General features: G+C 53.6%; 17 protein-coding genes across 88 annotated transcripts in view; 8 read left to right on the top strand and 9 right to left on the bottom strand.

Annotated features, from left to right (window-relative positions):
• SLC26A8 (solute carrier family 26 member 8) overlaps positions 1-20,899 on the top strand; it is a 21,139-nt gene extending 240 nt beyond the window's left edge. The window contains exons 1-21 of one of the 26 annotated variants that reach the window (XM_054804211.1): positions 444-587; positions 705-938; positions 2,559-2,804; positions 5,265-5,404; positions 5,984-6,100; positions 6,582-6,757; positions 7,260-7,424; positions 8,133-8,282; positions 8,517-8,599; positions 8,945-9,092; positions 10,034-10,147; positions 10,939-11,016; positions 12,237-12,332; positions 12,851-12,957; positions 14,405-14,474; positions 15,339-15,431; positions 15,520-15,654; positions 16,855-17,205; positions 18,585-18,639; positions 18,767-18,945; positions 20,102-20,899. In XM_054804211.1, coding sequence (XP_054660186.1) covers positions 862-938; positions 2,559-2,804; positions 5,265-5,404; positions 5,984-6,100; positions 6,582-6,757; positions 7,260-7,424; positions 8,133-8,282; positions 8,517-8,599; positions 8,945-9,092; positions 10,034-10,147; positions 10,939-11,016; positions 12,237-12,332; positions 12,851-12,957; positions 14,405-14,474; positions 15,339-15,431; positions 15,520-15,654; positions 16,855-17,205; positions 18,585-18,639; positions 18,767-18,945; positions 20,102-20,317 — 2,796 coding nt within the window. In that variant the 5' untranslated portion in view covers positions 444-587; positions 705-861 and the 3' untranslated portion in view covers positions 20,318-20,899. The other 25 variants (XM_054804231.1, XM_054804210.1, XM_054804232.1 and 22 more) reach the window with 25 other exon arrangements.
• Positions 20,900-24,269: 3,370 nt separating this feature from the next.
• SRPK1 (SRSF protein kinase 1) lies at positions 24,270-51,661 on the top strand. 2 transcript variants are annotated; one of them, XM_054804235.1, is made up of 16 exons: positions 24,270-24,546; positions 24,665-24,725; positions 36,435-36,553; positions 38,331-38,439; positions 38,846-38,933; positions 39,150-39,237; positions 40,744-40,850; positions 41,522-41,687; positions 42,374-42,399; positions 42,848-43,061; positions 43,318-43,746; positions 45,192-45,292; positions 46,190-46,297; positions 47,658-47,727; positions 48,159-48,251; positions 49,161-51,661. In XM_054804235.1, exons 1-16 carry the CDS (start codon positions 24,285-24,287, stop codon positions 49,343-49,345), a joined length of 2,226 nt encoding a protein of 741 aa, XP_054660210.1. In that variant the 5' UTR covers positions 24,270-24,284; the 3' UTR covers positions 49,346-51,661. The 2 variants fall into 2 exon arrangements, with proteins under 2 accessions (XP_054660210.1, XP_054660211.1); XM_054804236.1 differs by lacking the exon at positions 24,270-24,546 and adding an exon at positions 32,875-33,032.
• Positions 51,662-52,534: 873 nt separating this feature from the next.
• On the bottom strand, positions 52,535-58,174 carry LHFPL5 (LHFPL tetraspan subfamily member 5). The gene is made up of 4 exons (XM_054804247.1): positions 56,100-58,174; positions 53,382-53,618; positions 53,145-53,177; positions 52,535-52,875 (listed from the first exon to the last, which is right to left on the bottom strand). Exons 1-3 carry the CDS (start codon positions 56,509-56,511, stop codon positions 53,161-53,163), a joined length of 666 nt encoding a protein of 221 aa, XP_054660222.1. The 5' UTR covers positions 56,512-58,174; the 3' UTR covers positions 52,535-52,875; positions 53,145-53,160.
• A 148-nt stretch (positions 58,175-58,322) lies between these two features.
• On the top strand, positions 58,323-59,634 carry CLPS (colipase). Its single transcript, XM_054804248.1, has 3 exons — positions 58,323-58,554; positions 59,170-59,292; positions 59,373-59,634. The coding sequence occupies exons 1-3, from the start codon at positions 58,459-58,461 to the stop codon at positions 59,505-59,507; spliced, it is 354 nt and encodes a 117-aa protein (XP_054660223.1). The 5' UTR covers positions 58,323-58,458; the 3' UTR covers positions 59,508-59,634.
• Positions 59,635-68,416: 8,782 nt separating this feature from the next.
• Positions 68,417-93,801, top strand: FKBP5 (FKBP prolyl isomerase 5). 8 transcript variants are annotated; one of them, XM_054804198.1, is made up of 13 exons: positions 68,452-68,475; positions 74,393-74,491; positions 75,236-75,330; positions 80,069-80,197; positions 81,199-81,343; positions 81,584-81,726; positions 82,610-82,724; positions 87,734-87,890; positions 88,411-88,501; positions 89,400-89,483; positions 90,036-90,221; positions 92,035-92,274; positions 93,409-93,801. In XM_054804198.1, the coding sequence occupies exons 4-13, from the start codon at positions 80,093-80,095 to the stop codon at positions 93,514-93,516; spliced, it is 1,374 nt and encodes a 457-aa protein (XP_054660173.1). In that variant the 5' UTR covers positions 68,452-68,475; positions 74,393-74,491; positions 75,236-75,330; positions 80,069-80,092; the 3' UTR covers positions 93,517-93,801. The 8 variants fall into 8 exon arrangements, with proteins under 8 accessions (XP_054660175.1, XP_054660177.1, XP_054660174.1 ...); XM_054804204.1 differs by having other exon boundaries at positions 92,035-92,330; positions 93,409-93,546; XM_054804200.1 differs by lacking the exon at positions 74,393-74,491 and having other exon boundaries at positions 68,417-68,475.
• A 2,772-nt stretch (positions 93,802-96,573) lies between these two features.
• TULP1 (TUB like protein 1) lies at positions 96,574-107,376 on the top strand. 4 transcript variants are annotated; one of them, XM_054803833.1, is made up of 14 exons: positions 96,574-96,692; positions 97,112-97,239; positions 98,743-98,878; positions 99,008-99,142; positions 99,770-99,895; positions 100,050-100,259; positions 100,374-100,508; positions 100,717-100,808; positions 101,051-101,224; positions 101,634-101,746; positions 102,257-102,365; positions 102,571-102,669; positions 102,964-103,135; positions 103,979-107,376. In XM_054803833.1, exons 3-14 carry the CDS (start codon positions 98,788-98,790, stop codon positions 104,110-104,112), a joined length of 1,590 nt encoding a protein of 529 aa, XP_054659808.1. In that variant the 5' UTR covers positions 96,574-96,692; positions 97,112-97,239; positions 98,743-98,787; the 3' UTR covers positions 104,113-107,376. The 4 variants fall into 4 exon arrangements, with proteins under 4 accessions (XP_054659808.1, XP_054659809.1, XP_054659807.1 ...); XM_054803832.1 differs by having other exon boundaries at positions 96,645-96,692; positions 97,194-97,239; positions 100,146-100,259; XM_054803831.1 differs by having other exon boundaries at positions 96,645-96,692; positions 97,194-97,239.
• A 2,238-nt stretch (positions 107,377-109,614) lies between these two features.
• TEAD3 (TEA domain transcription factor 3) lies at positions 109,615-135,538 on the top strand. Of its 5 annotated transcripts, XM_054804032.1 has the most exons (14): positions 109,615-109,802; positions 121,680-121,933; positions 125,117-125,181; positions 127,103-127,165; positions 127,297-127,359; positions 129,948-129,959; positions 130,283-130,420; positions 130,650-130,693; positions 130,804-130,865; positions 131,221-131,354; positions 131,454-131,627; positions 131,803-131,943; positions 132,179-132,331; positions 132,821-135,538. In XM_054804032.1, exons 2-14 carry the CDS (start codon positions 121,798-121,800, stop codon positions 132,932-132,934), a joined length of 1,299 nt encoding a protein of 432 aa, XP_054660007.1. In that variant the 5' UTR covers positions 109,615-109,802; positions 121,680-121,797; the 3' UTR covers positions 132,935-135,538. The 5 variants fall into 5 exon arrangements, with proteins under 5 accessions (XP_054660007.1, XP_054660009.1, XP_054660008.1 ...); XM_054804034.1 differs by lacking the exon at positions 127,297-127,359 and having other exon boundaries at positions 109,617-109,802; XM_054804033.1 differs by lacking the exon at positions 127,103-127,165 and having other exon boundaries at positions 109,618-109,802.
• Positions 135,539-136,998: 1,460 nt separating this feature from the next.
• Positions 136,999-141,536, top strand: SMPD2 (sphingomyelin phosphodiesterase 2). 3 transcript variants are annotated; one of them, XM_054803827.1, is made up of 11 exons: positions 136,999-137,070; positions 138,028-138,132; positions 138,582-138,678; positions 138,800-138,876; positions 139,148-139,241; positions 139,328-139,417; positions 139,733-139,815; positions 140,028-140,160; positions 140,234-140,338; positions 140,420-140,576; positions 140,787-141,536. In XM_054803827.1, the coding sequence occupies exons 2-11, from the start codon at positions 138,083-138,085 to the stop codon at positions 141,128-141,130; spliced, it is 1,230 nt and encodes a 409-aa protein (XP_054659802.1). In that variant the 5' UTR covers positions 136,999-137,070; positions 138,028-138,082; the 3' UTR covers positions 141,131-141,536. The 3 variants fall into 3 exon arrangements, with proteins under 3 accessions (XP_054659802.1, XP_054659805.1, XP_054659803.1); XM_054803828.1 differs by having other exon boundaries at positions 137,011-137,070; positions 138,057-138,132; XM_054803830.1 differs by lacking the exons at positions 138,582-138,678; positions 138,800-138,876.
• MICAL1 (microtubule associated monooxygenase, calponin and LIM domain containing 1) lies at positions 141,515-155,285 on the bottom strand. Of its 5 annotated transcripts, none has more exons than XM_054803812.1 (26): positions 155,161-155,285; positions 150,995-151,203; positions 150,640-150,918; positions 149,629-149,836; positions 149,406-149,522; positions 149,108-149,206; positions 148,874-149,029; positions 148,556-148,656; positions 147,994-148,251; positions 147,431-147,546; positions 147,215-147,341; positions 146,880-146,952; positions 146,241-146,391; positions 145,980-146,167; positions 145,758-145,867; positions 145,622-145,672; positions 145,447-145,524; positions 144,932-145,100; positions 144,761-144,843; positions 144,206-144,650; positions 144,012-144,085; positions 143,752-143,850; positions 143,534-143,627; positions 143,352-143,451; positions 143,188-143,261; positions 141,515-143,084 (listed from the first exon to the last, which is right to left on the bottom strand). In XM_054803812.1, exons 3-26 carry the CDS (start codon positions 150,898-150,900, stop codon positions 142,954-142,956), a joined length of 3,363 nt encoding a protein of 1,120 aa, XP_054659787.1. In that variant the 5' UTR covers positions 150,901-150,918; positions 150,995-151,203; positions 155,161-155,285; the 3' UTR covers positions 141,515-142,953. The 5 variants fall into 5 exon arrangements, with proteins under 5 accessions (XP_054659787.1, XP_054659788.1, XP_054659789.1 ...); XM_054803813.1 differs by lacking the exon at positions 150,995-151,203 and adding an exon at positions 151,204-151,331 and having other exon boundaries at positions 155,161-155,251; XM_054803814.1 differs by lacking the exon at positions 155,161-155,285 and having other exon boundaries at positions 146,241-146,388; positions 150,995-151,245.
• Positions 155,286-156,834: 1,549 nt separating this feature from the next.
• LOC129196401 (inositol 1,4,5-triphosphate receptor associated 2-like) lies at positions 156,835-164,388 on the bottom strand. Of its 5 annotated transcripts, none has more exons than XM_054803822.1 (15): positions 164,229-164,388; positions 162,805-162,959; positions 161,836-161,882; positions 161,332-161,408; positions 161,110-161,173; positions 160,760-160,835; positions 160,495-160,522; positions 159,708-159,848; positions 159,465-159,596; positions 159,033-159,180; positions 158,494-158,546; positions 157,832-157,882; positions 157,635-157,750; positions 157,437-157,550; positions 156,835-157,101 (listed from the first exon to the last, which is right to left on the bottom strand). In XM_054803822.1, exons 2-15 carry the CDS (start codon positions 162,924-162,926, stop codon positions 156,942-156,944), a joined length of 1,329 nt encoding a protein of 442 aa, XP_054659797.1. In that variant the 5' UTR covers positions 162,927-162,959; positions 164,229-164,388; the 3' UTR covers positions 156,835-156,941. The 5 variants fall into 5 exon arrangements, with proteins under 5 accessions (XP_054659797.1, XP_054659798.1, XP_054659799.1 ...); XM_054803823.1 differs by lacking the exon at positions 164,229-164,388 and adding an exon at positions 163,039-163,117; XM_054803824.1 differs by lacking the exon at positions 164,229-164,388 and adding an exon at positions 163,039-163,117 and having other exon boundaries at positions 157,635-157,717.
• A 5,181-nt stretch (positions 164,389-169,569) lies between these two features.
• Positions 169,570-175,226, bottom strand: FANCE (FA complementation group E). Of its 4 annotated transcripts, none has more exons than XM_054803820.1 (12): positions 175,021-175,226; positions 174,626-174,874; positions 173,698-174,331; positions 173,572-173,616; positions 173,215-173,274; positions 172,982-173,125; positions 172,781-172,904; positions 172,192-172,267; positions 171,994-172,060; positions 171,767-171,892; positions 171,544-171,638; positions 169,570-171,362 (listed from the first exon to the last, which is right to left on the bottom strand). In XM_054803820.1, exons 2-12 carry the CDS (start codon positions 174,847-174,849, stop codon positions 171,359-171,361), a joined length of 1,599 nt encoding a protein of 532 aa, XP_054659795.1. In that variant the 5' UTR covers positions 174,850-174,874; positions 175,021-175,226; the 3' UTR covers positions 169,570-171,358. The 4 variants fall into 4 exon arrangements, with proteins under 4 accessions (XP_054659795.1, XP_054659792.1, XP_054659793.1 ...); XM_054803817.1 differs by having other exon boundaries at positions 169,570-170,515; XM_054803818.1 differs by having other exon boundaries at positions 169,570-170,515; positions 174,626-175,226.
• Positions 175,227-176,358: 1,132 nt separating this feature from the next.
• LOC129196277 (E3 ubiquitin-protein ligase makorin-2-like) lies at positions 176,359-179,005 on the bottom strand. Its single transcript, XM_054803471.1, has 8 exons — positions 178,935-179,005; positions 178,233-178,352; positions 177,827-178,122; positions 177,498-177,589; positions 177,164-177,384; positions 176,826-176,936; positions 176,576-176,737; positions 176,359-176,506 (listed from the first exon to the last, which is right to left on the bottom strand). The coding sequence occupies exons 1-8, from the start codon at positions 179,003-179,005 to the stop codon at positions 176,359-176,361; spliced, it is 1,221 nt and encodes a 406-aa protein (XP_054659446.1).
• Positions 179,006-179,687: 682 nt separating this feature from the next.
• On the bottom strand, positions 179,688-200,931 carry PPARD (peroxisome proliferator activated receptor delta). 12 transcript variants are annotated; one of them, XM_054803776.1, is made up of 8 exons: positions 200,868-200,931; positions 196,895-196,983; positions 185,853-186,087; positions 184,985-185,136; positions 184,074-184,212; positions 183,272-183,474; positions 182,479-182,932; positions 179,688-182,080 (listed from the first exon to the last, which is right to left on the bottom strand). In XM_054803776.1, exons 3-8 carry the CDS (start codon positions 185,986-185,988, stop codon positions 181,833-181,835), a joined length of 1,332 nt encoding a protein of 443 aa, XP_054659751.1. In that variant the 5' UTR covers positions 185,989-186,087; positions 196,895-196,983; positions 200,868-200,931; the 3' UTR covers positions 179,688-181,832. The 12 variants fall into 12 exon arrangements, with proteins under 12 accessions (XP_054659751.1, XP_054659755.1, XP_054659754.1 ...); XM_054803780.1 differs by having other exon boundaries at positions 182,479-182,929; XM_054803779.1 differs by having other exon boundaries at positions 200,859-200,930.
• A 2,309-nt stretch (positions 200,932-203,240) lies between these two features.
• Positions 203,241-216,761, bottom strand: DEF6 (DEF6 guanine nucleotide exchange factor). The gene is made up of 11 exons (XM_054804177.1): positions 216,442-216,761; positions 211,207-211,347; positions 209,295-209,480; positions 207,240-207,467; positions 207,012-207,158; positions 206,714-206,822; positions 206,335-206,633; positions 205,850-206,016; positions 205,446-205,644; positions 204,932-205,022; positions 203,241-204,691 (listed from the first exon to the last, which is right to left on the bottom strand). Exons 1-11 carry the CDS (start codon positions 216,697-216,699, stop codon positions 204,480-204,482), a joined length of 2,037 nt encoding a protein of 678 aa, XP_054660152.1. The 5' UTR covers positions 216,700-216,761; the 3' UTR covers positions 203,241-204,479.
• An 853-nt stretch (positions 216,762-217,614) lies between these two features.
• ZNF76 (zinc finger protein 76) lies at positions 217,615-228,948 on the bottom strand. Of its 8 annotated transcripts, none has more exons than XM_054803932.1 (15): positions 228,769-228,948; positions 226,899-227,090; positions 225,505-225,585; positions 224,255-224,332; positions 223,900-224,102; positions 222,998-223,075; positions 222,476-222,595; positions 222,147-222,222; positions 221,670-221,795; positions 221,131-221,310; positions 220,615-220,848; positions 220,068-220,204; positions 219,132-219,284; positions 218,920-219,033; positions 217,615-218,567 (listed from the first exon to the last, which is right to left on the bottom strand). In XM_054803932.1, exons 2-15 carry the CDS (start codon positions 226,969-226,971, stop codon positions 218,463-218,465), a joined length of 1,758 nt encoding a protein of 585 aa, XP_054659907.1. In that variant the 5' UTR covers positions 226,972-227,090; positions 228,769-228,948; the 3' UTR covers positions 217,615-218,462. The 8 variants fall into 8 exon arrangements, with proteins under 8 accessions (XP_054659907.1, XP_054659905.1, XP_054659909.1 ...); XM_054803930.1 differs by lacking the exon at positions 228,769-228,948 and adding an exon at positions 228,362-228,477; XM_054803934.1 differs by lacking the exon at positions 228,769-228,948 and adding an exon at positions 228,362-228,476 and having other exon boundaries at positions 222,476-222,592.
• A 125-nt stretch (positions 228,949-229,073) lies between these two features.
• RPL10A (ribosomal protein L10a) lies at positions 229,074-232,684 on the top strand. Its single transcript, XM_054803927.1, has 6 exons — positions 229,074-229,115; positions 229,334-229,408; positions 229,526-229,606; positions 229,963-230,111; positions 231,040-231,212; positions 232,483-232,684. Exons 1-6 carry the CDS (start codon positions 229,111-229,113, stop codon positions 232,651-232,653), a joined length of 654 nt encoding a protein of 217 aa, XP_054659902.1. The 5' UTR covers positions 229,074-229,110; the 3' UTR covers positions 232,654-232,684.
• A 2,640-nt stretch (positions 232,685-235,324) lies between these two features.
• On the bottom strand, positions 235,325-271,292 carry SCUBE3 (signal peptide, CUB domain and EGF like domain containing 3). The gene is made up of 23 exons (XM_054803785.1): positions 271,092-271,292; positions 261,944-262,066; positions 260,848-260,973; positions 257,835-257,969; positions 254,545-254,670; positions 253,494-253,610; positions 249,760-249,807; positions 245,930-246,046; positions 244,265-244,387; positions 242,350-242,466; positions 241,058-241,180; positions 240,344-240,478; positions 239,921-240,013; positions 239,716-239,832; positions 239,465-239,626; positions 238,985-239,188; positions 238,722-238,883; positions 238,247-238,414; positions 237,993-238,154; positions 237,547-237,744; positions 236,924-237,076; positions 236,655-236,734; positions 235,325-236,474 (listed from the first exon to the last, which is right to left on the bottom strand). The coding sequence occupies exons 1-23, from the start codon at positions 271,192-271,194 to the stop codon at positions 236,325-236,327; spliced, it is 3,042 nt and encodes a 1,013-aa protein (XP_054659760.1). The 5' UTR covers positions 271,195-271,292; the 3' UTR covers positions 235,325-236,324.
• Between the last annotated feature and the right edge of the window lie 233 nt (positions 271,293-271,525).

The following is a 271,525-nucleotide window of genomic DNA, read 5'->3' as shown; positions in this document are numbered from 1 at the left end:
GCGAAGCGAAGGGAAGCGCGGCGGGGGTCGGTCGGCCGTTGACGGGTGGGGCGGCGGTGTGGGGAAGACACTCTCGTCGCAGGTAGGACGGCGCAGGCCGACGCCACAACCACCGCCGCCTCCACCCCACCCGCCCCGCCCCAAGCTGTGCCAGCCCAAGCTGGCCCCGGGCAACGGCCCCACACCCCGCCGCGATCAGCAGAGCCCAATGGCCCGTCACGGCCGTTCTCGCGAGAGCTGAGGCGCCGAGGGCAGAGATGACCCAATATGGATCCGGCACGGCGGCCTCTCGCGAGAATTACCTCGCGGGGAGGGGGCTGAGCCTCTGGGGACTGCAGCGTGGGGCATTTCGTGGGTGGGAGAGTCCCGGTATAAACCTTCTGCGGTGCAAACGGGTCCTTCTAACTCGAGTGGTTCTCCGATTCTGTGAAGTACTGCCCCTCTTTCACCTTGTCATGAGCCCTGCTTGACTTTCCTGTGCAGTTCTCCATAGGGGGTGCTTAAAGGAAAAAAGAAAATGAAAATTGATGAAAAAGCTTATCTAAAGTAGCACTCTGTGGGCCCACGGTAATCTGTCAGGGTCACTGGTGAGTACCAGGCTGCCAAGATGCATCTCAGGCTAAGCGTAGCTCTACTGCTTCTGGAGTCTTAAAAGCTGGTATTAATTGTTGTAAACTTCCTAAGAGCTCTTTGTTCCCTTCCAGGGGCTTCAAGCCAGCAGTGATGGGGGAAGCTAAGCTCGCCCTGCCCAGATTTCCCAGTGTCCTGATCATTCTCTGTGTGTTTGGAGAGTAAACTATTTCTCAAGACTGCAATAGGCCTTGCGGTATCAAAGATGTGTATGTGCTTCCTTTCAAGTACATGCCTAAGACTCAAGTCATTAAGTGCTGCAGGTTAAGCATGTTTTGGAGTGGAGCCCTTGGTGTCTTCACCAGGTAGTAAGTACAGAATGTCACAGAAGATATATGGCGTTAGGGATTTGCATTTAGGGCCACTTAGCTTTTGATCTCGAGCTTGAGATGAGTCTTGTTAGCAGTACTGTGCAAGACAGAAATTTCTGATTGGGATATGGAAGTCTGCTTTTAAAATGTTGGCCTCCCATGTCAAATCTGCTTTTACACAGTGTAACAGAGTGGGACCCTGTCCTCTGTTGCTGTGAGTCATCATTGAAGTCCAAATAACAGGCGTGAGCAGCTGAAAATTTTGACTGCTTGCATCTGAAAAGTAACTATTTCCTGGCATTCTGGGGTTTTTAATGCCTTTAACTTGCAAACTCTAGCTTCTTGTTGGTTTTGCTTGTGTTATTTTGCCTTGAAAGAGCGATTGTGCTCGAAGATGTCACAAACGGCAAAGTCTTCAAAAGCTTGTACTCGATATGAAAAGCTAATGAACAAAATGGCTCTTAAACTCATCTGCAGATGACCTTGATTTATCTTCTCTGTATAAAGAGGGAGAAATTGTGCCCTAGGGATGGAGGGTGTTTGAGACGTGCCTCCTACTAACTCTCTATGGTTTAGAGTGACTGGGGTGTGTGTATGGGTTGGTAGCTGTGTCTCTCAAGACAGTAAATACTGTGCTGGAGTCCGTGATGCTGTATGAGAAGTAGCAGATTTCAGTGATGCAAAGCAATAGACCTATACAGACTGATCCTGCCAGTTCACCAAATGAAATTTTAAGAGAAAACTTAAATCCCAATGATTTTTTTTTTTTGCAAGTTTTTATACTTTAAACATAGACTGCATTCTGAGTAGACTCTCAACTGCTCACTCACATCCTTTTTATGTTTTCTCTTTTCTTTCTTTCTTCTGGCCATAGCCAAAAAAATACGTTCCTACATGTCACTGCCCTTCTTATATGTATTTTAATTTGGTAACCCTGGATTGGAAATTTTTTTTTCTGCCTCAGCTGTTGGTACAAGAATTTTGTCTTAGATCTGCTCTTGCACTGGACCTTTACTTACTTGGTATTCACTTTGGGAACTCACATCTTACCTACTCGGAGTGACAGTGATTGCATTCAGAGCTCCTTCCTGATATTAAAATTCTAAGGAATGGTAGTCAGACATTTTTGGGATTTAAAAACCTGAATGGTATCAGATATCAATTTTATACAGCAAGTTGTGGCATTTGTACAGCCTCAGATTTAGCTGCTCTCTATATGATTCAGACTAAGCCTTTTTCCTCCAGGACTGGAAACAAGGAGGATCCAAACAGTTTCCTCAGCTGTGGTGGGTTTACGGAGAGAGATTGTATTTAGTTCCCTAAACACGGGCCTGCTTTTGGTATCACAAAATGGAGTGGATTGAGACTTGTTGTTCCTACTCTGTAGGAACAAGGCAAGTTCCAGAAGGACCCAGTGTTCCTACAACTGATGTGGCAATTGATTTGTTTGATCCTAAGAGCAGCATGCGTTTCACGGATTTCAGTCTCCAGAGCTTTGCTTATCCCTGCTGTAACTACTGGCTTCACAGGAGTTATGTTGGGGTGGGCTGATCACATATCATATTTTTTATTTTGGTTTTAGTAGATAACTTCAATCAATGATCCTGTTCCTTCCAGTCTCACTGCCAAGAAATTGTGGTCTCCGGCATTTGGTGTTCCTCTGTTTTTGACTGACTGTGATCAGAAGGAAAATACAGCACTAGACAACGATACTGTTGGCAATTACAAGCAACCATCAGCATACAGGGTCCAAAGAGAAATGCAGACTGAGGAGCACTTCCAGGCATACTTTGAAAGAAAACTGTCCTCCACCTTGGGTGGAGCACTACAAATCCCTCGAGAGAACAGACGGCTACAGTGCAGGTGAGGTCTGTGCCAGGAATTTATCACGTGTAAAGAAACTAAGGAGACTCTTCAAGCCCAAGTGTAAAAAAAGGTGCTAACTTTCCCATAGCTGGTAATTAAAATGCTGAACTGCACTGATTGATAAGTGAAGGAGAACGTCCAGTTACACCATCTCCCACCTGAAGTGTGCAAGATCAGCTTAGCACCGCACTATTTGTTATTTGCAATCTGCAGAAGTGTCTGTTCATGTCAGGACTATGATAGTGTGAAGGATATATGCACTGTAAAGTGAAGTTGCCAATAGTTGTAGTTCCTTCCAGTGCTTCCCTAAGCCCAGCTGTCAGACACAGGCTTTCATTTGCTTTTTTTTCTGATTTGTGCCTTTTCATACTTTTATTTCTTAAATTTCAAGAGCTTTTTTCTGTTCCCTGTTAGCTGGGGACATGGAAAGTTGCATAATGCTATGACTGAGATTGAACTGCTCTGGCATTATTTTGGAGCTACGTTCCTGTGTTCTTTGAGGAGAACGGGTGAGGCTAGGGTACTGATAAAGCATCAGTGCTTCCACAGCCTCATTTTCCCATCTGCCAAAATTCTCTTTTGGGCATTATACTGGGAGTAGAAGCGTCTCTTCTGCCAGAGGAGCCCTGCAGGCTCACCAGAAAGTGGTCTTTGTTGGCAGCATAGGAGAATTCCTGATGTTCTTCCAGCAAGGCAAATATAATAAAACATAGGCATCCCGTTCATCAGCTTCTGTTTTAGTTTTGTCTGACTATGAATACTCTGTTTTCTTTCTGAATCTCTCTTTGGATGCAGAGTGGACTGTCAATGGCTATGGCTGTGTCTACTCTACACAGTACTCCTAAGAAAGTAAATACAAAATTTATCATTTATCTGGGCTTTGTTTGAGCATGTATACTGAATGTATACTGAAACTTAAACTGTTGTTTTGAGACCATGGCAGGACTTGAGACTCAAGTCTAGCTATGGGTGAGGTTCCACAAGGTGTGGTGAGCTAATCTAACAGCTTGCTGCTGCCAGAAGGGACAGGACCACACGGGGAAAGGAAAGTAGGGAAGCCAGACCTCTCTCTTACATCAGCTCAGCTATGTGTGGGATTGTAGCCTAAAACTATGGGTCACGTCTAACTTACGCTGCTGTAAAGTAATTTCCTGGTGATAAGCGAAGGCAAATGGAGCCATAGTTTGAGTCGCTATTGTGTTTTCTAGTTTTCATTCACCATGAAGACCTGTCATCAAGATTAATTGCTGTAATAGTGAGATCCTTTAGATTATGCAATAGCCTTCTGTTCCAGCACTGTCTTTTTATATTTTATGTAAAAAAAAAAAAAAGTTAGAAGGAGATTAGATGAGGTTCTGGAGTCAGAGAAACAAAATTACTTGACAGAAAGGGTTGAATTGTGTATAATTATGACATGTGACCATGTTAACAGTCTGTCCACCCAGAAACACCTGGTGCAATAAAATAAGTCTTGCCCAGAGATCAAAGGGAGAGTTCTAAAGTGATAGCTAATATTATTGGAAACTTTATCATTGCACTTGCTGCTTAATAAGAAAATCTCCTTATTCCCTCCCCCAGCTCATCATTTAAGAACTGTGTCTGCCTTGCTTCCTCATACTCTTTTCCCTGTTTCTTTTCCACTTCCCTATCTCATGTGTTTTCTCTGTTCTCCATTTTGTATCCACTTGTCAGCCCAGCGTTAGTCACCTTGGGTAATGATGGAAGGAGGCTCAACTCTGTAAAGTTAACTGGGAGTCAGTCCCCACAGCCACTGTTCAAGGCTGCCAGAAGCCTTGGGCAGACACTACATCATTTATATTTGGTTTGTAAGCAGAAAATCACCAACACTGCCAGGGGATTAAAAAGGGGAAGAAGGAGCACAGGGCCGTGGGGTTAGTCAGAGTTTACATACTGGAAATTCTGATTCAAAAACATAATAGGCAAAAAAAATCATGTAGGTCAAGTCCTGCTTGCATCCTCTTATTAAATAATGTAATACAGGAAACATTGGACTGTTTTTTGGGAGATGGAATAGACTTCCCTATTTCCCCCCCTAGACATAGTGTTTGTATGTTTTTCTTCTACATCAGAATAGGAGGAATCAAAATATCATCTCCTATTTTTTTGCGGTGTTAATGAGGTCAAGTAATTGCTGCATTCAGTGAGCTGGGCTCCGGCTCTGACAGGCTATCATATGAATGGCACACAGAGTATTTGCGATTCATTTGAATGGAATACAAAGGCATGGAGGTGCATATGTAGGATTCATGTTATGTGCCAGTTGGATCTGCAGAAGGCTAAAACGCCTGTGCAGGTTCACAGGATACAGTGTCTGCAGAGGTAACCGTAGGAGCGTGGCTTCTGTGCCCGCAGAGCATGAGGCCATGCTAAACCGTTGCAGAGATAGAGATTGTAAAAGGCATTGCATATAGCTTAGCTTGTCTTGATTCTTTTCAGCTTCTCCTGGGGAAGGTTCAGAAAGATCACACTCAAAGTGTTCCCTGTCCTGAACTGGCTGTTTTCGTATCGGTTCAGAGAATGGATCTTGAGGGATCTACATGCAGGCTTAAGTGTTGGGATGGTTCAGATTCCTCAAGGTAAGAAAGGAGAAAAACACCTCTCTAATTTCCTTTGGTGTATCATGCTTTTAATAATCCATCTCCTGTGTGTGTTTCTGTTCTTTCTGGTGTCACCAGGTTATGTGGGAACATTTAACCTTGCAAGTTCCTTAAATCATTAACCTATTTATTTGCAGGAGAACTTCTTTTCTATAATCAGATGTTACATGGTAGTGTCAAGGACAGGACACTACTCAGAATATAAAATAATAGCAGCATTTTCCTGTATTGCAAACAAAATAGCATGCTCTTTAAACTCCACCTTGCGGAATCAGGTCTGTGGGATACTCACATGCATAATCACCCCACTAATAGGTGGCCTAAATGAAGAGTTGTTCTGGTTCTTTGTCTAATTTCTAGTTAGCAAGAGGCCGTATTGTAAAACAATACTGGCTTTTCTCACTAGCTGGCCTGACGTTATCAGGAATTTTCATAAAAACTGGAATTTCCATAAAGGTGGTCAGGTTTTAATCAGCCTAATTTTACTTAAAAATAGTAACCAAAGATAGAGAGCCTTCCCAATTTGCTTGATTTTAGAGACAGATTTTTGCTTTCCAGGACTTTTAGGAGTTTGGCTGACCAGGTTACCTGTGCCCAATATCAATGGCTTCCTTTCTGCATTCTGCTGCTCGATGACATATGTTATATTTGGGACTTCGCATCATATCTCAGTAGGTGAGGTTTATTTTGTACTGTGAAATGTTCAGACGCTAGATTATTAACATACTGTTTACATGTGAGAAGGCCCTTCACATTATCATAATGAGTGGGTATGTGGAGCTCTGGCCTCTTAGGTGACTTGGCAGTTCTTTCTCTGACTATGTTTTTTCAGCCTTTCTGGCAGGTCATTGTAATGAATCCATTTTTTGCGCTTTACATTAAAATCTTTTTGTTGTGCATCGGACGAACTGAAGACTTCACTCATAAAATGGTGGGAATCTGAAATTTTCAGACAGGACTTTGAAAACTTTAGGTACTTACTCAGAAACAGTAAAAATGATTTATATATGTGGATTATATACATGAATGAAAATAGACTATCTTGTACTGCACAGACTGATGGCAGTTAAAGAGATGGATGTGTGGTTTTAAGATAAGTCTTCGTTGCAACACCTCATGCAGTTCCATTTTCTGTTCTTTGTTCTGTTGGTTCCAGGCTCATTCAGCATCCTAAATGTGGTGGGGACAAACATTCTGAAGACTCTTAATTTCAACCAAACATTGTCCTCTAATGGTTCACTGGAAAACTTCTCAGATTCTACATTTATGAAAGATTATGTGGAGGTCTTGACACTTACCGCTTCGATAACATTTTTGACTGGCATCATTCAGGTAGAAGATGAATCTATTTTATATTTAATGATGTATCCTTATGTGCATTCTTCACACAAATGTAAGAATTGGTACTGCTTGCATATTCTTCCCATGAATACTAAGCTCAGCACATTTGAATACGTATATTGTGCAAAGTGGGACATGAAGGTCTGTCTTCTCCTCTCATGCTGTCTGAAAAAGATATGATAGGTTAAGATTCATGTGTCCACAATTAATATATTAATGCGTGCAGTAAATTATTATCTCTTATGTTGACCAGTTCTGCAATATGTGGACCCTTAGGTAGTCCTGCATAACTGCATGCACTTGCTTGAAACTGCTCCTATTTTGGTTTGGCAGTGTCTTACTTAATTGTGTATAATGAAAATAGCGTATTCAAATAACTATCATCTACCATGTATGACAGTGAAGAGTCATGCTTTTAAAATATGAAAACAAGAAGGGCGGGTTTAGGCTTTGACAATTATATCACATCTCACTTCTACTTTGTTTCATACAGCTGCTGCTAGGCTGCTTCTGCCTGGGGTTCGTGACAACATACGTGCCGAAGACTCTCATTGATGCTTACCTCACTGCAGCAGCATTGCATGTCATTGTATCACAGTTTACCTTTATCTTTGACATCATGCTTGACTTCCATAAGGGCCCCCTGGGCATTTTCTATGTGAGTGAATTCATTATTAGTCAAAGAAATGCATGTTTCTTGGAGGGGAAAGAAAAGAACGGCTTCAGAAATTGAAGGCAATTTCAATCTAAGTCGGTTGCTAAGGGATATTTGTGCAAGTCTCAGCTGTGGTTTACTTCGCCTTCCTGTTGTCTTGAACATTGTATGGAGCTTATTGTGTGACATACAAGAAGAAAAGTCTGTATGCATATTTTTAATTACTTAGGCAGCTCTATAATACATCTGTAGCACACCTATAATTGTAGAGCAAAGGTTAGAGGAAAATGGTACTTTTTTCCTCAATAGACCATCATGGGCAAGCTATTGGACACGCAGTATCTTTATCATATCTGATAAAAAAGCAGCAGATTCCAAGCTAAAGACAAGTTAAAGCTAATTCATCCTAATTTACTGTAGTAACGTCAATCAGACAACTTGAGAGAAAGGTAGTGGAGAAGAGAGCAGAATGATGGTACTAGATCTGAGCTACTTGTGGCAGTATTTTCTCTGCAGATACCAATAGACAAGATAGATTTTTATTCTTTTTAAATACTGGTTTTCTCTTAGCATCTCCCTTCTTCTAACTGACAATACCACTGTAGCAGAAAGGATGAGTTCAGGTGTCAGGGCAACCTATGTCAATCTCATAGAATATAAAAATAGTTGTGGTATCTGCCTCTGATCGTCTCTGTGATGATTCTTTTTCAGAATCTATTTCATTTCTTCCTGGCTCTCCCAAAGGCTAATGCCACCAGCATACTGCTATTTTTGCTTAGCATGGCCGCACTACGAGTCAATACATCTATCATGATAACTTATAAACATAGTCCTATTGCATTTCCTATGGAACTTCTCTTGGTGAGTGATCCCCAAAATGCCATTGCGACAATTGAACTAGCAGAGACTCTAATATACTTTATTTCAAAAAGCATTTCACATATTACTTCAGGATGCTGTTATATTTACACACTGAATCTGTGCTTAAGCCCTTTAAATACTCATACAAGATTAACTGTCTTTAGATGTATTGAGCACAGTTTTAGGAGCAAATGGTGTATAATCTCTGGTATTGCTTCTTGTTTTCTTTCCCAGATTATCACAGTCACCATTATTTCTAATCGCATTCATCTTCACGCTGAATCTAGTAGTGCTGTGGTCAGTATGATTCCTCAGAGGTTAGTTATCTATGCTGTTAATGAGGTTGTACTTTTGAGATATGAAAGAGATGTTCTTGAAATCTGAAGTGGGCTGACTTTTACTGGGAAGTACACCTAGAGGAATAACTCTTCAAGATATTTAATTGCATCGTCATTTCCAAGCATATGCAGAATTCAAAGTACAGTTTTCTTTATTAGATTCAGGTTTTATTAGCACACAGAGGAAGGAATTTGCATTTTTTGTGAGGTAGAAGTCTTAGAGATTGAGAGCATCTCCTGTGGGGTGCTGGACACCTCTGATTTGGAGTTACTGTGGACGGAGCTCAGAACAGATCTAAACTTATCTTTTCTCTGATCCTGTAGGTTTCTGCCTCCTACACCACCAGATTTATCAAACCTGAGCAAGATCATACTGCATGCCTTCTCCCTTGCTATTGTAAGCTATTTCCTTCTTGTTTTTGTTGGGGAGAGGTATGCTTCACCTCACAACTACCATATCGCCAGCAATCAGGTGAGAACAAAACTACACGTACTTCATAGGCCAGGAAGCAAGCTGGACTCGACTTGCAAAGCCACTAACTACCTGACAGTGGTAGAAATGCAAGGACGGAGTGAATACGACAGATGATGGTTTTGTAGCGACTGGTTACCCTTCCCTATGGAAAGTGGGTGTTATAAGCCAATAATTTGAAGGCCAAAACATGGCCGCCTTTGACCAAGAGGCCTTTGTGTATTCCTAGCGATTGGTATGAACTTCACACAAGCGCAGTGCTACAACTGATCCCTGACGACTGTTGCTATCGTGAATCCATGAGACTATAAAAGCATGATAAATTAATAGCTGAAATTGTAAATGGCCAGAGCAGCTGTAGTTCTTCTCTATATGTGGCTGCTCTCCCAGCGTATGGATTCTCTGCCCAGAGTGATTGCTAAAACCGTGTTAGTTGCCAGCGTGCTAGAGTTAGTACGCATTAGGTGTTTTGCACTACTCCATGTTTAGCTGCTTGTGATGGCTTAGGATCTTTACTAGAATGGAACTAAGCCAGTAAGGAAGCTGGCCCGACTTCTCAAAGCCCCCCGGGGATAAATATAAAGGGAATGTCTGTTCCACTCAGTTTTTGTCCAGGTGTACTATGCTGCATACTGAGATTTGCCACATGTTTGCTTGCAAGTCAGTGCTTCATAGCTTTGGGGTTCTACATGGATTTCTTTGAAAGTAGGAACTGAATTTTTGACTCCATCAGATCCTCAGCTGTGAAAACTGTATGCCTTTTAAGAGAGCTCATTTAACCGTAGGAGACCTTGCTTTCCAGAAGGTTTCCTGAGCTTAGCAACACAGATGAGAAACCAGCAAGCGTGAGCAAAAGGAAAGGAATTCCTGATAAGCTACTTCTATGAAGGTAAGGCATTTGTTTGGGGTTTTCTCTGCTTACTTCTGTTTCTGTTTTACAGGAGCTAATCGCTGTGGGGCTATGCAATATTTGCAGCTCATTTTTCAAAAGCTTTGTTGTCAGCTGTGCTATTTCTGGAACTGTTATTCAAGAGAAGACAGGTGGAAGAACACAGGTGAGCTGGGCTGAATTTGTTAAGCTTCCGAACTCTCATCTAAAACCAGTGTATACGGAGTATAGGCTGACATTTAATCTAAACAATTTGTGAGGTGTTAAGTTACGTACCCATGCAACATGAATTTGGATACCTTCTCTGTATGTGTTATAGAATGTATTATACTTCTATGATATTTACAGTACATGATGTGCCATGAAGGAAGCCAGGGTCCTGTGGGGAGAACAGGATATGTTCATGCAGTTTAAAACTGTATTTTAGTGAATATACCCCAAAAGCCAAATGGAAAATTGTTCATGCACCCTTAATTCTGCACTTCTTCCTAACTTTTGAGTACTTGACTTTGTGAACTTTTTTTTTTTTAGAAGGGAAAGAAAGTGAAATATATAATAATAATAATAAAAATATATAATAATGTTTTCATCATACCTCCTAACTGAATGCCTGTACACACTTCACTGCATCATAGAAGTAATTATGTTTAATAAAGAGTTTATTCCAAAGTCTGACTTGCAAGATTACTCAGGTGAAATTATCAAACCAAAATCCTGCATTGTGCTGTTGTGCCTAAAAATAGTCCATTTAGGCCAAATTTATATACACAAAAAACTCTTTCAGCTTGAGTATTCTAGAATTTGTACCATGCATTGCAGCATACCTGTGGCCTTTGTTAATTGTCCCCTGGTTATTTTTGCCAATCGATGGTGTTACGCGAGCCATACCTGCTTATTTAGAGAGGACAAGTAAGGAAATGGTCTGTCAGACCTCTCTAATAAAGTATTTCTGTTCAGCTAGCAGCAGCGATTGGAGCATCTCTGATGCTGGTGATTGCGCTGAAACTAGGACACTTTTTCCAGATGATACCTAACGTAAGTGAACCAGAAGTAGTTATGGCAGCAGTCTACTTACTTTCTAATCATAAAATGAAGATTTTCTAAGCATAATATGAAGATTTTTCTGCAACGGTTACGGGTTATATCATGCTCTAGAGTTAACTGTTTTCAGGGATGGACCAAACCAAAACAATGACTGTAAACTCCTAAAATTCAGCAGGCTAATGCATTAGCTAATAAATACTGCATCTCTGTCCCATCTCTCACTGATCAGTATGAGCTAAAATTCCTTGGCTAAAACTGGACTGAAATTTCACTGCCAGCCTCTATAACTTAAACATTGTATTTCACTTTTGGTCTCACATCTTCCAAGCTTCTGCACACCGGTATAGCAAATTCATGAGTTCCTCTCTTGCATCGGTGTAAGTAGTTCTAGGATGGACGCTTCAAAATCTTTAGTGTAAAGAGGTAAATGAAATCGTTGAAATGGAAATTTGGGGTTAGTGTCTCTGATTCTTGCTTGGACTTTGAGGTTTATTTTAAAACCATATGGACTCCTACCTTCTGTGGATTTTGCAGTGCCAGTGTGCCTATAAACATTTTATTATTGTAGATTATTCAGAGTACTCAGTTTTCCACTTTTCCCTTAAATTTTTATATTGACTTTCTTTTTTTTTCTGTAAGTTTTCTTAGGGAACCACTGACAGAGCATTACTTCCTGATTTTTTCCTGGCCTCTTTGTAAGATAGGAGAATTAATCCCTTTCCCAAAACTAGCTGACAAAACACAATCTAACCATCTACTTCCTTTCAGTCTCCTTTTCTTTGCTAAGCAAGGCTGTTTTCAACAAATGGTGTCAAACAGCTTCCTGAATCTGACAACGAACTACCCATGCTAATTGAAACCATTCTTTGAAACAGCAGCTCTTAATTCTGTAGATAATGTTGGCCTTTCTCCTAGTCCTGCAGGAGGTGTAGGGATTCACTGAACACTGTAACAGAAACTACACGTAGCATTTCAAGAGGAAATCCATTTGTATTGGCAGAAGTGATTGTGAAATCCAAGTAGTTCTATGCTGGTTTCATGTTGGTTTGCAGATCAGAGGAGAACTGTTATCTATAAAAAATATGGAAATAAAGCTAATATAAGATTTTAATTTCAAGCAGTTTGTCTGTCATGGATATCTGTTCCTTAGCATGTTTGTGGTTGCAAACAAAAAATAACAATAATAGATGCTATTTTTCTGATCTGCACAGGGTATGCTGGCTGCTATTGTAGTATTTAACGTGCTCCCCTTTCTTGAAAAATTTCTGGACATCCCCATCCTGTGGAGACGGGATAAGTATCATTTTGTAAGTGACAAAAAAAGCCTTAAAAGGAGAAATAGATGTTTTGGGATGGTGAGTCTTTGCAGTGGTCATTCCCTTAGAAAAGGGATCCTTTGAAGTATCTGCTGAAAGAAGTGTATTTAAATGTCTTCAAACCAATTTGCAATTAATTCTATATGGGGAGAACTGATTATTGTTGTTGCTTCCCAGAGAAGGAAATTGTCTAGCTGCCAGCTGGGGCCACGTTCTCATGTCAACTCTTGTGCAGGATTTCTCATACAAGGAAAGACCCCCAGTATGATGTAGTTTTTCCTAGTAATTGAAGCCCTGTTAAAAAGTTTGGAGATTTGAACTGTGATTTTTGACCCTCGTGACTACTTCCAGGACTGGGTTGGTCTAGATGTGCCAACAAAGCTTTTCATGTATTGCCATTTCTAGCCTTTTTCTTTTTTTTTTGTCTGCAATTTGCAAATGCCAGGGCCAAGTTGGAGGTCATTTTACATCTCTTTGTTGCTCATGTTCTCTCTGTCTATTGTTCAAAGGTTATCTGGCTTGTAACTTTTGCTGCAGTGCTTTGTCTTGGTCTTGAGGTTGGTTTAGCGATCGCCGTGGGATTTACGTTCTTCATAATCACCATTAGGTCACACAGGTACCTGTAACTTTTAAAACAAAACACTAGTTTTTCTTAGAGTTGATGTTTTAGAGATAGTTATACATGTGACAATGAAAAGGCTGTTTCATGTTTGTAAACGCTTCGGTCTGGTCATTCTGGAGTCTCTATAATGCTGTCCCAAGCCAGTAATCTCTTTGAGTTTATGGGCTCTGGATTGGTCCCTTCTGCAGGTGTACCACGCGATTGAAGATTGCTTATTGTGGTGTAGGCATCAGCCAGGACAGGTGATCTGTATACACACTTCTACAAGGATAAAATGAGATATCGTGCCTTTATTTCAACCACATTCCTCAGTCTTCACTGCCATTTACTAAGTTGCTTTATTTTCTCCGTAAACTCAGTTCATCATAGGGGAGGGAGGTTACATCAGGCACACATTACTCAGTTTATTAGCTGATAATCCAAACAGGAAAATCATTCATAAATCCAAGACACACCTCGTGAGATTTACCATGATAGGGAAGCGCTTGCCTGAGTAGACTGAAGCCTCTAGAATAACATGGAAAGAGCTAGGAAATAACTCAGTTGCTGCAAATATCAAATGGCTTGTGATCTGATCCAGAGTGGCTCTGAAAGAATACCTTCAGGAAGAATTTCAGTTGCTGTCTGAAACTCACTGTATTACCTCTCCTCAGAGTTGCGCTCTGGAATTGCGTCGGAATTTAATGAGCATTGTGAAGGGCATTTCTTCGGCCACTGTTCAGTTGAGAATCCCTGTTGTCCATACTACTTTCAGGATATATAACTGCTTATCAATTTCCTGCCAGTGAGAGCTGGCAACACTCAAAAAAGCATGGGAAGTTATCTGCAAACGGAGATTGCTTTGACTAGAGTGTCTTGACAACAATTTTCCATACATCAGGGCCCACTGACTTCCAGTTCTCCAGCAACCAGCCAGTCAGCCACATATTTATTCCACCCATGCCCTGAACTGACCAGAACCTGCCCCAAAACCATGCAGCACCATTAGCAAAGCATGGTACCCAAACCAGGATATTCTCCTTCAAGACAAAACCCTACATTAATGCTACTACACGGCCTCTGGATCAGACCTAAGCTATGTGCCGCCAGCTCTAAGCATGAGTTTCAGCTGCCTCCACCTGTCCATGTAGATGTATCTTTGAGGAGGGCTGTGGGGAGACAGAGAGGGAACATACTTCCAAGCGCAATAACAATAATCCAAGTGTTCCCAGAGCTAGAAATGGGACATTATACATACTTGAGGACACCAGTGTAGCTGAAGGTTGTGTTTGTGTACTGCGCCCCTACTCAAAGAACCCTAATTGTGAGTGAATAACTTTTTGTACTCGCACCCTCTAAGTTACAATTGGTGTAGACAGTGGACAGAAATGGAGATCAAGCTTTTGGGAACAGATGGGTTTTCTCTGTTCTTTGTGAAAACCTAATAAACGTCTTGTTTCAGAATGAAGATGGTGGTGCTGGGACAGATTCCAAACATGAATATTTATAGAAGTTTATCCATCTACAGAGCCGTAAGAAGAAACAAAAACCAAACGTTCCATCTCCGCAATCCAGTTTCTTCCCTTAAATGCCTAGGGGTGACCTTTCAGACTCAGTTCATTTGATTCAAAACTTTGAAAACTGAAGAATGCTTAAGTATGTGTAGTATGAAGTGATGTGGATTCCTAGCTCAGCCTGCTTGGGCCTGTGGAGCTCCTTGTGTCCACTGTGCTGTCTCCACAGTGAAAGCAGCACTGCTGTCACTTCCAGAGCTGTTTGGCTTTTTTTGTTTGTTTGTTTTTTGTTTTTTCTGACCTGCTTTTCTCAGTCTGGTTTTGTCCACTCTACGTATGTTTTCACAATAACAACTGTACATGTGCTAGACTGACTCACCGGTTCTCCTGATGATGGGATAATGGGTAGGGCATGGGCCTCTTGAACACGTTATTTCCAAGACCTGCACCATACGGAATTAGGCAATACAGTAGTAGAGAGCTTTCCCTTTGCCACACGGGTCCATACGTTCTTAATGCTATGCTGATGGATTTGCACAAAATGGAATAATATAAGAACAAGGTTAGTAAGACAAAGATCTAGTGTATGTTTTCTGTAATAAGCATTAAAAATAATTTGGCTTTTTTGGCATTAGAGCACCCAACTGTCATCTGTGATAGATCTGCTTGAGGTGTGTTTTTAATTGCAAGAGAAGCAGGTTAATTTATGGTAGTTAGGTCCATGTTGCCAATGCCACTACAAATATGCAGTGTAGTCATCGATGTGACCAGACAAACTCTGTCCTTAGGGTATGACCTTGCAACTACAACACCGACAGTTAGGAGGGGGGAAAATAGCTCCTGCTAGGTACAACCCTTGCAGATACAACTTTTGTTTTACAGGCAAGGGAGATTGAAGGTATCAAAATCTTCCAGTGCTGTTCTTCCATCTCTTTCGCAAATGTGAATCACTTCAAAACCTATTTGTTACACGAGGTAAATGCCACTTTTTCAGTCAGTGGAAGTTTCTAAGAGCCTGCATTAGGGAGATAAGAACTCTAATAAAACTGCCTTTCTTTTTCAGATGGACGTGAAAGCAGTGCCTCTAGCTGAAAGTGAAGTGAGGGCTTTCGTTTCATTTAGTCTGTCTGACACTTCAGTGGAAAGAAAAGATCTTAAATGCTCTTGTGTCTGTGATCCACCTCTACCACCACCTAGGGTCAGCTTAAAAAGTATATTTATCTAGTCTGTTTGGTTTGCATGCCTGGTTTTATATTACTGAGGACAATGTTCCTAACTTGCCAGTACTGAAAAGGCTGTAAATGTTTATATAAAGCATATATATATTTGCTGCATGAAAATAAGCAAACATTACCACTGTATTTCTTTACACGTACTTTATGTGACAGAGCAATAATAGTTCAGCTTACTGGGTGAATTAACTAGCAGTTGAAGTATTCAACATATCCTCTCCTCAGCTGAAAAAATTAATTTTGTCAGGGGCTTCAGTAGGGATTTTTCTTCTTTTTCCCCATAGAAGTGAGAGGATTCCCTTGCTTTGGGGGAATTTGTCCCACTGCCAATACTGCCAAGTGCAAGTATAAAATACCTCAAAGGTAGCTCCGATTATCGTGGTTAGAGGATTTCTCATCTTTACTATAATTGGCCGCTGTGCATCTTCTAAACTCATATCCCTCTTTATCTGAATTTTCTGAATTGTCTGAGACAATGAAAGGAACTTCAGGGAATGGACTGTCTTCAAAAGATATTTTTCAAGCAATTATATGTGATTTGTAAAAGCCATTGTATGAAAAATGGGTTGAAAGACATGTTGAAAGACATTGGAAAACGTGGCACCAAGGTGCTTAGGAGTGGAAGCGATAGATAATTTAACATCATCTTCTGAAGTACAAAAATGCAGAGAGTGACTTTTCCTTTCTTGCAATATAACAATTAAAAAACACATTTGAAACTATTAAGAAAAATTGATTAAATTTGTCCATTCTGCGACAGCTGCCATACAAGGAAGGAGATGAATCAAAGGTCTGCAGATCTCAGCCAGTAAGGGTCAGCTTACCGTTGCTCAGAAAGGCAATGGCCATGGGCAATCTTTTTTTTCTTCTTTTCTTTTCTGAAAGGTAGAACTAACAAGTCAAGGTGTGGAAGAGTGAGGTACCACTGTACTGTTTGGGGGCTGAAGGCACTCTGCTGACCACATCTGGGGCTTGCCTAAGTCACCTGCTACTTTGCGTACTCTTGTGGCTTGGCCCTATACTTAGTGTTATTTCAAATGTGGTTTTTACCATGAGAGAAGAAATAGGATACAATTTACCGCGCTGTCTTTCTTGCAGCAAATAATTTTCCATCTCCTGGGCCCAATTTTTCCAACCACTGGTGTACTCTCCATTTTCCATCTTAGATACCATATACAGAGAAACTGGTGAAGCAGCATCACGCAGACAGCGATTCCTCGTCGTCTTCAGTTAATTTGGTACATTGGTCAAAGTATGGAGACAAACTCAGCTCTAGGACGTTCTTGGTGGGAGCAGCCAATGCATCCTCAGGCTTTAACACGGGACTTACGACTGAAAAGAAGGAGGGCGAAAGGAGAAGAGGTTGCCTTTCACCAATCTCTCCAATAGATAATTCCTCAGTACAGTTAGATCAGGAGGAACAGCCAATGCATTTGCCATGTCCAGTTCACACCATTATTTTAGACTTCAGCATGGTGCAATTTGTGGATTTGATAGGTTCAGAGTTAATGCGACAGGTAAGGAACCTAACTGCACAGAAATGTGAAGCCTAAATTTTACCCAATGTCTTATGTTTCCTGTTAGCCTAAAATGCCCTGCTACATAACAATCCGCACATCCTAAATCTTTTAAGGGTGCAAGATTTAGCTATCGAGTTTCAGAAATTAATAAATTCCCATAGAATCACTTTTTTTAAAAAATGCCCCACTATCTATGCAAAAGCCTGTCATCCATTGTCATCAGTTCTAGAATCATGTTAACTAAAACCACATTTATAAAAATGTCTGATTTGTTTTTTTCCATTTTGACTGTTTATTTCTTCTAGCTGGACACTTACAAAAAAAAAAAAAAGCTCCTCTTTAAAAGTGTCAGATAAAATACTACCAGCTTTCTTCTCCTAGAGTGATTTTGTTGTTATTGCTGACTGCCTAATTAGCCTTTTCTTTGAAGTATGCCTTGAACTTTTAAATCTTCAAGTGGGGATCCTATCCAATCGATATATATATTTAGCAAAAATAAATTTCATGTAGCTGTGCTTCTCAGAAAGATACAGTTCCAGATGGATTCTCAGTCAGCTCCCTCAAGCTCTGTAGCTCAACTTCATAAGTTTTTTGTTTAATAACAGGTTAGCCTAACACCTGTTGGGAATAACTGTGGACTGAGCTGTTGTTCCTAAAATCCTCGAAGATTTATTTGCCATCCATTGAATGATCCTCCCATTGGGAAAGTGGGATAAAGTCAGAGTTTTCCCAAAGGCCTTCCATATTCTGAAATTCTATGATTCTCTGAAATAAGAGTTTCATTCCCTTAAAAAACAAAAGGAAACAAAAAAACCACAAAAAACCCCACCAAACCCACAACATCAACTACTTTGAGATGTGTTGATTAAAAAGGGTCAGGCATTGAGAAAATGGGGAGAATCTATCCCGTCTGAAACCTGGTTCCTTTAAGTTGATATATCTAAATGTTGAACATGAAAATTGAGACAACCAGAATTACAGGTCACACTTGAAAATACGGGTTCCTATTCTCATTTACACATGGGCATGGCATCTGCGTATGGAGAGATGTTTCAAGTTAGTCTGTTCCTGTGAGAGCTTTTTGTTTAAGTGAAGAAATAACACCGTGTGCTGCGTAGTGAAGCGTAGGGAGAGCCAGCATGGGGTCTGGCTGTGATCTGCCCTGCTTCTGGGGTGAGCATTCATTAAGGTCTTGGACAACTTGGCTGTTCAGTGCCAAACTAAAAAACAGGATTTGAGATGCCAGAAGAAGGGTTTTCTTCAGAGAGAAAATACTACAAGGGAGGTTTTACTTCCTCGTTTATGTGTTACCTTCTAGTGCACGTTTATAATGCAGAACTGCTCTAATGCCTGTATGGAATTAATTCTTTCCACAGATCATCCATATGTTTCAAAATATTGGCATTACAGTCCTTATAGCTGGCTGTCACTGTGAGTATGGTATTTGTTTTCTAGTGCAGACTTATCTGCAAGGATAAGTTTTAAACTTAAGTGAAATGTTTTAGCTGTACTGCTTGGTACGATTTTGCTGCTTTATTTATTTTCCCATTTTTTATAGCCTCTGTGATAGCAGACTTTGAGAAGAATGATTTCTTTGACAGCTGTGTCACCAAAGAAAGGTTCTTTCTAACTCTTCATGATGCTGTGCTGGCTGCTTTGGACAAGCATCAAAAGCCGGATGAGGTAGAACTTACTGCAAAAGAGTCTGCTGAAGAACCACCAGCTGAACAGCAAAAGGTAGAATATTTAGCTTAACATTTAAACCTTCATGTTGTTAAATTATCCTGTCTGTAACTTAACCCGTGTCATGCGGCCGAGGAAATAGGGCAGAGAGGATGCTCTTTTGAAGTCTTGTTTTTCACAGGTACTAGCCTTTCTGTAATGGATAGAGACAAAAAATCAGTAGTCCAATTTGTTTCTCTGAGTCCTGTGTTCCTATTTGGGGAACAGTATCTTTGTGTGCAGGCTGGAAAGGCATCCAGCTGAGTTTTGTTGCAGGGAATGACTTCGTTGCATTTTAAATTATTTCCATTTCTCCGACACAGCAAGGACGCTGCAAGGCAGAGCAAAAGCTCCAAGTTTTTTATTTCCAGAGGTTACTGTACCAGCTCCCTTGGGGCTGACGGGGCAAGTGAAGGACAGCGCTAGCTTGATTTCCTGAAGAACTGAAGTTTACGCACATGCTCTTTCTGTCAGTAGTGTGCAATAATTTTTAAGCTCACTGGCTGTCCCAGCCAGGTTTGAATAGGGCAGACAGTTGCAAGTTCCGGGAAAAGCCCTTGTTCTGAGTAGATTCCAGTAATTGCCCCACCTAGGGAAAAAGCCCGCCTTGGCTAATCATCCTATGCATACTGCCAGGCTGGGGTCATCCTATAGCTGAATGAGGCGAGAAAGAAGGCAAAATCTGCGGGAAAACAGGGTTCTTGAGTTCTGCTGCTCATGGAACAGCTTGTTTAACTCTTACCTTGGCATTGTACAGAATAGTCTAACTGAACTAAATGTTGACCTTCCGAACTCTCTCCCCCATAGAAAAAACTTCAAAAGAATGAAGGTGACTATATATTCGCCCATCTCCCTTTAATGGACATTGGGGGGGGACGGGGGATGGGGACCAGCTACCAGGCAGGAGGTGACAGCGGTTCCCCAGGCGCCTGCTCAGAGATGAGGCTGGGCTGGGTGTGCAGATGGGAGCCACGGCAGCTCGGCGGCATCAGCTTCGACAGTCCCCACTAGCTCGTTTCCTCGGCACCTGGGGGTTTGGACTACCCTGTGCTCCCACACCAGTGCAGCCCTCTCGCTGCTCACATGATGTTGCTTTGGCATGGGAACTGCGTTTGACCCGCTCAACAGACTGCCCACCCTTGGCTTACAGTAACGTTTGTGTCCTTTTCAGGGAGGAAGTTTGCTCTTGAAGAAGAATAAAGATTTTTTCTCTGCAAAAACGTCTGACAACAAACTTCTGCGTGAAGAGCCAATATCAGATACCTCATTCTCAGCCCAAAATAAAGCAGAGCCAAGCTCCCTCCAGCAGTATGATGCTCCACCCCTTCAAATGGATTTCCAGGACCCAGGCTGGGGGAAGAGATGGAAGTATACCAGCAAATCCTGAATTACAAGCGTTGGGGAATTGGGATTTCAGTAGAGAGGAGAAAGGTACAGTTAAGCAACAGCCTTTGATCTTCACTTTATTTTTTCTGTTCCAGAGTTCTTAAAATAGCCTGCCTAATGCCTCCAGTAATTCTGTTGTTCTAAACAAAAAGCAACATTTATGCTTTCAAGCATTTTCAAATAGATACACTGCCAGCAATGCCGAAAGCAGAGAAATTTCAATGTATACGATGATTCCTAGGTTTGTAGCTAATTCTAGCAAATTATTTGCACTTGCTTTCTGGAATTCTGTAGAAGTTTAAATGTCCTAACTTAGCACTTCTTATATATTTATTGCTTGCTAGTAAATGAAATTAATCTGCCATATTTCAACAGATTACATTCAGGCAGTTTCGTTATTTTCATATGTATTTAGAATGTTGTGAAGCCTCAAAGAAAACATTTTATTATTACTCTTCAAAACTCTATGCTGAAGTTGATATTGTCTGCACTAACATAACATGGTGTCTGTCCATTATTTCTTCCTCAGTGCCTTTCTAATCCACCAGAACTAAAGCCCAGTAAATGATATAATATTTTTTTCATGTTTTTGTAGTCCTTTACTGAAATAATGAAGGATGGAGGAATGTATTCACTTTGTTCTGAAGAGCCAGGAAAATTACAGACTTAGATACAGTTAGCACTGGAAAAAAAAATCAACTTAGTTATATTTTCTGTAGATCAACCATAGAGTTTGATGCAGTAATATCAATACAGAGGCGTGAGCTAGGATTCCACTGAAAGCAGAAGCATTTAACTATACCAGCAATACACATCACAAGGGGCTTCATGCCCTCATCTGGTGGATTATCCCATGGCACAAATTGCCCGGTGTGAAGAGCTGCAGGTGAATTAATTTTAGATGGGTGGCCAGCACTGTCTATATATACCATTCAGACCACATTTTAGGGCAAAGCTTGGATTTAAATGATGGATCTTTTGTGTACAGATCCTGTGCTTTGGACTAAATTGGTTAACATGCGAACAGCTCTAACTTTTGCTGCTGGGTATTGCGTGGTTTCTAAAAGGGCAGTAACAGCAAGGTGGCTCCTCTGAATTTTGCTGCTTTTGGCTGCTAAATTTTAGCAATGATACAATGGCTAAAAGGAATATTAATATTAAACTGTCTGTATTCCAGTGAATTCCACTAATCTTTTTTTCATTGGTTCCATTTAAATTCTTACTGCTTCCAAGCAGCTTCTAGAGGGAAGCCACAGTACTGCATGCGTAAACTGCAACAGGAAAGGATTTTAGTGAACATTACTGTGTAGAGTTGCTTACTGTAGACAAAACTGAGTCCTGGAACCCTCATACCTTTTGGATTGAAAGACAGGAAAAACTGAAAGCCTAAATAGTATTGAGTAATTCTTAAACCACATATGCTTCCCTACATTGTTTTGGACAGTGGCTTCACGCCAAGCTCCTCTCAGCTCTGTTCAAAACAGAGTAATACCAAACCCATGAAAACCATAGCCCCGATTTCCAGATTCTGTTGGCTCTCCTACGGCAGCCTTGATTTAAGATGAAATGGCATTCCTAACTGTTGGCACCATCAAAAGTCTCCATTGCAAACTTCAGAGAATTTTTTTTTTTGGCTCGTTCAGCGAAGTGCTGACTCTTTCCTTCCTACCCACAAAACTCTGCAGAGTTGAGCAGCAGAGGACAACTCAGACGTCAGTATGTTTGTATTCAAATTAGGGCCATACATGTTGCAAAACAAATATCTTGCTGAGAGGAAGTCCAGACAATCCTGATCTTTTTCCCTTACAGCTGTGCGGTGCCATAACTCTGCTCCCACATACATACACAAGGCTTCTGTGTTTCGCCAAGCACAAATCCCTGGACATGGGCTGTGAAGTGACAAAGCATGTACTTTACGGCCAAGGACTCCACCTATACCTCTAAAAAGCCACAGGAGTCAGAGTTCAAAGGCCTGTCTGTAATCATGCGTTTGTAGGCAGCTTGACGTTCTCACCTGACCTAGTTGCAACAACTACAGTCGTTTTGTGCACACAGCAACTTTTTAATGTCCTTCCCCAGCTAGTGTGATGCCAGATGTTTTCCTAGCAGGGCATGCTGCAGAAACCAGATCCCAAAATATGCACGTTCCCATTAGAGACGGTGCAAAGTGTATATAATCATCCCCAACCCTGTAGTCGTTTTATTAACATAGTAAAACTGGTGCATAAATGGCTGCAGAAGACATAAAGCAGCTGAGGAACCCCGGGAGTCGTGCAGAGCATGGCAGCAGCAGTTCTTGGGGCCATGCACTGCAGTGTGTCATGCTGTGCAGCAAGCTAGGAGGAAGGACCGGATAAACCAGTTATGTTTGGGCACAGTTCGGGGGCATTTTTTCTACTTTAAAAATTAGTGCCAGCCTGGTTGGGGAAAGTAGAGTGTATCTTGGCCTGGCTCAGCAACCCTTTGAGGGTGCTACCCCAGGCTGCATTTTTCTATCCCCAATGAGAAGAGTCATGGAAGAAACGTGGCAGGAGTGAAGACGCTCAGTAATACCTTGCTTCTGTAGGAGACCTCTGCGTGAGGCTTCTCGTCCCAACTAGGGTGGTAGGTGGTGGTATTCGAGGGAATGTGATACCTGTCTGCATGCTTGCTTTGCTGTCTCACTTTTTGTAAATCTGGCCACATGCCGTCTGTGGTGACCTCACGTGAAGCAAGCCAGCCTAGGCCAGCAGAAGTATGAAACAGAGCCATAGTCACAGCGGGTGTGAGCGCACACCTTGCTAGAGCCAACTGCACAGGTCATTTATTACAAATATGGGATCACAGATAGGCTACCTATAAATTGAGATTATAATAGCTTCTGTGTTCTGTTTATGTTGTGAATTTTTTGAGGTAGGAAGTTGTTGTGCAATGCTTGCAGAGGGAACTCCATTGTGGTTGAGGTCTTTCAGCTCAACGTTACCTTGAACGCAGTAGTTGTGCAAAGGCTGAAATTTGCCCCTCTGTTGCATTACCATCACAAAACCTTGTGCTAGTTTCTCACTTAGAACTCTTCGCAGAACAGACAGATGTACTAAACATCTCACACTTGTAGCGAGTAATAGAGCAACAACTACGAATTAGGAAACGGATTTTTCTGTCTTCCACAATTGCACACACATCCCGCCCCCGCCTTTCCATGAAAATATTTACAACCTGATGCCAAAGGGCCCCGCTCTTGGGCATGCTTTAAAACGCCGTGTCCTAGAAATCAAACCCAGAGCAGACACAGCTCCTGCTTCCGTCGCAGCTCGTGGCCGTGACTCCCTCTGCCGGCTTCCTGGCAGGAAGAGGGGTGAGAAGGCCTGATAGAAACCTGACAGAACATACTGTGTGCTTTAAGAGAGCTGTGAGAAGTTGTTAGGAGTAGTGTTAAGCAAAACTGCCGACAGAACTGGCAGAAGTGCCAAGGTGAATACACAACCACCTTAAAACAGGGTTTTGTTCAGTGCTTGCAGCGAAATGCTTGAGTGGCCCAGTAGCTGAAATGTTTTTTTTTTCTTGGCAATTATTTAATAAGACTCTCTGATCCTAGCAGGCATTTCACTCTGCTCAAGGCACGCGATTTACACATCTTTCCAATGCAAAGCTTTACGCACTGAGAAGCGGGCGAGGTGTGTGGCGGGCCAGTGTGTTCCAGTAACCAGAGGCACACCCCTCCGCCCGAGCTTCCCCCGACGGCATGCGATGGGCAGCTTTGCAGGCCACGAAACTAGTAGCGTCAAATCCCTCGGGAGCATCTGTCCTGATGTCGTGGCGTGTGACTGCGCCTTGGGCTCACCGCTGTTATTCTCCCTGGCAAGGCTTAGGGACAACCAGGGTGGATTCCGGAACGGCCGTCACACACGCGTCCCCGACGTCACAGCCGCGGGGGCTTTCGTCACACGCGCGGCTCTCATCGCCGGCTCCGCGCCTGCGCACCGCCCGCCATGCCGGTGCCGGAGGCGGTGCCGGCGGCCGGGGAGCTCCGCCCCACGGAGGGCGGACGGGGGCGTGGGGGCGTGCCTTCCCCCCACAGCTCGAGCAGTTCCCCCAGCGAAGGCGACACCGAGGCCGTGGGGTGGCGCCCGAGGCTGCCCAAAGTGCGCATGCTCCGGCCGGCGCGGCCCGGCGTGGCGCAGGCAGAGAGCACAGCGCGCAGGCGCGCGGGCCACCCCGTGCTACCGGCTCTGGCGGCCATGGAGCGGAAAGGTGAGCGCTATGCGGACTCCCCTTACTTCCCCCTTCTTCTCCTCCTCCCGGGGCGGCGCGCCCCCCCCCCCCCCCCCCCCCGGCCCGCCGCTCCTCCTCACGCTTCTCTCTCCCTCAGTGCTGGCGCTGCAGGCCCGAAAGAAGCGGACTAAAGCCAAGAAGGACAAGGCCCAGAGGAAGTAAGTGCGGCCTCCGGCTCCCCTCAGGCGGCAGCTCCCGCCACCACCGTGCTCCGGCGTTGCCTCCCGCCGGCTCTTTGTTACCCCGGCCCTCCCCGCGGGGCAGGGGCTGCCGAGGCCTGCGGTGCCCCGAGCCTTGGCGAGAGCCGGGCGCTCTCGGGGCAGAGAGGCGTGCAAGTCCCTCGGGCTAGACGAGTTTTTAACGCGAGTTTAATTGGAGACACGTTTCGCGGCATAGGCAGGGAGCCGGCGCGGCTGGTGGCCCGAGGCGGCGGGTTTTGCCGCCCTGCTCTTTGCCGGGGCTGGTTTTCCCTAGGATTTCACGGTTCCTCGGTGTCCCCCCGTGGTTTGGCGGGGTGTGGGTGGTAGAGCAGAGCGGCCTCGGTGTGTAAGGGGGCTCTCTCCGTTCCTTCTCTCTGCCCCGAAACGGGTTGATGGAGCTGCGGTCCTGCTCACACGCTTCGTTTCGTGCTCCATCTCCCGGCCCCGGGCTGTACCCGGTGGGGCCGTCCCCTCTCCTCTCTGGAGCCTCCTGGGGCTGGCTTTAGGAGCCAGCTTCTCTTGACTCGTGTCGTGTGTCCCCCGCCCCGTCCGTCCACCCTCCCCGCCTTTCTTTTAATCTTGCCATAAGAATGCTGTGATGTCTTGTTTACTTCTTTCTTTAATTTCGATGCTCTCGTGTGGCTTCTCTCCTACCACAGGAATTTCACAAGTCTTTATACGTGGGGAACTTTTGGATGCAGATATAAAAAATAAAAGACGTCGAGTAAATACTAAACAATGGCTCCCACCAGACTGCATTAAGTACTGCATTCAGTGCTGCTCGGGGATTCCTTTCTAGTGAAAGGTGATGTAAATCCTAGAGCCGGTTCTGTGTGCTCAGTAAAATGCTGCTTATTTGCGTAAAATCTTTGGTACCTCATGAGGTTTTATACTTGCCAGTGCCTAGGAACCAACAGTATTTAGTAAGTAAGGCTTTGGGGGTGGGAGTTGGAGGGGGTTTTCTTTAGGAGTGATGCTTCCTTAGTCACTTCCTCAGACAAATCACGGGGATTTAAAAAAAAGCCTACTTTCTGGTTGTCTCTAGCAAAGATTCAGCTGTTTTGAAATGGGGCTTCTGAGGGGTGAAGAGCATTAACTAGACTTGTTGGGAGATGTGCATTATGTTTCCACACTATTTTGTACATGCTCCTGGTATTTCTTGAAGGTAGCATTAGGACAATTTTTTAAGAGTTCTCCTCTTTGTGTAGTATTATCTGTGTCCTAATTTATGAATGAATAATCCATTGTTTTAATTCTATATCTGTTACTTTGTTTTTTCTTGTCCAGCTGCAGACAAACAATACTGACTCTGCTGATAGAGTCCACAGTTGCAGTTGGAAAGACTGATTTCTGTGTAAATTCTGAGGTTGCTGAATGGTAACTTTCAGTGCTGACATGTTTGGGTGTTTTGTTTTTTTTTTTTTTAATCCTTTTTAACCATGTATCCAGATCAGGTTACCTGCACTGCTGGTTAGCTGTTGATTTTGCCACTAAGCTTGATTTGAGTGGAGAACCATACTATTTGTAAAATGCTGTGTTTATCTTCATAAACTACATGCTTCAACTCTGTTTTCTGGTAGTATAGGTTTATTAGATAATGCCTCGGAAATTAAAGAAACTTGCATGTACTTTACGTTGTACAGCAAAAAGAACTCAGTGTCAGCCTCTAACTTTAGGTGCAGTTCTGTGACATTTATGCTATTTAAATACAAAGCTGCTCTACTTAAATTTTCTAAAATGAGCTTAACTGGGTTGTTGCAAGACTTCTTCCATAAAATCTAAACTTGAAACCACATGAAATGCCTGATGTTCCATGGTAGTTGTCTAGATCACACACATGTAACTTTTTCTATATGAAGGGCAGTAAAAAGCTTGAAACAACTGATTTCAAAAGGTTAAGGTTGGTAGGTATTGGGAATTATCTTATTGTGGGTAAGTATAAAAATGCAGAGAATGTTCTGAAAGGATTTAAAGCAATTCAAAATATCTTTCACTTTAGAAATGAGCTACACCTGCTTTAAGTTTTCCTATTAACCCAATCTGGTTAAAAACGGGGAAAAAAACCCAAACCACTTGGAAAGGTTAAAATAATCATAATGGTCTGTGTATAGGACAAAATTGGCAAGTTATTGCTTTTTTTTTCATCACTCAGTAGTTAAAATTGCTGCCATTTAGAGTCAGACAGGACCAGCCTAAACTGGTTATTTACAGAAAACCCTTGTAAATACTAATTACAGTTCAGTGTATAAGATTTTCTTTTTTATGGGAAGGTCAACCAAGTTCTTAATTTCCCATATATTCAGGATGTTCCTATTTCTTCCCATCCTTCCAGCTTTTAAGATAAAACTTTTATTTGATATCAATGAAGGAGTGCATTTATCCTAATGTACTCTTTTTGCAGAAAGAGAGCAAAGTTTCTTGGTGATAGGAAGGTGAGGTACCTCTGTCTTTCCACTCTAGTAAAACTACCCCAAATCTTTTGGTAATCTGGAAGAATCGTTAAACCAGCTGTCTTAAATCTTTGCTTAGGAATCTTCTACTTGCCTAGCCTGTTCATTGGTCCCGTGTCTGCCTTTGTGGAGTTGGAAGAATATTGGGGCTGTGTACCTTTGCCCAGCTCCCATTTCTGTGAGAATTGAGGAGAAGGAAGGACAGGGAGAGTGACAGCTGAATGCATTAGAGGGACAAAAAGCAACCTAGGTACAGAGGGATCCTGAGTTCTAATGTTGAATATCACTGGGTTGCTTTGTGGCCTTGAGTGAGGCATTGATTTCAGTTTGTTCTCGTATCAGCCTTTTCCATCAAAAAGTCAAGGAATTACAATTAAAATTGCTTTAATATAAATTATTTTTAGAAAATGAGAAGCAAGCTTCTACTTGGCCTTTACCTTTAAGAATATGTCAGGAAATACGCGTGTCAAAGCTTTAGTTGCTAATAAAACATGGGGAGTTTGGTATGTAGGCTACTGCAGTGTGTGTTGCTGCCAAAAGATAGCTTTGCTGAAAGCTATCTGGGAAGTACGTGATGTATTAATTTTACCATTTCATGAGATGTGAACATCTTGGGCACTAACAGTCAGTTGATTCCCAAAGGCACTCAAAACCTGTCTTTAAAAAAGGAGCTTGTAGACTTACTAGCTTTTTTTCTTACTGAAACTTTAATAACTTAGACTGTAAACTCTTCAGGTAGCTGTATCTGGTGAGGTGCGTTCAGGTAGTTATTTTTGCCCAGTTGTCAAAAATGCAGAAGACTTTTGCAGTTCTCTGAAGCAGTTACTAATATCTTTGGAGTTCAGCACTGGTAGACAAATGTGTTAGGCCTAATATTTCCCCTGGTCCTTAGGAAGGTGGGGGAGCTGTACAGTGTTTTCCTGGGAACAGTTCTTGTGCTAGCTTTCCTCGTATGACTTCTAGGGACCTGAAAACAGAATTCCTGTGTTATGGTGTTTCATGAGCTGTGCTGGATGGGGATGTCCATGAAGGCAGCAGGAGGAAGGAGTGATGGGTGTCCCAATGGTTTAGCTTTTCATCTGCCCTGAAGCATGTGCTGCTTGCTTTGCAGGTGCCGTAGCACGGACCAGGCCGCATGTGTACATGTAATGACACGGTGCGGTGAGGTAGTGTCAGTTTAGGAAGCCATGCAGGCTAGCGGGAGATTACAGGCTTGATTTTTTTGTTGTTGTTTTCAAAGGCTCCATGTGGTGTTTGGAGGGGAATGTTGCTTTGAGTTAGCTCTAGTGTGGACAGAACGTTCATTCCTGGCTGAAGTGATGCTGGAGCGTGCCATCTACATGCTTTCATGTCAAAGAGATTAATTTCCTATGCTGTAAGACTTTTACTATGTGGACGAATGCCCGATACGTGAGGAAGATCTGGTATTTACTTCAAATCTACGCTTCTATTTGAAAATACAAGCTTCTATTTGAATTAAAATACAAATACAGATGTACTTTACCAGTGGCTCTGGTAATTGGTAATGGAATCGTGTGCTTGTGACTGTTAGACCATAATTGCCAGTAAAATACTGTGGCTTTTTTCTGTCTGCATTGTATGTTGCAAACCCTTAGAAGATCAAACTGTTCTTTGTCCTAGGAAAAAATTATTCTTTAGGTTACTACTGAGATTAAGACCTAGGGTTTAAAAACTAGGCTAAAAACCCAACCAGATTCAAAGCAGTTAGAGACATAGACAAGAAACTGAACAAATACTTCTGTATTATAGCTTATTTTCTCCAAAATGAAGAAAATCAGCTTATTACTAGAATTGGGCTGTGAGCCTGTGTGATGTGTAGATCTCGGGTATTTCATTGCAAGCCCGGATGATAATAACTGTTTCATCAAGTCCAGTGTCTTGCTTCAGCATTTTGTGTTTCAGGAAAAGTTGGCTTACTCATGCACAAAACCAGCAGTTCTGTGTAAGGGATGTTGAACCAATTGTGCCTCAAAGCAGAACCCTTTATTACTGTAGGCATGAATAACTACAAAGGTAGTAGCAGCCGTAAGGTTAGATTACGTGGCTTGTTCTGAAAAATCTGAAGTGCTTTCTTCTGCATGCACTGATGAATTTATTAAATCCTTTCTTACAGGCTCTACTGAGTGGGAGATATTTTTTCACAGGACTTTCAATAGTTCCTCTGGCTCCCTCTACTCCTCAAGTGAGGGCAATGGCAGAGCTGAGTTGGTACAGTATTGCTGTCTTGCTTCCTCTTCCCAAATGCGTGCAGTATTCAGTATTTTCAAGAAGCTCTTTTACAGTTATCTGTAATTTTTTGGCTAGACTCTTGACTTGCATTGAAGCCTCACTTCATTCTTCTTCCTCTCCAACTGAAAAACAATAGAATCGCTATGAAGAGAGATGAGGAAGCGGGTATTTTTTCCATCTATGCACTCCAGGGAGCAGAAAATTCCTAGTAGAGTCTGATAGTTTCCAGTTTGTTATCGCATGTCTGTCTTGTATCACTTTCCTGCTGTCTTTTGAGAAGCCTTGGAGTTCTGACAGCCCTCCCGGGTTCTTCCTCAACTTCCTTATTCAAAACTTTGCCTGGCATCAGGATCCTGGATTATGTTTTCGTCGCTTGTCTTTCATAATTAATACCAGGGCTACATCTTTTGTAAGTATTTTGAACATACGTTTGAGTCAGAATGCGTCGCCCACAGGATTTTTTTATTCAAATACAGAGCTGATTATCCTGTCCTATGACAGGACACAGCTAAAGATCTACTGGTTTCCATGGAAGTCCCTTGATTTGTAATAGCTGGAATAGCAGACGGTTCTCCAAACAGCTTGTCAAGTGCTTGTGTGGGGGAGTGGATATGGGGAGCAAGACACTTGATTGCCTCTGTGCGTTAGTACCGTTCTCACATGAAATTCGTTATTACTTACCGTCAAGCTGAACTCCCACTAATCCACTAAACAAAAGTATGTCTTGGTGCCTCTGAGCACCAGTCTTTCAAAAGTAAATGTTAGACCATCTCTAGTCCTCTTGAGTTCTCAACAATGGTGTTCCGGTGGCTCTGGGGTGGCTGCCCTACAGCAGCAATTGTGGTGGATCTGCCATGCAGGCAGAAAAATGCCAGTTCTTTTAGGAAAAAAAGGGATGGAAGAGTGAATGAATAGCAATAATCACAAAATTATGTGGATTATAGAGATTGCTGGGACTTACAAGTCTGATTTATAATTCCTCCAAGTCCCCTCAAATACTTAAACTTCTTGAGCAGAAAAGCGCATACAAGCAGCAAAGTACTTTTATAATTTCAGACCTGAATGCATACTGAAAGTTTAAGTCTAAACATTACAATATTTATTGAACGCAAGCAGATCTGCCTGTAAGCATGTTGGAGGCTGGCACCAGAAGCAGTCAATCTGACTAGATGTGCCTTAACATGATCTTGCTGTTGCAGGTGCACTGACGGATAGTAATGAGATGCAGTCTGGCAAGCATACTTCCCTTAGAGATGCGCATCCCTTGATGCACGTACGTGAAAATGGGAGAGAGATTTTTAAATCCTGGCTTTTCTCTGTGCCATATGGAGCTTTTTTCCTCTTCCCCAAATGAAAACAAGGAATCCTTAACAGCACTTGAAACGAGATCCCACTGCAGTGGGTGTAGAGTCCTGGAAATCGTTGGCTGGACGGTTAAGGTGGAAAGCAATGCTTCCTTCGGCAAGAGTCCCGGGGTGTGTTATAGTACTCTTATCTGTATCTCCTACGGTATGAGCTGGATTTGTCATTAGTCTTCAGTTCACTGAATTGAATTCTGTTTGGGAATGTTTCATGGGTGTAATTTGAGCTCACAAATGAGGAATGACAGTGTTTATAAAGATTGTGCTGCAGGCGGCTTAAAAATCATTTAGCAAAGCAATTGTCTTTGGTTTTCTACAGACGGGCATTGTCTCTGCAAATATCAAGGGACTGAGAAACAGGTGAAGAGGTAGGAGTAAGGAGAGTATCTTTTTTGTTAGCACACGTAGAAGGATGATAGCTGCGAAAAGCAATTTGGGTTAAACGTATGCTGCATTCCTTTGCTTGAGGGTGGAAAGGTTCTACTTTTGTATTTGTTCAAAGCAGGTAGATAGGTAGCGTGGACAGTATTTCTGTGGATTTGGGGACAAGGAAAATTACTTATTTCCTGTACAAAATAGAGTTTGGAAGAAGTCGCTTTTAATTCTCTTAAATAGGAGACCCAAACACCTTTCTTGAAGTGTTTTGTTATGTAAGCTACCAGGGTGGTGAAAACAAGGTCTGAGTTTTGACGGTGAAGTTGTGTGTGGAGACTTGGCTGTTGTGATGGCTTGACTAGTAATTTATAGATAATGGAAAAGGAGCCTGGGCTGGTGCTGCTCCACAGCACGAAGAATGCTGCCTTTTCATCGCTCTGACACTACTAACAGGCACGACTGTGGTCTCCTATCTTCTTGTCCTCCTGATGCTCTTGGATCTACCCCAGTGCAAATCTGTAAGAACACACATTGTGCAATTGAGGCTTCTTAATTGTTTTTTACCTTATTTTTAGTGCGTGCACCAGATAGGCGATTCTACGGGAAACTGGCAAGAGAATACAAAAGTGTTTTGTTTCCCAACTCTTTGAACACCTTTTGTAAGGAACTGAAATCTTAGTTCTTGCAAATAACCATTACTGTCCTTGCTATGCATTGCAGAGGTGAGCAGAGTTATCGGGTGATAATATTCAGTGAAGGTGGAACAAAATGTTATCTACAGTGGAAAATTTTTCACGTTGTTAGTGCCTCTTCTAATATGAAGAGGTTTGGCAATGCTAACTCGTTAAAAGGATGTTCAAACTTCAGGAACCTTTTAGGGTGAAAATATTTTATATATACAGTCGGATGAATCCAATTCTTCTTTAAACCTCTTGGTTTAAAACTGCAGAGCCAGCTTCAGAGTGTCTTTCACTAATAAACAGCCTCTGTAGCAGGGAAAATCTCTAAATTATTACTTGCTATGTCACGGTGTTGGTGACTTGTTTCCCCTATCGCTTACATAAACCAGCAGGATAAACAGGCACAGGAAATGGCTGGTAATTCTGCATCATCGGAGGACGATGTGAAGTGCCTGCTGCTCTGAAAAATAGTCAGTTCACCTATTTAAAGAAGATTTGACTCCTCCTGCTTCTTTGGTTACTTTTAAGCATAAAGGATAAGTTTTTCTTGTAACTCTGGATGGGGAGGTTTGGAATTACTTCAGAAAATTAATTTTTACTTTGAACGCCCTTTCTCTCCTCTGTGATTGTGCTGCCATTTCTGTATCAAAAGGGTTGGACTGTTGGCAATTACCATGATCCTCATCTTCATCCAAGCTTTGAATCCAGTGGACTAATTCAATAGGCAAATAAAACCGGCTTGTTCAGGAAGATGAAACAAGTATCTAACTGAATTTCTAATTTCATTAGAGGGAAGATTGAGACAGGTAAACATCAAGAGGAGGAGATGAATCTATTTATGCTTAACCCCTAATATGACTGAATTTGCAGGAAGATCAGCTGAGAGCAACCCCCAGCCTTGCTGCAAGGCCCTTTACCTGCAATGCAGTGCTGTGCATCTGCAGCTAGGTGGTGGAGGCAAATCCCTCTTCTCCCTCACTCTCGCACAAAGCTTTGCTGCGTTCTTCGAGAAGAACCAGCCCCTCCGCCTGCCGTTGATGTCCCCCTGCTTCCTGAACAGTGTGGCATCTGATTTTTAATGGCTCTTTCGAAAACTATTGGGCTGTCTTCAGGAATATCTTTATCAATGGGAGGCCGTGCTTCATGCAGGTAGGTTACCCTCTTTTTTTTTTTTTCCAATCTCATGAATTTGCAGTTCTTCAGGCATTCCTGAGAGATTAAGGACTTTTGGAAGGGTCTCTAGATTTGGATTCACACGAATTTCATAAAAGATCTAGCGTTTTGCCTTAGCATTGCTGTTCCACGTTGTTTTCCTTAAGTAAAACATTGCTATATAGTTGTAGAGAGACCCTGCAAATGCAGTTAATCTGATGATTAATTAGCACATTGAGAGTGCAAAAGTAAAAGGTGATCAAGGTGTTCTTAAGTAGAACAGAGGTGGCTATAAAAAAGTACCCTCGAACACTTGATTTTTTTAAAATGTGTAAACTATTAACCATTTTTCATAGGCTCTTTATATATTTTATCTGTATTTTGCAGTATTGCTGACAGCTGTTTCTACTGTCATCTTTAAATACTGTGTATGGATTTTTTTGCTGTCTTTTGCAGCCTTTTGTGCCTTTTAGAGTACTGTCTGTGAGCAAAGCATACAGATGAGGGTTGTGGGTTTGTGTATCAGGGGAGTTTTTTTGTGTTTTAATACATATTCTGCACTGATTAGGTCTCTTAATCCATATCTGCAGTTGACATGGTCACTCTGGGGGAAGGTGGTGGGATGTAAAAATGTCTAATGAATTTTTGCAGAAATGCAAAGGAATGAGACGTGTTTTGGAGTTGGTTTCATAAAGGAAATAGCACTGTAGAAATGTATGTGTCCTGAATATGGCTCGCTATCACATTAGTTGATATAATAGACTATAATATAGAAGTTAAATCCTTTTGGATCCCCAGGACAGACTCAGATGCAGACTACAGGGTGTGTCGTGTACGAGGCTGTCAGCAGCATGATTCGTCAGCCCTTTCTTAGGAGGGGTGCAGAAAGCTTCCAAGAAAATGAGCTTTAGTGCTTCCAGTGACTTCTTCCTTGATGCATGAAATTACTGCTGTTGAAAAGCATTGGGACTGCAGAATGGCATGATGTTTCTGTCTGCATCCGTGGTTCTAAAGATGAATTTTCTTTTGAATCCATTCTAATCCCCTACATCTTGCACAGTTACAGAAGTGAAAAATCTTGAAACAGCATTGGGGAGAATTAATCTTTACACTATGGGTGTGGCTCCCGGGCTTAAATTCTCCTTTTTATCCAAATCTGTGTTCTAGTTCTCTTTACCCTGTCTATAGGATTTGTTACATGTGAGGATTCAGTCTCCCCTTCAACCGTTCTGTCCATGGCCATTTCTTGCCTTTGCTACCTGCTCTGATTTGGGGATAGTCTTTGACACTATTCATAGCTCAGTTATCCCCAAAGGAATGCAGTGGGTTTAAAGCAGCTTTTTGACCTCCAAGACTTTTTTTCTGTAGTTTCCATCTTCCTACCCCCTGACTTGTGACTCACAGGGGAAAAGTCTAAATACTAAATATCTAGGGGCTGGATCAAGCTACAGGGTTGTTAATAAATGTCTCATTAGCCTGACAGGAGTGGAAAGGACTGTCTGACAGTCTGGTTTTATGGTTTAGGACCACTGATCTGTGTTGCTTGTCTGTTCCTGAGTAAAAAAAATCAGCAGGACTTATAGCTCCGATAACTGACTGAAATGTTGGGTGGTTTGGTTGTGCCTGGGATGACCTTTGTAGCTCTTCTTTGCTTTAACGAACTTCAGTTCCAGATTCTAAATGGGTACAAGTTTAGTCATGATCAGATTGGAACGGGTGATTTCTCCCTTTTCATGCTCCATAGATATAAAATGGCTGTGGTTTTAATGTGTAGTAATGTATTTAATGTAAGAAGTCTCACCAGAGCGCATATGGAGTAGGTAAATGCTGAGCATTCATTCTGCTGTATAACTACTCAAAATTGAAATATTAAATTTGTCACATTGAGTAAGATTAGTTAGTGTGGCCATGATGTGATGCACAGGATTCCAACTCATTTATAAGCTGTTTAAAACTGCATCCAAAAGCCCCTATGCATTAGCATATCCACTGGCATAACTAGTGGCTGTCTCAGCAGCTTGGAGCAAAGCTAGTTGAATTTGAAATGGAGTGGTGGAAGGCATCAGTTGTGTCTGCTGCTGCATTGGGACAATAGTTTCAATACAAGAAACTTCTGCTAATTCACACTAACAGGGAAGCTCATTGTAAAGAATGTGATCTCGTGTTTGTATGTCATTGCTGTAAGGAAATTTGTTGCCCACCTAAATCTCATACTTCTAAGAAAAGAAGACTTAATATCCTGCAGTTCTTTGCTATTAAATCTTGCCAGTGCAAATGGACTGTGGGCATTGATTTAATTATAAATGCTTGCTTTGTACAAAAGGATATTGAAGATTAAACTTTGTAGACATTTAACCGTTCCCTGTAATGCTTTGTAAAGTAAATAACTTACCTGTTCTAGTATTATCATTTCATGAGCTGTTTGGCTGTAAGCAGTGCGCTGCTGTGAAGAGGACTTGGGGCACAAGGGAGAGAACAGTATTTTTTAGCTCAGGGAATTCTGAACACCGCTTAAATGCGGTGAGAGCAATGAGGTGGCCCTTGCCAACACGATCTTCACAAGCAGGAACTTAGAGTAGCACATTTGGTGAAAAGTTAAAGCCACAAAATTACTGTGTTATATATGAATGTGGGAGTAGGGGAAAAAATACCACCTCAGTGCTTGATTCAAATCCCTCTGTAGTCACAAGCTCTCAGAAGGGTTTACGGAACATCTGCTCTGCATACACCCACTCTCCATAGTTCAGACAATTGTAACAAACTTTAGACCTTTGGTGAAGAGGCAAACTAGAAGTGCAGTCTACCGCATGAGAAGAGGAGAAATCAAAGGCAGTATTAGAGATTTTAGAGTTCTAAAGTGTTAGAATTAGAAGGATTGTTAAATGTTCATTTGATCTCGAAGGTGAAAGGTACAAAGGGCACAAGTTCTAAAACATTGGTTTACCTTTTTTTTTCCAAAGGAGCAAGAATTAATTGATGTTAGTCTTCAGAGTAATATTGATTGACATTTAAATCTTCAGGTTTTATATGAGGTAACATCTATAAATCTAAATTTGCTTTGAAAAAGTCCTCACTGAATGAAAGACTGAGATGGGGTTCAAAGAGACTAACGTTTTGGTGGGATCACTATTCTTTTAACTTGGTATCTTGTCTGGTCTTTTCTTTGTTCCACTATAAAAGTGAATCTACTGCATTAAGTTGCATTTCTCACTAGTATATGAAAAATTGTTGCTATCTACTTTTATACTAGCTTAGGAGTAAAAGCATTTAAATGTGAAAATAGTTTTTTCTGAAGGCTGAATATTGCATTTCCTCCATTATCAGCAATCCCTCACATGAAATGAAAGCTACTGAACTGAAGAGTAACATGTGTGAGACATGCAGTGTGTTCTCTTTCAGACCCGACACTCAGCATCGAGGTCCTGCTGCTCACTCGGAGAATGATCTTCCAGAGCAAGAAGAGGAAATCCTGGGATCAGATGACGATGAACAAGAGGATCCAAATGATTACTGTAAAGGTGAGAGCTTGCCTGTTTAAGGTGCAGGATTTTCAACATAATCAGTAAATTCTCTTGACTTCCCATCTACTATAGAGAACAAAAATAGACTCCCTATTAAGTGTTTTTTGAAACTGCATGACAATATTTTCCAAGCTAACCTGACATAGAGAAACTATTGTCTGAGATTCCCTCTGTTATCAGTCAAGATTTGAGTTGGAGAGCTGTTTTTAATGCATGTGTTTAAAGCTGTTAGCTTTGCCTCTGTGCCAGAGGGCTTTCAGAATTGGCAAAAGCAAGTAGGCGTTCAATTTCTTTTTGTTTTTTATCAGAAAAAGGAGACTTTGACATCCTTGAAATCAATTTCAAATTCTTCACTGTTTTCTTGTGAAGATCATCTTAGTATCCATGCTTCAGATAACTTTGCAAATACAGTCTTCCGTTGTTTCTCTGAGTAGAAACTAAATACAGAGCAAATGGAAATATCACGGTATATAATTCAGTATCAAAAGGATCAGGCTTTTTTTAACATAGCAAATACTTCAAAAAAAGAACACCGGTAGTACAAATTGAACTGATCAATTAGTTGAAGCTTGAGTGTGTGCCCCCACCTCCAAGTATTTTGTAAGACTACTTCTGTGATGCTATTTATTGTATATATTGAATAAGGCAGAGGGAGAAGCATGTAACAAATGCCATATATGTGTATAAAAAACACAAAGTGGAAAGAGTACAGAGAACTTGAATTGCAATGTTTTTTACACTTCAGTGCTTTACCTCAAAGCATTTGCATTACTTTTAGCGTGCTACCCAAGTATTTGTGGGATTTTTTTTTGTTGTAAAGCAAGTGGGAAGAAGAAAGTTCTTGTGTGAATTAGTAACCGGTGCAGCTGTCACTGTTGTAACTGAAATCTTTAAGTGAAGAAAAAGAACTTCTGCTGCTTGAGCATGAAGTAATCCATGAAGTAATGGATAGCAATTCTGTGTCTTGTTTGTGAACCAATTGAGGAAGATGAATCTTCCTGCCAAAGCGTGCATTTCATGGGTAACATTTGCTGACCACAATTGAATAATAAACGCCTGGAATCTTGGGTGTAAATCCAGGTTCTGGCAAAAATTTATGCCTTAACAATCACAGATTCTTTTCTTTGTTCTGTTTTCTGCCAGTTCCCTTATGTCTTTTGTCTGGCTTTTCACATCTTTGCTCCCATGATGGAATCCTCCTGCATAGTCAGCAGCTTGAGAGATTCTAGGGGTACAGGGAGGAGACTTTCCTATTTTCAGTGGTGATGTTAAATGGCTGAGTGTCTTTCAGTCAGGAAAGCAGTTGGAAGGGGAACTTCGTTGGGATCTTGGGTGCAGTACTCTTTCATGTTATGGGAATAGAGTGTGCAAAAGCAATGCTGATACTTAGCTGTAAGATTCTGTTACTGAACGTCATAAGCTGTGTTTTCCAAAGCTGGTCAACCTAGCAGACTGCAGATGCTTTCACTGAGAAAATAAGCTTTTGTGATGCTGCAGTGATGACCTACGTTGTAAAGGAGGAAAAATCAGTCTTTCTAGTTCAATTATATTAAAACTTTTCCATCAGCTAGAGGGCTGTTCACAGCTCTTCCTCTACTGTACCGTATATTTGTTCTAGCAAGATCCAATTAGAGAAGCATTTGCATTTGTTTATATGATTAAAAATGTAAACACATCAAATAAGTCTGCCTCAAGTTGTGATGCTTGTTCAACATACCTGCTCTTCAGCGCTTGCTTGATCTCTTCATACGTAAACTTCCCACTGTTTTTCTAGGTGGTTATCACCTTGTGAAAATAGGAGATCTATTTAATGGACGATACCATGTGATTCGGAAGCTTGGATGGGGCCACTTCTCCACTGTGTGGCTGGCTTGGGACATCCAGTAAGTCCTTCTGTTCGAGCTAGTGTTTCTAATCACAAACGTGATCAGAAAGCATCTTTTTACTTTTAGATAAAAACACAAAATGTAGCTGTCCAAACAGAAGTTTCTTTTGATATTGTGCATGGAAGAGCGTGGGAGGGAGTCAACAGGACAAACCATGTATGTGGAAGGAGCGCTCTTGTGTTCAGCAGTCTGACCTATTACTTCATTTTATGAGAAATGACTAACATGGATGCTTTATAAAAAGAGACCCCAAGACAATCTTCAGGAGTGCTTAAACCTTATTTTTCCATGTATGCCTTAAATAAGTAGCTCTCTTGTATGCAGAAGAATTAGGATAATCCTGGAGAAATAGTTCTTTGTATGAGCGATAACAATCTCCAATTTACTTACCGTGTGTGCATAGAGGGAGGAGATTTGTGGCAATGAAGGTGGTGAAGAGTGCAGAGCACTACACAGAAACAGCACTGGATGAAATCAAGCTGCTAAAATCGGTGAGTGCCTGAGAGTCGGGTTCATTTTTTTAAAAAAACTTTGTTAATTCATTTTGGGGACTTCACATTAGTCATGTGCTTGATATTTCTGGGTCATCTAGCTGCAAAGAATTTGGATAGGAACCCAACAGTAGTGTAGTAGATCTGACTTCAAAATATATTCTTGCCTAGTAATTACCTCAAGCAATACAAAATTAATCCTCTGTTCCTCTGCAGGTCCGCAACAGTGATCCAAATGATCCAAGTAAAGAGAGAGTTGTTCAGTTGTTAGATGACTTCAAGATTTCAGGAGTTAATGGTTCTCGTATCCTTTTGTGGAATAAAGGCAAAGAATTGCATAAAGATGGGGAGTCCGCTGGGTAGCTGTCATGTCAGGGCTGGTGAGCAATGCCCAGACATCCCTTTCACTGCCGAGGAAACGTGCTGTAGAATTATCTGCCTCAAAACTGCCTTCTAAGCTCAGGTCCAGAATGGTCATTTGGCCTGACATAATAAGTGTAAGTTCTGGAGATGGCACTGCTTAGTCATGCTTTTAACATGAGATGGGGTGGCCGCATCTGACTTGTGAATTAGGGCTGAATGGCTTTAGTGTCCGAGGTACCAACGTGGTAAGAGGGCCTGTCTATCTCAAGCCCTCAGTTTTGCAAGCAGCCCGGTAATAACCTCTTATTTAAGTAAAGCAGTACAAAATGTTAAGATCAGTAATTAAAAATAGCAAACACGTGCAGTCTATAACTTGATAATAAGGTGATTTGCTAGTTAGGGAAGCATCTTACCTTGGACTTTACCAGCATTGTTAGGATGTTTAAAGTGTATTGCTTTGAAAATCCCCTGTAGTTCTGTGAACACCTATAGGCAGTGACTTGTGACAAGTCCTAATAATGCACACTTAAACTTTGAAAGTTGGACTTCAGTGCATGTTTCCGCTTTGCGGTACCTGGAATTTTATTTCAGTGGGAATTACTAGGCTGCTTGAGGGAATTGACCTGTAGGTTATAAATGTTCTAACACTTTTAGGAAACAGTAGCCCCATAACATATTTCCTCTAACTTTTTTCTGGTAGCTAGCACCAAATAAATGTTGACTTGATCTTGTATTTCTTTCACTCTTGTGAAACACATGTATGCTTTCTGCCAGTGTAGAAGAAAAGCAGCCTAATAATCTCGTAGAAGTTTGGCTTCTAAAACAAAGAAGCTAAACATTGTGCAAAGGCACAATGCTGAATGTGTCACTAGAGTGACTGTAGCTGTTGAGATCTTCTAGAGAAAAAGCAGATAATGTGAATTTTGTTGAAGTCCAGGCTTGTCAGAAGTTTGTTTTGCTGGTAAAGAGGCAAGGAAGGGTGGAGAAAGTAACTTAATTGTTCTGAGGATGACTTATGAAATGGAAATTTTACTATCTTTTTGGGTAATGGCGGTACAGAGAGATCTGGCATTGAGTTTTGCCTGGGGCAAGAGCCCAGGCTGTTCCAAAACACGTGTTGTTGGCTTGAAGCTGTCTCAATACTAGCAGGAAATACTAATGCACACTTGGTTGTGTAACTGGCTTCCATGCAAAGCGGGAGATTGCTACTGCTGCATTAGGACCATTGTCCTAACCAACTCCATCCCTCTGTGTTTTAGATAACGACGCTGTTGTGTAGGATGGGATGGTGCTGTTAAGGAAGGCAGCTTCTCTAAACTGTGCCAGAAGGATGAGAGTTCTTTAATATAAAATGCTTAACTGGTATGGATTTCTTTTGATCCTCAGTCCTGGGAATTCAGGGCTCTGCGGGTCAAGATGTCCATCTTTTTCCTTGACTGAGTTCCAGATATCTGTATGGTGTTTGAAGTTCTAGGGCATCATCTCCTGAAGTGGATCATCAAGTCAAATTATCAGGGGCTTCCACTCCCTTGTGTCAAAAAGATCATCAAGCAGGTAAGTTCCAGTTCTGACTGCACTGTTCCCCTCGACCCAGTGAGAACGCTTTCACTGATCTTTCTCAAATCCAAGAAAGCAGAAGTTGAAAATCAGTGGTGTATCTCTGATGCAGCAAAATCATTCTTGGGTTAATATTTCCTTTCTCTACTGCAAAAAACCTGCTACAGCTATTTATTTTCTGACACTTAAATCATGATGGGAGGCTGGCTTTGTTTTTAACCTCTTCTTACCCTAGTAATTCCTCATAAGTGCAAGTATTTTTTTAAAACTCTGTCACAGTAAGTACAGTGCTTAATGATGGGAAGAGCAAGAGAAACCTGTTCTTTCTACTGGATGGTTGCTTAAGAAGAAATGTCTTTGTACATGTGAGGTGGGGTAGAGGGGGGGAAGCATGATTTTATTGTAGGGTATTAAGATTAGATTTTTCAACTGTGGTAAGTTAGGAGGGTAAAGAGACAGCGTTTTAAATTCATAGCTAAAATCTGTATGCAAAGCTGTATTTTCTGGAACTGAGCAGTAATCACTGATCGAATTAGCTCTAATTTGGAGTATTCTCAAACACAGAAGTCCTTGAGGTTCACTGGTCACCCTGGGCAATTTTGCATTTTCACTCTCAATTTGCTCATTCTTTGCTTTTTCTAATGGTTGATTTCCTTTCCTGTCTGCAGGTTCTTCAGGGTCTGGATTACTTGCACACAAAATGTCGAATCATTCATACAGATATTAAACCTGAGAACATTCTTCTGTGCGTTAACGACCAGTATATCCGCAGGCTGGCTGCAGAAGCGACAGAGTGGCAAAGATCTGGAGCTCCCCCACCATCTGGCTCTGCAGGTGCTTTTTTTCCTGAAAATTGGCTGAAAATTGGTGCTATTTCCCCTCTGTGCCTGCAAATCATCACTAATCTCACTAGGGAAAACTTCCTAAATGAGTACAGTGGAACAATAATGCAAGTAACTGTAAACTGTGAAGTCCTAAGTTGGAAACTTAGGTGATCAGGAAGGCAGTTCTTTGTATAAGGAAACTGGAGGGAGGATACATGCATGCTGGCACCTGCTCTTATTTAACACAGCTAAAAGTACTGCAGTGTGTTTTGGAAGGTTCTGTCAGTCATAATCTTACACCACCACTGTTTAGCTGGGCCCATCGTAGCATGGCTTAGCTCAGGAAAGCTCCCTTAACTTTGGTGTTTGAATGTTTTGGTTTGCATTTTCTTTTCAGTAAGATGCACAATGTGTGCAGTAAATGAAGCTGCATGACAAGAAGTTTAGGTCTTTTGATATCAGTCAAGCAGGTCTACTATCTGGAATTTTAATTATGCGCTTACTCATTTAATGTTTTTCTCTTTTTTTATTCTTGCTGTACTTTTGTAGAGAAATGAGCCTTCAAAATAACATTTGCTGATATATTAAAAATGTCGTTAGCAAACCACGTAGGAAAAAGCTTCCCTTTAGATAAGAATGCAGTTGCAGTTTTCAAATACAAACATACTAATTTGCTGATCTTCCTTTCTCTTCCAGTGAGCACTGCACCACAGCCAAAACCAGTAAGTGTAATAGCTCTCATGCATAAGTATCCATCTACTTATAGTATCTATGGCATTGTTTCATAAGGAAGAAGGTGATTTGTCTGTCAGACACAGGCATCAGGTTTAGTGCTGTCTTGGAGAAGTAAGTAGTATGAGCTCATGTATCACCAGAATGAATAGGTCTTTTGGTGATCTCAAGGTCTGTTGTGAAGGTGATTATTGTCTGTGGAGTCTGAGACCCTCATTTGGAGAATAATGTACGCTTCTCAGGACAGAAATGCACTGATAAAAGCCATAGACAACTGCTCCAAAAACCTTAACATCTGCTTTTTATTTGGGAGAACAATCTCCAGAGTTTTCATTCCAGGCTGCTTCCTCGGCTCTGAAATAAATTAAAATTTGATGCATTTTAGATTTATTGAAATATGAAATGCTAAGTGCGATTTCTCTGCTTGCTTCTGTGTAGGCTGACAAAATGTCAAAGAATAAAAAAAAGAAGTTGAAAAAGAAGCAGAAAAGGCAGGCTGAGTTGTTAGAGAAGCGAATGCAAGAGATAGAGGAAATGGAGAAGGAAGCAAGCCCTGGGCAGACACAGCCCGAAGAGGAGGAAGGATCTCAGAGCCCTCTGGAAATGCTCACAAAAGTTAGTCCACCAGAAGAAAACGTCAGCAAAAAGACAGGTATGGACCTAAAGTATTGCTAAAGTAGCACAGTGTTGTCCTTTCACTCATGCTGGCATGAGTAGAGTCAGCACCTTTAGTAGATGTGGCTGTTGTCACTTAACCCATCTAAAGAGGTTAGGAGATTTCCTGTTACAAACTGCACGTGTTCAGTTACATTTTGAGAACTACCTACTTCTGAGGGCTCCCTGAACAAGCCTCAACTTTTACTTTGTTTAGACATACTGTGCTATCTTCTCCTTTTCCTCCCTTCCAGCTGAAGTCGTCGTACAACAGCAATCTATTCTAATGGAAAGCTGTGTGGAAAAATGTGTAACAGAAATCAATTGCAATGGAGTGATACAAATGACGGACTTCCCAGACTCCGGCAATCAAGGGTCTGTGCGACTTGAGGATGACCTTCATAATGCCAATGACTCTGGCGATCGCTCTCGCACACAGAAGAAGGAGAACTTCCATAGTTGTAATTACAGTCAGCGTAACGGTGACTCTGAGAACACGCCTCAAGAAGCAATGTTGGACTCATTCGTGCCCTTAGTTTCAGAAGACTCCATGGTGTGTCAGCCCACATCAAACGAAGAGCGATCGTTCAGTGAGCAGGAGATCAACCATTTGCAAGAAAGCATCCGGACAGAGATACCTTCAGAGGATGAGAATGAGAATAACAACCCGTCAGACAACAAAGGTATAAGAGGAACCCTGTGAGAAAGGGTTCCTTTCTCCTTGATGCGGGAGAGTTGTGTTACAATGCTTCATCAGAGTATTAATAGAAACCTTCATCTTGTAGACCGAAGTGATCAGATCCACCCATTTGAGACTTTTCCTGCCAGGAGTAATTAACCTGACAGTCCTACTCAGAGACATTCGCTGTTTGTAGCTTCCAGTTGTAATTGTACCTTAGTTGTGACTTTCGAATACATAAGTATTCCCACTTTTCAGAAGTACGTATACATTTGTTTTTCAGTGTAGGAACGTTCTCTCCTTTGTATCAGGTGTTGCTTATGTGATTTTCATTAATACTTAGAAATGTAAGTCTACAAATTGTCACTGGCTGTTAAATTATGGGATATGTTCTGTTCGGTGTGTTGTGATAGTTTTGTTCTTAATATGGAGCACAGGTAACTCCGCACAGTTATTTGAGATGAGTAAATGTTTTTCCAGAACTGGAAATGCAGCCTGGCTGAAGCAAAAAAACCCCACTGCCCTCTTTAATGCTTTTGTTTAAATGTGATTGTTTCAAGGCGGGGAAAAAACTGTAAGTCTTGTAGGTTTAGGAGAACATAAGGCACACAATAATGTATGGCAGTTTAAACACATTCCAGGTGTGTGTGTTTAAAAAACTTGATTCAATTGATAACTGTCCTGTTTTGCATCTGAGTCAAGGTCAGGTGAGGTATATCTGCTTGGAGATGGAGGGAGAAACTACCATTTATACTCCTAAAGAAAATTCTGTAGCATTTTCTTGGTACTGCTGGGGAGTTCCGTGGATGGAAAGTAGCAAGTGAAATTTAAAGATTTTGAAACTTGAACTGCACTTAGTTGGATGCCCCTGCTAGATTACTAGGTGTATTTTGCTTCTCACAGCTCTCTCCCAAATTGCTTTGGAGCTACAGCTGGATGTAATTTAGCAACTTAATATTTTTGCTCTCCACTGTGTTGAGGTTTTTCCCAATATATTTTAGCTCTTGTAACGGTCTGTGTTGTGGTAGTGAGTGATGGGTATGTCAAAAAGATGTTATAATATGTGGACTCTCCTTCAAAGATTTAGGAAGACTTAAGGGTTGAGAGGCTTGTTCTGTTCCTGGCAATGTCCTTATTTAAAAAGCTGTCTAGATAGACAGACTCTTTAAGGCTGTGCAAAGAGTGCCGGAAAACAGTCTCTGTTGCATATGCTTGCTTGTGCTTCTGCTTTTTAACACTGGTTGGGTCATAATGGTGGTAGCTATGTTGTTAGCTATGTTGTTCGTAGTGCAGACTGATGCTGATTTTCATGCCTAGGCTTTGGGGAGGGAAAAGTTCTGATCTGTAAGCAAAACCCTTCCTGGGTCGGGAGAGAGTGATAGGATTTGGATGACAGATGGTGACACTGTCCATGTAGCTTTAATCAGCTGTTGTACATGTTGCCTCTAGGAAAATCAACTGCTGGGAATTTCCTTCTTAATCCTCTTGAGCCCAAGAATGCAGATAAGCTCAAAGTGAAGATAGCTGACCTAGGAAATGCCTGCTGGGTGGTAAGTTTACAGTCTTTTCACATTGGCTGTTTAAACCTGCTAATTCATTCCCAGTATGCCAAGATGGAAAAGAATCTGTAAAACAGATTCTGTCTAAGACCTGCTTGTGAAAGTAGTGACAGTTTGAAACTGTGTTGGGGGGGAAAAAGAGGGGGGAGCAGAGACGCAAAGAAAGAAATGGTCCTCCAGTGTAGGATTTTGGCCTGTGTTTTGGGTGCCTCACGGGTCATTGAATTACTTGTAATAGGCCTGTGAACAGTGTCACATATGTGAAACCTCTGAAGGAGTCTGTAGCTCTCCTGGAGAATGAGAAAGTTGCAAACAGTTGCTCTGATGTGCTTGCTCTGTAGTTTATTAGCTTGTCAGACCACTTCAGTGGATTCATGAGCACATGAAAGAGACTCAAATAGTTTTATTCTTTGATGGCTGTGCTGAGCTGCTTTTAAACGTTTGACATTTCAAACAGAAGAAATGTCTATTTTACTTGGCTTCTTAAAGGGCAAAAAACTTTGAGATTCATCTCTCCCATAAGATCCAAACTTAGATTTGCACATCAGGCTTGCAGCATCTGGCAAAGTGGTCTCTTACAGTGGTGTTGCTTATCTTCAAGGTAGGTGAATTGTGGCCTGTCACGATTGGCTAGGAGAGGGTGCAGCTTCTGAAATGGTCTTCTCTTATTCTATCTTTCTTCTTGCTTTCTTCTGAATTGCTGGACTGTTTTACTTAAGGGGAAGTGTCTCATGTAGAGCATTTAAACAGTACTTGTAGGAATATAAGGAAATATTTAATGAGGATGTAAAATTCAGATGAAATGTAATGGGAATGAGCTTTTGATCTTGTTGATTCTCCTCTTCTAAACAGTCTCTAACTGCTTAGTGAAACATTTTTTCTATTTAGCACAAGCACTTCACTGAAGACATCCAGACAAGACAGTACCGATCCTTGGAGGTGTTGATAGGATCGGGGTATAACACCCCTGCTGACATCTGGAGCACGGCGTGTATGGTGAGTAGTGGCATCTGAGGGATTTCAGACCACTTCTGTGGCGCATTCTGGGAAACATGCATGTGCTGTGCCCTCCAGACTGCTGAGTCGCTAGCCAAGCCTGGCAAAAAACCCTCATAGGTGTTCAGCCAACTTCCAGACTCACTGAATACCGTGTTGCCATACCAAAGTTGTTTCTCGGGGGTTTTTTTCGGTTGGGTTTTTTATGCACCACGTGTGGCTTTCCTTTTGAAAGTTAGTTTTGTTGTACAGCACCAGCATGTTTCCAATATGATTGTACTTTGTCATCATGCTTTGTGGAAAACAGAGACAACTATGCAATTCTGAAGACAAAATCTTTTATATAAAGAGCCTTTCTGCTGCGTCCAGCACTATTTCACAGATGTTTCCAGTATAATTTCATATTTTAATCATATACATCTTCTGCATGTTTGGAATCATTTTATAATCCGAGTAATGCTGAGACGAGGCTGAAGCTGTTCATGTAATAGCTGGCAAATGTAGAATATAGTGATTTTAAAAAAAAAAAAAATAGTTACTGTGTGTCTCTTTGGTGTCTCCATTCTGTGTTTTCTACAAATCAAAGCTTGGGGTTTATATTTTAACCTTGGAAAATACTGAAATCATTTTCGTTATATTGGAAAAACAAGCTGTGATTTTGATGGATGTGGTAAAAGACAATGTGGTAGGGTTGTGTTCTCTCTGTAGAACGTGTGGCCAAAATTATATAGCAATTACTCAAGAGTGCCTAATTCAGTAGTTTGACAACAGCAGTCTGCAAAGAAAACTAAAAAATACAGAAGGTCAGAGGTACTGTTTTGAGTAAAAGTGAATACATAAAAGGTAAATGTGTCATGGAATTTAGGAGTGGTGAGTTGAAATAAATGCAAATGTTTTTCTCATTTAAAACATGTTTTTGTATCTACAGGCAGATGTTCAGAGATTAACTGTTTGAAAAATGTCTCTTTGCTATCTGAAATTTGGGGAGAGGGGAGAATCTTTGGAGGGGAAAAAAAACCACAAAACAAAACCCTAGAGGTTGGACATGACATTTTGCAAAATGCTGTTGAGGCAGAAGAGAGGCTAAGCATGTGAAATGCCTTAACTTTGTACAGTTTCACACAAGCATTATGCTGTGATCCAGAACTCATCACAGATATGCCTATGATGTTTTTAATATGGTCCTTAAAATGTTGCAGAGTAATTGCACATCTTAAGGTGGTAATTGTGTACTAGAGTTTTGCAGGTTATTCTTCCCAGTGCTTTGCTTCTGACCTGCAGAGATACGCAGAATCAATCTGCAGCACATCTGTGTGAAGCGTATTGAAGTGATTTAATGTGTTCATTTCTGTTTGTTTAGGCCTTTGAATTAGCAACAGGAGACTATCTGTTTGAGCCTCATTCTGGGGAAGATTACTCACGGGATGAAGGTGTGTTTGTCTTTCCTTATTTCAAAATGAGACATGAAATACAATGGTTGCTTCTTCAGAAGGAGCCTTCTCTTATGAGTTAGTAATGCAAAGGCTCCTTGCAAAAAGATTGTTTACCCGAATCAGCACCAATTGTGCTCGAGCCTCTGCAGTAAAACACTGTGCAATAAAGTCCATGTTCTGGTGTTTCCCATTCCTCTTACCACTGGATTCTCTATCTGGCTTCTCAAACTGATCATGCCTCAAATTGTCCTTACCTCCCCCCCACCCCCCTTGCCACTTCACTGTTGTCGCTTAGTGTAATCTGATTTCAGGTGGATCTCAGAGTAATTTCTAAGGGAGATTCTATCCTTCTATCCCATAGAAGGAAACTGGGGCATAGAGATATCTTGTGTGGCTGTGTTTCATTCTTTTCTTTTGAAAAAATGCAGATCACATTGCATTGATCATAGAACTTCTGGGGAAAATACCTCGCAAGCTTATTCTGGCAGGAAAGTATTCCAAGGAGTTTTTCACCAAAAAAGGTAAAAGGAAACAAAGTAAATGTCACTTATCCCTTCATCCCCTGCCCCAAATACACAGGAGTGCCTTGCTGGGAATACCAATTAACAGATGTGAGCAAAGATGCCTCTTTAAGCCTTTCTTTGTTTTATGAAAGGCTTTCTCAGTAAAACTGCAGCTAAACATAAGGCATTCTTGTCTAACTGCTAAAAGTATCCTACATCCTAGTACTTGACATCTTGGCGTAGATGAATGCAGCAGGTAGAAAAACAGTACTGTAGATATTTATTCAGATTTGATGTGGCTTTATTTAGCTGATCTTTGTCAACTAGAAGTGTTGACTCACCTTTGAAGTCATCTCTACACAACTTTGTTCCATTTCTAGCACACTAGTCACCTAACTAGGGCCTTGCATCCTGAGCCATGTTGCTCAGGACACATTATACCATTATCATAAAGCCCTAAGTACCCCAGAAATGTCCAAGAGTCTCAAGAAGAAGTTTTTGACCTAGTTTAATACTTTTTTTATATAAAACAAACCCTTTTTTTGGTAGGAGTATATTGCTTCCTCAAACAATGTTGCATGTATTCCAAAGTCAACAGCCCAGTGTTTGTCTGTCATGTCAACCAGTATAATTGGTGATTTAATGAAGTTAAACATTATTTGCTTATACTGAATCAGAAATAGCGGGAGGGGAAAAAAGAAGCCTTCAAGGAAGTACATTTCTAGAAAAGTCTTCAAAAGCAGATAGAAAAGGGGTTTTAGTATAACTTATTTCTTCCTTTAGCATGCTCTACCATTTTATACTCCCTATGCCCAACTACTCAGAAGTGTTTCTGAATTCAGTCTGTCTTGTTTAGCTGTTCAGTCTATTTTATTCAACTGCTCTGTTCCCATGTATTGCAGTTAACCTGTCTGTCTTGGTTTTCAGGTGATCTGAAGCACATCACCAAACTGAAACCCTGGGGCCTTTTTGAAGTTCTGGTGGAAAAATACGAGTGGTCCCAAGATGAGGCAGCCGCATTCACAGACTTCTTACTACCTATGTTGGAGCTGATCCCGGAGAAACGAGCTACAGCAGCAGAGTGTCTCAGGCACCCCTGGCTTAACTCATAGAGGCTTCAACCCAATGCCACAGCACTACACTCTGGTTTACAGCATAGCATATGCACACCTAACTGCCCCTTCCCAGCTCCATTTTTTTTTCCCCCCTTGTTCCATTTTCAGTGTGAAGTTCTTCCTTCAAGACTTCCAAGATTTTAGATAAATCTAACCTGTTCTGCTGAGTTTGCTTGTGTGACTCAATGGGGACTCTCCTCAGCCAGTGGGCATCATCTGTGTTTTGCCTTGATTGGGCTTCGCCAAAGACTAATTGACTAGAATATGTTTTCCCTGAGTCTCCTCGCTGTTATGCACTGTGTGTTACAGATATGAGCTCACCTGTGCTCAGATACGTTCCCTTAGCTAAATTTCAATTCTCCTTTCCTTGTGAGGGGGATGTGAAGATCTGAATGCCTGCTTTTATCGCTGACTCGGGAGTCAATTTCCCACTGTTGATCCACTAGCTAGCAACGGGGTGAGAAGTAACAGATGGCACCAGTGTGGTGTTAGTTCCTTGTAGAGCAAAGACCTCAAAATCCTCCATTGTTTTCTAGGTGCCTACTGTATTCTTTCCGGTCACATAACTTTTCTTTAGTTCTAGCTGCTTAAATCTTTTGAAAAGAGCTATTTAAACCTAGGTTTTAGTATCCTTTATTTCCTCCTCCGAAGTGCCCTGCCCCTTTACTTTTTCCTTCCCTGTGCCCAGATAGTCAGAACAGTTTCTGAACTTAGTGACACTTTCTATTTCAATGTGTGTGCCTGTGACTAAAAGGTAATAAGCAAAAGCTGGAACTGTGACTCAACGCACAATCTTCAGCATGCAGATGGATGCGCCCTTTGGCTGCAGAGAGGTAGCCTTGTTGCAGGCAACTCTTCTAACATTTTAGTAAGCTGTAAGGTTTTTTGGGGGGTTTATCTCTTACTGGCACTTTTGCCTTGCTTGAGGTGGTTGCTGTATCGGTGAGAGATTGGCTTTCACTGATGCAGTCTGCTCTCGCTCTTAATTTTTTGACCATTCACTTTTTACCAAGAAAAAGGTGGCAGCATCTGCATCACAGCCATGCCATTGCCCTTGACTTTCAAAATCAACACTTGAAGGCACAGTGTAAAGATTTCTTTTCCTTTAACTTGCTTCAGGTGCTGGCCTTGAGAAATCACTTCCCAGAATGGACTGCCTTTTCTGGGCCATTAGCACAAGGAGAGCTAGCGGAAGTGGAAGAGAACTGACTTTTCCATGTAGATACTGGATTAGAAGCAGTTTCTAATTACCCCAAGTAAAAATGTTCTGTGAAGCTTCTACATAAACTTCTCAGAGGGGGTTGGATATAATGAGTAAATGGGTTAATTTTAATTCAAAGTTAAATCACTGTGGCATTTGATAGTTTTATGGTGGCTTCTTCTAGACTTGCCCATCCTATTGCAGAATCAGTGCATCCTGCTCTACAGCAAGATTTGGCAGCATTGAGACTTGAGGCACTTCCTGACCCTGGACCAAACAGGCCTTTGGATTCACGATGGCTTTCAGAGGATAGCAGTTGCTGCAGGAGCGTACTGGAGGCCACGCAGATGCTATCTGAGACAATTACGTTGCCAAAGCTGCCAAGACCACTGTTATGTGTCACTTCTGTATGTGTGTTTGGAAATCCTGGTTTGTAAGGATCGTTCATTCATAAACCTTGGTGTATTTTAATCCACTTGAAAAGAGTTTCTCCAGTCCAGTGCCTGATTGGGCTTATTAATGCAAATCATGCTGCATGTTCTTTTAGGGGTAGGTCAGGTTCTCTATGCATATAATCTAAAATTAAAGGAAGGTAACATACCAAAAGAGTTTTAAACTGCTGATTTGACTTTTTTCCCCCCTTTCACCTGGAATTTTCCAGTTGTGTGTCACTTCCATATCTGTTACAGAAGGACTGCAGGCAGGACTGGGTTCCACAATACCTACTGTTTACGTACTGTGAAGATACATTGGCAGGGCAAACAATTTCTGTTGTCTTGAAAGCTCACCTGGTTCTGTGTACTTGAGACTGGCTGATTAAAGAACTTTTCCTAGAAAGGGTCTGCACGCTTTGACTCTTGAGTGCTCCTTCCTATCCTTCCCTCTGCCACCCCTGACTGGAGGAGGAGGGTTTTTTTACTGTGATAGCCAAGGCTAGAGCCAAGTTGTGAGTGAAGACCCCCAGAAGCAGCTGTCAGAATTCAGTCTTGTACCATGTGCTCATTCACTTTGGGTTTGTTAAATTTCCAAAATGCCATAAAGTGCTCACACTAAAGGATTTGTACTTGCTTGTCAGTCTAAAACCTGAAGAAAAATACATTTTTATTCTTTCTACTTCAGTGCTTTGTCTTTTTTTCTTTGTGAAAGCTGTGCTATAAGCAGATTATTTAATAACTGAGCCCTGTTGTTCATATGTTCCTTCTGTACGTCTGTTCTTTCTGAGCTAGTGGCCCGTGGATTGAGTTTTCTTTGCTAGTGAGCACTTGGTTTTGATTTCCAGAATGAGATGCAAGGAGATGGCGTCAGTGAAGACTTTGTTGCTTGTATTGTGATCTGTTTTAAAAGGGGGAGAAAAGTAGTCCAGAGCAGGACAACTCTGGAATTTTCCTGTTTTAAAATACGTTTTCCTTCAAGTCTGCTATCTCTGTCTTCCCTAGCAAAGAATCTTAATAAAAGCTTCCCAAACACTTTTTTTTTTTTTTAGAGGGAAACACAAAACTGGAAGGTGCTTGTTAGAACTGAATTGAATCGATGCTGCAGGAACCAACGCATTCCCGCAAGTAGAAATGAAAAGTCATAATACAGGCTAATTTCAGGTTCTGACCAGGTTAAGAGCTGGATGGGATGATGTGCTGCTTTGTCTTCTGCAGAAATGGATACTGCTGCAGCTGGGTGTTGGATGTGATCAGAAAGGATGGCTAAATTGGATTAATCGGGTGGTGCAGCAAGTTGATGCTGACTGGCACCATCTGCTGCAGTTTGCGGGTACTGTTACAGGCCTGTCACACCCCAGCAGATTTGTTACTGGTTTTCCCCCCAGAAAAATACCCTCTTTAAAAGGCGGTGGTTGGTTATTGTCACCCACAGTCAGAAGCTGATTCATGGCTTTGCTAGGAATTGGCTGTGTCATCGGATTTTTCAAGTACAAGGACAACCTGGGACATGGCAGAGGACTTTCCCTGCCCCAAGGAGACTAGCACAAAATCCAAAATGCTAACTTTTTTTTAATGCACAAGTAATTTCCTTGAAAGAAGGCGTACAAACCCCAAAAAGAAGCAAAGTGCCATCCCTCCCCTTTCCCCCAGGTTTGCTGAGGGACTCAAAAAAAAAAAAAAACCCCCAAAAAAAACCCCCAACCAACCTGGATCTAGTTTGGGCTCTTCCCATCAAATAAAACTCCACGAGAGCTGTGAGCAGATAGTGGCCCCTTTTATGAAAAGAACAGCTGTAGAAAATCCACAAAAGTTGGTAAGTTTAAAGCTCCTGGAAAAGTCATTTTAAAGGGCCATGTTTCTTAAAGCTGATGGAAGAAGAGTTGTAGGTGTCCCTGTGAAGAGAAAGAAAAAGCTGTTGCGAAATGGAGTGTGACTTGAAATTTTAAGGTTTGGGGTTTTTTTTAGTCACTTGGCAAGGATTTATGTTCTCCTGGTTTCAGGAGGCAAAGCAAAGACTATTTCCCATTTAACCACAAATAAAACCCATGTGATCACAGTGCCAAAATCTATAGTTGTCAGTCCTTTAGTAATCCTCAACATACAGCAGTGGCACTATGTGTGCTTGGAAGAAACATTAAAAATCACTGTAGGAATTGCTTACGTGGTGATCAGCTCTGTCAATCGTTGCCCTCTTCTGTAATAAAAAAAAAAAAAAGATACATTACTGTGTTAATGGGGTGTAGGAATAACAACACCTCCAGTGTGATGACCATGACAGCTTTCCTGCTTCTCTCACTGGAGGAAGCCACCATCCTACATAACAGCAAACAGCTGAGGGCTGGAAGTGCTCTGCAGCAGGACGGGGGCTTGGAGCTCAGCCCCAGCTGCCTTTACTTACCTTTATTTTCCACTTTAAAATCAGATGGGAGGAGGTTATCCTGCCGATTCCCCAACACAAAGGCCAGGAAGGAGAGTATGAGAGCATCAAGGATGCCAATGATGCAGAGGATGTATGCCCAGCGCACGGTGCAGGCACCCAGTGTGTACTTGTCCGTCTTGTCCCCACACATGCGCTTCACCTCGCTCGAGTCCCAGCCGTCAGGGTAGATCAGGCAGCCGATCATCAGCCCGGTAGCTGTGGGGAGGAGATGTTACAGTGGCTGCCAGTACTGCACATGGAGAAGCACAGCATGGCTGCGTCCAGCTACAAACACAGTGCTACAAACAGATAAAATACTATGGACCAGCTAATTAGGCTTAAATGTTCCCCATGCCCTGTGGTCTCTGCTCCATTCACACTGCTGCAGCCACGGAGGAGCAGGATAGGGCATGCTGCCTTCCCACAAGCTTGGCGTGCTGCTCCCTGTCAAGGGCACACTGCTGCAACATCGCCGCGTTGCCCAGGCAACGTCTCTCTTCTGGCTCTGCACGCATCCCTTGTTGTGTCACTCTAAAGAAGTATTTTCTCCAGACAAAACTGGAATGGGTTTAGTCTGTGCAAGGTGGAGAACCTTGGAAGTGCCTGCCCCTTGCGTAGCTGGCTTTTGGCTTAAGGTTTGCTAAGGTAGAGCTGCTGTCAACGGCAGCTTTGCAGGCAGATTAGTTCTGCTTGTTCAGCTGTGGGGGTTCCAGCCCAGTCGTGAGCCACCAACTCCTCCTACAGCTGCTCTCAATGCCTGACCCCAAGACACAACCTCCACAGCCGATCCAGTGGGGCCCTTGGTATATCGCCTTTCCAGCTTTGCAGTGGGAGTTGCAACAAAGCCAGCACAAGCTGCCGAAGGGCCATCTTCTGCCTAGCAGCCCATGTCCCAAAATCTCAGAAGTGCTTTTTTTTCACCCCACGTATCCCTCGCATTCAGAGAAATTGTTGTATTTGCTGGACAAGAGGAGTGGCCGGGCTTGGTAAGGAGAATAGCTGAGCTCATCTGCAAGGCTATGGGATGTGATTAAGAGGCACTTTGCATCCTCCACTGTTACCTTGGTGCAGAGTGTGGAAGTAACTGGTCTTTTATGTGTTTTTGTGCATACGTGAGGACCTTCTGGGTTCCTTGTGCCAGAAACAACCCCATGGTGGGAGCTCTGGACGAGCAGTCGTTAGTCCCTGCCCTTCGTGGATGTCCATAGCCTCCCGCAGCAGCAAGGTGCTCCCTGCCCCATGCCCATGCCTCTTCTCAGTCACTGGGTGCTTGGTAAACCAGAAAACACTTCTGGGGTGATTGCCTCATGCTTTGCCAAGGGCTTTTCTCCTTGGCTTGAGGACAGGAGAGTGGCAAGGCCAGCAGGCAGCTTCCTAGGTCTGTAGGGAGCATTTCTCTTAATTGAGAAGCAGCTGGTTTCTCCTGTATTTAATTTTTCTTCCATGCAGCTAGTGTAGAGGAGGGGGACAGAGAAATGGGGGAAGCTGGAAGGAAATCACTTCTCCTGTGAAAATGCAGCCTGGTGCAGAGCAAAGGCCAGAAAATGGATCCTCTCATTGCCCGCCCCCTTTTTAAAATAACTCCCAGAAACACAGCAGCATCTGCATTGCCCGGTGGTGGCCCAAAAGCTCCCGAGATCCTGTCTGGTGCAGAGAGGCTGGGTTGTCAGGGATGATTTGGGCTCATCTATGCGGCTGGAGCTGCCTGCACCGGGTTTCTCTCCCCATCTAGCACAAAAACCTTTCCAGCAAAGTCTTTCCCTGCTCTAGCTCCCTAGGAGGCTGAGCTGCCTCAAGCCTCTTATCTAAATCTTTGCGTGAGCTCCCTACTTTAGCTGGGAACTGGAGCAACCCTGATGCCACGACCGTCTTCCCGCAGGGTTTCAGCCGAGGTGTCCGGGGACAGCGAAGGCTGCAGCCACTCCCAGCATGAATGATTCAGGAGCAGCAAACGGCTGGGCTGGGTTTCAGCCGAGGCTTTGAACGCAGGAGCTGGGTTACTGGGTTTCTCAGATGTCTCATTGCATCGGGGGAGGGATGGGGAAGGCTGGAGCTTTGCAGGGATGTGAGGATGTGCGGAAAAGTAGGAAAATGTGGGTGAAGGTACCAAGTCCTACAGTCAGTCCCCTCCTCCTGTTCCACCTCCCCCAAGCTCAGGGAGTTTCCGGTTGCTGCAGGGGGTATCATAGGCAGCAAATAACCCAGCAAACATTACCACAGTCTCCCTAATTAATTCCTGCAGGATCCCTAACACAGCAGGGAACCCTGTGCCCTGGCCCTGTGGCGTTTGGTGCTCTTGGACTGATGCTCTGAGGCTATGACCCTGCTGCACCGCGGGGCTGAGCAGGAGCGATGGCGTTGCGTGACAGCTGGAGGAAAGCTCCCCCAGGTAAGCAGGGACGGGCCGTGGCTGGATGGTTGGTGCCGTGTGGTTTTGCAACAGCACAGAGTGGGGAGCATCACCCATGTGCAGTGAGTCTGCTGGGTCTCGGCTGCTCTGACAGGCTTTACTTACTGCAAATTCCCTATTGGTAACCTGTAAGGGAGAGCAAATGGGGCAAGGATGTTACACTGGTGTCCCTTTCCTGGCCAGCCACCCCCTGGCAGAGTCAAGGTGGGGACAGAGAGGGAAAAGCAGCTCTAGCCGGACCATCAGCAGCCCCTGTCCCCCTGTGCATCTCCCCCAGTCCCACTCACCTGCTGCCAGCTGCATCCAGGCACAGACTTTATAGACAGTGGCTGCATTGCAGAAGAAGAAGAGGCTGAAGCAGAGGATGGAGCCGATGATGAGGAAGGTGGAGATGCCTACAAAGAACATGGCAGTTTTGAAGGCGCTGGAGGGGATGGTGCCGAAGTCAAGGGGGCTGCCCTTGCAGATGAGCTCGCCGGTCAGCGCGTTGCCGATGCAGTAGGAGAAGAGACCGAAGTAGCCAGCCTGCGGCGTGTCAATGCTGTCGCCGATCCAGTATGGCTGGATGAAGGTCACCACCATCAGGATGGAGAAGCAGAGGGTGAAGAGGGCCCAGAGCACCCCCATGGCCCGCGCATTCCTCACGTAGTTGGTGTGGTAGATTCGTGCCGCCTCCTGCGCCGGCAGCAGCTTGGGCATGGCGGGGGCACCGGCACCGCTCCCCGGGGCGCCCGGCGCTGCCCCGCCCCGGCAGAGAGCGGCGGCGGCGGGAGGCTCCGGCGGCGGCGGGCGCTGCGGCTGGACCGCCCCGGGGGGCGGTGGCGCGACATCCCCCCTCTAACGAACCGCGGAGGACCCGGGAGGAGCAGGCGCGACCCCCCCGCCCCGAGCCAGGGTGGGCTCGGGAGGAGCCGGGCGGCGCGGCTCGGGATGCCCCGCCTGGATGCGCTCCGTGCCCCCGGGATCCGCCTCTGGAATGGGCCCTGCACCCCCGGGATGCGCCCTGAGGGTGTGCCCTGTGTCCCCGGGATGCACCCTGAAGACCCCGGGATATGGTCCTGGGATGAGCCCCGTACCCCCAGGATGCACCCTGTACCCCTGCGGATGTGCCCCATAGCCCTGAGATGCTCCTTCAGGATGTGCCCTGTGCCTCCACCATGTGTCCGAGGATGCACCCTGGGATGTGCCCTGTGCCTGTGGGATGAGGATCTGCCCTGGGATGCATCCTGTGCCCTGCTGTGCTCCCTGGGATGCACTTTGTGCATCACTGTGTGCCCCAGGATGTGCCATGTACCCCCAGGATGTGTCTTGCCCCGGAGCACATGCCCCAGGATAGGCCAGGGGCTGTGCCATGACCCCCAGGATCCACCCAGCCTGTGCTGTGTGCCCCAGGATGTCCCCCAAATGCTGCGTCCCCTCGGCTGCTCCCCTCTGCCCTGCCAGGGTTTTCCCCACCGGAGGGGAGTGCATGGGATGCCACAGCTGCTGAGGGCCCCTGGACCGCCCCTGTCAGCTCCAGGGCTGGCTGGGGCTGCAGGCAGGGAGGGGACCGTCCCCGCAGGCCTGCTGCAGAAAGGGAAAGGGCTTATCCTGCAGTCAGGACACCCCAGGATGTCAGCCAGTGCCTGCGGCAGGGCCAGGTCTCTGTGTGGCCCCTACATCCTGCTGCCAGAGCAGTGTGGGCAGCCCCGGAGCCTGCCCCGATGAACTGTGGGCACTTGTGGCCACCTTGGGACCTTTCTCCAGGATTCGTATCTGTCCTGCGTCCTGAGATACGGCAAAGGCTCAGCTGCTGCTGCAGGGCCCAGATGCCACATGCCAACGTGACGGCCACCCAGCAGCTAGCGCCAGCCTCAGTGTCACCCTTGCTGCCACCGAAGGCCAGGGCTGCCTAGATGTTAATCATTGCTGAGAGCAGCTGGGCCAACACGGGTGCGAAAAGCTGTACTGTTCCCAGGGCTGGCTTCCTTTCATCAGCCACATCCCCCAAGCGCTGAAACACAGAGCAAATACCTGGCAGGGCAGGGTGCGGTGGTGGCCCATGGGCTAAGGACCTCGGTGGGCTCTGGAGCACCGAGCAAGGCTGGTAGGACGCTGGCTGGGGAGCGGGCTCACTCCTGCCACACTTTGGGCTTTCTGGAGTGGGTTTCTTGGCATCTGTGATCATAACATTCGAGCGATGGAGGATCTGTGGGTGGGTGCTTTCCCACGGAGCGGAGCTCCTGCTGTGGCGCCAGCTCTTGCTTTGCCTATGAACCCATCAGCAATGCCCAGCAAGGAAGGCATCCTGGAAAAATGCAGGTCCACACTCCCTGGAGCTCAGGGTGAAGGAGAGGGAGGAGGACTGGAAATCCTCCCCAGGAGAATCACAGGAGTGCCGTTCATGTTCGCTTTGGCCAAAGGAGCTGCCAAAGGGCAGGTTGGCATTGCTGGTGTGGGACAGTCATCCGGGGACAGGGCAAGATGTCCCCATTGTGGCACCGCCTGGCAGCACTGGCATTGCTGTTTTCCTGCCCCGGGCAGGGTGTCATGGCGCTGCCCCAATGCCACGAGTTGGGGTGTGATAGGAGCAGCCGCATCAGCTGATGGAGACGCCTGCTATAAAGCGCCTGCTGGCCCCACAGCAGAGGCACGAGCGAGCCCATCATGGCCAACACGCTGCCCCCCTGCCTGCTCCTGGTCCCGCTGCTCCTGGCCCCGGTCCTGCCTGCGTCGCACAAGCGAGGGCTCATCTTCAACTTGGTAAGAGGGACGCTAACCCAGTCCTTGCCACAGTTGGGGGATACTCTGAGTGCTGCAATGGGGTGCACGGTGCATTGGGGTGTTGGAGGGGTCTGTGGTGCTTTGGTGTCTGGCAGCAGCTACATGGGGGTGTCCTGGGGTGTCAGCTGCAGCCACCGAGAGCAGAACTGATTTGCAGCTGAGGAAACTGAGGCAGACAGGGATGACGTGCTGGGTTTTCCAGGGACGTGAGGGATCTCAGAGCCCACAAAAGCAGCTGTGAAAGGGACAGGGGAGCCTATATAAGTGGATGGGATTGAAGCTCTCAGCTGCTTGCAACAGTGAGGACCCCCTCTTTGGGGGGCTTGCAAGGAATGGGGAGGGAGGATGCTTTCCCTGTGGTGTCTCAGCCCTGTTCCCATGAGCCAGGCAGAAAACAGCACTTCAGCAGGTGGTATTTTGGGCCAGACCAAGTAAATGCTGCAGGTCAGGAGGCTCGGGTGGGCTGGAATGGGTGCTGAGCCCCAGCCGAAAGGCAGAGCTGGTGTCTGCCACCCACCCAAACCCCTCAGGCCCATGGCTGGGGGGGGTTAAGGTGGGACAGAGAGGGTGCTCATGCCCTGCCTCGCGGCACAGGACACCGGGGAGCTGTGCCTGCAGAGTGCCCAGTGCAAGAGCGGCTGCTGCCACCGGGACAGCGGCCTGAGCCTGGCACGGTGTGTGCCGAAGGCGGCCGAGTTCCAGGAGTGCTCCCCGAAGGTATGTGCTCCCCTGCTTCCAGGGGGGGATGGGGACAGGGATATGTCCCCTGCACTGCACTGTGCCTTGGTTCCCTGCAGAGCATCTATGGAGTGTACTACAAGTGCCCCTGTGAAAGCGGCTTGACCTGCGACGTTGATAAGACCATTGTGGGCTCCATCACCAACAGTGACTTTGGCATCTGCAAGGACCCCAGGGGCTCCAGGTTGTGGTGAAAGAAGAGACACCTCCAGTGTCCCCCCTGTGCTGCCCCTGCCGCCCTACCTTCCCCTCCCCTCTCCGGACCTGCCCATGCTGCCCTGGCTGCAAGGGGGGGTTCGAGTAAAGAGCATCTTCCGCCGAGCTGCGAGCCGGTGTTTTCACTTGACATGTCCCTCCAATGCAGGACAGGGGCAGCAGGGCCAGGTCCCAGAAAAAGTCACACCAGGAGGCGAAAGGGTCACCGGAGGGGGTGGTTCCTGGCTTCTCCACTGCTGCCCTCACCCTGCGTGTTTCTATCCCCATGGACAGGATGAGCACCAGGTACCCACAACATTGTTCCCCATCACCCTGAGGGGCCGGGCACCCCACAATGGCTCTGCACCATGGGGGGGGGCCACAGGCCATACCTAGCAGCTGAGGATGTTCTGCAGGAAACTTTCCTTCCAGGACAAGCGCGGCTTGAGGATCTGCACCCGCAGAAACACAAGGGATGTGGCTGGGAGGGTGGCACGGCCAGGGGGGTTCCCACCGTGGGGGGGGGACATGGAGGCAGCATGCGGACAGGGCAAGGGATGCTCCAGGGACCCGCTGGCCCCTGCAAGCCTGGCTCCATGGAGCCGCAAAAGGAGAAAATACGGACCTGGATCTTAGTTTTAAACGCGTGGTGGATGGCAAAAGCCTTGAGGGTCTTGGTCTTATGGTGGTGGTCCTGGCAGTTCGATGTCCTCGTGGGTGCAGGATGAAGCCTGGAGGAAGGGGGAGATGGGGATGGGGACAGGGACAGCACCCCCTCTCCTGCAGCAGACACGCTTCCCTGGGCACAGCGAGGGGACATGGGACGGGGACACAGGACAGGGGACACGGAGCACAGGGTCTCTCCCTGGCCTCACCATCTGCGTGGGCCAAACACTGTTCCACAACAGTGGGGAGCACCCCACAGAGGCTGGCATCACCCAGGACATATACTGGGGATAGTGGGAGCCCTGCCTGCCCAGGGCCAGCCTCGCACAGGGCTTTGCATCCTGGGCACTGGCAGGATGTGGCCAACGCCCGGTCTCCAGACGTATCAGGACCAGCAGAGGGCAGCCACAGCGAGCCCACAGCCTGCGACCCCCCTGGCCCTGGGGACCCCCCCCCCCCCCAGCCTAGAAGGGACACCCCAAAGCCAGGGGCAGATCTGCCTCAGGGGGGGCCCTGATATGCACCCAGCCCTGATACCCCTTGAGCCCTGCTTTGGGGGTCATCCCTTCCCTGGAGAAGGGGAGGATATTGGGGAGGGGCAGCCTGAGCCAGCTCCTGGCGTACATGATTGGGAGTTTGAGGTGATCCCAGTTTTGGGGTGTCCCTATGTTGGCAGGAGGAAGGATGGAGCACTGGACAGGTGGGAAGGAAGTGGCTGTGCTGGGGGGGGGCGGGGGGGGGGAATATACATGAACGGTCCCCCCCATCTTGGCCCTATATTTACTGGTGAAGCAGCAGCTTTATTTTGGCAGTTCTTGGCTGGTAAATATTGGCTTAAACCGAAAACCAGACGCCTGACTCACGGCGTCTTAACAAACACAGGAAGGGGCCCCTGGCGCGTATGGGGTGCTGCCAGCCCCAGGGACGGGACGGGGGCCTCTACACCGGGGTGGGGGCACCCTGAACTGGGACGGGCACCCTTGCGCTGGCAGATTTTGTTCAGTGAGGGCCCACCCCACCCCCGGGGGGGGGGGCATCTCCCCCTGCCCCTCCCCCCCCCCAGCTCCAAGGGATGCCTTCGCCCTCCCCCCCCGGGGACCTTACTTCACCCTGGGTGATGGAGGGGTGCAAGCATTGGGGTACCCCTTGCTCCCACCCTGCTTTGCACAGGACACCCCCCCCCGGTTAAAAAGCAACGAGGAGGAGTAAGAGGCCAAAAGGGCATCGGGGGGGGGCACCCCAAAATACCCCCAGTCTCACCCAATCACCACGGTTGCACCTCGCTTTGCACCCCTATCCCCGCTTGCTCACCCATGTGAGCCCCAGTGCCCCCCTTTGCACCGGCGGGGGTTGGCCTGGAAGGTTTTCCCGCCCCCTCCCGCTGCCCCCCCCTCCCGCGCCTGGGCTGTTTTTACCAGGAGGGTACAGGATGTTCTCGCAGAGCCGCGCTCCCTCTCCCCAACCTCCCTCCTCCCTCTCTCTCCGCCCCCCCCCCCCCTTTCCGCCAGCCTTCGGCCTTCACCTCTTCTCCTCCGCGCTGCTTTAACGCTTTTTTTTTTCCCCAACACTGCTTTTTCCACTTGTTCTTCATTTCTTTTTAATTTCTGCAAAGATGCAGTCAAGCTCCTTCTCTGCCCATCCCGGGGTGTCCTTGCCCCCCCAATTCACCACGCCCCCCCCATACCATCACCAGCTGTGGATGCAAGGGGGGGGTCTCCAGTGGGGCCCCCACGATGCCCATCCTTGCAGTCACCCCCAGCAAAGACACATGCGCACACACACACACGCCCCCCGCAAACAGCACCTTCCCAGCCCTGCCAAAAATCCCAAGAAAAAGGGGGGCGGGGGGGGGGGGCGTGCGCGTTTGCTCCTGCAGCCTTTGTCCCATCGGCTCTTGGGCTGCCAGCCCTGGGGGGGGACATAAATGCTTCCTGGGGGAGGGCTGAGCTGCCCCCAACTCCCCCAGAGGAGCCCGGGCAGGGGTCAGCCCCATAGCACCCATCTTGGGGCACTGATTTCGGTGGGGGCAGACCCCAGGCACTGCCCGATTCCTGCCACCCTACCTGATTTGCTGCAGACGAGTGTCATGTAGGGGCCTGATCCTGTGGCAGGGTCTCATGGGGTTTGGCTTGGAGGGTGCTGGGGATGCCTGTGCTTCATGGGAAGCTTGTGCTGCAGGAACATACCCGAGGGGCTGCCCGGAGGAGTCTGGAGGTTCCTGGAGGAATTTGGGGGTTCCCCAGAGGTGTTGGGGATGCCCAGAGGCATCTGGGGCTGCCTGCTTGCTTTTGGGGATGGGTTTTATTTTTCTCCCCATCTAGATGACTTTTTCCCCCAAAGGCAGCATCCTCATTTTGGTCTGAGCACGGCAAGCTGGCAGCTGAGGATTGGTGGCCCCTCTCAGGGTGTGCCTCAGCCAAGGTAGCTTTTGGCTGAAGGTGGCCACTGCATTTGCAGGTCAGGAGCCATGGGGATGATGAACATCCCTGCAGGGTGTGGGACACCCTAGCCAGCACTGGGGGCTCAGGGAACCCCAAATTCCACCAACCTGTGCTGACTGTGGGACCCCTCACCCTGCCCCCACAGCAGTGAAGCCATGGCAGGTCCAAGCTGTGGGGCACAATGGGATGCAGCCCCCCCGCCCCCCCAGCACCCAAGTGCAGCCCCCAGGGACACAGGGGCCGGATTCTGTGACACTCTGATGGGTTTTCCTATATCTAGACTGGGTTTGCGCCATCCTGGGGAGATGGTTTAGGGATGGAGCTGGCGAGAAGCCGTCCTTCATGCTCTCGCTGAAGGAAAAGCAACCTTTCTAGCAACAACAAAAAAAAAGTAATAAAAAAAAAATTCATGAAAAGCTCTGGTTTGTATCTTCTTGCCAAAACCAATTGTTGAAGATTTTTCCCGGCCTCTCTGGCTTTGCCTTTGCATGTGACGGAGGGAACAATGTCAGAAGCTCTCCTGTTTTTCTGCTCTGATGTTTTTCCTGGGGGTTGGACAAGGGGAAGGACCCAGTGAGTGGGCAGGGACAGGCTCCCGGCAAACCACAGCCCCCCAGGCCCTGAAACCTGGTGTGGGGTTCCCTATCCCCCCTTCATCCCTGGGGTTGGCTTTGGGGCTGGGAGCATGACCAAGGATAGGGTCCCTTGAGGACGCTCCTCCAGCCCAGAGCAGCCAGGAAAGCACCCCAGGGCTGAGGACTGCCCAGCTCGTGGCAGTAGTGGAGGCTGTGAGCAGGATGGAGGGATGCAGAGGTGGCCCTGGGGGACATCCGGGAACCCGCTCACCTCCATGAACCCCTCCTGATGCTTTCCAGTGTGGCACAAGCTGAAAAATTCTCTGGCTGAATTATTTGTGCTGCTGGAGGAATTAAATACCACAATACAGGCAGGTGGGGGGGGGGGGAGCCTAACAGGCTGTGTCAGCCCAGGGAGAGCTTGGGGCTGGGTGCTGGGGGGGGGGGGGGGGGGGCGGGGAAGGGATGTTTCTCTCCCCAACTGGGATCTGGCCGTTTTAGCATTAAATTCCCCAAAATGTTGGGGTCTGTCTGGGCTGGGGGAGCAGGCCAACACTGGGGAAATGCAGGGGGTATACTGGGGTATTGTTGAGGGGGATGCTGGGAGATGCTGCTGGGAGATGCTGCTGGGAATGCTGGGGATACGCTATGGGGGCTGCTGGGGGGGGGATGCTGGGGAGATTATAGTGGGGGTGCTGGGGGGGGCAGTTGGGGGGATGCTGGGGGCCATGAGGGGGGTTGATGTCAGGAGTCATGCTGGGGGCTGATGCTGGGGGTTGATACCAGTGTCGTCGCCGTGCCCCACCATCCAGTGGGGACCAAGTGCGGGGGGGGGCCCATCTGCTCCACCGCTCTGGCCAGCAGCAGGGAGGGGGTTTCCTGTCTGCATGCCCTGAGGCAGCGGGCAGCGCTCCCTTGCAGGCAGCCCTCCCTTGCAGGCAGCCCTCCCTTGCGGGCAGCCCTCCCTTGCGGGCAGCCCTCCCTTGCGGGCAGCCCTCCCTTGCGGGCAGCCCTCCCTTGCGGGCAGCCCCTGCCGGCAGGGCTGCAGCTGCCGGCGGGCCCTGCGGAGCGGTTTCTCTGGCAGCGGCGCACACCCACTGCCCCGGCTGCTGACTCAGGCTGTTCCCTGCGCTCCCGCGGCCGGTACATCGTGTCCCCACGCCGGGCGCCTGGCAGCCCGCCCGGCCGCCCGCCCGGTGCTGCTCCACCGCAGGGGTAGGGCCCGGCCTGGGCGGCCTCTCCGGGCTCCTTGGATGTGGCTCACGGGGCTGGCGAAGCTGCAGCTGGGAGCAAAGCCCTGGGACCTGCAGGGTGGGTTTTTTGGGGAATGTAACTGTAGCACTGGCTTGACTTATGCTTGTGCATGTCCCTGCCCGGTGTCCCCCACCCCCACCCCGGGGCTACCCAGGCACCCAACAAGCATTAGGGCATCCAGGGAGGAGCCCCTCAGGGTGTTTTGGGGTGCAGAGCCCTCTGGCTGGAGCATCCCCATAGTACAGCACAGCCTCATGGCTGAGCATCCCTAGGGGTGCTGCACCCTCCACTCCCTCCCTACCACCCCTACACCCTTGCACACACTCCCCCCCACCCCAACACCTCCATCCTGGCAGGGCTGGCGGGGAGCCCTGGCCGCCCCCAGTCACCCGCCTGCCCTGGTGGAGGCTGGTACAGTTCGTTACGTACAGACCGGAATGTACTTTGTGTTAGAAGTGGCCCCAGGCCAGGACGGCAAAGCCGGACTTTATTTATCCTCCCTGCTCTGGCCCCGCTGCATCCTGCAGGGTTAGATCTCTGGCGGGGCTGGGGAAGCCTTGGACCCTGCCTCTCCCCTTGCCACTCATCTCCAGCCCGGGGGGGTGCTGGGATTTTCCCCGTTTTCCCCAGGTGGCAAAATAATCCAGGAAATGATTTGTGCCCTTTCAGCCAGTAAAAACTGTCCCCCAGTGTCTGGGAGGAAGCACTGTGGGGGAGATGGATCCAGCCCTGGCAAAGCCTCTGATTGGAGGTGCCCCCCCACCTGCTTGCATGAGGGTTTTTTTTTGCAACGGGGTCAGTGTTCAGATTGCAACCCAGAAATGTATGGTTTGGAAATGCATGGGGAAAAAGGGCCAACTCTGGCCACACTGGGGGATGGGGCAGGATCAGGCCTGCAATGGAGCTGAGGCTGCTCCAGGGGTCCCCCCCCACGTGCTGGGGATGCCTTGGCCACTTTGCTGGTAAAAATTAATTGCAGGAGCTGTGAGCCAGAGCAAAGTGAAGGGTTTGCAGCTGAAGGAGGGATCGCCCTGGGCTGGATCTGGCTGCTCGCCACCAGCCAGGCCCCATGACGACTCCCTTGGCCTTTCCAGTAGGAAGATTTTGGGGTGGATTTAATGCAGAAAGCAGCTTCCCAGCTGCTTTGCATCCTCTGGGTCAAGCAGCCCCACACCGAGTGGATGGGCTTGCCCTGCTGCTGCCCCACGTCCCCCCGCGTCCCCCCACGTCCCTACCGCCGGTGCAGCTGCACCTACGGCCGGCAGGCAGGACGCTGTGTCCTCCTGTACTCTGATGCCTGTTGTGCAACACCCGGCTGTGCCTCCTGTAAACACCCGGCTCCCCACACTGCCAGGCTCCTGCCATGCTGCACCCCTCTGCTCCGGGTGACAAACCGGCCCTTGGAGAGGTGCATGTGCTGGGGGGGGTGCGGGGGGGGTGGGGTGTGAGGCCACAGCATCACTGGGCTGCAAAAAAGGTGCTTTGCTCTTCAAACTGGGCAAGGGGCAGGTATCTCGGTATGGGGGAAGGATGGATTCGGTCCTCCCGGGAGGGGGGAGCATTCCCTGTGGGTCATCTGTCCGGGGCCATTGATATATGCCGGGGACCATCGATTTGTGCCATCACATGAGAAAACCCATTTCCTCCACTCTCCAACACGATCAAGAGATTCACTGATGTAGCTTTTAAATATGAAGCCGAGGCAGAGGGCTGCCTCTCCTCCCCACGCTCTCAAGTCAGATTAACACTGGTTATTTTTAGCAGAAGACAAGGATGAATAAAAATATCCCCTACTTTAATTTTTTTTTCTTTTTCAGGAACCACTGCTCTTCTATCACACAAGGTACTTGGCGGCCGGCACGAGGAAGGACATTGTCCATGGAGGAGGGTCTCTGGGCTTTGCTCCCCAGTTCCGATGGGGGGCAAAGCTTTCCCCTGGACCCCTGTCCTTTTGGGCCTGGGTGACTGCTGCGTGGCAGGGCCAGGGCTGGGGCAGGACATGTGCGGCCAGCTGGATGGCTAGGGGGAACAAGCAGTGCCCCTGGCAGCCACTCTGAAGCCAGCCAGGATTATTTATGGAGCAGATTTCCTCCAGGTTGTGTTACAGGGATGGGGGGGACAGGGCAGACCCCAGCACTGGAGTGGGGGTTTGGGCATCCCACCACCCAAGAAAGCAGAGTGAGCTGAGGGGGGGGTCCTGGTGCTGGTATCACAGCAATCTGGGAGGTGTCTTTTTTTAAAAAAAAAAACAAACCCAAACAACACTCCAGCACTTTCTTCCCATCTATTTTATTTTTTCTATGCAAACAAACAAATTTACCATTTTTGTGGTGCAAGAGCAAACCAGGCTGGACTCCCTCTGCCGCTGCTGTTGGCCTCATGGGATTTTTCAGGGCTTGGGTGTTTTCTAAGGGGCCTGCATGAAATGAAGCTGCAGAGTTTCCTGGTATTGGAAGCCCACAATATCTCTTTGGAAATGGAAATTTAAAGCTCTCGGAGGTCAGGTGGAAATGTTTAAAACCAAAATGCAAGATTCACCTGGGTTATTTTAGAGAAGGAAAAATTAAACGTTGTGAATTTTTTTTTTTTTTTTCTAAAGTGGGTATTAATTTTAACTCCGTATTTACAATGAGTGCCATCGGTGTCTAAATTACAGCTGGGAAAAATCAAACTCGGCACCAAAGAGCAGACATTTGAGCAAGCATCTACCAGGGCAGCGCTGCCTTAAGTCTAGCCCTGGGGAGTTTATTGGATCAACATGCAGCAATCAGGGCGCAGATTGGGAGCCCTGGGCCCCAGCTCCAACACAAGCCTGGTAAAAACAAACACTTTATAAAAATACTCAGAGATGCCGCATTTTAAATCTGCCCTGTGATCCACCACCCCCCCCCCCCGTGCTGCTGCTGATGAAAAAAAACCCCTTGAAAAATGGAGGGGAAAAAAAGCAAAAATAACCAGGAGTGGATACTTCAGGGTTTTACAGGTAGAGTTTAGCTTTTTTTTGCCCCTCTCAGCTCAGGTGCTGCAATTAACTGAACATGCACAAGCAGTGATCGGCTATTTAATTGCAAATTTATGTTATTTCTAATCTCAGGGGGTATTTTGAGACAGCTCTTAACAAAAACCTTAGCTCCTTCATACTGAACAGGAACGTTTCTGTGTGTCCCAGCAGCCAGTGTGTCCTCCAAACCCATGCTTCCCTGTCCCCGGCTGTGGGAGATTGTTATTCGCTTTCTAGTGCAGCATTTTCCTAACAAACCCAAGGAGGTTGCACAGGTTGGGGTACCCGTGGGATGTTGCACGGGGCTGGTGGATCCTCTGGGGCTGGGGTGCCCTTGAGCAGGGTTGCACAAAAAATGCCCCCCCCCCCCCGCCAGAGACACTGCTAAGGGCTGGGGGAACCCTGGAGCACTGCGTGGGGCCGAGGTGTCCTTGGAGCACTGCGTGGGGCCGGCACACACACACACCCCCCCTCCGCGGCATTGTACTGGGCCGAGCACCTCCCCAGGGCATTCACGGGGCTGACACGCACCCACACGCACCCTGAGAACATTGCACGGGGCCAGGAACCCCCCCACTCCGGGGCATTGCACGGGGCTGGGGCCCCCTCCGGAGCATTCTACAGAGCCAGGCCCCCCTCGGGACATCGCAGTGGGCCAAACATCCCCCCAGGGGCGCTACACAGGGCCGGCTCCCTCGGGGTATCGCGCAGGACCGAGTCACCCCTCCCCGGGTCCTGCCCGACTTCGCCACCGGTGCCCCCGGCAAGTGCGCGGAGCAGGACGGAACGGGCAGTCCAACCCGGCCCACCAGGGGAGGGGAAAACGTTCTCATTTGCATACCGGCGCCACCTGAGCCAATGAGAAGGCGTAGCGGGAGTCGTCGCCGAGACGGGCAGGCGGAACGGCCAATGGAGCGCGGTGGGGGGGCGGGGCGCGGCGCGGCGGCCGGGGAGACTCGGCCGGCGCGGGTGCGCGTTGGCACTCGGAGCCGGGCGGCGGCGGCGGAGCGCGGGGAGGCACCGGTTGCAGGTGGGTCCCTGCGTGGGGCCGCAGTGAGTCCTGCGTGGGACTGGGGGCGTCTGCGTGGGTGCTGCGTGGGCTCGGGGGGACGCTCGGGGGTGCCTTGCGTGAGGTTGGGGGGTCTGGGGTGCCCTGCGTGGAGCTGCGTGGTTCTGCGGGAAGTCTGTGTAGGGCTGGAGGAATACCGGAGGTCTGAGAGGGGTTGGGGACGGGATAGCGTGGGGTAGTACGGAGTTGGAAGGAGGCATGCATGGGGCTGTATGGTGAGCACTGGGGTCTTGCCTAGGGCTGGGGAGTCGTGTGAGGAAGGGGCTGGTGCTCCCTGGTATTACTGCGGTGTGGGATGGGGGTCCCTGCCCTAGTGCGGGGGACGTCCGTGGGGAGTTAATAGAGAGGTACCAGAGTGTTGCTGGGGCTGCTGGGATGCTCTGGAATGGGGACGGGGGACAAGGTGGCATTGGCAGGATGGGGTCCTGCTGGGCAGGGGTCGGGGTCCTGCCGTTTGTGCCATCGACTCCTGTCCTCAGCTATAATGTTTCCTCTAATGCCACCTACCAAAAATACCCTGTAGGGTGTACGCGTAAACGTAGAGTTTCCTTGGCAGTAGGTATAAATGATAGCACAAGGTAAATGTGATTTTTTTTTTTAAGCTTTATATAAATATAAGCTATTTTTCCCTCTTCTCTGGGCACAAAATCTCTTTTAAAGCTTCTGTTTTTAAAATGCACATTTGAGTGAGCTTGCTCTTATCAGGAAAGAGTATTTTACACGATGAGCTATAGGAGTTTGTGGGGGATACATCTATCATCATCGTGTTCCTGGATGGCGGTTTCCGGCCAAGGCTCCAGTGCTGCAGCTGTGTTACTGTCCTTGCTGTGCCATCGTGCTGAGTAAACGGGACTGTGCTGCTGCCGATGTAAAAAAAAAAACAACAAACCAACCAAAAAAACCCAAAAAACCTTGAAAAATGAAAAAAAAAAGGCAAAAACCCCCAACAAATCAGGAGTGGATACTTTAGGGTTTTACAGTTAGAGTTTAAATGTTGTCTCTCCATAACGAGCTATTAAACTTTGGAGGTGTATTTGGGGCATCACTGGGGTTTCAAATCCAGCCTGGAAACTGGGATTACAAGTTAAAACGAAAAAAAAAAATTGAAGGCACAAATCGCTCCTTCCTTTAAAATATGCAGAAGTCCTTCCTGCCCCATGAAGGGTGGGGGAGAAAATCATTAAATCTGTCCGGCAGAGCCTATATCTGGCTTTTATAGGCTGTTTTCCTAGAGGTGTGGCGGGTTTGGGTCGGGAAGCCATGCTGCGACTTGGCGATGCTCAGGTTTTATTTCCAACCTGGTACCCTAGAGATGGGACAGACAGCTGCAGGGGGACACGCAAATGCTACCAAAGCAGAGGGAACGACAGTCACCACTGGCAAGGGGTTAACCAGGAGTGTGAGGCTGGGCAGGAATAATTTTCCAGTGGTGCTGAGAGTTTTGTAGCCCAAAGGTGGGATGTTGGGGTCCATCATTGGGATGCTAGTCCTTGGTGAGATGCTGGTCCTCATCCCCGTGGCGTGATGGGTGATGACAGCAACGTGCGATGCAAGAGGAGAAGGGTGATGGTGTGATGGAGCTGGGTGCTCACGGGAGCCAGAGGTGATGGGGTGCTGGTGGAGGAAGGGGTGGCCAGGGGGAATTTGGGGTGCTGAAGCAGGCAGGGCTTGTGCTGGAGAAGGCGTGCAATGGTGTGAGGGGAAAAAAAGCAGATTTCTAGGGAGTTGATGGAAAAGTTATTTCTTCTGCTAAAACTTGCTGAGAGGGATGATGGCACGTGGTGTCTCTTGTGGTTTTTGGACTTGGAGGATGGAGCGGGACTGGTGCTGGAGCCGGTTCGGGGAGGGGGAAGGCTGGTGTGATGCAGGCTGCTTGCGATGCCCATCCTGCCTGGAGCAGAGGTGTCTGCTGAGATGACAGCTTATGCAATTTTTTTCTTCTTTATTTAAAAAAAAAAAAAAAAAAAGGCAAATAATCATAGCTTCCCAAGGCTGTATTTGCCCAGTGCACACTTGAATTATATTGAGGTCCTTTCCCAGTGCTGTTAGAGCATCTCCCTGCTGGGATGAGCCAGAAAATAAGGACGATTCCGAAGTAAAAATCAAACGCCGTCCTTCAGGAACATCGCTGCTATGTAATTAGGTGTGTTTAAATTACCGGCTTGCAGAAGGAGAAAGTTTGCTGTAAGGCTGGAGATGGCTCCCCGGCCTGACTCAGGAGGAAAAATATTCTGTAAAGTATTTGGAGAATAATTTGTCCTTGGTTATTGATACTTTTATACTATTTAATATTTTATTTTATATTTGCTCTCATATTTATATAAAGTTGTTACAACCCCTTGAGGGAGCTGCGGAGCTTGCACTGATCTCATGCATATCGCAGGGAAAGAATAAATTACTTAGCAAGGGGTTTTTTATTTTAATGCTGTATGTTTGTGGGCATAAAGAAATGGCCACGACTGCTCTAATGTACGAGTCGTTCATGTAACTTCTTTGTCGTGGAGCCAACAAACTTTTTTCATAATCAGTAACTGTGATTAAAATAAGGATTTCTGATTTTGCAAGTGAGTGTTTTGGAAAAAATTAGGAAAATAGTAGTGAAGTAACTGTCAGAAGTGAAGAGGTGGGATGATGAGGGACTGCAATTAAATAATCTTCTGCCTGTGATGCCCTGTCTTCATAAATAGTAGTATTGCTCTTAGAAAATTAACCTCATTAAAAGTATTCCCATTTCAAGTACATCTTGATTTTATGTTATATTTAATCACTTAATTCAATAAAATGAGCTCTCAGAGGCACTGCCTCACAAATAGCATCATCTCTGGGATGCGACCCCTGTCCTGGCAAGGAGCCCTGGCGGGATGCAGGCTCCTTCCCCATCCTCGAACAATGCACACGTGTGCGTGCACACGTGTTCACGTGCACATTTCCACTCCTCTGGGCTGGCAGGGATGAGGGTCACCCAGCAGCGGTGCAGTATGATCCCCAAAGCCACAGCATCTTCGGCAACCTCCCGACTACACCCCCCCCCACCGCCCCGGGGCTGAGCCCCCTGCACCTTGCAGCGTACCCCAGCGATGTCAGCGGCAGTCCCGGTCCCCATCTGTTGGCTTGTCCTCTCCAAAAACAAAATCCTGATTTGGCGCAGAAACAGGCTGACATTTCATAACATGCTGGGAATTGCCATTTGCCCGATATAATTTAGCATTTATAGACCATTGGTGCACATGTGGCTTCAAAAAAGGTCTCAGGCACCGGGTTATTTCTGGGTACGCAGCACTGCCGGTGGCAATGCTGGATGCCAAGTTGGGGATCCCCCTTGGAATTTGGCACCAGGGCTCTCAAGACATTGGTGAGCCCTTGTGTGTGGGGAATAAGTGATTAAATACAGTATTTCCACTGTTGGGGGGTTGCTGTGGTTTAGGGTCACCTGGCTGAAAGTTTGTTGGAGAAACCCCTAAATCTGTTGGAAGCAATGAGATGTTTTTAGAAATTTAAAAAAAAAAAAATCCAAGTTTAATTGTCAGATTTATTCTGGAGAAAAGGCTAAATTAGAACGGAATTGGCGAACAAGGCATTTCTGGTTTATTCCCATTTTGTATTTATTTTAGTTCCCCCAAGCTGTCTCTTAAAACTGAATTTGCTCGGTGTTGGCGTAGCTGCTGCCAGGAGGATGCTCTGAGATGCCCGTGGAGGGATCCAGCTTTACCGGGGTGCACGACACAGGGAGGGAAACTTCATATTTAATAGCCAGAGGTGGATTATTTCTTTCCAGTGTCCCAAAAAGCCTAGCTGGGTCTGTTCTCCCTGGTTGTTTTGACCAGGGGAGAAGACACAATGAAAGGAGTCTGCTCATTTTTGATGAGCAAAAAACCCAGTTAGAGGGTGCCAAGGAGTGGGTAGTGGGATGTCAAGTACTTTCTCACTTTTTAAAGATGGTTTATATAACCTGCTTGGCTATATTATTATATTTTTTCCCTCCAGTTACATAATCATAATTTATGAAAGCATTAGGAAATTGCATTCCCTGCTGTTACGTGAGTGTCTGTATATAATGGCCTCGGAGCTTGCTAGGATGCTGTGCTCAACCCTGCTGCTAGCCATCTACCGAGAAGCTCAGGCAGATGTGGAACAGCTATTTATACACTTACTATTACTATTTTTTATTTTGGGGTTTTTGGGGTTTTTTTACCATCATCTGAGGCTGTGTCAGCCCCTCCAGGAGCGGGATGGGTGCAGGCTGGTGCCTCTCCCTGCTGATGGAGAGCAGAGGCTTTGCTGCCGGCTCCAGCATTCCTGTTTTTTCTAGTATTTTCAAGATGTGCCACTTTTGACAGGGGCTTGTTGTGATTTTTGTGGTGGGAGCAGCTGAAATTCTTGCTGGGGCCAGGGACAGCTTCGAGGGCAGGCAGGATACTAGCCGCAGAGCATCGGTATGTAAAACCCTTGACCACATCTCGTCCCGGGCACCTTCTCCCCTTAGAAGAGCAACAACCCATAAATACGTGTAGCTTTTGCTTTCCCCAGTATATGTTTGTCTTTTGGAATAAAAGGGGGGGAATCCCCCCCCCCCCAATTTCACTGTGTCTCTGGGTACCCATACTGGAGAGGACGAATCATGAGCTGCTGATGGGATGCTCACAAGAGGGTCGAGTCCAAAGGAACTTTATCCCTGTGATTTCTTATTCTGAAGCAACCTGGAAAAAACACCAAGCAAGCATTTGCTCGCTGGTGCCTTGCTAGATAACCAGCAAAAGAGCCAGATTATTTTTAATGGGTTTATATTGTAAATTGGGGGGGAACCAAACCTTTCTGAAAGTCTTTTTCATGTTGCTGGTGTGGGTGCGCTCGCCTTGCTCCCGGGGGATGCAGACAGGCTGAACCCATCTTGCTTTCTGTTGAAATATTTATTCTGGCAGGGAGCAGCAAGCCATCCTGCTCACTTGTTCCTCTCGCTGCAGCTGAAACTTGAGGGCAGCCTCTTACTCAACATATTATTAAAAAAAAAAAAAATTAGTTATGACTTGTATCTTAACTAAAACCACTTCAGAAGCTTAAAAATACTATCTAGGCAAAACGATTAAGCAAGTGTGATGGGAAAGCATACTGTTGTATTTAAGTTAGCTGCGTGCAGTAGTTTCCTCCTCTCTCCCTTCGTTATTCTCTTAATTGCTTAAAAACCTCCCTTAGCTGCTGTAGCACCGATACCCTCTGGTCTTAGGGAGGTGGATCAGGGTAAAGGCATCCACATCGCTCTCCAGGGCATCCCATGCCAGGAGGCAATGCGAGGCCATGGAGCGGGTGGCGGCGAGATGCTCGGGGGGGTTTAGGGGTCTCCGTGGGCAGAAGGAGTTAATCCTGGAGCAGCAACTGGCTGTGGATAAAGGAGACCGGGGCGTTTGCTTCGGTCCCCCATGAGTCACAGTTCACCCTGTACGTGATGAAGGTTCATCAGGGTGCTGAGCAATTAAAGCAGCTCTGTTTGCGTTTTGTTTTTTTGTTTGAATAAAAGTTGCCATGACTGGCCAGCCGGGATGTTAGCTGCTTGCACAACGTGCACGCTAGGAAGTAAATCAATCCATGTGAGTCTTACTCAGCTAGTGGTAACTTAAATGTATGGCTTCCCCATTTATTTTAAAGGAGGGGGGGAAAGTCAAGTGGCCAGGATTTTAAAAAGAAAAAAGTTAATTTTTAATTCAGGCTGTGATGTATGTGAGAAATGGCACTCGATGTCTGGGTGCATCCTTATGTGTTGGGATGGAGCTGAGGATTATGTGGAGCTGCCTTGTCAGGCTCAAGAAGGTCGTATTTTCTTAGAAATCCCAATTTTAATTTATTGCCGACTCAAACGCTGTCTCCCTGGGTCTCTGTTCCGCAGGCTGGCGTTGCAAGTGTCTTAAACACCTTTGTCCGGGGAAAATAGCTGCTCTGGTCTTCCCCTCTTCTGCTGCACGGGGCCAGTTCGCTCAGTAGGCAGGTATTGTATTAGAAAAAATAGTTTTCACGATCAAGGGGGAAGCGAAACAATGGTGGGACGGTGGAGAGAGCCCAGCTGCTGTGCTAATTGGGTTGTTCTTCGTTATCTGTCAGTGGGTGTGCTGGGGATGGAGGTGTGGCCCCGTGCTGCTGCCTGCCTTGAGGGCCGGGATTTGGGGCGATGCCGTCTGAGATTTGGGGCCCTGCATCTTCCCCCTGTGCATTTTAGGCTTGCTGGTTTTTAGCCTGACCCTTGCATTTTAAAGAAACTCCCTCCCATGTTGCAATCTGAAACTTTTAGGGCTGTTGTGGTGCTGTGGAAGTGAAAGCACTTCGTGCTAAGTGGGTCTTAAACCCCAGAGCAGTCAGCTCTTTGTTTTTCCATCCTGCTAATTTTCATCTTGACTCTCAGCGGTGGTCAATAAAAAAATTGGACAGAATATAGCTTCCCCCCCCTTTTTTTAAATATTTTTTTTATTTAAAGCTGATGTTAAGGTGCTAAATGCTGTTCTATGGAAACAGCAAGTCAAAGCACCTTCTGATGCCTGTGGGGAGCAGAGGAGCTCTCACAGGAGATTTTGTCCATGGTCTCTTCACCCCTTTCTGACCATGGTGGAGCGTGGTCTGTGGCTTAAAACCACCATCTCAGTTCTCCCTTCTTCTTAAATGCTGTTTTAGAATAAAGCACATGTGGTTTTTTATTTTATTATTTTATTTTTAATTTTAATTTTCCTCCTCTTACCAGCTATTTGTGTAAAATCCCCACTGTGTCTCTGAGTGGGCACCTTGCCAGACCCCCCTGGACCTTCAAACCTTCTCCAGTGATCGCATGGTGGCAAGGTGAGACCCCTCAAAACCTTCCCCAGCCTTTCTCCCTCCCCCCCTCCTCTTTCCCCTCCTGCGAGCCTCTGGGACGGATCTGCGATGTGAAGTTTCCATTTGGAGCTGGCAAATTCCTGGTATGCCGATTTCTAGGAAACGTGGCTTGGGATCGTGTGCTTGGTGAAACCCTAGCATGTGTGATACCTGTCTGTCCTCAGCCTGGGGTTGGACATCTGCATTCATTCTTCGCTCTGAATTTTCTCCAGGCTGGAAGATAGAAACATCCGTGCAGAGAGGGGATTGTAAAAATAAATGGCTTGTTTTTATGGCATGGATTTCTGTGCAGCGTGTGCTGGTGTTGTATGGCATGCATCCTCCTGGAGCAGCATTTTTGTGGCAAAGATCATTGTTCGAATGGCATGTGCAAAGGGGAAAGGGCTTTGAGATGCTACCGTTGCGTTTCACAGCTCCTTGTTTTTCCACAAGCGTGCGTCTGGCACCGCTTGCAGAGAGCCTGAAAAATGTATGGAGCTCTGAGGATAACAAAGGCAGGGAAGACACCAGCCACTGCACAGCTTAAAAAGGGAAAAAAAAGCCTTTTGTCATACCTGCTTGTAAAAAAATAGACAAAGTGTAGAATGCATTTCTCTGAAGCAACAGCTGAATTACTGTCTGCTTCTATGGGAGTGCTAAAATCAGGGTCAAAGCTGTAGCACTGCCCAGCTGCATCAGGGAGTCCTCTGCCTGGCCACCCTGTGCCTGCTGCGGGCGGTTTAATTGCTCGTGGGCATCGATTGCAGCTTTGTTTGCTCATGAGCATCGATCCCAGTGATACTGCTCTCCATCTGGAGGAGGCCAAAACACTATTTGCAACCGCTCGTGGCAGCGTGCAGGACAGCATTTGGGGAAACAGTGGATTTTAAAGGAGGAAAGGTGTAGCTGTTGTTGCTTTTGAGCAATTCAAGGAGTTTTAATTCATTTAGCAGGGCTGAGAACAGGCGTGCTTTGGTGCCCGTGGGTCAGGATGTGCTAGTCCAAGTGAAGCACACATCGTGCACGTGCAGGAGTCTACTGAACTCACGAGCCTTCTTTTTTGTTCAGCCAGAAGCTCTTTAATGTATTTCATGTTAATTAACACTGTAATAGTTGCACTTGAAGGAGAGATTGTGTCCAGATGTCAAAACCTCTGGATTTTAAAGCTTGTTTATTATAGCTCTTAAATTACAGTTTAAACAGCTATGCTGAATTTTCAGATCATCTAGTAGAGCGGGGACTGATTAAAAGCAAACGAGTGAAAACCCCGAACCCTTTCCTTTACTTCTGAGGAATACCTTTGCCCTTTTGCCAGGCCTGGGGAGGGCGGAGGTGGCAGCTCTGGGTCCCTATGGCTGCAAGGCAGCCCTGCACTGAGCCACGAGCTCACGACTGGTGGCTGGAGGTACAGACCAGGACCCAGTGTTAGGCTCAGAGCTTGAGCAGTGGAGTGTTTTGGGATTTACAGGCTCCCACGAGGGACTTTGCATGAGGACAGGAAGAATCAAGCTGTGCAAAACCACCCCAAACCGTGCAAAACTGCCCCATCATCCACATGCACCTTTTCTGGGGCGTGCTCTGGATTTCTTTAATTGCCTCCTTTTACTTTTATTCTCCGTGCATGGAAATCCCTCCCCTCTTGGTGGCCTTTCAGCAATGCTCTTACGCCTTGCCAGATCACTGCACCTTTTGGTGGAGGAGGACCCCCACCTAGGGGGGGGTTTAACCCTTCCCCACCCTCTCTCCTCCTCCCACCATCTGTATTTACAGCCCAGGGAAACGAAGCAGTGTGGGAGGAGAACGGTTTAACCTGGCTTCATTTACAGACTTACGACATTAAGCTTGTGGGTAACAGCAAGGGGAGAGCGGGGTCTGCTTGGGGTGTCAGAAATACCCAGAGGCTTTTGCACAGTGTAATTAATTCCCTCCCTGTGTCCGGAGCACACGCGGTCCTGCAGCGAGAAGATTCGGGCTCTGACACCTCAGCAAGCTTTCACGGCTCTCGGTGACAGTCCCCAGCTCCCTGGTATTTAAATCTCAGGGAGCAGCAGATTCCTTTTTCCCCTAGAACTGTTTGTTTCAAATTAATTGGGATTTTGGACCCCAGCCAACCTCCTGCTGCTGCTCCAAACCGGAGATAAGTGGGAGCAGCGCAGTCTTTTCTCTAACCTAGTTGGAGCTGTTTTTGCTGGACAGAGAAGTCTCGAACTCTTTCATAATGTGGACCACATCTTAATAGCTGGTCTTGTGGGCTCCATCCCTCCCACCGCTTCTGACGCAGAGCATCTCCCCTCCCGCTCGCCTTGGCCAGTTTCCCTGGATGACTCCACTAATTGCTTACGTAGAAAAATAATGAGAAGGATGCGTATGATATATTTTTAGATGTCTCTTGGTGGGATTTAGCAACCAGCGAGCCGGAGCCAGCACCTCCCCATCCGTCTTCAGCATCCCAGCAGTGGCTGCTTGGTGGACCTCGGGAGGTTCTGCCCCAGGAGGTGGCACTTCTTTTGCAAGCTGCTCCCGTTTCCAGGCTCCTCCTGGTCCTTAAGAAATGGGTTATGGATTCTGTGTCCCAGGTGCTGCACAGGATCTGTGCCAGGACGCCCTGAGCCAGTGCATGGTGCCAGCAGCGTGCCTGTGCCGTGATGGGCACCGCCACCTCCTTGCTCATCTCCCAAGAGGATAGCCATGGTGGTGGCAGGGCAGCATGGACCGTGGTGGCTTGGAGACCATCTCAGCACCTGAATCATAGAATTACAGAATAGTTTGGGTTGGAAGAGACCTTTAAAAGCCGTCTAATCCAACCCCCCTGCCATGAGCAGGGGCATCCTCAACTCGATGAGGTTGCTCAGAGCCCTGTCCAACCTGACTTTGGATGTTTCCAGGGATGGGGCATCTACCACCTCTCTGAGCAACCTGTGCCAGTGTTTCACCACTCTCATTGTAAAAAATTTCTTCCAAAGTAACCGCTGGCATGTTTTCCAATGTATAAATACCTATGAGGCGATGAGTCTCACCGCCAAAGTTGCTTTTTTTTTAGTGTCTTCTTTTAGGTGTTCCCACCTGAAACCTCAGCAGGGCAGGGGAAAGGGATCAGATGCAAAATCTCATTAAATATTACCCAAAAATTGTGATCATTGAACATTGCAGCAAGTAGTTCCCTTATTTTTCTATTTGCTTCTTCCATTGCAGGGCTCTTTGTGTCTCGGTGGCTTCCTGTGCCGGGGGGGGGCCAGACTCCAGCTCTTCCCCTTCCACCCGGGTGCGAGGAGCACAATTCTTCTTGCAGCACGACTTATCTGCCCTTGGAGCTGAAAACATCCTTTCTTCGCTCTTTGTGAATCCCCCGAATGAATGATTTCTTCTGCTGGTTAACGTCAGCTTCCACACCAAAGACTGTGGGAAAGTTTCGCAATTAGAGAGACTTTAATAGATCTGGTTTATGTCTTAAAAAACCCATCGCTTTCTAATTCTCCATCACATGTTTCCTTAATTACGTGTCACGCAGCAGTGCAGCTACCAAAATAGCCTTACGGTCTGAAGGAAATCATCAGGAAATACGTTTTTTAAACTGTAGGCAATTCTCCTTTCCCCAGGCAGCATCAGGAAAAGTCTGCATTTGACAAAAAACATGGCTTTTCTGGCACCTTGTCTGCTTGCATGATGACGTCGGGAGCGTGGTGCTGCAGCAGTTTGCCCCAACCTCCCCCAATTTCTTAAAGTCTTGCTGTGAATTTTCTCTTTATCCACCCGAATAGTTGGGATTCTTTTGATGTTGGATTTGCTTTAGTTTTTGGAGAAGATGCTTGCTGTGTGTTCAGCTCTTTCTGTGCTGGGTGATGCTTTGCTTGCCTGAGACTTGGAGCCTTTGCTCTCTTTTTGGGGTGTTCTTGGTGGGCAACAGAAAGTGAGATTTGCCTGGGGTTGGGGTGCTGCTTTTCAAATAATAGAGTATCTGACAAATAGGTAATTCCTTGTGGAAAATAATCTTGAACTGTATGAAATAACTTAAAAGGCAAATGCTAGCCTAGCACACGTATTTCTAGCACCCGTACCCAAGGGGTGCCCACCTCTGTGTGAGGTCAGGTGAAACTCTGTGGCCATCAGCCCTCTGCTTCTCGCCTTGTGAGCACTTTTGTCTTTCCTGGCTTTGCCGCTGCCCTCAATGTCTGTCGATGTAGGTGCTTCAGTGCTAGTCCTGCGTCAAAATGGATGCTTGGTAGAGCATCACCACAGAAGATGCCAGTGGTGTGGGTGCAGCACCCCAAGATGAGTTTTCATGTTTTGCCTGGTGTCGGGTTGGTTGGCTGGCATGAGTGTTACCCGCTGGTGCGTTTTTGGGTAAAATTTGCTGGGGGAGCCTGCCGGGGCAATGCCAGGGGTGCAGTGTTGACCTAGGGAGGCAGAAGATGAAGGCTGGGGACTTCGGTGAGCATCCCCATCGCTGTGGCCAGACAGAGCATCGGGGCTGTCCCCTATATCCCCTGTCCCCGGGTGGTGAGGACTGCCGGTGTTGCACACCAGGGTTTCCTGTGCCCTGTGGTTCAGCAGAGCCTGGGTGGCCTCTGGGAAGGGATTTTCCGCTCTGCATGCTTGAAATGTGCTCAAAGCTTCCTGCCCTGGCCCGCAGTAGAGCGAGCTGCTTATTTTCTTTAACCCTTTCCTCTTACACCACCTCCTGTGGTCCTGCCGGGCTGATGGGGTGCGCCCTGTGTCTCCCCAGGTCCGGGGCTTATGCAAGGAGACCATGACCACTGATGAGGCCACCAAGAGCGAAGGCGAGGTGCAGGCGGCAGCTCTTGCTGAGCGCGGGGAGGACATCACACCGGCTCGAGACCGAGGGGTCCTGAAGGTGAAGGGGGCTGCCAGGAGGGTCTTGTCTTTCTTTCTGCATTTTGGGGTGCATGGTCATGTTGGTGGGCTGCATCCCCAGCACTTGGGGTCATGTAGTACTTCCAGGGCTGTAGGACTGACTTTTTTTTTTTTTTTTTTTTAAATTTGAAAGGCAAAGGAGATGAGCATCAGTTGGAATAAAGAAGGATGGAGTGGTGTTCGAGACTGATCAGCCTGAATCCATCAATGAATTTCGATGCTATTTTGTTCCTAATCAGTTTATTAGCTGTAAATCCACAAAGCATTTTTGTGTGTGAATCACAGACATTAGAAAGAGCACATTACTGAGGTCATCCTGTCTGCTGCACAACTCCTTTTTGATATTCAGGGCCGTTTCTGGATAGTTCCGCTCCCCAGCGTTTGCTCTTCTCCAGTTGAACAGGACCTTTCCTCTAAGAATAGCATCCTCCCCTGCTCCATCCTCAGCTTGAGAACTGCTTGTTCCAGGCTGTAGCATTAAAAAAAAAAAAAAAAAAAAAAGTGTTGACAAGAAGCGAGTAGTGAAATGACACACCCCTGCGAGTAAAATGCATACAGACAGAAAGTGAGCGTAATTGCATTCGCTTCAGGTTTCGAACCGCAGTGTTTATCCAGACACCTCCGCAAAGTGCAGGCAGGTCTCTGCTCCCAGCCCTGTCCTGCTCTGTCACTGTGGCTCTGGTTTGGGATTTATTTTTAGGGGCTGATGAGAGGACAATTTGAATGACTCCCCCTCGAGCCTTCCTTTGGTTTAGAGCAGCACTAGGATGTATGTGCCTGTGTGTATGTATATATATTTTTATATACATGCATGCGTGTGTATATATATTTTGATATATATGTGTGTGTGCATATATAAAAATGTGTGTGTGTATGTATAAAAATACATACATGTGTGTATGTATCTATCTATATTTCCCTCCATATGCATCCTTAGCTGTCCTATGGCCTCCCTTCTCATGGGTGGTTTCTCTCTCTCAGATCATTAAACGACCCGGGAGCGAAGATGAATCCCCCATGATTGGGGACAAGGTTTATGTCCACTACAAAGGCAAACTGGCCAACGGTAAAAAATTTGACTCCAGCCGTGATCGGAATGAGCCCTTCATCTTCAGCCTGGGCAAGGGTGAGCCAGTCCGGGGCATCCATCCGTGGCAGTGCTCGAGGATGGGATGATCCTGGGGGGGTGGGATGGTCCTGGGAGGGGTGGGACCTTGTTGTAGGACAGATGGATGGTGTCAGCCCTGTCTTAAGTGACTTCTGATGGTGGTTTTTTTGGGGGGGTGCCATCCTCACAGCACCCAGACTGGGTTTTTTTCTGGGCTGCCAGATGGTCCCTCCTGCCTGACATCTGCCTCTCTCCTAGGCCAGGTAATCAAGGCATGGGACATCGGGGTGGCTACCATGAAGAAGGGAGAAATCTGCTACTTGCTCTGCAAACCTGAGTATGCGTATGGCTCTGCTGGCAGCGCTCCCAAAATCCCCTCCAATGCCACCCTTTTTTTTGAGGCAAGTAATGCCATTGAGCCAGTGCGTGAATGAGCTCGCTTGCTCCCTTTCTGCCTTGCCAGCCAGCTCAGAAATAAAAAAAAAGAAAAAAAGCCCAAACCAAACCAACAAAAAACCCAGCTTGGATTCCTGAAACGTGTCCCTCTGCTCCAGGAACTGCTGCCAGGGTTTTCTCAGAAATGTGTTTCTGAGCTGGGAGGCTGGGACTCAAACTCTGGTTGGGGAGAGCTCTGGTGCTGGGGCGGGGGGGGGTGGGTGGGCAGGGAGCGGGCAGATTCCTGGTGTAAAAATGCACATGGGAAGGAGAAAGCGGCTGGGAAATGCCTCCGGGTGCTAAAAACCGATTAGTGCTGCAGGGCAGTAGGAAAGCCAAGGTTTTGGCACAGTGCATTCCCTGTGCAGGGCTCGTCAGGACAAGTTGGTGGGGCGGGAGGAATGGGTCTGTCCTAAATTAAGGCTTAGTCCTTCCAAGTTGAGTGGGGACTAAGCTGTGGGTCGGAGCTGGTCCCGCTGGAAAATGAAGGGGAAACTCCTGCCCACGCTGGTCCCAGGCAGCTTTCACAGCATCTTCCAGCACCAGCCGTGTTACACCCTTACAGGCTTAATAAACTTATTTTTACTGTTACTTTGTGTTACGCTTCAGGTACTGGATGTGTCCCAATTTCTAATAAATTGGGTGTATTATGCTGGGGCTTGGAGCTGGCTTTTATGGGCAACTTCTCATCAGCTGAATGGAGAATTAGCTGGTTTGGCTTTCCAGCTGGAGGATGAACTGCTGCTTTGTGGCTTTTCTGGTGTTTTTCTCCTCTCCTTCCCCCTCCCTGAGCTCTGCCCACCTTTTCTTCTCTTTTCTTTTGTTTTTTGTTTTGTTTTTTTTTTTTAGGTTGAGCTGCTTGACTTCAAAGGCGAGGACTTGTTTGAAGATGGAGGGATAATCCGGAGGATCAAACGGAAGGGAGAAGGTTACTCCAACCCTAATGAAGGTGCTACGGTGGAAAGTGAGTGCCGGTCCCTCGGCGAGGGAGGCTGGGGGGGGGTGAGCCTGCCTGGAGCAGCCCCACTTTCCCTAACAAGGAGCTGCTGGCACTGTATAGGTTGTACGTGGCCATGCATCACAGTGGGATGCAGTTACATCCATCCAGAGCCCGGACAGGATAGAGAGGGACTAGGAGGGCAGCGGTTCAGTGCCTGCCTGGGGATGTTCCTTCGAGCTCTCCTTGGCATGACCCCGGCACTGGCTCTGCCAGAGCTGCTGGCCAGGAGGGTTGACTGGAAAACCTCAAGCCGCGGGAACAGCCAGCTGATGATGGAGCGACCACTTGAATATAGCCTGTGCTCTTGTTTTCTTAGTCATGTCAGCAAATGCATCCCTGTGAGCCCTGGTGCTGCTCAGCCTGCTGCCGGGGGGAGGATGGAGGGAGCAAACCCCCACAGGGTTTTGAGGCTCTGCCATATCCTCAGATTCTTTTGTATCCATCATGCTGTCCAAGCCACTCCAGGATGCACCGGCTGCTGAAACCCCCAGCTCTGCCTTGCCTCGAAAGTATCGGTAGCCGGGATATCCTCCATCGATGGCATCCTTGCTAAGCGTTTTGGGCACTGGTGCAGGCACTTGGCAGTTTCTTTGGCCTCCTTATTCCAACATTGATCAGTCTTTTTGGTGGGTTTTATCGCATTTGCTGCAGAATGGAGCCGTTTCTTTTCCTTCCCCTGTGGCCAGAGGGATGTTGTTGATGGAGGGGGTGAAGGAAATTAATAACAGAGGGTTTGCTGAGGTCGGGATGGTCTCAGCCGATGCTGGAGGATGAGGAGCTTGGGTCCCATCGGCCTCTCCCTGTTCTGGTCACGTTTCTGGAGCAGACGTTTCGCAGGGCTGAATGGAAGAAGCCAGGCTTATTTTTTCTTTCCCAGGAACTACTCAGCCACAGGCACAGAGCTCTCTCCATACGGGAGGCATTTGCTTTCTTTCCTCCCTTTCAGAGCTCCTGTATGCAAAGATTAACTCCCTTTAGGAAAGGAGAAATTGGATCTGAGCTGTGACAGCTCATAAAGTTCACTGCCTTGAATGGCTGGTTCTTCTAACGAGGCTTTTTTTAAGGAAAAATGAGTTTTTGACTCAACCGTCTGCCTCTCCCATAGTGAGCATCATAGCTGGGACCAGCCGCGAGCTGAGCTTCAAGCTGCCTCTGCTACTCCAAAAGTTAAACTAAAAGACTAAATATAATTGAAATCATCACAGATCCAGCATTCCTCTCTATTTTGACTAGGTCTGAGGGTGTTACAGGCAGGGCCGTGCCCAGTGCAGAGGACGGGGAGAGCCCTGGTCCCTCTGTGGTTGTTCCCTTGGCAGCTCGAGGTTCTTTTGAATGTGACGATGCTTTAATGGCTCAGGAGGGGGCTGAGGCAGGGAGAGGGGAGGCACCAGTCAGGAATCATCTCTCTTGAAGGACCTAAGGAGCCAAATAACAAGGCTCCTTGTACGTCTGATGCCCCCCCAAAGTCCAGTGCTGCTTTGCCTATTTGAAACAAAAGCATCCATCAGAGCAAACACTGCGAGTGTGAGCACACGTGTGGTCAGAATAACGGAGATTAATGCTTTCCAAGACAGTCTTGCATAATCAGAGAATCATAGAATGGTTTGGGTTGGAAGGGACCTCAAAGATCATCTAGTTCCAACCCCCCTGCCGCGGGCAGGGACACCCTCCACTAGCCCACGTTCCCCAAAGCCCCATCCAACCTGGCCTTAAACACTTCCAGGGATGGGGCCTCCACAGCCTCCCTGGGCAACCCGTTCCAGTGCCTCACCACCCTCACAGTAAAGAATTTCTTTCTAACATCCAATCTGAATCGACCCTCCTTCAGCTTGAACCCACTCCCCCTTGTCCTGTCACTACACTCCCTGATAAACAGTCCCTCCCCATCTTTCCTGTGGGCCCCTTCAGGTACTGGAAGGCCGCAATTAGATCTCCCTGGAGCCGCCTTTTCTCCAGGCTGAACAACCCCAACTCTCTCAGCCTGTCCTCATGGGAGAGGTGCTCCAGCCCTCTGATCAGCTTCATGGCCTCCTCTGGACTCGCTCCAACAGCTCCATGTCTCTCCTGTACAGGTGACCCCAGAGCTGGACACAGCACTGCAGGGGGGGTCTCACCAGAGCAGAGTAGAGGGGCAGGATCCCCTCCCTCGACCTGCTGGTCACACTTCTTTTGATGCAGCCCAGGACACAGTTGGCTTTCTGGGCTGCAAGCGCACACTGCCGGCTCATGTTGAGCTTTTCATCAATCAACACCCCCAAGTCCTTCTCCTCGGGGCTGCTTTCAACCCATTCCTCAGTCCACCATAACCGGTGTTGCTTGTGCACGCAGAGATTCGGAACGTGGCGCTCATCCCACCGGCAGCCCACCTGCCATGCCAGCTGCAGCCAGCCACTCCTGGGGCATGTGATTCATTTGGACCTATGTATCCCTATACATCCCTATACATCTAGGGGCCGGAGACCCTTAAATATATCCCTGTGAGAGAGGATGAGGAGAAGCAGCACCAGGCAGCCTTGCAGTGAGCATTTTGGGTGCAAATAAACTTTTTAAAAAAAAAAACCAACAAATACAGTGCTATTTATGATGGGCACTGTGCTGGGCATGGAGTAGCCCTGGGGATGGCATGGCAGCCCACCCCCAGGCAAGGCTGTCCCCCTGTGACCTGGGGGAACAGCGATGATGTATCTCAGCCATGTATTTGAGAGGTGCATCGCTGCTGGAATTAGGCTGGAAGAAACCATGTTTCCAGGAGTGAGCATCTCCAGGCTGGAGTTTCGAAAGCTTTTTTATAGGTTTTAAGTTTTACAGAGCCTAATTTGTAGTTCTGGTCCCTAAAACCCGGGCTGCAGTTGAAATCTGGCATTCCAGCTTTTGTTACAACCTTTCCCCCCATGCTCCCCCCCCTTCTCCGTTTTTAATCTGAGTACAAATTGCTGTCAGCACATCAAGTTCGTGTGCCAGCCGCACTCGGTACACTCTGTTCTCAGCTCTTCAAAAACAAAATCGCTGCAGGCACTGAGAGAACAATAAGTCAGGGCTGCAACCAGAGTGATGTTCCTTTGGCGCCTTTTTTTTTTCCCCTGTAATCCAAGAGCAACTGCAGCCAGCTGACCTGCTCCTGGAAACCCGAGCAGAGATTTTTCCCCCCTTTACCCAGTGTATTTTATGTGCAATTAAAATAGAGTGAAACTATCCTTGAATGGAAGGATTGCAGCATTCTCCTTTGCATCCTCTTTTTAAAGTGGGATCTTCCTGTCACTGCCACATCCCACTGGGGACAAGGGCACCTGGGAGAGCGGTAGGGCTGCTTTTGAGGTCAGGGATTATGGAGCCATACTTACTGGAAACATGCAGGGAGATGGCATGGCGCTGTGGGGTTGCTGGGTTACCTGTATTTTAGGCTGAATTTTGCACTTTCCTATGCTTAAGAAAATTGCCGGTTTGGTTTTGGATAGTGCAAAAGCAGAGGTCAGCCCCAGAGGAGCTGGATTTGCCTTTTGTCCTTCTCCTGAGCTGGGTGAGCACGAGCCAGCCTGAGTCTTGTAGTCACTGCACGCCAGTGATGGATGCAGAATGCATTCTGGGGTGCTGGCAAGCACATGAGCATCCTCCGCTCTGCCACGCTTGAGTCCCAGCGTGGCTTTGGTGGCAGGAAGGGTGTGGTGAGGTAGAGCTTGGTGTCCTGCCCCCACAGTGGGGAGAGCATCCTTGCGCTGTGTTACAGCTGGGAATGGGGGTCTCCTGTGGTCTCGCTTAGTCTGTGCATCTCATCCCAGGGACTTTCCATAGGTCCCAGGGCAGGGAAGTGTCCCTGGGGCAGAAACAGGCAGGTTTCCTTCAGCCCAGGCTGCAGCTCCCATACAGAGCCTGGACCCTCTTGGCTGTGTCCAGCACGTCCTCTGCTTGCACTCATGTCCTGCCACCTGGGGTGAGATGCTCAGTGCTCCGCAGTGGCTTGGGTTGCATCCTGCAGCTCTGCACGGTGCTGGAGGGGCTCTGAGAGCAGCCCACGGCCCCAAGGGTTGTTCTCTTTCCAAGCATCCCTCCTCTGCTCCCTTCAGCAGTGCTGTCTCCTCTTTCTGCTTTGCAGCGAGCGAAGATAAAGCTTGTGTCCTTCCAGGCTGCAAAGTCCTTAAGCACAGTTGTGATGCCTATCATGCATTCTTCCTCTTAAAAGCTTTTTTTTTTGTTTGTTTTGGCTTTTTTTAACAGTACCTAGGAGTTCCTTATGAAATTGCTTTTACTTTATACCTGCCTGCGTGTGTATGCCTTGTAACCTGCAAGCAGAGTGCAAAGAACATAAAACTGTCCCCAAAGCCCGGAACATCTTCAGGTTTGAATAAATAAAGAATAATCTTGCTGTGGAAACGCAGCCAGGAGTACCAGGTGGCAAACGTACCAGGTACCCGGTGTCCACTCCGGCTGTGATTCTGCCAGTGTCTGGGGCTGGAACAGCACGGTTATTGGTTGAAGATTAAAAAAAAAAAAAAAAAAAAAAAGTTTTATCTTGTACTTTGCGTTCTTAGAGGCAGGAGAAAATAGCCTTGTTTTTGAGGTAGAAGGCAAGGCGGTATAGCACTGTATAGAAGATTTGTAATCGCCGTGATAAACTCTGTGTGGCGGCGTGCCAGGAGCAATATCCAGTTCCAGTAAGACTTGACTCGTGCAGTTGAGTATGAGGGGAACATATTAGTCACGATGTTTATTGTTGTCTGGTCCTTGGTTAGACGAGATATGCCTGTCTTGCTTTTCAGTAATGTTTCCAAGCCCTCCCCATCCCTCTCTGCTCACCAGGGGCTCCTTAGCTGCCCCCGGCCCCATGTCTTCCCCCTTCCAGGGCTGGAGGCTTTGCTTGATTTTGGGAGACATGCTTTCTAAGATACTTTATTAGATGCTTTATTTGGAACCCACTTTGCCTTGGTTTGGGTGGCTCCGGGTACGATCCTGCCCCGTCCCCTCTCGCCCCCCTGCAGTTCACCTGGAGGGATTCTGTGGTGGCACCAGGTTCGACTGCAAAGACGTGAAGTTTGTCGTGGGCGAAGGGGAGGACCATGACATCCCCATCGGCATCGACAAAGCCCTGGAGAAGATGCAGAGGGGAGAGCACTGTGTTCTCTACCTCGGGCCACGGTAAGGAGCACGCCCGTGGGGATGCTGTGTAGTTTTAAGCTTCCAGCATCCAAGATTGTTTTAACACTTGTGGAAGATGGTGATCCCGAAAACAGGGCTCTCTAGGAGAGCCTTGGGTTAGCAATGCCAGTAGGGATGACAAGAGTGACTGGTGGCATGTAGGCAGGAATCTCGAGATGCTTTAAAAATCAGGAAAAAGGGGTTTATCTTGAGTCCTGTGGCTGAAAGGAAAATGTCTCCTTGGAAATCGCCAGGGCTGGGTCCTTAAACCATGGAGAAACCTGTATAAAAACACCAATTTAATGCATCTGGAGAAGATGATTCCCAATATATGCATTGTATATTGTCAGGTATCTGCTTTTGGAGAACAACATCACCCTGGCCCCAAAATATTCGAAAGCTGCAGGCATGGAGCTGGGTGTGAAACCAGAATTAGCAACCTGGGTCTGTGTTTATGGCCAAACGCTGCTGAAATGAAGATTCCCCTCCCTCCTCTGATAGCCTCTTTCTGCCCTTCCAGGTACGGCTTTGGCGAGGCAGGGAAGCCGAAATACGGCATCCAGGCGAACGCAGAGCTGGTGTACGAGGTTACACTGAAAAGCTTTGAAAAGGTGAGGGCAGAAGTGTGCTGGTCCCTCCCCAGGTTACAGGAATGCCGGTCCCTTTGCAGCGTCCACCCTTTGTCGCTGGTGTGGCTGCAGCCCGGCCCCTGCTGAAGTGGATACGTCACCAAGGATCTCTGTGTTCTTAATTTGTTCTCTGTTGGTTTGTTTTATTTTTCTGGCTGGGGTCCAAGGCTGGTTCTCTTATTTGTTCCTAGCCTTGTTCCTTTTGTACTTCCCCCCTCCTTCTCCCCCCTTTCCTTTCTTCCCCCCACCTTTCTTCCCCCCCCCCCCTTCTTCCCCCCCCCCCTTTTTTTTCCTTTTATTTCATTTTTACCCTGGGCTGCACAGATAAAAGTTGGTGTGTCCGGCCAGCTGGCCCCAAGGAGTTCGGTGGGCACAGCAAACCAGCCGTGCCTGTCAGGAGTTTGGGGATGGGATGCAGGAGATGCCCATGGGATGGGGCAGGTGCTGCTATGCTGCATCCCTTGTTGGGTCCCCTCCCCACCCCATCACCCTGGCTGGGGTGGGAGCAAGATCTACTGCATCCCATCTCTGCTAGAGGATGTCTCTCCCCACCCTCCCCTTCCCTCTTTGGGGTTTATTTTTTGTCGTGGTTTTCCATCCTCGTGGGGTTGCGGTGGACAAACCACCTTGCTCAATGTGAGGTCCCAAACCTGGCGGGGGTTTCTCTGTTGTAAAGGGCTCCAGGTCCGCACCCCCATGTGTGCTCTGGGTGTCTCTTCGTTCCCAGCCCCTCAAATTAAAAAAGCTGCCGGATCCGCCCTGTGTAATACGGCGCTGACGAGCCCTGCTCGTTAACAAGCAATCCTAGAAAGCTGTGTGGTCCTGCTGGTGCGGTGGGTTGCCGTGCTCCGCTGGGATTTCTCCGAGCGTTTCTTTGCAGGCCAAGGAGTCGTGGGAGATGGACACCAAAGAGAAGCTGGAGCAGGCTGCCATCGTCAAGGAGAAAGGCACGATGTACTTCAAGGTTTGTAAACTTGGGGATGGTGGAGGGGGAGCAAGGGAGCTGGAAATAAATTCAGGGTGACTGTCAGATACACAACTTGGCAGTTGTATGTAGAAGCCATCTCCCCACAAAAAGTGCTGGGGAAGGTGACTCCTGCCCTTCCTCTGCCTTTTTCTCACTCCCTGAGTTACCTCCTCCTTTCCCAGCATTGCCTTGCCCGCATGCGCTCCCTGCGGAGCGGGACGGCAGACCGGACTCTTCCCAGGGGTGGATGTGTCCAGGGCTAATGTTGAGAGGTTTTGTAGTTCCCCTTCCCAGGCTGGGGCATCCCAGTGCTCCTCTGCTCTGTACAGAGGAGGAACACAATCTCTGACTTTGCTTTTCAGGGGGACTGCACACCAGCAGCTCCAGCCAAGCCACAGTGTGTTTGTAGATATTCAGCATCTTCCTTCCTTCATTTATTTATTTAACATACTGCGTTAAACTCATAACCTGTTTGTAGGATGTTTCGGGAGCAGACCGAGTGTTGTCGGTGCGGGTTCCTCTAGCCTCTTCTTCTTTACTCCATCCCAGGAAGGCAAATATCTGCAGGCAGTGATTCAGTATGGGAAGATTGTGTCCTGGCTGGAAATGGAGTATGGCTTGTCTGAGAAAGAGTCAAAAGCCTCCGACTCCTTTCTCCTGGCTGCCTTCCTCAACCTGGCCATGTGCTACCTGAAGCTGCGAGAGTATGCCAAAGCCGTCGAGTGCTGCGATAAGGTAGAGGTGCATGAGCCCGGGGGTTGGAGCATCCTCTCTTCTTGCATGTTTTCACTGGGAGTTTGGGGGGTTTTGAATTTCTTTTTGTATAAGAAGCAAATTTTTAAATGGCAGTGGGATGGTGGCATCCCTTCTGCACCTTGGGGGCTCCACAGATGCTGCATCCTTGGAGACTGCAGGAGCAAAAGTGCCTTTTGGTGTTCAAAATCCACCTGGACATGCGCTTACGACAGCTTTACTTCCAAAACCAGATCTATGTGGATGAATGCCGCATAGATCAGCAGCGTTAGGGTGCTGTTTGGGTCTGCCCAGGCAGACTATTGATTCTTTTATAAAAGGCTTAGATTTAAGCATCTTTTATGTGGGAAAGATAGTAAAGTTAGTTGCCTTAATCTAAAAGGTAAATCATCTCTGAGATGCATATGTGGCTTTTACTGAAGGAAAATGATGTCATTGCTAAAGCAGGGAGACAAAAGCACATTTAATCTGTTAGCTCCCTTGCCTCCGAGCTCCCTATGCTCCTCTGGGCTCAGGTTTAGCATTTACACCTGATTTCTTGTCTGTGGGTTTGTCTCCCATCGACTCTGCCACTCTTAGGGGGATTTTGAGCAAGGAGAAATAACTAAACTATCTTAGTGACCTGCCAGTTGCTGATGGAGATGAGTCAATTTTTGTAGAGCAAGATGTAAGTGCTCTGGAGACTTGAAACCACCTTGTCCTAATTTCATAGACTCATAGAATGGTTTGGGTTGGAAGGGACCTCAAAAATCATCTAGTTCCAACCCCCCTGCCGCGGGCAGGGACACCCTCCACTAGCCCATGTTCCCCAAAGCCCCATCCAACCTGGTCTTAAACACTTCCAGAGATGGGGCCTCCACAACCTCTCTGGGCAACCCGTTCCAGTGCCTCACCACCCTCACAGTAAAGAATTTCTTTCTAACATCCAATCTGAATCGACCCTCCTTCAGCTTGAACCCATCCCCCCTTGTCCTGTCACTACACTCCCTGATAAACAGTCCCTCACCATCTTTCCTGTGGGCCCCTTCAGGTACTGGAAGGCCGCAATTAGATCTCCCTGGAGCCGCCTTTTCTCCAGGCTGAACAACCCCAACTCTCTCAGCCTGTCCTCATGGGAGAGGTGCTCCAGCCCTCTGATCAGCTTCATGGCCTCCTCTGGACTCGCTCCAGCAGCTCAATGTCTTTCTTGTGCTGGGGCCCCCAGAGCTGGACGCAGTACTGCAGGTGGGGTCAAAAAAGAGCAGAGTCTCACAAGATCCTGCCCCTGCAGGATCACCTCCCTCGACCTGCTGGTCACACTTCTTTTGATGCAGCCCAGGACACGGTTGGCTTTCTGGACTGCAAGCGCACGCTGCCGGCTCATGTTGAGCTTCTCATCAATTAATACTCCCAAGTCCTTCTCCTCAAGGTTGCTCTCAATCCATTCCTGCCCAGCCTGTAGTCGTGCTTGGGGTTGTGCCAACCCACGTGCAGGACCTTGCACTTGGCCTTGTTGAACTTCATGCGGTTCGCACAGGCCCACCTCTCCAGCCTGTCAAGGTCCCTCTGAATGGCATCCCTTCCCTCCAGCGTGTCGACCGCACCACACAGTTTGGTGTCATCAGCAAACTTGCTGAGGGTGCGCTTGATTCCACTGTCCGTGTTGCCAACAAAGATGTTAAACAGTGCCGGTGCCAGTACTGACCCCTGAGGAACGCCACTCAGGGCGTTTTTCAGCAGATTTAATGAGGCTTCAACCATAGAGGAATCTTTTGGGGGATCCCCAACTTTCTAAAGGGGACCGTTGTGTTTCCAGGCACTAGGACTGGACCAGGACAATGAGAAGGGCTTGTACCGGAGGGGCGAAGCCAGGTTATTGATGAACGAGTTTGAACTGGCAAAATGTGACTTTCAAAAAGTGCTGGAAGTGAATCCACAGAACAAAGCAGCAAAATCCCAGATCTCCGTCTGCCAGAAGAAAACGAAGGAGCACAACGAGCGGGACCGGAGGATCTACGCCAACATGTTCACAAAGTTTGCGGAGAGGGATGCAAAGGTGTGTGTTGGCTGTTTTTGATCACCTAGCAGGCTGTGCTGAAGGATGCTTGACAGGTTTGTGATGAGAAGGGTTAAAACCAATTAAATTATAGATCAAGTTGAGGATGGAGGGATAGAGCCTGCTGCAATGGGGAGAAGTGGTATATTTCTTGGTGTCTCTTATGCAGAGGCTGCCATCAGGTGCTCAGTCATCAGTAAAAGTATTTGCGGTGCGAGCTCCCAAGGGCTGATAACAGGGTTGGCATTTGTACTTAATTTTGCTGTTCCCAGCTAGTGACTGTTGATGACCTCCTGGTCACCAGTAATGTGAAATGTCATCCTGTCTCTGGCAAGGCCAAGGGTATTTTGAGACATGATAGTATGGATTTCCTGGACCTGGTAAGGCAATAGCCTGCTCCTCTACTCATACGAAGAGATCGCTGTCTCGTAACAGGCTCTCATCCAAAATTCCTCTGAACAAAACCCGGTGTACTGTAACAAGAGAGGACACAGCTTTGCAAGCTGTCTGCATGGGTCATTTTTAGTATAATCTCTTCTGAACTGGTGCCTGGAGGTTGAGGCTGTGGAATAAGTGACCAGTACAGACCCTGGGGAGCAGAGTGCCGGGGTAACTGGCTCGGGGTAGGGAGTGGAGCTGGCTGCTGGCACTGTGGTGCGTTAGCTCGTGCAGCTGGCTGTGATGGGGAGAGTGTTGAGCTGAGCTGGAACAGGTGTAAGGCTTTGCCAGACCTCAGTGCTCCTTTTCTGCACCTGCCAGATGGGCTGCACCTATGGCTCAGTCCCATATCTCCACTCTGCTGCTGCTGCCTTATCTCCTTGTCCTTCTCCTCTATGTCCCTGCATCCATCTGTCCAGGCTCGCTCTGTGTCAGTGCCCTGCTCCTGTTGAGGTGGGTCACATCATTCCCAGGGGAATCACATACCTTCCCCAAAAGCTTGCTGAGCTGATGAGGTTTAACCTCTGCCAGCTACTGAGCCAAGAAAACAGGAGCCTCTGATGTAAGCTGCAGTGGTTGATAGGCTGGGGGGGGAGCAAAGGGGGGAATTTTGCCTGCCCAACCCAGGCGTCGCTATCACCTACCTGCTACTTCCTTCTGTTTCCAAGTCTGTGTGCTTCATTTGCTCTTTTGCAGGAAGCAGCTAGCAAAACCGGGGTCGAAAAAGCAGCAGAGAAAGCAGCTTGTGAAAAGGGACTGAAAACTCCAAGTGCTGAAGATGAAGAGGCTGAAGGACATGTATGATGGAGGAGGAGAGGAAGGGAGAGCCTCCTGCCCTTGGCCCACGCAGAGAAAGGTTGCTGCCAGACCTCAGGACTCGCCAGTGTTTTCTTGTAAAGCTTGTTACAGTTTGTGTGATCGTGGAAGCAAAAAGTGCCTCACAAAGAAAAACGAACCCCGTCCCGCTGCCCTGGGTGTGCTTGGGGGCAGAGCGGGAGCGGCGGGATGCCGTGGGACCACCACACATGGAACAAATAGCTTTTAAACGGAGAGAAAGAAAAAAAAAATAAATAAAATTTGAAACTCTTGGCTCTTGGGAGGTTTCCGTAGACAGCTTGTCCCGGCTCCCTTGGCTTTGTGTCGGCTGTCGGCGCAGCATCCCGGGTCCTCCGAGATGAGTTGGGATGTGGGAGATGCTCCTTGTACACTGCAGTGCTCCCTCTGGCTGTATCTGGCACACGACGGTGCGGTGTCACACCAGCACCAGCACCAGGTGCCGCAGTGCCCCCACCAGCCGGAGCGTGGAGGGGAGTGCTACTGGTGGGCTGCCGGAGCCCAGGGCTGCCTCACGGGGACCCAGCGCCCCAGAGCACCCGGCAGCTTGCTCAGCCATGGGTGCTCACTGGGTTGGGGGGGGGGAATTGATTTTCTCTCCTGTTGGCTTCTTGCCTGTGGCCAAAGAGGTTGTGATGTAGAGCCAGGCGTGAGGGTGAGGACCTGCATCAACCTCTGCTGCAGCCCTTCCGTGCAGGGATATAATTTGCCTTTAAAGCACTGGGTTGTTTTTTTTTTTTTTTTGGGGGGGGGGGGATTTTATCTTTTGAAGAACTGGTTTGTATTTCCTTGGAGAGCAAAAGCCTCCTGTCCAGCTCCGCTGCTCACAGGCACTCAATCCACAGCCTGCACCCCATCCCTGTACTCCCATCTTTAAATGGGAGTTTTATTGCTTATTTGGGGTCCATTTAGGGGGTTAAAAAAAAAAAGAGCAGGTTGCCATATTGTGGTTCAGAAAGCAAGTTGACTGGGTGAGAGCTGGTACCATGGGTTTACTGCTCGTCACTGAGCACCTTTCCCGCAGCGCTCGCTGCCATGGCGAGCGGGTAGCCTGGCTGCGCATGGGGTGCATTGTCCCCACACCAGTGCTACTGCCACCTCGGCTGTCATCCCCCTCCATCCTAAAGGGATGCCGTCACTACCGTGTGAGAACAGCTTTCTGGTTGTTATTTTTCCTGTCTGTTCTTTGTAATACCCCTTTTGGAGCTTGAAAATAAACAACTAAAAGAAAAAAAAAAGTGCTTTCTCTCTGGATCCTGCTCAGCAAAGGGGACGGCTAGGGAGAGGATGGGCGTGCTCTCCCTTGGGTGGAGATGCTTCAGATCCAACGAGGGCTTCATTAAGGAATTATTGGTGTCCCCGAGGACAATGCTGCCCCTTTTTATCAGCACCATAGTTCCCTGGAGAGTTGGGGAAGGGCCAGGATGCTGTGCTTTGTAGATGCCTGGCAGGATGATGCTACTTGGGGGGGGGGGGGTCTCAGCTGTTTTTCCAGCTGAGGGTGGGATTGTTATTCTGATGCTTTTTTTGGTTGGTTGGGTTTGTTTTGGTTTTTTTTCTGCAGCACATGCCTTTGGGAGGGGGCTCCCCAGGGGGGCACCTAGGTGGGTGGAGGAGACATTTGTAGCCCCTTGGCCAAGGGTCTTGCCAGGTGATGCTTTGCCCCGCTGCTGAGATGAGCCCAGGGGAGCAGGGGACACACACGGAGCCAGCCTGCAAGCACCAGTGATGCTGTGTGGCTGCTCATCCAGGTCTCTGGTTTTATACCATCCCTGGAGTGTCCCGTAGCCAGCAAAGCATCCCAGTGGGTGCTGCCTGGGGAGGGTGCTGTGAGACCCAGGGGCTCTGTGAAGAATTGGCTTTTTTGGTTGCAGGCAGGGAAAAAAAGTCATTTGGGGGCAGCCCAAGCCACATTTTCCATAGGAAACAACCCCGCTTGCTCTCCAGTAAAAAACCAACTTGCTTTGCAGTTTCTGGGCTTTTCCACTATTTTAAAGCAGATTTTTGGCTTATTTCGGTTTGGTGCTTTTCTCCTCCTTGGAAGACAGATTAAACTCAGGCAGGTGATGAGACATGGTTTAGAGATTGAAGGGAAACCAGGAGGATTTTGTACCAAAGCTGTCAAAACCTTCGCGGTGCTGGCAGGTCCTGGGTGCGCAGTGCTCAAATGCCATCTAGTGGCACTGGGCACGGGGTGGGAAATGGGGTGACGGGGGTTTTGGGGTGTCTATGGTGGGCTGAGCAAGACCGAGGGTCCGGTGGGGTCACTGGGGTCACTTGGCTCATCCAGCTTTGCAACTGGAGAGCATCTGCAGGCAGCTTCAAGAGGGGAATATTAACAGCTAAATATTAAAGTGCTGTTAACAGCAAGGCGAGGCAGAAACAGTCATGTGCAGGGTGTGAAACCTGTCACCCATAGGGTCCTGGAGACATGGGATGGGCTCAGAGCAGGGTGGCCGTCTGTAGGGAAGCCCTTAGCATCACCTGAAAGCCCGGGCTGCTGCCTTCCCCTGCACGGGCTTCCCCTGCACAGCTCATGCAAAACAGCCCAAATCCCATGTTTATATAGCTGAGATGACATTTTTTTAGGCACATCCAGGGAGGGTAACTCTAAACAAGGACAGGCAGCATCCGTCTGCCCACACCAGGTTGGAGCAAGTAGCCCCACCATGCCGGGGACTCCACCCAGTGTGGGGGTAGCCATGCACCCCCAAAAGACACTCAGGGTCTGACTGGCACCCTGTGCCCCCCTGCACTCCCATAAGGCCCCCTTTTCCAGGGATTACCACCCTGCCAGCTGCTTTCCCAGCAAGCCTGGCCGGAAGCTCCTGAAATCCTATTACCGAGTTCTAGAAGAAATAAAAAGTTAATAATCTCCTTCAGCTTCTCTTCCTCCTCCTCCTGCAGCAGGGGCTCACAGAGGCAGCTGAGCTGTGAGGCTGCTTGGACTGCTGCTGCCACGGCTGAGTCCATGGGTCCAGCCCCGGGCTGGTAGGGGCTGCAGCTCCGGCGGGGGGGTCAGCGGCTAGTGCCAGGGAGGAGGGAAGGAGGTAGGGGCAGGGCAGAGGGAGCCATCCTGCTCGACACTGGGCTGGAGCCATGCCGCTGCAGACGGAAATCCTGCGTGAGGTCTGGGCTGCTGACAGGTGAGTGCCAGTGGGCAGGATGCGACCTGTGGGGTGGGTGATGTGCTGGGCATCCCCACCAGGCTCCCATCTCCTCCAGGACCTTTCTCTCCTATTAACAGTCTAATTGCAATTTAATGAGCTGTTTTATCAGTTTTGGGTTGTTTTTTTTTTTGCTCTGGGGGTTGGTGCAATGCTGCTCATTGGCTGGCAGAGAGAAAGAGTGTTTGTTAGGGGGGGTGTCCCCAAATTAACCTTATTGCTGTCACTCTTGGCCAAGGCAGAGCCTGTCCCATGTTCCTTGCTAGAAAGGATGCCGGTGGCTGAGAACCGTCGTCTGAGCTCGATGTGGTCAGGATGGCGGGGAAGCTATTTCCTGAGTCAAATGAAAGGCTGATGTTCCTCCTCCTGCCCCAAAAATTGGCATGCTGCTTGGCCAGAGGGTCTCGCCCACCTCCCTCCCCCCTGCAGGACCTGCAAAGGGCTGAAAGCCCTCAACCCATTGCTTTCTGTGCCCCACAGCCCCAGTGAGGAGCCGGGCAGCCCCCAGCAGCACAAGCCCAAACAGGTGAGAAAAAATCATTCCCACCGCCCCCCTCCCCATCCCTAGTGCCACCATACCTAGTTGTAGGAGAACCCCAAACATTGGCCCCAGACCAAGACTGAATTGGGGCTAGACAGGTTGCTCTGGCAGGGTGCTGCAGCCCCAGAGGGGGCATGATCTTTTGGGGACCCCACCTCCAGAGCAAGTGGGTAGCGGAGATCCCACAGCCTCCCCTGCTCCTTTGTGCATCCTTCCAAACCCCCTCTGCATCACTTCAAAGCACCCCATGAGTTGGGCTTTCAGTTCCTAATTAATACTTTAATTAAGCCTCTCGGTTAAGCTGGCAGCCATGACTCACTTTCCCCGGGCTGTGACCCTGAAGGCCAGACACCCCCCCCACACACACACACACACTGCCCCTTGCTGCTTTTCAGCAGAACCCTTGGGTGCCACCAGGCCTTGGAGTGGTTTCAGCAGCAATTTCATTGAGGATCCAATTTAATCAGCAGCCCCTCCTCAAAGGCCTTTGTTAAGTAATGAAGTGAGCATCTGTCCTCCCCCCCCAGATGCTTAAGGGATTAAAGGATGCGAAGGAGCTTTTTGGTGTGAGCTGATGACATGGAAGAAACCTGCTGGTTCTACTCCCTCCTCCCCCCTCCAAATCCATGGTGCTGGGAGAGGGTGAAGCATCACTGCTTTGGGGGGGGGGGCTGGATCCTCTCCTTGCAAACCACCTTCACCCATCATGCTGGGGAATCCCAGAGGGACAAAACCCCTGTGAGGGGGAAGGTGCTTTGTCAGGTGGTGGGTGCCTTGGTGCAACTAAATTTGCTTAAATCACTTTATGGGGGCCCTGGAGCTGACACCCGCTCCCCAAATATCTCCTGTCCATAGCCAAGTGCTGCCCCAGATGCTCTGTATTTGGTAAATCAGGGTTATTTATAGCTCTGGCTAACTGGGATTAGGTGTGCTGTGCCTAATTCCCCCTGCTCCCACTGACCCCCAGCCCCGCCCCGCCCCTTGCTTTCAATGGGAGCCTTTTGCGTGGGTGGGAGGAGATGGAGATGGAGATGCAGAGCCAGGCTGCCTGCCCATCCTTGTGTCTGCTGTCCTGGCTCAGGTCCCCCAAGACACCCACTGGGACATGAGCCAGTGCCTGGGGTGGTTCCTGGCTGAGGTCCCTATGGCACAGCATGGCTTGTCCCTCTGTGTCAGTGTGGTCCATGATTTCAGGGAAATACTGGCATCATGTCCCTCATCCCAGGGGTTTGCACACAACCATCTGTCCCAGTGCTGACACTCTCCTGTCTGTCTGCTAACACCCCTTTGTGTTTTCCTCCCTCTGCCTTCCCTGGGGGGGCTGCCCCACGGTAAGTCAGTGCATGTACCTGTCCCTAGAGCAGATCCTTGCTCCCACGCGGGGCTGGGGCAAAGCCTGGCCGTATTTTGGAAAGGGAGCTGGTACTGTATGAGCAGGGGTTACCTTCCAAAGGGAAAAGGCATTTAAGGCTGGCACCATCTCCACAGCACCATCCACACGGGCAGAAGCTGAAGAAGAAGCGTCAGGAGCCCATGCTGGAGCCTGAAGCCAAGCCCCGGCAGCTATGGGCAAAGAAGTTGGGTGAGGCAGGGGCTGCGGAGGAGCCCCACGCCCCAGTGCAGGGTAAGGATGGACATTCCCCCCATACACAGCTCCCATGGAAATGCGAGGACATGCTGGTTCCCCCCCCGCCCCCAGCTGCGTCCTGCACCTGCAGTGCTCTCCAATGTGGGTGTTGCTTGAAACATACAGGGGTGAAGAAGCTGAGGAAGAAGAAGGAGGAGACTGACAAGGACCCCTACTCCAAATTCACCAGGGAGCCCCGGAAGAAGAAGGAGAGCCCGGTCCCTCGCTTCCACATGGCCAAGGGCCCCAAGAAGCAGCAAGGTGGGGGGGCAGCACCCACCCCTCTGCAGGCACCCACTTGTGGCACCTTGTGTCCCTGTGCACCATGTCCTCATGCACCACATCCCTGTGCACCATGTCCCACTGGTGCCATCGATGCTCCCAATGTTTGTAGGGGTTCTGTATGCCCCTGGAGGGCTTTTTGGCCAAAACCCAGCTAAGCACCCAGGAGGAAAGCGGATGTGGCAGGGGAGCTGCATGCATGGCGTTGACTGGGGAGTCAGGATTCAGGGGGACACGTTCCCTGGGAAAGTGGCAGTCAGCAGCTGGCTGATGCCTCCAGCTCCCTGGCCATCTTTCTGGAGCAAAAAGATGGGGTGGGCAAAAAGATGGGGCTTCTCCCCCCCCTACTCCGCACCCTGGGGCTGCAGCCGCGAGATGGCAGTGTGACTTTGCATGCTGTGTCTGGCACTGGACACATCCAATGCGCCACTGGCCACCGCGGCTGGGCTGGGCACCCACAGCCCCAGCGCTCTGGCCGTGGTGGGATGGATGCCCACATCAGCTGGTGCTGCTGAGGGAGGTTCCCTGCTTGCAAACCATGGGGCTACAGGTCCCCAGTGCATGAGGTAATTGCTTTGGTGACACTATGGTGTCACCTCTGGGCAGAGCCAGATGAGGACTCAGAGGATGAGGAAGAGGTGGAGAATAAAGACCCACCAAAAAAACTCAAGAAGAAGGTTTCCAAAGAGCCCCCATCGGGTGAGAGCCGGGAGAAGAAGCTGAAGCCAAAGGGTGAGTGCCCAGGGGACAGGGACAGGTCAAGTCTGGTTCTGTTGCCACTTGCATCTGTCCTTGCTGGGACACCTGTGTCCCAATCCCATCGCTGTCCCAGGAGGCTCAGGGGGCTGCAGGGCAATCGCCCCCACCCCGTGCAATCTCCCCCCAGCTCACTCCTTCCTGCTGTCCCCACCATGCCACCTCCCCATCCCTGCCTGTCCCCGTCCCCCTGTCGGGCTGCTCATCGGTTCCTGCGTCCCACCAGGCGACAAGAGCGACCACGACAGCAAAGCCAAATCTGCCAAAAACACCAAGAAGGAACCAATGTCCATGTTCCAGGTGAATGGGGAGAAGAAGGAGAAGAAAAGCAAGAAGAAAGGTATGGGGCAAGTGTGTGTGCGTGGGGATGGCAGCCAGTCCTGCTGTGCCACAGCATCACCCTGATCCAGCAGCACCCGGTGCCACATGACAATGTCCTCCATGTTCCCCCCAGCCACCACAGACAGCGACGAGGAGGACAATTCTGACTCCAGCACCAAACCCATCAGGTCAGAGAAGAAGAAAAACCCAGCGTCCCTCTTCCAGACTGGCGGAACCCCCCCCAAGGAGAAGAAAACCAAAAAGAAAGGTGAGAGCCCAGCACTGATGATGTGCCAGAAAGGTGGTAGGTGCTGGAGGGGCTTGTGGAGGTGTAGGTGAGCCTGGCCATGGAGAGCGGGGTTATGATTGATGGTGTTGCTGTGAATCTATGCCAAGCTCGATTTTGGGGTTCAACAAAGCCAGGGTCTCCCCCCCACACCCCCCCCCCCCGTGCCCCTGCCTCTTCCTGCCTGCAGCTCCTCCCAAAGTGGCTGAGAGTGAGGAGGAGACCCCAGAGACTCCGCAGAAAAACTCCAACAAGAAGGGGAAAGGGAAGAAATCAAAGAAGGTATGAAAAAAACCCCTCAGAGCTGAAGGGGTCCCCTTGGTGGGGGCAGCAGCTCTCCCCCGCCCCGAGTGAGTCAGGGGGGCTGGAGCATCCCTTGGGGAGACCTGCTGCAGCATCATCCCCAAAACCACGGGGGGATGCAAGCAGCAGCCGCAGCCTGGGGGGGGGGGTCAGGAGCTGGGAAAGGAGGGGAGCTTTTGGCAGGTTTGGCTCTGGGGTCACCATCCCCTCTCATGCTGCAGCTGAAGGAGGAGAGGCCCCCATCGCCCATCATTGAGGTGGACAACCTGGAGGAGTTTGTGCTACGGCCAGCGCCACAGGGGGTGACCATCAAGTGCCGAGTGACGCGGGACAAGAAGGGGATGGACCGGGGGCTTTACCCCACCTATTACCTCCACTTGGATAATGACAAGAAGGTGAGCAGGGGTGTGGGGACCCTGGGGCTCTGCACCCATCCTGAGGAGCATGCTCGGGATTTTGGGAGGATGCCAGCCTGCATCCCACTGTGGTGGTGGATCCTAGATGGGGCTGCTCCACTGCCCTGAAATTCCTCTTAGGAAATGCCCCGTGATGATGGTGCCCAGGGTGATGAGAAAACATCAGCCAGAGAGCCATGCTAATGCTGGGCTGGGCTCAGACCCTCCTGCCCCACGGCTCTGCCAGTATTTTGGGGATCATCTTCACTCCATGACTTGCACAAGGTCGCGGCAGTGATCTGTTGGCCCAAGCTTTGTGCAGAGATCACAGCAGGGCAGTGAGCCAGGGACAGCAGTGGCAACGGCAATGGCGGTGCCCTGTCCCCACATGGTCCCACTGCCCACTCAGGTGTTCCTGCTTGCCGGGAGGAAGCGCAAGAAGAGCAAGACCTCCAACTATCTCATCTCCATTGACCCCACCGACCTGTCACGGGGGGGGGAGAACTTCATTGGGAAGCTGAGGTAGGAGCAGAGGTGGCACCCCATTCCTGCAGCACCCCATTCCTGCAGCACCCTGCTCCGTGTCTTGCCAGCTGTCCCAAGTGATGGCTGGGTCAAGCAGGAGGCTAAATTCATTCCTTGCTGCTGGGCCTGACCCTGGGGAGTGTCAGGGGGCCAGGAGGGGAAAACAGGCTCATCTGGTTCCTCCCAGCAGACAGGTCACAGCTAGAAACGGTGCCTGGCAAGTCCTGGCCTGTTGCACCACTGGCAGCTGCGCAGTGATACTGGGGAGTCCCCGTGGTGGCAGCACCTTATAACATCCCAATTTAGGGGACAGGTGCCCTGAAACTGAGCAATTGGTTAAAGGGTGAGAAGGATGGTGTTGGCCAGGGGCTGCACAGGGGTTTTGCAGCTACAGCAAAGCCGGGGCTGTGTCTGGAGGGGGTGGGACAGGGGTGGGGGGGGCTGTGGGGCACGGTCAGAGGGGACTTGGTGGCACCAATCACGGCCACCTCCTGTCCTTGGCTGCAGATCCAACCTGATGGGAACCAAGTTCACAGTGTTTGACAACGGCGTGAACCCTGACAGGGCCAATGCCGACTGGTCGAACGTGCGGCAGGAGCTCTCGGCCGTGGTCTATGTAAGCAGCAGCACAGGGAGCCCCCCTGGAACCCTCAGACAGGTGGTGAGGGGGTCCCCACCTGCACCCCTTCACTGGGCTTCTGCCCTGGGGGTTGCAGAGATGCGGGATGGGCTGGATCCGTCCCTGAGCCCTCGTTTAGCCACCAGCAAGAGGCTGCAGCCTATGGCAGTCACTGGTTTTAGGGACGGGGTTTCTCTTGCAGGAGACCAATGTTTTAGGGTTCAAAGGCCCCCGGAAGATGACAGTCATCATCCCTGGGATGAATGCCGACAATGAGAGGGTGCCTATCCGGCCCCGAAATGTAAGTCTGAGGGCTAAACTGGGAGAAACTCCTTAGGGGCTGGATTTGCTGGGGTTCACCTTGGATTTTACCCATTGCGGGGCATGGAAAGGCTTTCTGGTGTCCCTGAAATTCAAGGCACCTCCCTGAGAGGTGGGAGATGCAGTGTCTGTATCTCTTTCTCCACACTGGATCCCATCTCCCAGCTGGAGAGCTACAGAGCATCCCCCTGGGCACACCACAGGGGGGTGGCAGGGCTTGGGGGGGGGGGTCACCTCAACTCTGTTCTTCCCCCCCCCCCCTCGCCCTCCCCAGGATAACGATGGCCTCCTGATGCGATGGCAGAACAAAAACATGGACAACGTGATCGAGCTGCACAACAAGGCACCGGTGTGGAATGATGAGACCCAGTCCTATGTCCTCAACTTCCATGGCCGGGTCACCCATGCCTCTGTCAAAAACTTCCAGATTGTGCACGGCAGTGACCGTAAGCCGGGGAGGGGATGGGGGGGGGTGATGGTGGGGGAGCACTGCCATCAACTGGCTCCAGCACCCTCTTTTTTTGCTGAGGTTTAGCTTTTTCATGCACAGCTGATTTGGGGACCTGCCTGACTTGGCAGAAGCTGGACAGGGCGTGCAGCGCTGCGCTGGCAGCTGTCTGCTGGCCCTGGGTGCCGGCAGAGGGAGTGCGTGGGTCACCTGTTGCCAGGCAGATTAGGGCAAGGATCAAATCCTGTGGGGTGCTGAGTCCCCCCCATCATACTACAGCCACCCACTCACCCCAGAGCATCACCCCCGGCACACATCCCACGTTGCCGGTGGGCTCACCCTGGGGTGCATCACACCTCGGGGACAGTCCCTCGGGGGTGGCAGCAGCTCTGTCCCCGCGTGAGTGGCCGGACGTGGCCGTTTGTCACCTGTCCAGCGCAGTCAGAAGCCCTCAGCCTCTGGGGTGTTGGGTTACGGGACAGAAAAAACCTCTCGGGGGCCCCTGGTTATTTTTACAGATTTCCTGTCACCCGCCCTCTGGTAGCAGCAGTCCCACGGGGGGGGTGAGTGGGGTCCCTGTCCCTTGGGGAGCTGCAGCCTCCTGGGGAGGGGTGCTGGGGGGACTGAAAGGTGCTGTGGGCCCGTGCTGGACAGTGCAATGGGAAAAATCATGCTTTTTGGTAACATGCACTGTGGTACAGTGCAGCTGGTGCACGAGCCGCAGGCAGAGCTTGGTGGAGGGAGGGATGGCTTCTTTGGGATGCTTCTGCGTGGGTCCCCTGGGAAAAGGGCGGGATGGATGTGCAGGTGACATCCCAGCCACTCACCCCCTCTCCTGCAGCCGACTACATCGTGATGCAGTTTGGGCGTGTGGCAGACGACGCCTTCACCATGGACTACAACTACCCGCTCTGCGCTGTGCAGGCCTTCGCCATCGCTCTCTCCAGCTTCGACGGGAAGCTGGCCTGCGAGTAGCGCCGGTGCCGGGGCTGCCGGAGCTGCCAGGACCATGTGCCAGTGCCTGGTGGATGCTCCTGCATCCCTGTCCTACTCCACTCCCTCTGTTTCCACCTTCTGCCCAGTGAATGCTTGCGATTACAGCCTCTCCTGGGGTGGCTTGAGGTGCACGGTGACTGCAGAGCACTGTGGGACACTCATCCAGCTGTGGTCACCCTCTCCAGGCAAATTGGGGACAGACCGCTGGTCTGGGGCAGACGGCAGAGTCAGGTCCAGAGTATATTTAGCAGATGAGACTGACTGCAATTCCAATCTCATTCCTTTGAGATATTTCTTGAACTTGGATCCTGGAAATTCATCCCCCCACCCCTTTTTTTTTTTTTAGGTTCTGGTTTGTATTTTGTAGCTCAGTCTCTCAGTGAGAGAGGGGTTGGTGGTCTCCTTGGTTTGTGTTCCCTCACCCCCCTATGAGTGTGCACAGAGCCCACACGTGGCCAGGCTCTGCCCAAGCTCCTTGTGAGGGATCCCTTGCCCAGTCTGATGCCCACTGGGCACCAAACCCTTGTTTTGCCCCATTTTGCCCTGGTGCAAGCCCCTGCGCTGTCTTTGCACACCCCAGGCTCTCCACCCATTAGGTCTAACCCTGCTGCCTGGAAGCCTTTGGGGATTTTGGTCCCTAAGGAGCAGCCTGGCACCCAGAGCACTGGCAGCATGTGGGCACGTGCCGAGGGAAGCTGGTGCTGGTGGAGGAAGGCCAGAGGCCATGTGAGGCAGCGTCGGCATTGCCGGCACAGGGCCAGGCTGGGTCAGTACCACCAGGAGGGACCTGGAAGGGAAAACTCTGGGTGCACCAGGAAGCACCGGGGTGACTCACGAGGTGTGGTGCAGCACTGAGTCACACTCAGTGCCCAGACGGGCCCCGCCAAGCCCCCCATGCCCCCGCTGCTCACCAGCAGCTCTGCCGCATCCCTCCAGATCCCACCGAGCTGGTGGTTCCTCAGAGCCCCGCACACCTTGGGTGTCCCTGCTGCTGGGACTGGCCCCACTGGTGCTCCCTGCTCGTGGAGAGGTGGTGGATGGGAGGTGGCACCCCGTGGCACAGACCTGTGGGGTGTCACGGGGGGCTGCAGGGAGTCTTTGAGAAGGGGAAATGCTGGAGAGACGCAGCTCAGGGGGTGCAGGGCAACCCATGCCCCCATTTCCAGCACAAACCCACCTTTCTGGGATGAGGATTTGGCTGCACGCACAGTCACAAATCTGATTAATTCAGTGATTAATTCAGTGAATGAAGGTGCCCCAAAACACTGTCATTGACTTCCCGATAACGCTCCTCTCACCTGCTCAGCTCATGCACTGACCCCAGGGGGGCTGATACAATTTGGAGTCCCCTTCCCAGAACACGTACAGGTCTTTCCCACATCCTGGGGGTGATCCAAGTCCCCTAAGTTAATGCCGTGAGAGGTAGCCGGAGCAAAAAGGCTGAGGGGCAGGACATGGATGAGACAGATGCAGTTGTGAAGAAGGGATGCTTGTCCTCGCTGGGCAGTGTTGCAACGCTGCCGTGGCCCGAGCCCATCCCTGTGAGGGGCTGGGACAGATGACAGTGACAGTGGGACCATGAGCTGCAGCCGGACCGGTGGTGAACATCTGCCCTGGTGGCTTTGCAGATGGAGCTGAGGTTTTCCCATCAGCTGTATGAATCTGGGCTCTGTGATTCATTGGCCGACGCTCATGGTGGGGGCAGATGGAGGTGGACAGCTTGAGGACAACAGGCTGGTGTGGAACATTGTCCCTTATCCACATGGCAAGGTCAGAGACCTTCTTGTGAGCTAAAGGGAGAATCAGCCACCATGGTTCAAGGCCAGCATCCCCTGGCTAGATATGGCCAACAAATGTGGGGAAAGCAAGAGCTTTCTGCCCAAATCCAGCCACAAATCCAACATCTGTTTGAAATCGGGAAAAGCTCAGCTAACAGTTGAACTAACACTTGTCCTCATTTCCTCCAGTGGAAACAGAAAAGTCAAAGTAGGGTGAGAGAGAGGGGTTTGGGTTCCCCAAGCTCTCGCTGGAGCATGAGCTGCTATTATCCCAGCTGCTCCTGGGGGATTTTCTCCCTCACTGCACCCAAAACATCTCCATGTTGCCTGTTGTTGCTTGCAATTCCCTTGGATTCCCAGCCTGCAGCCCACATGGAGCAAAAAAATCTGCCATAGGCATCCAACACGATGCCACCCCATCCCAGAACACGGTTACTGTACCAGCCGCCCACCCCAAATCACTTACACAAACCCTCTAACCCAAACCAACTGTGGCACAAGAAACAAATGAAAACAATTTAATAGGGCGATGGATATTTGGGCCCTTTGTTTGCGCTGGCTGTTAACACCAGAGGAGACAACGAATGGAAGCAGTTGAAATGTGTATCTACTTTGGCCGATGGAAAGTGTGACGGATGCGCCGGCAGACCAATGGCTGAGGATGCTGGGGTGTGCGTGGGTGTGAAAGGAATGCTTGCTGCAAGAAAAGATCAAAAAAAAAAAAAGAGAGAAGGAGGCTTATCAACGGGGTTTGAGCCCAAAGTCTGTGTCTTCCTTGGAGCAAAGGGTTTTCTCAATCCCCAGGGATGATGTTTTCCCCACAGCATGAGACTTTGAGGTTTCTGAAGCTTCCTTTTAGGGGGGTGGTGTTAGGCTTGGTGGTGCAGGGATGGATTTAACCCCACAAAGCACTTGTGCAGCAGCACAAGTATGGCCAGTGGCCGGAGGTAACTGTCAGCAACTTGTCAAGGGAACCTCCTGGGAAATGCATTCTATTTTTGCAAAGATGGTTATAGGGCGAAGGGGAGGAAAAAGAAAAAGATCCCACCTTGGTTCTGAGTGCCACATCCTAGCTAGGACCAATGTCACTGCGGTGCCGTTGGCTCTCACAGGCGGTGGTTGCTGGCATCTCTATCCCACACCGATGAGTGGAAAGATGCTGGTCCAGGGCTGAGCAGGAGGATGGAAGTGGGGGGGCTCTTCTCCGACCACTCGCTTCTCCCTTTGCCCCAGACCCCTGAGGCTTGAGGGGCTCCACGCACCCAACCCCGAACATGGCCTCAGCCCATGGGCTCAACCCTCTTAGGGGAGGCTGTGGGTTATTCCTGTGGGGCTCCAAAAGGCAAATGCTCCATCAGCTGAGCAGCCTGTGGAGTGAGAGGGCTGGCTGCATCCTGGCAGGTACAGGAGGGAAGCCCAACGCTGGGAAACTCCTCGCCTGGCAGTAGAAGGGCCAGAGCTGTTTGGTTCCTGACAAGTGCCATGCCTGGTGGAGAACTTTCCCTCAGCCTTGGGGGCTCTCGCTCCGTGCTTTGAAGTGCTGATACATTAATTAATTAAAGACGTGACCATGACAGAGTGTTTTTCTCTCCCCTTCCCCTTCCTGTGTATTTATTTCGGTGACAATTTTTAGGGGGAAGGCAGACTCGTGGCTGGTAAGCTGGGCTGCGGGTTTGCAGGATGGGCTCTTTCCCGACTCAGTAAGCAACAGGCAGTAATGGGCAAGCCAATATTTTTCAACTGCTTTTAAAAAGGAATCATTTTTTAATTAGTGAATCCATTCTGGAGAAGTGTTGGAGTTTTACAATGTTGTAGCTGTTCTTGGTGTCTTGCCTAGACTTGGATGTTCTGGCCATAAGAAAATATTATTTATGGCATTGCTGCCTGCAGCTCTTTTATATTATAATTTGGGAAAGGAAGTTGCTGTTCCCACCAGTGGACGAAGAATAGCAGAAACAAGGATTACGGACTTCTGAAGGAGGAGAAAAAAAAAAATAAATAAGAGGCAGGACTAAAACAAACCACCGAGCTGGGCTTGAGTCACCGTGCTCCAGAACAAGCTCATCCCGGTACCGCCAGCAGTTGGGTCTGGTACTGTAATCGAGCTGAAGCCTGACCTCTGCATGCCTGGCAGGCCCGGCGCAGCGGTGACCCCCTCGGTACTCCCCTGCGTGGTGTTACATGTGTTCCTAAATGTTTGCAGATCAGGCTTTTATTCATGGGCTAATGCATGCTTGTTTGCTCATGCCTTACTCAGCCTAAACTCCTATTGAACTCAATTAAGCCTGTCATCTCCAGGAGCAGTCAATGTCATTTTTGCCCAAGTAAGGGATGAGTAACGAGTGCTCCGAACAGCCCTTGGAGAATAGCAGCCATTTTGTTGCAGTTTTTGGTCCAGATTTCTTACAAGTTAGCACCAGGCCAAGGGTGGAAGAATGTGATATGGCTTTATTAATCACACACGATTGCTGAATGTGCTGGATGCTTCAGAGATCGTGGCTTTATGGGCTGCAGCGTTGGCTGTCTTGTCCCGAAATGCTTGAATACAACCAAGCTCGGCATGAAAATTAGAAAAATATGTTTCTAGACAGGATGGGATGCAAAGAGCATCCCTTCTTCAAGCAGGGCACCAGGAGGATCCCTCTCCCAGCTTTACCTCTATGGGTTTCGGGTACGCTGGCACAAGTCCTCGGTGCGCGCCAGACCCCATGGCCAGCAGGACCGGGATTTCTGCCGCACATTGCCCGTACTGGGGCCATGGTTCCGAACAGTTGGGCTGGGTTGTGGCCAGGGACTCGCATGTGATCAGCCGGCTGCGGCTTAGCACGTTACCACCCATCGGCTCACTCTGAGGAAATGACCGTGGCCTGGCTCGGTTCCCTTGGGAAATCACAACCGCGTGGGCTGAGATCCCCATCCTGGGTACCATGGAGTGGGGTGGGGGGGTCCAGGACAGACGGGGAATTTGCATGCTGGAGGGGTGTGGGGGGCTGAGGAGGGGCATGAAGGTGTTTGGAGGGGGATGATGTGTGAAGATGGGGATGAGGAGGGGGATGAGGAGAGGGATGAAAGTGGGTGACAGGGCACGAGGGTGCGCAGAGGACAATGAAGGTGTGTGGAAGGGGATGAAGGTGTGCGGGGGGGGGTGAAGGTATGTGGAGAGGGATGAGCACAGGGTGACGAAGGTGAGTATGGGGGAATGAAGCACGGGGGGGTGAGGATGTGCAGAAGGGGATGAGTGTGTGCATGGGGAATCGGCTGGTGACGGACAGGACTGGACAGCAGCACCCTCATGCCCCAGCCCGAGGCTGCAGCCCGGGGCTGCGGGCCGGAGGAGGAGGAAGAAGAGGAGGAGGAGGAGCAGGGTGAGGAAGGCTCCCTGAGGCCGTTCCCAGAGCCCGGGCCGAGCCGGGCTCCAGCGTTGCCTTTTCCACAAAAACCCTCCCGGCGGAGGGGAAGCTCCGCGTTCCGGTGCTCGTCGGGAAGCGCTGCAGCCGCCGCCCCGGGGGCGCGGGCAGGGAGGGAGGGTCGGGCGGGTAGAAGGAGGGAGGGAGGGAGGGAAGGAGGGAAGGAGAGAGGGAAGGAGGGAAGGAGAGAGGGAAGGAAGGAGGGAAGGAGAGAGGGAGGGCCGGCAGGAGGGAGGAGGGCAGCGGGGGAGGGAGGAGGGTCGGGCCGGCCCCGCCGCCTCCTGATTGACTCCCAACTTTCTGCTCCTCCCTTGCATAAACTTTCCCGTCCCTGCGCCTGGCTCCGTGCGCGGACCCGGGAGCCCGCCGCGCTCCCCGCATTCCTGCCGCCCTTCCCGGCCCGGCCCCGGTCCGGTCCCGGTCCCGGTCCCGGTCCCGGTCCCGGCACCCACGGCCGGCCCAGCCCCTCCGGAGCACGGAGCAGGTAAGTGCTCGCCGGGAAGAGATTCCCAACCCCCCTCCCTCCTCCTCCTCCTCCTCCTCCTCCGGCGCCTCCTTCCTCCCGGCCCGCAGCCCTCCGGCTGCACCGAGCCCCGGCGGAGCGTAGGGGTCGGTGGGGTCGCACCAGCCCTCGCCGGTCCCCCCCGTCCCCCGCAGCCCGGTACCTTCCCCCCGGGCCTCCCCCCGGGGCTCCCCCGCCTCTCCCCCCGCGACGGCCCCCGATGGGGTGTGCGAGTAGAAGGGGGCACAGCCGAGGTCTCGCCAGGGTGTCCCCAACCCCTTCCCCATCGGGTTCCCAGGCTCCTACCCCGTCGGGGCTGCGCTGCCCGACACCCCTCCACCCCACCGGACCCTCCGCTGGGTCCTCCCCGCTGCGGCGCATCCCCGGGGTGCGCGGCGGGCGCGGGCTAAAGGGTTACAAAGAGGCCTTGTGTATGGTATAGCCCATACGTCGGGAGCGTGGAGGGCGCGGGCGCCAGGCGTTGTATAAAGCGATAAACCGCCCCGTCTGCCTTCTGGTCCTGGCCGAAGCCCCTCGGGAAACAGCGCGGGGGGCGGGGGGCCGAGGGGGGTGTGGGGGCCACACGCGTGTCACATTACATGTGTGTCACACACATGTAGGGGATGACCATATGCTGACTGTATGCTAAACACTTTGTGCCTCGTCATAGGGGTGCATTGCTAACGAGGCAGCAATTAGGTGTATAATTTTCAGCCGTGTGTCATCTTTATTATTATTATTATTTTATTTTTATACCCTTCTTGGGTTTGGGGTTGTTGTTTTTTTCCCCCCTAACCCCCTTGGAAGGAAAATAAGGCCAAGCCCTCGCAGGGCCGCCCACCTCCGCCTCCCAAAACCACTCAGGCTCTATGCAACACGTTTGGCCTGTGCTGACTGAGAAGAAAAAAAAACCCCATATTTTGGGTAGAAACCAGCTGGAAATGGTACCAGAGACTCTTTGGGGGCAGTGAGCACCCCACAGCCCCTCATTGCTGTTGGGTGGTTGGCATGGGGTGGCAGGGGGAGAGGTGATGGCAGAGGTTTGGGGGGTTTTTGGTGCTTTGCGGGGAGCCAGGGCGAGCTGGGCCGGGGGACTGTCCCACCGGCAAAGCGATAATCTCCGGTGTCAGGCGCGCTGGGGTATTTTGGGCACCGGCGTCCTCTCTCTGCTCCTATCGCTTTACCCCGCGCGGGTACGTGCACGCCGTGAGTCAGGGCTTTGGCACAGCCCAGCCACTCCAGGGGGCCCTGCCAGCAAGGCCGCCCCCCCCCCCCCCGCCCCCGCCATGGTTTTGGGGTGCTCGCAATGATGGGTGGAAAATTGGGGGTCTGCTAGGCTGGTGACCCCCCCCATGCATCCGCTGGCCCTGGGGGCCTCCGTGATTCCAAAGCCCTTCCCTGCACCCGGCTTTCAGGGTGGGTCATCAGGGTGGGTCATTTGCCCCAGGGATGGGAGGAAGAGGGTCCCCAAAGCAGATGGGGGGCGGGTGAGGGCTTGCCAAGGTCACCTGTTGGTAAAGCTGGGAAGAAATGGGTGAGGGGTGGTGGGGCTGGGACCCTGCTGGCAGGGCAGGTGACGGTCACTGCAGCACTGCCCAAGCAACGTTCCCGGCACTTCCCCACCAGAGAGGACTGGCATGAGTGTCCCTTTGGGAGAAGGCACTGGATGTGGCCCTGTTTGGGTTTGCAGGGCCAGCATTCCCATGGGAAGGGGCTGTGGGTGGGTGTAGGGTGAGAAGCTGCCCCTCCCAGCTGGGTGACACAGGGGGACATTCCCATTCCCAGGGGACCTTGGGCACTGAGCTCCCTCCCTGGGGCAGGCATGCGGCTGGCACTGCACTGGCTTTTCTAACAAAAATAACCCTTCAAAAGCGGCGGGCTCTGTGGCAGGCTCCAGCTGCCTTGCATAAGTGGCACCCGGGTATTTTGAGGACCCTCATCCTGACTGGGGTGACTGCGGCATTGAGGCTTAGCTCGGAGCAGGGGGATGCTTCGACCAGGGCATTTTGGGGGGCAAAGGGGCACAGAGATGAACATTCCAGCAGCTGTCCCACCTCTAACATCCCCCTCCTGCAAAGCAAAACCCCCTCCAGCCTCCACATCCATGAATAAAAAGGGAATTGCATCCATTTCCCATGACATAGAGTCACTATTTATCACGATACCAGAAACAGCATCTCCTTTTAATCACTATTTAATCCCCATTTTGACACCACCAAGCGGGTCAGGAGGTGAGTCCCGGTGGCCCTGGCACTGTGCCGAAGGAAGAGGCCTTTTCCTGGTGATGTGTGAGCAGGTCGCGGCTCTGGGGAGGTGTGGGTGGCAGTGGTAGTCAGCTATAATTAATGTATTAAAAAGCGAGTAACCTCGCAGCTCCCGTCAAACATGCAGAGAGCACGAGGCTGGTGGCAGGTGAGCTTGGCGGTGGGAGAGGTGTGGGCATGCAGCTGATGGAAAGGGGGGAAATGGGCAATTTTGGGCTGTTAGCAGGGAAAAAATATGTTTTCCTGCCTTAGTGCTTTTTCTCCCATCTGTGGGAGCAGAGGATGGAGAAGAGAGGAGAACGGGCAGTAAAACCCTAACTAAGGGTGCTGCCAAGATTTGCATGGCAAGAGCCATCCTGGGGCTCTTTGTGGGGCTGGGACCCCACTGTCCGTCAATGGACAGGATGGATGCTGTCCAAAAAATGCCCCATCTCTAGTAGCTTCTCTCTCTTGTTAAATCCTTGATGGCATTTGCAAGGGGCTGGCAGGGCTGCCATGGTGTTTGCACCACCTTGGGCACTGCTGGTGGATGAGATAGAACCAAATACCTTTGATTTTGGGAGCTCCCATCCCTGGGGAATTTGCCGGGTGGCTAGGCTGTGCTCTGAGCTTCTTGGCTGTGTGTCCAAGGCTTTATTTGGGGTTGGTGCCTGGGCTGGGAGCGTGCCGGGGGCCGTGGCAGCCGAGCCCAGGCACCTGCGTGTTGCGGTCGGGGCAGGCACCTGAAGCGTGTGGGCGTTCGCTATTGCCACCGTCACGTGGCGGCTTATGAAATGTTTTTTTGGAGGGAGGGAAGGTAATGATGGGGTGAGCCGGCAGGGCCGTGCCCCGTGCCAACCTGCAGCGGGCACGCGGCAGGAGCGGCTCCCCCCGTGCGATAATGCGTGGCCAGATCCTGTTGCGGGTCTGGACACGCTGCTACAACTCCCGGTGCTTCGGTTTACCCACCTGTGAAATGGGAGCGAGGGGCCCTGACAAGACCTCCTCGTGGTGCCAGACAGCCACTCACCTGCCTGTGGCAGTGGGGAGCAGGGGGTCATGCGGTGCCACGTGCCGTTTTGGGCTCCCTGTGCAGCTCATTGCAGGGTTTTGTGGTAAGCACGTGTGGCTGAGCCCTTTGGAGGCGATAGGCACGCTCCACAGTCTCATCCCTGGGGGTGGCAGCTGGTGATCCTGTGGGGACAGCGTTCACGTAGGGCTCTGCATTGGCACAGCTGACAGGATCCTGCAGGTGAAGGGTCCAGAGAAACACAAGTGTCCAATTGCACGAAGCACGTGCCATCCCAGCAATGCAAATCCCACTGGAGCGTGTCCCCTCACCTGGTCCTGAACGGATGCAATGCTCTGATGTCCCCAGCATCCCCCCTGTTACATGCCATGAGACAGCAGCAGCACTGAAACCCCGTGCCCACTGCACATACCACCGCCACCACCTTCCAGCTGGGCACTGGCTGTGTCACAAGATGCACTAAGTCTCAGCAGACTAAAGCTGACCTGGAGCTTGTCCTTGGCCATCCCTTTACGAGCCAGAGGCACAGAAGGTGGCTTCAGCGCACTTCAGGGCTGCGCTTCACCCTGTAATAAATAATGCCGGGAAACGCTTACTCGCAGGTGGCTTGGGGCTGGCTTGCGAGATGTGAGCAGTGGAGGAGGCTGGTTTATCCCCTTCCCCCTTGCTGCTGGGAGGATCAGTATGGACCCGGAGCATGTGCTGGCAGAGCTTCCTCGGCTGCGGGGGGCGGCCAGGGATGGGACAGCAGAGCTGGAGCTAATTTTAGGAGGGGGGGGGGCAGAGCCTAGCGGGAAGCAGCCGGCCGGAGGGATGCGTCGTGCTATGGTGCCCACAAACATTGAGAGCAAGGACTGGGGGTCCCTCTGTCTGAAGGTGCTGCCGTGGGTCATGAAGGTGACCCCACATCAGCAGCCTGACTTTCCACTGCGGGGAAGCTGTGCCACCGCTGATGCCCCGGCTGCTGGAGGGGCAATGGGTCTGGGGACGCATGCAGGGGCAATGTCCCGGATCCCTGGACACCTGGTTTGCATTACCCAGGACGTGGTTGAGCCCTGCACTGCTCCATGCCTCAGTTTCCCCATGGCCATCTTGCTAACGCCCCCCCCCAGTGGGGTGCAGTGGAGGCAGGAGGGCTGGCCGGGCTCAGGGATCCTTGCCTGGGAGCGCCAAGCCTTATTATTTCCCCACGACTGTCTCCTCCTCACTCCTTGTAAAATTAGATCCAGCTGTTCACAATAGCCACTAACTTCTCTCCGGAAGATGTTCAAAGTTTACAGACGCGGAGCGGCGCGGCGTGCATGGAGGATGGGCTGCCGTTCCCATGCCAGCTCCTCTCCGCCTGCCCTTCCCCCAGAGGCAGCCAGCTCCTGCCTTCCTCCCCCCTGGCTTAGGCAATTCGGGTTTAGGAAAAAGCACACCCGCATGCAGGCACGCAAGCCCCCAACCCAAGCGAGCGTCAGGTTTTTATTAGCAGGAAGATCTAGGCGCTTCGCAGTCCAGGAGCAAAGGTCTGGTGCAAGACCCCGCTTTTTCCCTGCCCAGCTTCTTGCCTACATGCTTGGTGGATGAGTTGGGCAGGGCGCTTGCTTGGTGCTCGCTTGGTGCTCGTTGGCACCTGTGCTCATCTATGGCATGAGTTTGGGCTCCAGCTCTCACACGGGGTGGCCGCTGTGCTCTGCTCACAGCCTTGCCCAGGTGGCATCACAGAGTGGAGGGTCAGGGTCCAGCTCCAATGTTTGGATATCAGTGTGCCAAGAAGGGGGCTAGCGCGCTGTGCCGGGCTCTCCGGCACTCTTGGGCCATGCTTCTTGCTGGAGCTCCTTCTTTTACCAAGAATACTGCCTTCATGTATTTTTAGCAACTTTCCTCCCCGAGGATTCCAGAGCAATTTTTCAATCTGCGGGAGCAGGAGTTGCTGTGCCCATATCCAGCTCTCAGCTCGCACAGGGGCGAGAGGTGCTGGGGGAAGGTGATGCTCTGCCATGGGCACCCAGCACCCTCCTGGTGTGCACAAGAGTTTGCTTGCTGGGCTGATCTGGGGTGGTGGCACACCGTAAAATGGTGCTAAACCGAAATATCCCTTTCTGGGAATAAATCACCAATGCAGTCTGTGTGGAGCAGTGCATACCTGCTAAATGCAACTCCTGCATTAAATGCAGGACCTCAGCTTGGCGCTACCCTGGGCTTTGTGAACCCATCACAGAGGGACATGCCTCCTCACAGGGGTGACAGTGGCCAAGTGACATTGCCGTGTCGTGTTTTGCCCCAGATTCTGGCAGCCAGGGACATCTCCGTGCCTCAGCTGGGCCTGACAGTCCCTCACTGCCTTGTGTCTTGGGTGCCTGGGTGGGGGATCAGCTCTTACACCCCTTCACCTCATTGGGTTTCTCTTCCTGGTGGCTCAGTTGGGAGCACTGGGGTGCTGGCCCTGGGGTCTGGCGGGTGCTGCAGCACAGGCAGCGGGTGCAGCTGCTCCCTGGGCAGGGTTGGGTTTCGCGGGGGCGGAGGCAGCTGGGGGCGGGTGTGAAATGCATTGCAACCTTCCTCCTCCTCCTCCTCCTCCTCCTCCTCCTCGCTTGGCAGCCGGTGTTCCCCGGAAGACTTTTTCCCTGGCCCTGCTGCAATGGCATTAAATGGGGTCAGCAGCACCCAAAACTCCTCCGTGGAGGTATTTCTCCTCCCAGGAGTGTGTCTGAGAGCTGGCAGGGTACCCGGGGCATCTGGCCCACCCAGGCGGTGGGACATCATCCCACTGCAGGCACGGGACTGCCTGGCCCTGGGCTTCCCCAGGGCTTCCCGGTCCCCTTGGGACAATTGGTGCTGGGAGTCCCTGGGGACTCGGGACACAGTGGCCACCCCGAGATCATCTGCAGGGGATGGTCAGTGGGAGACATCCTGGGATGGCCATGTTTTGATGCAGGAGCAAAGCAAATTCAGTGGTCCCCAGTGAGTGCCATGCCCAGTGCTGGCCGTGCCACAGGCCACTGGCGCTGGGGGTGTCACGGGGTGGCCATGGCCCGTCCCCAGCAGGCAACTCTAACCCTGTTGTTTCCATGCAGCTCGTTTCATAATGCAGAGAGCAATTAATGCTGCAAAAGCTTTCTATTTATGCGCTGCTGGGTGAAACACCCTGTCGTGGCTGGGCAGGGCAGCTGTAATTGGGCCAGGGAGGGAAGCTGGGTTATGGTGTCCATCTGTCCCCTGCCTTCAGGTCTTGGACCCGGAGGCTTGAGCAAAACTGGCTCAGGTCCTTCAGCAACTGAAACCCAGCTCTACTGCCCTGCCGGGGCTGGAGGAAGAGGAGGAGATAGAGGGGTTTGTTTGCACTCCCGCAGTTCTGCCATTAGGAGGAAGCATCTCAGGCTGTGCCCTGGGGTTTGCTCGATCCCTTCCCTCCTCCCTGCCCAAATTTTCTCTGGGCAAATCACTCAAGTTCTCCACTCATTCGCCCATGGTCATTCAGGATGGGGGGGCTGAGCATCCCTTGGCCTCACACCGCTGGGTGAGGACCAGCCACATCCCTGCTGGGTGGGGGCTTGGGGCTTTGCTGGGAGCTTGGGGGACCCTTTGGCTGTGGGGGTCCAGCCGAAGCACAGGACACGTGCCTGGGGGAGCCCTGGAAGCGCCATGGACCCTGGTGGGATGCTGCCACGTGGCCTCCTGCGGTTTCCCCGCTCCGATTGCTTCCTGAGCTGCCCGCCAAGCCGGAAGGGACAGGAAGCGATAGAGGGGAGGAAATTAGTCGGGCTGTCTCACGAGGAGCCGGCATGGCACACAGGGGGCTCTGCTACTGCCTGGGTCCCCAACCCATGCCAGAGTTTCCTCTGGGGAGAAGGTGGCCAGTCCTCCCTGGCAGGGAGGTGTAAACCTGGGTGGAAGAGAGAAGGGCAGCTGGCCGCCCTTCCCTTCCTGAGCTGGGGAATCCCTCACCACAGCCCCAGAGCTGTTTGGAAGAGGAGCGCGATGTAAACAAACCTTCCACCGCCCTCTCCTTCGAGCTGGGTCTCACTCGACCACTGCTGCCTGCCCTGACGGTTGTCCCCAGGACGGCTGTGTGCCAACCAGGACGGTGTCCCTTGTGGGATAGGGGCAGAGTCTGGGGCAGGATGTGGGGCAGGCATTCCCGAAGGGTCCCTGGCCGAGTTGCCAGGGATACGGGGTTCCTGCAAAAAGCACTTGGCTATTGCAGGAAAAGTGCTGTAGGGTCACGCTTGGCCAAGCCAAGAGTGTCTGGGTTCTGTGCACAGTGCTGGGGTTGGCAACAGATAGGGCAGCATGTTCCCTGGCGTGTTGTGACCTTGCTGGCGTACCCCAGGGGCCCCAAGGCTTTCGAGTTTGCTTTGAAGGGCTCTCCAGAGCTGGTGGCCGTGTCGACAGTGCAGGCAGCTTTTCTCCCAGCCTGGTTCCCAGCCGTCTTACAGAATGGGCACAAGCAGCAGCAGGCACTCCCCTGCCTGAAACAAGGAGCACATTAATGAAAGCCTCTGCCTGCCTACAAATTGATGCCTGCTGTCAGACCCCCAACGATGTTCTTGCTGAGCCCCGATGTGCCAGGGGGGTGTGGGGAGGAGCTGGGGTGCCCAGGTGCCTTGGCTTTGGGGTTTACTCATTTAGGGTACTGCAATCTGCTGCGTGATGGAGCAGCACCTCTCGGCATCCCCGCAGGAGAGCTATCCCCGAGGACCTCACTGCCGTGGAGCCAGGGCAGCTTCTCAGCACCTCTTCTGAGCTGGCCCCGGTGGGAGGCTGCACGCTCAGCAGCAGGGAGGATGAGAGCTCCTTTCCCCCATCGCCCCTGGGGTGCAGGTGCCACTGGCTATGGTGATGGGGAGGGGGTGATGGTGGCCTTGTGCATCGCCCTGCTGGGGCTTGCGGCAGCGCTTTGCCTGTGCTGGTGCGAGGCTGAGCGCCGCACTATGCCACACCTGCCCGGGCTTGTCGGTGAACTTTTATCCTTTCGCTGTGGGGTCTGAGTGCAGGGGGGGCAGGGAGGAGGGCTGGATTGCCCCAGGGCCCCCACATGGGAAGGCAGCTTGGAGCCGGGATGCAGCCAGACACAACCCTCCCCGCTTTGCAGGGTCTGCTGGCCCCCTCAGTGTCCCCAGCACTGTGGGGGATCATCCTGTGGGGTCTTGGTGCTGCCCCACTGTGGGTTGGGGAAGCCCCAGATAAGGATGGGACCTTGGGGCCGCTCTGCCCCACACCTTGTCCCCCCGGATGGTGTCAGCTGGGGACACACGGTGCTGCAGGCCCCCTCGTGCAGCGGATGCCATGCTCTGCATCTCTGGCAGTTCAGGGGGATGCTGTGGCAATAGCCACATAGCCACCCCCCAACACACCCCACACCCACCCCCCCCCCCCAGTTTGCAAAGGTTGAGGGAGTGGCAGCCCAGGGGCTGCACCCAGGGAGGGGTGACATGAGACCAGCCAGGAGGGCAGGGGTGGCTGAGTCCAGCAAGGAGCATGTCAAGAGGCTTCGGTCCCTGTGCCGTGATACTGGCCAAGGCAGGGCTGGGTGGCACGGTGGGGTGCTCAGCTGGGTGGGTGGTAGACCATCACCCTGCTGCTTTGGGCACACCTGGGTTCTTGGCTGTGCGCCCTGGCGCAGCCGGGACACAGGGATTTGGGGTGGCATGGGGGCTGCCGTGACTCGTCGTGCATTATATGGGGCAATGCTTTTGGAGCTGAGCACGCTGGGGAAGAGGAACACACCATTCCCCCCCAGGTTGGCAGCACGGGACAGGGATGGGGACAGGGTGCTGCCCCTTGCCTGGTGACTTTGCAGGGGCGATGGGTACTTCTGCCCACCTTGCGGCCCCACAACCCTCAGCTCTGAGCAGTGATGTCCCTGTGCTCCCTGATTGCTATCGCGGCTGGTTGTGCTGGTCCCGGCAGCACGCTGCTCCTGACCTCATCACCCGCACCCAGCCCCAACAGGGTGCCCACCACACCACTCTGACCACAGCTGCTGCCTCCAAAACGTTTCCTTCCCCCATCCACCAGAAAATACCCATCTCCCGAGCACCCCTCCTTCTTTGCAACTCTCTTCTTTGCTTTTGCAGAGTTTAAAGAGGCTTCTCATTGCTTTTCCAGGCTTTCCAGCCCCAAGCAGCTCTCGGTGCTTGCAACCCTGCTGCCTGCACAAGCCCCGGGTTTCCCTTGTGCCCCCCACACGTGGTGTCAGGGCCGAGCTCTGTCATCCCGTGCGAACACTGTCCCTGTCTTCTGACGCAGCCTTGGCCTTGTAGGGAGATAAGGGCTGCCCCAGCAGCATCCTCCCCTGCCTGTTCTAGGCACCCATCCCACACCCGCTGGGGGACCTTGCAATGCTACAGCCCCCCCACTCTAGCACCCTTTAAAGCCTTGGGCTGCAGTGTGGCACCCCACAAAGGCAGGGTGCAGAGGGGCAAGTGAACTGGGTGCAGGGACTCTCTCCTGGCCAGGGTGCCAGTGAGCACCCCTGCTCATGGGTGGGCACGGATGGGGGAGCCTCCCCACTGCAGATTGGTGGCCCTGGGGTCCCCAAGCCCCACGGAGATGCCTGGGCTGTGGGAGGGGGCTTCTCCACCTGGTCCCTGGGGATCAGCCAGGAGGCAGGAGCTGGCGACATGTTTTCCAGCAGGTCCGGTCCCCTCCCCGCCCGGAGCAGGTCTGGCTGGCGGTCCATCCGCAGGCCATCCAGCCATGCCGGTTTCTTAATTGCTCCTGTTGTTGGTGTTTTGTAAGGGCTGGGTGGAGCACGGCGCTCGGCTGTGCCTTGCGTCAGCATGGTGCCTTGCACCCTCCCTCCAGGAAATCCAATGTCTTGGCCTGGCCAAAAGCAGGTTCGGCGGAGGAGGAGGAGCTGCTTCCTCACACCTTGGCTGGCCCTGGCATCATCCTCCCTCCTCTCTCTCAAAAAGGCTGGGCTGGGATTTCCCTGCCGGAGGGGGGGGGGAGTGGGGTGGGAGGGGGCTGGGGTTGCTCGGGGGCGCTAGGGAGCTCCTGGGGAGAGGGGGGGCGGATGTGCTGCAGGCAGGGTGTGTGGGCAACTGGCACCCTGCCTGCGTGTGCAGTGCCCGGCACAGGGACGGTGACCCAGGGCACTGGTGATGCTGCTTGTTCCGGGATCCTGCTTGCAGTAATGCGGCCAGCCCTATAGATTTGCTTTCAGCCCTATAGATTTGCTCTCAGCCCTATAGCTTCGTCCTTGGCCCTGTAGCTTTGCTTTTGCTCAGCACCCAGCTGAGGCAGCCGTACACCCAATTGTAGGTGCCGCATTGGGACGCAGCCCTGCTGTGCTCGCTGGGCTGCAGGGGCAAGAGCGGGGAGGGTCCCGCCAGGGCTGTCCCCACGTGCCACCCTTGCCGTCCCTGCCTGGTGCCTGGTCCTGGTGTCCCCCTACCCTCCCATCCCCAACACCCCGCTTGGTTTGGACAATGCATCCCTCCCGGGGGCTGCCCTGTGGAGCACCCCAGCAGCAGGCACAATCGGGGTGCTGTGGGACTTGGGGTGCTGCGGGCCCATCCAGCACTGTTGCCGCCATCCCTCCCTTGGCCGGCTGGCTCGATCCTACAATCCAGTTCTCCTTATTTGGCCACAGTGCTCGGCAAGAGGGGGAGCGGCAGGCGGGGGGGACAGTGGGCAGGGGCGGGTGGCGGGGACCGGAGGGGCTGACATCACATCACAGCAAGGGAGAGAGAGATGGGGGGGGGGGGGGAAGTTTCTTTTTTTATAAAAGAAAAAAAAAAAAAAAAAAAAGGCCTCACAGCACGCTTGAGCCAGCAGGCTGCTGCAGTTCCTTTAAAAGGAGATGTCTGCGCCGGAGACCTTTGTACACTCCCAGCCCGTCCGGGAAGCGCGGCGCAGGAGACACCTCTCCGCTCCCACCGCCAGCAGCTGCCGCCAAACATGTTATTGCAAAACACTGTGCCGAGAGCTGGGCAAAAGGAGGAGGAGGAAGGTTGAAGGCTCCCCAGCATCACCCACCAGCCGGGGAGCACCCGGGGCCCTGGCCGAGTATCCTCGGGGCGGGGGGGGCATCTTCTGGTGCCAGGGGCAGGGCTGCTGGAGGGCTCCGGCCACCTGGTTCCCATTAGTGGGGTCTGGCTTGGAGCCGCCCAGCGTCTCCCTTCAAATCCTGGCTCTGCCTTTGCCAGGCGCAGCAGAGTGGGGATTTTTGAGGCAGGGGAGGCTTTTCAGGGCCAGCTTGCCAGAGGAGGTGGCTGAGTGGCAGTGGGTGCTAGTGAGGGGTCGGGGCTCACAGGCTGCAGGACTGCTGCTGCCCCAGCCCGAGGCGTCACCCGTGGGCACCATGTGCCTGAGCTCCTTGTAGGGATAATGCAGCATCTGAGCTGTTTCATTCCTAAATTTTATTTGAGTGGACCCTACGTGGTTGCTTGTGGCTCTGGAAATCGAGGCTCTGTCCCAAAGGAAAGCCTGTATCTGTCTCTGATGCCCCTCACCAGGATGTTGGTCCAGGCCCCGGGTGCGAGTGGGGACAGGGTTGGCACTGGGGAGAGACCTGGGACCACGCTGTCATTGCAGCCCCATACCCCCGGCAAGGATCTCCAGTTCTAACGGGTGTCCCCTGTGTCCCGGCAGGTTGTCGCGTGTCCGTGGGGGCTCGGGGTCGGAGCCCAGAGCAGCCAGCACCATAGCGTCCAACAGCTGGAACGCCAGCGGCAGCCCCGGGGAGGGGCGGGAAGATGGCCAGGACGGCATGGACAAGAGTCTGGACAATGATGCCGAGGGTGTGTGGAGTCCGGACATTGAACAGAGCTTCCAGGAGGCGCTGGCGATCTACCCCCCCTGCGGCCGGCGGAAAATCATCCTCTCGGATGAGGGCAAGATGTACGGTGAGTGATGGGGGCAAGGACAGAGGTGGCAGGCAGGATGGGGCAGCCAGGGCTGAAGCAAAACCTCCTGCCTAAATCCACACTGGGTCCTCGCCCTCGAGCACCCCCAACCCCGAAAGCAGCTTCTCCAGGTGCATCGTGGAGCTGGACTGGGGAGGTGGCAGTGACCCACGTCCCCTCCCTCTGCGCTGGCTCTCCCTGCTGCTCCCTCCCTCTCTCGGCCCTGCCGGACCGACTGGTTTGGTGAAGCCGTCAGGCAGGGAACGGGTGTGGGCAGGGACTGGGTGCAGAACTGCCGGGCCAGCCCCAGCCCTCCCGCTCCCATGTGCCTCTGCACCACCCCCCAAACCTTCCCCAGCTGGACCCAGCCGCAGGGATCACCTGGTGGGGAGGGCCACCCACCCCCCCGCCCCAGTGCCACTGGCACCCAGCTTGGATTTCGATGAGTTTGTCGGTAGCAGCAGGGCTGGTCAGCCCCAATGGTGCAATGAGTTTGAGAGTGGTCTCAGCCTGGTTCCTGGTGTTTCCCAAAATGCCTCTGTCTTGGTGGCTCTCTGCAACAGGGAGGAAGAAGATGAGAATGGACAATGCAGGCAGGGGGTCATGCTGCCACCAAAGAGTGGTGGAAGGTGCCATGGTGTCCCCATCCCTGCCGGGATAGGGGCTGGCCCCTCCTCCCCTCCACCTCCCATGGTGTCACCCACAGGGCTGGTGACCTCAGAGCTGCGGATGGGTTGTCACATTACTGTCACTCCATGATGATGGAGGGACCAGGGCCAGCACCTCCATCCCCAGCCTCCAAAATACACCTGCCTGGGATGCTGCCATCACTGGCAGTGGCTTGCCTGCCATCAGTGGAGAGGGGCAAAGGGGCCAAGGCTTTGCAGTGAGGACTGTTCCACTGTCCCCATCCCCACGCTGGCTCCCTATGCCACCCTGCTTGCTGGGGCCCCCAACCCAGGCTGTTGGGGCTGGTGGCTGGGGGTGCTTCCCAAGTGGGTGCATTTTTTGGATTTCTCCAGGAATAGCTGAAGTGCCGCCGGGAGCCTGGCCCTGTGCAGCGCGCCGAGCCCCGACCGGTTTTTCCAGCCTTTCGGAGACATCTGGCAGCTGCTTAAAGAGGCAGTGGCCCCCCGCCAGCCTCCTGCCTTTCATCTCCCCCCACCCTCCCCAGCATCTCCCCACCAGGACCCCTGGCCAGAGGTGCCAAGCTTACCAGGACCCCCAGGGCCACCAGCAGCACAGACGATGCCGGCATCTGACATAAAGGTGTGCCGGTGCCGCTGCTCTCAACCACCACCCCTTTTTTGGGGGGGTTCCAGGGGACACCCATGGCCACGCCAGCCCGTGCCCCATTGATGCCAGTGGTGCGGGGGTGGTGAAGGGGCCGGGTGAGGGGCGCGTGCCCTGGGAGCAGGTGGGAGCTGCAGGGGGAGCCGGGCTGGGCACGCTGGCCCCCACTCTTACTCGCTGCCCGCCAGGTTATTTTTAACCCAGCCTGTCCAACTGGTTCATGTGGTGGTGTCAGGGGAGAGGAATTTGGGGAATGTGGTAATTTGGAGGAGGACATGCCCTCTCGGAGGGAATGGCACGGTCCTGGGTGAATCACTGGGGCAGAGATGGGGTGCATGGGCACAGGGACGGTTGCAGGGAGGCTACAAGGTTGCAGCCTGGGGCGGTGGCCGGGACATTGGGCAAGGCAGGAGAGGTGCAGGAGATGCTCAGTGCTGGCCACTGGGTGCTGGGCACTGGGTGCTGGGTTGGCACTGTCCCACCGGGGTGCGTGAAGGCACCTGAATTTATTTCCGATATTTATTTCCCAAGGGCTGGGTAGGGAAGGGAGAGGACAGGACTCGGGAGCGGGATGTGCAAAGGAGGGTGCCGCGGCGCTCGGTGAAGGTGTACCCCAAGCTGGGACTCGGCACTGGGGTCCCCTCTGCCTGCACCCCCTGGGCAGCACCCTACTGCGGGCATCATCTCACCTGGGCTTAAAGGACATGCTTGGGGACCTGGCCCTCACTAGGCAGTAATGAAGCTGCAGAGCTGGTGCAGTCTGGGGGTGGCAGGAGGAATGGGAGCCATGCTCGGTGTGTCAGAGTGGCACTGGGGTGCTGCACTGGCCATGCAAGGGGTGCCCCCATTTCCAGGGGTGCAGGGACCCACAGTGGCCCTGGCTCCCCACCCACCAGCTCCTGCCTGGTGCAGGCACCCCAAAGCGCAGCCGTCCCCTGCGGCACCTGGCCTTGTCTGTCCCCATGTGTCTGTCCCCCCACCAGGAGTGCCCAGTTGCTCCGAGTTGGGAGGGGGCCAGTTGGGATGGAAGAGGGGGACATGTATTTTTTTTTTTAAAGGGAATTTTTTTTTTTTTTTTTAAAGCCGAAACCCGCTCCAAGGGCATTTCGACAAGTTCCAACCGCGACCATCTGGTCCATTAAAATAAATCTGGCGTGCCTGGCCGCCCCCATGTGCGGGGGGTGCGGCGGCAGGGGGGGGCCGGGGCCGGGAGAAGAAAGCTCCCAGCTGCTCTGACGTTTGAACGTAGATTGGCCACAGCTGGCCCCTAAAATGTGGCTCAAAAGCAACTTCTGCTTCAAATTAGACCCAGGACGTTAGGAAATACTGGTGGAAAGGCCAGCATGACTTGCAAACGGGAAGCAGGGTGCCGGGGGGGATCCCTGGGACCCCTGTGGGAAGGGCTGCGGGGAGCAGGTTGATCGGCTTCCCCGTGGGTGCTCCCGCTGGGATGGCTTTTGGGGGTGGTCCGTGGTTGCCCATGTTTGGGGACACTGCTGTGGCATGAGGTTCCTGGTAGCTGCCACCCCTCTCTGAACCCCCCCATGCCTGCCCCATGGTGCTGCCAAACCCATTGGGGTGGGGGCCACAAGGTAGGTCCTGCTGGCCTGGTGGGGGGCTGGCCACCCCCATGTCCCCTTGGGCTGCCCCAACGTCCCCTCGGACCAGACAGCCATCATGGCAGCGCCATCTCCCGGCAGTGCCTCCCTCATTAAGGACCAGCCTCATTAATGACCGGCTTTGTTAAGGACCAGCATCACCAGCCTGGGCTGGGCACATCCCCACCTGGGCTGGGCAGGACAGGGTAGGGGCTGGAGGCACCTTTTGGGCCTGATGCCCCTGCCCCCCTCCCCCATTTCCCTGGGGCTGACCCTTTGGCTCTGCCGGCAGGTCGTAATGAACTGATAGCCCGGTACATCAAGCTGCGGACAGGGAAGACACGGACGAGGAAGCAGGTGAGGCTGTCACTCTGCTTTTTCTTTTAGGAGGGTTTGGGGGGGGGCAGGAAGGGGGTGCCAGGTAAGCCCCGGGAGAGCGGTAGTGCAGCTGTGTCGCCCGTTCTCTGCGTCCCTTCCTGGAGCCACCGTCACTGCCAGCAGGACCCTCAAGCTTCATCTGCAAGCACAAACGCCCTTGGGCTGGTCTATGCCAGCCTGATCTGGGGATGCCCTGAAATTTGGGGTATGGGGACAGGCAGCACCCAGGCCCCCCTGCCTGGCTGGGGTCACCCCACAGGTGGCAGGAGCCCTTGAAATCTCCATCCAAGCAATGTGTGCATCTATGTGCATCTCTCTGCTACTCCACCTGGATCTGAGGACTGTTCCCACCTCTGCCCCTTGCTGGGCTTTATGACACTTGTGCCAGATGCTGCAGTGAAGGCACCCCGAAACCCCTTGGCTGAGAGCAAGCCATCCTCATCCTGGCCGGGGACAGGCTGTGTGCTCTGCAGCGCTGGTCACGGGGAGCCCCGAGGTCCTGCAGAGCCCTCGCCGTGACCTCACTGCCCTGCAAGGTTGGATGCTGGGGCAGGCAGTGGTCAGGCAGGGATGCTGGCAGGGCAGGTAGCACATGACGGTCCCCTTTTGCGTGCACAGCGTGTGCGCAGGGTCACATCCATCCCAGTTGCGAGCCCTCACTGCATTTTCATGCCAGAGACCAAACCTGTCTGAGGACCAGACTGCTGCAGCTCTCGATGTGACATACCTATTTGTCCTGCATCCGGAGGCTCTTTCCTCCCCTCCACAGTGCTGCCTGTCCTGGCAGAGCTGGTGGCCCTGGATGCTGGGGAGCAGATGCATCTCCCACCATGGGGGCACAGAGGGGTTTGGGGCATGTGGACACTTAGGTTTGGACTGTTCTGTGCCATGAGTCCCTGCAAGAGAGGGATGCTGGTCCCCCGGCACTAGGGGGGGACATCCCTCCAGGACCGATGCTGGAGGGAGAGGGACAGGGTCCAGCCACCGTTGTTGTGTTCAGGCCAGCAGTGAGCAGTGCTTTATTTTTGGCTTAAAGCCTTAACTGAACTCCCTGGGCCCCCCCTCCATGGGGGGAAGGATGCAGCGCTGGGCAAAAGCGATACTCTGGGAGGACTTGGAAAAGGCACAGGGGAGCGTGCATGTGGCATTGTCCCCTCTGTGCAGTTGTGTCTTGGACAGCCTGGGGTCCCTCCTTGGACAGCCTGGCACTGGTGTGAGGAGCTCACTAAAATCAGTGCCAGTGCCTGGTGGGTGCAGGGACCTCCACCCTGCCTGGGGCTTGGGGCAGGCACCCCAGCCACGCTGCACCTTTCCTGCCTGGACATCAGCCCCTTTTCTTTGGATCCTGCCCATCTCAGGGTCTGGACACAACCCCACCCCCCACTTCTCACCTTTCCCACCTGCAAAATCAGCAGGAGCCCTGGGGAAATGAGCCGGTCCCTTCTGAGTCTCCTTTGGGACCAGCAGTCCTGCTGCAGCCCCACCTGAGGTAACCCAGGGGCACCCCAAACCAGCCGGGCCGTATCCTCAGCGCTGTGTGCAAGCAGTAGATCATTGCGCTCACAGGGGCCAAGGGGCGTCTGTCTGCCCAGGAAGTCCCAGGAGATGGTAAATGTGGACCCCCCCCCAACTGCAGCAGCTTCACCCCAAGGAGCTTCACCCCAGCCGGTGGGGGGGGGGGGGCCACAAACCAGCATCAATCAGCGCAGCGCCGGGGTCCCCCCCAATTTTCCTCCCTCCAGCTCACGGCAGGCAGAGGACCCTCACCATCTCCAGGACCATCACCCCGGAACCCCTTGCACTCCCCCCTCTTCCCCGGGGACAACATCCCACCTTGCACAGGGGAACACATCTTCACGCTCTCTGTATTTTCCTTTCTGAACGGCGTGGCGGGCGCTAGGTGTCCAGCCACATACAGGTTCTAGCTCGGAAGAAGGTGCGGGAGTACCAGGTTGGCATCAAGGTACGTTGGCGCCCTTGCCCAGGTGTCCGTGGCGGTGTCTCTGTGAGCATGGGCAGCCCCTCTCCTTCCTTTTCCTTTCCTCTGGTTGACGGCTCTGCTGTTCCCCCTCTCCTTCTGCTCTCTCTCTGCAGGTCTCTAGCCACTTGCAGGTTCTTGCCCGACGGAAATCTCGTGAGATTCAGTCCAAGCTGAAGGTACGCGTTTCTCCCCCCGCCCCGCCTGGCCCCCCCGCCTGCTGATGACTAACGCACTCGGCTCTGCGGTGTGCTGCTTGCTTTCTTTTATACCTCTCTTTTATGGTGGTTTTTTTTCTTCCCCCTCCCTCGGCTCCTGGTACCGGATGGCTTTTAGTGGCATCATTATGGGATGTCCAAAGAGAAGTGCAAGGGGGGGGGGCTGCAGCTTGGAGGCTGGGTAGGGACACCAGAGCCCTTCCCTCTCCCCCAGGAAGGTTGAATTTGGGTGCCAAATCCCCTCCTTTTGCCCAGGCAAAGACTCCGCCATGGGGAAATGGGGGTTTAAACCCTCATCCAGTGATGCACAAGGGCCGTCCCCTCTTTTGGGCCATCAGGGGTTCTCCCAGGAGGGGAAGGACACCCCCATAGCAGCCAGCAAGGTAAAGTGAGGTTCAAGTAAGGGGTGCAAAGGGGGCGTGCACACATGCGCACGCACACCCCCCCCCCCAGCTGAGATCTGGCCCCACTCATGACAGGTGCTGGTGGGACATGGGCAGAAGCAGAGCCCCTGCAGGCTGCCAGCCCGATGGCTTTGATGCACCAGGGTCTGAGTACGGCCCAGGTGGCATCTCAGGGATGTGGGTGGCAGTGGGTCCAGATGGGGCCATGCTGCCAGGGAGGGCGCACGGTGGTCCCAGGGAGGGGGCATGGTAGTGCCGGGGCAGCCCGTGGTTCCAGGGGCCAAGGGAGCCGACTGAGGAAAAACTGGATCATCCTCTCTTCTCTGGTTGGCTTTTCTTTCCTTCCTTCCTTCCTCCTAACTGGAGCCCAACTAACCCTTCCGTAACTGTTCCCACCGAGCTTTGTGGCGGTGGTGGGGAAGGTGATGATGGGGGGTGTGGGCAGAACTGGGGGCATTGCCGAAGGACCGAGCCCTTCTTGGGTCAGACCCACTCGGTGCAAGGTGGGGGACAGAGCGGTCCCCACTGCACGACCACCCATTGGGGACAGCCAGCTCCAAGCTGGACTTTGCAGCCTGGGATGCTCCTGAGTTAATCCCTTGCACTGCCACCCTGGGGAGCATCTCCTTGGGCAGGCTCCAGGGGGGACCTGCTGCCTGGCCGAGGCTGTGGGAGCCCAGAAGAATTTTCAGTCCCCTGCCATGACCTCCCAAAAGCATCACCAGCTCCCTGGGTCCCAGTCCTGGGTGCTGTGTCCAAGCCGCTGGCACTGAGGCTAGCAGCAGAGGACAGTGTCAGAGCTGGCACTGGCATTTTGGTCCCCAAAGCTTTAAGGAGCTCCAGCTCACACTACCCAGGAGCCCACCAAACTGTGCCCTCCAAAGCCAGGGACCCCAGTGCCCCATGAGCAGGGTGCCATGAGGGTGCCCATGCCCCCTCAGGTTTGCTGGGAGAAGCCAGGAGAGGGCACCCAAAACAACGTTGGGACACTCCTCTGGGCTTGGACATCTTAAACCTAGCTCCCAACCCCAAGTGGGGCAGCCGGGGGGGGGCAGGGGGCAGCAGGGTTAGCAACAGCCTTTCCCCCCCCGCCCCCCCCCCAAAAAAAAAAAGGCTTTTCTTGCTGCACAGCGCAGGACAAGAGGGAGTCAGAGGCAAGAGTGACCTGGGGGTGGAGGCTGGTGTCCGTGGCTGTGATCTCCATCCCAGGCCATGCTGCCTGCAGGCATCCAGCAGGGAACAGCCAGGGCAGAGATCTCCCTAAGCGATATGCTGTGGATGCAAAACGTCCCTTCCCAGCCATACTTGGAGGCAAAGCCTGGCACAGGCAGCCCTCTGCCCTCACCCAGAGCTTGTCCTGTTGAATGGAAACTCCCTTCCGTGAGCAACATATATATTTTTAAGCTGCAGTCACATGCGTGTTACGGCTGCCCAACATGTGGCTGCATGCCCACACTCCTGCCCTGTCCCAGGTGAAAGAGAATAAATGAAGCGATTGATCCCCGAGGAAGATTCAGAGGGAAAACAGGGTGTGCGGTGGGACCAGCACACCCGCGTCCTGGTGATGCGGCTGGAGGAGCAGCCCTGGGGCAAGACCTTGGAGCCCTCTGCGCCTGCCCCAGAGGTGCTGCGACCTCTGGAGCAAAAGGGAGAAGGAAAAATAATTGGTCTCCTATATAAATGCACAAGGCGTACAGGAGTTTGTGCCCCAGCTCTTCCATGTGGTTCCTGTAAGGGAGTTGGTGCCGACGTCCCGGGGCAGCTGGGTGCAGGTGCCCTTTGCCTGGCAGGGCAGGAGCCGGGCGACTCTTCCTCTCTGTGCCCAGGCTGCAAGTGTTGGGGACTGCTGAGGAGGTTGTAAAGGATATTAAAAAGTCAACAAAGGTGCAGGCCTGGCTCGCCACAGTGACCTCCTAAAATAGTAGGGGGCTTTGGCATCCTGTTTCTGGTGGGATTAAGCCTGGGCATTTGTGCCTACCATGTGCATCCCCTGGTGACCAGCCTGGTCGAGGGGTTTGCTGCCTAAATTGGGCTGTGGTGATGAGCCGTGGTGGGGGATACACAACTTGGAGGGGTGCACACTGCCTGCAGGCTCCCACGGTGCTCTAACCTGTTTTTTTTTTTTTCTCTTTCTTTTGCGGACAGGCCATGAACTTGGTAAGTTGAGCTTGAATTTGTGGTGCCTCTTGTTCCCCATTGCCTTTCACCCCCTTCCGTGGAGGGGCTAAACCCTTCGTGTCCCCCAGGGGAGCAGGAACACCTTCCAGACCCAGCAACTCCTGCCCAGGGGAACATTTGCAAGCTTAAAGCATTAATTAACATGGGTGAATTTGGGGAGGGGGAGGCATATACCCACCCTGGCCCCTTGGCCTGGCTACATGACAAGCTCTGTGCTTTGAAAAACCTGCCAGGCATGGTCAGATTGGGGGAGGGCCTTAGTCTGCCTGTGTAACCTCTATCTCCCTCCTGTCCCCTCCCAGGACCAGGTCTCGAAGGATAAGGCTCTGCAGAGCATGGCTTCCATGTCCTCCGCGCAGATCGTGTCGGCCAGCGTCCTGCAGAACAAGCTCAGCCCCCCGCCTCCTCTTCCTCAGGCCGTCTTCTCTGCTGCCCCCAGGGTGAGGACAGCCCCATGCCCCTTGTATAGGGACACCCTGGGGTGGAGGGGGACACAGATCCCCATGCCTGAGCTGCACAGGTGACAGTGGGGGTATGTTTGATGTCCCCTTGGCCATGGTGGCAATGCAAGGAGGGCTTTGGGGGGCTCCTTGCGGTTTGCAGTAGGTGAGGAGGGGAATTTGGGGGGTGGTCAGAAGCCGCTGACTCTTCCCTGTGCTGTTCCCCCAGTTTTGGAGTGGGCCTATCCCAGGACAGCCTGGACCCTCTCAGGAGTAAGTACGAGACCCCCCTCCACTGTCCGGCGCCAGGCAGGACCCCCTCCTTGGCAAGGGCCTGGGGTGACCCGGGCCTCATTAACCTAACGATGCTCTTTGCTTTCCAGCATTAAACCATTTGCACAACCAGCTTACCCCATCCAGCCACCCATGCCTCCATCACTAGCCAGTAAGTGCTGACCTTGCCCCCTTGCAGGGCTTCCTGTGCACCCCTGCTAGGTCCTATTTGTCACCTGTCCTGTGCCACCCACCTGTGGTCCAGTCCCCTGCCCTGCCGGGGGAAAACCTTGGTCTAAACCCGGCCAAAAGTCCCAAGGTGAGTGGGACCCTGCTGTGTCCTCCCCTGTCCCTTTCCACCCAGGAGCTTGACTGGCATATCCCTTGTTTTGGCCACCCCATGGGAAAACCCTCGTGCTGGGAGATATGGGAGGGTGGGGGGTGCAGTAAGGACAGAAGTGTTGTGGTGGTGCAGGGGGGGCTCCCTCTGGCTCACGGCTGCCCCTTGTTCCCGGTGCCCTTCCCAGGTTATGAGCCCTTGGCTCCGCTCCCACCAGCCGCCTCGGCCGTGCCCGTCTGGCAGGACCGCACCATTGCCTCCGCCAAGCTCCGGCTCCTTGAATACTCCGCCTTCATGGAGGTGCCACGGGATGCCGAAACGGTAACGGTCCCCTTCGTGTCCCCACCACCCATGGGGTGAAAGCATCTTGCTTTCATCTGACCTCTCTTTTTTAATTTCCCCGCCCCCCGGTCCTTACAGTACAGCAAACACCTCTTTGTGCACATCGGTCAGACAAACCCCTCATACAGCGATCCGCTGCTGGAGGCCGTGGACATCCGCCAGATCTATGACAAGTTCCCTGAGAAGAAAGGTGGCCTCAAGGAGCTCTATGAGCGTGGGCCACAGAACTCCTTCTTCCTCGTCAAATTTTGGGTACGGTGCTGGGAGGAGGAGGATGGGGAGGGTTGTCCTTGAACCACAGGCTTATTGCAGGTTGGGCACCCCGCCAATGGAGCAGGAGCATCCTGAGCAGCTCCATAAGCAGGTGTCTCCCGTCCCCATTGCGAGCTGGGCGTGATGGACCCTCTCCCCACTCTCATCTCTCCAGGCGGATCTGAACAGCACAATCCAGGACGGGCCGGGGACTTTCTACGGTGTCAGCAGCCAGTACAGCAGTGCAGAGAACATGACCATCACAGTCTCCACCAAGGTGTGCTCCTTTGGGAAGCAGGTCGTGGAGAAGGTGGAGGTGAGTCCCGTGCCCTGCTGCATTGGGAAGGGGTTGGTATTGGGTCTGCTGTGGGTCTGGGGATGGATAAAGCCCCAGGGCTGGGTGTAGGACATGCGGGTGCATGCCTGTCCCATGGGTGGAGTGGAGAGGACATCTCCACCATGTCCCACTTGGCCACCACCTGCTCATGCCCACGTCCGCCACAGTGTTTCAGCTGTCATGGGGCAGCTGCTCACTCTGCTGTTCCCTGCAGACAGAGTACGCACGGCTGGAGAATGGCCGGTTTGTCTACCGCATCCACCGGTCTCCCATGTGTGAGTACATGATCAACTTCATCCACAAACTCAAGCACCTCCCAGAGAAGTACATGATGAACAGCGTCCTGGAGAATTTCACCATCCTGCAGGTATCTCCCTTCCTTTTCCGGGGAGCGTTTCCCACCAGGAGCTTTGTGCCCATGCTTGCGTTTCCCCTACCATCACTGCTGTGTGATGCCCAGCCCTGGGGCACCCAGCCTTGGCATTGCACATACACTGGCTGTGCCTGAGCCCATGCAACCCCCCCCAAAAAAATGGGGTAGCAGATTTTTTTGTGGTGCAATTAAAATGGCTGTACCTGAGCCCATGCAAACCCCTGAATTACAGGTAGCAAATCTTGATGGTGCAAATAAAGCGACTGTGCCTGAGCCTGTGTAAGTCTCCCAAATAATTGGTAGCAAATTTTTGGTGGTGCAATTAAAGTGCCTATGCCTGAGTCTGTGCAATCCTCTGAATTACAGGGAGCAAATCTTGATAGTGTAAATAAAGTGGCTGTGCCTGTGCCCATGCAACCCCCAAATAACAGCATCTCCTCATTGGCACAGTCCCCTCCTAACGTGCTCTCTGCTCTGCCGCAGGTTGTTACGAATAGGGATACCCAGGAAACCTTGCTCTGCATAGCCTTCGTTTTCGAGGTCTCCACCAGTGAGCATGGCGCCCAGCACCACGTGTACAAGTTGGTCAAGGACTAGGGGCCCTCGGGGACGGGCAGGGGCACAAGGGGTGCACAGGGGAGGGAGGGGGCCATGTAGAAAATCCACCTGTGCCTGTTGCCTCCTGAGAAGTCATTTGAAGAGAGGAGGAGGAGGAAGAAAAACAATAGCCAAAAAAGACTGACTTGTGATCGCAGATGTTTTCTACTTAGGAACAGTTTCTTTTTTTTTTTTAAATAAATTTAAAAAAAAAAAGAAGAATGGGAAAGGAAGCATAGGGAAAAAGGAAACCTGCGTCCGGCGCTGGATGGGGAGAGACTGGCCTTTGGTGTCACCGATGAAGGCCAGGAGCCTGCTATGCCACCACCAGCAGCAGGACGTTGGAGTGGAGGATGACCCCTCCTTTTGCCTTCCCCCTTGCTTGGATGAAGTCCCTGTCCTGAGGGGAGAGAAACGAGCATGGATGGGCTGGAGGACATGGCATCACGCCAGGTCTGGGCCAAAACCGACTGGCATGGCAGCGGCTGCGGCATTGGTACTGCCCGGCAGAGCCCGGTGCAGTGGGTGGCGGCGGGGACATGGGGATAGACGTGCTGAGGTGGGAACAGGTAGGAGCATGGCAGGGTGGTGGAGGGGGATGCTGCTGCGTCCCCAGGGACCAGCACCTGGGATGCTCCTCTGCCTGGGACACTGGGAGTTGGCAGCACTGAAAGCAGGAAGGCATCAATGATGCAAACCATTTTTTTTATGGCTCTTTTTTCCCCTTTTTTAAATTAAAGTGCTTTTTGATACTTTTAAAAAAGACACCATGCTTGTAATCAGGATTATGCCCCGCTGCAGTGTATGGGACCTGCCCCCCGCCACCCACCCCACGCTGGTGACTGGAGGAGGTGACGCAGAGAGTTGGAGCTGTGCAGCAAAATTGGCAGGCACGGGGAGCTGGCTTGTGTAGGGATGTCTCCATCACTCGGGTTGCTGCAGCCTGGAGGCTGGTTTTTATGTGGCAGTGGGATCCCCTGAGCTCTGTGTGCTTTCAGGGATTGCATTTGGGGGCGGCTCAGGCTAAACGTACCCCTCTGTAGTCACTTGCTGAAGAGTAATGAGGAGAGAGCAGTGAGGGTGGATTTGCCTGATTTACTTTGCATGTGTACCTTTTTCATCCCCCCCCCTTTTTTGTGTGTTAACTATTCTGGTTTCAGCTGCTCCCCACAGCCGCTCCGGCTGGCTTGCCTGCATCCCATGGGAAGCAGCCAGGGAAGCAGTTCATGCAGGGGGAAGCATGTTGTGCAATGCAGGACCAGGCTGCAAGCGGGCAGAGTTTGGGACAGAGGTGACAAAGAGGGGACAGAGGACAGGAGGGACACCAGGACAAAGAACTAGGTCTGCTTGGAGGTAGTTTTGTGGCTGGTCCTGAGGGTGCAGCTCCAAGGGCAGAGCTCGGGGAGAGCATCCCCAGGGTGCAGGAGGGACGCAGAGAGACAGAGGTTGAGTCTTGTGGCGGTGGCATGGAGCAAGGTGGCAGGAGGCTGGCAAGGGGACAAGGAGCCTGAGAGGGGCAGGTCTGGGTGGGTTTCTCATGCCGGTGGGATAATGAAGGCAGCAGGAGGTGCAGAACCAGGTGCTGCGGGAGGGCAGGAGTGGTTTGAAGGGTGCTGGAGCCCAGGATGGGGGGACAGAGGGGTTTAGGCTTGATGCTGCCGGGTGCGGAGGAGCAGGCTCAACCCCAGGAAAGGACCTTGGCTGCCATCGCAATGCCACATGTCCCACGAGGCACAGGGACTTTGACCTCTCACTGCTGGGAGAAGCCACCCATCCCCGCGGGACAGGGCAGAGCCACCCCAGCCCTGTGCCCGGGCAAGGACTCGGTGGTGGGGCTGGACGGAGGCAGCTGTGGTGAGCTGGGGCGGCTGGAGCAGGGGAGAAAGAGAGAGGGAGAAATCCAGGGAAAGGCATCAGCATCCCATCCCAGGGCTGTGCTGAGGCCACCTGGCTGAGTTCTCATATGTAGCATGTTTCTTTGTTGTTTCGTGGTTCTTTGTCTTTCTTTCATTTCACTCACTGATCTAAAACTCTGGGAATGAAAACAAAACTTCCCCGCCATAAAACACAGGCATGCCCTGCTCCTGGCCCTGCTGGGGGACGAAGCTCTTTGTTAACTGGACCGGTTTGTGCCTCCATCCCTCCCTCCATCCCTGCATCCCTCCATCCCACCTGCACCGAGCCCTGGGGCACCCACCTGCACCCCACGCACAAGGTGCCTGATACCCCCAATGGCCCTGGCCGGTGTTTAGCAACAATCCCAGAGACACCTTCTCAACCCCCCCAGCCCCTCCGTTCTCCTCCGGTGTATTTATGAATTTCACATGAAGTACTGTTTTATTTTTTTAAAGACTTTGTAAAGCTTACCAGGGTTACATTCACCATTTTTAGAGCTGTGTCAGTCCACAATGTTAAAAATCCATTTTTTTATGTATTATATTTTTTGTGTATTTTTTTTTAATCCAGCTGTGATGGGTTGTATCATATATTTGTTGTGTTTACTGTATCTGTCCAACTTCAAAGAGAGGAGACTGTGGAGCTCCGAGAAAACTACGGTCTGCTGAAAAAACACATTAAAATTATTTGTTCATGGGTTGACTCAAATGGTTCTGAAGTTCATATTTTTTTATTTGTTGTGGTTTTCTTTGACAGCCAGGACTACGAGGGCTGCTACAGCCTGTGAAACCCCTTGGTTGGGTAACACTTCTCCTGGGACACCAACTCTGTGCATTTGGATGCCACATCCAGCAGTATTTTGCTGTGGTTTGCATCACTGGTGATGGGTTTGCTTGGGAAAGATGACTGCTGGGTTAGACTACCCCATAGCAAATTCTTCCCTGGACTTCTTCACAGCATTACTGGGTTCAGGGACACATATTTTAGGGGGTCGCATCCTTGCCCACACCAGCATTAGGTGACAGAGGGCTGAGTCTGTCCTACCAGTAAGAAATACCCATCAAAGCCTTGCTCACAGTGCCTTGGCTATTCAATACACCCCACTCTGTCCCAGAACCAGGGGACCCAGAGGACATAGTTTAACACCGATCACACTTCCAGTGCTTCTCCCCTTTCTGCAAGCCAAACCATCGCATTCAGGTGCCGGCAGAGCCCTGGTACCCCAGGCAGTGCCATTACTGCCACTGGCTTTGCACATCCCAGCCACCTCTGGACGCAGTTCTTTTAGCAATGATGTACAAATCCTCCTGCTGCTGTCCCTCCAGACTCAGGATGGCATCACCAAAGGAGTTGGGGGGACCCACAGCCCCGCTTCTCCTGTTAGCACCCCCTCCCCTGCTCTGCACTGCAGGCGGGGTGGTCGTGCATGGCATTAAGGCATCCACCACACTTACTTCTAACCAGGCTCCCTATGGAGCTCATCCAGCCTGGGCCACATGCAGGATCCAAAAAGAATCCGTGACAGCGCAGTCAGGCTCAGTGCCGTCTCGTAGGTACTGAGGACACCACTGCCCCCGGAAGAGGCTGCGGGATGTGTATGCAATGCTGGGGGAGACCTTGGAGGAGAGCTGGCCCCAGTATTGGGTAGCTGCTGCCTTTCCCAGCCCGGGCCCTGGACCGGACCTGCTCCCTCCAGGATAGGCGAAGCAGCAGGAGCGGGGGGGGGGGGGGGGGATGCCATGGGGCCCTGGGGGATGCTCCTAAGGCGACTGGGAGAGGATGTCCCGGCACAAATGGGACATCAGGGAGGATCCCAGGGGCCTCCGAGGAGATGGAGGGAAGGGGCGAGTGTGTGTGTGTGTGCGAGAGAGAGAGGAGAGAGGGAGAGAGAAGGGGAAGAGCTGTGCAAAGCCACCCTTATCCCCGGTATCCCCCACCGTGCACGCGCCCAGGGCCACCTCGCCCCGCCTGCCAACGCACCCCATTACACTCGTCCCCTCCCTATCGCGCCCCACCATTTCCCCCAAGCATTTCCCCATCGCAGCCCATCCCCGTCTCCCTTGATCCTCCTCCGCACCCGGCCCGTTCCCGCCCGTGCCGGGCACCGCCTCCCGGGGCCGCCCCGACCCCTTCCATTCCCTTCCCTTTCCCTTTCCCTTTCCCTTTCCCCTTCCGCTCCGCAGCGCTGCTTGCCGGGACGTGTAGTCCCGTGGTCCCGCGCCGCTCCCGGCCCGCACCAGGTCTGCTCCCGCTCCGCTCCGCGCCCCGCCGCGGTCCCCGCCGATCGCTCCGTGCCCCGCTCCGCGCCCTGCCCCCCCCCCCCCCCCCGCTCCGCCTGTTGCTCCGCTCCCTCTCCCGGTTCCGCCTGTTGCTCCGCGCTCCCTCTCCCGGTTCCGCCTGTTGCTCCGCGCTCCCGTCCCAGCTCCGCGCCCCTCTGCGCTCCCCGCTGCCCGCCTGGTCCCTCGGGAAGCTGGGGAGAAGGGAAGCACTGCCAGCGGGGTGGGGGGAGGGACCCGGGAGGGCTCAGCCCCGGTAGGAGACGCCGGTATTAGCAGGGCGCAAGGACGGGATGAGCCGCTCGGTAATCCCACTGGGGCAGGCAGAGCCCGGCTGCCCGTCCCCGGCATCCTGGACCCCTGGGTCTGCTCTTTTGCACTTCTAAAATGGACAGTCTCCCCGGGAGAGAGGCGGGGGAGCAGCGGGGCTGGCAGAGCTGCCCCGCAGACAGCGCTGGGGCTGCTCCGGGAGCTGCTGGGTCCTCCGGAGTTTGGGGTCTTCAGAAGGATCCGTGGGCTTCCCAAGAGGGGAAGTGGGTGGTGGGGTGTCCCATGCACATGCCTCGCAGCACTGCTTTGAAACGGGGGTTTAAGTTCATCCAGGAACACGACTTGCTGACAGACAAAGGGTTTGAGCCCTGTACCCCATCCCTGTCCCACCAGTGTCCCCATTCATGGGATGGAGCACTCATGTGATTTGGGCATATGGATCCCTGTTTGGGGGCAAGCTGGGGTTCAGGGATGGGCCTTGTGGGTGGGAGAGGAGAGGATGATGTGGGCCACACCGGAGCACCCTGAGTGCTCCTCCCTCCTGGCCTTTGCCTTGGCTCGGCCCCTCCACCGTGGCAGCTGGGCTCCCCAGCTCTACCCTGCACCGTGCACCAGCTCCCCAGCGCTGTCACCCCAACCGGCTCCCCACAGGAACCCATCTGCCGGGTCTTGCCCCCCAGCCCCTGCAAAGCCCACCTGGTGAGCGATGGAGGGACATCCCACCCTGCAACTCCGCATCTTTGACCTTAACTGCTGGTGAGTCCAGAGTCCACTGGGGCCGCACTGAGCTGCACAGGTTGAGACAGGGATACCTGCATGGGGAGAGGGCCCCCCCCTTGGGGTCACCTTTGTGTCCCCTTTGTTTTGGGGTCACACCATTGTCCAAGCCCCAGAGGGTCACGAGGCGCTTGGCTGCGTAGTTCCCCCCATCCCCTCTGCACCTGCTCCTCCAAAAAAGGGCTTCCCGTTTGCACCCCAACCAGGGATGAGCTGCCTCAATTCTGCAGGCAGCAAAAGCTGTCCCCAGACAGCCTCTCTGCACATTCCTCTTGTTCCCGTGTCCCTGCATGGCCCTCTCTCCCTCCCCTCCCATCTCCCCCGGTCTGCATCCTGCCCATACCAGTAGCGGAGCCCTCTCTCCCCTGTTTTGGGTTCCGGCGTGCCCCGACAGCCCACATCACCCCATTTCCCCCCCTCTTCGGCAGGGCCATCCGCTATCTGAGCAAGCGGCGGCAGGAGCGTGTCCAGCTCATTGGGGACATGCTGCGCCGGGAGCGCTTTGACCTGGTGCTTCTCCAGGAGGTGAGGGCAGCCTGTGAGCAGAACGCACTCGTTCTCAGCCTGTGACCCGTGAGACGAGTGTGCCCATTCTCAGCCCATGAGATGAGGGTGCCTGTTCTCAGCCCGTCCTGCTGTTCTCCAGGTGTGGAGTGAGCAGGACTACAGCAACCTGAAGGTGAAGCTGGGAGGCTGCTACCCCTTCTCCCATTACTTCCGCAGGTGAGAGGGGCTGGGCCAGCCCCTCCCCCCCCCAGGGCTGTCCATGGGGTGGTGGCAGGGCTGTGCCACGTCCTTGGTGTTTGCCATGTGGAGAGACTGGTGCGGGTGCTGTAGGTCACCTCTGTGACCGTGGGAGACCCCATGCCTGGAGAGTGGCATGCTTATGGGAGCACACTGGGACCCAGGTGTCTGGGGAGCCCCCTTGGCTCAGGGCTGGGGGCAGCATAGAAGGGGGTCTGCACTTCCTCACTGTGCTTTTCCCCTCCTGCAGCGGGGTGATCGGCAGCGGCCTCTGCGTCTTCTCCAGGTTCCCCATCCTGGACACCCTCCTCTACCAGTACTCACTGAATGGGTACCCCTACATGGTGAGCGGGGGGGACGACACGGCACTGCAGTGCCTGGCCCCATGGAGCCATACCAGTCCTGACCCGCTCCTCTGCCCTTCTGGCAGCTCCAGCATGGGGACTGGTTCTGTGGCAAGTCCGTTGGCCTCGTCATCACTGAGATCTCTGGGATCGTCTTCAATGTCTATGTCACCCATGTGAGTGCCACAGGGACGGACCTGGCGTGGGGGGGATGATGGGGAGGAGGGGGATGAGTGGCCATACCCCTCCTTCGCTGTGCCCTTACTTTAATCACTGCTCTGCACTGTCTCTCACGGGACTATGCACTGATTTAATGAAATATTGCTCGGGTGAGGCACAGTGACCCACAGCCTGGCTGTGCAGCGGTGTGAGCATCCCAAGCTGACCCCAAAGGGACTGTGTAGAGGGGCTGGGTGGGTTTGCAGGGAGCCTAGGAGTGGGGCAGGCACTGGCATGGAGGTCACGGCCGCTTTGCCCTCCCCTGTTGCCAGCTGCACGCCGAGTACTGCCGGGAGAAGGATGCCTACCTGCCCCACCGCCTGGTGCAGGCCTGGGAGCTGGCGCAGTTCATCCGGTGAGCGGCTGTGGGGTGTCCTACAGGGTCCCCCCCCCACTGCGGGTCCCCAGGATGTGCATGGTCACCCCTGTCCCTGGGGCTTGCACTGCAGAGAGCTCCCAGTTGCACCAATCCCAGCCAAGAGTAAGGCTGGGGAGCACTGGGGAGGTCCCAGTAATCCCAGGCTGGGGCAGGGCGGGGAACGGGGTTAGTCGTCCTTGTCCCCACAGACACACGTCAAAGGCAGCTGACGTGGTGCTGCTGGGAGGGGACCTGAACATGCACCCCGAAGATGTGGGTATCCGGCTGCTGCGCAGCTGGACGGGGCTGCAGGACGCCTTCACTGAGGCCACATGCTTTGAGGTGAGCGACAGGGGGTGAGCGGGGTCCCAGGGTACACCAAGAGCCCCCCATCCACCCGGACACTTGCTATCAGGGCTGTGAGGATGGCTGCACCCTCGTCCCCAACAACTGCTTCACTGTCAAGACAGAGCTGATGCCCTTCCCACTGGGCATCCGCATTGACTACATCCTCTACAAGGTAATGGGGGGACCTTGGCCACTGGCTGCAGGTGGCAGGGAGAGGAGGCACCAGCATGACCCTCCCCATCCCCTCGCCCAGGCTGTCTCCAGCTTCACAGTGAAGTGCGAGGAGTTGAAGACCACCATGGGGACAGCCCCAGGCACGGACATCCCCTTCTCGGACCATGAGGCCGTGATGGCAACGCTGCACATCCAGAGGCAGGGACAGGCTGCTGGTGCCAGCCTCAGCACAGCCGGTAAGGTGGGGGCGTGCTGCCAGGGTCCCCTATGTGCCAAGGACTGATGGAATTGGATGGAATTTTTGGGGATGTTTCCCCTTGCTTAGGGTAGCCCTTTGGGGGGGGCTGCTTGTGGAGGGGTGCATGGACAGGACAGAGTGGCGGGGATGAGGAGAAAAGGGGTGCGGGGGGGGTGTCACCCTGCTGAGCTGCCTCTGTCCCCTGCAGAGCTGACACTGGCGGACGTGGTGACGGAGGCACGGACAGAGGTGGGCGTGGGGCTGCGTGCAGCACAGCGGCAGCGCTACTCCACGGGCAGGATGGCCGTGCTGGCCCTGCTGCTGCTGCTGCTGCAGGCAGTGGCTGCACTGGGCGCGCTGGCAGGGCTGGCGGCTGGGCAGCCCTTCCCAAAGCTCTCCTTCTCCCTGCTGGCCTTCCTCGCCATCGGTGTCCTCCTCCTCGCCACCAGCCTCCACCTCTTCCACACCATCGAGGTGAAGATGCTGCAGGGCACTGAGGAACAGATGCGGATGGTGCTGTGGGCACTGCAGGAGCATCCCAGTGATGGCTGAGCCAGGGCCATGGGTGTCCCACCATGTTACCCCAGCCCCATCCTGGCCCCTTTTGGTCCCTTTTTCTAGTTGACGTCTGGTTTTAGGCAAGCAGCGCTGTGGCTGGCTCAGTAGCGCAGGTTTTACAGCTGCCTCACTGGGTGAAATTAAGATTTTGGGGGCAGATTTGTGGCATTCACCCCTGTAGGAACCACGATGGAGGCAGATTTTAATTGCTGTTTTTTTTTAATACACCTTTTAATATACCTTTCTACCCAGAGGGACCTGCTGGCATGGGCCAGGGGGCTCGACAGGCTCAGCCTCCCCTTGCCCAGGGCGGCCTCGGCGGCTCCTGGTAAAAGCTGGCGACTGCTCTGGCAACCAAATTTGACTCGAATAGAAAATAAAGGTGGTGTTTTAGCCCTTGGCACTGGGCTGGGAAGATTTTATTGGAAGGGATAGGTAGGGATGCAGCAGGGTAGTAGGGCTGGTACAAATGAAAGGCAGATGGGAGGCTGTAGGGAGGCGCTGAAGGGAGCGGCAGGGCTGAGCGCGGGGGGGGGACAGGAGGGGTATCGCTAACAGAGGAACCCGTACCCGGGTCTCCCGTGCCCAACATGTCTAGGGCTGCTGTAAGCATCATTCAGCCATGGAGGCCACCCTGCAACAATCGGGGACTCTGGAAAGGTTGGAGGGGTTTGTGCAAAGGCCAGCATGGCATTGCCAAGCAGGAGAAACCCCAAAGGAGCAAGGAGGACACGGCTGCTGGCATCCCTTGTCCTCAGTGTCACACAGTGCCAGCCCTGGGCACAATCCCCTCAGGCAGCTGCTGGACAAAAAGCCCCTTCCCTGGCCCTGGGGCCTCGCAGGGAGGTTTCTGACCCTGGTTTCCTGCGGTGGCTGGGGACAGTGTGGAGGTGGCGCACTAAAGCAATGATGCAGAGCAGCAGGATCAGCCCAGTCTGCCCTTGACCCCACTCGTAGAACCAGATGTCACTGGCTGGGATGGGTGTCCCTGGAAGAGATGGATGTCCCAGGCTGGGATGGATGTCCTGGGTTAGGATGGATATTCCAGGCTGGGATAGATGTCCCAGGCTAGGATGGACGTCCCAGGATGGGATGAATATCCTGGGTTAGAATGGATGTCCTCAGCTGAGAAGGACATCCTGGGGTGGCTTCCAGGGGCTAGTCCTGACACTGCCTCTCCACATTTGGCATCTCCACTGTGACTCGCCTGTAGTGGCCACAGTCACATCCTTGCTGCAAGGAGCGAAGCCCTTTGGTGCCAGGCACATGGGGCTGACCGTGAGCCACCTCTCCCACCAGGAGCCTGTCCCAAGGCAGGCAGCGGTGCAGCTCCAGCACAAGAGGCTCTGCCAGACAAAATGCTTTCGATGCCATGGCCAAGCCTCCAGGCAGCATCCCCTCGAAGTGGTGATGGCTGTGGGACCTCCTTTGCCAGGCAAGACCCCACTTCCCTGTGGGGCTTCTTCCTCCTGTAGCAAACCCCGGGCAGAGCTGCTGCAGCCCTTGTGTTTCGTAGCCCCCTGCAAATCTTGTTTTGAAGCAAGCACAAGGCAAAGACAATCCAGCCAAGCGTGGGGATGCTGTCTCTGCACCCCAAAGCTGGGGTGCTCCTTGGTGTCTCCCCATACAGACATCCACCAGCAGGTTTGGCCCCTCCACAGGAGGCTTTGGCAAGCGGGGACCTGGATTTGCCGCAGCAGCTGCCTGCAGCAGCTCAGGCATCACTACCTTCAGAAGCAGCTCAGGGTGATGCTCGGCTGGGGGTGGACCACTCATCCCCCCCAGGGAGGAACCGGCAGGTCCTGGGGCTGCATGGATCAGGCCTGCAGCTCGCTGAGCCGCTTCTCCTCCTGCATGTGGATAAGGACGTTGCGCTTGTTCACCACGTCCAGCAGCTGCGCCAGGATCTTCTGCTCGGCTGCACGATCCTCAGGTGTCTTCAGGGATTCTGCAGGAGCAGGGGGCTGGAGCAGGGCTGAGTGGGCCACAACCCTGGTCCCGCTCCCCCCACCATGCACAGAGAACCCCCCCCAGCATGTGCTGGCACTCACCCTCCTTGTTCATGTAGCACCGGAGCTTCTGGTCGAGCTGCCACTGCTGCTCCTCCAGCTTCAGCTCCTGCACTCTGCAAGGAGGAAAGGGGGGTGCTGGGCTTGGGGGGCTGGGGTGAGCCAAGTCCCCACAGCACCTGGGGAGCATCTCCCCAAAGCCTTACGTGATCATGAGGTCCGACTCCTCGGACATCAGGCTGTTCTTCTTCTGGACCAGGTACAGCAGCTGGTTCATCCACTGCGTCTTCTGGTCAGCCAGGGTGCCTGCAGGGCAGCAGAGGGGGCATGAGCAGGGCACAGACCCCCTGGACACCGGATCACAGTGTCGTGTCCACCCTGGCCTTACCCTCCTCATCCCGGAGTAACTTCTCCAGCTTGATGCCCTGCTGTTCCAGCTCCCGGAAGGTCACCTCGATCTCCTCCAGCCGCCTCTGGATGGCCTGCAGGGGAAGGGCAGCACTAGCCCGTGGGCTGGCACCTCCTGGCACGCAGCCACCAGCAGCAGGATGGAGGCGATAGGGCATGTCATCAGGGTGAGGACCCAGATCTCCCCCATGGGGCTACCTGGGCTTTGCAGAACCGCTTCATCTGGGCTTCCCTGGCCCGGCGGGTCAGCGTGCGCTTCCAGGTGGGGTATTTCTCCTCTTCCCCGAGGTCCAGGCACTGCGATGGGATGGTAGCAAGGGCAGGGGGTCAGTCCCTGCGCTGGGCACCTCCTGCCTCGGCAGAGCCAGAGCCGATGACTTGGTGAGAGGAGACACCAGCAAGAGCCCCAGCCACCACCCCGGCTGGTGAGGCCACTGCTGCTCAGGGAAAGCTCTCACCGACTCTGCCACGATGCCAAGGTCTGTGCCTTCCTCCTCCTCCTCCTCCTCCTCACTGTCACTCTCCTCCAAAGCTGTCCCAAGAAAAGAGTCATTTCAGGCTGGTGCCTCACGAGCAAGACATGGGGCATGGCAGGGTACCAGAGGGACCCACAGCCCTGCTCGGCTGGAGACTCCAGCTTGCAGCCACCTACCTTCCTCCACAGCTATTTCCTCCTCCTCCCAGACATCTTGTCCCCGCCACGGGGCAGGGACGACCTCAGGTGCTGCTTGGAGCCGCAGACGAGCCGGCTTTGGCGGCGGCTCAGGCTCCGCTTCACTGGTGAGGTTCAATGTGGACAGACTGAGCTTCTCCAGGGGTGTGAGGATGATCTTCCTCCTGCTCCTGCTTTCCTCACCCTCCACTGCCGTCCCTTGGGGATCAGGTCCAGGACCCTCCTCCTCCATCACATCCCCCCAGGGCTGTGCCAGCAGCTCCTGCTTCTCCATGTTACCAGCATCTGCAGCATCCTCCACTGCCCCAGGCTCTCCTGCAGGCTGTGGGGCTGCCTGCAGGGGCTGTGGGAGGCCAGGTGCCCCCTCCTCGGGGGACACACATGGGCTCCCAGCATCCGAGGGTGGCTGGGTGGCAGCGGCATCCTAGGGCAGAGCCAGTGGCAGAGAGGTGATGCGGCATGGGGCCATGCCCAAGCATCCCCCTCTGCCTTCTGCCTTTCCCCCATCGTCTATGGGATTGCATGGTGACTTACCCCATCGGGCAGCGCCGGGGGCTCATCCTGGGGCAGGTCCATGCTGGGGAGATTGGGGTAGTGAAGCGAGCAGTAAAAATGACCTGGGGGGGGGGACCCAAACTCATGTGCCAACCTGCAAGGTGAAGAAGCCTTGCCCTGAGCATCCCTTCTCCCCAAAACCCGCCTCACCGTCCTCCTCGTCGAAGGTGTAGTCGCCCAGGCGCAGGGTGGCCCCGCACTGCCGGCACTGGAAGCAGCCACGGTGGAAGAAGCGTCCCTCAGCACTGGCTCGCTCCAGGATGTAGACGCGGCGGCCGCAGAAGTAGCAGGCGTCGCTGCTCTCCCCGCGGGCTGGCAGCTGCAGGGGAAGAGGACAGGTTGGGGTGGCACCAGGGTGCTGGCACCCACCCTGCCTGGGGCTTTGCCAGCAGCCCAAGGGGCTCCGGGGAGGGAGGCTTTGCCCCTTGTGCAGAGGTGGGTTTGGGTGCTCGGGACAAGTTTGCTGGCACCAGCAAGGGAGTGGCAGGTCTTGGCTCTGGAAAACCAGTTGGGTCAGGAAACAAGCAGGGAGGAGCCAGGATCCCGTGGGCGTTCGCTTGCGCAGCCCTGGTCTCAGCCCTTGGCTCAGCCCCACCAGCTGCCAGTGCCCCCCAAACACCCACCGGGAGCTGGACCCCCCACCCCAGGGTGACACAAGGACCGACCTGCCCTGGGTCCATTGTGGTGGTTTGCGGTGGCTCGTAGGCACCATCCAGAGTGTCTCCATCCAGCCCTGCATCCAGCTATGAGCAACCCGAGGGGAGGATCAGCCCCCCGCTCTCTCCCCGGGATGGCTGCACCCCAGCAGAGCATCCCCTGAGGTGCCCGGGGCAGACCTACCTCGGTGTCCCTGCGGCTCCTCTTGGCCTCAGAATCCTTCTGGGCACTGTCCTGCAAATGCAAAGGAGGTGGCTAGGATGGGGAGGGGGACACAGTTTTGGGGTGTCTTGAGGATCTAGGTGGGGAGGGCCCTCACCTGGACGCGCTTGTGTGTCAGGTTCCGGCTCTTCTGCAGCTTGCTGAGAAAGAGGATGGCCCCTCGCGTGCCCCGGGGAGACAGTGGCTTCTTGCTGACCTCCTCCGCTTCTGCACAGAGGGGACACGGCCACGCTGGTGGGACCCACCCTACAAAGGAAGGTGGGGCACCCAGCCAGCCCTGATGGGGCTCAGTGTAGGATAACCCCCCAAAATCTCACACCTGGAGAAGTCTTGAAAGCTTCATAAAACTGGCTGAGGTAGGTGATGAGCCCCAAGCGGTCAGGCTCTGCCATGGTGGCCATCTCGGTGCTGGAGAGGACAGGCTGGATGCCCAGCTCCTGCTCCGCCATGTCCAGCATCATCTGGTGGGTCCGGATGGGATCCTGGGGGTCCAAGGAGTCAAAGTCCCTGCGAGGAGACATGGGTGCCATCAGGGTGGGCTCTGCTGGGCGGAGGGTCCCGGGGGGTCCCAGGCACTCACACCAGGTCGGGGCGGAAGCGGTGGATGAGGGCACAGAGGGCCAAGCCACTGGTCCAGGAGGTGGTGAAGTCGGTCACCGCCACGCCATGATACCCGGCCGTGCTGGCCTGGCACCAGCTCAGCAGCTCTTCGTAGGTGTCTCCGGAGACTGCTGGGGAGGCAGCACACGTGTCCCCCTCCCAAAGAGGCAAGGGACAACCACTTCAGCCCGCTCCCCCCTCCCAACATCAGTGCTTTAGAGGGGAAGGGGTCCCATGGGCGTGACATGAGACCCCCTCTGCCATGCAACCACCTCCCAAGGCTCGATAAATGGGTTGATAAAGCATCTGCCAGCATATTTCAAGGCTCAGCATCAGTGTAGGCAAAAAGAAGGGGGACAGCCTCCCCCCACAGAAGGTAGCTGGGGGGCTGTGTCCCCAGAGGGTCCATGGGCAGAGGGAATGGAAACCACTGGTGCCACCGGGACGGAAACGCAGCCGCTGCTGGGAGGAGCATGGTGGCCAGCTGGACACCGGCCAGGGCTCGAGAAAAGAAGCATGGGGAGGAAAATCAAAGCAGGAGCCGCTCTGGCACAGGCTGCCGGGAGGAATGGGGGGTCCTGTAGCCAGGGGGGGCCGGAGCAGGACCAGCTGTTCCTACCAGTGCTGAGCCGGTTGTCACTCTTCCTCTTGTGGTCCACCTCCACCATGCCTACGAGGTAGAGGTCCCGAACCTGCCAGTGGGGACACACCGGTGGCAGGTCACCACCTGCACAGAGCCAGTGCAAGGAGCTGACTCCAGCAAGGGGGACACCCGGACACCCCCACACCTCCCTAGAACCACCCGCATCTGCAACAGGCAATGCATTAAATGCCCTGGGGACCAGCAGCTTCAGCCCCACACCCTTTGGAGGGGACCGTGCAAATTGGTGTTACCCTGATTGCCAGGGAGGTTGGGCTGGATGGCTGCCCCGTGGCGGGACCTGGGCTGGGTACCTGGCTGGCTTTGATGGCCTGCAGGTTGATGTTAGGGTAGCGCGTGGCCGGGTCGATGCTGTACTGGCTGATGTTCTTGTTGGTGTTGTCGGGGGAGGTCTGCGAGAGGAGCTGGTAGATGCTCTCCCTGGGTGCAAGGGACAGGGCTGGGCTCAGTGCCACCATCCTTGCCTAGGTCCAGGTCCAGGACTAGCCCAGTAGGACAGGGACACTCACCTCTCAGCCAGCACCTCCAGTGGGGGAGTCCCAGCTGCCCACCGCCGCACCATCCACGCTGCATCAAAGGCGGCAAGGAAGCCCCTGGCCACGCCAGTGCCCAGCGGCCAGAAGGGCTGCAAAGGGAAAGGCAGAGAGAGACCGGGCTGGAGACGTGTGGCCGGTCAGGGCAGCTGGGAGGAGGTTGGAAGCTGCTGGGCTTGGCCCGGGATAAAAGTGGGGAGTGGCAGCGGGACGCACAGGGAACGGACGGGTGGCTATCTCCTCCCTGGCCCCACAGCTGAGCTGATGCTGATGCTGGTGTGGATGTGTCTGGGGAGGAGCTAGGCTGCTCCTCCACCCTGAACCCCTCCCTGCCCAGATCTCTGGTGAGGGCTGGGGAAGGGGATAACCCCACCAAAGCATCCTGCTACCAGGACATGGGGAGCCTGCCTCCAGGGATGGTGTGCACTGGGCACGTGGGGTGAGAAGCGCTCAGGAAGGGGGAATATATTGTGACCAATGCATCTGGCAGGGAGAGGGGAAACTGAGGCGCATGGTGGTGCTGCAAGCTGGACTCTCACCTCCACCAAGCAGTCGCCCACCAGCCCAAGGAGCACACGGGCTCCATTGTGCTCCCGCACCAGCGCCGCATTCTCCGAGCGTGTCATGCAGGTGAAGTCGAACACGTCGACGTCCGGCAGGTCCCGGTGATTGAGGGCAAACTCCAGCTCGGGCAGACGGTAGTTGGTGGAGAAGTTGGCGGCTTCTTTGGCGTAGCTGAGGAGCGCATCCTGGTTCACGTTCTCTGGGGACAGGAGGCTCTCGATGTCCGCTTTGTCCTGCAGGGATGGGGTGAAGCCGGCTGGGATGAGGGAGGTGCTATTTGCCCCCCAGCCTGGGTGCAGCCAGCTCTGGGGTGAAGCTGTGCCACCAGACTTGGGGCTGTGGGCCCCCCAAAAGGAGGGCCATCTCCAAAAGGAGATTTTCCCACAGCACGGGTCACTGGCACAGGCAATGGCTGCTGAAGCCCCCACCATTGCAGGAGTGCACAGTCAAACCAGCACCCATGATTTGCATCCCACCCTCCAGGCTTTCAGCCACCCATGACTATGGGATCCCAGGGCCAGATCCTGCCTTCCTCACCTGGAGGATGACCCCCTTCTTGAGCAGGCTCTGCTTCTTGGCTGTCATGACGAAATAGTGAGTATCATCCTTGTAGTAGACAATGTTTTCCAGGTCGATGCCTGGTGATCGGGAAGGGGATGAGCTGAGCCATGGGGCAGAGCCGGGGCCACGGGGAGCCCCTGCACCGGGCTCAGCCACCAAATGTCCCCTGCAATGGGGCACCATGCGGGGACATGCATCCCACCACAGAGGGGAAATCCCAGGGCTGAGCCTCCAGTTGCACTGGGGAGGACGGGGACCCCTGGGCACCCCCACGCAGGGGCTGGGACCACCAACCTGTTTTGTTGTAGAGGTTTTGGAAGAACTTCTGGTTGTAGATTCGGGCCACGCCACTGATCTCGGCCACCTCCACCTCGGCCTGGCTGTGGCGGTTGATGAAGTTGGTGGTGATGCCAATGGCCAGCTTCCCTCGCGTCTCCTTCCGTTTGAACCCTGCGGGCAGGGAGAGGCATGAGCCCCCACCTGGCCCCCCATACCAGTCCCAGAGGTGCAGGGACCCCCTGCTGTCACCTTCGGGGACAAATTTGCCGCCACCAGCTGAGATGAGGACATCGAACTCATAGTGGCTGAGGGGAGAGGAGCCAGGCTGCAGCACAGCCCGCCAGCCGCCTGTGGGGAGAGGGACAGTCATGAGCGTGCTGGGTCTCAGCTGGAACCTGCTTCAGGGTCAGGGGAGAGGGTTGCACCCCATCCCCCCCCCAAAAAAAGGCATGCCCCAGGCTAGCAGAGGGACTGAGGGGCTCAGAGTGGCCACCTGCAGCATCATCCTTGTCCTGGGGATGCCACCCACCCTGTAGCAATGCCTTACCCTGTCCGCCTGCTTTGCCTGTGGGGGGGATGAGGCCCTTGAAGTGCACATTGATGTGCACCTCCACTCCCAGGAGCAGAGCCACCTTCAGCAGGATCAGCTGGAGCTGCCGGATACCTGGGAGGGGGAGAGGGGACACTCAGGGCTGCACCCCCCAGTCCCTGGACTCCCTACAGTGGGGGGACCCCGAGGGTGCGGAGCTTGGCCCTCCCCCAAAACTCACTGATATGGTCCAGTGTGCCGGTGCAGAAGCGTCCATAAAACTTCTTGGCTCCCAGCGCCCGCAGGTCGTGGATGGTGAAGGGCCAGAGGTGCAGGACATTGTTGCGGGAGAAGGAGTCCCGCTTCTCCAGCAGCACCACGCAGGCGCCCAGCAGGGCCAGCTCGATGGCTGCCCGCAGCCCGCAGGGACCAGCCCCCACCACCAGGCACTGCGAAGGAGACGGGTGGCATGAAGGTGATGGGCACCCCCAAAAGAGCAGGGGTTTAGGTAAATCCCCAGGGAGCTCAGCACCACCACAGGCAGCATGTCCCCCCTTCCCCTGGTCAGGACCTGGCCCTCCCCGCTATTCCCCTTTTCCCCTGGGCTGTAAGCACTGCTTCTTCCTGCAAAGCAGGGTGCCCTGTGGGGTGCTCCCTGCCTCCGCAGCTGCCTGAACCTTGCCTTCAAAAGGGGCAATGGCAGCAATTAAAGTGCTCAGCAAGATAAGGTGTGCACGTCTCCTGCCTGCTGCAGCCCAGGAATGGGGAGATTTCGCCAGCAACAGGCTTAAAACCAGGACTCAGGTTTGATCTTCTGCCAGTCCCTGCACAGGACTGGGGGGACGATGGGGCACCAGCAGTGGGGACAAAAGCCATTAGCTCTGAGATACGGGGACAGAAATAGGGTCCCACAGCCCCAGGAGACATCCTACCCCAGCACACTCCTGTCCCCCAGAAAAGGTTCGGCAGGTGTCTCTGCTCCTTTGCAGACCCCCACGGGATGTCCCCAGCGAGGAGCAGCTGGGTGGAAGAAGGATGCCACTGGCTGGGTGGCACCAAGGTGACATCACCCCATGGGGAGGGGAGCATGCTAATTAATACCCTGCCCCATTAAATCCCATCAGCCTCCCGCCCAGCACATCTCACATCCTCCTGGGGTGGGGGCCAGGGTGCTCCAAGGGATGCTCTCACTGTGGGGACAAGGACGCAGGGCAAGGAGGGACCCAAACCCCGTGCCCTGTGTTCCCAGTACCTTGGTGCTGGCACAGGCTGTGCCCTGGTTGTAGTCCTTGTGCCCGGCTTTCTTATCCAGCTTGCTCCACAGGGCCTTGGCACTCCAGTAGTTGAGAGAATCCCTGAGGCCATGGTAGAGCTGCAGCCCATTACCCTGCAGCCCCAGTCGCTGGCACAGCTCCCTAAAACAGTCCAGCACCTCCCGGCACTCTCTGGCATGCAGGAACCTCTCGAAGATGGCATGGGCTGGGTTGCCCGGCTCATCAGCCGGCACACTCATCCCGCTTCACCCAGCAGCCTGGCAAGGGATGGCAGAGATAAGTAGAGGGGGGACCCTCCCGGACCCCCATCCTCAAGCCCATCTGATACCAGACCTGGCGTCTCGGCGTGAGGTTTTTCTAGTTGGGGGTGTTGTTGGGTGATGGTGCTACTGAAATCAGGGCCCCTTCCGGCAGCAGCTGGTGGAGCCTCCCCCGGGTGCTGCACCCAGTGAGCCACGGTGTCACCCTGCCGTGGTGACGTCAGGGGAAGGGACGGGGAGGGCTGTGGTGGCAGCAAGCGGCTTCCTCCCTATGGCGTGTACCTGCAGTGGCCAAGAGCAGAGCGAGGTGTTTTGGAGCAAAGATGTCACTTCCTTCCTCTTCATCCTCGGCCTCGCTGGGGGAGCGCAGGGGAAGGGGGTTCTGGCCGCAGGGGCAAACCACAGCTGCCCTGAAAGCCAGCAAGACCCAGCCCTGGGGCAGGAGGGAGCAGGATTGGACCCATCCCACCAGCCTGGCTTTTGCAACCAGAGTGGGGTGACTTCCCCCCCCCCCCGCCCCCTGCCTCTGCCACTCCTGGAGCAGGGCGGAAGCAGATTAGCACAGAGGAAGCACCAGTGAGGAAACCAAAAAAAGCCAAACCACCATACAAACGGCCCCATCATGCCAGGGAACCTGTGGGAGGAGGGTTGCAGTGCATTCCGCCGCAGGCACCCCAAAAACCCCCTGCCCTTGGCATCTCTCAAGGGACCAGTGCTCCTTGCATCTGCCTCCCACTCCTGGCACCATCCCTCCAGCACTGTCCCATGCTACCCTCTGTATTGCCAGCCCAAGCACAAAGCACAAAGCTTTGCCCCTTTCCAGTGGCTGCCTCCAAGCCATGGGGCTGGGAAAGCCCCCCCAGCCCGGCAAAGCAGTTGGTGGAGACGTGGCGCTGCCAAGAAGGAACCGGTGGAAAGGCTCAGGAAACTGGAGCGCTTCTACCTTTGAACTGTCGCTCTTTGCCCTCTCGCCGCTCGGTGTTACCATCGGGCACGCGACAGCACTCCAAAGGCAGCAGCCAGCCCCGCAGCAGGACACCGGAGGGGGAAGGGCACTCACTGCACCCGAGCTAAGCTGCCCTTGGTGGGGCAGAGGAAAGGAGGCGTTTAAGCCTGAGCTTAAATTTTGACTGGAAAGCCCGAATTCTAGCTGGGTTTCAAGTTCAGTCTCGCTCCAGCTGCTTCTGACACCAGCATGGCACTCGCAAGACCAGCTGGAACCGCAGAGGATGCAAAGCACTTCTGCAGGTCACCTTCCGTCCCCAGTATCACAGCCAGGAAATCTTGGCATTTTAATCTCTTCCTTTCTGTGCAGAAAGGTAAAGCATCCAGCCAGGACAGAGCAGGAACAGGCACCCACAAGTCCCCAGAGCAGCAGCATGGGGACAGAGGACACGACTGATGCATTCATGATGTGGCTGTGAGACCCGGGGAAAGATTTCTGCTCTTCCCGAGTGGTGCAAGCCCTTTGGCCCTGCCAGCAGGACTGAATGAGGAGCCTGGGAAAACTGAGGCATTGCTGCAAACCTCACTGGAGTGCAGGCATGCTGTCCCACCAGCCATCCATCCTCCCACAGGAGACTGCCCAGGCAGCTGCACTGCATAGCTGAGCTCCAGTGCCCAGCGCTGCCCGGGCACGATGAGATTTCCCCCAGGAGTTCAAGTTACTGCACTGGCGCCTGCCAAGGCCACCACCATGCAGCAGCCCCAGGCAATGGGGCAGAGGCAGCTGTCCGGGCTGGGAGCAACCACTCCAGCATCACCAGCCCCTGGCTCCAAAAAAAACCCCACATCTCAAGGCCTCGATTCCCACCAGACATGATGCTGAGGGGAGCACACCACCCAGAAAAGCTTTCCAGCACCAGTGCTTTGTCAGGGAGACTCAGAGGAGGCAGAAGAACACAAGCCTTGTGTTACACTAAGTTTCCTACGGAAACAACACTCGTGCCAACACACCACATCCCCTTTGGCATGCTTGAACCCCCCTGACAATTGCAAGCAAGGACAGAAACCCCCACAGATATGTAGTTCCTGCAGGTTTGATGCAAATAAACAGCTTTCAGCCCAAAAAAGCCAATGCCAGCAGAAGAGGGCACAGGACTGAGCCAGGCTGCCTCTGGCTCCGCTCTCCCCATGAACGCCTTTTGCATTTCTTCCTTTAAAACTGCTCCTGCAAACTGGAGGGAGGAGGTGGGGGGGTTGCAGCCAGCCCTGACTCAGCTCATGAAGGGTCTGGTTGGGGTGGCTGCAGACATGCAGCCTACATGGACATCACCCAGGACCAGCACATGTGGAGCATCCCTGGAACAGGGACACCCCGTCCTGCTTTGCAGGTCAGAGTCTCCCCCTGCCCTTGCACAGAGAGAAGGAGCTCCTTGGGAGATGGTGGGGGGAGTCACCCCGGGGGGTGCTGGGCTGCTGGTGAGCTCACGTGTCTCCCAGGCACGTGGAAATGGGGTGGGAAAGGACATGGCTCCATATGGAGCTAATGAAAGCTGGGAGGATTTCCAGGAGCAGCAGATCCCCTTCCAGCTCAGCCTCTTGCCTTGCTGCTGCGCCGGCTCCCAACATGTGTGGGATCCAGCTTGGAGACCCCCAGGCTGGGCTGCTGAGCTGGGCTGGACCCCAGGGAAAGTCCTTCCAGCAACTTTGGGGATGGCCCCAAGGCCGGTGGGCAGGATGGAGGGTTTCTTGTGGCTGTTCAGCTTGACCAAAGATCCTGCTTTCGACCACTGGCTGAGCCAGGCCGGTGTTGGGAAGGGGCAAAGGCGGCAGGCGCTGCTCTTCCCGGTGTTACTGTGCTCAGGAGAAACGTCCCAGGCATGGAACCAGGCAGGGAGATCACCTTGGCCGACCCCATGTAAACCTGCCCTAATTTGGATGGGTTTTAATCCTTGGAGGCAGGGGAAAAATACCTATTGGCTCCTCTGGTTTGAGCCAGGGATGTGGGTCCATGGGTACACCCCAGCTGAGCCCCCCGTTAGCAAGCCTCCAGCATGGAGCTGCAGGGAGAAGGGCTAAGGAGGGGGGACAAACCTGCCACCAGCACTGTTGAGGGCAGAGGCTGGCAGCTGCAGGGACAAGGTGTCATGGTGTCAGGGACGGGGGTTCCCTTTCAAGGGTGCATAACCTCCCCTCTGGAAAGCACATGCCAAAATCCCCACGCCCCCCCCCGGAGTTGCAGGTCCCAGCCTCAGCTCCTGCAGCCGCCGGGAGCAGAAGTGGGCACTTCTCTGGGGTGTTTTGGCATTGTCCTTTGCAGGGGATTCACAAGCCATAGCCCGGCCACAGTCCAGGGAGCCCCAGGCAGAGACAACACTTGGGGGGAGCAAACCTGCCCCCCCTTTTTGGCTGCTCAGCTTTGTCCCCCTGCCCAGCACCAGTCCCACGGATGGAGTTGCCTCTTGCAGCCAAATTTCAGCACGAGGGGAACTCTGCGCAAGGCCAGGCTTTGCATCCATCATCCTTTTTGTCCTCCTGCTTCTTCACCCCCAGACTGAGTTGTCCCAGAAGGGCCTGCAGGAGATGTGTCTCGGGGTCTGGTGATGAGCCCCCAGGTTCAGTTACCCAAATGTCCTGGGGCCTTCATCCACCCCTGCCACAGGGGCTGAGGAACGTGTCCCCTGGCCTCAGCCCTGGGATGGGGCACAGCCCCGAACTCCCAGCTGGGGCTTGCTACCAGGGACCCATGGAGCATCCCTCCCCCTGCACCGGGTGGAGGGGCCGGGATGGGGAAAAAGCACTTAGCAAAGCTCTTCCCACCCTGTCCCACTCAGCACTGGGAGCACTAGTGGTATGGGAATGGAGTGAAGGTGGGGGGGGCGCGACGACACGACTGCTCTCTTTTCCCTTTGCCCGGGGGGTAGCAGAGCCCAAGGGCTGGAGGGGAAAAGCAGCTAGGACGGGGACGACCCCCGGGAGAGGCTCTGGGGAGGGGGCAGCCGGAGACAAAGTGCCGTCCCCACCACCGAGCATCCCCGCTCGGCATCTGAGCGCCCATACTCCCCCCAGCATTCCAAAATCACCCCTCGGCTTTGTCACACCCCCCCCCATCCACAGTTTGCGCTGCAGGGCGGGGCCCGGTGCGATGCTCTCCGCGGGCGGAGGGGACCGGCCGGCGGGATGCCGTCCCCTCCGTGCCCGCATCCGAGCGGGGGAGGGACACGGGGGTGGGGGACAGCAGTGCCCTGACCTACCCCCCCCCCCCGCGGTTCACACCCATCCCCGCCCCCTACTCACCTCCAGAGCCTTTCAGAGTGGGAAACTGAGGCACGGCCCGGGGAGATGGGGAGGGGCTCAGAGCTGCTTGCAGCCGGGCGAGGGCGAACAGGAAACGGGCTCCGGCTCCGCAAGCAGCTGCCGGCTGGCTCTCCCCTCCCCCCCTTCTCCTCCCCTCCCCTCCCCCACGGCCGGGGGGACCCAGGCGTCCCGGCTGCTGGAAGGCGGTGCTGGGAGCAGCCCCAGCTCCTGCCGGGGCGCGTAGGGGCGGCCCCCGGGGCGCTCCGGCTTTGTGCCGCTGCAATTGGATTTTTGCAGTGCTGGAGGCTGAAACACCGCCACCCCACCCCGCCATCACCGTCCCACCGGCGAGTGGCAGCCCTGCCCTCCCCACGCTGCACCGGGAGGTTTGGAGCAGGGGATGCACAGGGCAACTCCGGCTGTTTGTCGTTTTGGTTTGGTTTTTTTTAAATTTTGGGGTGAGAAAGCGGTCTTTTCGCAAAGCAAACTATAAGATTCGGGTGATGAAACTAAACTGCTTTGCTTTCTCTTCTGGCCGCTGTGCCGTACGTCCCTCTGCAGCCAGAAATAGAGGCCAGGAGGGCACTGCGGGCAGGGGGGACCTGCTCAATGCCATCTCCAGACCCCAACCGGTGTCCCAGACCACCACAGTCCTCGTGGAAACTTTTGGGATTATGTTTCCACCTGGGTCCCCCAGGTGGGAATGTCCCCAGTGGGGTGAAGGTACCTTGGGGCAGAGGATGGAGCTGCCAGGGTCACTGAAGATTGTTCCCGGCCGGGTGCTTTTTGGGGCTTTCTGGTGGCAGCATCCTCGGGGTGCTGCTGGCCACTTGCCACATGCTGGGGCAGGTGTCACGGTGAAGGGGCTCGTGGGCTGGTGACACACGGGGACAACCTGCCATGAGGCTGGGGATGGTGACTCAAGGACACGGGGCAAGCTGGCACACAGGGCGGGGGTTACGTGGGCCGCCCATGAGTCACCCGTGGCACTACTGGCAGCCATGGTGAGCTGGGCCGTCCAGCCCAGCACCTCCATCTCCCCTTCCCAGGGGTCCCGATGCCAACCCTCCCACCACAGCTCCCTCCTGCAGCTTGGCCCAGGTGTTTCAAACCCGCTAGCCCTCCGCAAAGCTGCTGGGTGCAGACACAGAGGAGCCCACCTGCGTTTTGGGGCCACAAGAGGCCAGGGCAGACGTGGAAACTGGGCGTCTGTGTCAAACCAGGCGATTTTCCTAGGCGCCGGAGTGGTCGGAAAGAGCTCCCTCTGTTTGTGAGCTCTTTGTGGTGCGATGGGAAAGTCTGAACACTGACCGGCTCCTTCCAGAGGGATCTTTGTCCCACAGGCAGCAGCAAACGAGCATTAGATCTTAATTACAGCTCTCCAGGCAGCAGAGACCCAGGATGTGCTGTGGGGCAGGGTGCCTGGCCAGCACAGTGGGACACAGCTCTAACACAAACCTGCCAGCTGTGGGCAGCCTGGTCTCTGTCCCCAGCACAGGGGGACGTGCGGTGGCATCCCTGCAGCCCTCAGTGTGCCAAGAGAACGGGCAAACTCATAGCACTGATGACAGCTACTACAGCTCCCTGAGCCCATCGTGCCTATGGCTCCAGCCAAACTTCAGATCCTAGCACAGGATGTTCCCCCCTGCTCCAGCATTAAAAAAAAATCCCTCATTTTTCCTGCAATTTTATTAGTCTAGGGTTTTGGTGGTTTATGGTGTGGGGAAGGAGCAGTGATGGAGAGTGGGTGCCTCCCAGCTGCCTCCCCCTGCCTGCTCCAGCTAGGCCTTGGGTGATGCCGCAGGCTGCAGCCGCTGTAGCTCCAGGACGCGGATGAGGAGGAGGAAGCCAATGCTCAGGAGAAGCAGCCAGAAGAAAACCCAGTAGTGCTGCGGGAGGAAGAGCCACGGCCGCCACAGCTCTGCCAGGGACCCCTTGGACCTGGGGAGAAGGTGACCGGGGACACCTGTCATCCAGAGGGGGAGAGCAAATCCCACCTCCACTCCAACTGGGGATGAGGAAAGTGTTTAACTCAACCCCAGACCTCACTGGCCCTTTTGCAAACCCAAATGAAACAGTTGAGGGAGGGCACGGGTGACCTGCAGTGCATGGGGGGAAACTGAGGCAGAGCAGGGTCAAGCTGGGGCAGCCAAGCAACACCTGTGCCCTCCGTCCCCATATCCCCCAGCCCGTTTCCCATGTGCTGGCCACTGTGGGACCACAGAGAGTCCAGCAGCCATGGGGAGGATGCTGGGCACACACAGGACACTGCTCACGTCAGCCCAAGCTGCTCCAGCTCCTCATCCCCTGCACTTGAGCCTCTGCCATCCACCTTGGCCGCTGGCTCCCCGGTCACGGCGCTGCTCTGGCCCTGTGGCTCCAGCTCACTCCTGGGGAGGGAAAGGATGCTGTGCTGTGCCCTGTGGGCCAGCAGCAGCCGGTACCATGGCATCCCCACCACCTGGCACGGTTACCTCTGGGTGCTAGGCAGGCGCTGGGCCCCCTCCGTCTCCAGCTCACCAGCTGGGGCTGCTCGGCTGTCAGGGCTGGCACCTGGCTGGGCACCGAAGGTGGGAGCATCACTGGGGACCTAGACCCCCAGTAGCACTGTGGACACATGTCCGACAGTGGGGCACAGCTCCTGTCCATCCCCCCCTGCACGTGTCCTTACCAAGAGCTGCTTGGGGATGACGGCGATGCTGACTCTGCGGCGGGCAGACCCCTGCAATGGAGGGGCTGGAGGTGAGCACCATGTCAGCTGCCTCCCTGTGCTCCCCATCCCCTTCCCTCCCCATCGCCTCCCCAGCACAGGCAAGGGACACTGCGGAGGAGAAAGGATGCTGCCAGCCTCCCACTGCCCCAGCGCTACGGGAGGAAGCCAGAGAGCTGGTGAGATGAGGGAAGGTCAAAGTCGAGAGGTTTGTGCCTGTCCTTACTGCTTCAAGCCATGCTGGCGGGGCTGCCTAACCCCCTCCCCGAGCGCTCCCCTACCTCTTGAGCTGTAGGGGAATCAGTGCCGAATTCGAGTTGGTGCTAGAGAACAGCCAAGCCCGCGGCTCTTGCACTATGACCCTGCAATGCAGAGGGACCTGCCTGAGATCTCCTGGACAAGCAGCTGCCAACCCCGGGCACCCTGTGTCCCTGCAGCCCTCCGAGGCCGCCCCTACATTTTGCCTCGTTCCCCAGTGTTTCTAGCAGACCTTGCCTGCAGCAAGCAGCTGGCAGGAGTGGCATTGCCCAGGGACTAGCAGGTGCGTGGGGACAGCTGGCAAGGGAGAATGGCAGGACACGGGGAGGTGGTGGCTCCAGGGCCACTGAACTGGGACCAGTTACCTGCTGAAAAGTTCGCATCAACGGGTGAGGCCTCAGCCGTGGCTCTGTGTCATCTAGGAGCAAAGAGAAGCAGCCTTATGTCACCCCCCAAAATTAAGACGGGGCTGATGCACAGATGGTTGCAAACCTCCCTCCCATTGAAAGCTGTCCTGGCCACATGCTCGGTGCTTGGCACAAGTCACAGGGGTGCCTCAGCGGGGGGACCCTGCTTACATGCACGGCGATGGCGTGCGTGGGGTTTGGCTCTGTCCAGGGACAGAGCGTTCTTTATGTGCCCCTGCCCCCCTGCCCCGCATTCCCAGCTGGGCCACGGGACGATGGCTCTCCGGCCACCAGCACCTGCTCCCACGCTGTGCCTGCTGTTACACCGCATTTGTCATTGGGTCCCAGCTGTCACCTGCTCCTGGTCCCTAGCTCGCGTAACCCACCAGCTCTGTGGCGTGGGGACACACTGACCCCCTGGGGGGGTTTGGGACCAAATCCTGCGGGGTTGCCCCATGCAAACCCCATGCAGGCCCCGGTGGCAGAGCCCACCTCACCCTGGGTCTCTGCCAGCTGCCGGTTGCGGGAGTTTTGCTGGATTAGGCGCTTCATCTCTTCCAGCTCCGCGTGCTCCCGCATGTGGTGCCGCTTCAGGTTCTCCACGTGCTGGACCATCACCTCCGCTGCTCGGCTCATCCGGGCCTCCTGTGGCCAGGCAGGATGGGGGGATCAGGCGCCCCACCTCCTGGTCCCTAAGGACCCAGGTCCCTGCCAGTATCTCACTGTGCATCCCACGGTGCCTCCACCCAGGGGGTGCAAACGCATCCCTTTCCTGCTCCCAAGGGCAGGCAGATGCCTTGCACCCTGGTATGTGCGAACATGAGGAGGAGGGACAAACCTCAGCAAGCCCAGGGACAGGTCCCCCAGTCCAGGCACAGCACCCTCCATCCCTCCTGGCCCTAGTGGGGAGCCCCAAGCGATGCACAAACCTGATGTACAGCCCCCAGCTTTTCTGCAGCACTGGCTGCCCGCTCGACAGCAGCTGCCAGCACGGCCAGGCTGCGCTGCAGCTGCTCCACCATCTCCTTGCAGCCCGCATCAGTGCAGGATGGGCCCAGCCTCTGTGGAGGAAGAGGATGGAGCTGACGGAGCCAGAACTTTGAGTTGTCCAAACCCCTCCAAGGCTGGAAGTCCCCAGCAGATGCCAGCCCCCTGCCCTGGTGCCCACCTACCTCCAGGGCAGCCCGGCACTGCTCCAGCTCCTCCTGGATGTTTTCCTCTGCCGTGTCCCGAGCCCGTTTCTCCACCTGCACCCGTTGCCGCAGGGTGAACATGTCACAGCGAAAAGCCAGGGCGAGGTGGGCAAAGGCTGCCTGCAGGGTGGGAGGGCAAGAGGTGGGACACAGGGCAAAGGGGAAGCCGCCAGGGCCATGCACTGCTGTCCCCAAGGCACAGACAGACACCCCCCCCCCCCCCAGCATGCCATCAAGCAGGCTGTGCTAAGGATAATTAGCACTTGCCTTGCCTCAGCACCCGTTAGGCTGCTGCACGCTGGGGATGGTCCCCGTGAGATGCCAGCCTCACGAGACACATCCCCCCCAGGCAGCCGATAACACATGGAAATCCCAAGCCCTCCTGGCAAGAGCACACGCCACGCAGACGCCAGCCCTCGCTGCAGGTCCCAGCTGACAGTGGAGCTTGACTCAGCCCTGGCACTCACAGGAGAATTATTTTTATTAGTGCAGCTTCCGCCACCTCCCCAGCTAAGGGCGCTCTCAGCAAGCTGCAGAGCACTTTGTGGGATTGCTGGGCGCACAGAGGACGAGCTCATCTTGCCATGGAAATGCAGCTGCCTCCAAATGCCAACAGCATCACCGGGAAGGGGATTTGTAAGGCGGCTGCCAGGGGACTGCGGTGCCTGAAGGGCAGTCAGGAGCAGGGCACAGCCCTGGGGCTGTGAGCCAGCAAGATGTCTGTCCCTCTGTCCCCCTTCCCCAGCCCACCCCTGGCAGCCCTCACCTCAATGTCCTGCTCCGTCAAAGCCACTCTGCAGAAAGAGAAGTGCTGTCAGGCACGGAGGCACCACAGAGGCTGCACACTGAAAATGCCCTTGGTCTGCTCCCATGGATGCCCGCCACCACAAGTGGGGACCCAAGTGCCCCTTGCCTGGAGAGCGGCTCTTATGCAGTGGGAAAGGAGGAAAGTCCAATCCGTGGATGACACAGTGCCCTGGGACCCTCCATCCCATAACCCCCAGAGGGACGCAGGTGCTTGCTGGTTTTACCTGTGCAAGCCCAGTCTCTCCAGCATGGAGAGCTCACTGGGGAAACTCAGCAATGGCTCCTCCGGGGTTTCTGCATCTGCAGGGAAGTAATAACGCCACGGGAGAGACCACATGTGAAGGCTTTTGCTCGGCCTTTCCTCCTCCCTCTGCCCTCCTGTCCTGGCAGGAAGCAGGTGCCCGTGGTGTGGGACCATCCCAATCCTTCCCCCAGCATCAGAGGGGTTTCAGGTCCCCCCCCCAGGCCAGTCCCCCCTTCCCCATGTCCCCAACAAGGGAGCAAACCCCATCAGGCCACTTCAAGCCTCCCCCTAAGGGGACCCAGCTGGGATGCAGGAGGGGGACTCACCCACCTTCCTCGGTCCCATCGCTGTCCCTGGTGCACACGGCCAGCTCCTGCCTGTCGGTGCCTGGCACCTGGGGGGGGCACAAGGCTGCTGTTGGAGCAAACCCCTCCCTGGTGCTGGATGACATCTCGAAAAGAGCAGCACCGAGAGAGGCTGGGGGTCCAGCTGAGCCCGAGGGGTCAGGGAGGGAAGGGGCCCCCCAACCTGTCACCCTCCTCTCCCTCTCACCTCGCTGACACGCCCCATGCTCTGCTCGCTCCCGGCCAAAACCCCATCTGGGTGCCTCTGGGGACTGCTCATCCTCCCTGGGGACAGAAAGGGCATTGAGAGCTGGGCATCAGCATCCTCTCCCCAGCCTGGCACCGCCTCACAGGAGACCCCTGAAAACACTGCTGGCATTTCTGCAGCCTGCAGGCTCCCAGGGAGCACAGGTTGGCAGGTGCCCCCCAAAATACCCCTGCGGGGTTAAGGGAGCTGCAGCCAGGCTGGGCCAGGGCAGGAGGAAGAGGGCGAGGGGTCTGGTGTAGCCGGTGGTTACAGCTGGCAAGGCAGATCCAGGAGGAGCCGCAGGGGATGGGGTTGGGGGTCCCTGGGCTGGAAGGGGCGTGGGGTTGCAGGCAGGTGCTGCCAGGCCAGGGAACACCCTCCTGCTGGACCTGTGCAATGCTGCTCAGGGAGGGAGGGTGCAAAACCCACCCCATTCCCCCCATTCCCGGTCTGGGCTGCCCTTACCTTCATCCAGAGATGCGGGGAGCCCGGCCAGCTCTGCCTGCTGCTCCCTGCAGAGAGAAGCCCGGATAAACCCCAAAGAAACTCCGGCAGCAGAGGCAGCATCCCACCCCCTCTGCCCTCCCCCAGCTGCCACAGCACCCATTGATGGGATGCTGCTCTGGACCTGGGTCCTTTCCAAGCATCCTCTGCAGCCCGCTCCGTCCCTGTCCCCGCTCTCCCTGGCACGGGCGCAGCAAGCCCCCTCCACTCCCGCGGCCGCTGCAGAGCCACCACCAAGGAGCCCGCTGAAGCCGTTTCCAGCCAGCAATGAGTCACCGGCCCACGGCCGTGCTTCTCCTTAGCACATTTCTTTTTTTTTTTTATGCCCTGGCTGCCAAGAGGACCTCACTGCGAGCCGACCTCTTTGCAAGGCACCACAATAAACCTGGCTGCTGGCAGAGCCTGAGCACCATCTCACGTCACTGCCACAGGGGTGGCAGGCCTTGGCACACACTCCTGCCCCCCCCCAAAACTGCACCAGGATAGCCTTGCCACCCCAAAACCCTGTTCTGGGTGCAAGAAAGTCCAACGGTTCCATAGCATCCCAGTTTGCTGGGGTTGGGGATGCTGAGGCACACCAGGGATGGCACATCACCTGTGCATGGAGATATAGGGACTGCAGTGGAAACAGCCCTTTGCGGCCTCATGCTGGAGCTCAGCACCCAACTGGGAAAGGGTTTGAACCCCTAAACTTTGCTCCTAGCTCTGGAAAGGGCTACAACAGCACTTTTCCCTCTCCTCCCTGCAAGCCTGGGGGTCGTTCCCCAGGGGTGGTGACTGCAGGAGAAGGGGCTGCTGTGCTGAAACGATGCTCAGTGCCCCAGAGCGGGGTGATGGTCCAGCCAACATCCCCCCTTGGCTGGCACCGCTGCCCCGTCCCATCCTTGCTAGCACCCTGAGAGCTGTGGGGTGAGCCCTTCATGCACATACCTCTGAGGCGAGGGGCTGGGTTGGCAGCTCATCCTCTGCCTCTGCCGCCGTCGGCGCCCATGGGCAAGTCCCTGCACCTCCTCTTCCCTCTCTCCCAGTGAGGTTCTTGCGAGCGGCTTCATTTACAAAGCGTGGAGGCTCCAGGACCAGCACACCTATCGTGAGAGATGCATATTAACTGCATGCAGATGGGAGAACGCCTCTAAATGTTATATTTTTAAAGCATTTTCTCACCCAGCAGGAGCTCCAAGCTCCTCTGCTTAGCGTGGAGGGATCTGTGGGAAAAGAGGTGGGAAGGCCCACTGCAATTCAGGATGCTGCTGCTGGGATTTGGGCAGGCACAGAGCGAGGCGAACGAGGAATTTATTACAAGCCCCATTTCTGCAAAGCACTGAGGGAGGACTTTCCCACTCACTGCACCCATTCCCCTCCCACAGGGTGATCCTCGCTTGGGGCTCGTGATGTGGGTCAGCTCCGTGGAGAGAGATAAGCTTGCACCCACCTGCCGGTGTGAATACCCGGTGCAGAGCAGGAGCAACCTGCTGTACCCCAGGTAGGGGACAGCCTGATCCCCAAGCATCCCCCTGCTATACTGGCTCCCAGATAGACAAATACAAGAGATTCCCAAGTCCAGCGGAGCTTGGACATCTCATTTAAGCTGTTTTGCAATATTTAAAAATCAGAGACAGGCAGCAGAAAGTCCAGAGAGTCCCTTGCCCGGCCCAGGGTAAAGTCACGGCGCAGAAGGGGTTCTCCTGCAGGGCACATCTCCTCAGGAGCTGTGCCCATGGACATGCAGATATGGGGCAAAAGGAGGGTGTTTTTTGGGTTGTTTTTTGGCTGGGACATGAAATGCAGCAGAGATTTAAGGGGACAGAGAGCAGGGACTGTTTGAAGCCCCATGTGCCTGTGCAAAGCCTTGGCCAAGCTCCATCACCCCAGCACTGACCGGGGCCATCACTCATCTGCCCCTGTGCCAAGTGGGGCCATCACCCATCTCCCAGGGGCTGCTCAGCCCTGATGGAGGTGTAAAAGCAAGCAGCAATTGGCATCTGTCAAAACAAGCCCATTTCATGCCTATACACTGGAAACTGTCCTCGACACCTCTGCCAAGGGGCCCGGGAGCCCCTGGCCACCAGGGATCAGCCAAACTCATCACATCAGTGAGCATCAGAGTTTTCCCAAGGGCTGGTCCCTGCTGCAAAGTGCTCACTCCATAACAGCCACAGCAGATCCTGCATCCTGCTGATTTACTACAGCTCAGGCACCCTTACAGACATTCGCTCCTTATCTTTGTTTTACAGATGGAAATACAGAGGCACACAGCTTGTTTGCCCAGCATGGCATAAACAACCCCCCGGGAAGCCAGACCGAGTGCTTTCCCTCAGCTCGGCGACTTTACCAAACGCTCCCCGGGTCATTACCTGCCTGAACTTGTCTCAAGCAGCCGAAGGCAGAGATGCTGGGGCCACCCAGCTCGGACCTGGCACTCGGTGCTGTCGAGTCTCTGGCAGACCCGGGAGGGGGGTCAGGGGACACGGCGCGGCCGGCAGACAGTGGGTTGGGGGGTGCCGGGGCCCCGTGCAGTGCAAGCTGCCAGCAGCGGATTCTCCCCGGAGGAGAGAGTGGTTGCATCTGCAGCAGAAGGAGTTGCCAGGGAAGAGCTCGATGCAAGAAGGCCTTTAAAGGACATGCATGAGAGTGGCTGGGAGCTCCCTGCGCAGGGCTGGGGCGGGCTGAGCGGTTTGCAGGTGGCCAGGCAACCTCTGCTTTTGGTACAGGGCCCGATCCTGCACCCACACTTTGGAGGTGAGAGCTGTTACCCAGAGCTGGGAGAGACCACAACTGCTCCCTCCGTGCCCGGTGTCTGCAGAGTGGAGCGGACCTGAGTCTCACCGTCTGCCTGGCAGGAGGCTCAGGGCAGGACAGTGGCGCTCAGGACCTCCACTGAGATGGGGAATCCCCCCCGTGCCTGCAGGGGCACAGCACCAGGCTAAACCCGGATGGGTGACAAGGAGTCCCTGTAGCATTGTATTTGATGAAACAGGGAAGTCACTCTGCCCAGACCCCCCATCCCTCCTGCCCCTCTCGGCAGCCCCACTTTCGCCCCGCAGCCACACCCTCACTGCCCCTTCCCGACCCCTTTGCTCAAATCCATCACATCCTCTAAAGCTGCTTTCTTCCCCTAATGAGCTTACACGGAGTCAGACCCAATGCTCAGCACTACAGAGGACCAGCCTGCAGGCTGGCAGCTGCTGTTGGCACCCCCCCATGCCTGGGGACCCTGATGTACCACGAGGAACGAGGCAGGTCCTTGGGGTCTGTAAATCTCGTAAGCCCTCAGAGATCAGCCAGCAAATAGCATCTCATCTGCAGAGAGTGCAGGATGTGGCCCCAGGGCCAGGGAGCAGCCAGGGAGGGCTGAGAGAGCCTATTTGCAGCTTTGAAGCAGGAGCTGTGCTGTGCCACAGTGGGATGAGGCTTTTGAAATAGCCATCAGCAACGGTCCCCACCAGGTCAGGATTTCAAATGTCCTTGAAGCTTCAGGGATGGGTTTTCCCTCTTTGGGCAAACAGCTCCTGCTCGGACCTGACCCAAAAGCAGAGCTGCTGAGAAATCATGAGTTGTCTTAGGGGAAGGATAGCCCCAAATTCCCATGCTGTCTTTCCTGTAACACACGTACGTAGCAACACAAGCAATGGTATGCATGATTAGCACTAATTAATGACAATTAGCACATCCTAAGTTCACACTGACAGCACCAGGAAGACACTGGCCCTGCTGAATGGCAGATTGGCACTGTTATCTTCTGCCTTATATTCTTATAGATCCTCTGCTTTTGGTTAAGATATCTCCCTTGGGATTTCCTCTCTCCCGCAGGCCTCTCAGTTTGCTGTCCATCTCCAAGAGTTTCCAGGCACAAGGGCTTACCACTTGTGCTTCTTTTTGGAGAAAGATTTGCCAAGACACAGTTCCTGAAGGGAGTGGAGGTCGCCTGGCTCGAGCCCTGAGAGGATGCTCAGGGTTTGCAGTTGCAGGGCTGGATCCGTCCCGCAGGTGGGTATATCCACGCACGTCCAGGTGCTGTGCAGCAGTGACAACCCCACGCAGCAGAGCTTCCCCCGTGCCCCTTACCCCCAGTCCTTTCCCAGCTGCTCAGCAAGTTTGCTGGCTGGCTGGTATCTCAAAATGTAGGTGAATTCAGGCATGAAGTCAGGTTTGCATTAGCACTGCCAGTCCCATCACGGGGCTAACTCACCTCCAGGCATCCCTTTGTTTCAGAAAGAGGAGACCCGAGCAGGAGGGAAGACTCTTTCTTTGGGCTGAGACTCAGCAGATGGAGCCCAGCATCTGATCACTGTAATGCCATTCCCTCCTCGAGGGCCTTCCCCTGTCCACATTACATGAGGGTCTCCTTGGGCACACGGGTCTAAACTATGTATTTTGTTGCTGAGTGCTCTTTCTAGTGAAGCACAAGGTCTCTCCTTGCAGCCAAGGCTCCCGTAGCAGGACATGGAAGTAAAAGCACCATCACAGCATGACGTAGAGCAAACAGAGGGTACAAAACCAGCTGCCCCCAAGGACAGAGAGTGCAGCGGTAGAGGCTGGCGAGCTCAGGGGATGGAGGATGGACACCCTTGCATGCACCAGTGCCTTGCCATCAACAGCCTGGTCCTGCTGGCCCCATCCCCACAGAGACCTCGCTTCCTCCCCAAGAGCAGCAGCCTGACACTGGGCAGGCAGCAGATCTGGCTCCGTAGCCTCTGCTCTAATGTCCTGGCATGCTCACGGCTGCAGCGAGTCACTCTGTGGAAGGGACAGACCTAAGCATGTTGTATCCCCACACCAGAATAGAACTTTTCTGCTCAAAACCTCCTCTATTCCCTCCCCCCCCCACATGCTGAGAGGTTCAGTAAGAGGCAATGCCCCTCTTTGCAAACCATCCCATTCAAAAGAGCCTCTAAAAGTATTTACTAAAAGCACCCATGGATTTTTAAGTAATCTTACTTTTAACCTGAGAGCATCATGATTACAATCTAGGTATCATAGGACCTCAAACAAGCAAAAGCAGCCCAGCTCCCCATGCACAGACCTGTTCCGCAGGGATGAACAAGACCCTGCTGGGAGAGCTCTGGTCCAGAGAGGCGAGCGGCAGCAAGCTGCTGCAGGCTCTGGCTTTGCCCCTCGTGTCTCCTTCCAGCGATGCAGCAGCCTACTGCAACGGCATCTTCCCAGGGCTGAACTTGCAGCTCAGATCACAGAGACTGTGGTCATCTGGATTATCCACTTCTTGGAGAAAAGCTGCTCAGACCAACACCAGCTGCTACTGCTGACGCAGCAAACGTGATTTATTAGGTCTGCGCAGGGGGCCTAGTCCTGCAACAAGCACAAAAGCAACACCCCAGCCCTCCAGCAAATTCATCTTCGTGTGGCCCTGGTGTCCCCAGCTGACAGGGACCTGGCAGCCACCAGACTACCCAAAGGAAAGGTTGTTGGCAAAAAAACCCCCAACACCAAAATCGAACAGATGAGAAGAGGTTTTTTGCTTCTTTTGGTTCAGTTTTAAATTCTAGGTTGAAAAAAGAAAACTGCTGAGCCTTCCCCTGAGCAGTTCAGGCTCACATCTGGGTGTCACAGCCACCAGATTTCAATGCAAAAACTGCATCAGCACATTGGGCATTATGTGCATGTGATTAACAAGGTGTCACTGAAACGTGGTTACCTCCAGGGAGAGGCAGGGTGACTTTATCCCAGCATTGCTGCAGGGGGGCAACTACCTGGACATGCTGCAGCTCCCGTTTGGAAAGGGGCAGCCCTTCAGGGGATGGATATGGACCATTTTCAAGAAAGCAGCTGAGTTTCAGCCCTTTCCAACAAGATGTTGCATGGACCAAGATGGTCTGGCTCTATGTGGCTCCGACATCTGGTGTTTAACATCCCTGGATGTAGTGCTTGCATGCCGCTGCCCACCCGAAGGAGGTTCTCTGCTGTCTGATTGTGGCAGCAAGATGTCACTTGAGGAATGGAGAGAGCATCTTGTCATGAAATGGGTTCAAAAATCACCATTCGAGGATGGGGAGGCAGCAGGGTGGACAGATAATCCACGCAATTGCATAACATTAATTCCTTTAAAAAAAACCTATTAAGCCAAAAAGGGAATTCCCCTCCCTACCACAAAGAAGGTAAATCTCTACAAACAGAAGAGAAAGCATATAAGGAACCACTGTCGAATACGCCAAGTATATTGACTGAAATTATACGTTGCCTTCTACATACAGCCTAGGAAACCTCTAAGACTTCAGTTCACCAACACTGCTAATAAATCAGGACACGGACAAACCCAGCCCTGGCTCTCCCCCTGCTCCTGGATAAGGTTCTGCTGAACTATAAACCCTGACTGATGTTTTATGCCACATCCACCTCTTTGCACTATTCCGGCTAGATTTTAAAGTTCTTGAGAGGGTCAAGAAGAGTCAAAAGTAAAGTTTTCTGTGTGGGTGCTACCAATCACCACACAAACAAGCAGCCTTCCCCCAGCATGTCCAGCGTCTCCAGGGTTCACTTCCAATTCCCCTAACATAACGGTTATCATCTCACGCATACACCCCAGAGGAATCCACAGTACATGCTGCAGCCAAGAGCAAAACCAGGGTTAAAAAGTCTCTTTGCACAAGCCAGCGTAATGCTTCACACCAGAACAGGAACTCCCCTTGCAGTTTGCAAAGTTGATCCCTGCTTGACTACTGTTTCTTGCAAAACCCACATAGGCTGGCCCAAAACACAGCTCCCAGTATCTCCAGCTGAGTTGGAAGTGCAAGCTGCATATGGCACGTAGCAGCCAAGAACAGCCTGTCAAAATGAGACTGTTGCCTGAAGAAACCAGTAAGCAGTTACAAAACCAAACATCCATCAGGGAGGAGTCACACACCATGGCCAGGAGATTTCAAACCCTTTATTGCTGCCCAGTCCATAGAGATGTCGGGACTTCCCCACGGTGCTCTGGATGTAGACAGTACACGCGGTCTTCCAGTTGTTCTTCAGCAAGGACACCACGAAACTCACAACCAGGTGAAATTTGGAGATGAATTTGTCTTTGGTCATCTTCATGTGACCGACAGCCAGAGCACTAGGGACAAGGACACTGAGGTCACTTGGTAGAAGCTTTGCAGGGAAACTGCGAAGACCGCAGCCTGCTACCTAATAAAGCCAGAACAGCAGGCTCAGACCTTGACGATCAGGGCACAATTTCTATTTATGTCATATTTTGGGCAGCTCTACAATAGCTTCAATATACTCAGCCACTAACTCACTGGTATGCAAATACATCAACAATTTGGCTCCCTGGAGGTTTCTTTCCTCCAGCTAATGTAGACTTTGAAGCCTCATCAGTCCACTGTCACCTAAAATAACTTAAGAGATTCTTATTACAAAGAAATCTGTGCCCTCAACATTAAGAGCATCACTTAATGCTTCAGAGTTTCATTCCTCTGGCTGGGTCTAAACATCAACGAGCAAACTTGAAGCAGTAACATATCACACCTACATATTTTAATCCTTCTTCTCCCTTTGTAGATGTAAATGTTTATGAATTTTTAAATAGTTCCTGAAGTATGCAATGCTTCATAACCTCCATTATACTCTAGCACTGCCTCCCTCAGAGTCCATCCACTCTCCCCCATCCTTATCTTCCCAGTCCTCCGACCAGAGGGTGCCCAGATGAGGTTTTCAGTGGGTATTTTCAAGGATACAGGATAGAAATTTGGAAACAGTCACGCTATAGAAGCACTTTTTATTAGTGTATCACTCAATACTTTGCAATGGGAAGTGTCATCATCACCACATAAAAAAGCAGAAGTGGGACACGGCCTCTTGCAAGCCCCGGCCAAACAGGGGAAAAAAAAAAGGCAGATTTAAAGAACATTGAAATTTACCAGTTCTTCATCTAAACCCCACTCTCCTGCAGCTGAGATTTGTAAATCCCAGTAGACCAGATAAACAACCCAGTAGATCACTCCTGCATCACCTAGAAATCAGCTTAGCTGTCAGACAGAAAGGCTGACGTGCACAAAATGTAGCACTTGTGCCTTGGCTCCTTCGAGCCAAGATAAAAATGATGATAGCCAATTAAGCCTAGTCCAGAATTACCATCTTCAACCAGCCTCAGATCAGTTTGCATCTTGATTCAGTGATGTGTTAAGGGCATTAAGAACTAAGGACCTGTGAACTCCATGCAATATTGCCTGCCAGGTGCTGCAAGCCATCACAACACTTGAAATGTGGAGGTTTTTGACAAGATGACTCTTTGCATTAACTACCAGGCTGCCACTGGGAGCAAGGAGAGGGAGGTTTGACATCTTTGTGCAGACCTGAAGCCCTGGAGAAGCAACCTGCTTCATCAAGGGCTGATGCCAGGAAGGCATCGTGCTTCTCAGCTGTGACAAACAAAACAAGGGTACACACAGGAAACATTGCAGCCATGTCACTCCATTTTTTAACAGAATGATTAAAACAAGTAGAGACACCTGCAAACCAGACTGAGGGATGCTCAGTCAAGCTCTTCAGATTTATAACTTATCAAAGATGCTGGCACAGGCAGGAGACATCACATCACCCAGCATACTCATCAAGCCAAAGGGGATCTGAAAGCAGAGAGGGGCTTCTCCTTTGTCTGCAGCTTCTTGTGGCCCAGTCAGGCAACGTGGGGACCTGCCTGATGAAAAACCCTTTTTTATAAGTGAACGTACAGGGAGAACGGGTGACGTTCCCCCTCTGAAGGAAAATGGCAGCTGGCTATGGGTCCAGCATCACTGTGGCATCACCCCACCTGCCTTCAGGAATGGTTCAAGTACTTGTGTGCCAACACAGCTCCATCAGTAACGCAAAAATAATGGAATTTTTGTTCTCCTGATTAAAGAAAGTCACCTTCCAGACACAAACTATCTCCAAAGGAGTCACCTTTATGCAATTACCCCCCTCGTCCAGGTGATGTGCAGCTGGGCCACCCCTCACATCCAGGGCTTTGCGGTGCCAGCACTGCTGGAGGTTGTGAGAGGGAGGAGAGCCGCTGCCCTGAGACATCCTGCAGGCCCTGAGACATGCGGCCCTTCCACAGCTCCTCCTGTGTCACCATCCTGGGAGAGGTGAGGAAGGAGGTGCCACATTGAGTGTGGCAGGGCGGGAGGTGACATCTCGAGTGTGGTGAGGTGCCCATGGCCACAGGCTCCGAGGTGGCCCACAAACGGACCAGACACAAAGACGACTGGAAATGTATTAATTGTTTAACCAAGAAAACTCTCATCTTCAAGCCTCAGGGCATGCGTGGGGCTGAGATGATGTTGACCAGCGATAGACTACCTCAAACCATGCCAGCCGAGCACAAGGCGCCACTGCAAGGTGCCGGGCAGAAGCAAGGGCACTGTGTGCCACAGCCCACGCTGACTGGGTCTCCATCACACTGGCGGTGAGCCCCAGTGAGGGACTGGGCTGCAGCTCCCAATGCCTAACGAGCATCCTCTGCCCAAGGAAGCCATCGCCCTGCGTTTCCCTTTGACGCTCACCTGGGAGGAGGAGGGAAAAAGAGGAGAGAAATCAAGAAAAGGGAAACCCACCACCAACCACATTCCAGCATGGCTTCTGATGGCACTTGGTGGTTTCCCACCATGCAGGACAGACCAGGAGCACAGAGGCTGCCATCCCTCACGGGAGATCCCAACCTGGAGGGTACAGCATCCATCTCACCTCGCTCCTTCCAGTACAGCCTGCAGCGATTTCTTCAGAGACGCGTTGCTCCGATCCAGAGCGGCAGCCAGACGGCTCCGATGTGCTGGGGTGACCTGGGACAGAGAGGAGCGAGGTGCTCAGAGAGCTGCACTGCCAGGAGCCCACCTGAGACCCCCGGGCCAGGTCCTGGGTCAGATGCAGCCCTGGCTGATCTGCAGGACCCAAGCCTAGTCTTACTCACCTGGCTTTGGTACGTGGTGAGCACAGCCGTCACCAGCTTGGCGTAATTCAGTGATGTGGCAAAGGCTGGGGCCTGCTGGCACAGAGTCAGGACCAAGCGATCGAAGAGCTCAGGGGGCAGCACCTCCTGGAAGAGAGCCATGAGCGGGGAGGAGGAGCTGGTCCTTGCTCCAGCACTGCTGGAGCTGGCAAGGAAACCCAGGGGGACAAGGGGGGGGGTCTCCTCACCTGCCGCCCCAGCACGGCCTGCATCACCGGCAGGAGCTTCTCAGACAAAGACACCTCTAGGACTTGGCTGCAAGGGGCAGCAAAGAGGAGATGTGACGCTCACACAGCCTCGGGTGCTCCTGAGCGGCCGGAGCCAGCCGGACCCATCAAGGCAGGCGCAAGGGCCGAAGCAGAGCTGTCACCCCTGTAATCTCTTACCTTAGCACCAGTCGCACACAGTCTGGCTCCAGGCACTCCTCCACGAGCTCGCACACCAGCTTGGTCTGCTCAGCGCCTGCCAGGGCAAAGCAGAAGGGGGAGAGGCTGCCAAATCCAGGGGATGTGCCCGACCCCTCCTGGCACCCCTTCACACAGGGGTACATCCCAGTCAGGACACCCAGAAACCACCCAGTGCCCTTTTCTACTGTTCAGGTTAATCCAGCTTCCTTTGCCCATCTACAGCAAGGGTTTAATTAGCACCAGTCCCTAGGAAAAGGGGATTCACACGGGACCCTCTTCTCGTGCCTGCAGAGCCACTCTGGGGCAGTTCTGGCCCCAGCATTAGGAGCTGTCAGGAACCCTCTAGTCCATGAAGGGATGGCAGCTGTAAATCCATCTCCCATCCTAACTCCCAAGTGTTCACCTGCCCAGATAAAACCAGCACCATCCCTTTGTGGTTCCTAACATACATTTTGGATGATAAACCCTCCCCAGGAGACAGTAGTTGGGGCTTCCCTTCCTGCTGGATGCAGCCCGCAGCCCCTCTCCAGCTCTCCCAGAAGCCATGCCCCCTGTGAGCCCATCGCACCTTCCCCCGGCTCCCGCAGGACCGCAGCCACCAGGACGCGACAGAAGGGCTGGGAATACTTGGAGCAAAATGAAGCGAGGGCAGCCATGAGGTGACGGGAGGGCGGCTGGGTGAGGGACAGGACCTATGGACAGAAAGGACAGGAGATGGGGATGGGGGTGAGGGAAACAGGGTGCAGGAAACCTCTGCCCCTGCACTTACTCGCTGGAGGAAGAGCTGCTCTGCCAGGATGGTCGCGCTGGTGTAGCTGAGGTTGGGGGTGAGATCCAGCAGCCAGCTGCAGAAACGCACCAGGAGGTGCTCCGGGCACGTGGAGAGCTGGAGGAAGCAGCACAGCCCCTCAAGCTGGGGACGGCAGAGAGGACAGGGACATTAGGGACAGGCAGCAGGCCCTCTGCGGCACTGGCGGTTGCAGCAAGGATGCTGAAGCTCACCTGACTGGGAGAGCAGTTGTTCACGATGTGTAGCTCAGGTGGGATGCTCAGGTCCAAGTACTGCAGGGAAACACCGTCCTTGGGTAATACATCAAATAAAGCAACCCACAAAATACAGCTCCAGGGCTTTTCTCTTCCCTACCACCCCCTGCCAGCACTGACCCTGCATGCTGTCCATCGTACAGCAGATCCCTGTGAGGTGGAGGCAGGTACGAGCCCAGAGGAGGTGGCACTGGGGCTGTCTTTTTTACTCCCTCCAGTCGCCCCTGTGAAACCCACCTCCTCTCCTACCCCTTCCAGAGGCCCTGGCCCGTTCAAACCATCAGCTTCAGGAGAGAGACAGAAGCAACCACTTACATTGGACTCCTTCTGCAGCAGCATCTTCAGCCTCAGTCCGTGCACCTGCAGAAAAAGAGGTGAAGGAACAGAAGTCAGACTGCAAAGGCTCACCAGCTGGAAGAGGAAAGCAAACCTGCCTGGTACCTGGAGAAAGGACTGGACCTCCGCTGCCAGCTCTGCCTGGGAAATCTTCCTGGACTCCCCGGCCACATCCTGTTGGGAGCTTTCCAGAGCATCTCCGGCCAGGCTCTGAGCAGACCTGTCCCCTGAAGGGTCCCCAGGCACCTCCTCTTCCACCCCTGCTGCATCCCAACCCTCCTGGGTTTCTGGGGGTTCAAACGCCGCTTCCTCCAGCAGCAACTTCTTCCCCTCTCTCTCTTCGTCCAACTCCAGGCTCTCCTCCAACACTTTCTTGCGCTTCCCACCTTGAAGCACAGAGTCAACCACATCCCCAGCAGCATCGGGCTGCTTGCTGAAGCACCAGTTCAGTTTTCTTTGCCCTTCTGGTTTGTTCTGGGCAATTTTCCGGCACAGACACCTAAGCTGCTGCTGGCATGCAGCTGACAAGGGAGCGGGAGGTGAGGAGCACTCCTCTCCCCTTGATCCCTGACGGAGCAGATCCCCCAGCATCTGCACCCAGGGATCCAAGTGGGAATCCTGCTCCACGGCCTGGAGCAGCTGGCTGAGGCAACCCCCTGGCACCACAGTTTGCACCACATGCAGCAGGGAGAAGAGGTTTCTCTGGCACACAACGGGGAGCAGCAGCAGACGCGGCTTGCTGGAAAAGGGGAGAAAAGGGAGAGGTGACACATCAGAGCAAATCCCCAAGTCCTTATTGCCAACCTGCCCCGCGGAGCAGTGTCTAATGGGACTAGGAAGCGAGAGGAGGCAGCAAATGCCTTCACTAGCTTTTGCAGACAGAAGCTGAAAGACCAGCAGACCCCCGCTACTATCCTGACTTCACATACGGACCATTGCACCGAGGAGGAAGAGAATGCACTGTGCCAAATTGGGCACCTGATGTGCCAAACCTCCCACCAAACACTGAGTTTGGGAAACGCGGACGACTCACACAGCCAGGGCACCCTCCGGCCCCTCTAGCGTGGGCTCCTCGGCGCACAGGGCTGCAGTGAAGGCCTGCCAGGAAAATGGCTGCCCTGGTCCCTCATGGGCCTGGACCCGCTGCAGCATTCGGAGGGCAGCCAGCGTCCCGGAGGAGCCAGAGGCGAGTGCATAGAGCAGGAGGCGGCACGGCTTGCTGAAGCTCTGCAGCCAGGTCAGGCAGGGGGTCTCCATCGCTGCTGGGGGTCTTCACAGCCACCTGCGAGAAAATCAGGGAGAGCTTGGTGTGGCTTACTCTGAGAAGGCCGTGGGGAGGATCGGTGCACGCAGGCCCCTGCCAGCCACGCTCTGGAGCAAACCCCAGGCTCCTCCCTCATCACCTGCAGTTTTGTGGGCCACCCTTACCAGCGTGCAGCGGGGTCCGTGGTAATGCTCATCACCCAAGGATGCAGAAGCATTACCGAGGGTCACAGCCGGGCCAGAGGACCAGGAGTTCCTCCGAGCCCTCTAAAACCACTTTGCTCACTGCTCCATCACCAGCTACACGCTCCTCCCGCTGCTCTCCCGGGGGGCCAAGAGGGAAAACAAAAACCCCGAGCGCTGCTGGCGGTGGCCCCCTCCTCCGCGTACAGACCAGCCCTAACCCCCCCGCCCCGTCCCGCAGCCACCCAACCCTGGTCGCGCACTGGCCCAGTTACCGCGGTGCTCGGTTACTACCGTGCCCCGGTTATCAGCCCCGGTGCCCCGGAAAACCACGCCGGGCACAGCCGCCCGCCCCGAGCAGACACTCACGGGGTGCGGGGTGCCGGGGGGTGCGGGGTGCCGGGGGGGTGCCGGGGGGGTGCGGGGTGCCGGGGGGGTGCGGGGTGCGGGGTGCCGGGGGGTGCAGGGTGCCGGGGGGGTGCCGGGGGGGTGCCGGGGGGTGCGGGGTGCCGGGGGGTGCAGGGTGCCGGGGGGGTGCCGGGGGGTGCGGGGTGCCGGGGGGGTGCGGGGTGCCGGGTGCCCCCCCCTCCGCGCGCGCCTGCCCAGTGCCTCGGGGCCCGCACGCGCCACCCCCAGGACCAGCAGCGCGCGCCGCTTCCGGGTCCGCCCCGCTGGAGGAGCGCGCCGCGTGTGCAGGATGTGTGCGCTGTGCAAACAAACCCTTAAAGCCGAACACTAACATCCCCCCTCCCCGATCTCAGCCCCCGAGGGGGTTGTGTCGTCCCCCCCAGCCCCAGGAAGGAGAGCTCCCAGGAACCGTTACATTACGCAGCACGTTTTATTTGTCTAAAAGCAGTTTAAAACAATGCCCCACAGGTGCCTGGCTTCCCCTGCTCCAGCCCCGTGTGCAGTAAAAACCTCCATTGCCCCCCCAGTATCCATCCCAGCCCCTTGCCCCGGCTCCCGCAAGGTCTCCCATGGGTGCAGAGTGCTGCACCACCAAGGAGGCAAGGACAAGAGAAGGGGGGGGACTGTGCCCCGCTGCCCCGAGATCCCTGCAGCTCTGCCACCCCCCAGCTTCCTGGGGGGAGCAGGGATGTGACACCTGCTGGGGGTTCAGCCATCGACACAGGTGTGGCTGATAAATACCAGCCAGACTATTTCCTCATCCCACCCCATCCCTGCAACACCCTCCATGCCTGGAGCCACCCCAAACCAACGCTGGGAGCAGCTAAACACATCAAAAGCAGACTCTTCGCCCTTCCAGAAGACATTTCCTCGCTACTAACAGCGCCCAGGCCCTGCAGGGCACCCCATGGTTTAGTCTGAGTCACTGAAGTCCGTGAAGAGCATCTCACGGCCGTAACTCGAGTACCGAAAGTCTGTCTCCATCAGTGCCACGGTGAGAGCCCATTCGAGCATGCAGAGCTCCTCGTCCTCCTCGTCAGAGCTCTCCGAAGGAGAAGGGCTGAGCTCCTGCAGCACAGGAGAGAGGATGAGCCCTGGCCTTGAGCCACATTGCACAGCCATGCAACACCCCAGCTCTCTGGGACACACCGCTCCACTTACGACAGGCATCCTCGGCCGCTGCTGTCTGCGCTGTGGCAGCCGTCCAGTGGGCAGCTCATGCAGGTAGATGCAGTCTGACTTGAACGGGCAGCGGCCGTGGTTACGGACAAAGAACTTACACCTGATTTTCCTGTAGGATTCAAAGCGCAGTTGTGAGCGCAGCTCCTGGAGCAGCACAGAGCCCACAGCCCTGCAAGCCCATGGCGCCACACACTCACCCTGTCCGCGCCTTGAAGGTTTCAATGAGCTTCTCCTTCTCACCCACATCTGAGACCCAGTATTTGTGGGGGATGTAGTAACTGGAGGTGACTCGGCACTCGGGGCAGGCCCTGAGTGAAGGCAATGGGTGCAGATGGGTCTCCCGAAAAAGAAGCAGGGAGCATGGGCTCAGCGCCCATGCTGGGTGGTCCCACTGCTACGGCCTCATCCAGCATCCCCATCACAGCTCCCAAGTCCTTGTTCCCAAAGGAAAGCCACATCGCCAGACCCAAGGAAGGATTTCAGGGAGCAGAAGGGGCACCACTGACCACCCTGCCATGTCCCGATCCCCACTCACTTGATGACTGTGCTCTGGAAGTCCCGGCTGCGACGCCACTTGCGAATGCAGCCCACGCAATATGCGTGGCCGCAGTTCGGGAGGATCCCAAAGAGCCGCTCCTCTGGCAGCGGCTTCTCATACACCCGGTCCATGCAGATGCCACACACCATGGCCTTGCTCCGGGCCCTCAGTGCTGTGATGGAGACCGGGACTGTTCCAGCACCCGGCTCTGTAAGGACCTGCAAACAGAGCAGCATAGCATTGCAACCCCCTGGCTCCATCACTGCCCCAGCCTAGGGAACTGACACAGGGTGATGGGGATGGCCCAGCCGCAGAAGACCCTCAAGCCCACCTCTGCAGGGTCAGTCCATGTTGCTGTCTCCACCGCCGCCTCTCTGGGGTCAGGAGAATTTGGATCTGGTCCCAGCCTTCGTGGTTGGGAGCCTGCAGGCAGGAGAGCTCTTAAAGTGGAAAAAGCACATCCCACCCCATCAAAGAGGCAGGCTGGCTGTTTGGAGGGCACAGGCTTAGCAGTTAAGGTCCCTACCCTAAAAAAGCTGCTAGGAGAGCTTTCCCCAGTCCCAGCTGGTAAGGATTTGGGTCAAGGACAGACACATGCACAGCACCATGACCACCCTGGTATTCTCACCCCTGCTGGTCCTCGGGCGCCCTAGCACCTACCTGAGGCACCTCGAGTTCCTGTGGGGACAAATTCTCCACCAATGGCCCCATGGGGGACGTTATCAGGTGCTGGGATGTTTTCCTTGTCTTTCTCTTCCTCCTTAACCTCCACGCCTGGGAACTTGAAGGCCACGCGCATCATGCTGGGAACAAGGTGGGCTGAGCTGCGGTAGGCTCTCCCCTGGCCCTGAGCCACTGCTGCAGGCACACTGCTGGGCTCTGAGCCCCAGTGGCCAGAGGGGACGGGGTAGTAGTGGGTCCCCACAGGCATCAGCTCCTCTTGAATGTGCTGGTAGCTGGAAGAGCCCAAGGACAGAAAGACAGAGGGTCCCGTCAGCTCCGCATGACACCTCCTGGCTCCCAGCCCATCCTCATGGCATCAGGCCCCCTCCTTGCTGCCCCTTACCTGCACCGCTCTCCATAGCTGCAAAACCCGCTCTGGAAGTACCTGCAGACCTGGGCTGACTTTCTGTCGTGCGAGAAGCGGCAGTTCTGGCCCCATCGACAGGAGCCAATGGCAAAATTCCTGCCAGCCAGAGAAACCGCATGGCCAGGGTCAGCCCCCCCCCAGCCACCTCCACCCCCCCCCCCCCCAGTACCAGCTTTGCTTGGATGGGGCTGTATTTTCAGAGCCCCCAGGCTGGTGTCAGGGCTCAGGAGAGCCAGGGCTCCCCCTGCCCCATCCCGCCTTATCTCTCGGCTAATTGCAAAACAAACGAAGCCCAGGGCTCGGCCGGCCGAGGGGGGAGCTGGGGGCTCTCCCCGGGACTGGGGGAGCACAGAGACAAGCCTGGGGTACAGAGTGCTGGGGCAGCCCCCACCTCCCCGTGGGGGCATGGAAAGGGGCAGGAGCTCCCAGCTTAGGGCTGGCAGGGAGGGGGTGTCTGACCGGGGTGCTGCCGGGGACCCCCAGCTCCGGAGGGGGGGGGCAGCCGGACGGACGGGCTCTGTTCCCTCCAGCCCCTCACCCCTCCAGGGGAAACGGGCGTGGGGGGGACGTGGTGGGGTTCAAGGGCCTCGCTAACCATTCTCTGCCTCCACAGCGAGGGGCTCGCAGCCCATCTCCCCCCAAAGCTGCTCCCAGCCACCCCACCCCTCCAAGCCCTACCTGCACAGGGGTCTCAGACAGCCCCCCCGGGCGCTTAACATCCCAGAAGGCACCAGCGAGCCCAGCTCCATCTCCTCCCTGGCAGGCAAGAGGGTTGGGCGACCTCGCAGGGCTATTTATGGCCTTGGATGGGCCGGTGGGCGCATCCGGTCCCCACCCAGGTAACCGTCACCTGCCCGGCAGGCACAGCGGCTTAACCCCCGCCCTGCCGCTCCCCCACCTAGCCGGGACCCTTCGGGCTCTCTGTGCCCCCGGCTGCGGGGGAAAGGCTGGGGGGCAGTGGTGCGGCTTCCCCTGGGCGAACGTGGGGGGAGAGGAAAGCCAGGGGGGTCTGCAGCTGCACCCCACAAATTCTGGGGTGTTCAGATCCGGCCAGGAGCAGAGCCTGGTGCCAGCACACGGCCGGGCTGTCCCTGCACGCATCCTTGCCCATCTTGGGGTGGCTATGGCCAAGTTCAGCATATTGCCCATCTTCACCCCACAGCAAGGGCCATGGTGAAGGTTTGGGGCAGGGAGTGCTCAGCTCTGAGGCTGGGACCCCGCTCACGACCGGCTCTTGCTGCCTTTAGTTTTGATGGCAAATGCAGGCAGGAAAACCACAGCAGATACAAGACCTGGGAATCATGGAGACCTGGGAATCATGGCAAATCACTGGAAATCACAGCAAATCCAGCAAATCCCATTTCCTCTGCTGGAAACCCTCCAAAAGGCAGAGAGAAATCCTATAAAGAAAGGCTGGACACTAAAAGGTTCTTAAATACTTAGCTCAGATTTATTTAAAGTCAAGTCAGTTTGTGGACACTATTTATATTATTAAAAACACTCGGAGGTTTGTACTTCTAGCAAAAATATACATTTCAGTTTGAGGGTTGTTACACTGTTGAGGAGGGAAGAGCAAAAAGTTCCCCAGGTGATGAGCAGTCAAGTCCTGCATGCCGGCCATGGCAGGGATGCCATTGGGAAGGACAAATCCCCCAGGCTCCGTCCAGCACACATATGTCTCCAGTGCCTTCCCCAAGAGGCCTTCAAAGTGCTTTAGAAATGGTAATTCATAACACCCCTGCGAGGTAGGGAGGGGAAGGGGCTGGGCGGGCAGAGGGCAGGGAAACTGAGGCACGGCAAGGAGCTGGAGGGCAGTAGCAGGGGCAGGTTTGGGACCAGCCAGCCTTGTGACATGGAGCAGAAGCCCAGCGCTCTTCCCCTTTGGGTTTTAAAGGAATTATTGCACCAGGGAAATCTGCTACCCTGAAGAGGAGGAAAATAAAACAAAACTGACTAATTTGCTCCCACAACCCCTCCTTGGAAATATCAGAATTTTAATAAGGCTGCTCAGGACACATGGGACCATGAGCTGCAGATGGGTAAGTGCTGCTTCTTAGGTCAGACACCATCATCCTGAGAGCGGACCGAACCCTTCCTGGGTCCATCCTCTCTTCCAGAGCCCAGGTGACGCAGCCCCCCATGCAGGGGTCCCATCCCGGGCACAGGCAGCACCGCAGTGTTTCACTACAGCTGCGAGAAGTTGCGAGGTAAAGTCCCAGACCAGCTCTGGGTTTAGGCAGACCCCGGGGCCTGGGGATGTCCCCACACTGGACGGTGGCAGAGGAGGGCTGGGCAGCTTCCCCCACCTGGTCGTGCTCGCCAGGAAGCTCCTGCTCATTCTGAGCATCCCACCTTCTCCCTCCCCTTTTATAAATAGTTGGCATTTATACTGTGTTTTACAGCTGCAAAGCTCTTTGAAACCAATGCATTAATTAATCCTCGTGCTTCCCCTCCGACCAGAGAACAGGCGACAATCCAGCTCCCTTCACAGAGGGGAAACTGAGGCAGGGCAGTTAACAGACAGGTCAATGCCCTTTCAGCATCATGAGCACTGCGGGCTGGCCGTGGCTTTCTCCTTGCTGGTGCTGCTGGAGTGTTCTGATGCTCGCAGGAGCTGTGCCACTGGGGAGCCTCTGCTGCCTGTGCTGCCCTGCAAAACCCCCTGAACCTCCCGGGGCTTGCAAAGGGAGCTGCAGGAGAAGCCACAAGCCCTGCTGCCTAAACCCCGACCAGTCCCAGGCCTGCCCCTGGCCCTGCACAGACCTTTCTGGCAACTCACGTCTGTGCCCGGGGAAGCACACAGATTCTGGCCTCTGCTCTGAAGGTGAATTTATGAGTCAGCCCCCTTCCCTCCCACCTCCCCATCCCTCCCTCTCTCATCCTGAGGCGCCAAGGGGCAGGGTCCCTCTGAAAGGGGGGTTCCAAGAGCAAGGGCTCCCATACGGCACTCGGGGGAAGGCAGAGATCACACCATCCCTCTGGGAAACAGGAGTAAGCCACACAGTGAGGGGGGGTCTCTGCTAGGACAACCCTACCCATCTTCAAATACTCCAGCTGTTCTTTGGGAAAGAGAGAAACTTCCTTTCATTACACTGTCCTAGACTTCACGGCTCAGGACTACAACTTTGGAGTGCAATAGAAAAAAGAAAATAAAGACACGCTGTAAGTGCTGCTACTGGCCCCGCTGGATACCCGCACTGCGCTCGGGTCTCCTAACGACCAGAGCATCCTGCACCATTCCCAGGCTGCTGTAGGAACCCCACCATCTAGGCTATGTAAACCATCTGGCTGCTCCGGAGGCCCCAGGGAGCAGCTGAAGAGCTGGGCCGTAGTAACGGAAACAGTAGCTTATGACTTGCCTTTGTAAATTTGTTAGTGTGTGTTAACAGAAGCCCTGGCCTAGCAGGTGGTGGCTGCAAAATCTTACGACATCTTGCCCTATGTACCGTACATCAGGGTCACATAGAAAAGAGTTTCCAGTAGAAGAAATGGAAGACATGGGGAAAGGTTTTCTTTGTTTCTGTACAAAGAGTCTTGCTGGGAATCCATGGCTTCATTCTCATAAATAACAGATTCTTAGTACATGTCCTTGTAGATCTCCTGCAGAAGCGGATGCAGAGATGTCTCCGTCTCAGTCTTCTTGATCTTCTGCACCAGCTGAGCGTGCTCCGTCACCAGCTGCCGCAGGTCGGCCATCTTCTGCAGCAGCTTGGGGAAGAGGTACTGGGCATCTGGGTGGTTGGACTGCAGGTGAAACTCCAGCGCTCGCAGGATGTTGTCTTGGATCTCCTCCACCTGCTTCACGTTCATCAGGCCAGGACGGTCTGTGGAGAGGAAGCACGGTAGCTGCAGTGTTATGGTGTAGCCCTCCAAAGCACACGCTCCTCCTGGGGAAAGGGAGACGGGGACTGTAACCCACCCACTGTGACTCCAACCTCATCAACCAGACAAGGGGAGAAACGCGCCCTTGGACAAAATTCCCATAGCAGCATACGAGGAGGAGATGCCACGTCTATGCTCCTTGTTCTTGGTCCAAGCTTGCTAGGCGTCACCGCCACAGAGAAGCTTTGGTTTTGGAACTGTTCAGTTCTTCTCTCGTCCCCCTACGAGACCCCTGGCTGATCGCAGGGCCAGCTGCAGCTCAGCTCTCCCAGCCCAGACTCAAACACTCTAAGTATGGCAGGACTTCCCGACCCTCACACAGCCAAGAGTACCCGCTCACCTCCGCACAGGATAATGGCAGCCACAAACAGAGACAGGTCACTGTCATCCAGCTCCAGCGCATTGAATTTCACAGCAAACTCGAATTTGGGCTCCATGATCTCATTGAAGGGCTTGCGCAGGCTACGCAGGAACTCGCGGGTCACAAAGCCGTTCCCGTTGGCCACCAACAACCCATCCTTGTTCATGATAGAGGCCAGCATGGCGAAGATGGCCTCGTGCACCCCGTACTTCAGCAGAGTCACTTGGTCGTTCAAGTAGAGGTCTATGAAGCTGGGGATGCTTTTGGCGAACTCGGTGAGCTCCCGCACAGTCTCCACTGTGGTGCATTGGCAGCGGTAGAAGACGTGCACCCCGATCTCCTTGTAGGGGGGAATGCCGTTCACTAGCTGTTTCCAGACCAGCCCTTTTTCTGCCTGCCACAAGGTGTCCATGTCGTGGATCACAAAAGGCTGCTTGAAAAAGAAGCAAGCAGTTAGGAACCTGCTGCAGGGACTTCCAGATACCTGCTCTGCCAAGGACACTTGCATTTTTCTGCCTGTCCCTTTGCTCTTCTCTCTCCACTGGAGCCGACAGTGCCTGGGCAATCTGCATCCACACACAACAGCACAAGTCTGCAGAGCAATGGGAATTTTCCCAGCGAGGGGCAGGATGTGTAGAGCCCACCTGGCTGCAGCTGGGAACTGGTGCATGTGGAACAGTTCCAGCAGGAGGGAGATGTGCAGCATCTCCCAGAAAACAGCCTCCCATCTTGTTTCATGGCCAACCCCACCTGCCCCGGGGAGGGAACTTACTGGGGTGCTGCTGGCCTTCCCGGTCAAGATACCTCTCGCCTTCTTTTTGGTCATGTTGAAGTTTTTCAGGTAGGCATTGTAGATGTGCTTGGAGAAAGCTTTCAGGTCGGCCACCTGCGGGTTCTGGGAGCTGATCTCACTCGCCGTCAGCCCTGCCACCAGCTTCCTCTTCTCTGCCTCTGGCATGCGGCCGAAGCGGATTGCTGTGGGGGGAAAAAAAGTATTGGGTCAGGACACTGGGTATGATACCTGGAGACACGTCCAGGGAGGCAGCAGTCTGCTCTGCCACCGCAGACAGAGGTCTGCTGGTGAACACCTGCAGCTACACACAACATGATGCTCCTCCAGGGTTGCAGCTCCTCCAGCATGAACACCTTCAAGAACCAGCCATTACTGCTACTCTCACCAGCACAACCTCATGCTAAGCTCTCATCCCCAGTCTCGCACAAGCCCCAATTCGCCCATAAACACTGTGGCTTGGCCAGGAACAAGACAGTTACACCTGAAGTTTAAAAATCCCAGCACAGAAGAGCAATCTGTGTGTCCAGTTACCACTGGGTCAACCTGTAAGGGACAGCCATGTGCCAACAGCCAGCCTGCACGGTGGGAATGAACAGCCCCTTCTTGTGCAGAAGGCGGCGATGAAGAGTCAAAGGCCCAAACCATTGGGTTTGAAAGACGTTTCCCTAGCAAGAAGAGCGCCACGGGATAAAGGAAGCTACCTGCAGCCTCCCCATGTGAACCCTTCACAGAAGGGCAGATGACCCCATGGCACCCAGCCACCCAGGCCTGTGACACTCACCGTTATGTGACATGCCCAGTGAGAGACATTTCTGGAAGCGGCAGTACTGGCACTTGTTCCGATTCTTCTTCTGAATCTTGCAGCTCCGCTCGCACTTCTCGTACTCCAGCTTCATGCGGATCGTCCGGCGGAAGAAACCCTGCAGGCAGGGGGCAGGGAAGGGGATGCGGAGCAGGGGCACAAAGGAACAGCAGCACTGTTAGCACCTCTGGTTTGGGAACAGGTGGGTTTATTATCCCCAGGAGCCTCACGGAGGTTCAGCCTGGTAGGGAGGATTAGCCCTGGGTCTCTTGGACACAAGCAGAGTCTCTGTCCCAAGGAAAAGTTGTGTGGTGGGAGAAGGGGGCTGCAGAGGAGGAACCATGGAAGGCAGCCCATGGTCCGGTGCCATATACCATGTGTGTGATACTGCATGCAGCCAGCAGGGAGGGATGGAGGAACAAGCTGCGGGCCAGCCCCAGCCTGCAGGAATGCCTGGCAGGACCTGGGCCGCTAATGCAGCCCCGCTGGCATCTGCTGTGGGGGAAAGAATTTCAGAGTCACATCCAAGCTGCAGCCAGTGATCCCAGGGGGATAAACACAAAGCTCACTGCTGATCCGCAGCACAGAAAGCATCTTTAAAAGCAAAGCCAGGGTCCCCGTGGGGATACACAGATTTGCCTTACAAAGTAAAGCATGACGGGGCAAGATTCGGGCCATATGTATCTCAGCTGCCTCCCCCAGGACAGCATTTGTGTGCCTGCCTCTACTCTCCACTCTCTCCAGAGAGGTTGCAAATGATTTTTTAAGAATCACTCGATCCTGCATCCCTGCTTTGCTGCAATCCTGCTTGTCTGAAGAGATGGCGTGCTCCCTGACGTCTAATCTCTGCTTGGCATCACTGACCCCAGCCCTCCCCAGGGTGTACGTACCTTACAGCCCTCGCAGGCATGCACACCATAGTGAAACCCCGAGGCTTTGTCTCCGCAGACCCTGCACTCCACGTTCAGCGCTCCCAAGGCTGCTTCCTCGCAGCCCATCTGCAATTGGTCCGACAGGGAGGGAGAGGAGCTCTGCGAAAGATCTGCAAACACACAAAGGGATAATGTCCTTTCGTGTAGTAGCAGCAAGCCCAGCGTCTGACTCCTCCAGCCATGGGACTGACGAGGGATTTCCAGCACTGTCCAGCCTGCCACTGGCATTGCATTGGGCAGTTACCCTCTGAGATCAGGCACTGGCTGCAGGCAGATGCCATGCACAGAGCCAAGGGTGACTCTAGTGTGCCCAGCAGCTGAGAGACTCCACATCAATGCTGATTTCTTCCCTCTGGCATTCATGTTTAGGCAATGAAACCCAAACAGCAAATTTTATAATCCCCAGTTGGCAGGCGGCTGGCACAGGGCTGCCCAGCTGGAACCCTTGGGGCTCTGGAGGAGGCTCTTCAGCAGCGACAAACCTTCTCCTCCAGCTCCTACAATCGCTTTGCACCGAGGACTTCAAGAAGCAGCCAGAGAAGTGTTCTCAGGCACCCTGGGAGTCCTCCTCATCTGGGTCACAATGTTACCTGCCTGTCCTTTTAATTTCCATCTCCCAACCCGCTACCAACACCTGTGCAGTGACCTCGGAGGAAGAAATAAGCCTCTCCATAACCTGGCTCTCGATGCGTTATTTCACAAAGGGAAGAGATTAAAACAAGCCAGACTCCATTCATGGGCAGGTCCTTGCGGCTCCACATGCTGCCCAGAGGACACAGATGCCTGCATGCTCCAGGGACAGATGAGGTCCCATGGCTCCACTCACCTGTGTAGCTGCTCGAAGGCAGCGAGCTTTCTGGTCCTCCACTTGGGTCTGAGGCTCCACTTGCCACCATCACTGCCTCTTCCTCTTCCTCCTCCTCTTCCCTGACCTCAGGTACTTCCTCCTGTAGTTGTTCCATAATTGATCACCCCTCAGTGCCAAGACTGCAATCCCTGTCATAGCTCTGGCATCATCCGCGTCTATCCGAGATGGACCCTACCAGGCTGTTCCTGCTAGCCTGTGGGACAGAGGGAGAAACGCGCAGTGTCAGCTCTGAACATGGAGTAACCACGCTAGTCCTGCTCTGCTTTCTCTCCTTATCCAGGGAGACAAGCAGAATGTGAGGCCTTTTAAAGGTCACTTTGCACTCTGGTATAAAAACTCTGAAGGACTCAAGGAAGCAAAACCTTAGTGGAATTGTATTTAAAGCCCAGCAGACAAAGCCCAGACCACAAACCAGCCGAGACGCCACCCAGGGACCGGGGCTCCCCAGCTTGCAAGTCACATAGCAGAACCACTGCCCCAGACAACGTCCCCCAGAGCAGCAGGCGCCCTGGGATGTCACGGTGGTAGCCAAGGCCAGGGTTTGACAGAGCCAACCCCACCAGGAAGACTAAGGTAGCGCCAGCTTCACCCTCCATGCCCAACCAGCCAAGGCAGAGCTTGGGGTGAGGGCAGTGGCTGATCAGGGCACAGTGGCTCCATGCCCACGGGTGGGGGGAGATGATGCAGGAGCAGAGTTTGGTGCAGCAGCAGGTGGTGGCTGAAAGCCCCCGGCCCGTGCCAGCCATCTGCAAGACCAATGGCTTCCTACCGGCCCCTGCACTCATGCTCCTTCCCGTTACAGCACTGCCAGTTACAGTGCTTGCGTTTATTTTCACTCATCGTGTTGTAACGGGCCCCAGCTCCTCTGCCAAGAGCTGCTGGGTTGAATGCGTTGCTGTTGCTCCGCGCAGCTGCCGGGCTGTGCTTAGCCGTGGGATCCAACAGCGTGATCGCAACGGCCGCACAATTCAGCTAGTGTCTTAATCCTGGGTTTCCTGTGGGAGGAACGGCATCGTCCTCCCCTGGCGCGCTTCCGCTCCTTGTTTGCCTTAGTCCATCCCAAACAGCCCACAAAAAACTCAAGCCGTGCAAGCGACGCCTCGTCGGTACCGTGACCATTGCAGAGCCATTCCCACCTCCCTCCTAAACATGCCAGATCTCGCCCAAGTGTCCAGCTCACGCTGCAACATCCCAGCACTCGTTTACCTCCAGATCTTGATTCCTAAACTGACTCTTGCTTGAGTAATTAATATCTCAACCCCAGTCTATGTAGAGTCGCATCCACTTCCTTAAAGGAGCTATTTTTAAGTAGAGAAATATCCATCAGAAAAGCCACTGAACTCCAGCTTCCACCAGGAAAGCCTCAATTTGCAGGCACAAGTTGAACTGATGCAGCATCTTCAAGTCCACATTAGAGTGAAGTGAGCAAGCTACTTGCAGGGCATTTGTACAAGGGCAACCCCCAAGCAATTGATGGTCTGCAGGCCATGCCCAAGCCCATGCCACAGCACAGGGATTGATGGGAGAGGGCAGCAGCGAACCCTGGGCTCATTTTCCCTCCTGCAACAGACCCTCATGCCCAGCACTTTGAACTTGAGCTCCAGCCAGCTCTTTGGATTCACTGGGAAGCTGTCAGCACTGAGCAAGGTCAGAGCTCCCTGCGAGACCAAACAAGCAGCTGAGGGAGAGGAAAAAACTCGCAAGCAGGAGATTGAAGGCAAACATGTTGCAAAGCCAGCACACAAGTCACCCCCCCGAGTTGGTGCTGCACCAGAGTCCAGGTCTCCCGCAGATGGGGGCTTTGCTTTTCCCCTCCACACTGGGAATTCAGACTGCAGGACAGATGGCTGTTTCAAGGAGACGTATGTTAGAGGCAACTAGCCAGCATGGCTGCCCTGCTCTCCTTTACAGCAGGAGCAGGCAAAGGGGTGCTTGGACAAGGGCAGAGCGCTCCCTTCCCGTGCCTCCGCAAGAGCACTAAGGGACCATTCAAGGGCTGTGTTATCCTTGGCCTCCTCTCACACATCCCGTGTGGTGAGACACGGCACACAGGCAGGAAAACCTATTCATCGGAGATGGAGAGTAATGAGCTCGATCATTTTGAAGGCTATATATAAATGAATGTACAAACATCAGGAAAACGCTTTTGCCTGGAACAGCAGTTAGTGGGGGAAGCTTGTGGCAGGAGAAACTAACATATGGTGGAAAATAGATCCAGCAGCAGCTTAATGAGCTTCTTATTAGCTCTCCTTTGTCTCTGGCACCCAGCACAAGCCACTTGCTTTAAACCCAGTGCAAATGTACCCCTCTGCTTTGCCCCAGAAGCTTCACGGTGCTTTGCTGTTGGAATAACGTGGGCATATTCTTCCAGCTGCATCTCTCTGTCCTCCATCCGCTGAGTCTACTCAGGGCCATGTGCTCCCAGGGTGGCAGCAAGCTTGTGACACGCAGCTCGCTCCCCAAAACCCACCAAAGCAACCCCAAAACTGTGCTCAGAGTCAGTCTGGTTACAGATGGACATGCAGCCCTGAGAAGAGGGAAAGCAGAGGGCGAGATGCTCACAGACAGCACAGCAACGCCAGGCTCCAGCTAAGGCTCCCCACGTGCACGCAGGCATTACGGGAAGGATAAGGATTTGGATTCCACCCTTTGAGAGTGGCTGGAGAGCCAGAGAGAGAAAAGCTTTTACCAGAAAGCTCTGAATATATTGTTTTAATATCTCCTTGCAGGCCAAGAGTACAGGGGCCTGGGCAGAGGAAAGCTGTGAGAGCTGTTTGCACACCTGCCTTTCCCTTAGTCCTTCCCCTGTTTTCTAAACAGAGATAGAGGGAGAGGAGGGGGAAAAAGGGATTGATTTCACATGGGAGGCTGCACCCCCTGCCTTTGGCAGATGAAAGGCCAGGGCAGCCGCTGCCTGGATGAAAGGCAGGGCAGGGGCCATGCCTGTGCACCCCAGTGCGGAGCGAGCCTGCTCTGCAGGGCCCCTGGAGAGATGGGGACCCCCAGCCCCCCCCTCCGGGCCAGGGGCAAGAGGCTTGGCAGCCAAACCCAACTGCATGCAGAGATGGCAGAGATTTGCCAAGGTTTCACACACGAACCCCTGCGAGCCCTGCAGTTCGGAGCAGGGCATCCAGAAAAGATGGAGCTCCCCAGAGGTGTTTCTGAGCTCTGTCCCTCTGAGCACGAGGAGGGCTCTGTTGTGCCAGCACGGCCATGGACAGGGTTGACACAGCCCTGCATCTTTGTGGGATGGCTGCATGGATGTCAGAGGATGACCAAAGGACCTTTCTCAACTCCAAGACCCCCCCATCTGCATGGTGCCTCCACATCCAGCTGCTGAGCAGGCAGAGGAGAGATAACATGGTCTCCTTCCCTTGGCTAAAAAACCACCTGCCTGAGAACAGCACACAACCTTCAAGCTGCAGGGAGAAGGGCAGAGATTCCTGCCCAGTGTAGCCACCTCCTTTTTCCATTTGGCAGCTGTCACGGGGCAATGATGGAAAGAGAGGACGGAAACAAGGATAGGGACCGTGAATTCCTTCCCAAGCTTCTCAGGAGAATCCGGCAAAGCTGTTTCCCATCCTCTTCCCATAGGATGGGAATGAGCAAGTGGGCCTGTGTCTTATGATTTGCTCTGCCCTTGCCTCAATCCCCGTTCCAAGGAGCTTTGACAACCCTGGCTGAGAAAGCAGCCTCCCTCCCAGGAGCCTGCAGCCGGCGGAGGGTGGGTTTGTTTGCTGGCTCTGGGCTTGGGCAGATGCCTGCTGGCTGCCCCGCTCCCACGCTGCAAACAGCATGGGCAACAGGTTTATCTTTACTAGAAGGAAGAGCTGGCATCTATGCCAAATTAAACCATACAGCGGGAATGGAGAGACATGGCACAACAAGAGGAAGAAAAAAAAAACCCCAGGAATAAAAGTTAAGAGGAGACAAATCTTCACCCCTACAATAAGGCAGTACTTCTCCGGAGCCAATCAAGATCCAAGCCTCCAGTTCATCAACTTGCAGCTTGTACCCTTTTGGCCCGACAGCTCCTCACCGATGATTAGCATGTAAACCTTGGAGCCAAGCTCAGAGAAGCAGGTCCATGCACAGGAGGGCTGGCGAGGCGATGCGATGGACAAAATTCCAGTTTCTAACCAGTATTCGAGTTCTGCACACAGAGCAAAGCGTCACAAGTAGGGGACGTGCATTTCAACACAGACACCCGGGCGCTGGCAGCTAGACAGCCACAAAATAAGAGCAAGGAAGCGCTCGTAATTAGAAGGCCCTCATCTTTAAACCAGGTGTAGTTTCACTGGTGGTGAGCTCAAACAAGAGGTAATTTTGGGATGCTCACAGGGGTGGAGAGAGGATACCCACCCCCACTTCCCTCCAGGAGAACATACATTTGTTTCTAATATATTTATCCAGATGGGATTGACCAAGTCCTTATTGTAATCTGGAGTGTCACCACACAATATCCTTCTCTGGAAGACAGGAATTTCCAGGCAAAGCAACGTCCCCAAAAATGGTCCAAACCTCCCAAGGGCCGTCATAGAGTTGATCCACTCAAAGCTGTTGTTCAAGTTGCTGTAAAAGAGGTCACCAGGAATTGCGAAAGGAAACCAATTTACTGTGGGAGCACTTCTGGCTTGTGTTTTTATTCCTCTGGACAAAAATATTAACCAAATTCACATTCAACAGAAATTAATGCTTTTGGAAGGGGTGAGACGAGAACTCAGCCCTTTCTACAGCAGTGCTTTGTGAATCCGCAAACAAACCTCAACTGAATCCATAAAAAAAAAAGTGATTGTTGTTTGTTGGCCATCATGTGCAGACGTCCCTTGGGTTTTGTCACTGCTTCCGATATCTGCTGATCAAGTACCAGTTTCTGTTCCTCCTCTTACACGTCAGCTACTACTAATAAAAGCCAAATAAGAGCTAAGCAGATGCTGCAATACAGGAAAGGTAACCAAGCGCACAAAACAGGAGAAACATTGAAAACATGTTTGGTTTTGTTCCTGAAAGATCAACACACCCGCTCATTAACTAATGAGCTCTCAGCAGCATTTAGGTAGTAAGTGCTTCCTCCCTTACTCAAAGTCTTGGCTGCAAGGCAGGCTACATGCAGAAATAAACTACTTGAGCTAGCAAGAAAGAGCCCTTCCATGCAGTCCTGGCCAGTGCTGATGCTCAGGGACAGATTTTCTCCTCAAAGCATCTGCTCAGACATTGTACCATGCCTCAGTCCCATCCCGTGATCTTCTCTCCAAGGCTGGCTATCTGTGTTTCACCAAGTACGAGCTCAGCTGACTAAGCAGCAGGGTGCTGCCAGAGCTGCTATTACCTCTTGCTGCTAATTACTCAGGAACATGTGACAGGGTGCAGGAGATTCCCTCGCTTGCCTTGAGCAGCCAGGTTTGCCAAAATGAATCACACATCTACCGCATGTTTTAACTCACCCACTTCCTGGACACTGAGGGGAATAATAAAAAAAAAGTTAAAAAGGTTACAAAACTTGCTGGATTCTTCTCTTTTTGTACCACAATTGACGCTACCCCCAAAAACAGGCCACAGTATTTTGCTCCAAAAGGAACTTCCTGCTTTCTCACTTGTGCTGGGTTTTGAGTAAGAGGTATCACAGAAACAGAAGTAAATCAGACTTTGGGCAATGAATTCACAACCACATGCAAAAGCAGAGTCTCCCAGGCTGCTCTTCTCTTTCAATTCGTCCTCCAGGAGCAGCAGCCATCCCTGGCTCCAGAGGCTCCAAGCAGACATCAGATATGCTGCGAAATCTTGAGGTAGCAGATACTAGGAAAGTGTTAAAGCTTCTTTAGGAATCATCCCTACACACCTTTCCAGCCGATGGACTCCCTGCCCTCTTCAGCCTCCAACGAGCCAGGCTCCGCAGCTGCCTTTTGCAGAAGGGCTAACAGCAGGGCAGGCAGCGGAGAGCTGAGCAGTCTTTATCTCTGGTCCAAAGTCCTGCTTCATGACCTTCAGCAAATCCTGTCAACCCCCATATGTTCATTTCCTTATCATCAAAAAAACCCCAAACCAAAACAAAAAAAACCAGCCCCCAAAAAAACAAACCCAGGACTTCTACAGTGCTTCCTTCCTGATCCCTTCCTTGCTGCATTAGCTCACAGAGACGGCATGTTTTGGAAGCGCAGAGGAATACATCAGTGCCAAGCGTCATTGTTTATTCCCGTATTATGGATTTTGACACCTGTTTGCAGTCACGCTCGCAAGTCTGGCCGCCCCGGGTCAGCACACCGCACTGCTCGTGACCATCTTCTCCCACGTACATTCCTATACGAAGCATTTCCAGGATTACTTTCAGCAAATAAACTGGCACATCTCATCCTGGCAATTGCTGACCGATACTTCTGTTTTGCTGTCAACTCAGGACAGCCCAGAGCACCCAGGGTCAGGAAGGGCATGTGGTTCTGAACCGCTGGGATGAGGACGCCAGCCAGGAAAGAAGCAGGTACCAGAAAGGTGACACCACCGGGGCTTCTCAGAGCTGGAAACGGCACAAAAGTGTTGCTATTTGAGTAGATCATTAAGTCTGGTAAGGCGAGAGGATCATCCCCACTGCACCCCAGGGCACAACAGAAGTGGCTGTGAAGCTGTGGCAATGCTTTGGGAACACGGCTGCAAACCCAGCACCCACGCTGCTGAGAGAGGAACAGAAAAGCTTGTACAGGGCTGCAGAGATGGTGAAGTGTACACAGGGGACTCTGAACCCATAGGCTTCCTCCTGTCTCCTTGTAGGGACCCACCGCCCAGCCCGGCATCTCCTATTTGTGCTCCTCCAGCAGCCTCTGCTGCTGGTCCACAAGTGCCAGCTTTGCCATCCCTGCTTCTTCTCTGGTAGTGCCAGAGAATCCATCTGGCATATATTCCCCTTTCCTTTACCATCCCAAAGGCGACTCAGACAACCCACCGAACCACTGTAAGCTGATGCTTTCCAAACCTCCTGAAGTCTTCTTGCGCTTTAGTCCAGGGCACTCGGTTTGCTTACGGACCCCTTGTCCTCCTGAACCTGAGCAGGACACGTGGAAGGATCCAGTTTCAGGAACATCAGTAATTATAGAACAGGGCTGACGAGGGAGGAGCTCATGGGAAGAGCAACAACACTTCCCAAGGCAAACAGTGGGCACAGAGTGTTACAGACTCAGAGCAGCATTTAAATGGAAAATCAGGAAAGTGGCAAGTGGAACAAGCTGTCACTGCAAACGGGAGCACTGCTGGCAGCGAGCAAGGCTGTCATTTGGCAGCACTGCGCACACTGGAACCCATCTTAGTTTTCCCCAAAGTCTCAGTGTCACTGGGACACCAGCAAGTGTCACCCCTGCTTTGGATAGGGCAATCAGCTCCCCAGAAGAGCAATGAGGAGTAGAAAAGTAGCAGCAGGCCAATGCATTGCTCTGGATCATATACATGCGTGTGCAGCCTGCTGTCTGGAGCCAAACATCCAGTAGGTCACTAAGTTTTATTGCTAGGCTGCCAGTGCTCCCAGATCCAGGAAAATGCCCAAAAAACCACTAGCAAACCTCCTTTTGCAGTGACTGAGATTTTAGATCCCATGGGCTAACCAGGAAAAAACCCCACAAAAATCTACCAGCCTGTAAGTTTTGTTATGCTTACACTTGGACTCCCAGAAAAGTGCTACCGGTTTTGTAGACCTTAGCAAAATATCCTGGGCACCAGCCATGCTACTCTGATCCCAGGACGCAGCTGACAGTGAGTGATTATGCCCAGGCACAAGTTCAGATGATTCAGCAGGGCCTGGGAACGTACGCACTGAAACAGTTAGAACAAATCACCATGTTTGCTGCATCTCCATTTCAACCACAAAGCAGGAAAAATGAGGGAGTCTGAGAATGACTGCATCCGTCTCCATACGGAAAACTCCAGAGAGCATTAGAATAACTTTGTTACACAAACTAGTTTAACACCCTCTCAGGGAACTGGAAGGGAATGATGTTTCCTTACTATTTTTGGCCACATTCACACAGCAAGAGCTGACTGGAGGAACAGAGGTTTCCCTGTGTTTTCAGCAGCGATATGAGCAGCGATCATGTCAGTGTGATCCTGCCAAAACTCCTCTGCCAATTAGAGGATATCGCAGTGTGTGCTCTGACTGGATTGCCGCCTCAGCCCCTAGAAAACAAAATGCTCAAGCAAAGCATTAGCACCTTTCATAACATCCTCATGTCTTTGGCACTGTTGTGGGGGTATGGAGAGAGCAGCAGGGGTACGCAGCAAGCCAACGACTACTGCTTCCCAGCACAACCAGCTGCTGGGAGCTCAGCAGACTTCACCAGCTCCAGCCCCAAGCTCATGCTGACCAACAATCCTTTTCCAGAGATCCTCGTGTCCCTAAGTCCCACAACGTAACACCTACCCTGTGGACATGAGAATCCACAGTTTTTCTGCAAAGGTGTGGGTCTCGCATCATCAGCCCTCGTGGGGGTTAACAGCTTTCAAGGTCCAACAGCTCTAGCAGAATCCATATAATCAACGCAAAGGTGAAAAGCAGATTTGGGCATTTTCAGAAATATTCCAGATTTGCATTAAGATGAAATTGAGAGTTGCATTAAAAAAGTGTTAGTTAAAAGTCAGGCAGGACAGGGATTTGAGCTCAGGTTCCTATCACCAAGGTGACTGCACCAAATGTTGATTATTTTGAAGCCATCTCATCCATCCTCTCTCCGGCCTGACAAACCCTTTCCTAACAAGACATTCATTAGGCAGTACTATGGTTCATAGTAAAGTTTGTCTTAACAGACCAGATAATTGCTTCCCTATCAGCTCAGGTAGGAAAGCTCAGCTGCCCTTTTAAACCACCAGAACTATTCCCTGTCTCCATCCCACATCTCTACTATGGGGTTGAATGTGCATGTTCTGGTTTTTGCTATGCCAAGCTCTAGTTCCCAGAGCAGGGCAAACCAGAAAATGCAGCATGAGGGCAACGATTCTGGTTAGCATGGACATTACCTGGCTGTTCTATCCACAAGCCTCAGAGACATGGTCTGGCTTGACCCAGCACCACAAGAAATGTTTGTGTTTCTGGCTTGTGCTTTCATCCTGCCACCTCCTCCCTGGTCAGGATTCTCCTGCAAACCACAGCCTCTGCAAAACCCACACTTTCAAGCGGAACCCGTCCACGGGGATCCCCAGGGAAGCACCCTGACACACACACACGTACGTCAGAGCCCTTTGCAAAGCCAGTTTGAAAGACCTGACCCAAATGATCTCAGATGTTCACGAGCTCTTGGCTAAGCCTTGGAGGACACAGACATTTTCCAGACACTATGATCATAGCGGTGAATACTAGAGCATTTCAAGAAGTCATCCTGAAACTAAAATACATCTCGAGTCAGTTCTGCTCTGAACCCTTCTTGCAATTAAGCAGGGCTCCAGTGAACGTCATCCCAAAACACTTATTTTGGGGAAGATGCATTTCACAATCTCCTTGACCAAAAGGCTTCATATTGGCATTAATTGTTCCACTCGAAACCCTGCTTCGGGAAAGTAATTTCCTAGGCGTTCTGCCAACGCAAGCGCATTTCAGAGTACAAATTAAAAAAAAAAGTTCTATAGAAAAATCTTATTCGTACTCGCTATGGAAAGCACTACTTCTTGTCTAGACTTTCCCAGAGACTCCAAAATTATCGCAGCAGTGATAAGCAGTGTCTCTCTGAATAGTGACGCTTCTAGAAAAGCGGAGACTGCTCTGCAGCACCTGATGAGAAAGCAGCTACACAGCCTGACAAATCTGTGGGTATCAGCAAGGGCAGTTATTCCTCCTATAAAGCAAGGAAGCCAGTACAAATCACAAAATAAACCAACATGTCTGAAATTTCATAGTCAGGGCAAGCCAGGCTGGGTTCTGGCAGCAAATAATCTTTCAGGCATAAGCACTGTAACATTATCTCACCCAATTAAAAAATCATTTGCATGTCAGGTCCCGCTGCATGAAGGAGCCCAAGAGTCTCTTGTTGTGCTAATTCCTGAGTCTCTAAGAACATTTGCAGATTTCCAGTTCATAATTCAATAGCCATGGATGAAACATTCCCCGAAAGGCAAATAGATGTACTGTACAAAAATACATATTTGTCAACAGGCGACACGCTAGAGAGAACCATTAACATCAGTAAGCAATTCTGTACAACAATGCTCTTCTGAACAGCAAAGCCTCATGTAGGTCATTACAAAATCCTCTCCACACACTGCGAAGATCCTTGAAGTACATGTCTCGAATGCCAGAACCAAGACTGCACAACAGTCGCACAAGCTCGACACAGAAAAACACATCTCTGTCCAGCTAAACACCTTAGACATGTGCTGTGGCAAAAATAAATCCACTCCCTATGCGCAGACAACCACAGCGCTGTTAGAAGCTACGTGCAGTATCTGGGAGCAGAGCAACCACAGTGAAGACTTTTGGGCATTGTCTCAGAGGTCTGTGGACAGGACAACATCCCCCCCCCCAGCCTGTGTTGACCATCTCCTCAAAACCCCTGTCCCAGCTTGGCTGTAACCCACTCAGCTTTATCTGAATAAAGCAGTTTCATAGCGATAGACAGTATTGGTCCTGCTGCCAGATCGTTAAGTGATTGCTTACCCAAGTACGGTCCCTCATCTCATGTGCCGTCCCCAATCTACAAGAGCCAGTTTCAGTCACAAAAAATCAGTGAAATAATCAAATATTAAGTCATTATACTTTGACTGTAACAGTCGGCTCAGAAGAACAGGATTAGACCATCATATTCACAGCATACTCCTAAGTGTAATCCATTAAGATCACATTCAGAAACTGAACAAAAATAAGGCATAGAGTTTAAATTTAAAAAGAAATTTAAGAAAGTTTAAGCTCGTGGACAAAAGTAAAACTTGCTGAAAGCAAGTCATGCTTCCTAGGCTCTTCCCTATCCCAAGTTTTTAAAAACATATGTAGGATAAGTGCTTTGGTAGATCGCCCGCGTGCAGAAGGGAAGGGTTACCTCTCTGGAGCAGCTGTCCCCGTCTGCCTGTCGCTGAAAGCCACCCTTCAGTTACCATGTCAGCACGGAGAGCTGAAAACCGAAATAATCTGCAAGAGAACACAACGCAAATTTCCACAGCTGTGCTGAAGGCCAGATATTTATGCGGCTGGGAGAACTGGGCAAGATCCAGCAACAGCTCTGAAATTTAAACACACACTCCCTCTACCGCACGCTGAAACCATCGGCTGGAGTGACTCCCCTCGCGCCGCAGGGAGGGCAGCCGCCGCATGCCATTGATCGCAGCCGTCTCCCCTGGGCTCCGGCAGCTCCTGCAAACCAGGAGATACAGCAAACCCCCAGGTGTCCCAACAGAGACCCCTCCCCAGGTTTTGAGCATCAGGATGTCACCTTTGCTTTACATCATGTGCAGCCAGAGGCTGGTGACTCCGAGTTTTTATGACAACACGTGAAACTGATGCTAGAAAAAGGTCTATAGTGGCCATAAGGTGGTTTGTTTACTCAGCTTGCTTAATCCACCTTCAAGAGGCTGCCAGAAAGTTACTGCAACTTTAATGAACTTCCCTCTCAGGTGGTTGAAACTTAAGGATTCGATAGACTTCATTCACTCCTCTTGGTTTTTCTGATAACTTTGCAAATAGCCTTGTACAAATTTCAGGCTCAGGAGAGCAGTAAGAGACCAATGCTGGAAAGAAAATAGCTTATGAGGCTTTGAACTAGAGGACTTAGAGAAAATATGTTCTATTTTTAGACGCAGTTATGCAGACTAACTGGACTAACATATTAAACAATCATGTTGTGAACATGATGCTACTTGAACCCATGTACCCTCCCTGACATTACCCAGGCTTAGCTGCTCCTCCCACCCCAATGGAAAAGCCCCGTTTCGTATTGCTACCTCCAACGCAGGATTACTTGCAAGGCAGCCGAGCGCTGGCAATGAACCCAGCATCGCCTGCCTCCTGCCGAGAGGGCAGCTGGGCAGGTAAGCCGGCAAGTTCAGGGCAGAGAGTGAATCCCACCCAGTGCCGCACGCCTTCCTGCACCTCTCGGGTTTGACACAGCACCGGGAGCTGCAGCTGCTCAGAAGAGGAGGAAAAAAGAAAGCAAATCTCCTGCCCAAAAAGCTGAGGCTCCTGGCACACTAGCATGAGTGGGGAGGGTGTTTCCTACACCACCAAGCAGCCCAGGTAGAGGGCATGAGGATGAGATGCAAAAAAATAACCCCAGTCCCTTGCAATGAAGCATCATTTGCACCAGGATCGCTCTTTCTTGTGGTCAGTGATATAAAAATCACAGCCCCTCTTGAAGAAAGCAATTGCCCTCAGTTTACAGGCAGGGGGGCTGAGACAAGCCTGCACGAAGGTCAGCCGGCAAGGGAAGGAGTACAGATCCAGTGCCCAGCCCTCTGCTTTACTGGGGGCCATAAAACCGCACACAGTAACTTCACTTTCACAGCAGGACATTAAAGCTACAGCAGGTTTCTCATCCCCTCCCTCCCAAAGCGGAAGGTACTTTTTCTAAAAAACACTCCAAAGTTTTTCTTTAACCTTCCTGATGAGGAACAATAATAAAGTCATTACAACTCCACTGGCACATCAGGAGCGGGCTTTCTTCATCTCTAGCAGCAATAAAACCTGTCCCTGAATCAGTAACGAAGTGTAACGTTGACACTGTCAAGGAGGGTGTGAATCACACGCCAGGAGTGCACAAATCACACCCTAAGCTCACTCCCATCGCAGATCAGAGCGCTTTGCCCCTGCTGCTGCCAGAGAGCTGAGAATTAAAACTAAATTACTGGCTCACCTCGTCCGGCTCACAACTAAATGCCATGGCATGCCCCATCGCCATCACACACGAGGCAATGCTTGCACCAGCTCAGCAGGGCTCAGAGGGAACCTGCCAGCATGTCCCTCCTGAAAGCTTCCTGTTGTATCCCTGGCTGACACACGGCAAGTCACAGAGAAAACTCCCACCTCAGCACAGCCTGGAGCACATTCGTACCGGAAGAGGGAAGGGATTCTCCACTGAAGGCAGCAAGAGAGATGGTGGGAGGGCGGCCAAGAGGAGCAGAAACAAGAAACAGGACATGGGCTGTTTCAACCAGCAGGTCACTGGTTCAAGAGATCAACATCGCTCCCAGCCTTATGACTCTGATTTATGGGGAGGCCACTGCTGCATCCTCTTTCCACGCTCAGATCCCTCCGCACCACCACGATGGATGTTGCCTGGGCCCTACGACACATCCAAAGCCTGTGCTTTCCTCTCTGCCTACCCATGGCCCGTTCACAGGGGCTTTCCCAACATGTGAGGGGGCTCAACAGACCAATTCCTTCCTGCAAGCATGATTGTCACTTGCATGCAAGAGGCCTCCCAGCACAGCTGTCAAAGGGGAAGGTGGCCAAGGCCGAGATAAGTTACACCAGGACGCTGTTTGAAGCCATGCAGATACAATACAGTTGATGACAGACAGATGCTTTGGGAAAAGCATAGATGAGATCATCACAGAGGGCGTGTATTCTCTCCTGCTCCACTGACAAGCTGCATCTTCAGCTGCTTTTCCTCTCTGCGCTTTGATTTTCCATCCAGGGACACTAAAACACACCTACCTCGTAAACAAGTTTTGAACCTTAATTCATTAGCTTGTGTAAATAGGTGGGAGGCTCTCTGATCATAAACAAATAGGGCTGTTAAACATCACTTGAGGTGGAGTCAGTGCACATGAAGTTTTGAAAGCATAGCAAGGCCAGGAGGCCTTTTGACCACATGGAAAAGAGGAGGTCAAAACTCATCTAGGGAGGAATAGTTCAATGTAACAGGATCCTAGCTGGTTTTAACAACAGAGCTTGGAGCTGGCCAACAAGGAAGGAAAAAATGCAACAGGTTGGTAGAACAAAACAAAGGAGGGGAGCAGGAGGTGGAAGAAAATTAGGTCTCTTGCTTCAAGGTCCTGCCACCTACTTCTGCATACTTCTTTACCTTTCACCTAGGATTTTTTACAAGCTAATTAAGAGTTACACTCAACCCAGCCAGCATGCAGGTGCCACCTTCCTGCATTCAGCTACGAGCATTCGCAGCGTGGGACAAACAACCTCATGCAGAGCTCTCAAGTGCTTTAGAGCCACTATTTAATAAAGGTGGCAGCATCCCTGCTTTATAGGTGGAAAAAGCACAGCTCAATAGGTAAACATCTTTTATCGGGGATCTAAGGGAAAGCAGGAGCAGAATATGGAGATACAAGGGATGAGAAAAGGACACTCAGATCCTTTCCCCTCGAGCAACCCCCTCACCTGATGCACCATTGATGGACCATCCTGACCCTCTTGCTTCTCCTCCTTCCAGCCCCAGGCCCCAGCAGCGCCCCTTGCTGGTACCCAAAAACCACAGGCCAATTCCCCCTCTGCCACTCCACCCCTGGGAGAGAAGAAAGGCAGACTATCCCCCTCCAGCCTCCCCTGTTTGAGCCACATCCCATCCTCCATCTTCCCTAATTTACCAGGCAGGAACGAGAGCCCGTACCCTAAAGTCACTGATGTGTCCCTGCCCTCCCAGCTCCCTCCAAATCACTGTCCCCAAAAGTCCCTCCCTGCCTCCTGGACGCTCAGAACCGTGCCACCAGAGCTCCCTGCCCCTTGCACCCCACGCCCTCAGAAAGCCCCCAAGCGCCCCCATCTCCTCAAACCCACGGAGACCCCCCTGCCCCGATCCTCACCCCCCGCTCCCCACAGCACAGCCTGCCCCTCCACCCCATACCCTGCCTCTTTCCTTCTGTCCCCCCTACGCTGTCCCCCACCCCGTCCCCACATACTCCTGCTGCCCCGCACCCCTGTCCCCCACATACCCCATCCCCACTGCCCCACACCCCCTGTCCCCCTGTGTCCCCAGCCCCACTCCCCCGTCCCCCACCCCACACCCCCGAGCCCCCTCCGCCCTCGGGACGCACCCGCCTCCCCACAGGCCTTACCCCGCTCACCTCCCGCGGCGCCGCGCTCCCGACCCGCCGCTCCCCCCGGCCGTCGCCACCGCCGGCGCCCCGCTGCCCCCCACCCCCGCACGTCACCGCGCCCGCCCTGACGCCACCACATACCCAGCACCCTGCAGCCAATCGCCGCCGCCAGGAAGTCATTACTGCATCACCACGGCAACGGCCCAAGCCCGCCCAGCCCTGCGGCGCCCCCTGGCGCGAGCGGACAACACTTCCCCCCGGCGGGCGAGGGGCCTCATGGGAAATGTAGGCGCTGCTCGCGGGGCATGCTGGGTAGGGAGGGCGGGGAGGAGGCGCAAAATGGCGGCGGGTGGTGAGCTTTCTCAGGGCCGCGTCCTCTGCGCATGGAGGAGCCTGAGTAGTCCCTGTTCCCCCTCGGCGTCACGGCCTGTCCCAGAGCTGGCAGGGGCCCAAGCCTTCTCCCTAGGCCCTCACCACCGTGGGAGGCCTGGAGAATCGTGTCTGTGCAGTACGGGCTGTGGGGAACGTGTATCCTGCCTGCAGGGGGGATGGCAGGCTTCCCTTCCCAATCTGAGCCCCTCACTGCTTTCTACTCCCCAGGGCTAGATCAGCTGCCTGCCGGGGGTGTTGCAAGTTTTCTGCTGTCGATGCTGTTACTTGAGGTCTAGGATGGAGCTAACTGTATACCTTCACACCCTAGGTAAACCACAGTGGTGACTAATCTGATAAACAATGTTATGCTTAAAAAACACAGGCCCTGTTCCCACTGCAGTTACTCAAGGAGCAGTACAGAGCTCAGATGACGCCCCTCGTTAATGTAGATGTGGCCGCAATTAGGAATTGGTCTGTCCTGAAAACATGGAACCCCAGGCCAGCAGAGTTTGGGCAGAGCTGTGGGTTTGGGGCCACAAAAGATTCATGTAGAGAGCAGCAAGGCTTGTATCTGACTGCAAACACTCACGCATGTGCTGTTACCCCACAGACAGCTCCCCCAAGAGCTCCCTCTCACAGGAGGTTTCCCACAGGAGATCCCCACGGGCATGCAGACCCCCCCTTACACCCACTGGTGTGGGGGCAGGACGGTGGGAGCAGCAGAGAGCTGCTCTTTCCCAGCGCCTCCGCAAGCTCTTCTTGCCATCCTGCTGCAGGAGTGCGCATCCACTGCTGGCTTAGTCAAGCTCTAGCCCTCGGTCAGCCGCTCCAGGAGGATGAAACAGATCTGGGCGCATCCACATTTGGCAGTGGATCAAAGGCAGGTGCTGACACTGGTTCTGGCTGTTCCCTCCATGCCTGTCCTTGCCTGCGGCAATTCATGTATAGCTTTTTGCTGCGTGGGAACTCTGCTCTTGGGAGCAAAAGCAATGCTCTGGTGAGCTGCTTTAAGGAGGGACGATGCAGCCCTGGAGTTGGTGAAAAGCGATGGCACTGCCATCGGCAGTGACGTGCCCCACGGCTCCTGGGGGCTGCGCATGGGATGAGAGCCCTCGTGACAATGCTGCGGCACGGAGCCGGGTGGAGGCGGCCCTTTTCCTCCCTGCCTAGGTGTGGCATGGCACGTACCTGTCCTGATGCCTGATCAGCGAAGAGATTGAGCTAACGAAGCTGATGAGGGAGGATGCCATCTCCCATCAGCGCATTTCCACCCAGCCTGTTTCCTTCCCAGTAGAGACTGGTGTTTGGCATCCTCCCTGTTCTTGATCTGCCTGCAGAGTGCACAGACTAACGAGCAGCTTTGCCAGGGTCACCCTGGGGGGCTGCAATGATTTGTACCACGGACCCCACGCGCCTCAATGCAACGCAGAGCCCCAGCCCCCAGTGCAGTACTCCACCAGAAAATGTGCGGAGTGGAGGGATTCCGTGTCCAAGCAGACTGGCTGGGGTAGCACAGGGCCAGGCAGGGACCCCAAATCTGCATGGGGACCGTAAGGGGCCACGCCGCTGCTCAGGACCACCCTGCTGCATCCCAGTGCAGTGGGAAGGAGGAGGAGAGGTTGACTGAGAGGCTGCAGCCACCCATGCCCTCCCTGTGCATCGGCGAGGTGCGTGGGACCGGGGCACGGGGCTACCCAGTCACCCTCACGGGCGCACAGAGCTGCTTTGTCCCAGGGCAGCCGTGCCGCTCCACTGGCACCCGCGGAATCGGCCTCTCTCACAGTCAGGCACAACGAAAAGAATAATTGTAAAAAAGGAACACTGTAACAACTAGGGGGGGGGAAAGAGCTGTGTGAGCAAACGCTGAAAGAGTAGGAAATAGATTGTAATCTCCCTAACGAACTGCAGTTAATCAGCACGGGCAACTGTAAACTGGGGTTTGATTCAGGGCTTGCTACTGGTGCCTGTTTCCAGAGGGGACCCTTATGCGATCGGGGCTCTGTGACACGTACAATAAAGACCCCAAAGTCACAGGTGAATGGGACTGTATTTAAAAAGAGGTGCTTGGAAAAACTAACCCCAATGTTGGCATGGTTTGGGGCTGTGGGTTTTTTTTTTTTCTGTGCAGGGAGGTTTGCCAGCAGACTTGGCTTTTGTTCTCAGTCTTTCAGGGAGCAAATTAGCTGGAGGAGACAGGCCAGGCCAGTGTTACCGAAGAGAGCCACCATGGCCACCAGCTCCAGTTTAGATAGCCTCTGGGAGTCTTTGCTGTTGCCTTCTGCAGGCCTTGCACCAGATCCTGAACCAGGACTCCTGAAACAGGATCCTGCAGTCCAAGGGCAAAGACCTAAACAAAGCCCAGAACACTGTTACCTTCTTATACCTTCTTAATTAGTCATAAAGAGGTGTTGGTCCTCCCAGAAGATACCGCTGTGCCAGCCCTGCCACCCAGAGAGGAGTTCATCATCTGTGGCCAGTTCAGCAGCATCTGTGTCCCTCTCGGCCCTCCACAGACCAACCTAAAATCCACTGGTGAGGCCTCTTTCCACGGGTGGCATCTGTTTTCTGTTAGTGGGCTCTTTTCTGCAGTGAGAATCAAAACCCCACACTGCTGAGAAGGGAGATCTGGTGCCTGCAGGGCCACAGATGTGTGGGGAAGGTCGTCTGCGGGCCAGCGGCTCCAAAGGCTTTATTGCTTGTTGGTTTCTGCTAACATCTACGTGACTCCCGTGACTAACCACCACCTTCAGGGAACGCAAAGGACACCCTGGCCTTTCCGCAGGGGCGGCGAGAAGCCACTGCTCAGTCTGCCAAGGCTTCCCTGGCAGCCGCCGTTGCAGGGCCATGCACCCATGGGTGCAGTGGGTGATGCAGAAGGGTTGCTGGTAGAAACCAAAGGGGGAACTGTAGCCCTGGGCCACGCAGTCCAGATCCACTGGTGGCTTTTTTTTTTTTTTTTTTTTTTTTTTAGGCAGAGGTGGAAAACAGAGGCTGGGCAGTTGAGTCCAGGACCCACACCTGGGCAGCCCAGAGGAGATGGTCCTGCTGCCTTCTCCCCCATGTTGGGCTGAGTCTCCTGGCACGTCGTGGCTGCAGCTCTTCCCTGAAGAAAATGGGAGCATCTCTGCCTTATATGTAGTCACCTATAGGCTCTGTGCTGGTCCCCACTCGTCTCCATCCAGAGATGGCCACATTGACTGTGTCTGCTCGGAGGGACGTGCTGGGCCCCACAGTTCCCTGCTGGGCTCTGTCATCCTGCCGGGCTAGTTAGTTGGTGGGCTCTGTGGCCATGGTGTCCGCATCCGGAGACAGCGGCGTGCCGCTGTTCCCACCATTGCTCACATTTTCCTTGCTGTTGTCCCTCGTGGGGTCGCTGTCTTTATCCTCCACTTTCTGCTTGAGTTTGAGGGAAGAATCTCTCTGGGAGACGAGAGGTTGGTAGCCAGCAAATCCTCCTCCACTCACATTCGTACGTTTGTCTGGGAATGGATAGAAGAAGAGGATTGTTTACCTAGGATCCAAATTAACCTTTCAGCTAAGGAAAAGGGTTGCGGGGTCTCTCCTTGCTAGAGACATTGGGGTATCTTATCTGAAAGACAAGGGTCCTTCCAATCCCCAGACGCCCCCAAAGAGTGGAAGATGGGTGGGAGACTGGGCTTGTGCCCCAGCGTGGCCGTGCTCAGGAGGGGCTGGGGAGGGTGTGATGGCTGGTCTCCTACCTCCCGGCCCGATGGGGTGCATCAGTCGGTTCATCTGGACGTTCCAGTGCTTGACGTTGGTGCTGGCCTGTCGCAGCTTCCGCTGGGCCGCCTGGGAGGGGATGGAGGAGAGGGGTGAGCCAGCCGCCCGACAGCCCCCGACCCAGGACCGCAGGCAGTAGTTTCCCTTCCCTGAGTAAGCCTGGATTGGAGGCTCCCTCTGGGATGGAGACCCAGCTCACCCTCCTCTACGTTTTCTGCTCCTCCTCCAGTCCTGCCCCTTCCGCACACTCCCACTGTCGATACTGCACTGGACACCAGCACTGTCCCCCCAGGGCAGGACACGCTTGTCTCATCTCAGCCACTGAATCACCCCGCGCCAGAGCATGGCACGGCTCAGAAAACCCCCGAGGCAATGCCACCTTGGTCCCCAAAGCTGCCGGGTCCTCCCCAGTGTGGAGGTGACTCAGGGAGGGCTGGGAAGTCCCCCAGGGGCTCATAGCACAAAGGGATGTGGCACTGATGTGATGCTCACCATGACGTCTTGGTCTGCCCGCTGCCTGTTCACTCTCACTTCTTCCAGCTGCTTCTGTGCCTCTTCCAGACACTTGTTCTTGTTCTCCATCTCCTGCTTGAGGACTTGCTTCTCCCGCTGAGTTTTGATGATATATTCCTCTTGCTCCTCCTTCAGCTTCATCAGCTGCTTCAGCTTCTCCTCTTCCTCAGCCAGTAGCCTGTCAATGAAGAGCAAGAGGTGAGGACGTCCCTCTGCCACTTCATCCACCAGCTTCCCCCATTCCTGCTGGCATACTGGGAAGTCACCAGCACACCCCAGTACCCCAAAGAGCATTGCATTGCCCTGGGGAGTGTGTCCCCACGCCCAGCCGCTGCCCTGCGAGTGGGGCTGGTCGAGGAGGAGCAGGGATGCCCTGATCCTACCTGGCCTGCGCGTATCTCACAGACTCTTCATCCTGCCGTGCTTTCACCTCCTGCTGCAGAGCCTCCTGGAGACGCTCCTGCATGTCCTCCAGCTCCAGGATGCGCTTGCGCTGACGCTCTGCTTCCGCTTCCTTCAGGACCATCTCTGCCTGCATGGACGCGCGAGCCTGCAGCAGGGAGAGGAGCCATCAGCTGGCAAAGCCACCGCCACTGGCCCCAGGACTCCGCTTACCCCTGCATCCCTGGGTGGATGGGGCCAGATGTCTCCCACACCAGGAAGAGCCCCTGGAGAGAGCTCCAAAGCAAGGCTGTCTCCAGGGAGACACACCACTTAATTTGGAGCCAGCGCTGGCCGCAGAGTCAGAAATGGGCTCACTGGCCATCCTGGCACTACCACTTGCCTCTCACCTGCCCCCTTGCTCAGCTTCATACACCCCAGGGCAGGTTGTCCTCGTCTCCTGGACAAGCCATGAGGATGCACCCACCTGCTCAGCCTCCCGCAGCTGGATCTCCAAGGTCCTCTGCATCTCCTCATGCTGCTGCCTCCGCCGCTGCTCCTCCTCTTGCAGGAGTATCTCTGCCTGCCGCTGGGCCTCCTTGAGCAGCTCCAGCTCCTGCAGCTTCCGCTCCTTCTCCTCCTGGAGCTGCTTGAGCCGCTGTGTCTCCTCCTCCTTGGCTGCCTTGCGCTGCTCCCGTTGCTCCCGCTGCTCCCGTCGCTTCTGCTTCAGGTCTTTGTGCAGGGACTTCTTGCCCTCAGCCTGCAGCCGGATGGCCATCTGGATGGCTAGGGAGGGAAAGGGACAGTCAGCGGGGACATAGGGGGGCATGGGGAAGCTGAAGAGGAGGCGCAGGGTGGGCACGGACCTAGCGTCCACTCCTGGCGCTGCCGGGTGTCAGAGGCGCTCATCTCGTAGGTGCGGGAGGAGGTCTTCACGCAGAACATGCACCTCTTCCCATCCCGGTCAGGCAGCACCTGCAGGGAGAGGAGACAGGATGGCATTATGCCCCTGTACCTCACCTTATCCCCACTTTCTTCAGCCACAGGACTGGCTCTCCTATGCTTGTGAATGTGAAATTGTGTATTCTTGGGTTCCTCTTCACAGGGTCTGAAGGGGGTCTCCTGCATCTCCTGTCCCCCAGCTGAGCATGGCCCGGGCCATACCTCCACGCAGCAGTGCTTGTCCAATGCGATGCTCCCCTTCTTCTCCTTCCGTTCCTCGCTCATGTAGTAGGACAGGACACTGGGCTTCAGCGTGAACCACCGCTCTGACCAGTTCCTCCTCAGCTGGCCCTTCTTCCAGAGGTAGCCCTGCACCCAAGAGATGTGGGGATCAAAAACAGGGTGGGGGGCAGGACAGGGGTTGTGCCCCAGGACATGTGGGCTCCTTGCCTGTTTGAGCACATCCTCTATAACCTCCTGGTACACCTCCTCCACGGCCATGCTGACGGCCTCCTGCTCAATGCCTCGCAGGAACCGTCCCGAGTTCACCATGTCCAGGAACTGCCAGACCGTCAGCCCCCCCTGCCCCTGCGGCTCTTGGGAGAGGTAGTCATCCAGCTCACAGGAGTTCAGCTCCACGTTCATGGCCGTGCAGATCTTCTTCAGCAGGTACTCCACCTGTGGGGATGGGGAGCTCAGTGATAGGGAGAAGTGAGAGCCATCCCCACCCCACCAAACCATTTTGGAGAGCCCAAGACCACATCTCTTTCCAGCCTGGAGATGCAGGACCCTTATTCCCAGAGGTATCACCCCTTGTGATGGTTGATGATCATGGCCAAGCTGTTCTAGGCAGCAGGCAGGCTCAGGATTTGACACTGAGTTAGAGCTTGACCACTACTATGAAGTTTTTCCTTTTAACCACAAAGCTGAGATAGTTTTGGCTTGTTTGTCTGCAGAGTGAGAAAACTCCACAGAAGTCAAGTGCCTGAGGGAGAACGGACCAACGCTGCTGTCCCCGCTGTGCAGCCTGCAAGGTGGGTGTCTCAGACCACGGCCCTGACCTCTGGTTTCCAGCTGACATTGTAAAAACACTGGGGAGGAGCAGAGGAAGAGGTGCCTATGGAGGAGATGAGTGTCATTTTGAAATTGGAAAGAAATTGCTTTAAAAAAAGAGCTAAAATTGTTAATTGATGTCAGGAAGACTTACTTCAGCTCAAGTTTTGCTGCCAGCTCTACTCTACCCACAATCTAGGGACCAAAGAGGGTGGGTGACGCAGAAAGGTGAAACACTGCAGAGCCCCCACACCCAGCTGGATTTTTTTACATCATCTAACTAGGAAAAGGGCAAGAATTTAATGTCGTTTCTTTTTTCTTTTTGTGTTTTTTTTTTTCAAGCTCAGCCCTGTAAGCAGAAGATGATTGAGTTTGTCATGGTCTGGGGAACAGGAAACACCTCTCCCAGAGAGCAGGAAGTGCGGTCACCGTCCTACATCTGCGCAGCACTGTGCTTCTTGTCTCTTTTTGCCTTTTTTTTTTTTTTTTTTTGGTTTTCTGCTGATCTCAGGAGACTGATGGTGTAGGAGCAGACAGCAGCTGCTTGCCCAGCTGAGCTTCTCTGGGTGAGGCCAGTCTTGGCTTCTGAGCTTGTCCCTCCTCCCCAGATCTGCCCACCTTCTCGCGGGGGTTTGAACTGACCCCCCCTGAGAAGGCAGAACCTCCCCCTCTAAATGTTGGGTGGAATTTGGAGATTTGGAGATTGCTGTCAGAAGCTTTGCTGTACCTGGGTACCTCACTTTTAACTCTCTGGGTGCTGGGCAGGGAGAGGGACAGTGGGCATGGAGAGGGACAACTGGGTCTGCTCTGCCTTTGTGGTGGCACAGGCTGTAAAAAGAGCCCAAGAGACACAGCCCCATCCAGCCTGACAGCAATTTCACAGGGAGCAACCTCCCATTGCACCAGATTTTAAGGGTTTCTCATCATCTTCTCTTTCTCCCCAATGAAAATCATGAGTCCTCCTCCAACACCATGTTTGACTCAACCCTTGGGTGAGATGCAAGGGCTTTAGGCAAAAGACCAGCCCCCAGGAGGAGCTGAGCTGTGGATGCTCCTTGGTTGGGACTCTGAGAACTGGCAGATTCATTTCACAGCAGGCAAAAGAGCTGGTTGGCATAGGCTTGGAGCACAGAAGAGGAAGGCTGTGGACCAGCCTGTACCTCATCCTCCAAGACATCTATACTTGAGAGGTTTCAGCATTTTGGAGGTGTCCTCCCAGCTGCTCCCTGGTCACCCCCCTCTCCCTGGGCAGAAGGAGTGGCCATGGGCATAGTGGGGGGGTGCCCAGGGCAGACAGACCCCTCCTCCCACCCCAGCCTGCTCTCTCTCACACGTCTTGCAGGATGTGGTGGGACATGCCAGGAAGCGATAGCAAGATGTGTCATCCCCAAATGGGCCTCTGCCAGCACGCAGAGCCCTGGGAGGATGGGGATGGGGAGAGGCAGGTCCTACCTCATCTGGCACCATGACGAGAGGGTATTTGTCTTCGGACAGAAAGTTGAAGAGACACCAGAGCTTGAAGGCGTCTTGGTGGGATACAACGCTATTCCCGTTCCGGTCGGGCTTGTAGTTCTTCTTCGCTGTCAAGGTCCAGCAGAGCTCGTCAAAATTTTCTTTGACAAAAGCACCTTCCTCTACCTGCGGGCAGGAGCCAGGGGGGTGAGCGAGGTGCTGCAGGGCTACAGAGGGGGTAATGGGGAGGGGTGAGGCACTGGAGAGAAGAAATGCTCACACCTGAAATCTCCTGTCCCTGCCGGTGAGAAGCACAGGGTGATTGATACGTGGCACCCACACCTAGAGTGTAAGTGGGCACTGACCTATGATGCCAGAGTACACGTCCCCAGTACAGGTCCCTTAAGCAGGCAAGCAAAGTGTCCCAGCTGGTAGAAAAGATGCTACAGCACCGCTGCAGCGCCTGGGCACCACAGCACGGCCATGGTGGCTCAGCCATGTCCTGCCAGGCTTTGGAGCACCAGCAGGAACCCTGTGGTGAAGCAGATGCAGCATTGTGTGGTGCTCTCCCAAGCCCACCTCCCTAACGCCTCCGTGGCTTTGGGCCGCTCTCATTATCCCATTCAACCATAAAGAGGAACTGGGGCTCAGCAAAGGGAAGTGATGGACCTTAGGCAGGCAGCAGCAAAGGCAGGAATGACACCTCCATCAACTTTGGCCCCACTGCCTCTCCACGAGCTTCTGCAACCATCTGCCTGGCATCACGAGCTGCTTCATGCAGCAATTTTGGTGTGACACCGGTGAACTGTGAAGGGGACCGAAGGAGCCCAGCCGCATCTGGCCGCTCCATCCTGGCTGTGTGAGCTGCCAGCATGAGGGCAAACCGGAACCTGCAGCAGCAGAGCCGGAGAAAAACCTTTGGGTGGTGGAAAGCTGAAAGCCTCTCTTACTAGGAAAACCCACTTCCCCTTCTCAGGCTGCCTCTGGGATTTTATTAGCAATGCGAAATCAGCAGAAGGGGTTTTAAAGGTCACCTCCCAAAGAATCACATGGGAAACTGGAAGGATTTTGGCCTCTCTGTGATGGGGAGATTGGGCTGGGCTGACCTTGGGCAGCTGCCTGCCCTGGGCAGAGGGAGCTGGGGAAGATTCTGCCCTCGCTTGCTGCAGACCAGATCCCTGCAGCTGAGATCAGCATCCCTGTACCAGGCTGGGCAGCTCCTGATCAGCTCAGGGCAAGGCAAAGACCAGCACAGAGACCGGCACGGAGCACAGCATGCTGGGGAGAGGCACGGCTCAGCCCTGGGGAAGTGACAGGGGAGGGAAGGGTTACTGCACCCAGCTCTGGGCCCCCGCTTCTGTTGAACACACAGTGGAAGAAAGTTGTCAGTCATTTTTCCTCTCCTCCCATGTCTGGAGAAAACGAGCACCCAGCCGCAAAGTCTCGCTGTGCCAAACAAAGGTCCCTCTGAGCCGCAGAAAAAAAGGACAAAGCCCCTGCCCACCCCAACCTCTGCTCCTGCCCCGGCACCTTGTCCTCCTCTTTGCCAAATGAGGGGTGGAGAGGAAAAAAGGACTGGGAACAAGCTGCTGGGTGATCTCTCTCTCTGAGCTCTTTAGGAAACCCTGGTGGATTTGCATCTCCATCCAGAGCCATGACAAAAAGGGCTGAATTCGTCCGTGCTGAGGAGACGTTGGGTAATAAAAACTTCTTGCTCATTTTGGCATTCACCTGAGCACTCCCCAACTCTCTGTATCCTTTTTCCACCCATCAAGGCATGGGATCGCCAAGAGCAGAGGGGAGCAGAACCATGGGGCTCCCATGGGGCTCCTGTGGGATGCGGGAGCAGACCAGGGACTGTGGTGTTCCCACCTGAGATGCAGCAGGTTGGGGGGATGGCCAAGGGGCTCACCTTATCCAGGATGTACTTGTTGAGGTACGGCATGTAGCCCTGGCTGGACACCGGCCCATCATCATCATCACGGAAATGCTCTTCCAGTGCCACGGGATCGTGAGGGATGCACAGCACTGTGTACAGGTTGTGAGACAGCACCTGGCCGAGCAGGAGGGACGGGGAGAAGGTGAACAACCTCCAACCCTGCCCCAGCCCATCCCCACGGTGCCACCCACCCACGCGGGGACTGTGCCCTGTCCGGCATCACCTCCCTGCAGCCACGGCAGTGAGGTGTGGTTTGGCAGAGGGATGGGGGATATTCCCAAATACAAACCTTAGGAAATCATTTAGAAACAGGCAAAAAGTGAGAATTTTTCCACATTGGTTTCTTTTCTTTCTTGACACATAGGGCACTTTCTTTTTTTTCTTTTTTTTTCTTTTAAAGAAAGAGCCGTTTCAAACATTACAGAGCAAACAGGACATGCTTTGATCTAGAGAAGATAAGCCACCCCAAGCCATGCTGTTTGGCAGCTGCCCTTAGTGATTTCTAGAAAACATAACTGATGACAGCGCCCAGCCTGGTGGTGGTTGCTTTCTGCCAAAGGGATACAAAAAGACACAGAGATGAAAATATGATTTATAAGAAACTAAGAAAAGGTTTTGTCTGGAATGAGAGCAGACAAGGGTGATCTGGAGACACACCATCTCCAGAAGCAGTCTGCGAGTGTCACCAACCAGACCATTTTTGTTCAAATCCCCCAAAACAAAGCATGTTTTGAATCTCTTGAATTTCCCACATGCTGGAAAGCCCACGCCGCTGCCGGGCCAGCAGCCAGAGCCCAGAGCAAGACTGCCCATGGGCACCACCAGCATCTCTGATTCATGATGCCGGGCAGGCGGTTGTCTCCTTGTCTTGACCTCCTAGCAAGCAGGAGATGGTTAAACAAGCATCCCAAATTGATGCTGTCCCATTGCACCAGGGTCTGCAGAGACAGCCTGTAAGATTTGTAGATGCAGCTTGCCAAGGTTTCAAGAGAGGGGCTGGAGGAGATGGTGTGCAGCATCCCTGCTCCTCTCCATGCAGGGCTGGAAATTTCCTCCCAGCAGGAGAGGAGCTGCTTCTGCAGCTGGATATGGTTCTTGCTCAACCAGATTTTCTTTCTCTTTTTTACCCTCCAGACTGATTTTATCAGCAGGACTCCACCCTGCGCTGAAACACTGAGGGGCTGTAGTCCTTAGCGCTGCTGCTACAGCTGCGCCTTTTGGAGTTTGGTGCAGCCCCGGGGGCTGTGCAGGGGCAGGGAGGGATGGAAACACCCTGGGCACCCTCTAGGATGGCTAACAAATTCATCAGAATAGATTGAAAGTTAGGGAATTGCATCCCATCCCCCCTTTCCAACGAGAGACCTTGTCCCCATCTGTCGCACCTCCTCTCGCAGCACCCCAAAAAGCCCTGGGAGGTCTTGTGTGTGACCCCGGCTGTGGCTGACACCCCAAGCCCCTCCATCCGCCCTGGCATGATGCGAACCACAGCCCCTCCGGCCGCCAGAGCGGTCACCTACAAAATGAAAGTGGGGCAGGGTGGGGAGGAAAGCCCCGGCCAAGCTGATTGTGGGTGCATGGGGCTGGGGCTGCCCCAACCCCAAGGAGAGAGGAGAGGTGGGAAACTCCCCCCAGGCTCTGAAACGAGGGATAGGAGAGGAAAATAACAGGGTGAGGGGAGGAGGAGAAGGGAAGGGATGCTCTTAGAGTGGTTTGGCAATACAACGTTTCCCCTCTGGCATGGCCGATGGGGACAGAGGTCTGCCCGACACTCCTGAGCATCCCAAATCCCTCTGAGCGCCAGCCCCTCCACCCTCTCCTCTGCTGTCCTGCCCCCCATCATCCCCTGCTCCCACTCCTCCACAGCCACTGGCGACGCCAGCCGGAGCCGGGGGTGGAATATTTAACACCGCTGGAGAATGGCAGCCCCTCTTCTTCTTCCCCGTGGGAGACACTGGGGGCGATGCCAGGGCTGGGGGTGACCTTTTGGGCTGGAGCCCGGCTGAAGCACAAACCCTTCTGGCCCCAGGAGGCGGGGGTGGAGGGGGGATCCGGGCTCCTGCACTGTGCAGGGAGCATTGCTGCTGCCTCAGTTTCCCCATGTGCAAGCAGACCGGCCCTGCTGAGAAAATCAAAGCCTCCCCAGAGCTGTGGGTGCAGGGAATCCTGACCAAGGGGACCCCCAGCGCTGGGAGTTTTTGCCAGTGGCGAGGGTCCCTTTAGTTGCCCATTTTCTGCAGTGAGGAGGACACGAGCGGAGACTGCTGCCTCGCTGCCCCATCAGCCAGGAGCCCTTGGCTCAAGCCCAGCCCTGGTACTGTCACCTCCCAACCTCGGGGAAGGCTTTCCCCCTTGCTTGCACAGATGAGCTGCTCTCAGGCCAAACTGGGACCCACTGGCCTGTACCAGGAGCCTTTTGTGCATGCAACGAGCAGAGGAGCTTTCAGTCCAAGCCAGGCGCCTTCCTCCTGCCCCCGGGGGGGTCCATAAACCAGCTGCACTGTGCTAACCCAGCCCCCCAAGGCACAAGTTGTACCCAGAGACTCCCACGAGTTACGGGCTCTTTCTCCAAAAGCGAGCAAGAGCCACCTCCCCTGCCATTTGCACCCTGAGCCTGCAACACCATGCAGTGAGTGGGGGATCCCTGTGCCCCCCCGACACACTTTTAAACCACTCATCTGTCCCCCTGCCTCCTCTTCTCCACTCCCTAAGGGCTTTGCTGTAGTGGGCAGCCTCAGGAGACCGAGCTCCACTCAGCAAACTGCTCCTTTCCCTCTGCAACAAGGACAGGAGTGGAGCAGAGGTGCCGAAAAGCACCAGGACAATGCTCTGTGGCTCCCACCTGAAGGGCTGAGCTCTGCCCTGCCTGTGGGAGCCACGTACCTCCAGCATCTGCAGAGGCAGGGAGTAGCTCTCTCAGCTCTGCCAGGGAGGATGTGATGGCACGGAGACGGTAAAAGCTCATCCAAGAGCAGGGCTGGCTTGTGCCCGTGCTGGGAACAGAACTACCCGACATCTCTCGATGCATAGCACTCAACCACAAGACTGTCTTTCCTTCCTGTGCAGATACACACCTACACTTACATATACATGTGCACACGTTCGCTTGCATAGGAGTGTCCATGCAAAGAACTCAACTACTGAACCCAATGGCTTCCCGCAGCTTCGCCATCACACTCTGAAACGCTGCTAAATTTACTTATGCAACTGGCTGGAGAGAAGTCAGACTTGTTAAGCACTCAGCTCCTGCCGGCGTGCTGCTCATCTACCAGCAAAATCCCACCCCAGCTCCTGGGGCTAGTTTTGTTTCTGTAGGTACAAATACTGCGAACACCGACATTTCTCCCACCCTCGTTCAAGACCCTTCTTGCAGCAACATGCCTGGGTGAGGGAGCAGAGCACAGCCCAGCTCGCACAACCCGGGAGGAGTTTGGAGAGGGCATGGCCACCACAGCTTTAACACATCATTGCTCCAACCTGCGAGACCCTGGATTTCTTCTGCACTGAACCTACAAGCAGAAACACTGCTGTTGGCTTGCGTAGGCTGGGGCAAACCTGACCCAGCGTTTGGCAGCATGGGCGATGGAAACAAGCTCTCTCCTGCCTCAAGGCAGACGGAAAGTTATCCAGAGTTGAGCTTTGTCGTGGAATGACGCAGCCCGACCTGCTGACGTCCTGTCTCGGCACTGAAGGCGGGTGGAAAGACAGCAAGGTGCAAATTCCCTTCCCCTCCGCAATGTCACTCTGGGCAAAGCCACTGTGGAAACTACATCCCCAGCATCCCCGCAGCCACTGCACGAGGGTTTGCAGCTCCCTGTACCCCCTTGCACAAACTTTCTACGAAATTGCTGTTAAAATTAGGGTCTCTGTGGCCTCAGCATAGTTGCTGGTGATAAAGATCTGGCAAGATGAGCGCCACACGTGTTCATGCTGATGCTTTTGGGGCTGGCAGCATGCCTGGGCTCAGGACCCAAAGCCTGGGTGCAGGGAGGTGCTGTACAGGGGAGCACAGCAGCCCTTTGTGGGGATTAGCAAGGGGAATTAGGCTCTGGCCTACTTTGGGATTTTCCCTTAATTCCCTCAGATATTTCTACAGTTTTAAGTAGCTGAGCATGGCTTGCAGGGCACATGTGCAACAAGTTTCTGGGGAGCAGCCAAAGGCTCTTGGCTGCAGAGGCAGCAGCTAAGCAGGAGCAGCCCAGCTCCTGCTGCTTCTCCTCCAGCCCCCTGCAACAAAAACTCCTAATTTTTGAACAAAACATGTCCCCAGTGCCGAGCCCAGCACCTTCCCTGCAGCCTGTCCTGGGGGAAGCCCTATAAAGTAGAGAGAATAGATGCAAAGAGGTTTCTTTGCAGTGTTTCACAACTCATCTCCCAGACTTGCAGCGGCTGCCAAGTCCTGACGCAACATCTCCCCGTGTTTTGCATGTTTCTAGCTCAGGTCTTTCTTCTGCATCACAGCCCCCTGCTCCAACTGGCACTTCCAACCCCGGCACCAGCTCAAGAACCACAACAGGACGTTTAAATGACAACAAAAAAGGAGTCCCATCATTTGCAAAGGGAAAAAAAACAACCAAAAATCAGTTAATTATTGTCGAAGCCAAGGTACAACCTGACGGATTCGACCAGACCCCGTCCCAGAGGCAGACAAAAAAAGCTTTCAAAGCCACGATGGTTTTGGTGAAGGGCTGAACGCAGGAGTCCTCTGTAAAGCTGCTAAGGGGGTGGGGGAGAGGGGAAAGCAGAGATTTTTTTTTAAAGCACTGTGTTATTTCTGGCCAGACCACCAGGAGTTTTAGTTTTAAAATGGTCTGCCTTTACCTACCGACCCGCTGGCTGAACAGGAAGCAGAAATGTGGGTGCTTCGGCAAGCAAGAAAATATAAACCGAGTTTGGGTTGTTAATTGGGCATAAAAAAAATAAGAAACTGAAAATAACTAAAAATTAGATTTTTCCTCGTTTTCACCTTGAAAATACCTTTGAGCATTAACTCCCCCTGCCTTTGTTTTTTTTTAAAAGGAGACAATGAAGAGATGGAGAACTTCACCAAAACCAGCATGGAGACACCACCAAGTTCTTACTAATCTTAATATTTAACAGTTCCTCTGTGGAAACCCCAGCGGGATGCAAGCATCCCTGGGCCCACTTTGCCCCTCACAGCCCACCCTCCAGCCCCATGCCGGGGCTGTCCGAGATCCTCTGGGGACTCACTTTGAGCTGGGATTTGGAGACCTTGCCGCTCTTCTCCACGTCCAAGGCGGTGAAGGCGTACCAGATGGACTTCAGCAGCTCCGCTCGCAGGTCCATGGCTACAGGCGGTGATGGCAGAGGCGGCTCTGTCGAGGCCGAGGATCCGGTTCCAGGAAACCGCCTGCCTCGACAGCCCTGGGCGGCGGGGACGCGCGAAGCAGGAGCGCCATCTGCTTGGGTGCACCCTGGAGAAGCCCAAGGGCCACATCTCGGCCCCATGGTCCCTTGGGCTGCAGGTGTTTTCTCCCCTCCCCGCGAACAAATCCCCCACACCCAGGGAAGAACAAGCCAGGGCTCACGAAACAGAAACAGGGATTTGTACGTAACCCCTTTGCTAGCTCAGCCTAGAGATCAAAAGCTTTCTTGGCATTCGTGTTTTGCAGAGAGAAATCCCCTTCCTGACTCAAATAGCAGCTTCCTCTTCTGGGATTTAAATGAAGAGCTTCCCCTGGCAGCAGGAGGCTTTTGGAAGGGCTCTAGCCCTGCTTCTTTTGGGATCAGTCACACCCAGGAAGGCAAGCAGAGATGTAGCCTGCTGCAGCCCTCCTGGGTTATGCCTGTTCCTTGCAGTAACCTCTGCAAACTCCTCAGGTATATATATAAAAAAAACCCCCAAAACCAAAACACCTGATTGTTGGGAGCCTTGCGCTGGCATTCTGTTTACAGCTGGACTTGATCTTAAAGGTCTTTTCTAACCTAAATGAGTCTGCCATGCTCTCTGCGCTGGCTTTGTCCACAAACCGCCCGGGGCAGAGGTGTGCAGCACTGGGGCTGAGGTTACTGCCGTGGGGCTGAGGTTACTGCCAGCCCGGGTCTCTCTCACCAGCCCAGAGGGTTGTAGGATGTGTTCACAGACACGTTTTCTTGTATCGACACAGTTGCCTAAATCTACGCTTGCAGTTCATGGAAGAGCCAAGGCCTGATCTAAGATTCAGGACACAGCTCTTAGCACCTCTAAGACACAGGCTGAGTTCCAGGCTCCAACTTACCTTGCTCGCACCCCTCCTCAGTGCTGTTTTTGGACAATCACTGCACTTTCACTCAATTCAACAAATCTCCTAAAAGTCCTTAATACACCTGCAAAAATCCACCCATCCGACCACCGGCCCCAGGGACTGAAACAGAGAAGTGTGCTTTTTTATTTTTTTTAAAAAGAAATTTTTTTATTTGTTTTTATTTCAACGCAGTATTTACATCCAAGGCTAGCTCAGCCCCCAACACATGCTGGTTGGCTTCAGTGGAGGAAGTGCTTTGCTCTGCTCCACAGCGCTGAGCCTGCCAAGGAAGCTTGCTCGAGAGCAGAGTGTGATAAAGAAATGGGAGAATTAATGTCAGAGCCAGCCTGGGTGCCTCGCTCCAGCAGCAGGAACTAGTCACCACTCCAGACACCGAACCCAGGACAGCCTGGGTTTGCTTTGATGGGGCTTTATTGCTTCTGTGCATATGCTGCCCACTTGCCCCTTACCTGGAGGGGTGGGCAGGAAAGGAGAGCTGCTGGACTATTCCTAGAGGGAGAGGGCAAGAAGGGCCTCTCCAAAAAAATTTTGCCCTCCTGGAGAGTGCTGAAATCTCTGTGGCTCTACCTCTACTGCAGGAGACTGGCAGGTCTTGGAAATCTTAGCCATGAAGAAATAAATACTAGAAGACACAATCTGCCATCTCCTCCAGACAGAGGAGCCGGTGCCCAAGGCAAGGAGCAGGAAAGTTGCTGCTCAGAGCCCATGAAAACAGCAGAGCCTCCAGGAGAAGGCGGCAGCCAAGCATCTTCGACATCCCTCCTTGGAGAGAAGAGGCCTTCGAACAGGGTCGCTCCGGTAGCCCAACGCTCTCACCACCTGTGCCACATGTCTCAAGCACCTTCCCTTGCTTGTGTACCACACTCCTGTGCGCCAGAGCTGGCATGATTCCTGCAGCTCCTGATGTCCCCATGGAGAACAGGCTGGGGCTGCCTGCTCTCCCTGCCCAGGACGTTCTGCGGACTCTCAGCACCCATTCTCAGACACGGCTGCCTCAAGTGGTACAGGTTCATGCTGGATTGCTGCTGCGGCCATGCTGATGGCTTCTTCCAGGCTCTGCTGCTCTTCTAACTGGTGGAGGAAAGAGAGAGATATATAACACTGTCCTGCCTCCCAAAAGGTGAGCTCAGGAGGTGCAGGCTCACTCAGGGCAGCTCCCAGCAGGACAGAGGTGCGAGGGATTGGCAGTGGGTGACACAGGGAGAAAGCGGCAGGGCAAAGCAGAGAGACACAGCCGTGATGGGGAAAGGCTGTTTACAAAGGAGCATTCTGCAATCCAAGGAGCACATCCCTGCTCTCCTCTATACACAGGGCATCTGGGAATTAGGAAGCAGGCACCCTGGGCAAGAGGAGATGCAGTAAGTGCTGAAGCCAGCAGGTTGTGGGGGGAGTGAAGGGGAAGGTGGAAGGAGCTGTGTGGTACCTGCACTGCGATGTGGGTGCCATTGGCGGTAGCCAGCAATGCCACCTGCTGATGACAGAGGGATGTGATGGCTGATTCTTCAGACATGACTGCCCCAGAAGTGACTACGGTAACCTAGGAAAAACAATTACGTATTAAAAGAAAAAATGCAACTCCCTTCTAGGAGGCCGTTTCTCCACAGGGAAAAGGGAAGGTGCCAGTTTTGCCTGTACCGGCTGCATCTCGGTGCCATCCGTGTTGGCCACAGTCACGGTGTGTGCGTCGCCACCCGCCAGCTCTTCCTCGGGTACGACGAGGGCACCGCTCTGCGTCACCATGCTGATTGCACTGCCCAGGGCCTGCAGGTCTTCCTGCGATAAACTGACCTGGGCAGGATAGAAGCAGATGCTTTCAGCCAGGATGGCTTCTCAGGAAGCCTTACGCAACTCCTGAGTTTAGCAACACAAAGGTCTCAGTAAGGATGAAATATTCCCTCCTCCTCTACATGCAAGACCTAGGGCACAGAGAACTCTAAGGACTGCCCAAGATTATGGACAGAATCGACACAGAGCTCGCAGCCATTGAGTCTTCAGCCCTACTCCATTTTCCCTTCCCTTTTAGCATCTTCTCTCTGGGCTTTGAAGTGACAGCTTGTGCATTGCTGCAGCAGGGAGCATCTCAGACTAAGAGGAAACAAGTGTTACTCATGGCAGCTGTTTCCTTTGCCCCATGCCACAGAAGGGAGTTTTTCCCAGTCAGCACACAGGCAGCTCATGGAGGGAAGTACAAGAAAAGCACTGGCTTATAAAACGATGAAAAAACAATCTTCAAATACAGCCTGTGTCAGCAGAGATTGGGAGCTGCCTCTCGACAGCTGGCTGGGAGGCAAGAGCTGCGACATGCGAGCCTGGGCAAATGCCTGCTAGACCCCGTCCAGCAAGAAGGCAAGTCGGGGAGCACAGGCTGATTCTTTACCCTCCACATCAGGACTGCAGCAGTGAGGTAAGGTTGTAAGGAGGGAGCCCTCATGACAGACAGAGCCCTCAAAGCCCCAGGGTCTGTTTTACACTGGAAAAAAGCCTTAAAGAGAAGACCAAGGCTGAGCAGAGGCAGAATCTTACTCAGATAACTGCTGTCCCCCACATGCTGGAGGCTGTCAGTGTCCATACCTGCTCTGTCCCATCCTGAGAGATAAGTGAGACCTGCGTAGGCATACCATCGTCATCTTCCTCTTCCTCTTCCTCCATCTCTGACAGAAAAGCAATATGCTGGCTCTTCAGGGGGGAGCCTCTGTCAGCAACAGCAGCTGAGTCAGGGAGGGGGAAGAGCAAAAGGGGTGAGAGAAGTGTGAATCAGAGCATGAAAGCGCACGCCTGACCCTGGGACCTGCCTGTTCCCTGAAGGGCCAGCACAGAAGAGCACAAGATCATGATGACAACAGCCCAGTGCTGGCCTGGGAAGAATGGTCTTTACCCCTCCCTGTGCCACAGGATGGGCAGGAGTCCAATCCCAACCTGTGACATACAGTGAGGACCATGGGGAGCCCTTTACTCTCGTCTGTGACACAGATCCAGGGTGATGGGGGATGCAGGAGGCAACAGCAACAGACCTGGGTCTGAGAGGGGAGCGGCCACAGTCTCTTGCTGTTCTCTCTCTCCCCATTGCTACACAGCCTGACCCAAGCCTGCCACGGGTGGTAGCAGAGTGGTTGCTCACCCTCCAGCTGCTGCTGTTCGTAGAGGGCCTGTTCGCTCTCCTCCGTGGCCTCCAGCTCGCCGTGGCTGCTGCGCTTGTGCATGGCCAGCGTGGAGGTCTGGCGGTAGGTCTTGCCACAGCTATTGCAGGTGTAGGGCTTGCAGTGTGTGTGGACCACGTGGTGCTTGTAGAGGCTGGAGTACTCCGTGAAACGCTTTCCACAGCCGGGCACGGTGCACAAGTATGGCTTCTCTCCTAGGGCAGAGGCCACAGAGCAGAGCTTAACCCACTAACCCTCCTCACACTCTGGGAAGAGATTGTCCATCAAGAGGGAATAGCTGGAGACAGACCACTGGAACAATAATCAGCCCAATAAAGCAATTCCTATTTCCTCTAACTCTCTGGCTACCCCCCAGATCTACCCCTGCAATGCCTGGCCTGGGAATGACCATTTGAGTCACACAGATTTCCCCAGTGCCACACGATCCCAACTGACTGGGGAGGAGCTGTCTGCGTTTCACCCTCTCCTCCTCTTACCTGTGTGGATTCTCATGTGGTTCTTGTAATTGGTGGCACTGGTGAAGCCCCTTCCGCAGTTGGGCTCCGGACACATGTACGGCCGCTCGCCTGTGTGCGTTCGGATGTGAACCTTGCGGATGTTGGATGTGGTAAAAGAGCGGCCACAGCCCACAAAGGGGCACTTGAAGGGACGCTCACCTGCATTGGCAGAGGAACGTGGATGAGAGTCCTGCTACAACACAGCTACCTGGAATGCCCTGGACACCTGTATCCTTTCACACCTCTACAGTATTACACCAATGAGACCTCAGATCAGACCCAACTGCTGGCACATTTCCTCTAGCAACACTGGCATCTCTACCCCTGTTGCTCTGCTGTTCGTACCTGAGTCGAGAATCCCTAGTACTACTACTCATCTACTTCTGTCTGAAGACAACTTTGGTTCTGCCTTGCTTCACCCAAGATACAAAAAGGCATATCCTGGACAAAGGCTGAAGCGATCCTTTATCTTGGAGACCCTTTCAATGGGGAGCTCAGTTTTCTCCTGTACTGCTCACCTGTGTGTGTCCGGATGTGTTTCTGTAGATCCCCAGAGGTTTTGAAAGCTTTGCCACACATGTCTTCTGGACACTTGTACGGTTTCTCACCAGTATGTGTTCTCACATGGCTCTTCAGCCCATACCCTGTCCAGGAGAAAAAAAAACCAATTAAATTTTAAAACAAGAAGGAAATAATATGGCAAGCTGGGAACCACCTCTCAGTTCATGCATTTTTGAATGTCTGTCCTGTGTCTGCACAGGTGAAGGGGAAGAAATATCCAAACAGCCTCACAACATCACTGACAACTCAGCTTCTTCCTACAGCTCATTTAATCCGTCCATAATCAAGTCCCGGGCAGTCTCACATGCTACAATTCCTTCTCAGAAGGCTTTAAAAGCTATGCCCATTGTGCTCTGCTGGGAAAAAAAGGCTGATACTCAAGGGTGGTTTGGACTGGACAGGAAAGAAAATTTGCTCTAAAGAAAAACTGTTACCTGTAGCAAATGCTTTCCCGCAGCTTGGGAAGTCACAGGTATACGGCCGATCACCTGTGTGAGCACGTTCATGTACCTGGAAAAGAACGAACAGGTCCCTAAAATGAGGTCCAAGACAAGGAGGAAGGAAAACAGCGTGGAGAAATCTAGCTGGTGGAGAGAATCTGAAGTTCTCTGTTGGATTTCACCTTGGCCAATTAACACATCTGGATCTTTTGGGGAGCCAAGCACATGACTCAGCCTTTTGTACAGCAGCATTCTGATCTGGCACTATAACATGGGGATGCGTCTGGTCTGCACGCTGCATGACTGCATGCTACCTGCTTTACCTTTAGATGGTGGGCGGTGGTATAGAGGCGGCCACAGCCTTTGTACCCACAACGGAAAGCTCTGCTGCCGACCTGCTGCCCCTTCTCATTGCTGTGCACTTCCTCCTCCTGCAAATCCTGCTGAGAGACACATACAAATTAATTCAGCGAGCCACTACAGCAGGCTTTGCAAAGCCCACACAAATCGTTTCCCTCCTTGCCTTACATATGCACTCCTTCGGTTATCCTCACAAAAACATGTTCCTACAAACACAGCTTGTGCACATATGGTAAAACTCAGGTGACAGGGCAGGGGTCTAGGAACCAGGATTTCGCATTCCCACCTCCAAATTCACTGGGTGTTCTCAGACACATAACTCACCTCTTTGTGCTTCACTTAGCTCATTTGTAAAACTTGCAGCTAATATGTTTGTTAATCTTGCAGAGAAGCCACAAAGCTTTTTTAATTACTAGGTGGCAAAGCGCTCTGCATGAAGAGGAGTTTGGCCTAGTTTCAGGAACGCATCACTGAAAAATTCAGACCTGGGAAGGGACCTTGCTGGAATCCTCACTCTTCATATGGCAAGTATCTGTCACTCCTTCCTCTTCCTCATCAGACACCTAGAAGCAAAGAGGCACAGGTACTGTTTATACCTCCCTGTACAGCATGGAGCAGGTGAACAACCCAAGCAGAAAGGCATTCACATCAGCAGTGCCACCCCACTCTTCTCCAGAGAGCTAGGGGTGGCTGGTCCTACCACAGCAGAAAGCTCTCCATTGGCAAATCTGAACGGTGCCCAGCTGAGCACTGTATCAGCACACTCCTGGTAGCCCCTTCTCACACCACACCATGAAGGTGGGAGAAAACGGCAGCACCCAAGATATTCAGATGGAGCACTGCAGTGACAACACATTAGGATCTGAAGCTATTTTGGTTTATCGAGGCCTTTGTCAACAAGGGGAATAGTGGCCATAACTTAGTCACTCCTGACACGTAAAGGGTTTGTCTTGATCTGCTGCCTGAATCATCTGTGGAAGAGAATATCATGCCCAGGTGGCATTACGAGAAACCTAGCAAACAGAAAGAAAACATCCTCAAGGAGGGACATAAAAAACAAGAAAAAAAATCCAAGCTGTATCACAGCAGCTCTCTGCTCTTTCCAAATCTGTGCCTGCAGCAGGTTAAGGGTAAAAGGCCCGGCACTCTGTAGGAACTACAGAGGGTCCAGCGGGAAACTGCCCCGTTGTAGGTCCTTAACTGTCAGCCACCTGTCGGTGGCACTCTCACCCTGTTCAGTTTCTCCTCTCAAAGCTGGCACTGCTGAACAACAAATATACAGAAGTACTAATGAAGGGAGGACACTTAAACCCCAAGCCAAACGTGGACTACTGCACCAGCCCCTCAGTGCTGCTGGCAGACCATGAAAGAAACGTTGTGTCCTCACCTTACTGGCGTACTGCTTTAATGCATTCATGGTCTCGACATCAAAGGTATCATCTTCCTCCTCTCCAGCCAACTCCTCCAGCCCAGTTTCTGCCTGCACTTCCAGGATGGTGCTGCCAGGTGGCATGATGACAGGACGATGTATATAGGCAGTGGAGCCATCCTCCAGCTGGACAGCCTCAAAGGTGCTGGGCTCATAACTTTCTGCAAGAGGAAACCAATAAAATCAAATGTAAAAACTCTGCTGAGTGCAAGGCACTCTTCATCTCCCTGGGCTACCTACAGCCTTCGAAATCTATGAGAGTTTAGCAGCTTCTGCTCCAGCTGCCAAGGGAAGAACAGGGAACACTCTTTACCTTTAACTGTGTTGTGTATGTAGGCCATACTGCCATCTTCCAACACTACTGGCTGAGCATCTTCAAAAGCCACAGATTCTAAAAAAAGAAAAGAAAAAAATCCACACACCTTACTGGAAGACTCCGATGGGATGGAGGAGATACTGCGCCAGTTCCTGAACCCTACAGTATTCATACCCACATAAGAGGACACAGCAGGGCTGCCTGCTTGCACTGAAAGTCAACCACAACTATAGGTTTTGAGACACTATTTGAGCCCTTCCCACATGAATTACGAGGGTTTTAAGGCTTCATGCATAGCTTCATTGCACTTCTTTAGGTGGTTGGCACAATGTAGTATCTCAACAATTCCAAAATGCCAGGTTATGTCCCAGACAAGATGGGTAAAGTGAGCGTGTAAAGGAGCACAAACATCCCATGGCATGGAAGCAGAAGTGAGAATGAAAACCCCTCTCGCTCTGTGTGTGTGTGTGGAGGTGGGGAAGAGGATGAAGGGAGGAAAGGGGCACAGCCAGGCATACAATGTGGGTTTCAAGCGACCTTTTGAGAACAGAAAAGGGAGGTGGCATACAAGGAGCTTGGGAGGGTGAAGAAGGACTGCCCAAAGCAATAGAGCTCTTTCTACCCACCCTTTTATATCTTATCCTGGTGAGGGAGAATCCCTCTGTGCCACTCTAGTGCATGCCACATGAAATTAATTCACATCACCTTTCAGATTAATTAATGTCACCTCATTTCGGAGGTGACATTGGCTGAGGGGTCAGTGACCAAGGTGGCATTGCATCCAGCAGTCCCCACCCTCCCCCCCCAAACACCTATTCCAGAACTAACATTATCTCATAGTTTAGAGGAAATTCCTGTCCAACTCCTCCCATCTGAAACAAACTTTCTTTGGGCTCTGTAGTTGGCAAAAACACAGCACACAGCTTACTGGCCTTGCTTGTAGACTTGTGATCTGTCAGACTGACAGCTGTGAGAGAGCCCACAAGTGAAACAACACTGAAACATTTGCTTACACCACCAGCAAGCTTGCCTTCTTGTCAGGTTGCTAAAAACTTTGCAGGAAACCACATGTTCTATGTCCCTGCTCATTCAGCCTCAAAAACACAGGCAAGAAAAAAACCCACCACACCTATATGGACTTCTTAAAGCTAGAGCTAATAAAGGAGCCTGACTGTTGGAACACAGACAACTGCAGTTACATCTACAAAATCCTTCTAAAAAGAAAGATCTGAATTCATGGTTCTCACCTTTCTGAACTGTCACCTGATGGATGTAAGCTGTGGTCCCATCTTCAAGTTCAATGACTTGCCCTTCAATCAGTCTTTCACCTGAAACAGATAAAAAATTGCCATCAGTGCTGCCTGCAGCGTCTAGTCTGCATGGTGCCATAAGCTGTCCCCTTTTCAGCATCTTCTCAAGGAAATCAGTCCCACAGAAGACAGCAAAACTGTTACTTATAACTGTCATTTATCAAGCTTTCCCCTGAATAGCCACAGAGGCACTTAACTTCCCAGAAACGCTGCAGCCTCCCTTTCCTAGACAGGAGGATACAAGACAAAGAACCTCAGTCATCACTTGTTTACAAGCTGCACTTCACAGCCCTACAAGCCAAGAAGCAGAAAGAATGATGTGTGCTAAGCATTTTGGATCTAAAGTAGAAAGCAATTACACTTGTGCTGGAGAAAAATTCAACTAGGAGCTTTTAACGGCATCAGCAGGGGCCTGAAGATTTATTTTCTTCTACTTTGGTGGAGGATCAACTCTTGGAAAAAAATTACAGGACCTTAAGGGACCTAAAGTGTTGCTACCCTTGATAGGTCGTGAAGACTGGACTCTTAAAATAGTGTAACTCTGAATAACCCTTAATAATGTTTTGGTTATCAAATTATTCGATGCAGAGAGGACATTGCTCTATCCCACTTGAACAGGAGGAATCCAGGTTGCTTTCACCTGGTGCAAAATATTTTTGGTCACAAAACCTAGTGGTTTTCAAGGCAGTCCAACTCCGCATGTGTAATAAACTTGCAGTGAGTTCACACAGAAAATAAAGCAAGAGAGCTATCCCCAGGACACGAAGCCTCGCAGCTCAACCGTCCTGTTGCTGTTCCTTTTTTCGGGAACGGGGTGGTGAAAGAAGCAGCACCTCACAAACACCACAATAAGGGAAAGTGTTGAATTTGGCACTGATACCACTTCAGTTAAAGGGGTGCTGAGCTTGGTGTTGGTTAAGTGAGAAAAGCACTACTGTGAACCAAATTCTATGTGTCTCCGTGAAGTAAAACATCCTGCTTAGCTTCAGGGGAAATTTTGGTTGAATAGAGTCCTGCAGGCCATAGTGTGAACTCCATTTCCCCAGTTACCCCACAGAGAACAGGGCTCACTCTAGTCTACACAGAACCTTTATTTTCTACAGCAACAACTCTCCCACCTCCAAAGCTTTATTTCCAAAACAGAGACATGTTTTATTTCTGCTGCATTCTGTGCAGATCTAACAGATACTTGCTAGCTTCCTGTAAAAAGTGACCATGCAAGATGCATGATATTTCACGTGCCGTGACGGCACTTTTGATAAGTTTGACTTTAATTTCACAGGCTCAATCAAGAGACTTTTAAACTTTGCAGCCCAAAAAGGAACTGTTACCTTTGACAGCCTGCTGAATGTAGGCTGTCGTCCCGTCACTAAGGGTCACTGCTTGCAAGCCCAAGCTCTCCATCCTGCCCCAAAGACTGGTCCTCAGACATGAATTTCACTTTACTCGGCGTGCTCGCAGAGAGCACCGAGACCCAGAGGAAAAGATTTGTGGAACAGCGAGTTGTTGTCTTTGTTGCAAGCCTTAAATAAAAAGAACAATTCAAATTTTATTTTCTCTCAACATATGTATACTCACTTTTGCATGTTAAAAAATGCTTGAATGGCAAACTATTTTGGAGATTATAAAGGATTAAACTGGACAAAAGATGCAGCCTTCCCATACCAATGGCAGGCGGGGCTAACAATCTATTCCACGGACAAATATAAAATAAAGCTTATCGAGCCAGTGAACCGATAGACTCTTTGAAGAGATAATGTAAATGTCACATTCAAACCCCTCCCATCCTCCAAATGATCTGCAGTAAAGGTTTCCGAGTACTTTAAAGTCAGAACCTACAGGTGAGAGTGTCCTGTACTGCAAGAGACAAGGGCAGAACGATGAGCTTTGTCCCTGGAAGCATCTTCATTCTCTCCTCCCTTTCCTGTCTAACTCCTGGCCTTCTGAGGAACAGAATTTTAGGCTATAAGCAGATGATGTTGAAACATTCACCTCCCCCCATGAGAACATTTTACTAAAGAGGCACTCTGCTGATAGATTATCTTTAAAAGCAGCTGCAGTGGATTCTTCATGATAGCCTATTATTTTATCATTTCGATTTCCAGGAACAAGTCTGACTGCTCTGTCACTGCAAGCACCCAGGGATGCAGCCAGGCTTTGTGCCACACTTAGTGCCCTCTAACCTGAGTGCTCCGTACACCCAACAAACAGCTCTGCCCAGCTGCAGCAGACTCTGCCCGCTTTTAGGGCTGACGCCTCCTGAGAGGTATCGCAGCTCCTTTCCCAGCAAAGGCTCTGTCCCAGCAGGGTCGCTGGTGCATCACTGGGGAATCGAGGCCCCTTTGAGCTGCTATGGCTGCGCTGCTGGAGGGGCCGTGACCCCCTGGAAGGGATGGGGCAGGTGCTGCCTGAGGAAAACCAGGTGTAGGCTGTGGCGCGAAGCTACCCAGGGGATGACAGGGGACGTGCCGGGGACAGGGCAAGGCAGGGCCTGGCACCATGGCGAGCCCTGAGGGCAGCGGCGGGGCAGGCCCGGCCCAGGTGCCCTGGGGGTGGCGGGGAGACATGGCGGCGCTCCGCTCGTGTAGTTGGCCAGGGGGGTGGTGGCAGCAGCAGCTCGCCGGGGCCCGGCTGCCCCTCGGCCGCCATCCCTCCCCTCCCCTCAGGCCTCCCCCCCACCACTGACACCGACCTGAGGAAACCCGACAGGGCCGAGTCCGCCGCCTGACCGCCATGCACCGGGGCCCGGCCCCTGCTCATCCCGCCCCGCAATCCGGATAGTGACAGCACTCACCACTGCGTCTCAGCCTCTCTCCTGCGCCCCCTCCAGGTTCCGGGGTTCCGCAACCCCGCCCCCCGGAACTGGGCTGTCAGTGCCGGTTTAAGGCAAGCAAGACGCTGTGTGGTCAATGCACATGCGCGCAGCTCGACGGCGCATGCGCTCTGCCGACAGTGAAGCCGAAAGACTGCCTTCAGGAGCCTTGCCCTGGGGCAGGCCCTTCTTAGCTGGTGGGTGGTGCGGGCCTTCAGTGGATCCCTGCGCAAATAAACTTAATAATGAAGTTTTATAGTACTAAAGTCCAAAAGGGAAACCTGGCCCAGCAGCAAGGCGTTGTGCCCGGGAGCTCCTCACGCAGGGGCTGTGTCCCATCTCCTTCCTGGCGGCTGCTGAGGGGAGACCGGGGCTCCTGACATGCGTACCTTCATCACTGCGCTGCGAAGCGGTGGAAGAACTCCGGGCCTGGTAGTTTGAGACGGGAGGCAAAGAGGCCGCAGTTGTTCGTTTAACAACGAAGGAGATGTGGACGAACTGCCCGCTGAGGGGAGCCGGTGCAGCACCCTCAGTATACTCCGCCGCTCCCAGCATGGCGGCCACACAGTGCCATGCTCCGCCGCTCCCAGCATGGCGGCCACACAGTGCCATGCTCCGCCACTCCCAGCATGGCGCCGCGCGACGGGGCCCAGTCTCGCGAGACCGTACCCCTATTTATATCGCACAGGGTGCGGCCCCCTCCCTCCTTTCGGTCGCCACCAGCCGCAGCCATGAGGTGCGTTGGGGCTCGCCGCGCCATCCGCCGTCATCCGCGCCCTGCAGGCGGCTGCGGGACCGTCCGGGCAGGTTGGCGGGGGGCGGGCAGCGGGGGGCAGTTGAGGGGGAGCGCGGATGGGCCAGGGTGGGCTCGGGGGCCTGGTCCCTTCCTCTGCGGCCCGCAGAAGGCCCCGGCAGGGTCAGCCCTGAGCCCGCGTTGTCTTCCCCCCCCCGCAGCAGCAAGGTCTCCCGCGACACCCTGTACGAGGCGGTGAAGGAGGTGCTGCAGGGCAGCAAGACCAAGAAGCGCAAGTAAGAGCCCTCTGCCGCGGCGGGACCCGGCACGTCGCAGGCCCCGGGGCTTGGCCGGATTCTCTCCCTGGCCTGGCTGGGCCCTCACCTGCGCTGCTCTCCTCTCCCTTCCCTCAGGTTTGTGGAGACGGTGGAGCTGCAGATCAGCCTGAAGAACTACGACCCGCAGAAAGACAAGCGGTTCTCCGGCACCGTCAGGTTCGGCATCCTCTTGCTCCCACCCAGCCTTCGGCCTGCGCCGTCCCTGCTGCCGCTGGGCCCTGCCGCAGGGTAGGGCAGCCGCCACAACAGGAGGACGCAGTGCTGAACCGCTCGGGTAGTTCAGACCACCCCGGCTAAGCGGGTGCGGCTGGACGGACCCCTACCCTGGGTCTTAAAACATGAGGGGAGGTGTGGGAGGCCCCCGGGCTGTCCCCACCGACCTGCTGGAGAGGGCAGGTTAGAAGCTGAGGAGGAGGATTCCCAGGCTCTGTGGTAAGGTATCTCTGTGATGGCTGCTGTGAAAGTGTGCGTAGTGCTGGTGGTTCGTAGTAATTCAGACCTTCTGTCCCCAGGCTGAAGTCAACTCCACGGCCCAAGTTCTCAGTCTGCCTGCTAGGGGACCAGCAGCACTGCGATGAGGCCAAAGCAGTTGACATCCCTCACATGGACATAGAGGCTCTGAAGAAACTCAATAAAAACAAGAAGTTGGTGAAGAAGTTGGGTGAGTGGTGGTGTGGATCAGGTGCTGGGTTCCCTGGCTGTGTTGGGAGGGCTGGGTAAGCAAGATGGTTTTCCCTGTGCTCAAATTTCCATGTCATAGTTAACTGCAGGGAATAGAAAGTTGACCAGAGTCAGCCTGAAGTACAGAAATCTGTCTAGAAACTACCCGGAACAGCAAACAATCCTTTAGGAGTGCAGAAAGTCTGACAAGTGAGCCCACCAGGAGTAATAGTGATTGCTGTAAGGAAGGGATATAGGAAAATTGTTCCTGTCTCCCTGAAAGTTTCACCTTTAGCTGGTGTTCCTCACTTTACCAGTCAGGGAGCTGGAGCGCAGCAAAAGCTTGAGTAAAGCTGGAAGTGAAAGTTTGCTTTAGTCCTGAAGTACTTAAAGGAATAGAATGAAAGTTTATTTTCACTTGGTAAGAGAGAAAATCCTTCCCTCCCTGGAAAAAAAAAAAATTTGATACATATCTTAGGCAGACAAGAAAAACTTCCCACTCAATCCATAATTAGCTATGGAACCATATGCAATTAGGAAATGACATAGGGTACCACAACTGCTAGCTAAGCCTCTGAGACATGTGATCCATCCATCCACCCACCCACATGCACACAGGCTGTGGTAGGAGGCTCCTGGTAGGGCTCAGAGTTCAGCATCTGTCACCTGTGGCTCAGCAGAAGGTCATTTTTTTTCAGGGAACTGTATACAGTTAGGAGTGTGCTGTCAGGATGCAAAGCTGGGTTCTGGCAGGTGTGGCTGTTAGGAGTAATTTCTAATATAATCAGCTTAGGTTCAGCTAGGGACTCTGAGAACATCAAAATGCATGTGGGGGAAGTGGAGCAGCGCAGTCTCAGCTGAACTGTTAGGTTGAAGCTTGGTGTAGGAACTGAGAGTCCACCCTTACTACGTTGCTTCTCTCCTCACAGCTAAGAAGTACGATGCCTTCCTGGCTTCCGAGTCCTTGATCAAGCAGATTCCTCGAATCCTGGGTCCAGGTCTGAACAAAGCTGGCAAATTCCCTTCTCTCCTCACTCACAATGAGAACCTGGTCGCCAAGGTTGATGAGGTCAAATCTACCATCAAATTTCAGATGAAGAAGGTAAAGCAGGGCTTTTCCTCTCCAAGGCAGTTACATACCCGAGGGTTATTTGTGGCCGGTGGTCACTTGTATGGAGCTGCGATCTGCGCTCTGGGCTGTAGGTGTCCCTCGAGCGTCTTCCTAAAACAGTGGCCAGTAACAACTGCTACACAGAGGCTACCCAGAACATTCAAGCTGCTGGCTGGAAAGGAGTCATCATTTATCTGTGGTTGAAAGATCTTAGAGCAAATTATTAGGAGATGATAGTGATGTTTCATTGCTGAGCACAATCAGTCGTAATTAACGCTTCTTACAGTAAGTGGGTGACACTTGCAGGGTGGGGCCTGTGGGCCAGGCGTGCTCCCTTGGGTCTGTGCATGCAGCACTGTTTTGCCAGAGGCAAGTTTGGGACTTGACTCTGCACGTGAACTTCGGAGCAGCTCTGTGTGTGTCTGCTCTCGCTGTCAAGATGAGCTGACTCCCTAAAACCAAAATAACCCAGTTCAGGCATTTTAATCTCATGTCAGCGGTCTAAATGTGACTCATGGGTATTACTGAGAATTAACAGCTCTGCTAGCTGAGGTGCATCCTTGGACTCCAGCTGATCTGGGCCTGGGGGCACAACAATTGGGAGGACACAGCAAATGTGATAGTTTGTAAATGCTTCAGCATTTTAAGTAACTGAGCTAATGATGTCCTGACACTTCGCCTGTCAGCTTGCTCGTAAATCCTTTTGTCTTCAGCCCTGGGGAACATCCACTTACAAGCTCCTTGGCGAGGCTGGCAGGCAGAGGCTCTGCCTCTGCATGTGTTGTGTGTGGAAAGAAAGGGCTGGCGGCTGGTGCCCAAAACAAAAAGTGAAGCTGGCACCGTGCTTAGCAGTGAAGTTTGGAGCTAATCGTCTGTACTGTGCCGGGTTAGCCACCTAACAAACTGGGTGTGGGAGCAGAGTTAAACCAGCGTCGGTTCAGCCTGGCTTGTTACGCATCCTTCCTGCTGTCCCCATCTCTAAGTCACCTTTGGGGTAGGACAGACCTACCCAAGCTCTCATTCAGAGTTGACATCCAGATGCTACCAGCCCCATTCGTGGGTGCCACATGCCAAATACAATGAGCTCTGGGGAAACACCCATGGCTAAACTGGAGAAGTCATCTCCAGCTGACAAGATGAGATAATTTCATACCCTGATGAGTTCAGATCAGCACTACGCTGTTTTGTCAGTCACTATAATCTTTGATTTCCCCACCAAACCTATACCTGCACAAGTGACCCTGGTGTCCGTGTTCCCCAGGTGCTCTGTCTTGCTGTGGCTGTCGGTCACGTGAAGATGACAGAGGATGAACTTGTCTACAACATCCACCTGGCCATCAACTTCCTGGTGTCCTTGCTGAAGAAGAACTGGCAGAACGTGCGTGCTTTGTACATCAAAAGCACCATGGGGAAGCCCCAGCGCCTGTACTAATTGGGCAGCAATAAACTTTTAGGACAACCTACAGCTGTGTGTTGGGTTGTGTTCCTCCAAAGCTTGTTGGGATGGGTTTGCTAAAGAGCTGCTTGCTTCCTTGTAGCAAGAAAGGTCTTGAATGCTATGGTGAGCTGATGGGGATGTGAATTTAAGTGGAACATCAGACTCATAGGGCGAGGGGCTCCTGCCCAGCAGTAGCTCATGAGGACTTGATGAGTGTTTTCCAGCTGGCCCCAGTCACCTGCAGGACCCAGAAGGATGGAGGGTGCTGGGGGGCTGTGGGGTGGGAGCTGCAGCTCAGCCAGGGGCTGGGGGCCAAGGTAAGGAGTGTTTGCCATGCCCTCTGCTTCCCTCTAAGCTAGTCCCTGTCCAACTCCGTGTTCTGGGCTAAAAATGAGAGATGTGGCAGCTAATTAATGCATATAAATAAATAGTGTAATGACTAGTGAGCTTATGGAAGTTGTAGGATTTAAGCTTCTGGGGGAAAAAAGCCAACACCCTATGCCCTTGAAAAGCGCTTGTCTTTGCATCTGAGGGAACAAAAAAATGAAAATAGCTTTGGATCCTGCTGTTAGGAACCTTTAAAATAAGTGTCAGAGCCAGTTTCTGAAAGATCAACACAACACCAAGAAATTCCATTTAATAATTAAAAAAGACAATACAAAATGCAAACATTTCTTTTTACAAAGTTCAGATACATTTTTTTCTTTTAATCAAGTGCAAATAACTTTATGAACTACATATTTCCCATTTAATCATTTTTGCTGGAGATGGTAAGTCGTGGCCCACTGCAACAGGCAGATATAAATACTCCAACATGAAAAAAAAAAAGAAAACCCCACCTAACAACCCTTATTTATGTTCACCACGTCAAAACATTCATTACATCTGAGGTGGCTGATGATGCAGTTTTCAGCCTTTCAAACCTTTTCTGGGCGGTGGGTGTGGATGAAGAGGGGCTGAACTGCAGTGGGTAGGTACTGGTGGCCTGGTCGACTTTTATTTGGGGACTAAAATATTTGAGATACTTGGTGAAAAGAAGGGTAGGAGATGGTACCAGGTGTCTTTGGCCTTGACAGGAGGACATGCTGCCCTTCCAAAATTGCTTTAGGGGAGCAGAGGTGGTCAGTGCAGTGACAACCATGACACTGAGGCTCTGGGAGCTGCAGTCCCAGCAGGGTCAGGGTGACATCAACCCTGCTGTTAAATCACAAAGAATTAATAAACTCCTCTGTGAACACAAATGGCTGCATCGCACTGGGACCACCACAGTGGGGCTAGTCCTTCCCAGGTTGTTTTTACTTTTGCCACTGTTGTTTTTTTATTTTTTATTTTCTTCTAAATATAAAAGACCCTTTCAGTGGTCACTACTCTGCTGTGACTGCCCCACTGCAATTAAAAAAAAAAAAAAACCAAAACACCAACCCTGCAAATCCCTACAACAGCTTTTGTGCGTCAAAGCAGCTGCTTTCAGACACCAACCAAGTGACAAACAGTTCAGCCCACAGCTGTAGAGCTTCCAAACAGGCTGGGAGCTGGGCGGCAGGAGGGGTAAATCCACAGCTGGGATGAATCAGGACAGACTTTTCCCACCGACACATCTTGGGGACAAACCTCAGCCCCCTTTGCCAGCGCTCGCCCAGCCCGCAGCCCCTAATAGAGCCCAGAAGGAGCTCTCGGGGTGCTGTAGCAACACCGATTGAGGAGGGAAAACACAGGCAAGCAGCTGCCTCCTGGTTTCGGCAAGGACTGACCTGGGGGAGGACATGCAGAAAAATAAATAATTGTTCATTAGGAGCAAGGCTCGCCCCAGCTGTATTTGAGGGGACAGTGAGAGACAAGTGGGGACAGGGACAGGAAGGGACTGGCCAACAGGAAAGCTGCAGGCAAGTTGACCGCATTTAGTCCTGGCAGCTCCAGGTCTTTGAGAGGATGAAGATGGGGATCAAGGTGCAGGGAGGTGACAGCTAAGAGCTGGTTGCAGAGCTGGAAAGGGAGCAAGGCTTGGGGAGGAGGAAGAGGGGTGACCAGTGGCAGTGAAAGGGGGGTGGGGGGGGTGGCAGGACCCCAAGATCTGTGCCCTGCTCCCCAGGAAGGGGGGGTCCCACAGCATCCCGGCAGGACGAACATGCACAGAGGGATGGAGCCAAAAGCACCTGATGAGACTTGGAAGCACAAAGCTTCCCCAGAGCTGGGGAGGGTGCAGATCTCCATGCCTGGGGAAGAGATTTCGGGGCTGAGCAGAGGGGCAGCTCCCCTCTCCTGCCAGAGTGTGTCGTCCCCCTCAGTACCTGTCCTGGGTCTCCCCCAGGTCTCTGCTCATCCCCGAGCCCCTGCAGGGAAGCAAAATGGTTTGCAACAAGCAAGTGATGAAAGAGTTTTGCATCCTTCTCGCACTGGGGCTTGAACAACCCTCAAACCATGGAGGATCAGCCCAAAAGCACACAGCCACCTCAGCTGCTCCATCTCCTCCATGGACAGACTGAGATGCCTCAAACCCCCTGCAAAAATCCACCCATCACACACCAGGCAAGAGGCACCATGCCCCCCCCGAACAGCGGTTTTTATCGGGGACAATGCAGCAGAAAAGGTTGCAAGGTCTGAAAACACCATCCCGCCAGTCAGTGGCAGCCCAGGACTGGGTTTTTGGTTTTTGTTACAAATGCACATTCTCATTTCTCAGGCAGGTATAAATATTGTCATTTCTAGTAGAAAAAAAAAACAAAAACAAACAAACCCTTCCCTCTAAATAATATAAAGAAGACTCAAATGATTGCACTTAATACATATGAAAAAGGTAGAAAGGAGGATATCCTAGTGCACAAACATTTACTCCTGCTCTTCACAAAGCTTGCTTTTCTGAGTTACTCTTTGGCAGAGCTTGTAAGACAGTCTGGTTTCTTGGCACAAGTATCTGGGGTGGGGGGAAAAAAAACCCGAACCCGGCTGAAAGTCCTTCTCCTTCGCTCCCTGTTTTCTCCCGTGCAGCCAGACATTGTTCTCCGGGAACGTGGCTTGGCTGAGCTTTCCTCCCAGCACCAGCATGGCTCTCCAGTGGGACGGCCACCAGAGCCATCACGGTTGCCATTTGCTGGTGTGCTTTGCCAATCTCTCCTTTAAAATTTCCTTTTAATCAAGTATGCTTTTCAAAATTCTTTTCCCCCAATCTCTGCAAAGCGATGCCGATGCCCATGACTCGGGCACTGCAATAAATATGGCGTTACCTTCTTGCACTCCTCTGCGAAAGGGCTTAGTGGGGCTGCAGCCAGTGCCAGCCCCATGGGCTGGAAGGACGATGACACCCCCGCCCCGATGTCCCGGGCTGCCGATGGCACCAGGGAACGGGGACAGACCTGGCGTAAAGGAAACCAAAGGGAGAACAGAGGCCAGCGAAAGGACCAGCACTTCGGTTTCCTACAATGAAGAAGATGCTTCGGAAGAGAGGAGCAGCTTCGCCAGCGGCTGGATGAGACTGGAGCATCCGCCCCTGGCCGGGGGCATGGCTCTGCGGGGAGTGGTGGAGAAATCGTGGGGGGACGTCTGCGGGGTGAGAGGTGGCGGTCCTGCCAGAGCCAAGTGGAGGAAGGAGAAAATCGGAAAGGAGAAGGAAGGGAGAAGAAGGTTTCCTTGGCTGTGGGGCGACCCAGGGGCAGTGGGGGTGCGGAGGGCTATTTGTAAGGCCGGAGGAAGCTGGAGACTTTGGAGCGGAGGAGTTTGATGAAGGAGCGGGGCAGCATCTCCTTGTGTTTCTCTGTGTACTTGAAGTAGTTCTGGGGGTGCGCCAGCACATCGAAGAAAGCTTTGATGAGCTTTTTGTCCTGTGGGGAAGCCAAGCCGGAGGGAGGGTCACCATCCCACCCTGTGCTCCCCCATGGTGGCTCCAAACTGAAGCCACGAGCACAGGGAAGGCATGGGGGCACTCCTGAGGGAAGGATGCTCCTGCATGCCAGCATCCCCCAGAGCCCCGGGCAGCGAGGAACCAGTGGGGACACACTCACCTTGAGGATTTCCTGGTGGTTTTCAGAAGCGTAGAGCCTGCCGTCCCGCACAATGTCCTCCACCAGCTGCTCATAGTCCTCTGCAACACCCAGCCAAAAAATACGGTCAGGGGCACGAGCTGTCACTTGTCCCCAAACCTCTGGTCCCCGTCCCTGAGTTCACTCCTCCCAAATACATGGGAGGTGTGAACTGGGGGTGACCTGGGTACCACAGTGGGGAGGGAGGCACCGGCACGCTGGGATGGCATCCCCTTGCACCCTGCGCTCACCGTCGTAGGTGACGTAGGGGATCTGGAAGCCCCGGGCACTGTTGGCTTCACTGGTTTTGAAGTTGATCCACAGTTTCCGAGAGCGGGCGGTGAAGGCAATGGGCCTCTCGTAGGTTTGGCATGTCTCGTAGGTGGTAATGGAGGATGGGGAGGCTGTGGGGAAATGGCAAGGGGCTCTGCGATGCTGGATGCCCATCAGCGGAGCTACCCCCCAGCTTTACTGTGCTTAAATGCTCATGGTGAAGGGGGGGGGCACCAAGTACAGGGATTGTCTGCATTCAGTGAGGCTGAGCCCCCCCTGCACCCTCACGTTACATACCGGGGATGTTGTTAGTCCTTCCTTGCTCTGGAAAGCTCAGAACAGGTTTTTTTACCCCCAAAAAGGAGTGCTGAGAGCCCGGTGTACAACCCAGCCCATGCTTAGCCCATGCACATTCCCCTGATCCAGCAAGACACCGGGGCAGCAGGGTGATGCCGATTCCCCGGTTCCCCAATTCCCAAAAATCCCTTCCTGCCACCTGGGGATGCAGCTTTCTCCCTTTGCACAAGGCAGCTCTGCCAAACCCCAGCCTTTTCCTCCCCTGGCTTCTCCCATGAGCACTGCAGCACGCTCGGTTACCTACAGTTTTTCCGCATGACCAAGACATCGCCGCACTCGTCCTCGGAGGGGAGGAAGATCTCTGGCACCACGATGAGGATCTTGCGCTTGGGCGGCGGGTTGATGTTCCAGGTGCACTCGACGTTGGCAGGGTAATTCCCCGGGTAGTTGGGGGACTCGATGTAGCCCGTGTATTCGCCCAGCTCCCCTCCGCACTGCCGGTCTGCAAGGTATGGAGAGCTGGTTCAAATGGGAATGAGTGGCACGGGCTCTGGGACAGGGTGGGTTTACTGGGCAAGGGGGGGAAGTTCTCTATTAGCACTGCTCAATGCATACCCCCCACGCCTGCTTGCATGCATAAAGCACAGAAATGACCCAAAACTTTCTTTTAAGGGGTTTTTAAATAATTTTGAGGAAGGACCCCAGATCACCCCATGCCTGTCCCCCTCCATCACACCCCAGCTCGCCTACTTTTACACTGGGACACGGAGGTGGAGCCGTCGAAGTCGGTGGTGGTGTTGCCGGGACAGGCGATGCAGTAATTCTGCCGAAAATCGGGCTGGTAGGTGCCCACGGCGCAGCGGATGCAGCGGTGGACGCTCGTGTTGTAGTAATGCCCGGGGGAGCACTGGACTGGGGGTGGTCAGAGAGCAAAGGGGGCAGTGACAGTCACTGGCACAGCCCCACGGGGTGCCCCCCCTCCCCGGGGACCGTCTCTGACCTACCTTTGGTGTCACAGTCCTGGAAGGAGAGGGCTCCGTCGTGGCGGGTGGTCAGCCCCCCGCCACAGGGGAAGCAGAGCGCCCGCCCCACCTCGGGCTGGTAGGACCCGCGGGGACACGGCTGGCAGGGCTTGAAGCCATCGGCTGAGTGCTGGCCAGGGGGACACTGACCTGTGGGCACAGGCATTGCTCAGTCCTGGCGTGCCCCGGGCTCTCCCGCCCCATGCTCGGCTCCTCTCCCCCTCCCAGTCTTGGCAGCACTGATAAATCCAGAGTAAACACTGCCCTTCCCGGGGTCCCTTCTAAATGATAAATGCCCAAAATAGCAACTTCACAGGTCCTGGGGATGCTCAGGGCTTTCCCCGCTTCTGGATGGGGGCTGATGACTGATGGTTGAGGGTGCAGCCCTGGGCATGGTGCATGGACATCCCCTGGGGGTCCCTCCCAGCCCCCCACTGATCCTCCACACCCCCCTTACCCGTGCAGCCAGTGATGTTGGTGGCTCCCACTGGTCCAAAAGCATCACCGCGGGGACACAGGTCACAGGAGAGCTGTCCTTCCTTCTCCTGGTAGGTGCCAGGAGGGCAGGGGACGCACTGTTCTGTCTGGCCGTGGTAATACGTTCCCTGCGAGCAGCTAACTGAGAGCCGGGGGGGATGTCAGTGATGCGGCAGGGGGGCTATCACCACCAGGGGGGATGTGGCCGGTCCCCCTACCCGGGCACCCCACGACGCTCCTTACCACACTTGCCGCCCAGGCGCTGCTGGCCCGGCCCGCAGCTCTCCTGCCGCTCTGGGGCCACGCTCAGCTTCCTCGCCACCTCGTACTCCATCCCTGCAAAGCGGAGCAGGAACCGCTCCTGGTTGATGGATTTCTTCAGGGCTTTGATGGCTGACTTCAGCTTTTTCTCCACTCTCTGCCGCAGGCAGTGCAGGTTGCAGCTGGCTGGGGGTGCAGGGGAGAATGGGGGTGCAGGGGGAAACAGGGATGCAGTAAGAAGGGAGGGATGGATGGGGAGGGAAACCCAGCAGGATTAAAAACATTTCCCAAATGCTCGGTTGCAAGTGCTGCCCAGCACATCCCAGTTTGGTGCAGGATGAGAACTGGTTCGGCTCTCCTTGCTGCATGGGGATGGCACTGTCCCCCTGGTCCCACCACCGTCCCCCTGGTCCCACCACCCCTGCCTGCACCCAAGACAGGTCGAGCCAGCGCCATACCCACCTGTGATCTCCTCTGGCTTGATCTCCGCCTCGAACTCCAGTGTGATGCGTGTCACCTCCTTGTTGGAGGAGTTGCGAGCCCGGCGGCCCTTCCCCTTCTTGGACGAGTCACACTTGAGGTTGACGAAGGCAACCTGGCAGTCAGAGCAAGGCGCCGAATCACCTGAGCATGGGGGGGACAAGTCAGCACCCTGTCCCTCCTGGGGGGGGGACACAAACATCCCTGCCTCCCCCCCCGCCATCATGCCTCACCTTGCACCCCAGCCTTCCCGGCCTCATCCTGCTTGCCCTTGGCCCGTGGGTGCAGGTGGCACTTGGCATCCTTGATCTTGAAGGAAGCCTTTTGCTTAATTGGCGCAGCGACAGTCTCTAAAAGAAAAGGTGGGTGCTCAACAACCCCGATGCGGGGCTGCCTGGCTGGTGGGCACGGGGACGGGCACCCCGGGAGCCCCCTTACCGAGGCACTGCTGGCTGCTGTTGGCGGGTCTTTGCTGGCCGCCCTGCCGCAGGACGGGGGTCCCACAGCTCACTGTGTAGCTGTTGTCAGACTCTGTGGGAAGGAGGAACAGGAGTCGGGGGTGCCAGAGTGGCTGCCCGGTCCCCGTGATGCTCTGCCAGGATGATGCAGCGAGGCACGGCTGCACCATGAGGGGATGATGCCCAGCACCCTGCCGTGGGGATCCTGCACCAGGGACCCTTCCCATGGATCTACACTCAGCAATGAGCACCCCCCCCCCGCCAGCAACCACCTCCCTCCCTCACCCTGGCCACTATTTGGCGATTCTGCCCTCTGGCCATGCTCCTCTCCCCCTCCAGTTTGGGCCACACAGGGTAATGGGGACCTCCCTGCCCGTGCCAGCAGCAGCACCGGCACTGGTACCTGGCAGAAAGTGAGCCTTGGAGGCGCAGGTGAGGGCACAGCTGTCCTTCTTGCCCGTCTTGTTGCAGGTGAGGGTGGCCCGCGGCGGCACCGAACCTGGCAGGCATTTCACCAGCTCTGAGGGACACGCTCCGGCTGGTGATGACAAGTGAGGACGCCCGTGGCTGGCACAGTCTGGGAACCTGCGAGGGACCCCTGCACCCTCCCAGGTCATGGGGGAAATCACGGGGGAGGAGAGGGTGCCAGAGCGTGGCATGGGGACCCTGGATGAGCATCCCAAACCCCCCAGCTCCTCCTTGGAGACGTGAGATGTGACTGCTGGGACTTCAATTTTTTTAGGGGTGCAGCCTGTCCGCAGTGAAGGGGAGGCAGTCAGGTACCAGGACATGGCCAGGGCCGTGAAAACAGCTCCTTTAGGGATATTTGCTGGTGCAAATGCTCATGACCAGCCCCGAGAATGGTTGAAAAAGCAAAAAGATGACCAAGAGCAGAGGGAGCAGGGCAAAACCTTATGGCACTTCCCATCCAGACCCATGAGAGATGGACATGGGGCCCCAGCCAAAAGCAGCCCTCCCCAGAGCATCCCTGCACTTGGACGTCCCAAGCCCCCTGTGCTCCCCCTGCCCTGCCCTTAATCCCAACAGCCCCAAGTGACGGAGGGGCCATGGAGCATCGGGAGCACCCCCAGCCATGGTGTGTCCTGCCCCAATGTACCTATACAGTCCTTTTTGTTCCAGTGCAGCTTGCAGCCGGCAGGACAGGTACACTGGTAGCTGCCAGGAGTGTTGATACAGCCAAATTTGCAGCCGCCCCGGTTGATGCTGCATTCGTCTATGTCTGTGGGGAAGAAGGGAGAGGCGGTGGGCGAGGGGCACCAGGAATCCCCCGGCTCTGACACTGAATCAGTGCATTGTCTCAGGGCTGTGATTTTGGATGGCTAAATTGCGTGATCCATGCCCAGCTGGAGATGGGGGACACGCACTGCAGGGCGCTTCCAGCCGTGCCTCCTGCCTGCAGCCACGCCAGACCCACGGGGACGAGGGAAACCCCAACTCCCAGTGTCCCCAAGGGCCGGGCGGTGACGGGTGCAGCCCACCCAGGCTGAGCCCAGCCCCGGCCCCGCGGCGGGCTGGGGAGCTGCGGGGGGCAGAAGACGGAGACGACATGGAAGCACTTAGCAGCCAAATTCAAAAGGCAGCTGCTCGGCAGCTCCGGCCTCTCTCCCCGCAGCGGGGACCCTCCACCCTGGCCTGAAACTGAAACCGATCCTCCAGGTCTGGCAGGAAGCAGGGGCAGAGGTGGGGAAGCGGCCAGGGATGGAGCTGCACCCCAAACGCCCCTCCCTGCCCAGCAGCCCCTTCTTGGGAGCATCGGTGGGAGCCAGCAGTCCCTCTGCTGCAGGGTCACAGAGAGCATCCTGGGGGCTCTGCTGGCTCACGCCAGCTGCGTATCTTGGGAGCATGAGGAGGGTCGCCCGCCCTTGCTGGCCAGGCAGCGCCGGAGCACCCGGCCTCGTGCCACCATCTCCCCAGGCCGACAGCACCACTGCCGCGACACGCTCTGGCAACCTCCCCCAAAGCGTGTTTCATCTGCCTCCCCGCTTCCCGGGGCGCCACACACCCCCGCCCTTGGGAGCTATCTGCCTTGTGAAACTTAAATCGAACCCTTTTGATGTTCCCCTTCCCACCCCATCCCAGCTCCCTGCCAAAAACGCCGGGGATTTCTCCCTCTCTCCCGCTGCAGACAAGTCGCAAATTGTTCCTGTCGCTCCGTTTGAAGTTGCAGACACCAGCGCCTGGCTGTGAGCCCTCTCTCTGCCTGGCCCCAGCTCAGAGTATGCAGGGAACCGACCCTCCCCACAAGCCCTTGGGGTGAGCAGTATCCCCAGGAGTCCTGCAGTGACTGTGCCATGGGGCTGCCCCATCCCTGGGCACCCTGTGTGCCTCCCCAGGACCTGAACCCAGCGGGGTGATGGGTTCCTCCTGCCAGCATCCAGCCAGCCCTACCTCCGCAGTGGGTGAGCCCGTACAGTATGTAGCCCTTGTTGCAGAGGCACTGGAAGCTGCCGGGGGTGTTGATGCAGAGGTGGTCGCAGGTCCGGTCGAAGGAGCACTCGTCAATGTCTGGAGGAAAGGCAAGGGGGGGAAAGTGAGGGCTGGCACGATGGAGGGGCAGCCCCAGGCACAAAGGCTGTCCTCTACCTGCTCCAGCAAGCTGGAGGCTGCACTGGGATTCTCCAGGATCTAGCACCAGGATACTCCAAGACCCTGCACTGGGATGCTCTGAGGATCCAGCACCGGGATGCTCTGAGACCCTTTGCACCCACCCTGCCTGCCTCCAAGCTCCCTCCTTGCCCGGTCCAGCTGCTACTACATGGGAGCAGCAGCACACTGCACCAGCATCCCCCCCGCCGCAAGCTCCTGCAGCCCCTCTGCACCACAAACGGGCCAAACAGGGCCAGCACCCTGCCCTCGGCACAGGGTGGCTGTGAGAGCCCTCGGCTGCTGCCCGGCCAGGGCTCTGCCCTGTGCCAGGAAGGGATGCTGCGCAGGCAGGTCCTGCCCTGGGGATGGTGCCAGCGATGTCTGCTCAGCCCCGCGGGGCACCTCGCTGCGGCAGGGAGGCCCTGGCTGGGCGGGTGAACCCAATCTGGCGGGTCTGAGCATCGTTTCATTGGCTTTATTAAGTTAATTGCTGTGCTCACGTCAAACTCCCAAGAGCATAGAACCTGGACGGAGATGAAAGCGGTTGCAGCCCCGGAGCGCACCAGCTCCCTCCTTTCCTGGCCACGTACTTTCAATAGGCAATATTTGGGCTCACACGCACCCGCTGTGCTGGCCTTGGTCATGGGCTGCAGGGAGAGAGCCCCGTGCTCCCCTGGGCATGGCTCAGAGACCTTCTGGGTCATTTAAATCTGCTGGGTTTGTGTGCGATGCGCAGCAGGATGTCAGGACAGAGAGAAAAAGGTGGAAAAAGTGGCACAGAGCAGCCAGCTCCCTCGGAGTGAGCAGGATACATCTTCACCCATCCCCTCCTGCCCTCCAACAGACGGGGGAAGGAGGAATCCCTTCGGAAAAGCCACCGAAATCCTCGCTCTGCCTCGATGGCTTGCAAACACAGTGCATCCCCGAGCAGGGTGTGATCCAGCCCGTGCCGCAGGGCGGCTGTCGGGGGAGAAAGGCAAGGCAGGACACGTCCTGCTGCTCTTCCCGTCCCCCATCCCAGCAAAACCACGGTCTCTCTCTCGAGAGAGAGAAAGCAGCTGGTGCATCAGTGCCTGTGCTTTAGCAGGGAGCTACAGTTGTGCTGCTGCACGATTGGTAGCAAAAACTTTGTGCAATAAAGCAGAGCAGCTTGGGAGAAGCCCAGAGGTGCCAGGGTGGGTGCTGAGCTCAGGATGCCCTTGCACGACACATGGGATGCTGCTGGGGTTCCCAGTCCCTCTGGCACGGGTGCTCCAGAGCAGAGCGATGGTCCTGGGCTTGGGGCATGCTCGCTGCCAGAGCTGCGGGTGCGGATGCTCCCTGCACCCGGGCAGAGCTGCATCCCAGCCCATGGGGCTGCAGGGAACATTGTGACCATCATCCCAGCCGTGAGTAAGGCTGGAGGATTTCACCTGGCATCTGCCTAATTGCTGGCTTTAACTCTGCTGCGAGAAGAGCCCAGAAATCCCTAACTCGGGAGCGGGGCTGGGATGACAGCCCAGCTCTGCAGACCAAAGGGCTAAACCCCAGACCAAAACCCAAATCCAACACTAATTCCCCCAAAAGATGTATGTGGTCCAGAAGAAAGCAAAGAGGAATGAGTAACCGGGCCAGCACTCCTCCAGCAGCAGCTGTGGGAGGGCTGGGAAACGCCGGAGGGCAGGGAGAGCGGACGTGCCCGGGCAGAGCAGGGTGCTGGGGTCCCGCTGCCCCTTACCTTGGCAGTTCCTCTCGTTGATGAGCAGCTTGTAGCCCTTCTTGCAGCTGCACTCGAAGCTGCCCACTGTGTTTCTGCAGATGTGGTCGCAGCCACCGTTGTTGAGCCGGCACTCATCGATGTCTGGCAGGGACAGGGGACACGCGTCACACCCCAGCTGGGATGCTCGACCAGGAGAGCGGGGTCCTCCCCTCCAGACCCCATCCCAACCAGGAGCCAGCAAACAGAGGAAACTCTTTGGGCTCTGCTGGTCACTGGGGGAACGTGGCTGCTGGTTTTATCTGCATTTGGGGAGCCGACGTATGACACTGGGGAAGGCCAGGGCTCCTGGGCACAGCTGCCCTTGGAAGTGATGCAAAACGTTTAATTTCTGCAGGTCTCAGCATCCCCCGGAGCACGGCCAGGAGCCAGGGCCTCCAAAAGAGCCTCGCAGCCTGGGGGAAAGCACCAGACCAGAGTCCACGGAGTCTCAGGTTTGGGCTGGGGACCAGGAGCAGCAGGAAGAAAGCCTAAGCTGGGAGGGGAAACCCCCTCCTTCAAAACCAGCTGCTCAGCAAAATACATACTTTTCAACCCTCGCCTCTCTGCTTGCCACTTCCTTCCTGCCATAAACAAAGCTAAAAATGATGATGCACAATAACTGCAAAGAGCCCCAGCAACCTGGAAAGAGGCTGGGACTTGGTTTTTTGGTTGGGTTTTTTTTTCTTTTTCCACTAATCACAAAATTTACTGCTAGGAAATGACCTGTAAAATGGAAGGAGACCAGGAAGAGGCAGCTGCCTTCCCTGTCCCTCCATCCCCCAGCTGCCAGTGCCGGGGCAGGAGCTCTGACTCTCTGGGGCTGGGACTCTCTTTTTATGACTGCGAGGGACCGAGCTGTAAACCAGCCCGCAGCCGTAATAAAACCCCCAGACACAGGGGAGGTGGCTCCGGGTTATTGCATGTTCCTGGAAACTGCAGAATTGGAGGGTACTCTGATAAAGTAACAGGGAGCAGGGGGGTTCTGGAAGCAGTCAGCAGGTAGACAGGCAGCCGGCAGCAGGACCGGCTTTCCTTTCAACCGAGGTCAAGTTCCTGGAGCTGCCGAAAGACACAACGCAGGCGCTGGCCAGCCCTGGGGTCACGGCGTCCCCTTGCCCGGGGGGGGACAGGTTTGGATGGCTGGGGTGACCAGTCTGGACTGCTCCCCCGGCAGAGGCAGGTGGATGGGGATGTCGGTGGGAGCGTGCAGAGGCGCGCAGCATCCCAAGGCATCCTCCCACACGTGGGACACAGCGCTTGGGCCTGGCCAGACGGTGACCACACAGGGACTCGTGTATCCCAAACGCCCAGAGCGGGTGCGGATTTCCCGCGCACCCAGCCCCGACCCACGGCAGCTCCCGCAGGAGAGACTGAGGCAGTGGGGTGCAGTGAGGCGAGATGGGACCCTCCAGCCCCTCAAGTGCCATGCCTCCGACTTGACCTGACCCTCTTTTCCTCCTCCCCATAGGCTTCCTGGGGGAGCAGGGCCGAGCACAGCACCTTCAGCAAGATCCCTCTCCCCACCCCCACATTGCTGTGGGTAACATTAAGCTGAGCTAAAACTGAGGCACCAAGGACTAAGGGGGGGTCTGAGGCACCCTAGGGTGAGCAGTGAACACCCCAGCCCCGCTCGCACCCACCTACCTTTGCATGTCTTCCTGTCCGACTGGAGCATGAAGCCCATGGGGCAGCTGCAGTGCACGCCCGTCGCCGCGTCGTGACACTTGCTGTCACAGCCCCCGTTGTTCACGGCACACGTCTCTGCACGGAGAGGAGAGAGAGTGGCCGAGGTGAGGGACTAGTGTCTAAAAGGCTGGGGGGGGGGCACGTCACACCACCCAGGTGTCCCCATGCCGCAGCCTGGGAGAGGCAGTGGGTGCAAACCTCTCTGCAGAGCCCACCAAAATCGCCCTTGGCTTTTCACGTAGCCATGATGAGGTCATGCAGCCCCTGAATTAATAAACACCCCAGATACAGAGCACGACAGCTGGGGGGGGCGGGGGGGTAAGGCATTAACGCTTGGTAATCCTGCAGCATCTTCTGCCTCTGCGGACAACCTGGTGCTCGTTGCCTTTCCCATCACCCTGCCAGGCACCTGGGTGCTACCCTTCCCCGGGGATTCTGGAGGTGAAATAAGGGCATGTGTGATTCACCCCAGGTTGCAGGCAGCGCTAGGGCAGGAAAAAAGCACCCAGATTTCCCGGTTCGCCATTCAAACCCCTGTGCAACCCTCCTGCCTTCCAACAACCTGCTCTTATATACTGGGTATCTGCATTTGAGGCAGAGAGGGGAGTGGAAACAGCCCCAGCCCCTCGTTAGAGGATGCTTTATTAATTGCAGGCAGGGAACAGAGCACTGCCCAGCCATCCTGGGGAGGACTGATTTAGGGACACAGGCAGGGATGTGCAGGCAGAGCTGCTGCCTGTTGCGAAACAACCAACATTCAGGGTGCTGGGAAAAGCGGAGGTGGTTCAACAGAGGCTCTTTCCTCCCGAAACGCATTGGCTTTTCAGCTGACAGAGGGAAAAGTGGCTCTGCGGGATTAATCCTGCCACTCTCAGCCTCCATGCTGGCATCGGGGCCGCTTGTCCCCCAAAACCAGGGTCTGGTGGAGCCCAGCTTTGGCAAGTTCACTGAGGATGAATCAATTTTCCAAGTGACAAAGTCACAGCCCTTGATGTGCAGAACACATCCAGAGCTGGGTGTCTCTGGGGGTGCCCAGGCTGCAGCTCCCTGGGGATGCAGGTGCACAGCCCCAGTCCCCCATGGGATGACAGGGGGGTCCCGGCCCCCTCGCTGTCGCCACTGAGCAGCAAAGCCACAGGTGACCCCGTGCTGCCAGTCCCTAACCGTCACCCGCCGCTTGGGCACGCCAGCCGGTCCAGTGTCATAGGCTAATTTGGGAGATGCTTTGTATAATTAGAACCCACACACAGAGGCAGGCAGCATCAGTGGAAAAAAAATCCAATTAAAAAAAAATGCTAATTGTTTCAGTATTATCAAAGTCAGCTGTTGCTGGTAGGACTAGAAGGGACACTAATTTAAATGAAGCATTTTCAGCTTGACAGCTTCCCTGTGAGATCAATCCTCAATTTCGGTCCTAACCACCAGAACAATGGTTTGAAGTGCATTAAGTTGTTCACAAAGGATAATAAAATATTCCTTTTAGAAGGCTGGCTGCTTGGATAAATGAGGCATTTGGGCTTCAAGGAACCCAAGATGAAAATGCCTTGAAGAAATTCCTTGGAAAGAGCAAATCCCAGGTTCTCCCGCTCTTTGTGAGCGCCGCATGGGATAGGAATGACTGAACCATCCAGCCATTTGCCGCAGGGTGAGGGAGCTGGGATGGCTCTGTGCTCGTCTTACCGCTGCTATTTTTATGATGTCCCATAATAAGAGAACAAAAGGGACCATTTTATGAAATTAATAGCCAGCACAATTACAAAACCTAATGGCAAGGGAGGGATTTCTGCAGATATTATTTTTCCAGCCAGGTCCTTGCTCTGCATGCAGCCCAGCCGTGCCAGGATCGTCCCCCCCCCGCGCAGTACCGGGGTGAAGAGCACGGTGCGGGCGACACCGCGCTGAAGGGAAACCTTCTGGAAGCCCAATGAATTATTAAATGCCAGCCTTTGTTCCAGGAGCTGATGCAGAAGCAGTCCAGGGAGGATTAATTTAACAGGGTTGCTGCTGGGATGAGACGAAGGGCTTGGTGCGGGTGCTGCTTTCGGTGGGACCAACGAGCTGAAGAAGCGGCTGCACAGAGGAGGATGGGGCTCTCCAGGGAGTGAGGTGTCCTGGGCACACTTCACCATGCTCACAGCCTCCTCCAGCACTGCGACACCCATGTCCCCCCCCAAGCCCCTTTGCACCCTCAGTAATTTCGGCTGAGATGTAAAGCAAGCCCTACCCGCCATCCCATGCAGGATGTGGCCGGTGCCTGGGGCATGCGTGGGGTGGGAGCAGAGCCAGCACAGCTGGAGGACCACTGCAAACCCCTTTGCAAAATGAGGACCCTCTCCTAGGCTTGCAAAAAGCTTTTGCAAACAGGCTGGGGGCTGCCAGGGTACCTGCGAGGCAGCGGGGGTCAGGCAGCACGGGGCTGGGCGCTGGAGGCTGCTCGGGAGCGGGGCCCCCGGGAGAGCGGCATTGTTCAGTGATGCCGGCAGCCCGGGGGCTGCTCCCAGCCTGGCGCGAGCTGGCGTGACTCACCCAACCACACAGGGCTTTGGCGAGGGCCTCCATCGCTCGGGGAGGGAGAAGACAAAGCAGCTTGCACACACACACACACACACACAAATGCTCTTTACCACCCTCCTCCATCCCAGCCCCGGTCTTGCATCTCGACTGCCGTGCCACAGAAATCCTCGCCCTGCTCGGCACCCTTTACCATGCTGGCCATCACCGGGGACCGACCAAGCCCCTGCCCGTGCCCCGCAGCACCCTGCCTGCACATGCTCCGGCTTCACCTCCACCTGCCAGGAAGCGGCAGTTGCGATCCCACGAGCCTAAGGAGATAATTGTGCCGTAATCGGGCAGATTACAGCCGGTTGGCTGGAGCACAGTGACGGCACGGAGCTGGGGGTCCCCCCTTCTCCTACCCCTGGGGGAAAGGCTCTGCAGACCCCTCTGAAAGCCACGGTTGTACTCCCTGCCGTTGGTGAGCCGTGCACCCACAGGTCCTCCTGGATGTGCCAGGAGTTTGCATGCACCCAGCACGTCCATGAACAAGATGCCCCGCTGCAGGCAAGTTGCTGCACTGTCAGACTGCCTCAGTTTCCTTGTCGGTGGAGCAGAGGAATCACCTTACCTTTGTGAAGGGCTTAGACACCTGACGGGGGGGGAGGTTTGCAAAGAAATCCTTGGGGAAGCAGCCAAGGTGTCCAGCCCAATAAAAGGTCATTGCAGCTCTGCAATGTGCCGCAGCTCTGGGCGGGTTCCTCTGAGCATGGTCAGGCCAAACCCCAGGACCCCCCCAGAATGTCCCCGCCTGTGCCCACAGAGGGGACTGTCTGCAAGCGGGTGGGCTCTGCGAAGGGGTAACTCTGGGAATGCACAGTGCAGAAACGGGCATGAGCGTCCCCCTCCCCATCACGCAGTCGCCGGCACACCGCTGCTAGCTCCTTGTGAGCTTGCTTGGCAGTGGTGGAACGGGACAACTATTGCCACAGGCACTGGAAAGTGGATTATCACCCCCTGCACCAGGCTGGATCGACCAAAGCAATGCGAGAGCCCCTGCCTCATGCAAGCACAGCCAGGGGAGGGTTTCTTTCTCTGTCCCCAAAAGCAAAGTCCGCTTGCAGCCCGAGGCCAGGCTTGCTCTGCGGATTTTAAAAGCAGTAGTGGGGGACAGGGTTAGTGAGGCATGCGGTTAGCGTGACAGCTCAGCCCCCCAAGCCCAGTTATGATCTCGAGATGAGAGACCATCTACAGTTAGACCCCTTCGTAGAGATAGAGAGAACAAAAATATTTACCATTAGAAAACGTCTCAAGGATAACGTGTTGCTGGAAGTGTCTCTCCCCTGTTTAACATTATAAAAAAGTGATTTAGAAACAGTGTCCAGCAAGGAGCTCGGTCGGTGTCACACATCAAAGGGTTCAACTCTGCTGCCTTTCCAGCCTGGTGGAAATTGTCCCTTTGGGTTTTTTCTCCCTCCCTCCTCCCAAAAGAGCCAAACCCGGAGGTTTGGGGCTGGTGCTATCAACTCCTCCATCACGCTATCCAAAGCATTCTGTGTCCCGCAGCCTCTCCAAACCCCCTCCAGTTTCACGCTCTGTGTTGGGCTGCCCAGAGCCCCGTGCGAGAGGGAGGAAGCGTGTTACAAGGAGTGTTAGTGCAGCCCATTAGTTTGGGGAATCGGGTCCTTGCTGGAGCAAAACAGCGCGTGCTGGGGTGGGTTGCAATCCCTGAGAGGAGCTGTATGGACACTGTGTGGCCGTGGGCTTCGGGAAGGCGACCGGTGGTACTTGCACCACTTAGATTTAGCAGCCAAGCCAATGGTGAGCCCAAATTCTAGGTGCGCTTGTGCTGCTCAGCCTCATCCATGTGTCAGTGCACCCGGGTGCTGGGAGCCCCGGCAAGCCCCAGCACAGCCCTGGGGTGCTGAGTAACCTGAGGGAGCGTATGGGAGCCTGGGGGGTCACAAAAAGCCAAGAAGGGGCTGAGAGCAGCCTGGGCAAAGCCACAGACCCCAAAATCAGTGCTAAAACACCCATGGATCATTTTTGGGGACTGCCTCAAAAAATTAGTCTGAGCTTTACCCTGCAAAGGAAACTCTGCCTGGCACCACCCATGCATGGCTGGGAGATATCCCTCCTTCATCCCAGTCATTTTGGGGAGGGGACAAGGCACCCCAGCACTTCTTTTTGCTCCCATGTGGGGACAGAGCCCCATGGCAATGCTGGACCAAAGCTGGAGAGCCCCCGGGTGAGCGCAGGGCTGGGGTGCTTGGGGCACGTGGAGCCCGTCACCCACGGGACCGAGCGGAGACAACTGCATCCCTGCTTAATGAGAAACAACGCCGGGTCCGTGTGGAGGGGAGGACAGGGAAGGGGACAAGAGGTGAAACACAGCCCCCGGCTGTGCCTGTGCTGTCCCAGGAGGCTCAGGCTGAGGGCAAGGATTCAGCAGCCGGGACACAGGGTGCCGAGGCTCTGCAGGGACCGCATCCTCCTCGGGGAGGCTGATGTGTGCAGAGGAACGTACGCAGCATGCCCATGGCCACCTGTCTCGCGTCCCCATGCCCTGCTTTCCCCTTCCCAGAGCCCTCCTGTGTCTCGGTCCCTTCGCTCTGGTGTGCCCAGCATTGACCCGGCAGCGGGGTCCAGCGCAGCCCCTGCTCCCGGCACTGCCGGCTTCACAAAGCTGGGGAGCACTGGCGATGCCGCCACAAACTGCCTGGGCACGGGTCAGGAAATCGGCCATAAAACTTGATCTGGGTTTAGTTTCCTTCTCCATCTAATCATATTTCCTCCCCATCCACCACCTCCTGCTCCGCTGGTGCTTGCCACAAGCGGGGGAATGGCGATAGCCTCGCTGCACCCCAAATATCAGCAGGAGGGAGCTGCAATGATGCCCTGGCTTGCAAATCTTCCTGGAAAGCCAAAATCTACAGCAACCGCAACAGCCCAGTTTGCATTTCCTTGTGGGCACTGCACCCTAGGCTGCTGGAGGGCGATTTTATGTGCTTTTTAAAAAAAAAAAAAAAAAAAAAAGACTGCTTTTTGAGCATAAATATAAATATATAAGGTCATCAGCCTCCCCTCCCGGCTCCCCCTCCCCCTCAAGCCTGCAGACATGTTGGGAGCCATTAGGGCTGGCCCCGCTTTGCTCAGAGGCATGTTATTCATTATCTGCATTTTTAAAAGCAGCAATAAAAAGCGGAAAAATGAAAAACACCGGCCGTGGCCTAATGAAACTGTCATTCAAAGGGGCTGATCGTGCTTCCTGCCGTGTGGTGTGATCTGAAGGGAACCTGGACCAGGGGCCTGTCCCGGCAGCCCATCAAACGCACCGCGTACAATTTCAAAGCCCATGGCCCGGGGAGCGAGTTTGCGTTTCCCCTCACTGGAAACTTTATTCCCCTTGAAATGATGAAATATTTCAGAGGAAATGGGGAAGGGGCGGAGGAGGGAGCACTGGGGAGGGGGCGAGGGCTGTTTGCTGAGCCCCCGCTGTAAAACAAGAAAGGGTGGTTATAAATATCTGAGCAGGTACCTCGGCCGTAAATCTGCCAGCTGGGCATCCCCGCGGGGCGGCTGCCGGCTCCCAGCGACCGGAGCACAATCCCGCAGTGTTCCCGCAGTGGGGCTGGGGGGCCAGGAATCCCCTGGGGGATGCGGGCGGACCCCTTCCTGCAGAGAGGGGGTTGCACACCCGAAAGGGCGGCAGTGTGTTTTGGGCTGGTGCTGCTCCTAAAATCCTCCAGCCAACAGACCCTTCTCGAGCATCCCCTAAATCACAATGTGCTTCAGAGAGCTGCTCCCCCACCCGCTGCACCCAGCAGGTCAGGAGCATCGCTCCGGTGCCAAACCTCCCCGAGTCCTTGCACCAACACAGACACCACATGCGCAGGGACCTCCGTCCGGGAGGAACGCACCAGCCGACACATCCCGCGGTCCCAAAGTCCCCGTTGGAAGAGCGTTCCCCACCCCACGGGAGGGTCCTCAGTGGCTGGGGTGGGATGCAGCGGCCATGGGAGCAAACACAAGGACGGGAGGGACAAGGGGCCATGAGCACAGGAGGGACCGGAATTAATCCTGGCAGCGGGCTGGGTGACAGCGGTGATGTTAAGGTAGCAGGCGGCTGGGCTGACAGGCGGGAGGGATTTTCAGGGGGCTCAGCACCGAGCATCCCTCGAGCCAGCAGGGAGCAGCCGGGGGTTTGGGGGGGCTCCTCCACCGCTCACCCTGAGGATGGAGCTGTCTTTGGAAAGCGCAGAGGGTTTTCTGTTCAGGCACAGCAGGGACACGGGGAGCCAAAACTTTTCTCTTGCTTTCAATTCCTTTTTCTTTTTTATTTTGCAATAAGAACTCCAATGTCTAGAGCAATTTGTGGACTTAATCACTCCCTGAATGTAACATTTTTTTAAATCAAATCAGCTGTTAAACAGCACAAGCATATGAAACCAGTAAAACTTCTATCTCTGTTTGATGTTTTACAATTTGAAAACACACACAGGAAAAGGACAATTTTGGGGGTGGTTGAGTTGTCGGGTTGTTGGGGTTTTGGTTGGGGTTTTTTCGCAAGACAATTGCTCCTGAGCCGAGGACCCGCAGTGCCAAGTCAGAGCGGATCGCCGCAGCCAAATCTGTCCCCTCTGTGTCCCTCCCTGAATGCTGCTGCTGACAGTGACAGTGGCAATTTTTAGCACATCCTCACCCCTGTCCCTCCAGCGGCACAGAGGCGGGCAGGGCCCCCTCCCCACACCCCAGCACAACCGACCTTTCCCCAAACATCCCCTCAAGCATCCTCCCAGCCACTTTTGCTCCCCACGCCAAGCAGCGATGCATCCCTGAACCAAGTGGGTACCCCTAGCATCCCTCACACATGCACCGAGTTTCTCTGATCTCGGCAAAAGGAAACGGCGCATCCCCAAAGCTTGGAAAAACCCCTTCGTTAGGCCAAGAGCAAATTGTCTGGGGAGTAAGACAAGTCACCCCATGCCCCAACCAACGTCCCCGGGGCCAGGCAAGGGCTCGCACCTACCTATGCATGTCACCCCGTCAGAGTGCAGCAAAAACTTGACGTGGCAGCCGCACTTGGGCCCTTGGTCGGTGTCGTCGCAGGTATGCTGGCAGCCTCCGTTCCCGTAGTTGCAGGTCACTGCAAGAGGCAGAGCACCGGCTGTCACCCAGGGCCCCAAGCCCCTCTCCTCCCTGCCCGGCATCCCCAAGTGATAGCATAAAGGTGTCTTGGGAAAACCTCGGCCATACCCTCAGAGAGATCCCTCCCTCCCGGATAATTTCTAAAGCCTTTCGACTTTCCCTGCGGGATCTTGGCAGACGCAAACTGTTACGTGGTTTCTTGTGCCTTCCCTTTGCGTATCTGCTAAATGCCACCGGTGGAGCCCGAGCAAAGGGGACTACTGGGCTCGTTGCCCTGGATCTGGTGTCACAGGGGAAGGGTGGGACTTTCCCGAGCTCTGGAATGACTCAGGTGCTCCTGGGAATCCCTGCCAGCCCTCCCCGGGGGCAAGGCGTACTGTTCATTTAGCTTAGAGGGAAAATAGGCTCGTAGGATTAAAACTCCATTTCATCAGCGATTTTGACATGTTTGCTGCAGACAGCAAACGAGAAACAAAACAAAAATAATTGCATAAACACATACATATCTATTTAATAACCCTGGCAGTGCCAGCAAGATGCTGGCAGGAGATCAGACAGGCTGAGAGCACCATGACCCCTGGGGAGAGGATTCCTGCTCTCCTCCTTTGCTGATCTCTCTGCTCAACACCCCTTGGGAAAGTGAAGCTGGTGGAACAGAGACAGGGGATGCTGCACCTCTGGGACCCCCTTTAACTGCCATTTCAGCCTGCTCAGTGTAAGGGCACAATGTGGGGACATGGCAGAGGGGGGTGCCAGGAGCATCGTCTGTAAGGGCGACAAGCCGGGCATGCTGGAGGAAAATGAAGCCAGAGGGCTTGATAAACCAACTGGGAGGGTCAGGGCTTGGCAGTAAGGGCAGGAGGGGTCTGTACCATGGGGACAAGGTTAGGGGCACCGGGAGGCCATATCCCCATCCCTGGAATGCTCCTTACGTTTGCAGTCGCGCTGGTTCTTGGTGAGCTCAAAGCCAGGGCGGCACTCGCAGGCGATGCCCCCCTTGGGGGTCTCCCGGCAGATGTGGGCACAGCCGTGGTTCTTGTTCATGCAGTTCATTCCTTCTAAAAGAGAGAAGAAAGCAAAGCTCCAAAAGCTTGCTGGCACCAATCCGCTGCAGCAGAAGGATGTCTGGGGTGGGACAGGGATGGGGAGATGGGGGCAACGAGGGGAAGCCCTTGCAAGTGAGGACCTTAGGGAGGATGGGATAACCCCCTGCAGTGCCCCGAAGGGCAGCACCTCCTGGCACAGAGTGGCTCGGGAAGGTGGACACAGCCACCCTAGAGCTTTGAACCTTTGATTCCCTCCCATTGCCTTGCACAAGACCCTGCTCCCACACCTCAGGGCAAGCAGCGGGTGCAGAAGCTGCCGCTGCCCACCAGCCCTGCCTGGCACTGATGGGATGGAGCGATGCAGCTCCTTTTCAGATGACGAGGAGGACGGGGTGAGCATGTCTGTGATTACAGACTGCTGGGCAGGCAGTCATGGCATTGTCCAGCCAAGCAAGGAAGGGCTTTGGGGGGCAAAGCCAGCTGCAGGGGGGACAGCCCTGCAGCTGCTCCCCCAGGATGAGCCCCAGGGCCATGCCTGTAAGCTGTGGGATGAATTGACAGCTTGGGGAGGATTTACACGCTGGCAGCCCCTGCGGAATGAGGGTTTGGGGAGCTGCTGGTTCCCCTCGCTGACCCATCCACAGCCCCCTCCTGCCCCAGCCTCTCTCAGGGCACGGGGACACCCAGCTGCAGAAAGCCGGGTTCAGTGGATGCCAAACGGGGCACTGACAGGAGTTTATGAGACATTTAATAAAACCCACAGCAAGCTGGGGATGGCCCTCTGGGAGATGCAACCATCTGCTCAGGGCCCTTTTCTGGCAGAGGGAGGGGGTCAGCTCCTTTCCAGGCAGCCAGCGCTGAGCCCACCGTGGGGTAAGTGATGCCAGTGTCAGGATGGGGAACCAGGCAGAGCTGCAAGCCCATGGGCTGCCAAGAGCCTGGGGCAGAAGGGCAAAGGAAGATCAGAGCACCTCAAAGGAGGACACTGAGATGCACCAAGGATGCCCAGGAAGGGTTAAAACCCAGAGGCTGTGGGTGTCCCACGCTGCTCCCCACCACCTGCCCGGCAGATCCCGCCTGGCTCCTGGACAGGGCGATCATCTGTAAGGGCAGCGGCAGGCGAGCCCTCTGTAATTAGAGCCTCCTGCCTCCAACCACACCAGCCCTCCCTTCCCTGGCCTCTATGCCGGGCTGGGAACCCCCAGCTTGCAGGGAGCCCCGCTCTGTTGTCCAGCACCCTCCAGCCTGCCCCAGGGCTGGGATGCTGCTGCTGCAAGCCGCTGCGCTCCACCCAGCCCTGCCCTGGGACCCCCCCCCAGGCACGGAATGCCCCAAGGACAGCCAAGTGCGCTCAGCCTTTCCTCCAAACAGCAGCTTTTCTCTCCCTCTCTTTTTCATTCCTGCTTTTTACTACCTGGCAGCATCTCCACCACGTCCCTGGTGCCACACAGACACTGAGACCTCCGAGGCTGACCCTGCCCTGCCGTGCCGCTGCTCCCCTGGAGATGTCACCTTTCAGACAAACCAGGTCCTGACCACCACTGATCTGCAGAGATCCTCCGGCACGTCCCAGCGGAGATGCAAGCTCCAGCGTCCGCATGCCCTGGCTGCCCTCCAGGCCAGGATGGCCGCACACTGTTTTCCTAAGACTCCCCAGGCAATTCCACCCGGGCACAGCATCCTCCTCCGCTGCAAACACCGAGTACGCAGCAATCCCTAAGTGCCTACAGCCACCACCCGGGGAGGGATGCACCCCCTTTAATCCTTCCTCTCCGTGCAATGTTGTCATCTGCTCCATGTGAGGACCCTGCTCGCCCCCTTTGCTTTCAGTGGCTCTGCTGTCATTGTCGCGCTGGGTGCGACAGGGTTTAAAGGCACCGATACCCAGCGAGCCCCAACCCTTAGCTTCTCCTTACTGGGAGGGACTGGTCAGTGCAAGGGAGAGCGTCGTGGAGCTGCAGGAGGGGGGGGTCCTGGGATCCATTCCCCGGGTCTGTCGACCCAGCAGGGTCTCATCCCCTCTGCCTCCGGAGGGAGAGCGGAAAGCAAAAGGGAGAATGAGAAAAGGAGAGAGAGCAGAGGGAAAGGAGAAAGCCTCCTGCCAGGGTAGGAGAAGAGAGACAAGGAGCTGGCAAGGACCCCAGAAGGAAGGAAGCAGCCGTAACGTTGAGGTTTAGCTCTCTAATACTGAATGCTTCTGCCTTGGCAGTGCCCAAGGAGCCAGGAGCAAAGTCAGAAGAGGCTTTAACATTGGAATCCAAATTGTCCTCAGCTCTCTGCTTTTTCCAGACCCACAGCCCAGGGACCAGCTGCAACCCTCCCAACCCCTCATCCTCAGCAGCCGCCCCTGAGCCTGAACTCGGGGACCACATAGCAGCTACAAAATCGATCTCAGGGTGCAGAAGCAACACAGACATCCCCAGGCCGACAACGCTCTGCAGCCATTCAGCTCAGAAACCAGCTCAAAACCCAGCACCTGCATCCCTGTCCCCTGTGGGGACCACCCTTTGGTCACCAGGGGGAGGGAGCAGCCAGCTCATCCCTCCTGGACACACAGAGGATGGGGATGCGAGAGATGCCACCGCAGCTGCTGAACCATCCGGGGCTGGGAGAGATTCCCCAGGGAGCTGGAGGGACCGACGCAGCTGGGAAGGGGGAAGGAGGAAAACAAAACCACTCAGCCGGCTTTGCCAAGCAGCAGAGATAAAAATCAGCAGAGATGCAAAAAAAATCTCTCATTTCCTCCTATTTTGGCTAAGAGATTGCTCCAGACGGCAGCAATTTAGAGCTGATATTGAGATGGAGGGCTCGGTGCTGCACAAGACCTGGCAGGAGAAGATGAGTCTTGCAGGGCGTGAGGATCTCCGGGTACCTTTTATTTAATGAAATGCTCCGGATACAGGATTAATGTCCTCTGTTTGGTATTACTGTGCTTGATTAAGGGGCCTGCGAGGGTTTTGTTATGGAGATGTTTATTAGCCCCACAGTACCCTCTCCCAATGTGCTCAGAATAAATTTACGTTTAAATTTGTAATACCAAGAAGGGGCATGAACCAGCACCAGCACCCTAACCTAGGCACTGCGCAGGGGGTGTCCAGAGGTGATGGGGAACAGACCTGCCCAATAAATGCAGGGGATGGAGGGTGCCCCGGGGCTGGGAGACGCTGTGCACTCACCTTCGGGGCGCTGGATGCAGGTGTGCTGGTTGTCGCTGAGGAAGAAGCCCTCCCGGCAGAAGCACTCGTAGCTGCCCATCATGTTGACGCAGGTCTGCTGGCAGCCGCCGTTGCCCTCCGAGCATTCATCCAGGTCTGCAAAGGGAAGGCGGCAGGGGGTGAGCGTGGCACCATGGCATGCCGAGGGGATGGGGAACCGGGTGTGACAGATTTGCTACACAACAAATCAGTTCTGCTTTACATCCGTGATCCCCCAGCTAGAAAAAAAGGAGATGCCGCAGGGCCACAGGGGATGAAGCCAAAGCACATCAAGGGGTGGGTCTCAGAGGCCATACAGCTTCCCTGGCTCATGGGCAAAAAGGTCTCATTGTACAGATGGGAACACCAAACCACAGAGAAAGGGATTTTCCTTGTCCCGGGACACCCGGGCAGGCTGTGCCCCCTTTCCCCAAAGCACCCGAGATGCTCGGCTATGACACTGGCTGCAGCCGCCCTCACTCCCAGCCCCTCCGAGCCCATCACCGGCTGGGGATGCCTGCACTTCATTAGGGGGGAGCTGGGAAACCTTAGCCTGGAGCGGGGATAATTACTTGTAAGGAGACTCAAATCCCCAGCAGCTCTGCTGCCCTCGTGCCTGTTTTGGTTTAACAAACCAAGGCTGGAAGGGGCTCGAAGTGCACACCCGTGGCAGCAGCGATGCCCTCGCCCCCGGCTGCTCCTGCTCCATCCCGGCAAATCCCTCGTTTGATGAAGAGCGACAGGCTGTTGCTCTCTCCAGAGTTTTTGGGGACAGTGGTCCAAGCTGAACCCACCAGTGCCCTGAGGTGCCAAAGCAACCAGGATGCCTGGCTCGAGCAGAGAGGCAAACCTCTGCCGCAGCCGCCCCTGGCCCCTCCACCCACAGTCCTAGGGCCAGGCGACGGCATCGGGCCGGGGAGCGAGGGGCCCCGTGCCAAAGAAAACCTCCCGTGAACTCGAGCGTGGCAGAGCCGGCGGCCGAGAGGAAAGCTGAGCCCCGCCAGCATCGGCCGCCGGAAACGCCGGAATAGCGGCTGGGTGACGGCACGCGCCGGGGGGGGGGGGCTCCCAGCCCTGCCCCCACCCCCAGCCCCGACCTCCTCTGGCGCGCACTGAAGCCCCTTGCTTTTGGGCAAAGAGACAGATGGATGGATGGATGGATGGATGGATGGATGGATGGATGCCTGAGCAGCACGGGTGCCTTGCACCATGCCCCAGCCCCAGGCAAGCCCTGGCGGATGCTGCAACCCCAGGGGATGCTCAGAAATCAAAGCGGGGCTGCAGCTCCAGCTGGAAACTGCTACAGGAGCAGAGCCCAGGAGCACCCCACAAACCCACTACCTTGGAAAGGAGGTGTTGAAAACACCATCTCATACTCAGGCGCTCGTGGGGCAGGCTAGGGCTGACAGCAGGGCTGCAGCCAGACACAAAAAGGACATCCTCTGCGATGGCAGGAGGCTTGCAGCTTCCTCCGAGGCTCATCCCAGCCAAACTATGTCCTGCAGATGCCAATAACTCTCTTTAAATCCCCCTGTTTATAACAAGGGCTTAACGTCTTGCGACTTCTCCTTCAAGCTCCGCACAAAAATGAGGAGGCAGCCATTCAAACCTGACGGCTGAAACGAGACTCCGCTGCTCTAATACCTGTTTTATTAAATACAATGGAGATGGGCAGAAGCCAGCAGGGCCCGTGTCAGGACAGGGGCTCGAATTCCTGTCCTGGTTCAAAAGGTCACCCGGGGTGGGCGATGCCGGGGCCGGTGGGCACGTACCCCGACCCACCTACAGCTTGTCCACTGCCTGCGGTGCCAGCAAAGCCTGGGCATGACCCTCTGCTTTGCTCTTATTCTCTTTCTTTTGGCTAAGAGGGGATGCTTGCAGGCTGGGCAAAGCACAGTCAGGATGGGGAGGAAGAAGGATGGGAAAAACCTACCGGGGTTCAGTCCTGCTGCCCCTCAGGAGCAACTGCTGAGCAAACCCAGCCAGAGCACAGAGGGTCTCAACATCCTCATCTGTAAAATGGGCTCCAGGGGATAAACCTGCACCATCCCTACAGCAAAGCAACGCAGCCAAGAAGCCTCGCTGGGATGAGCAAAGGAAGGGCTCAAGGGGGGAGGCAGGGCAGCCCCCCCAGGTGCCCCCTCACCCTGCTACTCCCCAGCCGCCTCCATCCCCTCCCGTCCAACTCTGTAAACACATGACGTCTGCGGCTCGCCGAGCCCGGTTTTCCTTTCTTCTCCTTGGGCTCATCCTCCCTCGGGAGAGGAAGGCAGAGCCGCCCTCCCGCGCCTCCTCCCAGCTGTGTAAATCTCCCCCCTCCCCGAGGAGGCTGCAAAGATCGCGGTGATGGTGGTTAATGCAAAGCGTATGTGTCCATAATCCCTCCCCCCTCCTCCTCCCAGTGATGAGCTCATTAATGACCCCTCTGCAGACACTAATTAGAAAATAGCATGAGCTCCAGGCAGAGGGAGGCACGCGGCCCCGTGCTCCGGCAATCCCACCCGCGGGTGCCGCGGGAGGAAGCGGGTGCCGGGGCGCGGGCAGCCCGGCTGGCCCCAGGTTCTGCCGGGAGCTTTGGCTCCGCCGCGGCCGGATGGAGTTTGGGGCGGTGGGAAGTGGTGGGGAGGATGCTCGGCCGCTCTGTAGGCAGATGCTGGGTTTGTCTTGGCCCAGGGATTATTTACCCAGTTCCTTCACTGGTTCCCATCCCCACCGTATTTGCTATTAACTCATCTATTTTGGCAGGTGCAGTGCTGACCTCAAGCACGAGCGGAGCGAGCGGCAAGGTCCGGGTGAGCCCCACCGACCGCTCTTGCCCTCGGCTGTGGAGCAGAGCTGCTGGCCCAGTCCCCCAGCTCTGCAACAGCTCTGCGGGGGGTCAGAGCTCAGGAGGTGCCCGGCAAAGAAAGCCAGCGGGTCCCACGGTGCCATAGCTCCGAGTGGCTGCGACAAGCCAGCATCCCGCCCCGGCACGTGCCGGTGGCCCGTCTCTCACCTAAGCAGTTGTGGCCGTCGTGCGCCAGGCGGAAGCCGTCGTAGCAGGTACAGCGGTAGTTGCCAGGGATGTTCACGCACTCGTGGACGCAGCCTGCGTTGTCTTCCCGCTCGCACTCGTCGACGTCTGCAGGGGGAGGAGGGCAGGAGAGCTGCAGGGCTGTCCCAGCTGAGGGGGGCCAGCCTGCGGTACGGGTGCTGCTCCCCATCTCCAGCGTGTTTGAGACCCAGCTAATATTGCACCCTGGGGTCTCTGCTGTCTCTGCTTATTCCAGCAGGTCCTCAGCTCCGTTATCACCTACAGCATCCCTCCACACACTGCAAACACATCCCCTGTCCTCCCCAGTCTAGACACTGGACTTCTAGATAACCTGCCGTCTTAAAGCCTCAGCACAGTGCGGTGACCTGCCGAGTGCTCTGGGAATAACGCTGGATTTCCTGAAGGTGGTGGGCAGAGCAGCCTTGCCGTGCCTGGAGCATGCTTTAATCCCTCTGCTATTTGTACTCATCCCATCCCAACCCTGGACCCGCTCCGGGCAGAGCCGGGAATTTTTCCCCTATCCTGCTCCTGCTTTCCTGGTGCTACTCCTCCAAGGAGCCCATTTTCTTGCCACGCCCCACTCAGCTGCATGTATCTATATCTACATCTATATCTATATCGCCTATATCTCTATATCTTATTTTTAAGCTCCTCATGTTTTATCTGCTAACCCAGTTTTGCAGCTTTTGGGTTGGAAATCCTGCAGTTAAAAAAAGCCCAGCTTTGTTTAAAACAAGCCCCAGGTGACCCTCCCGGGCTTGGGCAGCCCCAGCCTTACAAACACGGCTCTTTGCAGAGCAGGTGAGGGAGCACGACGGCTGCCACCACCGCTGGCAGGGACAGCCACGCTCCTCTCCATCCCCATGCATTGCAGTGTCAACACACCAGGATTTTGGGGCAGAAAAGGGGAATAAAAGGTCTGCAATGGGCTGAGGTAAACAAGCAGCCTTCTTGCAAGGGCAGGGGACGTTGCTGACGAGCCACCGCCTGTCTCCGACCTGCCAGGGCTGTCTCTTGTCGGAGGGGCTCTGGCTCGGTGGCAGCGGCGTGTCCCTACCTTTGCAGTGCTTCCCATCGCCGGTGTAGCCGGACTTGCAGATGCACTTGTAGGACTTGGGGGTGTTCTGGCAGATGGCGTCGATGTGGCAGTTGTCGGTGCCCTCCACGCACTCGTCGACATCTGCAAGGGGAGAGGTGGGGGGAGTGATGGGGAGAGCCAGGGGCAGGTCCCCCCATCTCCCCACGGGAGCCATCGCCCGGGGCGATGAAACCAAGCAGCCCTCTGGCTTTTCAACCCATGTATGAACCAGAACGGCTCGAGGGAGCAACGCTGCTGTTTTGCTCCTTAGTGGCTTCACCGCACCCAGCCCTGACGCAACTGGTGATGGGCTCGCTGTGGGACATGGTGAGCTGCTGGGCCCGCTCCCAAACAGCACTACCTGTGACCCCGCTCTTGTACAAGCCACCCTGAGACTCCCCGACCCTTTTGCATGTGTGATGATAGGAAACATTGTTCAGGCGCCCATAATCCAGGCTGGAGCCAGCCCAGGCAGAGGTGAAAGTCTCTGTCTCCAATTAGCCATTTCCTGAGCCGACCAGTCACCCAAATAATCGTCATCGCTTTCTATTCTTAGGCGTGGAGGAATGTGCACGAATTAGCAGGGACCACACTACATAAACCTGGGAGCCAGGAGCGGGAAGCAGGAGGAAGAACTGAGAAAAACATCAAGGCTTTCTCAGGGGCAGAGGCAAAATCCGCATCCCCATCAGCCCCCTTTGCCCCTCAAACCACTTATCCGGGATGCAGCGCTGTGGTACCCGGGACATCATGTCCAGAGCATCACGTGATGGTGATGGCCTCAAGCGGCAATGCCCAAGGGTTTGCCACGGCAGGAGGCTGTGGGAGCGGAGGTTTTAATGGTATTTGGGAAACAGAAGGCTCGAGCGTGTGGGGCGGAGGTTTATGAGCTGCTCACCTGGCTGCTCTCTGCCTTCCCTGTGCAGGCAGTAAGGGAGACGTGGTGCCCCGGAGCGGGCACGTCCCCGTCTCTGGCAGTGGTGTGAGGCAGCTGGGTGCCCCCGTACCCATGGGGGCACAGCATCGCCCGCAGCCCCTCGGGTACGGGCAGGGCTCCCAGAGCACCCCAGGGCTCCCTGCTCCGACTCCACAGGCACAGGGGGAGGGTCAGTGCTGCTACCGGGGGGGGGGGGGTGTCACCTCCACTGCCTCCCACAGAGATGGGGAGGGTCTCACCAGGGAAGGGGGATCTGAGGGTCCCTTCAGCTTCCCTGCACCCCCTAAAGAGGAGCCCGAGGCTGTGACGCTCTAAGCTGCCTTTTAAAAGCTGCTTTTCAGCAATCCCAAGAACAGAAGTGCTCCGGGACGTCCCCAAAGACATGAAACATCCCCGCAAGCCGCGGGCAGGCAGGCAGGCAGCCCCGCCAGCCCTGCTGGGACGGGGGCCACGGCCGCGGGAGCACTGGCCCGAGCCCTCTCCCGGTCACCCCGGTGGTTTTTTGCCGGGAGATGTGAGTCACCCGGCTGGGGGGAGGAGAGCTTTGCCTTTGCACCAGGGAGGCGGCACGTGCCTGCGCATTGTATAAATATTTACAGCCCGCATTCATATTTGTTATTTGACATTAGCCATGGCCCGCGGCCACCACGACCTCCCTTGGGCCATTAATCACCGGCTGGAGGCTGACCCACCGCAGCGGAGACGACGGAGGGATCTCACGGGGGACTGGCACCCCGCTCCTGGCCGGCACCGTCGCCTCCAGCATCCCCAGCACCAGCCACGGTGCCACCGCGCTGCGATGACCTCAGCACCCGACATCATCCCCGGGGAGAGGCTCACAGCCTGCCCCGTGCTGGGGGTCCCACGGGGGCTCAGGGGGGCTGTTGTCTTTTCAGGGAGCCAAGCGCAGCTCAGGTTCAGTTCCTCCCCAGCCAAACTTCACATTTTGCTGAAAACCCCATCCCTGCCCCGGGGCACAGCCGCTCCGCCGCACCCCTGACCCACCTGCAAAGGCCCCATCCTGCAAACCAAAAAGTGTGCGCAAATAATCACCGACAGAAGAAACCCTGCAACAGCCACAGAAGTGCAGAGCTCGCTCCTTCCCAACCGCGTTTTCAGTTTTAAAGAGCAGCCGGCAGCGACTTTGCCTACTGCTCCAGCGTCCCTTGCCAGGGCCCTCGGGTGGGGGGGGACGCGGTACCGGCGTGGGGGAACGGGGACACACACCGAGCACTCACGGCTTCACGGGCAGTGATGGGCACGGGGATCCAACAGCTATGAAGCCGACACTGAACCAAAGATCTACTGAATTTGCAAATCCTGGTCTTGACCCTGTGTGGTTCAGAGCCCTCCCTCAGCTCTTGCCCCCCCAAGTTATAAATCACGTCTCGAAGCTTTGAGTCGACGATCCCAAGGCGAGAGTTGCCGGGTCTCAGCACCCCAGGCACCCACCCTGACGTACAGGTGGGAGCCAGCACCCAAACAGTACAGACCATCCATCAACCCCCACCTCCTTCCCCTACAACCACCCAGAACGTGAAGCATCCATCAGACATCATAGCATTGAAATTTTCCCAGCCTTTTGCCAGAAATCTCACTTTTCTGGGGGGTTTATTTTCTATTTCTTTTTCCTCCCGTGCCCTCAGACTCAAGACAATGAACAACGTCTGCGTGGTGCTGAACACAATGCTGTGCCTTTCCCACTCACACATGTATATTATTTTTTTCTATCTTTTTTTTTTCCATTCTGTAACTTCAAAACTTCTCTAACTTTGGAAAGATTACACAGCAGCAAAAGTACAAAAGAAAACATTATAAATTTGCCACTCTGTAATTTTTCCAAAGCTGGAGACATTCTGAAAGGTTAGAGGATTATAAAAAAAGGAAAAAAAAAAAAAAGGGGGAAAAAAGAGAGAGAGAGAGAGAGTGTGTGTGTGTGTGTGTGTGTGTGTGTGTGAAGAGTGAATAAATACCCTCCTTGGCACCCCAGGAGCCATCCCAAGATTGGCAAAGATCCTAATTTCAGAATGCTGAAATTTTGGCTCCTAAGAAACATCCTTCAGAAATGATGTAGTGAATTAAAAAAAAAAAGCCCTCTGAAAAACTAAATTTTTGCAATTTTGTCAACACAAGCGGCGTTTTGCCATGAAAGGGAAGGTTTGCTGTTGGGACAGCCTGCTTTTCCCGCAGGAGAATTTTCTCCATCCAAAAAACCGCCCGTGGCCGCGCTGCAGGTGCTCCCAGCCACCACCAAGGCGCAAGGGATTTCATTTTCAACCCAAGCGAAGACAAGATTTTTTTTTTTTTAAAAATCCTTATTGATGTTCCCATCCCTATTTGCTCTTGCAAACTCCTCGCTGGGGTGTGCCCTGCTCGTCCCCCTGCTCAGGGGGACCTTTTGAAGTCCAGGTCCCAAATCCAGGTGGGTTCTTTTGGGGCATTTGCCAGCCAGGACCCCCTGCAGACCTGCATCCCTACAGCCCCTCACTCCCATTTGTGCACGCATAATCAAAGACTCACTTTTTCACCCAAAGTTGCCTGAAATGAGCCCAAACCGAACAGCGCAGATGGGTGCATCATGCTCCAAATCCCCAGAACTGGGGGATTTGGCACCAGGCGGGAACTTTAATTGCGATGACGATACCAAGTCCCATCGCGGACCCAAGGTCTTGCCCACGTCCAGCAGCCCCCGCACCCTGCCCAGCCCCACCTCACCACGCTTTGGGGCTAATTAGGGCTCGTCAGAGGGCAAGAGCATCCTCGGCATCGCCACCACGCCATGCCGGGGGGTTTGCGGCAAAGGGCAGGAGGCTGCGGCACTCGCCCCGCGCCTCGGGCAATGTTTTTTATTCCGTTGTGGGTGGGATTTTCCAGCGCTGGCTGTTGGGCCCCGTTCCGCTCCAGCTGCAGCTTTATTCTCCATTTCAAAGGCAGCAGAGGCAGACGGTTTCAACGCCACTGCCATTTCGAGTGTGCCAAAAGCGGGGGGACCGCCAACCCTCCGGGACTGGCGTGCACCCACCGGGGAGGTGAAGGGCTTTGACCGAGGCCGGCGGGAGAGGCGGTGGCGGAGCCCACGGGTAGCCGGGTCCCACGCTTGCGCCCTGCCCTGCGGCGTCACATCGCCCGCAATATGTGACGGCAAGGGGGGATAAAGCAACAGCTCGTATATTTTTGGAGCCTGGATTGAGGCTCTTTCCTCACTTCCTTATTTCGTTTCAAAAAAAATAATAAATAGTAAAAGATGGTTTTATCCATAGGCTGGAAGTCCCAATAAATTTGAGGAGGGGGCCAAGACAGGGCAGCAAAAACCCACCAGAAAACCCCTAAACAAGCAAAAACGTCATCCTTTTTCTCTTTTGCAAGCATTTCAGCTTTTTCTTTCAAATTAATTTCATTCTTTATTTTTATATAGGCATATATATTAACAGCCCGTCTGTACAGGGATGTGTGTGTAGCTGTTGGCAGACACGCAGAGTTTCCACTCAGCCTTAATGCCAAATTAAAGCTTTATAACTTCAGTAGCTCTTTTTACCAGGGTATTAATAACCACCTCAGACACTGTGGTGCAGTTTATTAATCATTTGTTCGCCTGGGGAGCTGCGGGACGGGCACAGGGCACAGCCGCGGGCGGCTCTGGTGCAGCCGATGGCATCCCGCCAGGAGGGGATGGGGACCAGGGGCTGCCGAGAGGGGAGGAAGATGCTCTGCAGGGCGACTTTTTGCAAATTGGCCAAAGATGTGTCATCTGAACTCGAGAGCCTAACTCAGGTGCTCAGGGATGGCTTGTTGCCAGGATGGGGGTGCCGCGCCAGGGATGCTGTGCTGGGGATGCCGTGCCAGCCGTCCCTGGGCAGGTACTCGCACGCAGGTCGGGTCAGAGGGGGTGTCTGCATCTCACCGTGCGATGGAGACCCCTGCACCAGCCCCACTGCGGGAGCCCAACGCCCCACACATCCACCCCGCTCTCCCGAAAGCAGGTGGGACCCGGTAGATGCAGCCAGTGCTTGGTCCTGAGGAATGACGGAGCACAGATGAAGGATGAGGAACCACAAGTCACAGTGAGGACCCGGGGGTTTCCCAGCCTGGTGACCCCATTGCCCCATGCCCAGACCCCACTCTGCACCCCTCACGCCAGGATTTGCTTCCCCAAAGCTGGCAGCACCCCAAAAGGGACTTTCCCCCCCCATTGATGCTTCCCACTCCTGCGAGGACAGAGCCATGTAGAGCTCCCCATCCTCTGCACCAGCCCGGGTTATCCCAATGGATCCCAGATCCACCACCAGATCCAGCATCCCCTGGGTTGGAAACGCTCCCCCCATCCCCATCCCACTCCTCGTGCCAACCCCGGTCACTTCGGCTCAATTCAGCCGTCATTTCTCCAAGGAGGGTTTGATGCTCCACACCTACAGCGTGTTCATCTGCCTGGGGAATTGTCGTTGCTGCTGTTGTTCCTTTGGCTTATCAGGCTGAAAAAGTCTTACCTTAAAAAAAAAGTCTGTGTTTGCTTTCGGCTTCAGGAGCAACAATCGCAACATCTCCAGTGGGGAAGACGGCCTCGCCGAAATGCGGCCGGCCGGGCTTCCTCCAGCGCCGTGAGACAGAGCAAACTTTATTTGCCATCCCAGGCTTCTCCTAAAGCCTCTCGGGGGACTTATAATTTTGAAAGTGAAGGTTAAGGTTATTCATGCATATTTTTTTCCTAAATGGATTACTCTGGTGTGACCATCTGCAAAGGAAAAATCTATATAAAAATAAAAGAAAAAAAATAAAAACTCCTGAGCAGTTTGGAGACAGCAATACATCTCCGCACTGGAAGATTCGAGGTGTCTGAATATTTATACTCCCGTTGGCAGTTACAAAAAAACTCTTCTTCCCTCCTTCCTACCCACCCCCTCCCCTTTTTAATCTCGGTACAGGCATGTTAGACGCCCTCAGTCAAAGATCGCCTTTGAACTGCTGTATGTTGAAATGTTTACAGTTTTACATTTCATATTTCAGAGGGGTGGAGGGGACAGGCACAACAGTCGCACACTGTGAATGCATGAGAGGGAGGAAAGCGGAGGCCAAGGGGGAGGAGGTTCGGCGGAGATGGGAGGGGAATCAAACAGCATCTCCACGCTGCAATTGGAAAATTTTAGACTCCTAAAAAAAATTAAAAAAAAAAAAAAAAAAATCCCTGGCGGCATAGGCTCTGCAGGTGCATCCCCACCGAACCCAGCCCCTCGCGCGGGATGGTGGCTCCGTCCCTGGGCGCCACACAGCACCGGCCAAAAGGGCTGGTTTTACCCACGGGTGACCATCGAGCTGGGCTGGGGCTGCGGTCCCACTCAGGACCCTGAGCTGGGTGGGTGGCTGGGGCTGTGGGAGTGCCAGGGGCTGCAAACTGGGGTGCCGGGGTCACCCAGGGAGATGCTGCATCTCCCGGCCCCGTTCTCCCAGCACTGTCCGAGGGGACACGCAATTCGATCGCAGGAAAAAGTGGCGAATCCTGCGACGCGTCTCCAGTTATGGGGGTGCTGCCAGAGGAGCGCGGCAAGGCCAGATCTGGGTGCTGCCTGGTACAAGAGGAGGGTGCAAATCTGCCAACCCTTGGGGTCCATCCTCCCCAGGGCAGGGAGGGACCAATGCCGGCAGCCGATGGGCAAGGGCACTGCTCCCCCGAGCGCGGGAGCTCAGGACAGGCTCTTCTGCCTGGCAGGCTGTGAGACGGACGGACGGGTGACAGGATGGACTGGGGGTGGCATTATCCATCAAAAAAACCAGGGGAGCTCTGGGTACAGCAGCAGCTTGGCACGGGGACCACAGGGAGACTTCATCCCAGCTGAGTGCATGGCGGGAACCTCCCTGCTGTTATTTGGATTTATATTGCCAGTTCTCATCTTGAAAGCTTTCCTAGCCCTAAACTGACCCAATAAACCCCACAGACAGCCAGGTCCTCTGGCAGACACCCTCCAGGCCCGGCGGGCAGCTCTGCTAAATCCTTCCTTCCCTACAGACTAAACCTTCCAGGATAATTCAGCACAAGAAATGAGCCAGCAAACCCTACCCACGCTGTGATGTTATCGCAGCAAAACAAGCCCATCCGACGGGAGAGGACAGGCAGCTGGTGACAGCCGTGACAGGCACCTGGCGAGGGTGGCTGTGCCCCGAAAGGGCAAGGGCTTCGGTGTGGGCAGAGGGGTGATGCGTACCCCATCCTTGGGGCATCACCCCACAGACACGGGGACGATGCCCAATGCTTTTCAGAAATATCCTGCTAAAACGTGCCCCAGAGACGCAGGGTGGCTTCGAAGAGCTCAACAATGCTTGTCCGTTAGCAAAACAGGCGATCGTGGGTTCCTAGGAAAAGCACGGGGTTTATCTGCCATCGACAGATCCGGGTCCGTGAGTTCAGCCCCATCCCAGAGGGACCGGGTCCAGCCCTGCCCAGAGCCCTCACATCCCCGCAGGCACCAACCTTCACCCCTCTGCACTGCCTCCCCCTCACCAGCCCGCGGAACCCCCCAGCAGCACCTTTGGGGATTAACCTCTCCATCCCAAACCCCCCCAGCTGCAGAGCGGCCGGAGCCCCTGGGTCCGCTCGGTGCCTTCGCCGGGGGCCAGGAGGAGCCAGCGCCGTCCCGGGCGTATGGCGGGCGATGTACCCAGGCGCAGGATTGAGCTCACCTCTCTCCACCCCCACTCCACCCCTCTCCTTCCCCGAAGGGATCTGTCAAGTCTCTGCACGATGGAATTTTACTTTGCTATTTTAATGCAATTCTGGCTCAGGCTTAAATGGAACTGGAAACCAAAAGGCCTTAATAAATAAATATTATGATAAGAAATGAAAGCAATGCATACACTCAAGATAATTTGAGGGGGGATAAAAACCTAAGCATTCCTTTCTAAGCCTAAATCGTAAAGCTTTACGTGAAGCTGGACGCCTTCTTACCAAACCTTTGCCCTGGAAAATCTCCCCTGTGCTTGCCCAGACTGCCCTCCCGAAAAGTCACCTATTGTTTTATAAACACTTTAAACCAGATAAGACAATAGCCTTGAAATTCCTTCTAACTCTGTCGGTGACAGGGCTCGGGGCGACCATGTGCGTGGCTGAAATATGCCTATTACTAATGCCTACAAGAGATCTTTAATTATATCCTGCGCTCCTATATTTCATTCACACTTTATTTAATCTCGCTGTATGCATAAACACGCAGCTACTACAACAGCAAAAGCCAAAGCTGGTTTTGATAAATCTTACGTACTGTTAAGTGCTATGGGGAAAAAAAAAAAAAGAAAAGAAAAACCAACAGATTGTACAGATAGTGGTAAATTAAGGAGAAAAAAACCCCTTCGAGACAGCCAACAGGATCATGCACATAGGGCTGTGTGTGTTTGTGTGTGCGCGCGCACTCCTGCGCGTGTGTATAGAGAAAAATCCGAGCTAAATATAGAGGTGCTATAGAAAACCTAAGGTATAGATAGACCATACATAAAGCTACATGTGTATGTTTGTGAAGGAGAAACTCTGGCTCAACACGGGAGTGGTGAAACAGAAAAGCCCGAAGCTGATAACGATGGGACGTACCTCTCTTTTCTAGAGATTGGGAAAGAGCTCCCGTATTTTTCAGGCTTTGCTGTGTTCAGCTACCCGAAGTTTTCTGCAGCCCACACCCCTATAGCACAACATTTGAGATTCAACCCGCGCCTATGTAAAACACACAAACGCAGATGCAACCTCCCAGCATTAGACACCCGCTCCGCCGTCCCTTCCCTCCAACCCAGCCCGAAAAGAGCCCTCCTCGCCCGCACCGCCGTGGGTGTTATCCCCATCTCACAGACACTGCAACCCGAAAACCAGACGAGCACCCCCAAACCCCTCCAACATTTTCCCTGTGATGGGTGCAGACTCGTTTGCCCACCCTAATTTTCTGCCTCAGCACCCCCTGCCTCGAGATAGAGCCCGAACCAAAAAAAAATAAAGTGTAAGAAATGCAACTCATTAAAGAGTTTACAAAAAACCAACCCCAATCAAAGGCAGCAGGCAAGAATATCTGCAAGCAACGTTTTAAATCCCCTCCACTATTTGTTGTTATTGCTGCTAATTTCTCCAGCCTGCATATAAAATCCCAGATCTAAAGAGGAGGTCCGGCTGCCTAACACACACATCAAACAGCAAACCTTCGAGCTGGGAAGATTTTCTCTTACCTTGACTGGCTTTATTTGCCAGCGTGTTTCCAGAGTGAAGGAGAAAGAAAAGGATGGCAAGTCCAGCAATCTGCAAAGCTCCCATTGCAATCCCAGTCTGCATGGAGGAGTGGGGGCAAGAAGGGGGGATTTCTAGTGCTTTAAAGGAAACAAGAGGCTGAGCATGCAAAGGGAAATCAAGAGGAGGAAGGGGCTCTCTTCTTGCCGTGTGTGAGACAGAGGGAGGGAAGGGAACTGAACTGATGGAAAAAGCTGCTCTGGGTTCAGTTTGGGGCTCTTGGTGTTGCTGAAGAGGAGAGAGTGAGGGAAGGAGACCCCGGGCAGTTGGAGGAAAGTGGACTCTATCGCCCTCTCTCTGGCGGCTGCTCTGATCCCTTCTCTTTTTTTTTTTTTTTTTTTCCCTTAAATAATCCCAGCCAATTCCAGTTTTGCAA

The sequence above is a fragment of the Grus americana genome, chromosome 25, assembly GCF_028858705.1.
Source record: "Grus americana isolate bGruAme1 chromosome 25, bGruAme1.mat, whole genome shotgun sequence".
NCBI classification, from domain to species: Eukaryota; Metazoa; Chordata; class Aves; order Gruiformes; family Gruidae; genus Grus; species Grus americana.
The sequence above is the reverse complement of the archived record's forward strand: the minus strand, read 5'-3'. Positions and strand labels throughout refer to the sequence as shown.

Coding starts and splice junctions, on each gene's coding strand:
- ZNF76 (XM_054803932.1), bottom strand. CDS start 226,971: ATGGAGAGCTTGGGCTTGCAAGCAGTGACCCTTAGTGACGGGACGACA. Junction 221,311..221,669: donor ACACATCCGGACACACACAG/GTGAGCAGTACA, acceptor CTGCCAATGCAG/GTGAGCGTCCCTTCAAGTGC. Junction 219,285..220,067: donor CTCAGGATGGGACAGAGCAG/GTATGGACACTG, acceptor TATCCTGCCCAG/GTCAGTTTATCGCAGGAAGA.
- FKBP5 (XM_054804200.1), top strand. CDS start 80,093: ATGACCACTGATGAGGCCACCAAGAGCGAAGGCGAGGTGCAGGCGGCA. Junction 80,198..81,198: donor GAGACCGAGGGGTCCTGAAG/GTGAAGGGGGCT, acceptor TCTCTCTCTCAG/ATCATTAAACGACCCGGGAG. Junction 89,484..90,035: donor AAGGCACGATGTACTTCAAG/GTTTGTAAACTT, acceptor ACTCCATCCCAG/GAAGGCAAATATCTGCAGGC.
- MICAL1 (XM_054803812.1), bottom strand. CDS start 150,900: ATGAGTGTGCCGGCTGATGAGCCGGGCAACCCAGCCCATGCCATCTTC. Junction 147,342..147,430: donor CTGGAGGTGCTGGCTGAGAG/GTGAGTGTCCCT, acceptor CCTTGCACCCAG/GGAGAGCATCTACCAGCTCC. Junction 145,101..145,446: donor CCACAATGGACCCAGGGCAG/GTCGGTCCTTGT, acceptor CTTCCCCTGCAG/CTGCCAGCCCGCGGGGAGAG.
- TULP1 (XM_054803831.1), top strand. CDS start 96,646: ATGCCGCTGCAGACGGAAATCCTGCGTGAGGTCTGGGCTGCTGACAG. Junction 100,809..101,050: donor AAGGGAAGAAATCAAAGAAG/GTATGAAAAAAA, acceptor CTCATGCTGCAG/CTGAAGGAGGAGAGGCCCCC. Junction 101,747..102,256: donor AACTTCATTGGGAAGCTGAG/GTAGGAGCAGAG, acceptor CCTTGGCTGCAG/ATCCAACCTGATGGGAACCA.
- LOC129196277 (XM_054803471.1), bottom strand. CDS start 179,005: ATGGAGCTGGGCTCGCTGGTGCCTTCTGGGATGTTAAGCGCCCGGGGG. Junction 177,590..177,826: donor AGGAACTCGAGGTGCCTCAG/GTAGGTGCTAGG, acceptor TCCTGCCTGCAG/GCTCCCAACCACGAAGGCTG. Junction 176,738..176,825: donor ACCTTCAAGGCGCGGACAGG/GTGAGTGTGTGG, acceptor TGAATCCTACAG/GAAAATCAGGTGTAAGTTCT.
- RPL10A (XM_054803927.1), top strand. Junction 229,607..229,962: donor CGGTTCTCCGGCACCGTCAG/GTTCGGCATCCT, acceptor TTCTGTCCCCAG/GCTGAAGTCAACTCCACGGC. Junction 230,112..231,039: donor GAAGTTGGTGAAGAAGTTGG/GTGAGTGGTGGT, acceptor CTCTCCTCACAG/CTAAGAAGTACGATGCCTTC.
- SRPK1 (XM_054804235.1), top strand. CDS start 24,285: ATGCCGGTGCCGGAGGCGGTGCCGGCGGCCGGGGAGCTCCGCCCCACG. Junction 45,293..46,189: donor TAGGAAATGCCTGCTGGGTG/GTAAGTTTACAG, acceptor TTTTCTATTTAG/CACAAGCACTTCACTGAAGA. Junction 47,728..48,158: donor AGATTACTCACGGGATGAAG/GTGTGTTTGTCT, acceptor GAAAAAATGCAG/ATCACATTGCATTGATCATA.
- CLPS (XM_054804248.1), top strand. CDS start 58,459: ATGGCCAACACGCTGCCCCCCTGCCTGCTCCTGGTCCCGCTGCTCCTG. Junction 58,555..59,169: donor GAGGGCTCATCTTCAACTTG/GTAAGAGGGACG, acceptor CTCGCGGCACAG/GACACCGGGGAGCTGTGCCT. Junction 59,293..59,372: donor TCCAGGAGTGCTCCCCGAAG/GTATGTGCTCCC, acceptor GGTTCCCTGCAG/AGCATCTATGGAGTGTACTA.
- TEAD3 (XM_054804032.1), top strand. CDS start 121,798: ATGGACAAGAGTCTGGACAATGATGCCGAGGGTGTGTGGAGTCCGGAC. Junction 130,694..130,803: donor CAGCCTGGACCCTCTCAGGA/GTAAGTACGAGA, acceptor TTTGCTTTCCAG/CATTAAACCATTTGCACAAC. Junction 131,628..131,802: donor TCTTCCTCGTCAAATTTTGG/GTACGGTGCTGG, acceptor TCATCTCTCCAG/GCGGATCTGAACAGCACAAT.
- LHFPL5 (XM_054804247.1), bottom strand. CDS start 56,511: ATGCCCAAGCTGCTGCCGGCGCAGGAGGCGGCACGAATCTACCACACC. Junction 53,619..56,099: donor CTGGATGCAGCTGGCAGCAG/GTGAGTGGGACT, acceptor TCCTCCCCACAG/CTACCGGGCTGATGATCGGC.
- LOC129196401 (XM_054803822.1), bottom strand. CDS start 162,926: ATGAAGCCGCTCGCAAGAACCTCACTGGGAGAGAGGGAAGAGGAGGTG. Junction 161,174..161,331: donor GCATGGGGCGTGTCAGCGAG/GTGAGAGGGAGA, acceptor TGCCCCCCCCAG/GTGCCAGGCACCGACAGGCA. Junction 157,751..157,831: donor TCATCCCCAAGCAGCTCTTG/GTAAGGACACGT, acceptor CTGGGGGTCTAG/GTCCCCAGTGATGCTCCCAC.
- SMPD2 (XM_054803827.1), top strand. CDS start 138,083: ATGGAGGGACATCCCACCCTGCAACTCCGCATCTTTGACCTTAACTGC. Junction 138,133..138,581: donor ATCTTTGACCTTAACTGCTG/GTGAGTCCAGAG, acceptor CCTCTTCGGCAG/GGCCATCCGCTATCTGAGCA. Junction 140,339..140,419: donor TTGACTACATCCTCTACAAG/GTAATGGGGGGA, acceptor CCCCTCGCCCAG/GCTGTCTCCAGCTTCACAGT.
- SCUBE3 (XM_054803785.1), bottom strand. CDS start 271,194: ATGCAGACTGGGATTGCAATGGGAGCTTTGCAGATTGCTGGACTTGCC. Junction 239,833..239,920: donor CAGCAGCCAGCAGTGCCTCG/GTAAGGGGGCTC, acceptor CTTTTCTTTTAG/AGACTGTCGCTGCGCCAATT. Junction 236,475..236,654: donor ACCACCAGGAAATCCTCAAG/GTGAGTGTGTCC, acceptor GCTTCCCCACAG/GACAAAAAGCTCATCAAAGC.
- FANCE (XM_054803818.1), bottom strand. CDS start 174,849: ATGGAGACCCCCTGCCTGACCTGGCTGCAGAGCTTCAGCAAGCCGTGC. Junction 174,332..174,625: donor CCGGAGGGTGCCCTGGCTGT/GTGAGTCGTCCG, acceptor CCCCTTTTCCAG/CAAGCCGCGTCTGCTGCTGC. Junction 170,516..171,543: donor GCTGTACTGGAAGGAGCGAG/GTGAGATGGATG, acceptor GTTTTTCATCAG/GCAGGTCCCCACGTTGCCTG.
- DEF6 (XM_054804177.1), bottom strand. CDS start 216,699: ATGGGGCCGAGATGTGGCCCTTGGGCTTCTCCAGGGTGCACCCAAGCA. Junction 211,348..216,441: donor TCTCCAAATCCCAGCTCAAA/GTGAGTCCCCAG, acceptor CTGCTCGGCCAG/GTGCTGTCTCACAACCTGTA. Junction 207,468..209,294: donor TCGTCATGGTGCCAGATGAG/GTAGGACCTGCC, acceptor CCATCCCCACAG/GTGGAGTACCTGCTGAAGAA.
- PPARD (XM_054803770.1), bottom strand. CDS start 185,988: ATGGAACAACTACAGGAGGAAGTACCTGAGGTCAGGGAAGAGGAGGAG. Junction 185,137..185,852: donor GCCTTCGAGCAGCTACACAG/GTGAGTGGAGCC, acceptor GTGTGTTTGCAG/ATCTTTCGCAGAGCTCCTCT. Junction 184,213..184,984: donor ATGCCTGCGAGGGCTGTAAG/GTACGTACACCC, acceptor CCCTGCCTGCAG/GGTTTCTTCCGCCGGACGAT.